A 285,599-nucleotide genomic window follows, 5' to 3' on the forward strand; every position below is an offset into this window, starting at 1 on the left:
TCCTGCCTTAGGTGGCAGGCCTCTGAAGATGACCACAAAATTGGGACGGGTTCATATGAGAGTTGGCGGCCCTGAAGGTAGGGTGGCCCTGGGGCTGCCCTAGCAACCAGTGGGAATGACCCACTGCTGGGGGGGATTCATCATCAATGTCATGACATTGCTGGTGAAGCCCTCACATCTCCAGCAACATGCTGACTAGAGATGGGCACGAACTGAAATATAAACCAAAATTGAGCACAAACCAGGCCGGTTCGTGGTTCGCAAACCACAGTTCATCAGTTCCCATTTCTGATGAACCACCACGAACTTTTAAGCTGGTTTGTTTTGTTCATTTTTTGGTTCGTCACTGCAGACAGCCTGGTGCCAATCAATCAGTTTCCTAGGCAACAGGGGATGGACTTCCTGCAGACCCTCTGCTGACCCAGAAGTGAACTACTGCTGACCCAGAAGTGACCATTTTCTGACGTAGAAGTGACGTTTTCACGAACCAAACAAACAGGTTCGCGAACCAGGGGCAGGTTTGTGAAAGTTTGTAGTTCGTGAAATTTGATGGACCATGAACCACATGGTTCGTTTTTTTCAGTTTGTGCCCATCTCTAATGCTGACCTCACTCCCATGTGCCCAGAAATGAAGTTAGCACATCATGGATGCGACACTCATCTTTTGCAAAAATGTAGAACATTTCCTTGCTGCTTCTGGTTTAATCCAGAAGTAGTGCCAGCACATCAGAATTTTTCCCACCCTTATCCCCCCTTCCCAAATTTCTCCTGCTGATGCCTAAGGTATCCCCCCAGTGGGGGTTGGGGATCCCCCACTCCCAGCCTCTGCCCTCCACTACCACTTACCTGGCCAGCTGGGGGGAAAGGCCTGGGGAATGAGCCCCAAAGGCAAACAACCTCCCAGGCCAATACGCAGCAGGCACGGTCCCACTGGGTGCAATGACATCACTTCCAGAAGTGACATCATCGAGGTAAGTACCAGGTTCCCCCTTACCACTGGGAGGGAAAGGGGAACTGGCAACCCTACCACCAGATGGAGGCTGGAGATCTCCCAGAATTACAACTGATCTCCAGCTGAGAGAGATCAGTTCCTCTGGAGAAAATGGCTGCTTTGGAAGGTGGACTCTATGGCTTTATACCCTACTGAGGGAGGGTTGCTAGCCTCCAGATGGTGGCTAGAAACAGAAGGGGGTCCCTCCTGCCTGGGCTACTAAATAGTTAAACCACAATCAATCAAAACTAATATCCCAAACAAATTAGAAACTTCTAGAAATATTTTATGGATTTTTATGATAGTTAAACAGTGCAATAAAGCAAGTGCACTGGTTTGTTCCAGGGTGGCATCTCTTTTTTGGTATCTTGTAGCCTTAGGGTTGCCAGCCTCCAGGTAGTGGCTGGAGATCTCCCGGAATTACAGCTGTTCTCCAGGTCACAGAGATCAGTTCACCTGGAGAAAATGGCTACTTTGGGGGGTGGATCCTATGGAATTATGCCATGCCAAGGTCCTTTCCCTCCCCAAACCCCACTTTCTCCAGGTTTCACCCCCTAGATCTCCAAGAATTTCCCAACTTGGAGCTGGCAACCCTATGTAGCCTCCAGGGGATGGCTGGAGATCTCCAGGAATTGCAACTGATCTCTAGTCCACAGAGATCAGTTCCCTGGGAGAAAATGGCTGCTTTGGAGGGGGGATTCTATGGAACTATACCATGCTGAGGTCCTTTCCCTCCCCAAACCCTGCTGAATTCAGACTCTACCCCAAATCTCCAGGAACTTCCCAAGCTGGAGTTGTCAACTGTAGGCTTTGCCCAGAATTCAGCTTCCTGGGTATCTCCTCTTCCGTGTTTTAAAACGAGTTTCTAGCCTTTGGAAATGCAAAGATGGATTTGGAAGACTGTGGGAGGTGCCTAGGGAGAGCTCAGAAGCTAGAGTTGCCGCAAAAAAATTCTTCCAGCGGTCAGGGACAGGGCTGTATCTCTGCTCCTCTTGTGTAGAACAAATTATGCAAACAAGACATTCAAACATCACAAATCCCCCATGTTCACATTTATGTAGATTTTGCGAAGGGGGGAAAAAACATCCTATTTCTTTTGCAGGCTGAATTTAGAGTTAATATTTACTAATGCATGCCTGGTAACCAAGAAGCAGAATCAAAATTACATCCTTGAAAAGGAAGATACAAGTAATCATGATTATACTAACATTGTATTGGGGAGGGGGTGCACACATTATTCTAAATGCTTTTATTTCTAATGCCATTGAGGGAAAACGTGGATTTTTTTAAAAAGTAAATTTAATTTGGATGGAGTTCAAAAGCGACCTTCAGAAGTTTAGTTCTAAATTATCTGGATAAAAATTTCAGCTGAATTATGCTTGATTATCTCCATCCAGACAATCTTTCTTCTTTGCAACAATCACCCATGACTATTGTACATGCAAGGACTGCATGGAAATGGAAGCAAATCTATCTCTAGTCTCAAACAGGCCCCGTAACGGGATGTCCCACATATATATTAATATTAAAAACTGCTATAAAAGGGAAAAAAGCCATGGCCTAACTGCACCACTCCTGTCCTGAGGCCAGACCCAGAATCCACTAGTCTTCTGAACTGATCATAATAATAATAACAACGTTTGATTTATATACTGCCCTTCAGAGCAACTTAATGCCCACTCAGAGCAGTATACAAAGTATGTCATTATTATCCCCATAACAAAACACCCTGTGAGGTGGGTGGGGCTGAGAGAGCTCCAGAGAGCTGTGACTAGCCCAAGGTCACCCAGCTGGCTTCAAGCGGAGGAGTGGGGAATCAAACCTGGCTCTCCAGATTAGAGTCCTGCCGCTCTTAAGTAACTGACCCAAGGTCACCCAGCTGGCTTCAAGTGGAGGAGTGGGGAATCACACCTGGCTCTCCAGATTAGAGTCCTGCCGCTCTTAAGTAACTGACCCAAGGTCACCCAGCTGGCTTCAAGTGGAGGAGTGGGGAATCACACCTGGCTCTCCAGATTAGAGTCCTGCCGCTCTTAAGTAACTGACCCAAGGTCACCCAGCTGGCTTCAAATGGAGGAGTGGGGAATCACACCTGGCTCTCCAGATTAGAGTCCTGCGCTCTTAACCACTACACCAAACTTGCTCTCATGCATTGGAAAGGATGGGCTGGACCTGTTGTGTTTCTACTTGCTTTGCTGCAATAAACCAAAAGATCATTTAAGTCCAAATTTCTGTTTTTATCTGCAGACAGCCCGACATACAGACGAAACAGGAATGCAACAGCTATTCCCTGCTTGTCTTGACTATATGGTAAGTCAAAGATCTACTGCATCGAAACATGGAGGTTTCCATTAGTTCTTGTGGCTGGCTTAAGCTCTATCACTGTAACTGTTACTTGCCTGTAATTTAAAGGGATCGGTTCGGATTCATCACTCCAGGCTAGTTATAAAAGATGGATACAGACAGGCTCATTCATTCCCATGGGACTTTTGCAGGAGTTTAGAGTACAACCTGGCAAGAAGCTCTCCCTATCGCCCCTTCTCAGGGCCAAGCTACACATGACGAAAGACACTTGCCTGGCAAGTGGATTGAGTGGAGGGCAAGTGAATAGGAGAAATACACTTGCTGTTCAAGTGTCATTCGTCACTTGTAGCTTGGCCCTGAGTCACAGCTTCTCTGATTGTAGATGACAGAAGTGGGAATTAAGCAGGAGTTGATCGTAGCAAACTGCATTTTTGTTTTTGTTTTTTAAAAAAATCTTCCAAATAACTCTAGTTCACGAGATATCAAACAGTGCACCCTTTAAAGACACACCTTAAAAAGACATACATTAAAGCAATTCAAATGCCCTCAGTAAGGCATAACCAACTAGAAGGAGCTTTTTAAACGTCAGGGGGAACCCAAGAGATCCTTTCATCATATTTCAAGGAAGAAATCATTTTGTACGAAAGGAACAATGGGGGAGTCCCCACTCCAAATTACAAAAAAAACCACCCAAGCACATTAATATCAGAAAGGTCCAGATAAGCTTTGAAAGTTGTTAACAAAATTAATCAGTCATAAAAGAGGATATTTAGTCACTTCTCTCTTTTGAAACACACCATCCTTTCCTTACATTAAAAACTTTAACAAACTAGGAAAAGTTTTCTGTCTTGACAGTCTCTCTCATTCGCAGACATTTAAAAGGAGGGGAGGAATGTATTTGACAATCACATTTTTTCCATTTAATGCACTGTGGCCTCGCTGGTTAAGCAGTTTTTCATGTTAGAGTGCAGTTAAAGTGTTTTTTTTATCATGCTCCGTTACCCGTTTTGAAGCAGAAGGAGTTAACACATCTGCCCTAAAACCCTTGCAAAACTTTTTGTTTCCAGTTTAGTGTTACTGACCTGCATTATCTTCATTCCTCCAGCAGCTGTTGCGAGAGATTGATCATCGCGTTCAAGCAGAACACCACAAAAAAGTGATCGGGAAATCTATATAGTTTTCCAAACTTCTGGACACTGCAGAAAAGAACGAGGCAGCTGCCGTCGCAGGTATTCTTTCCACTTTCAAAAAGTAAATCCACTGTTCTGGAAAGAGTTCAAACCTCGGGGCTTGACAGGCAGTGGAGAGGGTCTCTCTCAGTGGCCAGGCAGAGTTCTGAACCGGTTGCATTCAGCACGGTTAATGAACACAGCTTCCTTCTCAGCGGTTACTCCAAGGGGAAGTTTACACCTCCCTGCTCCTCCAGGAGCCAAGAATGCAGCCGAAGCCAAAGTCCAGAAAATATGCCCCACCAATAACCAGACAAGGCCCCTACAGGTCAATAAACTCAGGTTGTGACCTACAAGTCAGTTTGTCAAAAAGGACATTGGGATGGGACACATTTTATTATACACATCCCACCCACCCCCAACACACACACACACGCTTGGCAAAGTTTGCTTTGCAGTAGCAAAATACTGTGTGTTAAAGGGCTCCAAGAAATGATTCCATGTTCTGCACAAGATAGTGGAAGTAGGAATTTTCTCTGAAATATACATTTATCTTCCAGAATAAGAGAATGTTTCATATTGTCCAAGCATAATCTGACATTCAACTAAAAAAATATGCTATTTAAACAAGCAAAGAATTATTGAGGGTCATTTAAAAGGGAGAGTAACCTCATTTATACAAGCACAAGGGGAACTTTCCACTTATATTAGATGAATTTCGAAGCACAGGCCAGAGAAACATAAACGGGTGCAACTAATTCAGAGTGGTTCAAAGGAAACCACTTTCACCAAGTTTACATTTGGCCAACATTTATGGCATCTTTAAAAAAACCAAACAAACCACCAATGTATCATACTGAAAATATATAGCTCAGAGGCAATAGCAATGCCAAAGAACTCTTGATGAATTTAAGACACTGAGCAATGAAAAAAGAAAGAGTGTCACACTCCAATGAACATCTTGATTTTAAAATCAAAGAGAGTAAAAAATCAAGTAACTGTCCAGATAATCCCGGGAGTTGTGGCCCACAGACAAAGCAAATGATTGAGCATACGTGCCCAAGGATGTGAATGCCATCAAGAAGGGTGAGAGCAAAACATAATTAAACCAAGCAATTAAAAGAACATTAACTGCTTTTAGCTATTACACATCAGTAAAAAGAATTCAGTAGATGAAGCAGTATTATTTTATCTGCACCTGTGGAATTTCTAGCAGACCTGCAACAGAGTAAAGTGTAACAGACCCTCCCTGGAGGAGGAAGAGAGCAACCAGTAGCATCTCCCTGCCACTGAGATTTATTGGATTCTTCCCTGGGGAAGGAAATGCAAACCATGAATGGGTCAAACATGGATTTTTCTGGGGATTCCATGAACTAAGAACTTGATCACATGCCACACATCTGCACCTGCTGGAACCAGACGAAAATCACTTCCATTAAGTCAAGCAACGTAGCTTTCATTGCAACAAGTAGTGCATCAGGGCACCCCCTACACGCACCATTTCTGGCCAACACAATCCCATGCAGAAGTTACAATGTGGTGTGTGGATGGCAACCACCACATATTTGAGTCGGACTGCATTGTGCATAACAGAGCAGCAGCCACATGGGAAATACAGGGTCAAGCCAGAGATAACTCTTATCATCAGGCTCAACTTGTGGCCAGTTGTTTGCCAACCCCCACCCCCAACTGGGGAAATCACCACGAAGACAGGATTTTCATAAGTGCCTGTGTACTGGGGGGGGCAGGAAGGTAACACTTAGAAAAGGCCTAAGGATGGGCAGCCAGTATAGTTGCTAACTCCAGGCAGGGAAATACCTGGAGATTTCAGGGTGGCGCTTGGAGAGGTGGAGTTTGGGGAGGGGCTAGAGCTCAGCAGGTTATAATCCCATGGAATCCACTGTCCAAAACAGCCATTTTCTCTAGGGGAACTGATCTCGGTCTCCTGGAAATCAGTTGTAATTCTGGGAGATCAACAGCCCACCACCTGGAGGTTGGCTACCCTAGCAGCCAGGAGATTTAATGACGTCTAATCTGGAACGACTTTTCCTACTATTTTAAATAAATAATTCTTCTTTGCTCCCAGAATACAGGCAGTCGAGGGCATGGGTCTCGCTTGTTATATCCCAAGGCTGACGATAGAAAGCAGTGGTTATTTGGAACTGTACCTCACAAGCCCCTAACTTTTTTGAGTCTGAGCTCACTTTTGGAATTTTAAAAGGGAGAGGTGAGCGCCACCCCAAAATGGCTGCCACAGGTGGCAGAGCCAAACACAATACCTCCTTCCTCACTTTGCAAAGGACTCCTAGATGGGGGATAAAGGGGAGGGAAGAAGAAAGAGAAGGGAGACTAGAAAGAAACAGAGGATAGCTGGAGGGGGAAAGAGAAGGCAGAAAAAGAGAAATGAGCGGGGAGGGAGAAAGAGACTGGGGAATAAAAAGAAGGAAACCTTAAAGAGGGAATGGAACCAGGGCTTTTTTTCAGGGGGAACGCGGGGGAACGGCGTTCCGAAACCTCTTGAAAATGGTCACATGGCTGGTGGCCCCGCCCCCAATCTCCAGACAGAGGGGAGTTGAGATTGCCCTCTGCGCCGCTGCGGCACAGAGGGCAATCTCAACTCCCCTCTGTCTGGAGATCAGGGGGCGGGGCCACCAGCCATGTGACCATTTTCACCGAGGGCAACCCACTGAGTTCCACCACCTCTTTTCCCAGAAAAAAAAGCCCTGAATGGAACTATACATGGACTAAGGAAAGCCCAGATGCTTACCAGTCCTTCTGATCCTGCAGGGACTGTGGCCATATTGTAGCCACGGAAAATCATTTCATTTGAATGAGGAGAGCCAATAACAAGCCCTGAATTACAACAGCCCCACCCACTTTCTGAAAAGCTTGGTGAGCACCAGGAAGAGGATTGATGGGTGCCATGATGCCCATGGGCACCTGCTCTGTGTGTAGAGTGCCCTTAAGTCATAGTTGACTTATGGTGACCCCAGTGGGATTTTCATGGCAAGAGACTAACAGAGGTGGTTTGCCATTGCCTGCCTCTGCAACCCTGGTCTTCCTTGGAGGTCTCCCATCCAATTACTAACCAAGGCCGACCCTGCTTAGCTTCTAATATCTGAGGAGATCAGGTTCACCTGGGCTATCCAGGGCAGGGCAGGCACCTGCTGTACCTCCTTATTAAGACCAGGGGAGGGACTCTCAGCACTATGGCATCTCTGACACTTTAAAAGGACGGCTCTATCAACAAGCACTGCTGCTTGGAACATCAAAGCCAACGTTTCTGATGCTTGCTGTATGGAACCAAGGTGACAGATGAGTCTGGAGGCAGGAGTGGGATCTACACAAAGGATTAGGCAAGCTGCATTCGTTTGCTAAACAATGATTTCTGGATTTCAGCCTTCGAGAAGCATGCCGAAGGCAGCAGGGATAAACAAGGTAGGTTTTGAGCTGGAACCAAGGAAGATTGGTGAAGGAGCCTAAGCTCGGTGGTCATGGTTGGCCAGCGACTTGACAGATCTGGTCAGATTTAACAGCCATGGCTTCCAGCCAGCCAAGAATCTAGAAATGAAGCCAGTCGGAGCTTTGAATATTTTGCCAAACAGAAAAAAAACATGTCCAGTTAAGAATTTGCGACTCCTTTCAGACTAGCCAAATTTTCAGCTGACTTCTGCAGGGTTGTTGTTAGGATAACATGAAGGAAATATAAGCCACTTTGGGTTCCCAAAGGGGCAAAAGGTGGGGCATAAATGGAGTAAATAACTTGCAGGCACAAACTTGGTCCAAATCAGACTCCTTTTAAGAGTAAGTAAATTAAAAACTTGTTTCAAATCTCATGATTTCTGGGGGAAAAATCCTTGCAAAATTATGGCCCTTCCCAGTTCTCAATGTTATGTGATTTGTCTGCCTCCAACTGCATACATTGAGCCAACTGGCCAGCAAGACAGCCAAATGACCAGAACTCAACACAGCTGTGCACACACAATTATTCTAGAAGTGTCTACGTTAACAACCAGTTCTGCAGTATTACTGACCAATGATGTATGGTGTTAAAAAAAAAAAGCAGGCGCATGTTGCAGCTGCATGCAAAAAATAAAGTGTGTGCATGAGCCTGTTGCAGGTCTGTTGAGTCCAAGAAGCAATAGCAACATATGCAGAAGTATAGAATACATCCAAGAGCGAGCCTTTGTATCTCAGGAAGAATTCCCCCGTCCCCTACCCTGATGAAAGTCTACATAATTGCCAGTCTTTAAAATCAACGATACCAGCTGGAATATGTGAACCCTTGCAATCCTCTCTCAGGATGATACCGAAAATGCATATATACTTCTCCAAATACATCAAAAGACTCCGAAGGCCAAACCAGATGAGTTGGTGAGAGGTCCATTTCTTTAAAGCCCAGGCCATGCATGAAACGGAATGTGGAATGTCTGGTTGGTAGGCCAACAGAGATGTGCTTGGGGTTTAAGGGAACTGAACACACTAAGGGACCTCCCGAGTGCTTCCCTACCTGAAGGACTTTTTCTCCCAGCCGAGCACCCTTCCCACTTCAGAGCTCAGTTGGGGGAAAAAGCATCTGAGAGGTGGTCATGTTGTTGACAGGGCGATTCTTCAGTACCTTCTCCTAAGGTTGCCAGGTCCAGGCTGGGAAATTCCTGGAGATTTGGGGGGTGGAGCCTGGAGAGGGCAGAGTTTGTGGAGGGGAGGGGGCCTCAGAATGGTATAATGCCATACAGTCCACTCTCCAAAGCAGCCATTTTCTCCAGGTGAACTGATCTCTGTCACCTGGAGATCAGTTGTAATTCTGGGAGATCTCCAGCCACCACTTGGAGGCTGGCAACCCTATCTTCTCCCCCCACCAAAAAACCCCCAGCTTCCCCAAACTCCATTCCAGAAGCGATTGGAGCCGTCCGTCTATCACCTTCTCATCAGGTCCAGAGACTCTGCTGTGATCTTGATGATTTTTTTTAACCCTGGCAGATTGAAGCACTTGGTTGGGTTTGCTTTTGAAAAAACCCATCCTACGTAAACAGCAGGCACCGCCAACTCTGCCAGTGTGAGCATATGGTACCATCACATGGTCCTGGAAGAGCCAAGAAGGTAGGGTTACAATGATGTCTGTTACTCAGAACAAATCACTTTTTGTGATGCACTTCCAGGTCTGGGAACCATAAAAAAGGGTTCAGTTATAGAGGTTCACTGGAGAGGAGGGGGGACTTTGCTCCACACTGTTATTTTTTAAAAAGCTTTATGAATAAAGCTTATTTTTGTCATTTTATGTGATTATCATACATAACTTTGCCATATTCCAGAGGTGGCTTGAAGATGTTTTCTGCCTTAGGAAACATTCAGGCATGCAACTGTATTCTATCCTACCCCCATTTGTCTGAGGTACAGTTTTGTCACAAGACTTGTGGTTTCTCTGTAGACTTGCCAACCAGTGGGAGACTGGGGAGGGACTGGGCATGCAGCCATCAGCAATGGCATGATGTCACTTCCGGGAACACCCAGAAGTGATGTTAGTCCTCTCTAGGATCACCAAAAACTCTATGGTTTTATCACAGAGTTTCCAGCAACTCCTAGAGAGGTGTGATGTCACTTCTGGGATTTTCCCAGAGGTGACATCACACCATAGGCACAATGGCCATTCTTTTTTCTCCCACCATTGCTCAGAGAGATGGCCACCATTGTATAGTTGTAAGCACATATTGGCCAAAGTTTATCAAAAAACTGCCTGAAACAGGAGTGAACTGAAAGTTTTTTGAATCTAAGAGATAAATTGACCAGCAAGACAACTGGCAAGAGCAGATCAGACGATCTGCTCTAAACTTCTGGGTTGGACTTGTTCTCGGTTCTGAGCAACTTGCAGTGCCACCCTGAGTAGAGTTACCCCCTACCCAAGCCCCAGCTGCCCAGGAGCCAGATCTGACAGCAAGCCATCCATCAAGATGAATACATCTAGTGACCTGTCAGGGAAAACTTACAGACTTTGTTGCCTGCGAAGGACTGTAAAGACAGGTGGTCAAGCAGCTGGCGAGTGCCAATACATGGCAGGCGGGCAGCGTTTGGCATTGCACAGGTTTGATATGAGAAGATGCCCTCTATTCCAAGAGGCTCGCTGGCTTTTTGCTGCCATATTGTGGCAGGCATAGAGACAGCTAACAATTTAACAAGCTGGGGAATATGCAATCATCACTTCAGCCTTTCAGGCAATAAACCCTGATGTGTCTTGTCCTTCACCCACTGCAGCAATTTTAATCCACTTGAGTCGGTTTAGCGAGCGTCCTCTAGAAGGGAGATCTGAAAACCCAGGTAATTAATAAGAGGAGAGCTTGAACCTCTTCCCAGAGGTGAAATGCTCCCCGAGTATTAACATAGCCTTATTCAAAGATAAAAAGTGTCCAAGATATGCGCATTACAAAGGGAGGAAGGAAGTAATCTGGGAATGACAGCAATGACGGAGCAAGGAGGGAGCCACTTACGATGCAGTAAATATGTATATTTATGCTGGAGTGGACATCCAAAAGGCAGAAACTGTCAGCAAGCCCGTGCACTCTCTAGCGAGAGTCCAAAACTACAAAGATAAGCCTGTGAGTGCGGACAATTATTGTCCAAAATATGGAAATACTTGACAATTGCAAGCGGAGGTCAATAAAAGGACATTGGGAATGTTCAAGATGTTCATTCGCTATGACTTTTGAGTGCTTCCGGGGGGTGGGGGGAGGAACCAGCCGACACTGAACTGAGCCCTGCTTACACCTCGGACTGCAATCTCCCACGTTCTATTCCATATCAATAAAATTAAGGATGATGAACGTATGTCATTATCTGCTATGAAAGCAAGCGTGTGCCAAGGAGACAACAGGAAGACTCAAACTGGCCTGTAACAGGACTCTCCCCCCACATCACTGAATGCTATAGCACAGTGTCCAATTGCTGGCATTGTCATTTACAAGATGTGTTTCTTAAGCATATGCTTTGGACACGTCCAGTTGTTTGGTTCTTTCGGGAGGAAATTATATTGTATTAGAATACTCATTTACACCCACACCTATAGGACCATCTCTCTCAATATGTCCCTCGGAGGACTCTGCATTCTGCTGGTTAACATCTGTTGGTTATCCCCGGTTCAAAGGATGTTTGCCTGGCCTCGGCCAGAGCTTTTTCAGTTCTGGCACCAGCCTGGTGGAACGCTCTCCCAGCCGAGATCTGGGCCCTGCGGGATTTATTGCTCTTCCGCCAGGCCTGCAAAACGGAGATGTTCCGTCAGGCCTATGGCTGAAGTGATAGCAATTGTCCTACCGGCCCCTCTTGCTCTGCCTCTGCTGCCTTAGATCTTGGCAGATCTCTACCCGTTTATCTGCACTGTGGTTTCTACATTGTTCTAATCTGATTGTTTACCAGACGCCATAAATTGAATTAGTATTGCTTAACTGGTATTTTATATTTTTATAGTTATAGATTACTGTTTTTATTGTGACTTAGATGCAGAGGAATTAGCCATGTTAGTCTGTAGTAGCAAAATAGTAGAGTCCAGTAGCACCTTTAAGACTAACCAACTTTATTGTAGCATAAGCTTTCGAAAACCACAGCTCTCTTCATCAGATGCCGCATCTGACAAAGAGAGCTGTGGTTCTCGAAAGCTGATGCTACAATAAAGTTGGTTAGTCTTAAAGGTGCTACTTGACTCTTTACTATCTTGGAACCTAGTCCGTGGTCAATGGAAATGGACCCTCTATGCTCTTACAATCGCTAAAAGTCTTATATTACAGTGTTGGAAAGACAAAAGCCCACTTCCCATAAATCATTGGATTGAGGAACTTACAAACGTATCAAAATTTGAACGTATCACATATAAACGACAATTGTGTACGGACTTATTTGTAGGCAAATGAAGACTTTTTATAGAAGCTTGTGTATAGATTCACCAGCATTGTTTTTGTTTTTATTTCTTTTTTTGCTTTGCACAAATAAATAAAAATAGAAAATAAAAACAATTTATCTGCAGCCAATTTTGTTGGCAATCCCACCTGTCTCCTGACTGGGGCTTCCACTCCATTTATTTTGTCTGTGAACTCTTGGCCTGTATCTCTCTTCCAGGGTTGCCAACCTCCAGGTGGAGCTTGGAGATCTCCCAGAATTACAACTGATCTCCAGACTACAGAGATCAGTTCCCGGGGAGAAAATGGCTGTTTGGGAGGCTGGTGCTTATAGCATTATACTCTGCTAGAGTCTCTCCCCTCCCCAAACCCTGCCCTTCCCGGACTTTACCCCCAACATTGCCAGGAATTTCTCATTCTTAGTTGGCAGTCCTAATCTCTTTTGAGATCACAGTCTATCCCCCCACCCCCACAAAGCAGTGACGGTAGAAAGCTTACCCACACCATTGTGACATGATCTGACTACTTAGACAAGGGCCGTCGTCACACGGGCATCTCTTCCATTATATTTACAGCATATAGCGTCCTACCTGTTATCGGCACAGTAACGTTTCTTTGGGTCACCTAACGGCTCTTCGCGCCACCAGCTGTCCACACCGAAGCACTCTGTTCTGTTCTCTCTAACCGCGCAGAAGCAGCTCCTCCCCGCCTTTTTTTTTATTATTCTGGCGTTTAATTCCGCTATAACGGAATAACAGCATATAAACATTCCATTAGAGCAAAACATTACGACCTTTTTGTTTTTCCAACTTTGAAATGATATAAATAGCCCTTTGCCCGCCGAAAACTCCCTGTCTGGCGTGATCCCCATCGCTGAAGACTCTGCCATGGCGATTGAGTCATTTTTACTTCAGCAGAAAGTTTGCATTGTGTTATGTCATTATGTCGTTATAAGGACATAATAAAATAAAAAAAGGGGGAGTCGCAGGAAGAAATGGATTCTGGGATTGAAGGGAGGGCATAGGACGTTGCGAGGCGAAATACATCGATGTGAGGCATTCACACTGAGGCACAAAATAGCGCGACTATCAAGCACAAAGCAGAAGAGAGAAAATCGCTAGTGTTGGAATAAGGCGGGTGTTTGCCGGGAAATAGCGCCATTTTAGCGCTAAATAAAAGCCCGTGTGACGACGGCCAAAGTTCAACACAGAAATGGCAAGACGCATGAGAAGATGATAGAAAGAACCGCAGAAAATAGGTAAGTGTCCAACACTCTCCCTTCCTAAACCACTGTGTGGCCAAGGGGGTGGGATTAAATGGCAAACAAGGCCGCATCCAACTGAACAGGTGTCAAATGTGTCTGTTATGAGACACAGCCCAGCTATTATCTATGCATCTACATGGGCTCCAGTGCGCAAGGCACAGCCATGTTGCTGCAGCTACTGTCCCAAGATGACCAGACCATCTTAAAAAGCATGCCAATTCAAAACAAAAGCCAAACATGAAGTTGGAAACTACAAATCCGTTCTGCTAAGTGAGGCAGCCTTCTCCAGATAGAGCATCGCACCCAACCCAAGAGAACTACCCAGCTGCAGAACTGATCAGGTGAAGAAATCCTGCGGAGAAACAAAGTTCAGCATAACAAATGGTGAAAAACCTTCAACTCTAATCCTAAACCACCTGTTGATTTCAAAGAACCAGAAGGTGCATTTGGGGTGCCCTGGGCAGCCACCTGGCACCACTGAGGCTGCTGCTGCTAGCTGGGCAGTGCAAAGCTGGTAGCCACCCCCGTTCTTCCTCCCTCCATCAGAGCGCAAAGCAGGCTGGTGGCAGGGGAAGGATGCCCTCGCCTCCAGCACTGCCACTGCTCGCCTGTTGCCCCTGAGTGGTGATGCTGGGGCTGGCGGCACTGCCTGGGGCTGCCCCTTCCTGCAGATAATCCAGCCTGGCCTGGTTCCTGCCTTGATCCTCATTTGAGCACCCTACGGCAATCTCCAAGATCTTCCCACTGGACAAACTGGCACTGGTTTAAAGGTCCAGTTCAAAGTTAATGATAGTTCTATGCAGGGGTCATTTCGTAGAAAAAGAGCTGCAGGAGCTCATTAGCATAACTCATTAGCATAACTCATTAGCATATGCCACGCCCCTTGACGTCACTGGAAGTGATGCCATCAAAACACAGATTTTTAAAAATAAATGTTGCAAGTGCACACTTTACATCTGGGGAGGGGGGACATACAGTGACAAGAACAGGAGTGCTTTTCTAGACAGATTAGAGCTCACAAAGCCAGCAAAACCCAGATACTGGGGAGGAGGGGAGATATACTCACCACTGCTTCAGGCCAGTAGGAATGTCTGCGCAGGCCGCAGCGGCACCATCTGGCCACGGGGCCTGCCCCGGAGGCCACCGCTGGCCACATGCTGCCTCAACCAGCCTGCAGGCCAAGAGGATGGGCCGCAGCGGCGGCAGCTAGCCACAGGGTCTGCTCCGGGTGGTGAAGGGCTGCTGCTGCCGCTGCTGCTACTGCAGCTCCCGCTGCCTGCTGAGAGGAGGAAAAGGAATCACGTGGGCGGGGCCACCATCCATGTGATCTCTTTTCAGCGGTTCCACCGGAACAGTGTTACAGTGCGTTCCCCCTCAAAATGAGACCTGGTTCTATAGGTTTCAGCCAACACTTATGTAGTCAAAGCTCACCCAAAGGTTTCTTGTGTGGATCAGCTGGACGGGGTGAAGTTTCTGTGGCAGTGCCACACCTCCCTGGGGTTCATGGCACTGAGAATATCACACCTGATCCAACTGAGTCACAGAGGGCGCTAGCTATCCTGCTGTTTCAACTGGACATGTTGGAGCATGGTTTATTCAACACGCAGCAGAAAATGATGAGTCCCCTACTACAGACAGAATTCTAAATAAGGGGTGAAACCTTTAACCACTATAATTGATCAGTCTAAGGTTGCCAAGCTCCAAGTGGGGCCTGGAGTTCTCCTGGAACTACAACTGATCTCCAGAGATCGGTTTCAGAGCGCAAAGTCTATGGCATACCATAGTGTGTAAAGTGCCGTCAAGTCACAACTGACTTATGGCAACTCCAGGAAGGGGCTTGCAAGGCAAGTGAGAAGCAGAGGTGGTTTTCCAGTGCCGTCCTGAGCAGAGACTTCCTTGGTGGTTTCTCATCCAAGTACGGACCCTGTTTAGCTTCTGAGATCTGATGAGATTAGGCTATACTATGCTGCCTTCCCTCCTTGCATAGATTCTACATGAAATCCCTCCTTAAATTCTCCCTTCCCCAGGCACTGCTTCCAAATTTCTAGGTATTTCCCAGGCTAGAGCTGGCAATCCTAGAGTGTCCACTTAACTAGGGTGCATGTGTGAATGTCACAGACGCTGTGCATAGGGCTGGGAGATTGGAAATAAAAAAGGAGAGGCAATCTTTAATTTCTACTAACTTATGATTCAGTTTTTTCCTGCAAAAAGCCGTCTCGAAAAAGATGTTTGGGTGATATGTAACTTCAAATTATACCGGTTAACAAGCCGCAGATTATGCCACTAAAAGGCTCCTGAATATTCAGGCTGCATGGAAGTCTTTTTCTTTGTTTAAGTCTAGGGTGTGTGGGGGGGGGGGGGAATTCTTCTTACCAAACAGACAGAAGAGTCTGAAGATTCTTTCAAGAGAAGCAGCATAAGGTGTCATTCACGGCTACCTTGCAGAAAACGGCCAATGCTCAGAAACACACACACACACACACACAAAATGCTTCTCTGCTCCCTCCATTACCACCACTCCCCAATACGTGCTCAGACTTCCCACCACTTGGGGCCCCCAAGAATTCACTATTATCAGTTGAGTCACGTCTAAAGCCAGGCAAAAGGTCATTTCAGGTCATTCCAGAGATGAAAAGAATGGCTAAAGTATGCAAGGGAGCCTGAGAAAGAGGAGGAGGAGGGTAGGGTGTGGGAAGAGAGCGATGGGAGGAAGGAGGGAAGGAAGGTGAAGAAAGAGATGAAGGGACAACACTACACACGATTAAGTGGGATATTGTTTTCCAAGAGGGACAACATGTTCCGAGATCACAGCCACCCCCCAAGGTCTGCGCAACTGAACTTGAATTCAGGTTAACTTCAGCAAGGCAGCTAACTCTGTCCAAGGTCACTGTTCTAATTTATTGCCCAGAATTGTTGTGGTTCTTTTTACAATAAGTAAGCTCTCTAATAAAAGACAAACACTTCAGTTGTGGGGTGTGCGTGTGTTATCCATTGTTTCCTGAATACGCCTCAGATCCCTTTGTCTGAAAAGAGAGATAGAGAGGCATGCCCCATTCGTTTTATTGCGTTATCTATCGATCCATTTTGCATTCAGGGGCAGAAAATAAAAAGCATAAAATGACACCAAAGCAGCTAACCTCCCTCCTCCTTTTCCTCCTCCGGGCGAGTGAAATTTCCAGCCAAGCTCATCAGTCATTCTTGAATCTATTCCAAGGCTCACTCCCCCCTCCCAACCCCCATCTCGGCTCTTGCAGCGCTTCTGTAACAAATCATTTTTGTAGGACAAGCGATTGGCTCTTTTTTTTCTTCTTTGCTGACGAGCCGGCATAAACCAGGCAACCTCTGCTGTGTGACTGTCAAGGGGAGTGGAAGGCACAGTTGGTAAAATTCTCTGCTCCTTCACTTGTGAGGAGCTTCTATGGTAGAGAAGGAGATCGTGGAGGACATCTGCCTTCCCACTTGTGATGGGGTAAGACTCAGTGAGGGTTCTACTGGTTCCAGCATTGCTGCTAGAGAAGTAAGTTAATGCAGCTGCAAAAAACACACCCTTCTTCCAACTCATAGATCCAGAGGTGTTAGCCGTGTTAGTCTGTAGTAGCAAAATCATAAAGACAACATCAGATGCATCTGACTAAGACAACTGCAGTTCTCGAAAGCTTATGCTACAATAAAGTTGGTTAGTCTTAAAGGTGCTACTGGACTTCTTCCAACTAGCTCAGAAGATGGCCCCCTACTTTGACGCAGCTGATCTTGCAACCTGGATCCACAGCACAGTAACATTGAGACTAGACTACTGCAATGCACTTTATGTACTTCTCCCCTTGAAGTCAACACAGACACTCCAGTTGGTGCAGAATGCTGCAGCTCGGTTATTATCAGGAGCTATGTGAAGGATGCATATTATTTCCATTCTGCAGTCACTCCTTTGGCTATCCAGGCTCACTTCAAGCTTTTGGCTATCACATGCAAAGCCTTGGTCTCTGCTATCTGTGGGCCTGCCTCTCTCCCTATGTTCCACCACAGAAGCTTCAGTCATCTCAACAGGTGCCATCCTACAAAGGGCAAAAACAACAACTTCCCATACACGCTCATTCTTTCTCGTGGCCCCCACCTTTTGGAATGGTCTGCCTGATGAGGTTAGGAGAGCGGGCCTTCTACAAACTATGCATAACTGAATTATTCAGGAGGGCTTTTTAACACAGATAGGAGGGCTGAAATGAAAGGAAAGGGCTCCAAGTGATGCATTGGTAAAGGAATAGGGGCTGTAGACTATACTGCTGCGTACTGTCAGCTGCTGTAAATACGATACTACTGCATTGTTTAATATGTCAGGTTGAATTACTGATGCTCTGTTTCAGCTTTGTATCAGATTTTTCTTTATTTTCAAATCTCTGCAAATTTGCATTTACATCACCTATTCAACGTCTGAGCTGTTGAGCATATCGACTTACACTGTGTCATCCGCCTTGAGTCTCAATGAGAAAAGTGGGTGACAAATAACGTAAACAAACAAATTGAATGCTCCCCTTTCCCCTCAACCCAGCTCATGACTACATGGACAGGTAAGTGCATAGGAGTTTCTGAAACTCACCAGCCAGAAGCCTCGGCTTTCAGCCCATCACACCTTGATTGTTCAGCCTAACCACTTTTCTCTGGTTCTCTCCTCAACCCCAATCCCTACTGCAGATTAAACTGAATAGTAAACATAACACAGCATAAGGAGCGACCATCTAGTTAAACCCTCTTCAACCTGCCAGGCTATGAAAACAAAGGAAGTACAGACAATGTAGAATGAACTGGTGTCAGATCCCATGGGGTTAAGTGATATCAGGGACAGACTGGCCCTTTAACATCCCGAGAAAGGTCCAGGCAGCCTACTGGCTAACATCTGTTTTCACAGTCACTGGGGCCCAGCCAAAGGAACCCTTCAGCAGTGCCCGCATCGCAGGGGTCACATAACTCAAGTTGCTCCAGGAGTACCTTAACATCCCGATCCACCATTAGTCATGGAACAGGTAAACCAGGGCTTTTTTTCTGGGAAAAGAGGTAGCGGAATTCACTGGGTACCATACGCGCAAAGTGCGTGTGCACGCTCCTGGGGTCATGCAATGACATCACTTCCAGGAAGTGACATCATCACACAGGCCGTGGCCACCCCAGGAGTGCTCTCATTCCACAAGGGCCCAATTGGAGCCCAAATTGGCATAGAATACACCGCCGCTGCATGGGAGAGCACTCCCTTGCCCGGCAGCGGCCCAATCCCGGCTGTTTCAGGCCCAAATTGGGCCGAAATGGGCCCAAAATGGCCAAAATGGGCCTGAAATGGCCCAGATCAGGCCTGATTCGGCCTGGATTGGGCCGCTGCCAAATGGAGGAACTCTCCCCCGCCCAGCAGCAGCCCGATCCTGGCTCTTTCAGGTCCAAATTGGGCTGAAACATGCCAAAAATGGCCAAAATGTGCCCCAAATGGCCCAAATCGGGCCCAATTCAGCCTGGATCGGGTCACTGCTGAGCAGAGGAGTGCTCACAGCACCGTTCCCCCACCCTCCCACTGTGTTTGCTTTCCCCACCCCCACCCCCGGAGCAGACCTTAATGGTCATTTGCTTCAGGGGAACTGATCTCTGTCCAGAGATCAGGGAATGGGGCCACCACACACGGAGAGGTGCCGGAACACCGTTCCGGCATGTTCTGGCAGAAAAAAAGCCTTGGTAAGATCCATGTTCAAATCTTTGCTCAGCCATGGGGTCTCTTGATGGTCATGAGCTTCCCTCTTTAGTAGCTTCCATTCTCCAAATAGGAGATGCATTGGCCTGCCTTAAAGGGGTGTTGGGAACAAGAGTAGGAAATACAAGAAAGCATTTTTGCACACTTCAAAATGCTACAGAAATTGGGCAGAACCTAAAGGTCCCTGTTAGGGATGCCTGCTGCCTTGCACAAAGATCTTCCCTCCCACAAGGTCAGAGAACTAGTCCACAGAGTCCTGGCTTTCGGTAGCTTTCTCTATATACCCCTTTGCTAAAGCTATACATGGCGCAGTCAGTGCCTAGACACGAGAACTCCTGGGAACCTCAATGCTGAATCCCATGGCAGAAGAAAATCAAGAAAGAAAAGCAACCCACAAATCAGTTAATACATTGAGAGATAAAGGGCCACGTCAAAAAAGTATGTAGGCACCCTAAAATGTTTCCCCAGTATGCCCAGCCAAACACAACGTCCAGAGGAACCCACACAAATGCCATCTCTCCAGAGTGCCGGATCAGGCGAAGACTTCTGAATGTGCCTTCTTATGGGACGAATGCAGTTCTGCAAGAGAGGCCAAAACTGTGACCCATCTCACAAATAATTACCCTGGACTGCAATCTACACTGAACAACATTATGCCTGTAACGTCTTCCCTCCTTCTTGGACCCTGTTGTGCGCACTCAGATTTAAGCTGGTTTCTTCGAGATTTGGGGTCAACTTCTCGAGGGAGCCAGGCTGTTTTTTCCTTTGTTAGCAGCACAGAGAGAGAGAGAGAGAGAGAGAGAGAGAGAGAGAGAAGGTTATTTATCCGGAGCAGAAAGCAGCTCGTTAAAACTACCTGCCAACTACACTTTGAGATCTCCAGCCAGCCCAGCCTTCCAGACAGGGCTCCTCTAAGCCAATCAGCAGTCACAACCGCTCTGTTCTCCCACCTCTCCCCTTGCCCAATGAGAGCCCATGGGAGAATGACAAGCTTGTTGGAGGCAGGAACAGTGACAAAAGACCCAGGGGGAAATGCCTATTGGGCAGACTGTGGAAGCACATTGTCAAGCACAGGAGAGAGAGAGAGTGTGCTCGAACATAAAATCATGAGGTCATGCAAACTAGCTGCCCATATGGATTTCTGCCCGGGAGAAGGAAAGACAAACTAAAAGGGAATAAAAGCCATGGGGAGAACAAACAGTTAGTGTACCATGAAAACACTCTAACTTTAGAAGCTATTCAGAAGGATGAAGGGGAGGCACCTATATTTCTCATTGTGCAGAGGAGAGAAAGGTCCAGCTTCTGAGCGCTGCAGTGCTGATATGAGCCCATCCTAGGCCTCTTGCACCATTTGCCTACAATGGATCGGGTCCTGCAGATCTGTTCTGCTAATGTGGCACAAGGAGCCTCCCGCTGATACAAGAGGTCCCTCTGCCAGCAGAAAGTTTCATGCAACAGGGAAAAGGTCCACCGTCATGGAGTAGATATGCACAGTCCAGGCTACAGAACTGTTTTATTTAATCCACCCTTTGCCCAAAGTGCTCCAGGTGATATATATGGTAGTAATAAATCTAGTCTTCGAAAAAGCTCGTCTGGTAGGGAAGGACCACAACCTTTTAGGGTTTGGACCCAGGTGAAAGTCCAGTTCTTTATCCACTAACTCTCTTACATTAATACAATAGGAGAGAGACAGCATTCTGCAGGCACCAGGATTGGAACCCAGGGCCCAATGCTTTTAACATTCAACACATAGCAACGCCGTCCATAGGCAGGCCAATGCTGGAGTTACATATTCTCAAAGGAACTTTGGGAGCACCATGCAATCGACTTGCTCAATTAACCAGCATGCTTTTACAGCAACTCTGGCTTCCATTGATTTATTGCCCCAATTAATCGGTTAAAGCTTACGGCCCTAGTAAAAACATGGGAGAGCATAATTAGCCAGTCTTTTTCCACGGCACTGCACCAGGGGCGAGACTGAATTTGATAACATCCAGCCTTTTCACTCCAAAGGACGATTTAGAAAGAGTATTCAGCAGGCTTGGATATCCTCCTTGTGGAGTCCCTACTACATAACACCCTGATTTTTTTTTAAAAAAAAATTATTTCTAGCCACCCGCTGGCCTACTTTTACATTTTCACAATGCCCTGATTTCCCCACTTGCTATATATAGCTGCCTTGATCGCTCAATTTAGCAAGAAGTGGGACAAAAATCGGGTTCAGTTCAGCTTTCTTTGTGATACCGGCAATGGAATTTGCAAACCGTCTTTGTGCTGGTGGTGGCTGGGGCGGGGGGGACTTACGCGTAAAGATTTCATGCCTGGGAATCTCTTGCAGAATTGGCTGCGTTTTGTCCAGGTGTGATGGAAGCCATCAGCATTTTCCCAAAGCATTAAGAAGGACTCCTTTTCTTTAAAACTGTAGCATGGAACAGTGTGGTCTGCGTGAAGCAATTTGTACCCCCCAAAAATGAAAAATAAAAAGGGGTTGGTTAAAAGCCATAGAATGATCTGTGGAGTAAAGAAAGTGCAGGTGTGGGTAATTAAGAAGGTACTAATTAGGTAACTGTGTAATAATGAAGCGGAGGGCAGTGGAGGGCAGAGGAGGGCAGCTTCTGGGTAGGAGCAACTGTGTTGCCAGCACAAGGCAGGCTATGAATAGAAGAGAGACAATGACCTTCGGAAACGTCTAACAGTGCTGTGGGATTTCGGGTCTGCGCTTCTCCTCTGACATCAGTGAGAGCTCTCCCCAGCAAACAGAAGAGCTGCAAATGTTTTCCAAGTACAGAAAGAGTAATTTTAACATCACCCTGCTAGAGGGTTGCGAAGGAGAACAGGTGACATTTTTGGATTTCTGTAGAGACCCCATGGATCTCTACCTTGTTTTCCATTCCTTGGTCGGTAGAGACCCCATGGAGAGACCCCTGTAGAGACCCCATGGATCTCTACCTTGTTTTCCATTCCTTGGTCGGTGTAGTGTATTTCTGACTGCAGACAAGCTTTCCTAACACAGAACAGATTTAAGATCATCCACAGAGCCACAAAAACCTATTTTGCAGATCAGTGGATCCACACATACTGGAATTTAGGGGCATGCAGAGGCCGAAGCACAGCTGAGCCTGCTGCAACCTGCCACAATGGTTCCAGTTAGGATTATATTGTGCTTTTGAATGTGGAATATGATGCACAGTTAAGTCAATTGTGGATAGTAATGCACATTCAATACACAATAACTATATAGGCCTGTGTTGTGAAAACCAGATGTCTGTTTTTGCAGATAAGTGCACTGGACAGGTGATGCCAGTGAAGGAATGAAGAAATATCCACAGAAATAAGGGAGCAAGCTTTTCTCTTCCCTAAAGTTCTGCAGAGAAGAAGAATGGCCCAGTTTCCTCCACGCCCCAGGGTTCTGCTAAATTATCCATACATTCACTGCAAAACAAGCACAAACACAGAGACCATATTCCTTACCTTTCATCGAAGCCCTGAAGAGGCACACATTTTTAAATTTTAAAATCTAATCCAGCAATCCAACAATAAGACTGTGATATACAATACAGCAAAAGCAGGAGAAAACAGATCAGAGGGAAAACAGCAGGATCTAAGTCACAGCCTAAATTATATACCAAATGTTCTCCAAAACAGCAGTAATGGCCATTAAAGCACAAGTGAACTTCTCTGGAGAAGGAGTTTAAGGGCTGCTGCTAAAAAAAATAAATCACCCAGTGTTCATCACACAGCCAAGGAACGAGTCACAGAAGTTCCATGGAAAATCTTGACGTCAAGGTCAGTTCTTATGGGGGAAAGTGATCCTCAGTGTATCTAAGGTTACCAACCTCCAGGTGGGGCCTGGAAATCTCCCAGAATGACAACTGATCTCCAGACTACAGAGGCCAGTTCCCCTGGAGAAAATAGCTGTTTTGGAGGATGGACTTGATGGTATTACGCACCACCGAGGTCCCTCCCCTTCCCAAACCCCACTCTTCCAAGCTCAACCCTCAAATGTCCATGCATCTTCCAACCCATAGTTGGCAACTCCAGGCTTTAAAGCTGGAATTGACCCCAATGGAAGCTGTTAGAGGTGCAGCAAAACTGGTATGACGTGTGTTTGTGTGCGTAAATCTTGTTCTTCTACAGTGCAAGAGGGTTTTTTTTAAATATATTGCTTGTTCAATCAAATCAATTCAAGCAGAAGAATTAATTCTAAAAACTCACCAAAACCTCTGATTTAAATATAATCGTTGCATGTCATCTCAGAGTGCTCCCCACCCTAATCCTATGAAGGTCTATTTCTCTTTTGCTAAGATTTGCTGGCACATTATATAGGGAGCTTCCTGGAACAGGACTGCAAACAAAGCTGATCAGCACCTTTGATTGGGGGCGGTGCCCATATGTTTCCTATTCCAGAATTCCTTCATATTGCAGGAAACCACTTCTCACCCTCATAACAATGGCATAAATGCTTTTAACCAAAGAAAGAACATGGGGGATGGGGAGAGAGAGGGATGATGTAGAAGGAATTCTCGAAGCGTGACTTGGTTTGAACGAATTCGCCGAAGGACTCTGATTCAGGGGTGCAATGCACTCTTGATCTCTCTGTGTGTGCAAGCTATTTAGTTCAAACAGGAGCAACCCACATGCTTGGCTCATGCCACAGGTCAAGTCTGAAGCATGAGCAAGTGCCCTAAAATGTAGGTTCCCAGGTGCCCGCCAATGGCAGGCAAACTCCCAGAGGTTTGCACCCTTGTCTGCCAATCTGTCAGCGATCGGTGGGAAGTAGCAAGCACCTGGAGGTTGCCTGCCATTGGCATGTATCCCAGGAACACACATGGCGCACACGGTCCCAAGGGGTGCAACAATGTCACTCCCGGCAGTGGCATCATCGTGCTGACCATGGGAGCACTCCTAGGCTTCATTTGGGACCGATATTGTCCCCAAAGGATCTGAATCGGCCCAGCACAGAGCACGCTGCCAGCAGGAGATAAGTGCCAGGTTTCCCACCACCACCACCAGGAGGGTATAGGGACCTGGCAACCCTACCTAAAATGCATATTCCATGTGCATGCCTTGGAGCGTGTTTACATCCATGCATAGCCATGGCGTAGTGGTAGTCCGTATACTTTGCATGCAGAATATCCTGGGTTCTGTCCACTTATAGGATCTCAGGGTCTCCAAGGTCTCCAGTTATAGGATCTCAGGAAGAAAGTGTTGGGAAAGACTTTTCTTGACATGAGATCCTGGAGAGTCAAAGAAAACCATACTGAATCAGATGAACCAATGATCCAACTTAGTATAAAGCGGCTTCTTCTGTCTAAGAACACAAGCCCTGCTGGATCAAACCAGGGGTCCATCTAGTCCAGCATTCTGTCTCACACAGGGCCAACAACAGGGGACAGAAACCAAGGTCTTCTGAAGTTGCCTCCTGGCATTCAGAAGTTCATTACAGTCACCGTGTCTATTTGCTATCGATAGACCTATCCGAGTCCATAAATCTGTCTAATCCCCTTCTAAAGCCATCTATTCTTATGCATCCTCTGGCAGCAAATTCCAGATTTGAATCATTCATTGTGTAAAGAAAGTATTTCCTTTTGTCCATCCTGAATCTACTGCACTTCAATTTCATTGGATGCACCTCAGCAGTAGTTAGGGTTGCCAGGCCTCCTCAGTCTCCCAGCGGGGGATTGGGGCCTGGCTCTTACCTCTGTTCTGAGGGGGTGTGCGCACACGCAAAGCGCAATAATGTCACTTCCAGGAAGTGACATCATCACGCTGCACGCAGCCCCCCCCCCCACTGCACCCATGCTCTGCAGGGGCTTGCGTTGGGGGCTGCTGTGGAGCGCAGGAACGCTCCTGCACTCCACAGCAGCCCAAAACATGCCCGCAGATAGGGCCCATTTTGAGGCGCTGCGGAGCGCGGAAGTGCTCCTGCGCACGGCAGCGTCCCAAAACAGGCCCAATCCGTGCCAAAATGGGCCCGATCCACGGGAGCGCACAGCTTTGCAGGGGAGCATGCACAGAGGGTGCCCCCCCGCTGGCCAGGTAAGTGGGGGCGGGGTGTGGGGGGAGAGGGTGGGGGATTCCCTACCCCCACCAGGGGTCTGGCACCCCTAGCAGTAGTATTTTGGGAGAGGGAGAAAAAGTTCTTTCTGTCTACTCTCTCTACCCTGTCCGCCGCTTTATAAACCTCTATCACGTCCCCCTTAATTGTCTTTTTTCTAAACTGAAAATCCCCACTCTCTTCAGACTTTCCTCATAGAAAAGGTGCTCTAACTCCTTAATCATCTTGGTTGCTCTCGTCTGAACTTTTTCCAGCTCTGCAATGTCCTTTTTGAGATACGGCGATCAGAACTACACATAACATTCCATAGATCTAAACATGAGTTTAGCTCTAGTTAATATTGGCCAAGAGCATAGAGGATTGCACTGGAAGAAACATGTCAGCATGACTGGTTAAAGTAAGCACAGAGAAACGGAAGGGGTTAGCAAATACATTTTTAACTGCTTGGGCCGTCCTGTCCTTCTTAGTTTGAGAATGATTTCTGTTGAATTTTGGTTAAAGGTTCATTTCAGCCATGCAAGGATAATAATAATGAGAAGCTTGGGAGGGGGAGACTCACACAGAGGGGGTGACAAAGGTGACCTTCTGCCAAATGACCCATCCAAACCAGGCAGAAAAGTTTATCAGTTTGGGCCACCTAATCGAGCCACTCCATGCAGACTGCTACAATTTCCGTTCCTTTCTTCTGCAGATTCCTCCGATCAAAGACCAAGTCCTTCGACTTGTTATTCCTCCAAACACAGCTCCGCCAAGTTTAATGAGCTCCAGCAGCGGGGCACCAAAAGACAACTCGAAAACAGAGATGATGCACTTCATTGCATCTGATCAATGCGGCAACGCACACAGCCACCCACGAGTGCGGGATCCACACCGCATAAAAAACCCCAGTACCCTGATCTGTATTTTAATCCAATTACAAGTTCTTCTTGGCCAGACTAAAGTGCCCCCCCACCAAGATGCACGTTGAGGAGCTCACACCACTTTTCATCTTCTCCCCTTTCAAATATTTGGCGAGGGTACTACTGGCCTCGTTGCCAATCATTTCTGACGAGCTGTTTCTTTGGAGAGAACAACATAGCCTGAAAGCACAAAAGCTGCCTTGAAAAGGTAGGTTCAGATGCTGAAATGCAAAAGTTAGAATCCCTCCCCCCCTCCCCGCCTGCCACTTGCCAGGAGGCCAAACGATTCCCTCTTAAGATTAAGTTAGAGGTGAGCTTTTGCATACAGAATTCCTTTTTCTTTGTTCCAGCCAACCCTCTCCACACCTCCTCCTCTCCCACAATCACAGTCCCTTAGAAAGCCTGCCAAGATTCTTGCGCATTATCAGGTCAGAATATTCAGAGCCCCAATTATTTTAATAGTCGACAATGGTTCAGTGCACCAGTCGGAAGAATATTCCGGAACCTAACGAGTCGCTCACTCTAACATCTGGCAAGTTGGGTTTTCTTTCCTTTTTTGTTAAAGAAGACTAAACATCCAGAGATTCTGGCCACAGAAGTCAGTGGAAAGGAATGATAATTGCTCATTAACGTGCTTTCTCCACAGGTTATTTTTAACTCCCACTCTTTTAGTAATCACGGTGCATGCGCTGGGTAATTTGGGAAGGGTCAGTGCATAGGTTTCGCCTCGGTTAAAAACACCCTCCCAACAAAGGCCTTTTTGAAGTTCAGCGCTTCCTGTAGCCAGAGAGCAAAGGCCCCCGTGCGCCGGCAAAAAATAGGGAAAGTCCACTTCCAGCCTCAACTTTTAACAAAACTGAACATGGCAGCCACAGTAAACTCCCCAGATTCATCCTCCAAGCACCCCTGCCCATTCAAAGCACGATCAGGCCTCCATGCCTCTCACAAGAGGCGCATTGCAAAACTCCCGTGCACATTGCTAAAGTAGCTGTTATAACGTTTATAGCTAGCTTTTATAAAGCACTTAAATAAAACCAGGGGGTCCCAAGGTCAAGACTTGCCTCTGACGTGAGCTTGTTTGGAGATCTCAGACAAGCCATTTACTCTCAGCCTGGTCCTTATCACTACTGGACACATGAAGCACATGATGCTGCCTTATGCTGAATCGGACCATCAAGGTCAGTATTGCCTGCTCTGACTGGCAGCAGCTCTCTAGGGTCTCAAGCAGAGGTCTTTGCCACCACCTACAACTTCATCCTTTAACCTGGAGGTGGTGGAATCGATGCCAAGTACTGAGCCACGGCCTCTTCCTCTTCCAGGGCTGTTCCAGAATGATAGACATAATATATGTAGCAATTTGAGCACACTGAAATCGGTGTTTCATTTTTAAGTGAGGGCGGGGGGAAAGGAGGATCCAAATCTGTTAGAAAAGCAGCTCTGAAGTCCAGAAACCACCCTTTCTCCATCCCACGCATGGAATTTCCTGTAGCCGCTCAATTGAAATGGCACACCTGTTCAGGAGAGTTCACCTATTTTGACTTTAATCTTTCAATGAGTCCGGGCATGCATTAAACCCTGAAATATAACCAGACTGGCCCGGAACCTAACCCAAAGGAATTCACTGTTCCCCAAGCCATAAAATTCCCACAGGGACTGAACGGTTGGTCGTGGAAAGAGATCTTGGACTTCTGGGGAAGACTCAGTAAAGAGTCAGTTTGGTGAGTGGCAGCAGGCTAAGAATTTTTAGCAAAGTGACTGAATGCAAAATGGACTGTTATGCAATGCCCTTGTGTAAATCTCAGGAGCATTTGCAATACTCTATACAGTTTGGGTCACCCTGTCTCCAAAAACGGTATTACAGAGCTGCAAAATTTGAAGAAAGGGGCAACCCAAATGATCACGGGGTTAGAACCCCTTCCCTATAAAGAAAGGCTAGAAGCGTGGGGATTTCCTGTTGGAAAGAAAAAGAGGGGTGTGATAGAGTTCTATAAAACTATGGATGGTGTGAAGAAAGTAGACAGACAACGTCTTCTCCTTTGCCCATAATTGTAGAGCTCTGGATCAGTCAATGAGATTGATAAGCAATAGATTCAAGACAGGACAAAAGGAAGTACTTCTTCGTTAATTTATGGGACTCACTGCCACAAGATGTACTGATGGCCACTGCCTTAGAGGGCTTTAAAAGAGGACGAGACAAATCCATGAAGGATAGGCTGTTGGCTGTTAACCAGGATGGTTAAATAGGATTTCCCTGTGCAGAGGCCTCTGAATACCCACTGTTGAGCAACAGCAGAGATGGCTTTTGCTTTTATGCAGGGCTTTTTTTCTGGGAAAAGAGGTGGTGGAACTCAGTGGGTTGCCAGCACAGGGGGCATCTCCTGGCGGGAGGTGGTGCCCCTGATACCACACGCACATGTGCATAGTGCACACACGTTCCCGGGACCGTGCAATGACGTCACTTTGGGTCAGCTGGAACAAGGGGGATGTTTTTAAAAGTTTAAATCACCCTCAGCGAGAATGGTCACATGGCCAGTGGCCCCGCCCCTGATCTCCAGACAGAGGGGGGGTTAGATCAATCTAAACTCCCCTCTGTAATCTAAACTTGCCTCTGTCTGGAGATCAGGGGGCAGGGCCACCGGCCATGTGACCATTTTCAAGAGGTGCCGGAACTCCGTTCCACCGCATTCCGGCTGAAAAAAAGCCCTGCTTTTATGACCTGCTCATGTGGCTTTCAGGGGATACCCGGTCAGCCATTGTGTGAAACAGGATGCTGCAACTCGATGGATCTCGCTCCCTTTGTAACGCTAGTGAAAAAAACTCTAGCTTCTCTGTGAAATACTCGCAAAAACAGACAACGTCCCCGTATGGTAAACGAAAACTTAAGGTAAATTAGAAACACATTTATCAAAGCCCTACTCAAAGGGCAGTCAATGAAATAGTACTACACACTGGATTTTACAAAATTATTATCTTGGTCTCTGTGAAATACAGTTTGCACTTGGTTTTCCAGACTAGATGCTCCCTATGCTAGAATCTCAGTTACATAATCCATTAACTTGAAAGCCGTGGATGAGCAATTCTGGACCTATGCCTGAACTGGACCTTGATGCTGCTAAAATTCTGGTATGATGGGAAGGGTTCTGATCAAAACCAGATGAAGTGTATTATTGATATGTCAATAAAATCACGCCTGGGACTCCAATGGAGAATAGAGTACATAGCTCCGTCTTAGAACCAGCAGGACTTCAGACTGAATTCTGCTGCAAGGCTACGGGATGTTCTCAAGAATAGCATGGAGCCAGAAGGGAATCTTTTAATTAATACACACACATGAATCATCCCACTTTTAACCTCTTTTCACAGCTTTTGCAAAAAAGGTGTGCAAGTGTTTGCAAGAGAGCCCTTGTTCCCTTCCTCTAAAATGTCCCTAGTGCATAAGACTCGCTCCCTTCGATCCCCCATGTGCATAGCTGACCATGTGCATCCCATCAAAACGAAGGCAGTGTGTAGGGATCACAGACCCCCAGTGGGGGCGGAGGATCCCCCACCCCCACCCTGCTCCCACTTACCTAACCGGTGGGGGGAGCGCACCTTCCCCGCGGTCCCCCATGGCGCTGCGCGCTCCCGTGTGCAGCAGCCACCAGGATTGGGCCCATTTTGGCCCAGATTGGGGTCACTGTGGAGCATGGGAGTACTCCTGTGCTCTGCAGCACTGCAAAAACAGGCCCATTTCAGCATGGATTGGGCCCATATTGAGCCCCTGCAGAGCCTGGACGTGTGCCCAGCGGCTGCACAATGACGTCACTTCTGAAGTGATGTCGTCGCGCCTGTGGGGGGCGTGCCGGGCCCCTATCCCCCGCCCGGAGGTTGAGGGGGCCTGGCAACCCTAGCAGTGTGGTAGCCTCAGTCCTCTTTTTTTCTAAACTGAAAGGTCCCAGGTGCTTCAGCCTTTCCTCACAGGAAACGTGCTCTAAGCTCTTAATCATCTTAGTAGCCCTGTACTTTTCTGCAGCATCCTCGTTGAGATACAGTGAATAGAACGACACACAGTATTTCAAGTGAGGCTGTGCCATACATCTATACAGGGGCATTACAAGTTTGGCTGCTTTATTTTCAGTCCCTTTTCCTAATAGCCGCCAGCGTGCATAAGGTCCCAGGTTCAATACCCTACATCTTCAGTTAAAAGGACTGAGCAGTGGGTGATGTGGAACGCTGCTATCTAAGACCCTGGAGAGCCCTCGGCAGCCAGAGCAGACGAGGCTGACCTTGGCAGACCGATCGTCTGATGCAGTGTAAGGCAACTTCATGTGTTCCGGCCTTAGTGCGAAAATTCAGTGTTCGGGCTCCTAAGCATGATGCAACAGTGACCTCTAGTGATCGTTATTATATAAAGGGGGCCCAGAGGAAGGCGCCAAAGTCTCTCTTCATTTTGCTCCACTTCCCAATGCATTGGTGCTTAAGGCCAAAGTAAACATGCAGGTTTTTAAAGAGTTGGCCATTCTATCTTTACTACAGATTGATGTAACACACACATATACACTGGAAACCAAGCCTCAGAGTTCAACAATAAATGAAGAGTATTGTGTGAATGCAGTCCTGGGTCTACTGCAATATTTGTATTTTATCACACGATCCTAGAGCTCTAGATAAAACACCGGGAGCATTTCATGATTTATATGCGTGGGTGTGTTTGATCATAAATTGTTTACAATTGACCACTGAGGAAGGCCTTAGGGCCGAAATGCGTCTGGTCGGATTTTTTTTTACTGTACCTTGGTCTATTTGTGTTGGTCATTGCATTGTACCATCATCTGTACCTTGAGATGTTTTAGCAAATACATGTAGCCTGCCATTCAGGCCTTATGTTTTAAACTTGTTTTTAATCTACATTTGTGCACAGTTATAATAAATACTTTCTAATATATATTTTTAGGTTGTTACTTAACCCCTCTATTTTAAAGAGTTGGATCTGGATTCCACATAGCCTGCCGGGAATTATTGATTGATTGATTTGATTTATAATCTGCTCTCCCCACTGGTGGGCTCATAGCAGATAAACAACATAATAAATGCGTGTAATAAAACATTGGTAGCAATCATATAAATACCGTACTAAAAACACCCCAGGTGAGCACACATCGCATCCCACATCTCCGACATCATCAGAGTCCACAGAGCAGGGTGGCCAAGATCTAATAAGTACAAGGTCGGGGCACATATCCCGCCACCCTCACTGCAGGAGGTTGATTTGAGTGATCCACTTGCTTCAACCACCACAGAAGAGAAGAATAAGGGATAACCACTGTGATAATCTAACTACGACTACAATGTAATCAAAGTTCTCTTGTGAAATACAACTATATCAATATACTTCTTTGTGTAAATATACAAACCTGCCTTATCATATGCCTGTTCAAAAGCTGCTAACATTATCATAACCAAGTGCGAGTCACAAAAATTCTGTAAGTCCAAACAATTTCTTAAATGCTTGCATAAGATAGGCAGTATATAATGCACTTGAATAAATGGCTGTCTTCTGAACAAAACAACTCCCCCAAAAGCAGTCCAAGGGAGCGTGTTTGTCAATGCCAGACGATTGTTACACAACGGATTGCTAGCTGATTGTAAATCCCATTTCTGCCAAGATCTTCATCAGATGTGTAGCTGTATCCCAAATGAATTTCATGATTGCACAAAAACCACCATAGGCCTAGCGGCCTTCCCTCATGCTGTATGGCTGAGGCTTTAGGAGCTTGATGGGGGGGAACCCTTTGCCTGGCCGGCCGGGTCCAGGCCATTCTAAGAATGGCTCAAGCCCAGGGCAGTGGGGCTCGCCCAGGCAGGTCAAGGCAGAGGTCCTGGAGTGACCCTGTGGCTTGACCTGTACCACCAGTTTGCCTTTGCCGCAGTTTAGTGTTGATGTTGTGTTTAATAAAGCAGCCCATAGTTCCAATGACTGTGTCTGTCTCTTTCTTCTGACTGGGGGGGGGGGGGAATAATCCTCCGCTCCTCAGTTGGAAAAGATACAGTCTAGAGATGGTCAACCAGTTTATTTGCTGGTACATCACTTATTTTCTGAAACACTTTGAGTTTTGTACATGCAAGTGACCACAAGAAAGAAAGAAAGAAAGAAAGAAAGAAAGAAAGAAAGAAAGAAAGAAAGAAAGAAAGAAAGAAAGAAAGAAAGAAAGAAAGAAAGAAAGAAAGAAAGAAAGAAAGAAAGAAAGAAAGAAAGAAAAAGTTTTCCTCCACCACGGGATTTAAAGTGGTGTTCACAGGGTAGCTCCACAGAGATCTCCTGTCCAGGCACTATTTAGATCCAGTGGCACCTTCTAGACAAACAAGATTTTCAGAGTGTAAACCTTCAAGAATCAGGGCTCCCGTCTTCAGACACCAGAAGGGAGCTCTGACCATCAAAAGATTATACCCTTGAAAAATCCTGTTGGTTTCCAAGGCGCCACTGGACTCTAATCCTGCTGTTCTACTGCAGACCCATGTTGGCTACCCACCTAAATCTACTCAGAACCAGACCCACTTCACTTCAGCAAGGTGGCTGCACCGTGGGCCTTCAGACACATACATGCAAGTAGAGTATTGCACCTATTGTGTTCAGTTTGGGGCACCACAATTTAAGAAGGATATAGACAAGCTGGAACATGTCCGGAGGAGGCCAGTGAAGATGATGAGGGGTCTCTGGAGACCTAGTCCTATGAGGAAAAGTTGAAGGAGCTCACTATGTTTAGCCTGGAGAGGAGAAGACTGAGAGGTGATATGATAACCACCTTCAAGTTTTTGAGGGACTGTCATATAGAGGATGGCGCAGAGTGGTTTTCTGTTGCCCCAGAAGGTCGGAACAGAAGCAACAGACTGAAATTAAATCAAAAGAGTTTCTTAGCTAAACATTAGGAAGAACTTCCTGACAGAGCGGTCCTTCAGTGGAACAGGCTTCCTCGGGAGGTGGTGGCCTCTCCTTCTTTGGAGGGTTTTAAGCAGAGGCTAGATGGCCATCTGACAGCAGCGCTGATTCTGTGAACCTGGGCACATCATGAAAGGGAGGGCAGGAAGGGTTACATCAGGGCTTAGTTCTCATGGCCCCTTTTTACATGCCCAGGGTAATGTCAATCGCCACTTTGGGGTCAGGAAGCAATTTTCCCCAAGCCAGTTTGGCTAGGGATCCTGACAGTGTCTTGCCATCTTCTGGGCATGGAGCAGGGGTCACTGGAGTGGAGGGGGAGGTAGTTGTGAATTCCCTGCATTGTGCAGGGGTTGGACTAGATAACTCTGGAGGTCCCTTCCAACCCTATGATTCTATGATCCTTAGTCCAAACCAGCCCCTATCAAATTGGGTCCATCATCCAAGTGTCCATCAGGCTGAACCATAACTAGTTTCAATTCCATAAAAACAGAGCTGGTTTGGGACAGGTCATTCAAACCAGATAGGGAGCTCCCGCATGCCTTGTATGCAATCCCAGCATACACGAGTGATTGCCAAGAAGTGGATTTCACTTGATTTCTCAAAGGGAAGCAATGCTGAATGGGAACATTTGTCAAGGAAAGCCCTTCCTCGCATTTGATTTCATGATCAGAAGAGGGCTGTGCATTTTATCACTGTTAAATCCTGAATGCAGGTTGTGCTTTCTGTTTGCCACATAGGCATAACTGCACACATGGTGAAACATAGGCATTAGTGCAGGAAAATGCGTGTGTTGAACGACAGATAAAAAATGAAAAGCCGAGGCACTCCATGACATGCTATCATTAAGGAATCATAACTTTGTTCCTGCATCCCTACAGTGGCTGTCAGTGACGCCTTAAAGGCAGGCCATGTTCTCAATCATGTCAAACATTCTTGGGGGCTCTTTTTGCAGGCAAAAGGAAGTAAGAGAAAAGGACAGAAGATTTTCTATCACAATCCCAAATTTGCTACAAGAATTAGGCACAGCCTACTGCAGAGGAAACTAGAAAAACTAGTTGGGGCAGGGGGAAAGATATTGCACAGGAGTGATATCTGTGGGATTTATTATTGATTGATTGATTTGATTTATACCCCGCCCTCCCCACAAATGGGCCCAGGGCGGCTAACAACATTCATAAAATACATTAAAAGTCACAAAACCATAAAATCAATAATAATTTTTTAAGTCATTAAAATAGTCGAGGAGCAGGCTATTTAAATAAAAATTGGGAGTCTGTATATGGGCATAGCAGATATAAAAGTATAAATATCTTCATTTTCTATAAGAAAAAATGCAAATATGCCCAATACTTAAGAAACAGTTGTAAACTGCTATACCCTTTGCTATCCTAGCGCGCATATTGGCCATAAGGGTGGTAGGAAAAAATAAATGTTGAAGGTAGAAAAAAAATTCTGTTGTAAACAAAAAGTATGTTATTTGGGCAGAAACTCTCTTGTAGAGTCACAATAGGTAAAGAGCTAGCATGTTTGGCTATTAAACTTTGAGTCTCTCTACACAAGACATCTTACACGGGGACGCTCAAGTGAAAAATCTTACACTTGTTCTCCTCTTGTGATACCCATGCATTGCTAAGGAGACAGAGTACACTTGAATACAAGACCACACCGAAAGTAAGTTGCTTGAGCATCCCCGTCTTAGATGTCTTGTGTAGAGAGACTGTGACGTTGAAAACAATGAGCTCTTTTAATAATGTGCTATCATTAAACACATATAGCATGTTGATTGTTGCCAAATTTACATTTAACTAAAAAACTTGAAAATATTGTATATGTCTACAGCACAGGAGGGTTTTTTTCCAGTGATACCCCAAATTTAAGAAAGACCTCAGACTTTTTCATGGTTTAACATTCTGAATGTGAAAAACCTTAACTTAAGAAACATTTGTGTGTGGTGCCCTCAAGTCATAGCTGACTTATGGTGACCCCCTAGTGGGATCCCCTTGCCCCCATCTGCCAGCTGTCCCCAGACCCCTCCTGCCTTTCCACCCTCCCCAAACCCCCATTGCCTCCCTACCTGCCATCCCTCCCCAGACCCCTCCTGCCTCTCCACCCTCCCCAAACCCCCATTGCCTCCCTACCTGCCATCCCTCCCCAGACCCCTCCTGCCTCTCCACCCTCCCCAAACCCCCATTGCCTCCCTACCTGCCATCCCTCCCCAGACTCCTCCTGCCTCTCCACCCTCCCCAAACCCCCATTGCCTCCCTACCTGCCATCCCTCCCCAGACCCCTCCTGCCGCTCCACCCTCCCCAAACCCCCATTGCCTCCCTACCTGCCATCCCTCCCCAGACCCCTCCAGCCTCTCCACCCTCCCCAAACCCCCATTGCCTCCCTACCTGCCATCCCTCCCCAGACCCCTCCTGCTTCTCACCTCTCCCCAGACCTCCCCTTGCCCCCCACCTGCCAGCCCTCCCCAGCCCCAGCTTTCTAGAGCCTGTTGGATTTATTTGCACAATGGGCTCTGTTTCTAGTCTGACAAGATCAGGCTCACCTGTCATACCCTATATTCATTAAATACATACATGATAGAATGGAAGTAAATAATGTTGCTAATGATTTGTTTGCCTCCCTAATAGAACTTTAAATGGCCGGTTTCTGGAATTTAGCAAATCTACCATTTTTTAATATCAAAAGATTTTTAAAATATTTTCTTCTGTTAACTACAACCGTACTGCCAAATACAGCGATAGCCATGCAGTACTGTTTAAAGAGCAAGAAAAAATTATTTAGGAACTATATACTTGATAGTAAAGAGGAGAGATAGAGACAGGCGTCTAGCTATCTAGCTAGCTAGCAGAGAGAGTTTTCTGTTCCAGGAAGAAGGAGGATATTGTCCCTGGGGATACCAGTCTGGAGACAAGACAAGGAAGTGATACTTAACTGAAAGAGAGGTGCTATCCTCACATCCCTATCTGACTAATCGTTGCTGCCCCCTGTAGGGTAGGGTCTTCTTCTCTTCATCTCTGTACACCAGACATTCCTACGAGATTTGGCCGTATTTGTGGATTGGCTTCACCATGCAGTTTGGGGCCCGGGAGCTAGTTTCCTCTTCTTGTCCGAGGTCACATGGCAAGAGATGTCAGTGTCAATCTGTGGAGGAAGATGTTTGGAAGAAGGGTAGCCATGTTCCAGGTGGGCCTTGGACATCTCCTAGAATTACAAAGGATCTCCAGATTACAAAAATCAGTGCTCCTGCAGAAAATGGCTGGAGGGTGGAATCTATATTATGGTTCCTCCCCTCCTGAAGCCACTCTGTCCCCATGCTTTACCCACAAACCGCCAGAAATTTCCCAATCTGGAATTGGCAACCTTATTTGGAAAAGATCTCTGCTCTTGACACACACAGCCCAAGTGTCCATGGGCCTGGACGGTCCAGGATAACTAGCAATCGCTTCAGCTTTCTCTTGGAAGATGGGAAAGGTATTTCATTAACCACTACAGGCTTTCTGAAAATTTAATACTTGTTATAGGGCTTTAATTTCTGGGGTGGGGGAGGAGAGCCCCCTTTATGCAATGGAACCCCTTGTTGCCAGCTGGATACTGCAGTCAAGAGGTCCCATTATTGGTGCAGTTAGATTGGTCCTTCTGTCTCCAGTGGGGCATTTGGGTGATTGCTCAAGGCAAGCAAATGGGACTTGTCCTAGAGGTATTTAGAAGAACACTTCCTCCATTTACATCTATCTACAGCTCACCCATACGGTGGCTTTCATATGGCAACCAGAAAGGGCTGTTGCTTTTCTGAGCTATGAAATTCCAGTGCCTAACCAAGAGCAAAAGAAACATATCCAAGGGATGCTAGTTTCTCCAGAACATCACCAAATTGGTTCCCATATCAGCTGTGTGAACCAGTGAGGTAAAGACATCAGTTAAAGAATGGTGACTGGCAGTAACTGAAGCACTGTGCTTACAGTGTCCCATCGAAGCTGTATTTTCTTCCATCATCACACCACAGATCAAGTGGTAGAACCAGGGCCAGCATGCCCATGGAGGCCAGGTAGGCGGTGGCCTCGGGCGCGCGGGCATTGGAGGGGCGCCAGAGGGGGTGTCGGGGGCAGAGGCATGTGCAGCAAAGCGAAGCTGGTATAATTCGGCTGCAGCTACTGCTGCAGCCAGCCAGCTCCGTGCTGCCGCCGCCGCCACACACCCCAGCCGGGTGCAGCCTCCGGGCACCGCCCCAGCAGTGGATCGCGGCTTGTGCGCCCAGCTGGGGTGCGTGGCGGTGGTGGCACAGAGCTGGCTGGCTGGCTGCAGCAGCAGCTGCAGCCGGCCACGCCAGCTCCGCTGCGTGCCCTCCACCCCAGCTGGTCGAAGAAGCCGTGAGCTGTTGCTGGGGTGGCGCACGGAGCAGCCTCCGCGCGCAGCCCCAGCAGTGGCTCACAGCTTCTGCGCTCGGCTGGGGCATGTGGCGGCGGCAGCACGGGGCTGGCTGGCTGGCCGCAGTCCCTGCCGCAGCCAGCCACATCAGCTCCGCTGCGCGCTCCTCTGCCCCAGCCAGGCACAGAAGCCGTGAGCAGCATCCGCGCGCCACCCCAGCAGCAGCTTGAAGCTTCTGTGCTCGGGGGCTCCGCGAGCTGCCCAGCTGCCCTGCGGCGCGTGATGACATCTGCGATGATGTCATCACGCAGTCCGTGGCGTGCACGCGTGCGCAAAGTGCGCGCACACCGCCTCAGGCGCCAGAACCTCTGGCACCGGCCCTGGGTAGAACATCTGCTTGGCTCCATCCCCAGCATCTTCAGCCAAAAGGTTCAGGTGGTAGATGATGTGAAAGACCTCTTCCTGAGACCCCAGGGAGCTGCTGCCAATCTGAGTAGACAATACAGACCTGGAGGGACCAATGGTCTAGATTCAGTATAAGGCAGCTTCATTTGTGATCCTCCTGAGTCATGGAGTGATTCTGCACACGTTGGATAATGCACTTCCAATCCTCTTTATAGATCATTTGGAATGGGTTTTTTTGTGTGCGGAACAAAAAATCCCCCTCAAACTATTGATAAAGTGCATTGAACGTGCATTATCCAACGTGTGCGGAATCACTCATGGTCTGATAACAGGAGTTCCCAAATCAGTTATCCTAGATCAACAGAGGGGATCACTGCCACCCATTAGATCTCACCAGGCTTGGACAAGTAACTTTATTGGCTCTGGTTTTACATCTGCTTCTTGACTCCACCCTCTTCCCAGAGACAGAGCCAATCAGAGGAGAGGGGCCATTTGGCTTGGACCTCTAGCTCAAAAGAGGGTGTTTTGCTACTTGTTGGTTTTAGGGGTTTTTTTACATTTTATATTTGAAAAGTTCCACAACTTGTTTTTGAAGTGCATCACATGTTGTTATTTTTTATTTTTATTATGGATAGGGACCTCAAACTGACTTGGATAGTTCAGGAGAGCCTGATGTTGTAAGATCTCAGAACCTGAGCCGGGTTGATCTCGGATTGGAGCCCTCCAATGAAGACCAGGGTTGCGGAGGCAGGCAATGACAAACCACTTCTGTTAGTCTTTTGCCATGAAAACCCTACCAGGGGTCATCATAAGTCAACTATAACTTGGGGGCAGGACTTAATTTCTTTTCAGGGGCCTCAAAACCTGGGCTTCTGAGAGAGCCTGCCCAGGGGTCTTCAGAAATGACCCCAAATATGAATCACACACCACTTAGGAAGGCCGTCTGGCAACTGAAGAAGTTTTTTGGATAGATCCTTGAAGTAGGATTATATATTGGGCCACCACACCTCCTTCCATGCAGATAGGGGGCTATTCATTAAATTTTCTTGTTGCTCTGCTATGCAATTGTAAAAGCAGGCGGCAATAGTCTCCATGTGGCTACAATGCTCGGCTTCTGATCGGCCCTATGTAGGATTAGTTTCATAATACAGCAAAGCATCACCAGCCTTCCTCACTAGGTAGGGTTTTAAAGAATTGAATGGAATAATCACCAATTTCCTTGTAATTACCTGACATTTCTATAACCTTCTCACCAAGCTCTAATTCCTATCACTGTATCAGTCAGAGATATATAGTTTCAAAGAGTATGATTTTTTTTAAACCGAAAATTCTTACCTGTTCGTAACGAACACCTTCCTTAAATTAATCCTCATTCCATTTAAGTTCCCTGCCACCCTCTGTCATAGGACCAGCGGGGGATTTCCCCTCACCCAGTATCTCCGACAAATAAGCACTTCTTGGGAAGTCCACCAGAGTGACTCCAAGAGAGGAAAAAACAGATAAAATTGGGAGCACTATCATTTGCTTGGAAGTGGGAGGGGGAACCATAAACTACCACTGATTTTTTCTTAACCAGAAACACTCTTGTTCTAAAAATAAAAAAAAAGTTGGAGCCAGTCTCTATCCCTCAACAGCAGAGATTGCCTGTCTCTATTATTAGGTAATGGTAGAGGTAGTCCCCTGTGCAAGCATCGAGTCATTACTGACCCATGGGGGGATGTTGCATCACGACGTTTTCTTGGCAGACTTTTTGTTACGGGGTGGTTTGCCATTGCCTTCCCCAGTCATCTACAATTTACCCCCAGGAAACTGGGTACTCATTTTACCGACCTTGGAAGGATGGAAGGCTGAGTCAACCTTGAGCCGGCTACCTGAACCCGGCTTCCGCTGGGATCGAACTCAGATTGTGAGCCGAGCTTGGGCTGCAGTACTACCGCTTACCACCCTGCGCCATGGGGCTCTATTATTATTAACAACAGCAAAATTGTTGATAGCTTCCAGATAGAAAAGCCAAATTCCTACAATCAAAAACTGATGTGATAAAATATGAGATAGTGTTCCAACAAACAAAATGTCATCACATAACAGATAGTCCAATAGAAAACAGCAAGAGTCCAGTAGCGCCTGTAAGACTCACAAAATCTGTGGTAGGGTACGAGCTTTCATGAGTCACAGCTTCAGATAGTCCAATGTGATTTTTAAATCTAAAGGCTCCCCTTTATGACCTACACAAATAAGGCAAAAATGTTCTTCAAACAACTACATAAGACTGAGAGCCATTGTATCTAATGAAAACGGAAATTACACTTCCACCCATTTTAATTCATCAGTATTACAACAATTCTGTCTTTCTTCTGTTGCACTTTGTTTTGATTTGGACACAAAGTGTTTATGTGCTATTATGATAATCAGCTGTGATTATCTGTGTCTGTCCTTTGTGGGTTTTAATTCATGTATGAATTCTGATATTGGGGGGCTTAAATATTTATGGGACATTTGTATGGGTGGATCTTAGAAGATTAAACAAACATTTAATTTCTCATTCTTTAAACAGAAATGTCACGCAAGTTTGCTTTTTTAAAATATTTTTAAGGTGGGACAACTTCTCCAGGTGGGGTAGTTCCCCTACTAACATCACCCTGGCTAGTTTCAAGATTAAAATATTTTTATTCATTCAGACACTTAAATTGGTGTTTTGAGTGAGCTGGCCACCGTCTTAATATTCTTCTGTGCTGATATGATTAATTGCTTTCTCTTTTTCATCCCCTGCAAAAATGTTAAGTTTGTTTTATCTGCTATCCAAGTTTTACACTGCTTTTTGGGAAGTTTAAGGCTGATGTTTTTATCATTTTATTGCTTGTTCAGATTTATTGTTTTTCATTTTCAGAGATTTTTTTAATGACAGTAATTTAATAAGTGTTTTAGCTTTGACAGGCTTGGCTAGGAAACATTATAAAATAATTTAAATAAATCAACATCTCTGGGACCACAACTCTCTAATCAGCAAGTGCAGCAGTTATGGACAGTACTGTCTTGTAGGATTATTTTTTTTATAACCAGTGGCAGAGTCTTTACTGCTGTGGCCCCTGAGCTTTGCCTGGGGAGTTTAGGGAATGCTCCTCTTAGTCCACTTTTTTAAAATTGGAAGTTTATTTTAAGACAGTTTTATGACCAGTTCTTTCTGTACAGGGTAATAAGGGCTGCTGTATCTTTGATTCAGCTCATTTTTTGTTGATGTTTAGTAAGTTGAGAGCTGATTTTTTTTAATGGATTAAAAATCAGAGAGTGTTTTTGTTTTAAGCATATGCTTTGTTCCTGTAAGCCACTGAGTATTTCAGAAACACAGCATAGATGTGCTTTAAATACATCTCACCTGACAGTTTTTGTGATCTAGTTCTCTGTGTATAAGGAAATACAAACCCCCTAGGCAAGTAACATTTTAACAAAAAAGAAATAAAGAAAGTTCAGAATCTATACAAGTTTTTTCTATTGCCCAAACAGAAGCTCTTTTCACAGTACCCCCTGGGGAAGCGACTGTATGGCCCTCATTCCGTCAGATGTTCCCCCTCCCCAGGCGGTGACTGAAACATCTTGTTTCTTTTTCATCGGAGCACAAGAATTTGGTCCTCACAATGAGACCTTTATCAGGCTGGCCTTATGTTTTCCGTGTCAAGTGTCTGAGGCGCGGGCTTCAAAGATTCATCCAGCACCATGGAGACGGGTAATTAAGGCAGGCCACAGCTCACCGCTGCGGCTGGACGCGCCTTCCTTTGTCACTGCTACAATTTGGAATCGCAGTCCCCTGGCCTCCAAGACGTTCCATTTGCTAAAGCAAAAACGTGAACTTAAAATGGCTGCCGTTTCCTATGAAGGCCTCCCCAATGCTAGCTTAAGCATCAAGACTGCCTCAAACGGATTGATGGGCGACAGCATCCTGCTTCAGAGTCCATACGCTTCAAAGGTCCTTGTTTATTTTTATTTATTTATTTATTTATTTATTTATTTATTTATGTCATTTATAGTCTGCCTTTCTCACTGAAATTCAAGGCGGATTACACTGTGTGAGACCAGTACAGTCCATCTACAAAGACACAGCAGTAGTAAGAACCCGATACAGAGTTGAAGAAATGCTGAAACAGAACATAAGCAATTCTAGGGCTGACATTAGACCACGTGAAGCACAGGTAGCTCATAGGAGAACATATTTAAGACAACAGGCATAAGGCAACATAGTGGTGAAGCCTGTGGTCCTTAACTCATTAGCGAAGCATCTGAAACTCCCCCCCCCTACAATACAAAAGCCTTTTTGAATAATTCAGTTTTGCATCATTTGCAGAAAGCTAGGAGAGTGGAGGCGCTCTTGACCTCCTCAAGCAGGCCATTCCACCTGAAGGGGTAGATCCCTACTGCACCACTCCCAGAAACCTTACCTGAGCAGGCAGCAGGAAAGGTACCAGTAATAAATAATAGCTTGGCCTAGAGCCTGGCAGCAGCCGTGGAACTTGAAGAGGTAGATCCCTATCCCACCACACTCAAAGAAAATTCAAGCTCCAATGCACTCTCCCTGTCTCTCTCTCAAAATGCCAACAGCAACTGTCTCTCCCGCACTGTCTGCAAAACCAGAGCTGGGAGCCCCCCTCCCCCCTGCTCTTTGTTTCCTTGTAACAAATTTGGAGCTCCACACTTGAAAGGAAGACCTGCCTATCAAGCTAAATTGGGCTTAGATTGGGGTTTCCAGGGCAACAGCAGGAGTTCAAACAGAGTTCTGGCAGTCCCTGCCTCTGGTTGCCAAGGGAATTGATTGCAGGTGCCAGATTGTCTGGCTTGACAAACAGCAACAAACAGCAACGAAGGAGGCTTGCAATGACCACCTGTTCATTTGGAATGGGGCCTCATGAACAGTTTGTTCACAAACAGCTGATTGGGATGTTCATGGCTTTTTAAAGTTCGTATTGCTGTTTGTGCCCATCTCTAGTCATAAGCCAAGAGTTCACTCCAGAGACAGGCAGGGTTCAAGGCAAAGGCACTGGGCACATGAAGTGGCAAGCAGAGTTGCTTCCACACTGAGCTCCCTTCGCCTTCTCCCTTTTATACTGTCCTAATAAGGTGCAGGTGTTGCATCTTCCTCTGATAGCCCCAGCCTGTGCTGTGCTTGCAAATGAGCACTCCTTTGTCTCTCCCACATAGACTCCTTTGCCTTATTCTTCCTTCTCTCAGCTTGCTCGAGCAGCTCAGGTATCTCCTTTGCTCTGTGGGAGTCTTTGATTACAACAGCCTTCCCTGAGGTCCTTGGCTGCTCTTCCTAGGCTTCTTCTGGTGAGTCTTTGTTTACACCAGTCTCCCTCGAGGCCCCTGGCTGCTCTTCCTGGGTGTCTTCTGGTGGCTCAGCTGGCTCTAGTGTGGACCCTGCCGGCTCTTCCAGCTCCTCGTCTTCTGAGGAGGACTCTGGGCCAAGTGGCAAGGCGGCAGAGCAAGACTGACTCACAACAGAGCTATATGTGACTACCAGTGGTATTTTGTTGCTGTTTCATTTGAGCCCAACATAGCAAGTTATCCCTGGATATCATTCTAGCTTTGTTGATCTGTTTCCTTACTATATCAGGTGGATATTGTAAACCCAAAATTGTCTATTGTAGACCCTGCAGGTAAGAATCTTTGTCAGAGGGATTGGAACAGATATGGCAGTAACATAGAGTTTGGCTCTAGATAATGGATTGTTTGCTGTGTTTAGGATGGTGTCTGGAGGCATGTAGATACATTTGTCAATTAGTGTTGCTGGTCCCTCAGTGGGGACAAGGGATCCCCCATTCCCAGCCTCTCCCCCTCTCCGCCACCACTCAACTGGCTGGTAGGGGGGAAAGGTGCAGGGATGGGCCTCCCCAACGTGTACTCCCAGCACAGTGTGATGACATCACTTCCAGCACAGTGTGATGACACCACTTCCAGTTATCGTACAGGTCCCTGGAGTGTTCCTGGGCTTTGTGCCAGACCAATTTTTTAAAAATCTTAAAGCATCTGCCAATTTCAGAACCCAAATTGACCCTGCGCAAATCTCAGGAGCACTCCAGGGGCCTACACAATGACATCACTCCTGGAAGTGCCGTCATCACGCCATGCTGGGAATCCATGCATGAGAACATCATAGAAGTAATAACAACAACAACAACAACAACAACAACAACATTCAATTTATATACCACCCTTGAGGACAACTTAATGCCCACTCAGAGCGATTTACAAAGTATGTCATTATTATCCCCACAACAACAAACACCCTGTGAGAAGGGTGGGGCTGAGAGAGCTCCAGAGAGCAGTGACTAGCCCAAGGTCACCCAGTTGGCTTCAAGTGGAGGAGTGGGGAATCAAATCTGGCTCTCCAGATTAGAGTCCCGTGCTCTTAACCACTACACCAAACTGGCGTAGTGCTGGGTTCTCTCCCCTGCTCCTGCTGGGAGGGTAAGGGGATCTGGCAATGCTATTGTCATTTAGTAGGTTTCTGGTATATGGTGTTTCTTAAGCTGTGTCCAGATGATAAAAACGTCATCAATAAATCACAAGTACAGGAGAGGTGTTACCGGGTGAGAGCTGCTCGAAGTCAGCCATGAAAATGTTAGCCTATTGTGCTGCCATGAAGGCTGTTACTCAAAAAAGAAATGGAGGTTCTTTACTGTGAGAGAACTCTTAAAGAAAAAGAAAGGGCAAAGTAAATGCTTCCAGTTATCTAACAGGATGGGCAGAGATTGCATAAAGCAAGCCTAGGCCTTGTGGTAAACAAAATGGAGAGAGAGAAAAATGAAGGAAGGAAGGAAGGGAGGAAAACCTCAAGAACTGCATTCTGGGTAATAAAGGGAAAGCTGCAGGAGTGAACAGAGAAAAGGTCAGGAAGCAGCCTATCTAGCTCTGTACTGACTCTCTACTGCCCGCCCCCCCCCGAGACATCAATATCTGTGCTAGTGTTGCACAAAAAAGTGCTCTTTCCCTTTGCCCCTTCCAATCTTCTGAGCAAAAGAGAGATGAGACAGACAAGGGCTGTTGTAACAGAGTATATTTGCAAATATAGGGTACCAGCTTACAAAATGAGCTTAGAATGTACCACAGAACAAAGGAGCACATGCTTCTTTTAAGGGCTTGTGACATCATTTTGGAGAAACGAAAGTCACATTCAGAATAAGGCACCTGATCACTTTTATACCTTTACATTGGACTATTGTCCACCGTTCAGTCTCGCGACAACATCATGTACCATCCTTTCTTGGTCTCCATAGCAGCATCTTCCTTCATTCCACAACTGGTTACTTTTCTACACAAACTCTCTTCTCCAAAAGGGGGAAGGGGGTGGAACTTATAATTCTCCCTTTGTTTCTAGCTTTGCCCTGTTCATATACTGGCAGGACTGTCCAGTTATCTATCTTCAAGGATAGACATTCTTTCTTTCCATGTACAGCTAGGGAGAAGAAGGGGGGGGTGGCTAAAGACAGAGACCAGTTACTTTAAAACATAAAGAATCCATCTTATGCTTCTTGCTAGCTTACTATTATTGCTATATGATTAATCCATAGTCTTTACTAATATTTGCTAATCCCACAAATCCCCCCTTTGTTTCTCTTGAGATTCCTTATCACAAGTGAAACATTCTATATTATTAAGACACTTATACATAGACACATGTGTTCTATATACTGGTGAACAAATTCTGTATCGGGTACCAATATTTTACAAGACAGTATAAATTATATACAAGAGAATATAATTACAATATGTAAGCATTGCCCAAAAATTCAATATCAATCCCTAATAGACATACAAGACAATATATATAGATAAAAGGCAACATCATAAATAGACATTGACAATTAGCCACAAAGGTGGTGCTCATCTGAAGGGCTAATAGTTCAAATAGTTCATCTGGGATGACTTCGCTTATGGTTAGGATTTTAATCAGGTACTGCTGTTCCTCCAGGAGCCAGGTATTGTTCTTTCCAACATGGAAAACATTTATATCTTGTAGTATCATACTATTCTTTGGCTATAGGGAAAGAAGTCCAACATAAAATGAAGACGTATCTCAACTTGTGCATTCCTAAGCATAGATACTAAGGAGTGTAGGTAGGCAGGCAGGATAATACATAGTGCCATCTATTTGAACTCTTCAGAGCTTTCAATAGACTTTCCAGTCATGGATTCCATCTAGCAAAAGAAACAGGTCACCTTTTTTTTTTTTCAATCTGATGAGCTGTATCTGTAAAACCAATCACACAGTAAAACATTTTTCTAAAGTTATCAATGCAGCTCCAAGTCTATTTGGCCTGAGGACAGGGAGTGTTACTTCTTAAATAAAGTTCTTCTGAGTGCTGGCCTCATGTAGATCTTCTAAATGGATAATAACACACACACACAACTTACTCTTTGGCCTGAAAGGGGAGTGGAAATACCAGTAGATTGCCTTAGCATATGGCTCTTGTGAATCTGACATCAGAGCATCCAGGACATCCATGAAACTAAACACTGGAAAATGGGTAGCTTAGGTTTTTTTTTATCTTTAATGCAGAGGAAATACAGCTGGAACTGGATTAAGCACAGGATCAAGTTAGCTTAACTCCAACAATAACAATTTAAGGTAAGCACAAAAAAACAACAACAGTTACTTAAAATAAATACAAGAAAGTAACTGGAGGACCACAGAAAATAGAATCTCCAAGTAAGGCATTTTTTAAGATATGAGGAGAGAGCAGACCGCTGTGCAAGCTATAATTAATAACAATAATAATTCTTAGAAATTTAAAACTAACTGAATACCTTTTGAGGCTAGGAGGGCATGTGTTGGCAGGAACAAACAAGTGAGTTACCTGTTAGGCCCTTCCTGCTAGTCAGGATAAACAAAACCTTTAGAGATTACAAGGACTCCAATAAAAATAAACAGGACAGTTGGGAGGGGGGAACTGGAATACAAGCACCCTAAGAGGGTCTCTCTCTCTCTCTCTCTCTCAGGACCTGTTTTTCCAGAAGTCAACATCCAAAGCCAAGAGGGGGTTTGTAGTGCAATAAGCCACATTCTCCTTTTATTCTTTTTACTGAGCATTGACATGAAAACACATCGGATTGAGAGGCCCATGTCTTATCACATCTTTACCATGCAGTCTTTCTGGTTAGGAGTGAGCTTACCACTTCAATTCCCCCACATTAGTGCACCACGTTAATCACATGCTGATGCTGGTTTCAGGACCTGGTTCATGAACATGGATGAAGTTATGTACCGAGGATGGCTTAAGAATGGAGTCACTTGCTGTCTCTCTAAAAAAAAAAAACCCAATGATTTTGAAAGATCAGATCCAAAAACAAAATAAAAAATTTGGTAGCCAGATGACTACATGCCTTTTCTGCTTACTAGTGGTCTCTTCACTCCTGAAAGAAACATCTTTAAACACAAAAATCATGATTAATTGTTTAGGAAAACAATACCAAGAATCTTTGAAAATATACTTTAAATTTCAGTTTCAGGTCAGATTACAGATGAGAGAAGGTAATACAATACATAACACCTTTAATTCTATAGCCTTGCTTTCTTGGATACTTATACTAGGTTGAATTTGCTTTTTCTTGAGCAGATTTACTCCTATCAAATTTGTTTACATTTATCTGGACCCATATAATTCTAAACTATAACCCAACATGACAGCACGTTGTTGCTTCTTAACAAAGGCAAAACATTATAACTTTTAAGCTTACATACATATGTTGGGACAATTTGAGATTTCAGTCATAATCTCTTTTAACTATTAGGCGCTAGGAAGGAGATGTTAGACTGTGGTGTGCCAAAAGCTGCAGTCTATCTGATCTGCAAGAAGACAATAGTCCTTTGATTTCAAAAGGGCTTTTATGATGATAGTTAAACATACAGATGGAATCCACATTGCACCATTTGATCTTGGCTGAGCTGTGGAATTATCAAAAATGACTAACACAAAAATAGTTACAAGGCAAGCCCTTCCATCTGGCCCCAGCCTTCCCTCCATTCCTAAAACAAAAGGCCGGAGTGTGAGAAGTAAAAGTTTTCCAAGGACGCACAAGAAGGCGTGAAGGCGATAACATTCTTGTCTCTCTCCTCCTGGCACTGATTCAGGCACCTGCAAGAAGCACATAACTAAACACAACTAAAACAAAGATTAATATGGAGTCTCTCTGGTTACAACCATAAATGAAATATAGAACCTGAGCCTGACAGGAGAAAACCTAAGTTTATAGAATCATAGAGTTGGAAGGGGCCATACAGACCATCTAGTCCAACCCCCTGCCCAGTGCAGGATCAGCCTAAAGCATCTCTGACAAGTATTCATCCAGTCTCTTCTTGAAGACTGCCAGTGAAGGGGAGCTCACCACCTCCCTAGGCAGCTGATTCCACTTTTGAACTACTTTAACCGTGAAAAAAGTTTCTCCTAATATCCAGCCGGTACCTTTGTGCATGTAGTTTAAGCCCATTGCTTCGTGTCCTACCCTCTGCTGCCAAATGGAACAGCTCCTTGCCCTTCTCCAAATGACAGCCTTTCAAATATTTAAAGAGAGCAATCATGTCCCCTCTCAACCTCCTCTTCTCCAAACTAAACATTCCCAAGGCCCTCAGCCTTTCCTCGTAGGGCTCAGTCTCCAGACCCCTGATCATTCTTGTCACTCTCCTCTGCACCCTCTGCACCCTCTCGATTTTGTCCAACACTGGAGGGCACTTTACAAGAAAAGAACAGATCAGCCCTTCTTAAACAATGCAGAAGGGAATATCAAAGCGTCAGTAAACAAAGCTGGAATAATTGTATTCACTTATTAATTTCAAAAATGATAGTCCCAAGGAAAGAAAAAGAAAATAAGCTCACATCATAGGAAGATATAAATTCCCGTTTTTTTTTTCTCTTCCTAGACACTCATATGGCCCAAAACTAGTGGACCGAGACCACTGGATAAGAAATGGCAAATGAACAAAGACTACAAAAAAATCTCTCTCTCTTTTTTTTCTTTTTTAAAAAATCTTATCCCACACAACTTTAAGAAACCCTCTTAAAATTCCTTTCCATACTTTCCCTAAATACTTAATACATACCACTTAAAACACATACAAAAATCCTTCTTAAAATATTTTAGCTTTTCCTTCTCCTCTTTTTGTTATCTATCTAAATTCCTTACCTACATTCCAACACCTTAACTTTCTGACTTTTCCTTCTCTAATTCTTTGACTCTAACTCATATATGAATATGTTCTTCTCTCTTCCTCCCTTTATCTTATACAAAATTTAACATACCATTTCTCCTTCAGTGTTCCTATTTCAACTCTCTTAAGATAATTGGATTCAAAAACCACATGGATCTTTACTTAAGAAACATGTACTAAAATTCTCTGAGTATCGCTAAACAGAGAAAGAGGCATCTAGCCATCACATAGGTCCACAGAAACCATAAGATAGAAACCCCGATTTTGAGAACCACAACACAGAAACTAGCACAAAACCGGATTCCATGGCCCAAAAGACAAAGGAAAAAAATCTACCCTCCTTCTTCATAGGATTGTGACAGGGCACAGGAGCATTCTGCATTTTGCTGCCCTTGCTCCATTCTAAAGGAGAGTTGCACATGCTTGGCTCTCTTAATCGTAATATCTCGCCAATGTTGAGTTACTGCTGCTAAAATTTATTCTTTCAATGTTTCAGCCTGATAATCTATAATCACTAACTTAACCCCCCCTTTTTTTTTTATTCTACCATGCTGATTATTTTCTGCTTGCTACCTTGTTCAATTGCAGGTGGTTTCAGGCAGAAAGAAACAGCCTGTTCCACTCAGCAAGTAAAATAAAACTACAGAGTGCTTGGATGTGCAAAGGAGTTAACAATTTTTTTTTTTTTGCACTGAAATTTAATTCACACTTGTTAAGCATAGACGCACACAAAGTTATCTAAATCAAAAGAGTCGAGTAGCACCTTTAAGACTACTACAGACTAACAGAGCAATCCTAAGCAGAGTTACACCGGTCTAAGCTCATTGAAATGAATGGGCTTAGACTGGTGTAACTCTGCTTAGGATTGCACTGTAACACGGCTAACTCCTCTGGATCTATGACAAAGTTATCTAGCACCCCTCTTCCCTCCTCCTCCCTCTGCCATGGAGGAAGCTCCAAAAAGCAAGGAGAGCAACTGGCAGCTGCCTTCCCTTTCAATAGGCTATCAGATTTTCAACAGTCGGGGGCGGGGGGGGGGGGGCACTGAACTTTTTCCTTACTGATTCCCAATTTTCTACTATGCATTCTAAAGGAATCTGGTTCCTCTCAATTCCTTTTCCATTTTTTTTTCTTTTTCATAGTTTGTTTTCAAACAATTCAATTCAAATACAAATAATACAAACCAACCCAAATGTACTCAAATTCAGTATCTCAAAACCAAAGATAAAAGGTAAAAGTGCCTTCACAGCATGCAGGTGCCATGGAGAAAAAAATATCTCTACGTAGACACCCAACCATTTGCCAAACAGCTAACTTTATCAGAAAACTTTGGCACATTAACAAAGACAGTCCTTTAGGCTGCAAAAGCTTCTTCTTTTTCCTTTTTTTTTTAACACTTTTTTTCAAATTAGCTTTCTCTTTCTCAACATTATCAGTGGACAGAGACAAACACACTCGCTTCTCACTCATTCACAAAACGAGTAACAATAAACATTCAACACTTAACATGTAACAATTACCAAGAAAACCAACTAACCCACAATTCTTGAGACCAACTCATTAATGTCTCTAAAGCTGCCAAAACCGTTAACAGATGAAAACAGACAGTATTTTCCAAGCTCAAACAGCTTCAGACTTTTCTCTCCCTCTTCTCTTTTTTTTCCCATTATTATTATTATTATTATTTACTTCTAACCATACCTATCAGGGGCGTCCCCCTGAAAATCCGGAGTCTTTTACAAAGACTCAAGGGGGAATACCACAGCTTCACTCTAGGAAGCTAACCATTTTGCATCCCCCACTTACTCAACAGAATTCTGTCCCAGACAGATTTATTACCTGACTAAGCCAGCTTGCTGGCCAATGTATCCCATGATACATATCATACACTGGCCACTGTCAGGTAGACCAAAAGAACAACTACTCCTGTTGCTCTTCTACTGGACTCTTCAGGTTCTCCCGCAACCATTTCCCAGTTTTTTTTAGCCACACAGTCTAGGGGCTTTCCCCCTAGAAATCTTACTTTCACTAGTTCCCATTGCTCGAACCTCCCACACGCAGCTCCTTCAGGAGGCTAACTATCGGATTTACAGAGGCGGCATTTTTCTCAAGCGCTTTTTTTCTTTTCCTCCAGCCCCGGGGCACTCACCTTCGCTCTGAGAGCGGTGCTTAGTCGTTGACTGTCTCTAGAGGGCTCTCACAGCGCCCCAGCCTGTTGCTTTATGGGCCAGCTGAAAAAGCCAGAGAAATCCCCAAAAATGGGAAAGTGCGCGCTTAATCCCAGGTCTTCAGCTGAGTCCATACTCTGCAACCAAAGATAGAATGCGCTGGAGAGTCCCATCTTAGGGTCGCCAGAGTTCTGTTGCACAAAAAAGCGCTCTTTCCCTTTGCCCCTTCCAATCTTCTGAGCAAAAGAGAGATGAGACAGGCAAGGGCTGTTGTAACAGAGTATATTTGCAAATATAGGGTACCAGCTTACAAAATGAGCTTAGAATGTACCACAGAACAAAGGAGCACATGCTTCTTTTAAGGGCTTGTGACATCATTTTGGAGAAACGAAAGTCACATTCAGAATAAGGCACCTGATCACTTTTATACCTTTACATTGGACTATTGTCCACCGTTCAGTCTCGCGACAACATCATGTACCATCCTTTCTTGGTCTCCATAGCAGCATCTTCCTTCATTCCACAACTGGTTACTTTTCTACACAAACTCTCTTCTCCAAAAGGGGGAAGGGGGTGGAACTTATAATTCTCCCTTTGTTTCTAGCTTTGCCCTGTTCATATACTGGCAGGACTGTCCAGTTATCTATCTTCAAGGATAGACATTCTTTCTTTCCATGTACAGCTAGGGAGAAGAAGGGGGGGGGGGTGGCTAAAGACAGAGACCAGTTACTTTAAAACATAAAGAATCCATCTTATGCTTCTTGCTAGCTTACTATTATTGCTATATGATTAATCCATAGTCTTTACTAATATTTGCTAATCCCACACTAGCATTAAGCAGCATTGTACAGTCTGATCCTTCTAATAGCCCTCAACTGCAAAAATAAATAAGTAAATAAATAAAGATCAAGAAATCCGAATAATAGATCTCCAACTTAACTTATACTTTCCGTTACACTCCCCCTTAGCAAGTCCGCAGGCTGAAGTTGCATCAGAAGAAGAGCAGGCGGTTAGTTTGTAGCCTTAAGTCTTATTATAACCAAGAAACAGAATTCACATCAGGAGATAAGAACATTTGTGTGAAAGACAACACAAAAGAAGAAACTGAGTTAGATTCAGAGACATGACAGGAAGAATTGGAGGCCTTTCTCGGTTTGTTGGAAGCATCTACTGGCATCTATCCATTCCTCCTGGCAAGTCTGAAACATGGAAGAACAGATAAATACTTTGGTTGATCTACAAACAGCTTACAGATAGCAGAAATGGGCCAAAGTATGAAATCCAACATCCTTGCAGCCTAGAGTTGCCAACTTCCAGGTGATAGCTGGCAATCTCCCAGAATTACAACTGATATCCAGGCCACAGAGATGACCTCTGGGGAAAATGGCTGCTTTGCAGGGTGAACTCTATGGCATTATACCCCGCTGAGGCCTTTCCCCTTCCCTCTCCACGCTCCACCCCCCCTCCCAAATCTCCAGGAATTTCACAGTGTGGAGCTGGCAACCCTACCTCAGCCTATGATTTAATAATAATTGAGAAGGTGGGGGGGATGAGCATTTTGGCCATATATGTTAAAAACAAGGTGTAAACTGACTACCAGTGTTGAACCAAACCACAGCAGGTTTCTATAACACAGTGCAATCCTAAAAAGATCCAGAGGAGTTAGCTGTGTTAGTCTGTAGTTGCATAATCGTACAGTCCAGTAGCACTTTTAAGACTAATCAACTTGATTGTAGCATAAGCTTTCAAGAAGCACTGCTCTCTTCATCAGATACATCTGACGAAGTGAGCTGTGGTTTTCGAAAGCTTATGCTATCCTAAAAAGAGTTACTCCAGTCTAATCCCATTGAAATCAATGGGCTTAGATTGGAGCAACTCTGTTTAGGATTGCACAGTTAATACCCATGTTTTTTAAAAAAGAAATCTTCCCAACTTCCTTTCTTGCTGCAATTTCAGCTGATTCCTGCCTCACAAAGCAAAAGCCAGAAACTCAAAAGAATCCTCCAACTGAGTCAACATGGTAATTTGGGGGGGAAACCTTGCTAAGCCTGTTGCTTCCAGAAAGATCAAGCACCAATCAGAAGTCACCTTATTAGCAGAGCGGTTAAGTAATGGAGAAAGGCAACCACAACCTCCTATGCCTTGGAATACAGCCACTTGTCAGTGGTGTGATCAAAGGCTTTAATTAAAACTCAGTGCAACTAAAGCCAACGAACGATCACTAAGTCCCACTGAAATCACTGAAATAAATTAGCCGTGACTAACTTAAATCCAGTTGCTGGTTTGCTTTCACTGGGACCTCAAGTGAAATCCCATGCACACTTACATGGGAGTAAGCACTACTGAATGTCGTCTAGACATGAAAGAGGCTGGTGCAACACGTCTCAAATAGAGCCTTAACATTCAATGTTACTTTGCTATTACCATGAACATGAATTCCAGGCAGCGAGTCACGCTGAGTTCAATGAGGTTTATTCCCCCCCAAAAAATGTGCCTAGGATTGCACTAAGAGCCTAATACATTGGATCACAACTTAGGCCACACACATGTACAACTCTCCCTGTTTTTTCCAAATCCCCAAAAGAATAAAGCTCAGAGAAAGATTTGAAGCTGCCTGAAGTCCTTCTCTTTCTGCAGTAAAGGAAATCTATGTTTACCCAGAGTGTCATGCTTCTGTCCCACACACCCATGCCATTGTTTCATTCTGTATATTGCTGTAAGGTAACTCTGTAACTTCATGTCATTTTGCAAATGCCATACCCATTACTTTCGTTTCACAGGCATCCTGAGAACGCAGCTGGCTTAGCTCCTTCCTCCCGCCTTCCCCTTTGAAGCTCCCAGGAGCGATCTTGCACTGTCTGAAATGTTGCAGTTTAATCTTATGCCTTTTGTCCTGTCTAGGCCGATGGATAAACCCACGTAAACCTGTGGTTTTGTTTTTGTTTTTTAAAAAAATTTATTGGTGAGTACATAAAATATTACACAAATTCCCCATCTTACCTAAATTATATCAACCCCCCCTTTCCCCCCTCCTTATAGACTTCCAACAGCTTTCCAACCCTTAGCCCCTCTTATTATTTAAATTACTCTTAACTATAATTTTTTCTAAATCTTATATATATTGTATCACTTATTCTAAGCATGTTCAAATTCTTCTATATCTCCAATTTACTAATGTATCCAATCTACGTCTCTCTGTTTAACCTATCTATTTTTAATACATTCTTCTTAATACTGATATTAGCTTAGATTGATTAATAACTAAATTTCCCCATTAATGGTAAAGTTACTTCTCTCTCCCCTTTGTAACATCACACATTAATAATTCTCAAACTGCCACAGTCCTCCTTTCACATCCCATTTTTTTCTAGATATTGTTTCAATTTCCCCCAGTCTGCAATATATTCTCCTGGATCAAGATCTTTCAGTTTTCTTGTCATTTTTTCCATTTCTGCCATGTACAACAATTTGTAGATCCAATCTTCTATAGTTGGTATTTCTTGCACTTTCCATTTCTGCACATACAAAAGTCTTGCTGCTGTAATCATGTAAAATAGCAATGTTCTATTCTGCTTTGGAACATCTTCCATTCCCAAGTTCAGTAGCAGCAATTCTGGGTTCTTATTTATTTGGGTTTGCAAAACCTCATTAATTATTACTATTATATCTCCCCAGTATTGCTTAGCTACCTCACAAGTCCACCACATATGATACAATGATCCTTCATGCTTTTTACATTTCCAGCATTTGTCTGACATATTTGCATTTCCAAACACAATCTTCTTAGGCGTTAAATACCACAACCTGTGGTTTTGTTGGGAGCGGGGAGTGATTGGGTATTTAGAGATGTGAGTACAAGTACTTATGTGAGAGAGGGATTGCCAACATTTTAATTTACTGGAATCTATGCCATTAATAGTAGTATGCTTTGAAGACAGTAGTAAGCAGCCACATTTGAGGGACAGGGTGTGATATAACATCTGCTTCCCATGTCAAGACCCCTGGTTTGGACCTGACATCACCCGCTTAAGGATCAGGTAATAAGTGAGGAGAAAGATCATTTCCTGAGACCTGGGATAGCTGCTGCCCGTCAGAGTAGTCGAGTCTGACTTTAATAGACCAGCGGTGCAATACTACAAACGCTTTACTGGAGACTAAGAGTCTCTCTACATGAGACAGCTTACACAGGGATGCTCAAGTGTAAGGAGATGCAATGTTAGCTGGGAACCATAGTACAAGGGTAGTTTTAAAAGACAGAGTCAGAGGAGATCGCTCCTCAGATGTAATGTTAGGTGGGAAGCGTAGTTTAAAAAGACAGAGCGGATGGACACCACTCCTCAAAGTGTTTGTTAATTTCATCTTCGCCTCCTGGAAGGGGAGGTGAAATTGACAGAGCCTTTGGGGAGGCGAAGATGAAATTAACAAACCCTTTGTGGAGTGGTGTCCATCCACTCTGTCTTTTTAAACTACGCTTCCCACCTAACATTACATCTCCCTTCACTTGAGCATTCCCATGTAAGATGTCTCGTGTAGAGAGACGCTTAAAAAAATGGGACTTCTGAGTAGAGTAGACCTGCTCTCTAAAGATCTGAGTCAGTTTCATACATTCTCCCTGTCGAGGATTTCTGAAAACCAAGCTGCCTGAGAAGGGCACAAGCGCAGAACAGGCAAGTTTTCTTATTTGTTTTTGTTTGTTTGTTTGTTTGTTTGTTTGTTTGTTTGTTTGTTTGTTTGTTTGTTTGTTTGTTTGTTTGTTTGTTTGTTTGTTTGTTTGTTTGTTTGTTTGATTTTATACTGTTTCTCTCCCATTAAGATTTTGAAGTGGTTTTCTGGTCACCTGGCAATCTTAATTCACCCTCCTCAGAGCTCCTGGGAGAATGATTGCAAAATAAATAAAACATACAGAAGTTTCAGAATCCTAACATAGCATTATATTCCTTCCCTGCAGTCAAGAAAAGGAGAGAATGTCTTTCTCCAGGATGAGGAATTGTTCCAGTGTTCATCTAATTGACATACTGTATTGCAAAACTATTTCTCCATATGGCACATCAGGGCTGTTCTCATTTACAGAATCCTGCGGTACCAGGAAGACTACCAATTTTATAGACAATTGTGTGGACAAGAGCCCTTGTCATCAGATGTATTGATCTATGCATTTTAATCCTACTCTTCTCCCAAGGAGCTCAGGGCAGCAAGCCTGGCTTTCTCTCCCTGCACCATCTTATCCACCCTGTGATGTAAGCCAAGCTGAGGAACAGCAACTATCCCAAGGTCAGCTTCCCAGCAAAGGAAAGATTTGAACCCAAGACCCCTGTCCGGTACTCTAACCACTACAACACACTAGGTGCTCCTTCACTCCGGCTACAAAAGATCACCCTCAGTTGCAAGATATACGTATACACAGGAATTGGGGGGACATGCAAAGAGTACTGCCCAATGGTCCTGAAATGCCGCCAGGACAGTTCTCTGCAAAACAGGCCAACTTTTCATAGAAATATCCCAAACTGTCCTTCTTGCATCGCTGGGTTATTTGTTTGGGTTATTTACTATTGTTTCCCCTTTGTACCCTCCTTTGTGCATGTGTGTGTGTTTGAGGGGGGGTACAAAATGTAAGGGAGGGGCTCCAGGTCAGAAATTCAATAATAATGTCATCCAAAGCACAGTTATGTCCTTCCAAAGATGCTGACTTCAATTAATATAGAAGAGTGTAACTCTCTTTAGGATTGCACTGCAAGTCTTTGTGGCACTAGACTCTTGTTCCAGTGTTGGCACTAGACTCTTGATTGCGCACACGTTGGATAATGCTAGCAATCATTTGGAAGTGGATTTTTTGTTTCACACACAAAAAATTCAGTTCCAAATGATCTCTAGAGAGGATTGGAAGTGCATTATCCAACGTCTGCGGAATCACATTTTGTTGTTAAGCTACAGCACTGCAGTCCTAAGCAGGGCTACTCAGACTCCTACTGAAAGCTATCCAATGGGGCTTACTCCCAGGAAAGCATTCTTAGGATTGCACTACAGGACAGCCATCCTCTCTGGAAGTTGCTCCTTGTTCATTTCCTAATCTCTCCCACTTTCCTCTCCGGGCATCTCCGGGCATCTCCCACCAGATGGCAGCAAAATTCTACAGCTACTGTTCTGGGAAAAAAAATCTGAAGATGTTAATGCACTCTTGTTCTCCAAGGTGCACGGCCTGCTGAGGAACCTCTGCACATCTGCCACAAAATCTATGTGCATTGAAAGTTGGACTGAAGGACGGTCAAGGGGTCTCCAGTTCTCTTACTGTATCAACCGTGGACAGCAGGTCGTGACAATATTTTATCCACAAAAAAGCTCCTGAAAGCCTCGCAGCTAATATCCAAATGTTTAATTTGGCCATCTCCTTGAGACAGGGAGAGCAAAGACCTAACTACTTGAAACAAATTTTGCTGGGCGTGAGCTTGTGGGTGCTATGGAGGCAGCATAGAAATCCTCCTTCACTGCCTTCCCAGCCACCTCATAGGCTTTCATAAACACTCTATAAGATGGTCTCGCTTCTCCATCCCGGCTCCACCGCCACACTCACTCAAGCTGACTCAGCTCCCATTTCATCTGTCTTGGCCAGGACTCATTTTGAGGGGGAACGCGCAGGAACGCAGTTCCAGCAGTTCCCCAAAGAGGTCACATATCAGGTGGCCCCGTCCACCTGACTCTCAGCCATTTGGGGCCTGTTCGGCCTGGATTGGGGCTGAAATGGCCTGGATCAGGCCTCTGACAGGTGGTGGATCACTCTCCCGCTCATTAGAGGCCTGATCCTGACCATTTTGGGCCCCTTTTCGGCCATTTTCAGCCCCTTTTGCCATTTTGGGCCCAATTTCGCCCCTGAATGGCCAGGATTGGGTCCAAAATAGCCAGAATAGGTGATGTCAGGGAGAGTGGCATATGTAAATCAGTTACACTAATGACACACTTCCGGTGATGGCAAGAGGCGTGGCATATGCTAATGAGTTATGCTAATTAGTTATGCTAATGAGTTCCTCCAGCTCTTTTTCTACGACATGACCCCTGGCCTTAGCTCTTCTGGATCAATTTGCCTCCATCGCTGAAGGACAATGAAGCAGGAAACTTTTCAGCTATCACATCCTCCCATGCAACATTCAAGTCCCATGTATTGTCGAAGGCTTTCACGGCCGGAGAACGATGGTTGTTGGGGTTTTTCCGGGCTGTATTGCCGTGGTCTTGGCATTGTAGTTCCTGACGTTTCGCCAGCAGCTGTGGCTGGCATCTTCAGAGGTGTAGCACCAAAAGACAGAGATCTCTCACACTGAGAGATCTCTGTCTTTTGGTGCTACACCTCTGAAGATGCCAGCCACAGCTGCTGGCGAAACGTCAGGAACTACAATGCCAAGACCACGGCAATACAGCCCGGAAAAACCCCAACAACCATTCAAGTCCCACTTGATACAGCTGGCAGGGAGGTGGTGGTGGATGAGTGGAAGGACCAAAGAAGAATAAACAAAGAGTTTATCCCTCCCGCTGGATCAGATTTGCACCCACCATGTCTCACATCAGGCTGTTCAGGGTGGCAACACTCACTGCCAGACAAGACCTGGGACTGGGTTTTTGAACAGCAGAAAGATCCCAAGTCAAACAGCTTCAAATCCCTGACCATCCATAACCTCCTTGTGAAAGATGCTCTTTTCCATCTCGGGTTCCCGTCAAAACGGAAACATGGAATGGGCTGAGGGACCCTTTTGCATCACAGGCAGCAAGTGCTCTCATCTAATATTTTACAGGCAGTATCTTCATTCGACACCAGAGGGAACTACAGGACCAAAGTAGGAAACATGCCATTCAAAATTATTCTCCCTTAATGAAAATGAAATCCTGCCCTCAACTAATAGTTGACTTATGGCGACCCCTGCTGGGGATTTTAAGGCAAGAGACTAATAGAGGTGGTTTGCCATTGCCTGCCTTTGCATAGACACACTAGTCTTCCTTGGAGGTCTCCCATCCAATTATTTAACCAAGGTCAACCCTGCTTAGCTTCTGAGATCTGTCAAGATCAGGCTCTCCTGGACTATCCAGGTCAGGGCATCCTCCCTTAATAACCAGCTGAAAATCCGCACTTTCAAGAAGGGCCGTTTTCCCAGGCAGAACTTGACTTGGCAGTGTTGATTCAGGCCCAGAGAAGAACCAGATGTGGTTCCATCCATGAACTAAGGTGGCACTGCTGCTCAGCGGCAAAGCACATACTTAGCAACATAGAAAATGTCCATTCAGTTCCTAGCATTTCTAGATCAAATGATCTCCAGCCAATGGCCTGGGAAAGACCTTTCTCTGTGGAGATGCTGTCATTCAGAGCAGACAGTCTTGAGATAGAGGGATCAACAGTCTAACTGGGCACTTGGTAGGTTCATAGATGTGCGTGTTCAATTACTTGAATGCGAGACTACTTGGGGAGGGTTGCTGCTTGCAGGAACAGTGGCATGCAATAAAGGGAAAACAGAAACGTACTAAGAGCACCCAAATCGCCTGCTGGATTGGACCAAACCCATTTAGTCTGGCATCCTGCATCCCCTAGTGGTCAGTCAGGTCACAGGTGCCTCCATAGAGTCGGTGTACCACCTCTAAACATGGTGGTTTCAACATTTAGCCGTTACGGTTAATAGTTGTTGACTACCTGGATAGTCCAGGCAAACCCGATCTTGTCATATCATGGAAGCTAAGCGGGGTTGGCCTTGGTTAGTAACTGGATGGGAGACCTCCAACAAAGACCAGGGTGGCAGAGTCAGGCAATGGCTGACCACTTCCGTTAGTCTCTTGCCTAGAAACCTCCACCAGGGGGCGCCATAAGTCAGCTATGACTTGACAGCACTCTCCACCCCCCCAATCCTTTCTTAAATTCATCTAAACGAGCAGCCACCATTGCATCTTGTGGCAGTGAGTTCCATAAATTCATTATGCTCTGTATAAAGAAATATTTTCTTTCTTCTGCTCTGTATCTACTGCCCATCAGCCTCATTGGGTGACCCCAATTACTAGTATGATGGGGGGAGGAGGAGAAAGTTCTCTCTCCCTATTTCCCTCACCACCATGCATAATTGTGTAAATTTTTATCATAATCCCTCTTCAGTGGTCTAACACGTTAGCTTTCCTTTGCAGCTAAGGTACTCCATCCTTTCGATCACTTTGGCTGCCCTTTCATGCATGGGAGATCACAACTGACTGAGAAAGTGAGAGAGAGTAGCAGAAAGAAGGAGAAGAAGGAAATGATCAGGGAGAGAAGGAAGGAGAAAAAGAAGCTTATGTGGTAGGGAGTTTGTGGCTCTGACATTACGGGCCAAGGGTAAAATTGTGTCCCCCAGAACTACAAAGGCTGAAGACCACAATCTCTCTACACAAGACATTTGACCCATGAAGAACACGTGTCGAGAGATGCAACGGTAGTAGGGAAGGGTAGTTTAAAAGACAGAGTCGGCGGCAGGGCAAAGTCTTTGCTATACACTGGACTTGTGTGAAGGGGCTGTGAAATGCCAGAAGGGAAACTTCAGCCCATGATAACGTGTCCAGGTCCAAGCTCGGCTCTGGAAGGCAGCTCCACCCCATTTTCATTCCTCGCTGCCCTCTGGTTGCCATCCCACACAGTTTTAGGCAGGAGAGGCAAAACTGACAGAGCCTTTGAGGAGGCAAAGATGGAATTGACAAACCCTCTGAGGAGCGACCGCTGCAGGCTCTGTATTTTTAAACTATGCTTCCCAGCAAACATTGCATCTCCCTACACTTGACACACACACTGAGGTGTCTCGTGTAGAGAGACTCTTTAGAAATGTCATTGTCTGAGGCAGGTAGAGTTCAACATTCCGTAAAGAAACACAGTTTCGCATGAGAGTGATACATGTAGGTGACCTTTGACCAGACTTTCTCTCTCAGCCTAACCTACTTTACCGGGCTGTTGTGAAGAGAAGAACTATATAAACTGCCCTAAATTCTTAGAGGAAGGAAGGAATAAAAATGTAATAAGTTAATAGAAAAATCTAATAAGTCAATAGTAATAAGTACAATAGAAAATGTAATAAGTCAATAGAAAGTCAATAGACATGTAATAAGTCAATAGAAAGAATGCAAACATGTGCTGGTTACATTCACATGTTACAATTTGAGGGTGTACACATAAATCATGAAATATTGTAAAGTGGCACTCCAGTTCCTTCAGACCATGAAAAAAGCAACCTACCTACCCCAAAAATGTTGAGCAGGAGGTAAATATAGTAGCCTTTAAAGACTAACAAGATTTCTAGAGTACGGGCTTTTTAAGAGTCAAACTCTTAATTCTCGAATGCCTATACCCTGGAAATCTTGTTGATCTTTAAGGTGCCACTGTATTCACCTCTTGCTCTTTTACTGCAGACCAACATGGCTGCCCACCTGAAGTTAAACATACGTTGTTTTTCCTACAACCAACTCAAAGTCTTTCATGCTCTGAATACATTGACAGCTTCTTTGACAGGCAGTTCAAAGGAGCAAATCCCTTCAAGCTGCAACAGCACCTATGGAATATTGTTATTACAGCGGTCTATCCAGGTGTTCTCGAGACGTGACCAGAAGCATGTTTATATGGGCTGAGCACTTCCAGGAATGTTGCTCATCAGCTTTTGAGCACCTTCCTTGTACAGCTGAAGTTGAGTAGACTGAAACAAGTTCCATACACCATTTGGCTAAGGAAACAGAAAAGCTGAGATGTGCAGTTCTAGTGTGCTTGCCTTTGAGTACGTCCCACCAAGGTACTCTCAACTGGAGAAGCACCAGCAGGCAGGAACCCTGCCATCACATCTGGGTACAGCTCCAGCCTCCAGCTAACACCTTCTTCCCTGAGCAACCAAAGGAGTTCCACCGGTACTATGGACAACACTATCTAACACACAACCGGGGAATGCAATATGAAACTATGAATAACAATTACTGTTTAATATTATGCAAAGTGCCAAGTGCGAAAAAGTGCCAAGTGCGAAGAATGAATAAATACATGCAATAAATACTATATCCAAAGTCTGTCAGTCCAATATTTTAAAATTCAATATGCTCCAGTGAACAGTCCGGTGTACAGGGAGCGGAGTACTAGGAGGTACGTCTGAAGATAGGTGTGATGGTAGGTGATCTACAGACCAAGGTGGGAATAAAGATACCAAGGGGCGTATTGCCGACGGGCTTGTGCTTGAAATTCCCAATTCCCATTTCGTAATGTTACTTCTTCTTGGGCGATGTTATAATGGATCACTGATCCCCAACGCTCCTGCTCCCATAGTACTCGAATGGACAGTCTGTAATCCATATTGTCCATTCGAGTACTATGGGAGCAGGAGCGTTGGGGATCAGTGATCCATTATAACATCGCCCAAGAAGAAGTAACATTACGAAATGGGAATTGGGAATTGCAAGCACAAGCCCGTCGGCAATACGCCCCTTGGCATCTTTATTCCCACCCTGGACTGTAGATCACCTACCATCACACCTATCTTCAGACGTACCTCCTAACACCTTCTTCCCAGCAGCCCTCGCTAAATACACGCAAGAGAATGAAGTGCGGATGAAGTGAAAGAACCCTGAGATGGTAGAACGGACTGTGCGACGTCAGACCGTAAATGGTGGGTTCCAATTTTGAATGTTTCTTTGCAAAAAAACCCACAAAAACCTCAAAGGAAATAGAAATCTAGCACAGCAGAGAGAAAGTTTTTATCTTGCTTTGTCTGCTGGATTTCTATTTGCAAAGTAGGAAAGGTTCCAAAATAAGACCCTCCGCTTGCAATTGGACATCGCACAGTCCATTCTGCCATGTCATTCCCACTTGCATGTGAGAACCAGATTTCAGAGGCAGCTGCCAGGACTGGGCCTTGGAAGGAAGCTTTGCATTTCTCAGCGTCAGCCTCCTCTGTGTTTCATAATGCAAAAAAGGCTGCCCCCACCGTAATTTGCAACAGTGATTAAATTATTTTTTGAGAGTTTACATGCTGTACTGTATATAATACTGACTATAACCCCCGTGGAGTTTCCTTTCCTCTGTGTTTCATGGCAGATCTATTATGAAACCGGACGGAATTTCACAAGCAGTTTGTGACGTTCCATGGAAGGGTCTGCAACTTCAAGAGGAAGAATCTTTTTTTAAAAAAATCCCACCGGGCTCACACAAGTCCCTCGGTGTGCCTAAAGTAGCTTGTGGGAGATGAGCCTTATTGTTTTGAGGTCATTATTTTGGACAAATAAATGACTGGAAGAGCATTTCCTGGAAATACAGAGGCCTTTTCTTGGTCTGTATGGAAATCTTCTTGTTTCCTCTTCTCGTTGTTCATATTACACAATATTTCTATTGTTAGCCCACAAAAGACCTAAAATGGGGCAAGAGGAAACAAGGCCAAGTGCAAAAAAAATAGGCTGCCATGACGAACTCCCCTTGCAAGCACACAAAAGAGTTAGCAGGGCCCTTCCAAAACATTAGGATGCTCTGGGCAGGGGGCAGATTCTGTAGCTAGCCCCCCAACAATGCACAGGTGAGAGCCCACACCTCTCCTCCCCTCCAGCTTTGAGGGTGGCAGAAGTTTTGCTGCCTCCCCCCCCCCCCCATCACTGAACCTGTATTCTGAAAAGGAACTTATGTATCTATAGGTCTCCCCACGGCTTTTTTTCTGGGAAAAGAGGTGGTGGAACTCAGTGGGTTGCCCTCGGAGAAAATGGTCACATGGCTGGTGGCCCCACCCCCTGATCTCCAGACAGACAGGAGTTGAGATTGCCCTCCGCGCCACTCGGTGGCGTGGAGGGCAATCTTAACTCCCCTCTGTCTGGAGATCAGGGAGCGGGGCCACCAGCCATGTGACCAGTTTCAAGAGGTTCCGGAACTCCGTTCCCCCGTGTTCATGGTGAAAAAAAGCCCTGGGCATCCCGCATCCAAAGCTAATGCTTCATCCATTGAAATATTCTCATCCTCAAGAGTAAAATAGGGGTTTGTTTGTTTGTTTGCATAACATTACAAGAAAATTTTTTATCTCCCATTCTTTCCAAGTCTCTTAACCATAAGCACACGAAGTAAAGATTCGTGGTTCAGTTGGCCATGCGATGCAGAAATAAGATCCTTGGACCAAACATTGACATTTCCCTTAAAAAATAAAGGAGTCAGGTAGGAATAGGGTTGCCAGCCCCCAGGTAGTGGCTGGAGATCTCCCGGAATTACAACCAGTCTCCAGGCCACAGAGATCAGTTCACCTGGAGAAAATGGCTACTTTTGGGGTGGACTCTATGGAATTATACCATGCCAAGGTCCTTTCTCTCTCCAAACCCCACTTTCTCCAGGTTTCACCCACCAGATCTCCAGGAATTTCCCAACTTGGAGCTGGCAACCCTAGGTAGGAAGGTCAGGAAAGGCCACAGCCTAAGACCTCGGTGGTTGCATAGAAATATGCTAAAAAAATAAATAGGTTAGGCAGGGAGGTCTTTTCTTCTCCATTTTCTCCTTACAGCAATACCGTGAAGGAGGTTAGGCTGAGAGCATGTTATTGACCTAAGGTCATCCATGGCAGAATGGGGTTTCAAACCTGGGTCTCCCAGAGCTTAGTATGATACTCTAACCACTACACCACACTGGCCCACACTGATCACTTACTCAAGCCCTATATTTAGCTTGCTACCTTGAGACAGCCTTTTCAGCATATCTTATTAGCCTTATCTATAGAGTCAGTGGAGGAAAATAGCCTGCTTTGGGACCAGTGCTAAGCAATTTACTTTTTAAAATTTTTATTGGTGAGTACATAGTTATTACATACACTCCCCATCATACCTAATTTACAAATGGATTTGGATTTACAAATTGCTGTACATGGCTGAGATGGGTAAAATGACAAGAAAACTCAAAGACCTTGATCCAGGAGAATATATTGCAGATTGGGGGAAATTGAAACAATATCTAGAAAAAAATGGTATGTGAAAGGAGGACTGTGGCAGTTTGAGAACTATTAATTTGTGATTTCTTAAATAGAAGAGAGAAGTAACTTTACCATTAATGGGAAAATTTAGCTATTAATTAACCTAAGCTAGTATTACTATTAAGAGACTTTATCAAAAATATACAGTTTAAACAGTGATGTAGAGAATGGATATATTAGTGGATTTGATAGAGTATACATAAGAGAATTTGAATATGCTTAGAGTAAGAGATATAATACATATATGATTTAGAAGAATTTAATGGAAAATAAGTTAAGTAATAAGATAGGTTAAGGGTTGGAAAGCTGTTGGAAGTCTACAAGGAGAGGGGAGGGAAAGGGTGGGGGTTGAAATAAAAAAGCAATTTACTTTTGAGTGTCCCCCAGTAATAGCATAGCCAGTAAATTGCTGCCATATCAGCTGAACTGACCAGCCCTATCCAAAGGAAAGCAGTACACTAGACACCGTATGCAAAAATAAGTTGGTACTTCAGAGCTGGGATGAGGTCATTATTTTACACCTTTGTAGCTTGCAAAATTAGCAAGCCATTCCAGTGCTTACCAGCATGTGACTCGGGAGTAACTGATGAAAGGCTTGTGGGGCTTATCTACTAACCAAGACAATGGGGCTGCGCTAAGCAGAATCAAACCAGTCACGTTGCTGCAGTGGGGTTGATAGATAATGCTCCTTTTATGGCAAGGGTCTTTCCTCTTCTCACTGGAAAATCTCGAATTAAGATTTAACAGCACATAATATTGAAGGTTTGTGGCGCAGCAGTAGAGTTGCCAATTTTTAAGTAGGACATTCAAACATAGAGGAATCTCACCGTAACAGACTAACTAATAGAAACAAAAAAAGAACCAATACAAATTAGAACTGTAATCTTGAGCCAACATGTACAACCAGGGCTTTTTTTCAGCTGGAACGCGGTGGAACGGAGTTCCGGAACATCTTGAAAATGGTCACATGGCTGGTGGCCCCGCCCCCTGCCCTCCAGACAGAGGGGAGTTTAGATTGCTCTCCAACTCCCCTCTGTCTGGAGATCAGGGGGCGGGGCCACCAGCCATGTGACCATTTTCTCCAAGGGCAACCCACTGAGTTCCACCACTTCTTTTCCCAGATAAAAAGCCCTGCGTACAACAAACGTGTGAAATAATATGCCACAGTCTCCTGTGGTATACAGAACAGCCAATGAATCTAGACCTCCATACAATCTGATAAAGTGCCCAAGTGCAAAGTGCAATATAATAACAATAAAGACAGAGGTCCAGATCTATACATATTACAAATATAAAACTGCAATGCAATTGTGCCATCCACAGGCAACCTTCGTAAGTTAATTCCAAATTGTACAGTCTTCAGGTAAGTCCAAAAGTATTACTGTGCAAAAACACACTGAGGTGTAATTAATTCTTTGCTTTTCCTTAAACAAGGAGCCAGCTTGCTCCCTTCTTTCAGAGTGCCTTTTACAAGAGCGTACCACGTCAAAGAATATTCTCCCCAAGATGTATTTCTTGCTGGATAATATTCACAGAAAGCTTATTCATAAAGGCCACCTCTAAGTGGGGCTGGGATTTCTCCCAGAACTTCAGCTGATCTTCAGACTAAAGAGATCAGTTCCCCTGGAGCAAACGGCAACTTCGGAGTAGTATAGTATCCATAGTAGTAGTCAGGGCTTTTTTTCAGGGAAAAGAGGTGGTGGAACTCAGTGGGTTGCCCTCAGAGAAAAAGGTCACATGGCTGTTGGCCTCGCCCCCTGATCTCCAGACAGAGGGGAGTTTAGATTGCCCTTCCTGCCGGAGGGCAATCTCAACTCCCCTCTGTCTGGAGATCAGGGGGCGGGGCCAACAGCCATGTGACCATTTTCAAGAGGTTCTGGAACTCCATTCCACCGTGTTCCTGCTGAAAAAGAGCCCTGGTAGTAGTACAGTATCTATAGTAGTATAGATATAGTAGTATACTATCTATAGTATCACATCCCTGCTGACCTCCCTCCCTTCCCCAACATCTCCAGGAATTTCCCAGCTTGGAGTTGGCAACCCTTCTTAGCAATGTTTTGTCACTCTGCCATATGATGTGAACATGGGATCTGGGGTAGGCCAAAGTTCCCTTTAGAAGAAAGAGCTGTTCGAACCCCGGTGAGATTCCTGGCTTCAGATTCGTTGCTTCGCATGTGCCAAAACAAAGCTTTGGATCAAACAGCCTGAGAATGATAACGGATGTATGAGGAGGGGGATGGCACAAAACTTATTTTGTGGAGCAGAGAACTTCAGACTCCACTTGGCCGCCCTGGCTGCATCTTGAACAGAAAAGGGTAGGAGCAAAGGACTATTTGAAGTCTTAACTCCAGCAGTGGATAGATGAGATTTATCAATATGCATCAATGGCCAAATTAACTTCTTATGTAAATAATAGACCAATAGCTGGATTTGGGGGCGAATGGAAGGATTTCTTTGGCTACTTAGGCAGAAATTAACATTAATTAAGGTAACTTAGTATAAAGATAAGAAGATAAAACACAGAGAAATGACTAATCAAAAAAGTTGATATTACAGTTTGTATAAGTAACCAAGGAGGGAGAAGGAGAGCCATTATAGTTATGGCCAGGTCTTTTTTTCAGTGGGAACCTGGTGGAACGGAGTTCCGGCACCTCTTAAAAATGGTCACATGGCTGGTGGTCCCGCCCCCTGATTTCCAGACAGAGGGGAGTTGAGATTGCCCTCCGCACTGCTTGGCAGTGCGGAGGGCAATCTAAACTCCCCTCTGTCTGGAGATCAGGGGGTGGGGCCACCAGTCATGTGACCATTTTCGCAGAGGGCAATTTAAACTTTAAAAAACTCCCCCCTTGTTCCAGGTGACCCAAACTGACGTCATTGTGCGGTCCTGAGTTCCACCACTGAGTTCCACCACCTCTTTTCCCAGAAAAAAAAGCCCTGGTTATGGCAAATTTTGAATATACATTTCTATTATTTCAATGTAATTATAAATGCCGTGCTTGTATAAAGTCACAAACTAATTCCAAATGTACTGTTTATATAAGTTTGTATAAGTCTCCATTCAATTCCAAATGTAAAATCTGGTTTTATTCACTTTCTATTTTCATATCTTTTCTTTGAAATAAAATTTCTATTAAATTTAAAAAGAATAATCAAGTCTTATCTCAAGCTTAAAGGGAAAACCTGCAGGTTTACTACTGCAGCAAAAAAAAACCCCAAAAACGATTAGGTGGTTCAACACAACAGCTGAAAACGCATGCACGTTTCAAAGACTTTAATTACCACCTGCTTCAGTGAATTATCACAAACCAGATGCTACCTTTCTCCCGTTTCAAATGTGATCACCTCCCCTTCGGCTAGTGTGGGAGAAGCCATTGCCTCACTAATCTGCCTTGGACGCCAGTTCAATCTGCCCTGCAAGTAAACTCAGGTATAATCGCACCCGTCCTTCTGGCCTCGCCCGCACTTATTTCCATCACTCTTACTGATGAAATTGGAATGAAATTCCAATTGGTGACACTGACTAAAATATTCAAAAAGCCATTAAACATTATAAGTAGGAGAATGATGCAAGCTGCTTTGGGTCCTCACTGGAATGAAAGGCAAGGTATAATGGAAGGAACAACAATAAATAAAACAAATGTGAACATTCACATTCTGTGGAAGGGAAGCAGTGAGCAGTTGAGCAGTGCTCTTGAGGAAGAGCACATGTATTCACACAGAACGGCAAACCATGGGAAGGCGGAAATGCAGTTGTACCTCCACCTTCTTGCAGAGACGGATTTCAAATGTGCATAAGCACATTTAAAATTGCATTTCTGTCTGTCACAAGCCAGCCTCCAACTTTCTATCCTATTCCAACATTCTAGCCTTGATCATATGTTACAGTGAATGCACATGCATCTTGCCTGTATGTGTGTACATCTGTTTGTAAAAAAAGCTGAGGTGTGTGCAGTGTACAAATGAAACTAGGGACCAGCGCCTGGATAAATATAGGGTTTGTATCACATGTTCAGCTGTACATGTGTTGACCCTAGTATGACAATTACTCAGCATATATATGCTGTACGTGGATTGTATGTCTGTTTACTGCAAGGCTTCTATCATGCCCTAAAGTGACAAAGAATCATAGAATCATAGGGTTGGAAGGTACCTCCAGGGTCATCTAGTCCAACCCCCTTCACAATGCGGGAAATTCACAACTACCCTCCCACACATGCCCAGTGGCCCCTGCTCCATGCCCAGAAGATGGCAAACCACCATCAGGATCCCTGGACAAACGGGCCTGGGGGAAATTGCTTCCTGACCCCAAAGTGGCGATTGGCATTACCCTGGGCGTGTAAGAAGGGGCCATGAGAACTAAGCACTGATGTAGCCCTTCCTGCCCTCCCTCTTGTGCTCTGCCCAGGTTCACAGAGAAAGAGAACCACAGAGCAGGGCTTTGCAAATGGTGGGCTGGGTTATGTAAACCAGGGTTGTGTGCATTCTCCGTGGCTCCCGTTGAGTTCCGAGGGGCAAAGCATTAAGGCAGTGATGGATGGAGCGTTCGGGGGGGGGGGAGGAGTGATAAAAGCAAAGCTCCCATCTGCCTGTCACGCCATCCATCAAACTTCATGGCTCTTTAGCGAATATAAGGTTGGTCTATAAGGTGCTACTGGGCCCAAATCCTGGAAATCTTGTTGGCCTCTAGGATGCTGCTGGATTCCGCCCCCGCCCCGCCCCCGCGGTCTAGATGCTTTGTTTACTTTCCCAGCTGCAGAAAAGCGCAAGAGTCCAGTAGCACCTACAAGACTCACAAAATTTGTGGGAGGGTGCGAGCATTCGTGAGTCCCCGCTCACTTCTGCTCAGGCGACCCTCACTGAAGAAGTGAGCTGCGACTCACAAAAGCTCACACCCTCCCACAAATTTTGCGAGTCTCACAGGTGCCCCTGGACTCTTGCTCTTTACTACTGCTACGAACAGACGAACACGGCTACCCACCCGGATCTTTCCCAGCTGGTTGGAGAGAGGGTTCACCCGCTGGGGCTGCTCCTGTCCCTTTAAGCGAGGGGCGGGGCTCTCGTGGGGGGAGGGGAGGAGGGAGGGGAGGCGGGAGGAGCGCGCGCGCCTGCCCCGCCCCGCCCGGCCCGAGAGCGATTGATTAATTTCTGGCGCTCCGCTTTGATCCATTCAGAAATTCCCGGGCGCGGCGCGAGCGAGAGGCCGCGACGCCCCGAGGCGCTGGCCGGGCTGCGGGCGCGCGAGGCGTGCATGGCTGCCGTCGGGGGCCCACGTGCGGCCGCGGGACCAGCAGCGGGCGGCTCTGCGCAGCCGGCGCCGAGGCCGGCCCGGCAGCCGGAGTGAGCGGGCGGGCGGGCTCGAGCGCGGCGCTGCCTCCGGGCGGCGGGCGGCGCACCTGGCCGGGGCTTCCGCGCGCGCCTCCGTCCCGGGGCAGGGCCGGATGATCGCGCCGCGCAGCCACCTCTCGCCGCCGTCGCCGCCCGCCATGGCTGCCAAGGAGGATCTGTACGGCAAAGTCACCCCGCGGAGGAACAGGCAGCCCCGCGCGGGCACCCTCAAGCACGGCTCCTCGCTGGACACGCTCCTCTCCATGGGGTTCCCCAAAGCCAGAGCGTGAGTCGGGCGGGCGGGTGGGGAGCAGAGGGGCTTTCTGTCGGGCTCCTGAGTCATCCTTTCCCCCCCTCCTTGGAGGTGGTGATGATGATGAAGAAAAAGCAGTCGCAAAAAAAAAAGCATCTGCATTCCTCGCATTACTATTATTCGCGTTATTAGGGGCGTGCGTTCTTGTATCTCTGGCCACTGTCGCTGCGTCGCGGCGCGCTGCAGAGCCGGCGCTGGTCCAGCTTGGGAGAAGGGCGCTGACATCTTGCTGATGCGGCTTCTGGGACGGTTTATCTCCCCCCGCCTTCTGCTTTCGGGTTGCTTTCAAAGGAGGCTTGCATCATCCTCATTTTTAGACAGCGACAGCATCCCTTGGCCACCCAGAGGTGCAGCGGCGGAGAGGCGAAGACGGATCCCGCTGCAGTGGCTTTGTGGCTCGCTTGGCAATTGCGTGCTTATTGAGCAAAGGGAGGCAGCCAGGACCACGGGGAGGGCTCGGGGGGGGGGCTTTCTGGAGCCCTGCAGATTTCGCAGAAGCTGGGTCCATAGGAGAAAGGGGGAACGCTGCCTGCTGCTGCCTTCCCTTATCTTAATTTTGGGGGCGGGGGGGGGGGAGGAAGCTTTGCTTTTAGGTAGCAAGCGAAAGGGGAAGCTGCTCCTTAGCGATCGAGCAGCCTGTTTGCAGGAGCGGAGGAATTTCATAAACCCTCCTGGCTGAATAGGTTCCTCTTTAGGCCGTATGGTGGGGCTTGGCTCACCGGTGGAATGTATAATGCTTTGTTCCGTTTCCAGGGCTGCAGGTTCAAAGCTGAGCATCTCCAGTGGAAAACCTGCCAAAGACTTTCAGGGTTGTGTTTCAATCCAGGCCTGAGATTCTTTGCACACACAGCTCAGTGGCTGATGGGCCTAGAAGCAGTGACCCATGGATGGAGCTCTTCATCCTTGGGCCACCGTCCATTTCTTGGGCCGAAGGGAAGGGGCTCCCGGACAGAATGCAGGTAACTGCCCTTCATGTCTTCTGCAGTGTCTGGAAGCCCTCTCTTTCTCCCTCATAACAACAACAACATTTGATTTATATACCGCCCTTCAGGGCAACTTAATGCCAACTCAGAGTGGTTTACAAAGTATGCTATTATTATCCCCACAACAAAGCACCCTGTGAGGTGGGTGAGGCTGAGAGAGCCCTGAGAGAGCTGTGACTAGCCCAAGGTCACCCAGCTGGCTTCAAGTGGAGGAGTGGGGAATCAAACCCGGCTCTCCTGATTAGAGTCCCGCACTCACTACACCAAAGTGGCTCTTCCCACAATTCCCTGCATAATCTCTATTCCAACGGGGAGGCCCAAACATCAGGTCTCATCCTTGCCAGTTTTACAGATCGGTTCATGGTTTTAAAAGGGGTGGGTGGGGAAGGGGCAGGCCCAGAAATACAGATTGATAACTTGGAAGCAGTTCTAGGCAACAGACGTACAAGAGCTGCTCTGTACAGAGGCGTTATCAGCCTCAGCTCACAGCAGCTTTCCTAGGGCTGAGGCAAAAACCTTTCTGAACTGTGGGTAGGCAAAAGATTCAGATAGGATCATTTGGAAACATAAATCGGTGCCATCCAAGAGTCTGTGTATTCCCTTAACCGATGTGTGTGTATGTACACACGTGTCATTTGGCTTGCACAGGCCTATTAAGTTTCAGATTCTTTTGGGTCCCATATGAGAAAGTAATTTGATTCTTCCCCTTTTTCCTTCCTACTGGCATTAAGATAATCTTAGGAAAGAAAGCCCCACTCTGTTATATATGAGAAGTAGTTACATGATCTATGATGACAATTAAACCTGGAAGAAGCTGGGAGGTGGTTAGATTTTCCCTTTGGCGTTGGCCTGTTGGGACTCTATGACAACAAAGATCCAGAGAAGCTAGCCATATTAGTCTGTAGTCGCAAAATACTAAAGAGTCCAGTAGCACCTTTATGGTTGACCAACTTTATTATAGCATAAACTTTCGAGAATCACAGCTCTCTTCATCAGATGCAACTATATTGTAGCATAAGCTTTTGAGCACCACAGCTCTCTTCGTCAGATGCAACTTTATTGTAGCATAAGCTTTCAAGAACCACAGCTCTCTTCATCAGATGCAACTTTATTGTAGCATAAGCTTTCGAGCACCACAGCTCTCTTCGTCAGATGCAACTTTATTGTAGCATAAGCTTTCAAGAACCACAGCTCTCTTCATCAGATGCAACTTTATTGTAGCATAAGCTTTTGAGAACCACAGCTCTCTTCATCAGATGCATCGATGCATATGACGAAGAGAGCTGTGGTTCTTGAAAGCTTGTGCTACAATAAAGTTGATTAGTCTGAAAGGTGCTACTAGACGCTTTACTATTTTATGACAACAAAATACTTCCTCAACAATTTCTCAACAGCATATTGTCTGGGGTCATTTTAAAAGCGCCAATGGGTTCAAATGCCTTCAGATTCCTAGACCTCATCATCTATTTTTAAGAAGCCAGCCATGTAAAAGAATTTTACATTCTAAATTTCTGGGGGGGGGGGGGGTCTGAAGAAACTAGTTCCTTCCCACCAAACAATGGCTAGGTAGCTTTTATGCTTTGATGCACTTAGACTTTGGTGTTAAGTAGGACAGTGGAAAACTCCATGTCTCTATGTGTGTCAGGTATATAGAGCCATTATTTAGACACTGCGATCTACCGCTGAAATGCAGCCCTTGCAAACTGGGTGGCTGAGAAAAGAGTGACCAGGCCCAAGGCACGGATGGAAATTCACTAGTTTGGACGTGCTCACCACAAAGAACTACCCCAGCTAGATTTTAATTCAGCACCTACACATCCACTGGTGGTTTTGGTACGGCTGTATCTATGAGTCTGTCTACACAAGACATCTTACATGGGAATGCTCAAGTGAAGGGAGCGCAATCTCAGCAGGGAAGCATTGTTTTAAAAGAGAGAGTCGGCAGAGATCGCTCCTCAGAGGGTCTGTTTATTTCATATTTGCCTCCCTGAAGGCTCTGTCAGTTTCACCTCCCCTTCCAGGAGGCGAAGATGAAATTAACAAACCCTTTGAGGAGCGATCTCTGCCGGCTCTCTCTTTTAAAACTATACTTCTCAGCTAACATTGCATCTCCCTGCACTTGAACATCCTGTGTAAGATGTCTTGCGTAGAGAGACTCATATGTGAGCTCAGTAACCCAAGCTGAAATCAACTGGAACTCATTTTTACATGAAGTCACAGGTCCGAAAGTAAGGCTTACTAGCCTTCCAAATAAAAGATAATCCCAAAAAGCCAAGTTGTGGAGCAAGGCAGTTGGTGGGCTGGTGATGCTCTGAAGAACTAAAGAGGGAGATATTTATAAATAAGAGCTAGAGGCACCTTTTTCCAGGAAGAACCATCAAAGAGATCTGGCAGGTACCCAAAATATCCCCAAGTTAGGAAAGGGTGGCTTTTACCCAGATGTTGCTGAGATGTTAGGTAGATTTTAGTTCACTACATACACAACCACTGGTGTTTCCATATTTCTATATGGGTGCATCTACATGAGTGTATTGTAGTGGTTAGAGTGTCAGATTAGGATCTGGGAGACCCAGGTTCAAATCCCTGCTCTGCCACGAAAGCTCACTGGGTGACCTTGGGCCAGTCACATGCTTTCAGCCTAACCTACCCCACAGGATTGTTTTGAAGATGAAATGGAGGAGAAGAGAATTGTGTAAGCCACTATGCGCCCCACTGGGGAGAAAGGCATGGTATAAATGAAATAAAAAATAAATAAAATGAACAGTGCAATCCTAAACAGATCCAGAGGAGTTAGTCATGTTAGTCGGTAGTTACAAAACAGTAGAGTCCAGTAGCACTTTTAAGACTAACCAGCTTTATTGTAGCATAAGCTTTCAAGAACCACATCTCTCTTCATCAGATGCATGATGAATATAGCTGTGGTTCTCTAAAGCTTATGCTTTCCTAAACAGAATTATACCCTTCTAAGTGAAATCAGTGGGCTTAGAACAAAGCTTGTCTATATGGTCAGGAATTGTTTGAGGAGTTATTCCGAGATAATCTCTTTCTATATGGCCAAGATTGCACTTAGCCATGTTAGTCCAAAGCAAAATCCAAAAGCAAAAGCCAGGTTATACCTTTTCTTAAGGCCAATCCAAATAATGCAAACACAGACAAACCACAGTGTGCAAACGTTCAGGTTCCCCCCCCTACTTTATCAGAGTGGATGTTACAAGGATGGGGGGATATTTCAGGCCATGGTCTTCTGATAGTCACAGGTTTTCAGCCAGACCTTGTTACAAAGAGTGTCTTTTTAAGTTATAGCACCCTCAGTCCCTCAGTTGTGCAAGTTTCGCATGATTTTGTCATTTAGCTGCTGCAATGTCCCATAACATAATTGTGAGCAGAAGATAGATTTAGGATATCGTACTTCAGAAGGTTTTGCTTACCATACAAACTCTGTGGCTTGGCTTACTCAAACTATTTTGTCTGTAGGTACTTTTCCATAGTATGCTTGCTGTTATCCACATGGAAAGAGATTGATGTGGTTTCCTGGGCAATATCGGCAATGAGGCTTCCACAGGGCAGAATTCCATATATTCAATTAACCTGATACACAGGCAATTGAATATTGTTATAATGTTGTGTGTGTCAGGTTCTCTGAAATTAACACTCTAGTCCCTTTCCTTCCAGAGCTATACATTTCCCCTTATATCTCCACAACGAAGGGGCTAGGCACTTTTTTGTTTTTTTTAATGAAAGCTGGGTATTCTAAGAAGCTGGTACACAGATTGTTATAATGTTATAAAAATATTCAGTTGCCAGTAAGCCCTGGAGAGAGGAATGGGTATCATGCACAGGGAAACTGGCTGCCATGTGAGTGGGACTAGGAAAATGCAACTTTCCACCCACATGGTAGCTATCTAGACTTTGGGAAAGATCAGAGAAAATCCAGGAGATGCATGAATGCCCTAAGATGCTGTGAGGAAGCAGGGGCGGGGGGAGGGGATATCTGCTTCCCAACAGCACCAAACCGGGAGCAAATAACTCATGTGGAATAGGCCCTCATGAATTGATTCTCAGAAGGATTTGTGGGTCCTGCTTTGAAGCTGAGGCTTGATCCAGCCATCTTGTAATTCCTGCTGTGCTTCTGATAAGTCTGAACTTTGAAATTCTCAAAGCTGTCTCTGATTTCTCATTTACCCCAAAACCAGGGCTTTTTTTCAGCTGGAACGTGGTGGAACGGAGTTCCGGAACCTCTTGAAAATGGTCACATGGCCGGTGGCCCCGCCCCCTGATCTCCAGACAGAGGGGAGTGTAGATTGCCCTCCGCGCGGCTCAGCTCAGCATGGAGGGCAATCTACACTCCCCTCTGTCTGGAGATCAGGGGGCGGGGCCACCAGCCATGTGACCATTTTCTTCGAGGGCAACCCACTGAGTTTCACCACCTCTTTTCCCAGAAAAAAAGCCCTGCCCAAAATACCCCGTCTCTGGGTTTAATGATGAAAAATATGTCTTTGAACAGATATCACCCACTTCCCATTTCTTTTCCACTCTAGCAAAAGTACTTTTAAGAACTCCGTTATGAAGTTGTTTTGTTTTAAGGAAACAAACAGCTGTTGGTTCGTGGTTGTGTTGAGAACCACGTTGGCTGGCCCTGTTATCTGTTTGGTCACCATTTTAGCTTGCTGATAGGACTACTGTAATCTGAGACTGCCCCCAAAGTAATCTCTGCAATTCTACTTTGGACTGTTGCTTACATCTGGTCACTATTCAGTGGCTGACCCAAAGTAAGAGTCATACTGCAAAGACTATTGGCCTTTTAGGAAATGATGTGTTGTTTTATGCACATGAATATATCAAAAACTGCTTTATACTGAATGTTGGAGGTGCCAGGTTGTAGCTGTAGTAGGCTTTTGCAGGGCTAATCTAGTTGTGAACTAGTCTGTTCCAGTTCTGGGGAAAAAAACATGTTGGATTAACATGGAAATGGGGAGGGGGTTCATTTGGGATGTCTTTGGGGTGTCTACCATATTCCGCATTAGCCTTGCCAACACTGCATCTGTAACTGACAGATGTTGAGGGTGGTGCCTGAGAAGCTGGAGTTTAGGGAGGACATGACATCACTTTTGGGTGACACTCTAGGAATTCCCCCCAACCTCTGTGGTAAACACCATAGAGACATACAGAAATTCCTAGAGCATTACTATGGAGCCCATTTTCCATCCATTTCCCCCTTGCTTCTCATGATCTTAGGCGCAGTGGCTTACTTGCAGCAGGCAGGAAAATGGGAAGCCTATTCTACATCCTCTCTGGCATGGTGAGAACAAATGTTTTTTAGAGGTAATTTCTCTCAGATGTGAACATGTGAAAATGATGTGAATAACGCTTCCCATCAGGGTCAGCAGTGAACATGGTCCGGCAGCTGCAGAGACCCTCAGCCTGGTAGAAACCCTTGAACTATCTGTTCCCACCTAGAAAAAGATTCCACCCACAACCTCTGCACTGTGGCTGGACTCTGAGACGTTCTGCTGTTTCCTGGTGAGAGGAGCCCTTACAGAACATGGTAGAGCATAGTTCTTTCATATGAATGGTGCATTTCACTCCCTCCAGGCAAACCTCCCTTTGGTCTGATGGGATGGAGGCCAGGCGTAGACAGCTACATGTACACAAGATTGTCCTGTTTCCTCTCCAACAAGAAAGCGGGACAATCTCCCAGAAGCCTCTGTGATGTTGCCGGGATCTTTGGCACAATCTCTCATTTCCTAGAGGGAGTGGAACAGTAATTCTGGGTTCCTTCATCCGTGCCACACTAACGCCAGAGACGGTGTTTGTGGGCGAGCGGAGGAGATTCATGAAATCAAGGTACCGCGATGACAGACTCTAGCAAAACCTTGACAGTTACACAAAAACACACAAGCCCAAATTGCAGCTGGTCGTTCACGGCCTTGAAAACAATACGAGGCCTTTTCCTTCTTTGATAAGAAAATGCAGAGAATGTTTGGGGAAAGGACAAGATGGGCAGCTGGGACAGACCAAACATGCCTTTGTCAGGTGTTCTCCTAGGAGACCATGGTGATATTGCGAGGAAGAACAGCCAGCCTCCTAACACATACAAAGTGCTGTTGTTTCATGAAAGCCCTCCCGAGACTTCTGCAAACAAATGGCAGGATTTAAACCTCCCGATTAAGAAAAGCTAGGCTGGGGTGGAGAATGGCTTTTCGGACCATTTATTATTTAAAGACATGTTTGCTCTCCTAAGTAGCTTGCAATAAATATTTGAGGGATTGCTCTCAGTTATTATTTTTCTTTTTTCCAATTGACACTCGAATTTGCCGCCGTGTTTACTTGTCTGGGAATCTGAATTCTGGAGCCGCTGTGGAATTTGCCCCTTGGTTTAATTTTATTTATTTGTTTATTTCAGCTGCCATTGAACAGTTCCGTTTGCAAAAGGGGATGGCTCCCATGGCTGGTTTTTCATTTAGAAACTAGGTGATTATAGATGACTAGCAACAATGCCTGTTGTGCGGAAAAATACAACGGGCTGTGGAAAGGGCTGGGCCTGGCACTGCCCCCGCCCCGGTGCCCCGATCGCAGCAAGGAAGGCCTGGGAGCCGCACCTGCCTGTCCTGCCATCTGGCCACCCTAATCCGGGCATGGTGGCTTGGCAGGCAGGCGCCCTCCCCTCGTGTCGACGAAGGGCTGGGAGGTGGGCCGTCCTTCCCACAGTCACCTGGACTGCGCCTGTGGCACATAAAAGGGTGTCGTCGCCAATACGGCTCACCTTTTATGTTTAAGGATGTGAGAATCTGACCTTAAAATGCAACGAGAGAGATTGAAGTTGTCGTATTCCTGAGTGTACAGAGCTGGTGTAGTCTGAATGTAAAGTGCCGTCTAGTCACAGCCAACTTATGGCATCCCATAGGTTTTCAAGGCACGAGACGAACAGAGGTAGTTTGCCATTGCCTGCCTCTGCATAGTGACCTTGGACTTCCCTGATGGTCTCCTATCCAAGTACTTACCAGAGCCAGACGACATTGAGCTAGCCTGGGTCCTCCAGGTCAGGGCAGGTATAGTCTAGTGAACAGATATCTTAGGGACTCCCTTTGCTAACATGAGCCTACCCGTATGTTGAAGTCTGTTCAGTTTTCCAGCACCATGAGAAGTTCAGTGGATAGCCATTTGGGACAGTGCCTTCTTGGTGGTGACACCTGGGATTTTAGAATTCCCTCCTCTGTGACGCAAGTTTGGTCCCACCCCTGTTTTCTTTATGAAGGCAAGTGAAGGCCCGCCTGCTTCCACAGGCTTTTGGGTATGTGAATAGTGATTCTACACCTTTCTTTTATTCTTCCAGCTGCTCAAGCAGATTTCATTCTGCTGGCCTATCTAAAGCTCCCGCTCCTTCTAGCCTTGGTTGCTCTGATAGCTTTTTGTTGTCTTTGCGTTTTAATAATGTATCTTAAACATTTGCAATGGAGACCACTTGAAGGGTTTTATGGGAACGCTGGGTATAGTTTTTTTTAAAAAAAATAAATTGAAAGCTGCAGTGAGGTGATTGGAAGTAAGCGTGGAATGCAGTGGTACTTAATTCCGAGTAAATGTGTTGGAGTCGAGTTCTAAGCCTTCTATCATCTGCCTGCATGCGAAGAAGTCAGTCCCACTGAACTCAGTGTGAGTAAAAGCACTTAGGACTATACTGTGCCATGCAGCACTAGGAACCAGAAAGGCTTTTAAAAACTGCTTCTGTCGTGACCTCGCTAGGCGATGTCGAGACACATCATTGTGTCTCAGCCTCCCATCTGCAAAATGGGGATAATCGTTGTGACCTACTTTACCGAGAAAGCGTATGGAAGTGCTTTGAACTCTCTCTGGGACGGCATAAATGCTGATTAGTGATTGTTATTGCTTTGTACTAGGAAGTACTTTCCTACTTAGCTCGGTGGGAATTTGCTTTTAAGTAATCATGTTGAAGACATGTAAAAAGAGTTCTGGACGTCCTGCCGTCTCATTGCTGCCCTATCCTTAGCAGGGCTCTTCTGGGGTGCAGCTTCCTCCCCTCTGCTTGACAGCGGTATCTGTCTGGATGCTCTAGGCGTTAATCTGAATGCAAGGACAGGCAGCTCCTTCCTCCACTTGTTGCTTGCAGAGATCCCATCCGGAGTTTTCAGGAGAGGAAGAGGAAGGTAGATCTTCGACAGGCTCTTTGCAGTGAGGTTTCAGAGCCACAAAATGTCATTTCTGTGCCCTGAGTATGCCACCCACTCTCTCTGCCTACCCCACAAACATCCAGGAATCAGGGCTGGGTTAAGCTAAGAAGGCTTATACTACATAGGAATTGGATGCTTTTACTGCTGCAAACTAACGGCAAACTGACCCCACACCAAAAGGAGATGTTTACATTTACTAGCAAAGGAATGTTTTGGTTGCCTCCTCCCCCTCCCCCCCTAACTGCATCTTCTCTCTCCTCCCCTCCTCCTCCCTCCTCTTCTATATTTGACCAGTTTCTGTACCATGCATCTGACGAAGAGAACCTCCCTCTCCCCCCCTAACTGCATCTTCTCTCTCCTCCCCTCCTCCCCCCTCCTCTTCTATATTTGACCAGTTTCTGTACCATGCATCTGACGAAGAGAACTTGATTCTCGAAAGCTTATGCTACAATAAAATTGGTTAGTCTTAAAGGTGCTACTGGACTCTTTTTGATTTTGCTAAGAATACCTGTGGACCTTGACAAACCACACTTTTGCTGCTCAACTGTTCAGAGGATTCGTGGGGTGGGGGGGGGTGTTGTTTCGCTCTAATTTGTTGGGGCATGTCTCCCATTTTCTCTTCCCAACAGTATTACATTGACTGGATGCATTTTACGGAGTTAGACTGTGAGAGCGGGGGCTAATGAGAAACTGCAAGGGTGCCATTCTGCCCAGCTTGCTGCCCTCTCTAAGCCTCCAAGCTAGCTGGCGTCTCACTTTTCACTGGTAACCTTGAAACCATGTTTAATTATTTCGTGATGGCAGGGGAGGGGGGTGGAACCATTGGTAATTTAATTTTCTTTTAGTAGCTGTCAAGATATTGCATGATATTTGTTGGATAAGTATTGTCAGAGAGTAGAAATTATTTGCACAGCAGATAAAGAATCATAGTCACATGTGTTCAGCTTCAAGAATAAATGTTTACTACATATAGGGAAAAATAGGGAAACACTGGAGATAAAATAAAGAATAGCTAGTTTAGCTCTTACATCCTAATGATCTAAAGGTAACAGTCTCACTAACTGGAGAGCAATGGTGTCCTGAGAAAAGAATGTCAATTGCCCCCCAATAAAACTGGTCAGACAATAATCAATCCTAGATCTGTTTATTAAGCATGCGGCTCCCCTTTTACCCTGGCAGGAAGAACAACTCAGCATCTAACTGGCCTCATCCAAACTAGTTGTCTCTAACTAAACACAAACAAATTAACTCTTTCATGGCTGAAGAGAAATCAAAAAGAGTCCAGTAGCACCTTTAAGACAAATCAATTTTATTGTAGCATAAGCTTTCGAGAATCAAGTTCTCTTCATCAGATGCCTGATACAGAGACTGTATCAGGCATCTGACGAAGAGAACTTGATTCTCGAAAGCTTATGCTACAATAAAATTGGTTTGTCTTAAAGGTGCTACTGGACTCTTTTTGATTTTGCTACCACAGACTAACACGGCTAACTCCTCTGCATCTATGGCTGAAGAGAATGACACTTGTAAAAATCCCAACAGTATTTCCCTGTTTTATGGCCAAACTAGATGCGATTAAAAAATTAATTAGCTGCCCAGTTTAACTCTTTCTTCCCAGGCATTTTTGTTGATTTAAATAGCATTCACGGGGAAGCTAAAATTAGCTGCGCCGGGGAGGAAGGGAAGGCAAACTACATCTTTGTCGGAGTTGTAACCTTTGGGGCTTGAGTGGTGCTCAGAGTAGCTGCCCCATCACCCTACCCAAGTTATGCTAGTAATGTTATTTTTTTACCCTTCCTCCTAGGCACTCAATTAATTAATAACCTTTAGAAAACAGTGTGGCACACAACAAGAGTTTTGCAGACTTGGTTCTTTGATAGCAGAGACCTGGCAGTGTGGCTTAAGAAAGGACGGGAATCATTAACTGGTCCGGTTTGTCTGCATGCAATTCCTAACTCTTAGCATTGTGGCTGCTAACCAGTGGTGTGCATCTAGGTTGGAAGGCGGCCAAAATGGAAGCACTGCGGGTGGAAGAACCAAGTGGTGAAATCAGATTAGGAGTTTGCAATTGCAATAGCAGCCAGATAGGGAAGAAAATCCTGGCAAGGGAGCGCAGAACCTGAAGTCCTGCTCCATGGTGAGAGTGCCAATTCTGGGTTGTGAAATTCCTGGAGATTTGGAGGCGGAAACTAAGGAGGGTGGGGGTTGAGGAAAGGAGGGTCAACAGCAGGGAATAATGCCATATTGTTCACTCTCCAAAGCAGCCATTTCTTTAGTGGGTAAGAGTGTTGGATCAGAGTCTGGGAGACCCGGGTTCGAATGTTGGCTTTGCCATAGAAGCTTGCTGAGTGACCTTGGACCAGTCACACACACACACTCAGCCTAACCTACCTCACAAGGTTGTTGTGAGGATGAAATGGAGGAAAGGAGAATTAGGTAAGCCACCTTGGATCCGCATTGGGGAGAAAGATGGAATATAAATAAATCATTTATAGAAATCATTTACAAATCTGGAAGACCTCTAGGCATCACCTGGGGGTTGGCAATCCAGGCCCACATACAAATTTGTGATCAATAAAGAAATTATAAGAGAAAATTAATGTGTTTTGTAGCAAGGAACAGAAACCCTTATTTATTATCATTTATTTAATCCTGCTTTCTCTCCAAGGAGGCTCAAGGCATACGTCGTCCCCCCCCCGCCAGCCCTGATTTGGTCCCTGTAATCACCCTGAAAATGTGCGACTGACCCAAGTTTGCCCTGTGAATTGATGGCAAGCCGGGATTTGAACCTGGGCTGCTCCGAGTTCATCCAGCATTCCAAACACAACACCACAATTGTTCTCAACTTAGATTCTGTCTCCACGCGGCGTCTGACGCCTGAAGAACGCATGTCGGGAGATGCAATGGCAACTGTGAAGGGTAGTTTAAAAAGACGGAGCCGGCAGCAGGGCAAAGGCTTTGCTATACACTGGAGCTGCGTGAAGGGGCTGTGAAATGGTAGAAGGGATCTCTCCAAATCCAAGCTCAGCTCTGGAAGGCAGCTCCATTTGCATTCCTTGCTGCCCTTGTGATCCCACGGTTTTAGACTGGAGAGATTTATTTATTTTATTCGATTTATACCCCGCCCTCCCCACAGATGGGCTCAGGGTGGCTAACAACATTAAAAAATACATTAAAATCACAAAAACATAAAATCAATAATATATTTTTTTTAAATCATTAAAATAGTCTAGGAGCAGGCTATTTAAACAAATATTGGGAGTCCGTATACGGGCATAGCAGATGACCGAGGGCAGCCCCAGAAGAAGTGGTGGTCTTAGATGGAAGGAGGAGGACACCCGCTGGCACTCAGCCGAAGGCCCAAAGGAACATCTCCGTTTTACAGGCCCTGCGAAACTGTAACAGGTCCCGCTGGGCCCGGTACCCCAGCAGGAGACCGTTCCACCAGGCCAGGGCCAGGGCAGAAAAAGCCCTGGCCCTGGTTGAGGCCAGACGGATATCCTTCGGGCCGGGAACCACCAGGAGTTGTTTGTCTGCAGAGCGCAACACCCTGCAGGGGACCTAATGGAAGAGCCAGTCCCACAGGTATGCAGATGAAATTGACAGAGCCTTTGGGCGGTGAAGATGAAATTGACAAACCCTCTGAGGAGCAATCTCCACCAACTCTGTCTTTTTAAACTATGCTTCCAGGCTAACATTGTGTCTCCCTACACTTGATAAACATGCGCTGAAGAATCTCATGTAGAGAGACTCTTAGTCTTTCAAATAAATGTTAGCACAGTTCCAAACTAATAACAACCCATAGTTTGGTGGGACATCCCTAAATCACATACTGTGGTTTCTTCTCTTCTCTTTGAGCCAGGATTGAACCACAGTTTGGAATCCTGGTTTGTAAGAAAGAGACCAAATTACTGCTTGTGGCTCAGAGGCAACGAAACCAAAGTCTTCCATTACCAAGCTATGGGCGAGGGGGCAGCAAGGGAGCATGCAATGCCCAAGAATTCTCCCGATTCATTGCCCTAAATGAAAGACCATGGTTCTTTGGTTACATCGGAACCAGTTTTGCATAGTGGTTCTGTTTCAGAGGTCTGTTTGCATAGGGACAGACTGGTCTGCGATGAAACGCCAACTTTGCTCATCTGAGCAACGTCTTCTAAAGATTCCTCCTTGCAAATCAGTAAGATCTACAGCTACCCAGTCTCATGCATTCTCTGTGGTGGCTCCCACCTTGTGGCCTGGCTTGCCTGAGGGCCTCAGGAAGACATTATAATGGAAACAGAACTATATTAAGATGAAACAGTTAAGAAGGGGTATAGTCCAATGAAATGATTATTCTTGGTAGCAGCTCTTATCATATTACCTGGCGTTTACTGCATTGTCTTACGCCTTGTAATTCCACATTCTGTTCTGCTCACACAATAACTTTTGCATTAGGCAGTTTGCTGTTCTCATTGTTGCTTGCATTGTCTTTGGGTTTTTTGTATTCCTAGTCCTTTTGCATCGTTCGTTGGATTTCCTACACTTTATGATTACATTTCCCCCCGTTTTTCTTTATTCTGTAATCCGCCTTGAGTGTCAGTCAGAAAGGTGAGCTACAGATAAGCTAAATAAAGGAATAGCTTTGCCTGTTTAGGTTACACACAGTTCACATAGATCTCTGGCCAGGCACTTGGGTCTCACAGACCCGTAACAACTGCACGCACAACCTGGGAGGTAAGAGGAAGGGATATTGATATGTTGCACAAGCAGGGCTTTTTTCAGCTGGAACGCGGTGGAACGGAGTTCCGGAACCACTTGAAAATGGTCACATGGCTTGTGGCCCCACCCCCTGATCTCCAGACAGAGGGGAGTTGAGATTGCCCTCCGTGCTGCTGGAGCGGTGCAGAGAGCAATCTACACTCCCCTCTGTCTGGAGATCAGGGGGCGGGGCCACCAGCCATGTGACCATTTTCTCCAAGGGCAACCCACTGAGTTCCACCACCTCTTTTCCCAGAAAAAAAGCCCTGTGCATAAGGATGCATGCTCACCATGTCAGGGCAGCCCCTTGTGATCTTTCTGCAAGCTTGAGTGGGACAGAGAGAGCTGTGCCTCCTCCTGTCGATAAATGTTGGGTTTTCTTAGGCATACTCATTGTCAAGGGGAGATATGCTTGCGGAGAGGAAGAGCAAAGGGTTGGCCGAGTTGAGTTGCCTTCCTGGGTGTCATCTGGCCTTGCCTTGCAGCTGCCAGGCTCTTGGAGAGAAGAAGGGCTTGTGGCTGCTCCGGTAAAAGCGCTCGCTCTGTTGACATGACAAGCCGGCTTCCTGTTTGAGCTGACAATTTGTTTCCACTGACCTTCGAGTGAGTGTCACATCGAATGAATCTCCAAGAACCTGGCCAGATGTCTCTGCCTCTGAGAATATTCAGAAAGGCTTCCTCATTTCTGGCAGACGGGAATCTCTTTTGCTAGTAACTGATTCCAAAGGAGCAGCATTTATAATGGATGGGATAAGTGTAGAGGGAAGGCATTGTCTTACAAGTACAGGTCCTCAAAACAGCAGTGGAATGCCTTTCTTATTTGAACTGACATTGTTGCAAAGCAATGGGCAAGCTTTAGAATGACCCAGAACTCTTCATCTAGGAGGATACTTATCACAAAAGGGAAGGGGGTATTTTGAGACATGATGGAAAACCCCCAAATCTGTAGCTTGTAACCTGCTTCAAGGAGAGAGTGGAGGGTATTGCAAATTGCCAGTGCCGTTCGAAACGGATTCAGATGGGTGGCCATTTGGATCTGTAGTAGAACAAGATCCGAGTCCAGTAGAACATTGAAGACCAACTAGATTTGACTCTCAAAAGTCTGGAAAGCTAGTTGATCTCTAAGGAGCTACTGAACTCAAATCTTGCTATTCTAAACAGAGTTACACTCTTCTAAATCCTTTGGAGTCACTGGGTTTAGACTAGTGTAATTCTTTAGGCTTGTACTGTTAATTAGGTGGTACTCGTTACAAAATGGATTTATTTATTCTGTTTACTCCATTTATACCCCACTTTCCTCCCAAACGAAGAGCTGTACAACATTTGCTCTTTTACCATGTTATCCTCACAATCACCTTGTGAGGTAGGTTAGGTTGAAAGTGTGTGACTGGCCCAAGGTCACCCAGCAAGCTTCCTTGACAGAGCGGGGATTCGATCCTAGGTCTCCCAGATCTTAGTCCAACACATTGTAACCACGACACTGGGCTGGGTCTCAAGATGCACCAAAGGTTCCTGGGACAGAGAAGCAAAATTGTAGGGAATATCAGGTGGAAGGGGAGGGAAGGCGGCATGGTACAGCCTGATCTTGTCAGATCTCAGAAGCTCAGCAAAGTCAGTACTTGGATGGGCATCCACCAAGGAAGACTCTACAGAGGAAAATCGAAAAGAGTCCAGTAGCACCTTTAAGGCTAACCAACTTTACAGTAGCATAAGCTTTCGAGAATCACAGTTCTCTTCATCAGATGTGATTCTCACATCTGATGAAGAGAACTGTGATTCTCAAAAGCTTATGCTACTGTAAAGTTGGTTAGTCTTAAAGGTGCTACTGGACTCTTTTCGATTTTGCTTCTACAGACTAACACGGCTAACTCCTCTGGATCTGCAGAGGAAGGCACTGGCAAACCACCTCACTTGCCTTGACAGCCTCTTCCTGGGGTCACCATAAGTCGATTCCAACTTGACGACACATGCACACACATCAGGTGGAAGAACTCCTGTTGCTGAGACTGGATGAATCTGCACCAGGCACCCCTGAGGCCCAATCTAAGGTAGAGCAATTGAGGGAAAGGGCTTGACGCTAGAAGCTCAGACTCCTTAAGTGTAGAACCGACAGCTCTGCCTCTTCACCCCACGGTCCCCTCTGAGGTCTCAGGTGTAAAGGCCGAGGGCCAAACTCTAGCAGGTTAAGAGAGCTTTGCAAGCAGCCAGGTGCCTTTCGGATCAGAATGTGGTTAGCGTAGAGCCACCAAACAATCACAGTGACGTGCGTTCTTAATCTCCAGTCTATGGAGGCAGGAACAGAGGGCAGCGGGACACATTAATTTGGAAAGGTGGAGAGATACATAGCAGAGGGAGGTGGGAGGAATACAAAAATCCCGTAACTTGGAAGTGTCATGGTGGTGTGTCGTGATGCAGGCAGGTTCTGATTTTGCGAACGCAATTCAACTTGCAACAATGTATCTGTCCATTTAATTAGAGGAGACCAAATGACCTTTAACATTTCTACATTTTTGTAATGAGGTTACTTTTATCATTCAAAGCAGCTCGTAACTTTTCTCCACTCATAACTGTAAACTCGGATATACTTCCTGTCTCCAAAATCTGGCAAAACCCAGACATGCTGCAGTGATTACATTTTAAAAGAATCACCCGACCAACCTCTGGCCTTTAAAACGAGGCAACAGCACCAGAGCTCCATGAAGAAGTTGCTAGATTTTTTTTAGGAAAGAGAAACTTCTGTGTAGAGGTGGAAACCTTCATGCAAGCTAGCGGTTGTCTTTAGAATAAGCGCGACCTTGTAGGAATAATTGGCTTTTCTTTTGCTGCAGTGCTTTGTTCTTAATCTGAATTACAGACTGCAGGAGGTGGCTGCACTGTGAAGTAATAGAAATGGCCAGACTTTTTATTTCGGTAGTAACAGTGATTAGATGGGGTGGGGGTGACATATTACTCGAGCTGTTCCCGATAGACCCGATAACAAAAACGAATCGCTTCTGCTGAATTTTGTGCCTCTAATGCAATCTACCTTTTTAAAAGGCTTTTTGAAAAAAAAATAGGTTTAAGTGGCTGTTCTTTTTCTCCTGTAAAATTGGTTGATTAGATTCTAGGCACTCGCCTTAGTAAGATAAGATTCAGAAAACCATTAGGACAGATGAAGTGGGACATCTTTTATTTTTTCATGAATCTACGCTCCTTATAACTAGACCTGCACAGCTCATTCCCAGTTTTTTCCTCCATTGGTCCAGTTCCTTGTTTTTGGCCGTTTCTGCACATCCTTGTAGGGATGACCCGCTCATGGAATGCTGGCAGCTTTTTCCAAGGAATCCAGACGTCTCCGTTTGCAAAATGGTTGCAGGCTGTTTGGTTTCCATTTTTTGGCGCCTTTACTGGGACTGCACTTTCCCACGGTCCCAGAAAAGGCACCGAAAAACGGAAACCAAACAGCCTGCAACCATTTTGCAAACGGAGACGTCTGGATTCCTGGGGAAAAGCCACCGGTGTTCCGTGAGCAGGTTGTTCTGATAAGGACATGTGGAAACGGCTCTTGTGTACCTTCTTATTGCACGTGAATGCAACCAACTTGTTCACAAAATCTTTACGCTGGTCTGGGTCCATGTTAGCTTGTCATATCTCTTGACAAGAGCCAGTTTGGTGTAGTGGTTAAGAGCGGCAGGACTCTAATTTGGAGAACCGGGTTTGATTCCCCACTCTTCCACTTGAAGCCAGCTGGGTGACCTTGGGCTAGTCACAGCTCTGTGAGAGCTCTCTCAGCCGTACCTGCCTCACAGGGTGATTGTTGTGAGGATAATAACACACCATGTAAACCGCTCTGAGTGGGCATTAAGTTGTCCTAAAGGGCGGTATATAAATCAAATGTTGTTGTTATCTGTGCATCTCACATTTTTATCCCACCTTTCCTCTAAGGGGCTTAAAGCAGCACACATGTATTTCCCCTCTTCTCGCAACAACCTGCCAGGAAGGTCAGTCTGAGACAGTGACTGGCCCCAGGTTGCTCAGTTTGCTTTGTAGACGAGTGGAAATTTGAACCTGAGTGGGTGCCCTCCTCCCATCTCCGTCCATTAAATTACACTGGCTGCACCTGGTGTGTATTTGTGCGTGGCAGTGTAGAGGGCCTCACATCATGGCTGACTTATGGCTACCCTACTGGGGTTTTCATGACAGAGGTGGTTTGCCATTGCCTACCTCTGCAACCCTCGTCTTCCTTGGAGGTCTCCCATCCAATTACTAACCAAGGCCGACCCTGCTTAGCTTGTGAGATCTTTCGAGATCAGGCTCACCGGGGCTATCCAGGACAGGGCTAATATAACCTTGAAGTGAAATCCTGCCCTCAGTCATAGTTGACTTATGGAGATCCCTAGTGGGGTTTTCATGGCAAGAGACTAACAGAAGTTAAAACAATTATGCATGGTGGTGAGGGAAATAGAGAGAGAGAACTTTCTCCTCCTCCCCCCATCATACTAGTAATTGGGGTCACCCAATGAGGTTGATGGGCAGTAGATACAGAGCAGATAAAAGAAAATATTTCTTTATACAGAGTATAATGAATTTATGGAACTCACTGCCACAAGATGCAACGGGGGCCACTCATTTAGATGAATTTAAGAAAGGATTGGGGGGGGGTGGAGAGTGCTGTCAAGTCATAGCTGACTTATGGCGCCCCCTGGTGGAGGTTTCTAGGCAAGAGACTAACAGAAGTGGTCTGCCATTGCCTGACTCTACCACCCTGGTCTTCGTTGGAGGTCTCCCATCCAATTACTAACCTAGGCCAACCCTGCTTAGCTTCTGAGATACGACAAGATTGGGCTCACCTGTGCTATCTAGGTGAGGGTATATTTGTGTGTACCTGATGCATGTATGAAAGTTTTTAGGAAATTGATAGCCAATCTCTTGCCCAAAGGTTTTCAAGGCAGCGTCGACAGTAAAATCAACAGTGAAAAACAATTCAGTAAAGAACAAAGGCTGGAGCCACACGTCATTGAATATTGTGCTATTATTGCATTATAGCAATCATTTGCCACTGAATTGGCTTGTTCACTCCGGAAAATCCAGCTGCAAATGGTGGATCTTGCAGTATCTTTGTGCTATAGCAGCATTTGAAACTTTCTACCCGGCCTCGGCCAAGTTCAAGGTGCCTTACAATTTGGCGCAATTAAAACAAGAGACAATATTGCAACAATCTGAGTGTGCTTTTTAAGAAGACCAGGAGAAATTGCCACAGCAGGAAACATTTTAGATGTTTAGCCCTTCATAATTAGTTCACAGATGTCCTATGAAACAAAACTGCTTTGCGGGACTTTTGAAAAGTGGTTAAAGAAAGTGCTTTCCATACCTCTTTAGGCAGTCTATCTCATTATTCTGGAGCGAACACAGAACAGAGCCAGGACTGTGCGGAAGGTTGTGTATTCTCCAAAGGAAGGGTACCTCCCAGTGAAACGGGTGTGAGGATCTTAATTGGCACACGAGATTACACAGGTTATCCAGGTTGCAGTCTGCTAAAAAGGCCACAGACAGCGAAGTACCTCCACCGCCCACCCACACACAGCCAATTAAGCATAACCAAAATAAACCAGAAGCCGGGGGGGGGGGGTCATAAAGAGATCTGGTGTGACCTCTTCCAGAGAGGTAGATGCTGTCACCCCCCAAGCTTTTGCCTCCTTCTCATTGACTTTCCTGATTGGACCGTAGAGAAATGGGGAGTGCAATGCATGCAAGAGCATTATTGGATAAATAAAGCCAGAGATAATCAGAATCGGGCAGAATTTCAAAAAGAACAGGATGCAGGGGAGATGCCAAAGCTGTCCCTCGCTGTGTAGAAAAAAAAAAGCGGAAACTGAATTAAAAGAGTCTTCTTGAGTCCACCAGAAATCCAAATTTAGCCTCCTTCACAATGGTGGTGGGTAGGCTAACGGAAACTGTGCACGTGCCTCCGTAGTTCTCTCAGTATAGGCCTGAAAAAGAAAATGAAGAAGGTAACTCTCTAAGGTCTGGTGGTGGTGTTGACGTGGGTGATTTTTTAAATGAATATAGTTACGCACAGTTCTATATATATATATTTAAAAATTCACTCAAGTCAACAACAATAGAGACCGACCTTCTTAGAAAGTTGTTTATTTGAAAGGTGGTGCTGGAAGAGAGTTTTACGGTTACTCCGGATGGCCAAAAAGACAAATAAGTTGATTTTCGATCAAATCAAGCTTGAATTCTCCCTAGAATCTAAAATGACAATAATGAGGCTGTCATACTTTGGGTCACATCATGAGAAGACAAGACTCCCTGGAAAAGGTAATAACGCTAGGAAAAATGAAAGGTAGGAAAAGAGGAAGACCCAAAATGAGATGGTTGGGCTCAATAAAGGAAGCCACGTCCTCCGGTTTGCAGGATCTGAGCAAGGCTGATAATGATAGGATGTTTTGGAGGTCTTTCATTCATAGTGTTGCCAAAAGTCAGAAGCGACTTTATGGCGCATAAGACACACACACACATGTACATGTGTAACTTCTCTTTTCATGGGTTCTATGGGGTTTAGAAAGCAGCTTTCACAAAATTTTAAGAAATAACTTTTTAACAATTAATAAAATACAACTTTTAACAAAAATTAACTCTTAAGTGCAACTGTACAAAAAAAACTCCAAATCAACAATGTCCTTGAAAAGGCAAACAGTTCCACATCCAAGAAGTGATGATGAGTCCTCTCTTATCCATTTGAAGCAGCTGTACCCAGGCTTCAGGCTTCTTGTTGGGAATTTTAGCCCTGCAAAAAATAATACAACCCCAGTAACACCAACTACACACAATACACAAACACCACTTTAAATCATGTTTTACATACAACATTTGATTACCTTATTCAAGGTGATAAGAGCTTATAATTTATTAAGCTCCCCAGCAAACAGCCTCCTCCTCAGCAGCCTGCCTCTAGCTTCTGACTCCACCCCACTGGGTTAAACCAATTAACCTCACAGGGGTTACACATGCACAGTTCATTCTTTGCCCCAGTCTGTTTTTTCTTGAACTAATGCATTTTTAATTTTAGACCTTTCTACTTCAATTTAGTGTGCCCTGGAAGATAAGCATTAAAAAGAACAAATTATCCCTTTGCCCTGTAGTAGCTATGTCTGTCTGTGTATCTTGTTTTAACATAAATGTCAATGAATTAAATAACACTTAGTAGGGCGATCATCTGTCTTCTGATTTAATCAATGAGGTAACTGATTAAATTCACATATTACCAAGCCACAAAGCAGACACCTTTTCGAGTTGCTAAAGGAAAAGAGAACATAGAGTTTTAATATACAGAAGCTACTACTGAAAGGAAAGGAAGGGTTATTTGAAAGGTTTTTTTCCCATTCTCTGGTACAGCAAAACAACAAAAGCAAATTTGTTTCAACAAATAAGCAACTTTTCCTTTAACCTACAGCCCCATTGATTAAAATGTGCTCTCCCTGAAGCTTTAGTTGATTGATCTGCCAATTTCAGACTATTAAAGATTGTAGCCTTCATTCTTAGAATTTCTAGTTCCTTCCTACAATGTGTTACCAGGGCAACAGACAGCATACAAAGTTTTAAATGCACAAATAACAATAAAGAGAACACAGCCACCATTCTCCTCCAGAAATCACAATTTCAAATTCACAAGCACGAATATTAAATGGCATCACAAATGAAAAACAAACCTTTAAAAGAGAGTGCAAGAAGAAAACCCCCAAAACTGGGTCACAATGTTCTGAGTAAATGCTTAAAACTATGCTATGAAGTGATGTGTTTGGCCTTCCCTGGAGAGGTTCTTTAACAGTGGCAGAGCTAACGCAGAAAAGGCATTGCTCTTTATAATCTCATTTATCGGAGGGCCCTGGAGCTGGCCATCCGAGTAGAATGGACAGGAAAGTTTTTAATCAGAGATGTACCCTTATGAACTCCACAGCAAGTAAAGTCTATCAACAGTCTGTTCAAACAAATGCCGCCATGGTTAGAAACCGAACCATCAAAATCCTTTCTGTAGGGACTTATTTCTGCTCCTCTGAATAGCCTTTAAGTCTGAAGATGCAGGGAATAAGTCTAAGAGCTAAACTACAAGAGACGAATTATACGAGGACTCTCATGTGAAGGGAGTTGCAATGTTAGCTGGGAAGCTGTTTTAAAAGACAGATTGGAAAGCTTTGTCAATTTCCCCTCTCTACAAAGCCAGCAAAAATGCTCCTTAGAGGGTTTGTTAATTTCCTCTTTGCCTCCCAAAGGCTGTGTCAGTTTCACTTCCCCTTCTAGGAGGTGAAGAGGAAATAAACTCTCTGAGCAGGGATCTCCCTGGCTCTGTAGAGAGGGGAAATTGACAAAGCCTTCCGATCTCTTTTAAAACTCAGGTTCCTGGCTAACATTGCGACTCCCTTCACGTATGCATCCTCGTGTAATTTGTCTTTTGTCGTTTAGCTCTAAGTAGGATTGGACTACTTTGAAAATAAGTTTAGTTTAAATCTGTGTAGCTACTTTTCTGAAAATCTCACCTTTTGAAGTAATGTGCAATCGACGTTGCCATATTCTTGTTCCCCAAATCTGGAGAGCCTAACAATATTATGCAAATTGGTACTTATGAAATCAAGCTCATTAAATATGTCTAATGGTTTGATTTGGGTCTCCTCCTGAAAATCACCCCCCCCCCCAATTGGAAAAAAGATCTCAGGGAGAATCTTTTTACCCGAACTATTTGCTCATGGAAGGATTAGCTCAAGTTTTCTCAGACAACAGTCAAGTATGTCAGGCAGAGATTTACCATTCACGACCATCGCAGCTGTGACTTTGACTAGTATGTATGTATGTATTTATATATATCCCGCCCTCCCTGCAAGCGGGCTCAGGGCAGGTTACAACATCCAATAACCATAGGTACAGCAATATATAAAACAATCAAATGCCATAAAATACAAGCTTAAACAGTATAAAACAGTAAAATAGTGAAACAGACATCCAGCGGAAAGTGGAAACAGGTTTGGTTCCCAGAAATCAATTGGGCAGAAAACTGCCTAGCCATCTTGCCACATCTCTCTCTGGATCTGTAAGGTCGAGAAAAATCGAAGCCAGGAATTCCAGGCCAGCGAATGGGCCATATGAGCACTGTACGGTAAGCTCAAGATCTGGATAAAACCAGGCCGTATGACAACCCAACATATATGTCTATTTCATTTCTAAAATATCAAAAAGCAGGATGTTCTTAAATGTTCAAAAGCAGATAACCATTTCAACCACTTCCTTCATTTAGATGCACAGAGACCAAAAGAAAAGGGCATCATCCGCCCTGCTTCTGTAGGATCAGCAGAAATTTTTTTCAGCTACATACTTTGTTAGAGACCTATGATTGACAAGGGAGTTCTAAGAACGCTTTCCTGGGAGTGTGTGTGTGTGTGCAAAGCGCTGTTAAGTCATGGCCAACTTATAATGACCTCATAGAGTTTTCAAGGCATGAGACGTTCAGAAGTGGTTTGCCATTGCCTGTCTCTGCAGAGCAAACCTGGACTTCCTTGGTGGTCTCCCACCCAAGTTCTAGCCCGGGCTGACCCTTCTTAGCTTCCCAGATCTGATGAGATCGGGCCAGCCTATGCTATCCAGGTCAGGGCAACCTGAGAATAGGCCCCATTACAATAGTCCAGGTAGGATTCTGAGGAGCTGCTGTTACTGTGCTGCTATATCTAGTTGTACTGCCGTATTGTTTGTTAACAGGTGTATTGCTGCCGCCAGACAAAGAGTGCTGCTATTTTTATATGATGTTTTAATATGGAACGTTTTAAAATGATTTTAAGGTTGTTATCCGCCCTGAGCCCATGTGCGGGGAGGGAAGAATACAAATACGATATAAATAAATAAAATAAATAGATCTACTTTGGATCAATCAGGGAGGCAATTCACATTAGAGCAGCAAAACTGGTGAAAGAAGGCTCTAATTCTCCCCTACCTTCACCCAACTGGAAACTGGGTTCCTACTTCCTTTCCTGAATGGGGTGAATTGCACCCATGGAGGCTGTTTTAATTGGGAAAATGTTGCAGGGGGAGAAGAGTTTAAAACAACTCTGACTCTGCATTTGAATCCTCGTAGTTTCTTCTTAGGGTTTTTTTTTAAAAAACACCTCTGTTGATCAGGCCATTGTTATGGGCAGTTTGGACCCAAATAGGGCCATGACTGGCATAGGACTTGACTGGGTCTCCTGGGCTTTGCCTTCTAACCATGTTTACAGCTGAGTAGTGCGCTGTTGTATAAAGTGATAAATAGTTTCCCTGGTGGATGACGATATCCAGTGCTTGCAGTAGCTGTTAATAGCTGAGTAGCACTTCTGAGGTCATACTCCACGCTGGCTATATTTTTAGGTCTTGTATCATGATTCCATGTAACTTCTTGGCATTTCTGCAAAGACCCTTATGAAGATGCTACTGTAGCAAGCCAAATCAAAATCTGCGGGGAGGTTAGTTATGACTTGTAATCTCATCACAACTAACATAATTTAGATTCCAAACTTACTGATCTCTGTGTGTGGTATGTGCTGTCAAGTCACCTCCGACCTATGGCAATCTGATGAATGAAAGATCTCCAAAACATCCTATCATTAACAAACTTGCTCAGATCCTGCAAACTGGAGGACGTGGCTTCTTTTATCAAGTTAAACCATCTCATTTTAGGTCTTCCTCTTTTCCTACTGCCTTCCACTTTTCCTAGCATTATTAACTTTTCCAGAAAATCTTGTCTTCTCATGATGTTACCAAAGTATGATAGCCTCAGTTTTGTCATTTTAGCTTCTAGGGAGAATTCAGGCTTGATTTGATCTAGAACCCACTTATTTGTCTTTTTGGCCCTCAATGGTATCCACAAAACTCTCCTCCAGCACCACATTTCAATTGAATCAATTTTCTTCCTGTCAGCTTTCTTCACTGTCCAACTTTCACATCCATACATAGTAATGGGGAATACCATAGTTTGGATTATCTTGATCTTGGTTCCCAGAAAGACACCTCTATCTTTAAGGATCTTCTCTAGCTCCCTCACAGCTGCTCTTCCGAGTCTCAATCTCCTTCTGTTTTCTTCATTGCAGTCTCCCTTTTGGTTGATGATTGAGCCAAGGAATAGAAAATCTTGAACAACTTCAATTTCCTCATTGTCAGCTTTAAAATTGTGTAATTCCTCAGGGGTCATTACTTTTGTCTTCTTGATGTTCAGCTGTAATCCTGCTTTGGCACTTTCTCCTATAACTTTCATCAGTAGTCGTTTCAAGTCTTCACTGTTTTCTGCTGGTAATGTGGTGTCATCTGCATATCTCAAATTGTTAATAGTCTTTCCACCAATTTTCACTCCACCTTCTTCTAGATCTAATCCAGCTTTCCTTATGATATACTCTGCATAGAGGTTGAACAGGTATGGAGATAGCACGCATCCTTGTCTGACACCCTTGCCAATTGGAAACCATTCTGTTTCCCCATATCTGCCCTGTCAGTAGCATCTTGCCCAAAGTACAGGTTGCACATAAAAGCAATCAGATGTTGTGGCACCCATATTTCTTTTAACACTCTCCATAACTGGAAGAGGTAAATGAAGCGGATTTGAGGATATCTCCTAGAATGTCACATGTGAGGCAGGCGTAATGTATCATCCTCTCTTTGACTACAGCAGTTGTTGGTTTTTATTATTTTATTGCGTTGTTTTTACTTTGTGGGCTGCTTCAAGGAGGTCGTTGGCAAGGTGGCATATAAATTCTCTAAATAAATACAGTGGAAGTCCATGGTTCTGACAGCTGGCTTAGTTTTGGGGGCGAAGATGAGAGCCATTCTTTCTTGAAGTATTTTGCAACCTCCCTGCCTTCCACACAGGTCCGTTCTAGGAGGTCCTTTGTTTTTAACATGCCACAAGACACAAAATATGCAATTCCAGAACGAAGAGAATGTATACTTCTAAAAGAACACTTGTACAGTTCAAAAGTTCCAGTCCACCAAAAGATGTACAATGTTAAAATGTAAAGTGTGCTGTCGAGCCGCAACTGACACGTGGCTCCTTCATGAAGTTCTACCTCGTGGTTTTCAAGGCATGAGATGAGCAGAGGTAGTTTGTCATTTCTCTTCCTCTGCATAGTAACCCCAGTGTCTCTTGGTGGTCTCCCATCTGAGTACCAACTGTGCTTAGCTTCTGAGCTCTGAGGAGATCGGGCTGGTCTGGCCTGTTAGGACTGCTACTATACAATGTTAGCTGATATAAAAAGTGACCATTGATAATGAGAAAAATAAAAGGAGTAGTCCAAGTTTGTCTCAACCCTCATGTCCTGATAAGCATCTCCCATTTCTTTTCCCCTGAGGCTCCACAGGTGTGCTATAGTGGTGTTTGCAACATGTGTGAATCATAAGCACATGTGAGACTGTACCATTCCAGATTTTTTTAAAAGCCCTGCATTTTGTGAACCTTTTTTTAATGATGAAAACAATATTTGGGGAACTGCAAAGGAAGACAATATGCAGAAGTAAAAGATGCAAATCCACAAATTGTAGCAAATTTCGTGTCACATCACAAATGGAACCTGGTCGCCCTAATTCCAAATATATTGGAGAAATATCCCAAAGACAACCTCAAGGGTGAAGGAATTGTCTCTGCCCAGGCTCTGAGACTCTCTTCCTTAATTTCATTTTAGTGATCCAAGGCTGAGCTTAACGTATGAAAATAAATTCCAGGCTTGAACTTTGACTCAGACTGAGTTGGAATAAAGGAAGAAATCATGTAGTGTGTTCACTAATTATTTACGACCTCTATAGCCACTTTTCTCCGAGAACTCAGGGTGGCGTGCGTTTTACCCTCTTAACAGCCCTGTGCGTTAGGTTATGCCGTGAGAAAGTGACAAGTCTAGATCATCCAGTGATCTTTGTAGCTGATAGGAGTTTTGAACTTTAGTCCAGTTCCGTCCATTTCTCCGCAACGCCACGCTGTACCTAAAGAAACGTCTCCAAACTTAGCTGCCTCCTTTCGGAAATGGCGGTGACCCAACAGTATGGGCATTGCGCCACAGCACGTACTCTGTGCTCTTTGAAGCATTGCTCCATGCTACTGGGACAGAAAGTGTTGCATTTCCCTCTGTGAGCTACAGCTCTGTTGTGAGGTCCGGAAGCCACCAAGGCAAGGCCACAGGGCACGGAGGAAAAGCAGCCGTGGAACTTGTTCTTCTGGCTTTCTCTCCTATGGCTATGTGGGTGGGGGTGGTGCTTAAGAGCTGGCTTGTTGCTCAGACCAAACAACATCTAGTCCAGCATTCTTTCTCCCAAGAGCGTTTAAAAAAGAGGAACAGATAGAGTGGCCAGCCACATGACCCTGGAAAACTCAAAACCAGGGCATTGTGGGAATATATGACAGCTACGGTTCATCTCCAATATGCGAATGCGGAGATTTTGACTTGCACTACTCTTATCGTGACGCTTCTTTTCCTGGCCAGGAGTGCTGCAGTCCTAGCTGCCCCCCTTCTGCTCATAGAAGACTCAAGTTTGCCAGGAAGCTGGTGACCAATTCTGTGGTTGGCCTTTGGGGGTGGAAGCACATTTTGTACACTCATTTCTTAGTTTCAGCCACAAGAGAGTTACAAGGGGAAGAAGTGCAGTTAGCCAGAGACCGAGCTTAGCCCCGTACTCCAGACATTAATTGGTAGATTAATCAATGGAAGCTTCAGTTAAGCCATCAGTAAGCATGTATTTTATTTGACTGGGCCGTAAATGTTAGATGCATTAGACATTTAGTCCTTTTGTTTGCATTGATTTACACTGGGTAATCTGCCTTGAGTCTCAGAGCCAAGCTACAAGTGATGCCTGACACAGGTTGGACACTTGTCAGCTTACCTCAATTTTTGATGGGAAACATAGGCATTCTGGTCTTACAGCTTGGCTCTCCATTTAATTGAAGTTTACAGAACACCCCCCCCCACACACACACACAGTGGAGGGGAAGGGTGTGCCTGGCGAGAGCCCGACGCCTGCACTCCCCTCCTGACCTCATATTCTCCCTCCCATAGACTGCTGCTCTATAAACTTCGATTAAATGGAGAGCCAAGCTGTAAGACCAGGATGCCTACATTTCCCATCAGAACTTGAGGGAAGCTGACAAGTGTCCAACCTGTGTCAGGCGTCACTTGTAGCTTGGCTCTCAGTGAGAAAGGTGGACTATAAATAATGTAAGTAAAGTAAAACACAGTAAACAAAGGGAGGGCTGTTTTAATGGCTCTAGTTTTGGTTCTGATGTGTTTCTGGAGCACAAAATGCAACTGAAAATACCTATGTGTACCATTTCCTTCTAACGGTGGAAACTTACGTTTAAATTGTCGGTTACTTCTACTGCCTTCCAGATTGCAAAAAGGTGTCTATAGCAAGGTGTTGGAAAGATGCACATTTAAAAGACATTTGAAAAGCCAACATTTAAAATTCTTTAAGCCCAGGTTGTCGAATTGTAATAGCTGTTTATTAGATCTAGTGGTTTGCGCAATACAACGAAATGATAGAGTCATGAAACTGGAAGGGGAGAATCTCTCATAACCCCCATTGATTTGCAGAGCTTAATTGACCAATACATGTGTGTAATGCAGTTTGTGGAACCTTGTGTGACAGGAAGCATACACAACCTTATCTTGCAAGCAGGGAGGTTCACCTTCCCATCTCTGTTAATTAGAGCTTTGGGCTTCTTTTCCAATTAACCCTCAGAACACCTCGTGGCAGAGCTCTTTTACTAGCTGCATTTCCCATGCAAATTATTCACAATCAGTATTAATATCCTGGCTGTCTTGTCATAAAGTTGGACACTCCATTGTGTAAGCCAAGGGTTGCGTAAGCATTGTAGGTGGGGAAAGGAAGTTAAGAAGGAATCAAAAGGTTAGTGATTCATGAAAGGAAATCTCTCTCCCGCGTCTGGAGAAAAAACAAACAAGGAAAAAAACCCGGAGGCTGAATTCTCCTTCCATATTTATGTAGGCCATTCGCACAACCACTGCCAGAGGTTGTATCAAGTGTTCTGCAAGCTAAAATAATATTGTGAAAACGGCTTCCGGGATGTGCTAGGAGCAGATCCTCAGGATTTGAGTCCTGAGACCAACAAGATTTTCAGGGCACGAACTTTCGAGAGTCAAGAGCTCCCTTCTTCTGATACCAGAAGCAGATCCGGTACTTGGACCTATTCTGAAGAAGGGGTGTGTGAAATGAATGGATTTAGAACAAAGGGTTCCAAAACCATGAATGTGCTCAGGTTGGCTTTGATAACTTCAGCACGCTCTGTCCCAATATTTATAACAACAACAACATTCTATTTATATGTCGCCCTTCAAGACAACTTAATGCCCACTCAGAATGGTTTACAAAGTATATTATTATTATCCCCACAATAATAATCACCCTGTGAGGTGAGTGGGGCTGAGAGAGCTTTGAGAGAGCTGTGACTGACCCAAGGTCACCCAGCTGGCTTCAAGTGAAGGAGTGGGGAATCAAACCTGGTTCTCCAGATTAGAGTCCCGCGCTCTTAACCACTACACCAAACTGGCTCTCTGGCTTAGTAAAAGAAGCCATTAAGGTAAAGAGAATGGAAGATGGCTGTAGGATTGGAATAATGGTCAAGTGACATTGGTCATAAGAAGAGCCATTGGGCCAATAGTCCATCTGGTCCAGTATCCTTTACCCCACAGTGGAAAATCAGATGCCTTGGAAGTCCCACATGTAGGACCCAGAGGACAAAATCCTCCTTGTAGCCCTTTCCCTTCCAGCAACTGGTATTTAAAAGTATGTTGGTTCTTAAAAAGGAGGTACCATTAGCCATCTTAATAGCTGTTGATGGACCAATCCTCCATGAATTTGTCTAATCCCTTTTGAAGACCTCTGATCTAGTGGCCAATGACCATCACCTTTTAATGGAGTGTAGGCTGAAGGCTTTTTATTGTGAGTGGCATATTTTATTGGGGGGGCATATTGGGGGTTTTATAGTTATATGATGGTTTAATTATGTGTAGTAATCCACCTTGACCTTTAATAAAAGGAAGTGATATGCATTCATTACAACTTTGAAGGTTATTTTCATTGTTTCACAATAACAGCTAATCTTTTTTTGTAATTAGCATTAAGTATGAAAGCTTTTGAATATGCCTGGAGTCTTAACCGAAATGGCAGGCTATAAATGAAATGGCAGGCTATAACAAGAAATAAATGTATTTTATTTTATTATTCAGCTAACGTGAATGCTCTAAAAATACTGGACCAATATTTGACCGTAGTTGGCCAACTCCTTTTTTTTTTTTTAAACTAGCCAAATGGTCAGACTTAGCATCCCGTATCTTGTACTTCAGATCACAAACACAGTAGTTACTACGGAGTACATACCCAACAGCCGTTTCCAGTTTTCGATCATGAAGGTTGAAAGACTAATGAAAGAGGATGTATTCTTTCCTGCTCTTTTGGGATGATACTTACCGGTGGAGTAGAAATTCTAACTCATGTCAATACAAGAGCAAAAGAAATGGGTGATATCCGGTGAAACGGAAAAAGAGAAGCAGCGCTATGACACCTTCGAGATGAACCGATTTTCCACAGCAAGGCAAGGATATATTCTGGCCAACAGAGCAGTGCAGAAAGAAAGAAAGAAAGAATCGTGGCCAGAACCTCTTGATAATGAATAGCCGCAGTTATTTGTCGGGGGCTGGGGGGATTATTTTGTGTCATTGGTAATTGTCAGCCTGAAGGGAAGAAACCTGCAATTAGCCTTTGTGCCTTGTGTTTAGTAAAGAAGGAAAATGGTCTTTAAAAGATTGTGCTGCTTTTGTTGTTTAAATAAATTGCCAGAGGCAATGATGATTGCTTTTATAGAGAAGCTCTCGATGACCTTCTGTCTCAGGCCATTACCTGGATTCTGGCTCATGTGAACCGTGAAGTCACAGTCAGAATACATATGCAAGGTCAGCAATGCACCACTGTTGTCCCAACGCTAATAATACTTAGCATTTATATAGCACTTTCACTGTTCAAAGCGCTTATATTATTCTGGACTTCGGATTTATTTCGATGCAACAGACTGATCCTTGCAGCTCTGTAAAGTGGGCCAGCCCAGTATTATTATCCCCCACATTAGAGGGAAGGGCCTGATGCTGAAAAACAGGCCACCCAGGGAGCTTGTGGCTGAGGCAAGACTTGAAACTGAGAGACTCTATACACGAGACATCTGACTCGTGAAGAACACATGTCGGGAGATGCAATGTTAACCGGGAAGGATAGTTTAAAAAGACAGAGCCGGTGGCAGGGCAAAGGCTTTGCTGTACACTGCAGCTGTGTGAAGGGGCCAGAAGGGAAATTTCAGCCCATTATAACCTCTCCAGGTCCAAGCCCAGCTCTGGAAGGCAGCTCCAGCCTATTTCCATTTCTCGCTGCCCTCTGGTTGCGATCCCACCCAGTTTTAGATTGGAGAGGTGAAATTGACAGAGCCTTTGGGGAGGTGCAGATGAAATTAACAAACCCTCTGAGGAGCGATCTCCTGGAGAGGGACACAGCATCCCAATTTTAAAATATCAAGAAAAGAAAGCTGTGCGTTGTATTTGTAGACATGAGTGTTTTGTGATTTCATTACAGAGGATATCCATATTGCCTATTAAAAACAGTTTCATGTAGGTAGTAGAAGAGCAAGAGTCAGGTCTAGTTGGTCTTTAAGGTGCTACCGGACCCAAATCTTGCTCCCTTTCAAGCTCAGACAGAGCCAAAGAGCCAAGCGGAAAACCTGTGGAGCCTAGATTGAGTGTGCAAGCTTCTGCTTGCCTATCTGGATTCTCTGTGAACTGTGTGTGTCTTTTAAACTCAGTCCTGATAAACACTGTGGATGAGAGATGTGCCACAAATGGAGAAAACTGCTACGATTTACCATAAGCCCGACAAGAATGAAAAAGTGTTGACATGCTGCCTCAAGTTTTTGGAACCCTGCCTCTTTTCAGTTCGTTCAGTTGCAATATCCACACATTTGGGTAAATTGTTTAAAAGAAGTTATTTCCAGCTGTGTGTGTGGGAGGTGAAGAGGAGCGGGGGGGGGGGGGGATTTGTTTCTCTATTTTTTTTTAAACACCAAGTGATTCCTCCCCCTTTACTCATTCCCCCCCCCCACACACACACACACACACCATTTCAAACTCTTACTTAGATACAGGCTCATGAGTCCCCTGTGATTTGAGCATGTCGAGAACTACACAAGAATTCAACAGCTTCCTTACCGGGACACACACCTTGAAAACCTCTGTTCTCAACAGCACAAAAGTTGTTTCACGTTCCCCACCCATCTGTAGATCAAGAGGAAAAGGGCTTGTTTTCTCTTGAGACTTGGCTTCTGAGCCATTTCCTTTCTTTACTCTCTAACGGTGACTTGACCGCTCTCCGAGGCAGAATTTTTAAAACTTCTTCCCTGTAATGTTTTCCACATTCCTTTGTGCACAGAGGAATTCCTGAGCATCTGCCACGGTGCCTTTATCTGTTGCAAAGGTTTCCGGCGCATGTTCTAGAGTTGCAGGGAGGAGGTTGATGCGCATCGGGTCCCACATGAAATGAGCATGGCCTGGTTCACACAAGCAGGAGAATGAGGTGGTAGAGTGCTGATGGAGCAGCATGGCTAGTGGCATTGCAGGTGGTAGATCCCAGATTCCTTTGCATAAAACAATCCATGTAGTCCATGCTCAGCAAGCAGCAGATTCTATCCTCTGCTTGCTGTGGGAGTTTTTAGCATAGAGGAGCATTCCCCAAATGTGATCTTTCGTGATCCTCCATCTGCAACCTGAAGCAGGGATGCTGAGAAGTTCACAGAAATCACAAGTGCCGTTCAGACTTATCTTGTTTGGAATGCCCTTCCCCGCTTCTTCTTCTTTTTCTTTTTTGGTCGAGTCATAGGTCTTTTGGTGTTCTTGAAAATTTGTTTGTGAGTAGGTTTGCATCTGTGCAGTGGCCACGTTTGACGTGGCAACCAGTTAAATGTGGGCCATGCATGGTTGATTACTGGGGGGTAGGTGGGTAATGCTCACACAGTGTATTTAAGGTGAAATTGACTAGGCTTTTCTTAGTTTTAGTCAATTTCTCTTTTAAGGAAGATGGGGCGGGGGCTTCAGCAGACACTAAACCTTCTTAGTTCCAAGATGCATTTAAGCTTTCGACTGAAACAATAGTCACCAATGGTGTTGGGGACCACCCTCTACGATCCAAAACAAATGGGGGAGTTTGCGGTGAGGAAGAAACGTGGACAGGTGTAGAAACTCTTTTATCACAGTTTCCTTGAAGTCATGGAAATACTGCATTTCAAAGTACAGCAATGAGCCTGGGCACTTTGCATGGGGCAGCGAAGAGGGGAGGGGACAATTTTGCAATCAGGTGCAATCTCCTAGAATATAAGAATATCTTCTCAGCACAGTTAGCACAGGCAGAGATCAAACAGGGTTGGAAATGATGACTCGAAGGACTATGTCAGAAAGTAATTCCAATTGGTCTTTTGGAAATAAACAAGCACCCCTTTTTACAGCAAGACCTGATTTATTTATTTGGGCAATTTGTACACTGCTACTCTCGTCTGTCTGGGCCCCCCGCAAAGCAGCTAAACAATAATAGTTTTTAAAAATCCACGTTAAAACCTTAAACATTAAAAGATCAAAGGCCTTCCAGCAAAGAAAAGTCCTGCGTTTTCTCCAGAAAGCCTGTAGTATCACCCTCACATCTCAGGATAGATTGCTCCACAGTTCAGGGGAAATTGAAAAGCCACATGCGCACACACAAACATGAGCACTTCTCAATTTAGTTGTGGACAATTCATGTTCCAGGAAAGTTCGTTCAGTAATCTGGGGGCCCAGGCAAGTTGATACATGTGATCAGGGGTCATTTCGTAGAAAAAGAGCTGGAGGAACTCATTAGCATAACTCATTAGCATATGCCACGCCCCTTGACATCACTGGAAGTGTGTTATTAACATAACTGATTTGCATATGCCACACCCACTGACATCACCTATCCTGGCTGTTTTGGACCCAATCCTGGTCATTCAGGAACAAATTAGGCCCAAAATGGCCAAAAAGGGGCTGGAAATGGCCAAAAAGGGACCCAAAATGGTTAGGACTGGGCCACTGCTGAGCGGGAGAATGATCCACTACCTGTCAGAGGCCCGATCTGGGCTGTTTCAGCCCCAATCCAGGCTGAAACGGGCCCAAAATGGCTGAGAGTCAGGTGGGCGGGGCCACCTGACATGTGATCTCTATGGGGAACTGCTGGAACTGCGTTCCTGTGCGTTCCCCCTCGAAATGAGCCCTGCATGTGATTTAGGGGCAGATGACTTGAGGGAACCTGTCATGAGCTGCCTGTTTAACTATCCACCCGATGGTGGTAACAAATAATAGAAACAGTTCATCTTCACGGTGAAAAGCTGGCAACACACTCCTGCGTGACTGACATTGCTGAGTGCCCTTTCAACAAGGGTGTATGTGACTGGTTGTGATTTCATTGATCATGATACTTACTAAACTCATGATTTCCAGTTTATACGTATACCAGAAATCATGAGTTTAGTAAGCATCAAAAAATGTGGATTTTGTTGCTTAGACATTGCTTGAATAATTAACAAGTTCAGAAGCTTGTCCCTTTTATCAGGGATCCTTGCATGAATAGATTGTGCAAAATTATGAAATGGGTTACAATTTCCATTAAAAACAAGGTGTTCAAAAGTTGAAGAAGTAGAGAAGTTACAGAAGAGATTCCTCACCTAGGACCCCATTTGGGCTAGGGCTGGCCTTGCTTAATAGAAATGGCTCCCATTTTGGAAGACAAATAAATACACTTTTCAGAGGATTATAAGCTGTCTATAATATTATGAACATCAGTCTCTGTCTTACATAATCATATTTAGATCTTTCCTGTAACTAAGGTCCCAGTTACAAACTTTGCTGAGACCTCCCCTTCTTGTCTGACCCAGGTTGCTAACAGAGACTGCATGCAAATAACCATGTACTTCCCTAGCCACTTGTTAAACTGGTTGTCTTTATTACCTTGCCAAATCAAACTGTACCATGCATCAGACACAGAATGATAGTCCCAAGTCACTCAGAGGTCTAGTAGCTGTGGAGCGCAACACTCGTAAGGAGTTAATGCTAAGTTAACATAATTGTCCTCCGGGAAGGGTACAATGCAAATAGGCGATAACCAAAATACATACAGGGCTGCTGGGCACAAAAAACAATGTGCTATTGTTTCCCAAAAGCAGAACTTGGCATGTTCGAGAAGTTCGGAAGGGAATTATGTTTTGTTTATTACGGAAGTGATGAAACTCGCAGAAGCCAGCTGCTTCTTTAGGCTCTCTCCACCACAGGCTCGCTTTATCTCCATGGCAGTGTGCGGTATGCAAAGCTGCAGGAGAGCCAGTGTGGTATTTATTCAACAACAAAATGTTTTGTCCCTCGGGGGCATGTTGGCTGACTTTGGGAGAAAAGTCCCAAAGCAAATCATGCCTCTACATGACCTGTTTTTCCTTCACATTAGGTGATGCAGGGAGCTGCAGAGAAAAAGGTAATTTATTGAATATATCAGAAACTTCATGCCTGAGAGCTAGACACCTTAGCAGGATCCTGCAGTCCTACTGGACAGCCCTGGACCAGTGTTTCATACAAGGTCGAAAGCTGCGCCTTATACAGCAACATACAAGAGTCTGCATGTTTGCCTCAGTGGGGGATATAGCAATTTTAGGTAGCCATTTCAGCTTTGGGACAAAGGGAGGGAGGGTAAAATCTCCCTCATGACATAGAGTCTATCTACACAAGACATCTTATACGGGGATGCTCAAGTGTAGATAGATGCAATGTTAGCCGGGAAGTGTAGTTTAGAAAAAGAGCCGGCAGAGATCGCTCCTCAGAGAGTTTGTTAATTTCATCTTTGCCTCCCCGAAGGCTCTTGTCAGTTTTACCTCTCCAGTCTAAAACTGTCTGGGATTGCAACCAGAGGGCAGAGAGGAATGGAAATGGGCTGAAGCTCCAGTGTATAGCAAAGCCTTTGCCCTGCCGCCAGCTCTTTCTTTTTAAACTACCCCGGTGTAGAGAGGTGAAATTGACTGGCCGTTTCCACGCGTCTCCCCCTCCTGAAAAATAGCACAAAACTTATGGAATGACACGCCTTCATGGCACGAATTTCCATCATAACTTTGCTTCATGGCACGTTTTCTGACATCATCGAGACATGAAGCAGTCATGTCGGGAAATCGTGCCATGAAGGCACGTCATTCCGTAAGTTTTGCGCTATTTTTCGGTAGGGGGAGAAGACATGTGGAAACAGCCAGAGCCTTCCAGGAAGTGAAAATGAAATTAACAAACCCTCTGAGGAGCGATCTCCACCGGCTCTGTCTTTTTAAATTACACTTCCCAGCTAGCATTGCATCTCCCTAGACTTGAGCATCCCTGTGTAAGATACCTTGTGTAGAGAGACTCAAAGTCCTGCTGTGAATTGAGAAACACATCTGGACACAGAGTTCCCTGCATTTCTTCTTTCTCGATCCCTGTATTTTTGCTTCTCCTTCCCAGAGACTGCTTCAGCCGTAACCACACATTTTACTGGTCTTCTGAAGAATTCACAATGGCCTAGTAAAGAAAGGTCCTGCTTTTGACCCCTTCCAGATACCTTGCTCACCAATTAACTCCAAAGTGCTCCCCTTTTTCTCCACCCATCCTCTGAATTGATTCGCCAAATTTGGAAAAAAACCTTATCAGACTAGATGGGAAAGAGGAGTCCAAACTCCTGCTGTGTTTTGTAGCATTGCAGCTGTATCAAGCTGATTAATTTTTTTTTCTGAGTGATAGAACTGTTCAGAGCCATATTTTTTTAAAGTTCATCTTCACAGATATGAATTGCAAATTTAAAATTTGAGTGGCACCCCACTGAGTGTGCATGCATGCACCCACATACAGGCACAGAACTCAAGCTCAAAGCACCGTAATATTGGCAGTAATTAGTCGGGTTAACATCCTAAGTGCCTTGCCTTTTACCACCTGTGCGCTCCGAGTAGATTTACCGCCACTAAAGAATGGATGTGCTTGTTGCTGGAATGTTTGGGAAGAGCATAAATCTTGTTAAGGAGAAATAGTTAAACAGTACCCTGAATGGGGCACTTGTCTCTTTCCCTCCCTCCTTATTGCCTCGCTACTTCACGCCAAATTTGAGGCAGTCTGTCAAAATTTATAGCCATCCCAGTGCACATATTTATCTCTGCAACACAATTCTCTCCAGGTTTCCATCCAAGTCAACAAGTTCCTACACAAAGAATGCAGAGCCTCCGCTTTTTCCATTGTGTACATGTTTTTCTTTTGGCATGAAATGCAAAGTTGTTTTATTTTTATTTTTTAATTTCCAGAAGGGTGGCTGTGTCCATCTTTTATAGCACAAACAAAAATAAGCCTTGTGGGCCTTAAAGACTAACAGATCAATGGATTCACGAGGTTTCGTGCAACAGAGCCTACTTGCATCTGATGAAGTGGGCTAGGCCATGAACAATTATGTCACAAAAATGTGCTAAGTCTTCAAGGGGCAGGCCTTTTCTGTTTTTTTAATGGGGGGTACAAAATTGAATTGGTTGTGTCTACCACATTTTAATCTTGCCCTTCTACCAAGGAACTCAGCGTGGTCCACATGAGTCTCCCCTCCATCTTGTCCTCCATTTTGCTTTCTCGACAACCCTGTGAGGTTGGTTGGGCTGAGAGCAGCAAGGTCACCCAGTGAGTTTCAAGACTGAGTGGGGATTTGAACCTGAAAGTGGTATTGATTTTGAGACTCCATGTCAAATGGCATCTTGTTTCCTATGATGTTATTAGAAACTGCATGCTGTAGATTAAAATGTAGTTTTAACATAGCATCCAAAGCATTCCATGTACATTTTCTCGGCAATCTTTACAACTGTTCTGTAAGGTAATTTAGTGGCTTGATCAACCATTTAAGATCATAGATCCAGCGGAGTTAGCCGTGTTACTCTGTAGTTGCACGATAGTAAGAGTCCAGTAGCACCTTTAAGACTAACCAACTTTATTGTAGCATAAGCTTTCGAGAACCACAGCTCTCTTCATCAAATGCATCTGACGGAGAGAGCTATGGCTCTCGAAAGCTTATGCTACCATAAAGTCTTAAGGTGCTACTGGACTCTTTACATTTAAGATCAGAATCTATGAAACATGAAGCTGCCTTTTATTAAGTAAGACCATCGATTCATCAAGGTCGGTGTTGTCTACTCTGACATCTCCCCATGATCTCAGGCAAAAGTCTTTCACACCACCTCCTACCTGATCCTTTTAACTGGAGATTCCAGGAATTGAACTTGGGACCTTACAAAGCAGATGCTGTCCTACTGATGTTCTACTAATGAGTCATAGCCCTGACCTGTGTGCTTCCAACCTTCTAAAAGGTAAGGTGGGTGGCAAACAGAAAGGCCGTTCTCAGTGGTGGCATCACAGCTATGGAACGCCTTCCTCGCAGAGCTTTACTTCCACTGCCTTCATTTTTAGGTACTGGAGAAGCCCATTTTTAGATGTTTGTGCTCGATACTAATCTCATGAAGATTTGTGATTCCTTTGATACAAAAGAGAAATCACCCACACTGGCTGCTGAATGGGCCCCAATGGTGCAAGTTTTCCCATGAATTTAAACAAATGATCAAAAAAAAATTCTAAGGCAATGCTGGGCGTACCAGTCAGTGTTTCCAGTTTGACCGGTGAAGATGTTTTCTGCTGTTGAAACTTAAGTAGATAGCCCGTAAAGGGCACCTCCCTTCAAGGCCAGAGACATTGGCAGCTGTATGGGTCCCTTGCCTCTAAATCCTGGCCCACTTTGCACTTCGTAGCTAGCAGAACCACTTAAATAAGATGACCACAACCATGCAGTCCTAGGCAGAGGTATATCGTTCTAAATCCATTGAAGTCAATATAGGACCACACTGTACATTGACAGGAATTGAATTCCTTTAGAACACATGCAGGCCATTAAAGGGATGGCACACTCACCGAACGCTGGCGGCTTTCCCCCAGGAATCCAGACATCTCCTTTTGCAAAACAGTTGCAGGCTGTTTGGCTTCCGTTTTTTGGGCGCCTTTTCTAGGACTGCATTTTCTGCGGTCACAGAAAAGGTGCCAAAAAAACGGAAAACAAACAGCCCACAAACATTTTGCAAACGAAGATGTTGCCAGCATTCTGTGAGTGGGCTGTAACTTTAAGGACATGTGGAAACAGCTACAGACTATGCAAGCAATCCTAAACAGGTCTACTCAGATTCCTACTCAAGTCTATCCAACGGGGATTACTCCCCGGAAAGCGTTCTTTGGATGACACTGTATGTTGATGTAGAATTTTAAGAGTTTTTTCCCCAGAGTACAGAATACACAACACGGCCACATAAGAAATATCCAAAATCTTCCTCCTCGTGTATGCATTTGTCTGGTCTGTCTTTGGTAGCAGGAGTGTGAGCAGACGAGAAACAGCCGTTTGTGCATACAAGATAAGAGTAGGTTTTATGTAAGGCTCCCATGTTCTTTGATCTGGCCTGTGTTTCGACACCCGAAATAATTTGCCCTTCTTAGAGAGAGATGTCAAAACTCCATGCAAAGCAGACTCTGTGAATAATTTTAGAAATAACTCCTTGCCCGTTGCTCTCTGCTCCACAGCAATGAGGAATTGTACTATGGCAACCAGATTACATTCCCCTATGTCTGTTTCTCTAAAGGTACCAACTTTAAAAAGAAAAGAAACAAAAAGATGATGCGTTCTAAAAGAAGATATTTCAGTCCAAGGAAGTTTCCAGACTTCCTTCTCACTGCCCCACCCCCCAGCCCTGCTAATTTTTCCTTCTAATTATATTTCTAAGGAAATGCCCTCATGTGCTGTTATGCCTTTCCTGTAATATATTCATATGTAGCCACACTAATTTTCTGTATTTCAAAAGCAGTGGGAATACTTAGCTATTACTGAGTCATTATTGGGCAGTCTGAGCCTGCAGTGTGCTACACGGAGCACATTGTTATGTGCAAAAGCTCTGATTACCCCACGGTGAACTGAACTCACTATTCTTTATTTTCATACTGTTCTCGGTCTCCCCTCCCTCCATGCCAACCTTTTCCTGCAAAACATTCACATTTTTTCAATGTATAAACTGCCTGCGTGAAGAAATAACATTAAAAAAATGCATACAGGAAAACATGTAAATCAGTCATAGTCGCAAGGACCAAAAATGGAAGTACCAAAGCCATTCATTCGCCTTAACAACAGAAACAAAAAAAAAACCCTTGCTTATTTGTCCATCTGTAATCTAATGTTGCAAACTGGTGTTCACTTTATGTTGCTGTGATGGTACAGCCAAATCAAGGATTTGACTTTCTCCTCCTCTCCACCCATACCTGTGAAATTCAGCATCCGCAAAATGTTAATCTAAACCACAAGTACCCACAGCCCAAACATATAACATGTTGCACATTCATTGGCAGTAAGGACACATGTTCCATGTTCCATTGCAATCACAAGTTTTTCTATAAAAAGCTACACATTGGTGCCAGCTCTGTTGTGCATTTGGTATAACCAAAACTTTCTAGGCTCCCAGGGAATGGTTTGAAGGCATGTTATCAATGACAATCTAGGTGTCAGGTCTGTGCCTGGCACAAAAGCAGGGGGGCGATCTTTCCCCCCTGATTAGTTGGCAACTCCGTACCTTCCTCTCATATCAAGCAGGTATTTTGTAATCAAAAGCTGCCTGCACACATGCTTTCTCTGTGATAGCCCCCGTCTTACGGAATGGCCTGCCTGAGGAGGTCAGGAAAGTTCCCAATTTCCTGGCTTTCCGCAAACTATGCAAAACTGAATTATTTAGGCAGGGCCAGATCGATGGGGGTGGGGGGGAGTCTGCCCCCGGTGCTGCCAAAGAGGGGGCACTAGGCACAGCTGCCAGCTGCAAGGAGTGTGTGGGCGGCAGTGGGGGGGGGGGCTGGAAGACAGCTCGTGCCATTCGCCTGCCCTGCAGGATGGGGCGGCCAGCTTGCTGAGTGCACCCTGTCTTGCAGGACAAGCGAAAGGCAGTGCGAGGGGCTAGGAGGCCACTCACACCATTCACCTGCCCTGCAGGACAGGGTGGCTGGCTTGTTGCGTGCCCCCTGTCCTGCAGGGCAAGCGAATGGCGCAGGCTGCTTCCCAGCCACCTGTGCTGCCTCCACCAACTCTGGGGCATGCCGGGGCAGCCAGCGAGCCACACAGGCGGCACGCTCCTCCCTGTGTGATGACATCACGGAAGTGACATCATCACATGGCGCTGGAAGCGTGCGTGAGAGGAGCCAGACTTGGGTTGCTCTGGGTGCTGGCAACCCTAGATCCGGCCCTATATTTAGGAGAATTTTCTACCCAGATTAGAGGGCTCTGTCATAAGAAATAGATCAGAGAGATGCTTTAGTAAAGATAAGGACTATATGCTATGCTATTGGATACTGTCTTCTGATGTAGATATGAGCCTATTTGGGAGTGTCTACGTCGGTAAATTAGTTATGAGTTGTTTCAGGAAGATTTCATCTCTATGCTCGACTTTATGCTTGTTTTCACATATTATGCTACCATACCCTATTGTCTCTGTTCACTGAATGTCCTGAACGTTGTTTATTACTCATTTGCTCAGTGAATGTCCTAGTTGTTGATTATATTGTATTTCATTTGCCTTGTGTAATCTGCCTTGGATCTCAGACCCGAACTAGACGAGATGGATTACACGAGTCTATGCGAGTGGCCAGATTCAATTTTTCCCCTCACCTTCCCGTGTCTCTTTTACCCCCGATGAATTCGTATCCGTGGCTCTGCTCTGTGCACGTGTCAGCAAAAAAGCGGTTTACATTGGTGAGTGTCCACTGACCATATCATCGAGTCGCTGTCGCAGAGTGGTGATTCTGTTTTGCTTCCGTTTCCCTCTTCCTGCACAGAAAGGCAATAGGGGACAGGGGACGGTTACAGGGGATGGTTTAAGCATGCACAAACTGGCTGTGCATGATGGGATATTATTCCTGCGTCCTGGAGGAGCGCAGAAAAAAACCATTTCAGCACGGCATGAAGTACAGTCTGGCCGCGCTGGCGAGTGTGCAGGAAAGCAGTGGGGAGACACATGTAAGTCTGTTCGCATGTCATTCATATCATGTAGTTTGGCTCTCGGTAAGAAAGGTGGACTATAAATAAACAAATAATAGAGCATTAGCATTCCTGTGTAGCACAGTGCATGGCAGGTTTCAGTGAAACCCTTTGGACAGATGTGTTTCTGAATCAAGTTTTGACCAGGGGTTTTCCCAACTCCACTAACATTCATTATTTGGGCGAGTCGCCCTTTTCACACAGCACGACCTCCTTCCCATATTAGTCTAGTTTCCTGATTCAATAGAACCACAGAAGCACTCAGCAGAAATGTTCTGTGGATCTCTAGTAACCCTTCTACATGCTTATTACAAACCTTTAACTCAGCATTTTTCAAGGTTATCCTCCTTATCTTGTGTTTGCTATTCCTGTTTTCTTTTAGACTTCTCAACAGTTTCTTGAGACTGAAATTAGAAAAAAAAATCTTTGGGTGGGAGAGAGGGGGTTGGTGAAATTGCAACAGGCTTTAAGGAAAAAAAGAACCCTTCAGGCCAGATAAGATTGTGTAAACGGCAATTTAGAAACGGGAAGGGGGAACTTTGTCCTGAAGATGCAAGTGCTGAGTTACGTAAGTGAAACAGCAGAGCACTGAGAGAACGAGCGGAGGTCCAGGAAGCCGTTGGTTCTAATCTCATCTCAGCCATAAAATTCAACCCGGAAGTTTTACACGAGCCACTCAAAACTTTGAGACGCTGGGATGATGTTCTTACTGGCCTACTTGTCAGGCCTGGTATAAGAATTACTGTGATGGTTTATTTATTAATTAATTGACTTCCGTGCCACCTTTCGACTAGAAGGTACCCAAAATTAAGAAGTAAATCACAAAGTTTCATAATGGCAATAAAACCAAACAATGTATAATTAGTGAAAGCATGCATTAACGGATGTGAAGCACTCTGAAGTCCAGAGAGAAGAGCAGACAAGTGCCAAATATTTTTATTTCCTCGTCTTGGTAGAAAACTGAGTTCTGAATGGTGCCTTTGTGATCCTGTGAATGGAACAGAGGGAGCAATTCGAAGCAGGTCTACTCAAAAGTAATCCTCATGTTATTCAGGTGGCCTTACTCTCAGAAAAGTGTCCTTATATTGCAGCCAGTGTCAAAGAAAATGGGGCTGAAACATGGAGAACAGCAACTGAAGGTGTGCATGCTAACTGCATATTTCAAAAGTATCCATAAAATTTCTAAAACATTACAAAATACATCAAAGTCAGGATAGTGATGCTTATCGGGAAAGGTACCAAAAGAGGGAGCGTCCTTGGCAAATGAGGACAGCTGGAGCAAACTTCCCTTATTGTTGCAAAGACTGGCTTGAGAGTCTAAGTTCTTGTGGCTCACCAAATTTCCCCAGATGTTTAGAAGGTGTTTCAATGCCCTGAATGGCTCTTCCAGACTAAACCGTGCAGTATAGATTGTGCAAGTATTTAAAATTGCAGAGCAGATTATGCAAAACAGTTAAGTCATTAAAAAATAAATTATGCAAAATAGCAGGAATTATGCAAATACTTGATTTGCATAATCAATATATCTTGTATTGTAGGTTCATTTGTTCTTGGCACATAATCAAACAATCCTTTCCCTGCAGGAACTAGTTTTAAAACCCTGGTGTACACAGAGCCCCAAATAAGCCCAGTGCCTAATCTGCACAAGACAACTGACACATGAAGAATATGTGTCGGGAGATGCAATGATAGCCAGGAAGAGTAGTTAGTCAGGAAGACAGAGGCTGAGGCAGGGCAAAGACTTTGCTATACACTGGAGCTGTATGAAGGAGCTGCAAAATGCTAGAAGGGAAACTTCAGACCATTGTAACCTCTCCAGTTCCAAGCCTGGCTCTGGAAGGCAGCTGCAGCCCATTTCCATTCCTTGCTGAGATCCCAAACAGTTTTAGACTGGAGAGGTGAAATTGACAGAGCCTTTCAGGCGGCGAAGATGAAATTGACAAACCCTCTGAGGAGCGATTCCCGCCAGCTCTGACTTTTTAAACTACGCTTCCCGGCTAACATTGCATCTCCCTCCACTTAACAAACATGCGCCAAGGGGTCTCATGTAGAGAGACTTGGGACCTGTCAACATTTGGCTGGTGTTGTGGGGTAAACTGCAATGCCGTGTTTTGAGGAGTTCAATCAAGGTGATTTCTACAAATTAAAAAACTGTTGCATGCCTCAAAGGCAAGACCCTGATTTTGTGACTCTTCTGCAGAACGAAACTTCCTCCTAACCACCTCCTCACCTCATCGCTGGGGCAGTGGTTCAGAATTGAGTTGGGAATGATGGCTTGACGCCACTTCTTGCAGTACCTGCTGCCTTGAAGTTTGCCCTCTTCCAAATGCCAGCTTGGCAAGGACTTCATCTTCTTGCCCAGCCTGCAGTAATCTTTCCTGGGAAGGACACATGGCTAAATGGTTATAATCTCAACCGGGTAGTAACAGGACTGGTACTGGGAAAGATCTTTACTGGAGATCATGGAAAGTTGATGCCAGTCAAGGCAGAAAACACTGGGCTCGAAGTAGATAGACTCAGGTGCAAGCTCACCCAAGATAGCCCCTCATGCAGCTAAAAGGGAAACAGACAATAGGCATATATTCATGTCAACTTCTGCACATTTGTACAATCACCTTCCTTCCTCATTCCTTGGGTGTTTTACAGTTCCTTCTTACTGAGGATAGTTCCCATTTTTTCTAGTCTCCTGGTCTTGCTTTTTCAGCAATTAAAAAAAAAATTGCATCCAACCTCTGTGTAACTTCCCTTTGGATATTTTAGCTGCCTCGAGCCACCCTGACTAAGTCTTCTGAACATACATTGATGACTCTGAGGGTTTTTGATAGGGTTTACAGGATTCTGAGGCTTTTAAAAACCCAAGATTATTGGGCTCTTCTCAGTCTCAGTCTAATTCCACTTTATTCTTCTGTTTCCAGATGGGGTAAACTAGTCGTTTAGTTTAAGACATTTATTACCACTCAGGATCAAGTTTTATTACCACTCTGATCTCGTCCACACTTAGTGAAAAAAGATCTGAGCTTTGATGAAAAATAGACATGCAGAAGATTTTTTTTTTTGCATCGACTCATAAAGTGGTGCGTGGCCACACCTTTTTTGGAAGTTCATTCCAAAGTGTTGGGGCTACTATCAGAAAGACCCTGCTCCTCCCATATCATTCAATTCTTTTGGAATTCCGGAACATTCTGATCACTTTTTCCATATTTATTGTGGGGAAAACTGATATCTTAAACCGACCCAAAGGTCCATCTGATTTTTATCCCATCCTTTCTCCTAGGGGCTTTTGGAAGGAAACTTGTTTCTCTGTTCCTCCATTTTATTCCCGCAGCTCTAGCCCTGCTCACATGTTACAGCGGATGCACATACATTCTGTAAATACATATCTACATCTGTTCATAAAGAAGAGGCAATGTGCGTTCACTTTACAGTTGAAACCAGAACCTGGAAAATGTTGAGTTGGTAGCACACGTTCAGCTGTACATGCATTGGATGTAACATGGGAATTATTCGACTCCCATATTTTAAAAAAATCCATGTGCAGAGCATACAGATTGTGTGTGTGTCCACTGTAGCTTGTGAACAAGCCTACTGTAAAGTAGATTAGGCTGAGAGAGAGAGTGAGCTATCCAAGATCTCCCAGGGAGATTCTGCAACAGAGGTGCAACTTGAACAGAGGTCTTCTCAGCCCTAGTTCAGTACTCTAACCACTAAACCAAATTGGTTGTCATCCCCGCATCATACAGAGTTCCATATCACTTTCCCCTAGCGACTTTTTAAAAATTGACATTCATCCCCCAGAGACTGTAGACAGGAGTGGAGGATGGGTAAAAGAAAAGAGAGGCTGAACTCTTTCCCTGCCAGCTGCTTTCCCTCTTGTAATAGCTCTCTCCCAGGTTGCTTTTTTCCCTTGGGGGGACAGATATGGGGAAATCTGCATATTATCCTTGCAAAGCAGAAGCAGCTTGTTGCAGGGCAATTTTAAGTGGTGGCTGGGCAAGGTTAAGTGCCCTCCCCATATGTGTCCTTCTTCCTTTCCTGAGTGCAGGCATCAGTGGCTGCTTTTCATTTGGAAAAAAAAAGTTGGGAAAAGTTACACAACTTTGCTTACTGCGCAGCCTGACGCTTTATTTAGGTCAGCCTTATTTAAACTAGCAATTGGAATCTTAACTGCAGCTGTAAATTGATCCTTTAAAACTTTCCCCCTCTGATTTGCTTTGATTTTGTGAATGGTAATCATGTTCCATATGACACTTCAAGAGACTGAAGAGGCAGGATGTAAATGTTCTTAAATCAAGAATCAGACCTTCCCTTTCCATTTGTTTGCAGAGAGAACCATCCACTTAAAGACACCTGTGTCATCCAGCGTAGGGTAGTGCTTAGGACATTGAACTGGGATCCAGAAATTTGTGTGTGTGTCTTAAGTGCCATCAAGTTGCAGCTGGCTTGTGGCGATCCCTGCAGGTGTTTTCAAGGCAAGAGATGAACAAAGGTGGTTTACCATTGCCTGCCTTTGCATAGCAATCCTGAGCTTCTTTGGTGGCCTCTAGAGGTGGGTCTGAACCGGGAAAATGGCAGTTCATTGTGGTTCGTGGTTCATCCCGTTTCATGAACCATGAACTGCCATGAACTTGCCCAGTTTGCGAACCGGTTCATTTGGTTCATGAGTACATCATGTCTGGGCCTGCAGAAGGTCTGCAGAAAGCCCATCCCCCCCCCCACATTGCCTAGGTAACAGGTTGATTTGTGCCAGGCTTGCAGTGACAAAACGAAAAACAAATGAAACGAACTGCTCTAAAAATCATTGCGGTTCGTCGCAGTTTGTCAGAAATGAGCTCCAACGAACCGCCAGTTCGCAAACCAAAAACTGGTCTGGTTCATGATGGACTTTGGTTCATATTTCGGTTCGTGTCCATCTCAAGTGGCCTCCCATCCCAGTACTAACCAGGGCTGACCCTGCATAGCATCTGAGATCTGATGAGATCAGGCTAGCCTGCGCCATCCAGGTCAGGATAGGATCAAGATCCAGGAGAGTGGGGTTTAAATCTTCACTTTGCCATGAAACTCACCCAGGTGACTTTGGGCTACTTATTCTTAAAAGGACGGTTGGGAACATCAAATAGAGGAGTGGAAAATGACATATCCTGGCCTGAACTCCTTGGGGGGGGGGGGGCGGAAATGGGATGTAAATTAAATAAAAGAAAGGCATAGTCAACTCCCCCATCAGCATAATATATCATTTCAACTCTGGTACCCGTGTACAGAAACTGACATATGAATCTTCCCTTAAATCTCCTCCACCTCTGCCAACACCTTTTCCTTTGCACCATCAGAGTCACGTCCTCAGTGTATGAAACAAAGGTGGATTCTTTGAACGGATGGACGGCTCAGAGTTCATCAAAGCCATATGGTTGCTGCTGGTGGTTAACTCCGTTCTGCTTGGAAAATCTACTCCAGAAAGTCAGCCACTTTAATAGTTAACTGCTTCCTTTGTGCAAATCTGTTACACAGCACAGCAGAACTCCAACAAGTTGAGCAACCTGCACCGCCCCCAAACTTCCGGTTTTGAAACCATAAGGGGCTAGAACATCTTAACGCCATCATTTTTTTTGTAAAAGATGCTCCTGGCTGCTTTTTGTTCTTTCTGAAAAGATTTTCTGATGCAATCCTGGCTTGAGAAATTGAGACAACCCTGGGAAATTATCTAGAAAAACAAACCACATGCGCATTTCAAAGAGCACTCTCTGGGTGAAACTTTAATGGCCTGGCCCTGGATGATTCAGCCGTTAGAGTTTGCAGTTTTCTAAACTGTAGCCGGAACATAAAAGCACACATAAGGGGACACATGAACTGTGCTCTGTCAGTGTAAGAACTGGTCTGGTGTAGAGATTAGAATGCAGTTGGGTCAGGGAGACATGGGCTCAAGCCATGCAGCTTGTTATGCCTGTTTCTGTCAGTCTGAACTAGGGTTGCCAGCCTCCAGGTGGCAGCTGGAGATATCCCGGAATTAAACTGATCTCCTGGTAACAGAGATCAGTTCCCCTGTAAAAATGGCTGCTTTGGAGGATGGAGTCTATGGTATTATACCCCACTGAGGTCCTTCCCCTCCCCAAACCCCACTTTCTCCAGGTTCTAGCCATAAATTTATTTTATTTCATTGGATTTCTATTCTGCCCTCCACGCAAGCAGGCTCAGGGTGAATTACATCATTTAAAACACAACACAGCAATAAATATACAAATTAGCCATAAAAACAATATAAAAACATTATAAGATCTGAAGCAGTTATAACAATAGTAATAAATAAATACCAGGATAGCAGCAACCATTGTTATCATTGTCAGGTGCTATTAAGCTATTAAAAACTAGGGGGAGGGGTGGAACTTCTGATGGGGAGGGTTAAAATATTCATTCACGCCCTTCCCCCACATGGCCAGCAGAGGCCTAGCCCAGCCTCAGCTATATGCCTGGCGGAACATCTCTGTCTTGCAGGCCCAGCAAGAGGAGAACAAATCCTGTCTGGCTCTGGTTCCGATCGACAGAGAGTTCCACCGGTTTGGGGCCAGGACCGAAAAGGCCCTGGCTCGGGTTAAGGCCAGGCAGACCTCCCTGGGGCCAGGAACCACCGATAGTTGTTTTTCTGCTGATCGAAGTGTCCTCCAGGGAGTATATAGGGAGAGGCAGTCCTGCAGATATGCTGGTCCCAAATCTCCAGGAATTTCCCAGCTCCAACTTAACAACCCGAGTCTAACCTTCCTCAAAGGTGCAATGGAGGAAAGGAAAATCATGTGTGCCATGCTGCACTTCTTGAAGGAAGGGCGAGATAAAACAATGTAACCCAAAACTGTGGTGTCAGCTTTTTGCAAATCGGAAGTCCTCTGTGTCAGCCTCATTGTCCCTATTTTACTACATAATTCTGTACGCGTATTTCTGATGACTCACCGGTTACCCCGGGGTGCAGGCACAGTAGAGTGCCCCTAGGGGATAAGAGGGGAGTCGTTCCGCTGGCAGCGGCCATCCCGCACCAATGGGCCAGAAATTAGTTTCTGCTGAGCTCAGGAGCCCATCTGGGAACTGGTGCCATCCCTGCACTCCTTGCCCACAGTGGCCAGATCTGGCCCCATTGGGATCACGATCATGAGGGGCAGGGGGCACGATGGTAGGCATGGCTCACTCGCTGGCTCACCTCACCAAGCTGCGATCCGGGGGGGGTGGCAGTGGGCAAACCTCGCTCGCCCGCTCTCCTCCCCCCAAGGCTGCGATCCAGGTGGCTGCCAGGCAGAGGACCTGGAGCCGCCCCCCTTGCACGCTTCCTGCTGGCCCGATCTGGGTGGCTGCTGGATGGAGGAGCCCTTTAGGCCACCTGGAACACCCCCCCCCCCCACATGCTACCTGCTCACAGCAGTGGTCATTGCCAGGTGCAGGAGCCTGTCAGGGAACCTGGCACTGTCTCTCACATCGCAGCACTGGGAAGAGGGCAATGCCACCGGGCTGCCTTGCCATCCTTTCCCCACCCCAGATCAGGGCGCTAAGGAGGGGGCAATGCCCATCTGGGCCACTCTACCCTTCTCCACCCACCCCAGATAAGGGCTCTGGCGAGGGGGCAATGGCCAGCTGGGCCACCTTGCCTTCCTCCCCCCCCCCCAGATCAGGATGCTGGGGAGGAGGCAATGCCCAGCCCCACCACCCTGCCCTCCTTCCCCCAACCCAAACTGGGGCTCTGGGGAGGGGGAAATGCCCAGCCGCACTACCCTGCCCTCCTTCCCCCACCCCAGATCAGGGCATCGGGAGGGGGCAAAGGCCAGCCCAGCCCTCCTGCTCTTTCTAGAGCCCGATGTATTTTTTGCTACAACAGGCTTTGTTGCTAGTCTTTAATATGTGACTAAGCAAGGTCGAATCTCATGGGATGGAGAGTCCTTTTACACTCTTTGGAACCTCCTCTTAAGAAAGCGCAAAGGAGGTTTTAAGGATATTGCCCCATTCTGAATGTTTCTATGAATTCTGCAGCCAGGGGAATTAAATAACAGGCCTTTTACAGCCAGAGAAAAGAGGAAGCAAGCCCCACATTTGTGATTAAACATACATTTTGATGCATTCATTAAAGCTTTGGAATTGACAGACAGCAGAGCAGGCCTGATGCTCTGATAGCGCTCAAATGCTTGCTTTGTGCAGCGAGATAAAACTCTGGATCTTAAAATAAGTGTCTCAAGACACCGGTTGTCAGAATTAGTTTAAAATATAAATGCGCTTCTTTTAACGACAGATTGATTTATCATCTTTGTTGTCCCCTGTCTTTAAAAACCCTGCATAGGATGGGGCTGGTATGAGTGGCATACAGGCTAAATTGGAGTCAAGCACAATACAAGGATAAAGTGGACCAAGAGCCAGTTTGGTGTAGTGGATAAGAGCAATGGGACTCTAATCTGGAGAACCGAGTTTGATTCCCCACTCCTCCACTTGAAGCCAGCTAAGTGACCTTGGGTCAGTCACTGCTCTCTCAGAGCTCTCTCTGAGCCCCACCCACCTCACAGGGTGTTTTGTTGTGCGGATAATAATGGCATGTTTTGTAAACCACTCTGAGTGGGCATTAAGTTGTCCCAAAGGATGGTATATAAATCAAACGTTGTTGTTGTTGTTAGTGCATGCATAGTACAGGAGTGAAGTAGGCTGGCTTAATTCTCCATTTCCATGCTGTTTGGTGCCTGAGTGCGTTGGTAAATGCTTCCTCACCACCACCACCATTATCCCATAAAAATATATGATGTACAAAAGTCAATTTCCTTCCTTTCAGGAGGCCCAGGCATATCAAACCTGTGTTGCTTTTCCCCCTCTGTAGTGAGTCTCGGATGTGCATAACTCCTTGCCATTTCAAACCATTCACTTAGGGCCAAGCTACACACGACGAATGACACTTGAACGGCAAGTGTATTTCTCCCTGTTCACTTGCCCTCCACTCAATCCACTTGCCGTTCAAGTGTCATTCGTCATGTGTAGCTTGGCCCTCTGGCATAACATATAAGAACATAAGATGAGCCCTGCTACATCAGCCCAGTGGTCCATCTATTCCTGCATCCTGTTGCACTCAGCAGCCAGCCAGTCGCTTTGGAGGGCCAAACAGAAAGGGCATGCAGAGGATGGTGCCTGTTGCCTTCCTCTGATGCTGCCTCCTGGTGCTGGTATTGCTGTGGTTGGATGGAGAATTCAGCGTGACCAGCAGTTGCTGATGGACTTCTCCTTGAATCTGTCTAAGCCCCTTTTAAAGCCATCACTTGGTCCACTGTCAGTAAGTTCTACCATTTATTTACTTGTTGAGTAAAGAAGGATTTCCTTTTGCCTATCCCGAACCTATTTCCTGACAATTTCAGAGGGTGCCTTCGAGACAGGGAAAAGAAATTTTCTCTGTCCACTCTTCCCATCCCTTGCAAAATTTTGTACATAATTTTGTACTTTGTGTTCAGTGCAGGCTCTGCCACAGCTGTAGAAGAAAATGATATAACTCAATCCATCTTTGATGTCTTCAGAATGAGGCTTCCTAAATGCACAAGACCTGGGATAAGAGCTCCCCACCCACCCACCCATGTATCCAAAGACCATATAATTTATTGACCACGTAATTTATTGGTTTGGGTGGAGCTTCCCATTCTAACTAGGAGAGGCACCCAAAAATAAAACCCAAAACTAGATTCCAGTTATTTTATTTCATGTAGCGAAGGGGAGGGAAGGAGGGAGTGTGCATATCCTATTTGTATTCCAACATGGTGCGGGAAACTTATTTATTTCAAATCGACATGACAGCCACTTCCTTCCCTGGCTATCTCCATAGCTCCAGATGGTGCACTGAAGAACACTGAAAGCTTCTGAACTGCTGCCTCCTTATAAAAGCCTCACTTTCCTCTTGCCCCCTCTGAGTTGCATCCCTGTTTCTTAAGTGAGGGCCTCTTCGCACTCAATTTTTTTTAACTAAAAAATGTGCAAGATGAGGGCAACAAATGTATGTTTGCAAGATGTGTGCCTCACACAGGGTTCATTCGCCAGACTTCTGATTGGTTGCAGTTCTGTCGGGAGGAAAAAGAAAGCATCACTTCTGAGACATCAGGGCCAAAACGGTTGATTTTTTTCCCCCCTTCCCAGCAGTGCTAACTGTGACAGCCCCTTCCCCGCCATGACACACATCCTTCTGGAATCCCCTGTCCTTGGTGGCTCTCTGCAAAGGGCACCCTTGCTAAAGCCAAATATCTAATTATCGGCATTCCTGGGCTGTCCCATCTCCTCCCTCTGGGTTAATGTCTTTAAAAAACACAAATTGCCCAGTACATTTTTTTTTCTGTTTATCCCTCCGAAGCGCATTTTTAAATTTTTTTTTAACTAGACCCACTGTTCTTCCCACTCTTGCTTTAAGGAGCCAGCGAGGCACTGGATTAAAGGCTGGGGCACATGTGTTCAGGCGTCAGGCAGCCTCTGCAGCAGGCACAGCGATTCAGCAGACGGCAAGAGGTTACGTAACTGGAATATCGAGCCTACGGCAAAGCCCACGCAGACCATAGCCCTCCCCCATATCTGTTCTTTTTCCCTTTCCTTTTTAAAAAAACCACATGTCCATGTCATATGTTGCAGGAAGAAGAAAACTTGACTAATGACTGCAACTCTCAATTCACAACCATAACCATTTCCATCCCTGCCTGGTTTTGCTTGCTTTTTGTTCCCTCCCTTGTATTCATTGTGATTTTTTGTTGTTGTTGTTATTGAAATACAGCAACCATTTACGGGATAAAACACACCAGTTATCTTGTTGCATATGTACTTCTTGCACGCTCACCAGCAAAGCTGGAAGGGGGAGAAAGGTGTGGACGCAATCCAGAGAAAGGAAGGCGTACCTCTATTGCCCACCTTCTGTTCACAGAGAATTCTAGCCTCCAGTATTGTTTGTGAAGGGTGACAGCATGCAGAGAGCACTATGTATAGACATAGATATAGATATTTTTAACATGCTGCTCTGATTACCTGAAAAGCACCATTCAGCCAAAGCTTTCAGTCCTGTGTGCCACGGGCTTGAGTAGGGTTGCCAGATCCAGGTTGTGAAATTCCTGGAGATTGGGGGGGGGGGGGAGTGGAGCCTGAAGAAGTCAGGGTTTGGGGACAGTGGACCTCTCAACATACTATAATGCCATAGAGTCCACCTTTCCAAGTAACCATTTTCTCCAGGGCAACTGATTTCTGTAGCCTGGAGATCTGTTGCAATTCCTGGAGATCTCCAGGCACCACCTGGAAGCTGGCAACCCTAGACTTGAGTGCAACAGCCTTTTGCTGTTTTCTGCACCAGAGGCTAGAATTCCATTGGGCTGCCAATCTGGGCGCAGTTGTGGGGACTGGCCTTTAATTTTGCTGATCACGCGGGGTCGGCTGGACCGTGTCTTCACGTGATTGTTCCTATGCATGTTGCACTAGAAACTCCCTCTTATTCTGCATGCACCCTCTTTGTATTATAGAGAACTTATTGGCCAAATTGTTATTCAGAATGCAGAAGTTGTAAAACTTTACTCAAAGGGAAAAAGAACCATTCCAGTAAGGAATCGGACAAATTATTCTGAGAAGCAGCTGAATTGGGAGGTTTTTTTCTTGAAAACAAATACCCCATTGCTTACGGCGACAGCCTCCTCTCAAGTAAAAGGGACACGGTCACTATACCTTTCATTCATTCATTCATTGACATGCATCATCTTCCTCAGCTGTGGCTTTCACCATATGACAGCATTTATGGGGAATGAAAACATTTCTGCAGCCATGAATGTCCTGCTATGTTGCTCAAAAAAGATCTGCTTTTTCCATTAAGGAGTTCCTTTTACAAGCAAATACCTGACACTTGCAGTATTTATTTCATTTTTTTTTAATTTAAAAAATTGGCATCCCTGGGTCCCAAAACAATTTCCCTTCCAAGTGACTACAGTATATGATAGAATAGTATGTTGTAGTGGTTAAAGGAAGTGGCTTGGAAGTCACCTGTGGCTCTTTGATACACTCCCTGTGGCTCTGCTGAGGGCTTTCCCCCAATGTAGCACCTGCTCCATGTTCCAGAAGAGTGGGCAAAGCAATTGGCAGGTGGGCCCCTCCTTGAAAGTTTCTGCCAGAGGGATTGAAGGATGCTACAAACTTCTCTGGCCTGTGGGCGAATTGTTAGAGATGGTGATAAAGGACATCCTCTCCAACTACCCTCCTCTGCAACCTCTGCGCTGTCATCCCCAACACCTGGGAAGCTGCTGGGAAGAGAGCTAGCTGGCCGCAGAGAGTACAGCTGAGGAAAGAGCGAGCAGGCCAGGAGGGAAGTCCTTTCCCTCACTCCAGATACACAATGGCTGGCTAAGGTTCAGCAGCGTGGGGGGGGGGGAGACATGCACAGATGCACTCCGGTAATTAAAAAGCATATAGTTTTATATTTAATATGATCGAGATGGGAAGCCGTCTTTGTCTGTCTGTAGCTGTAGAAAAAAGCAAGAGTCCAGCAGCACCTACAAGGCTAACAAAATTTGTGGTAGCGTATGAGCTTTCGTGAGTCATACCCAACCACAAATTTTGTTAGTCTTATAGGTGTTGCGGGACTCTTGTACTGAATATGAATAGCCAGGGCTTTTTTTCTGGGAAAAGAGGTGGTGGAACTCAGTGGGTGGCCAGCACAGGGGGCAACTCCTGGCAGGAGGTGGTGCCCCCGGTACCATATGCGTGCACGCAAAGTGTGTGCACGCTCCCAGGACCACACAATGACGTCAATTTGGGTCAGCTGGAACAAGGGGGGAGTTTTTAAAAGTTTAAATCACCCTCGCCGAAAATGGTCACGTGGACAGTGGCCCTGCCCCCTAATCTCCAGACAGAGGGGAGTGTAGATTGCCCTCCACACTGAGCGGCGTGGAAGGCAATCTCAACTCCCCTCTGTCTGGAGATCAGGGGGCGGGGCCACCGGCCATGTGACTATTTTCAAGAGGTGCCGGAACTCCGTTCCACCACGTTCCAGCTGAAAAAAAGCCCAGTGAATAGCTATTCTTATGACATTCTATGGTGTGTTTAGTGGGGTGGTACAGAGGGCATACGGGAGCCATCGTGTGGCTCTTTTGGCTGACGGTAACTGCAAAAGTGGACCTTTGAGAGTTACAGAGTGAGTACCACTGGGCTGGAGTGTCAGATTAGGAGTAGGTTTTTAAAAACTGGGAGACTTTGGGCAGCTCAGTAACACTCTCTTAGGCTGACCCACCTCACAGGGTTGTTGTGAGGATAAAATAGAGAAGAGCTATGGGGTGGATACCTAGCTGGATATAACAACATTAACAACAATCCTGTCCATGATGATTAGTAAAAGCCACCAGCAGCAACAAGTAGCAGAAGGACGTCTAGCAAGCACAGCCAGCAAACTAAAGAATTCACCCAAAGCATGCTTTTAAAAACGTATTTAAGTCTTTGCCTGGATCTGGAAGTTCCTACCATTTGAGGAAGTGTGAAGTGGAAACCTGCCTTTCCCAAGCAATTATCTATTCTTCAGTGGAATGAGTCGGCAGACTGGAGTGAAGCTTTTTCCTGTGATATTGTGGGAATTCTGGGCACTGGGGGCGTGGCCTGCGTGTAGAAAAGAGCAGGGCTTTTTTTCAGCAGGAACGCGGTGGAACAGAGTTCCGGCACCTCTTAAAAATGGCCACATGGCAGCTCAGCGGCACGGAGGGCAATCTCAACTCCCCTCTGTCTGGAGATCAGGGGACAGGGCCACCGGCCATGTGACCAGTTTCTCCAAGGGCGATTTTAAAAACTCCCCCCTTGTTCCAGCTAACCCAAAGTGATGTCATTGTGCGGTCCTGAGTTCCACCAACTCTTTTCCCAGAAAAAAAGCCCTGGAAAAGAGTAAATAATGAGCTCCCCTTGCGTACCTCCCCACCCTTGCTTCCAACACTGAAGGAAGGAAAGGCAGCCAGGCCTTTGGTGGAAATGAATTTTTAATGCAAATTGATGCTCGGTGCCACAGATAACCCAGGAAAGAGAGCCATTTGCTGGAGAGCTTTCGGGTTTCAGACTGTATATTTATAAGCTAAGCAAGGGCGGGAGACGTGGGGGTGGTGGAGGAGTTGCTTAGGCTGGCCTGAGAGAACAGAAAGGAGGATTATGAACTGAGATGTACAAAGAGATGTGTACAGTTTGTTTCTTTATGTTGTTGATATGAGGCTTTTCGTTTTGCCCATTTCTGCTCTGGCTGATCCTGATTTCCTCGTCTGCACACTCTTCACGTAAGGGGGACGCAAAACCAAAGCGGGGATTTTATAATTCAGACAGCAAGGCAAAGAGCTGGTTTGTAGTTATGAAAACATGCGGCCCAGGTCTAAGCCAGTGCTGGGGGTTGCCAACTCTGGGTTGGAAAATTCCTGGAGATTTGCTGATGACGACTGGGGAGGATGGAGTCTGAGAGGGAAGAGAGCTCAGCCGGGATGTGATACCATCAAGTCCACCCTCTAAAGCTGCCTTTTTCTCCACTGAGTATCAGTGCAGAGAGAATCATGAGAGTCAATAGTCAAAGAATATATCGTGATGTACTAACTAAACAATAAATCAGTTTTCAAATGTGTCTTATTATTTGTAATAGATATTTTCTTGTACACACGGACTGCCTTCAATATATATCACTACACACTAACTTCCCACCACAAAGGGTGTAGATGGAAAGACCGTCTGATGGAAAGACCGTCAGACGGTCCTTCCATCCACACCCTTTGTGCTGTACCTGGCATTTCTCCTATGAACTTTATGTTTTGAATTGCTGCTGAATATGCCTTATCTTGCCTTATTAGCACCTTAATGGTTGTTCATAGGACTTTATGTTGACGTATGCACTTGCACTTTTTGTACAGCCATTGTGGTGGGAAGTTTGCGTGTAATGATATATATTGAAGGCAGTCCCTGTGTACAAGAAAATATCTATTACAAATAATAAGACATTTATATTTGAAAATTGATTTATTGTTTAGTTAGTACATCACAATATATTCTTTGGCTATTTTCTCCCGGGAACCTGATACCGCTAGAGATAAATTATAATTCTGGAAGAACTCCAGGCAGCACCTGGAGGTTGGTAAACTTAGTCGGCGCAGTACTGAATGCTCCCTGCCTCTTGAGAATTTAGCCAAGCTTCTGGAGAAAGGCATACTGCAGTCCAGACTGAAGAGGTGAATTGCACATCTGTCCCCATGACAGATGTTGCCGGAAAGCAATATCGAGGATAGGCAAGCCCCGGCGCACGTGGTGAACAGCCGGGCAGCAGACTGTTTTGCTCGGCACATAGGACTGCGTCTCTGCCCAGTCGACCGACGCAAGCCCCTGAAGTGAGGGCAGCGCTGGGAGAAGAAGAAACAACCAGGTGGAAGGTTGCTTCTTCAGGGGACCTATTATAAAATGACACAAGAACAAAGTATGTTTAAAACATTAATTAATAAAATGGAAAACATTAAAAAAGAGATTTTATAATAGATCCCCTGAAGAAGCTCAAGGCGAAACATGCAGAGATCAAAATACTTAATAAACTCTTCCACCTTGCACCTGGTTGTTTCTTTTGCCTACTGGTGCAGCTGTTGCTTTTCTGACAGCACCACGCAAGCAGCACAGGAGAAGGCAACAGGCATAGCTTATGCCTGTCACCAGCTCTTGGACAGGAGCAGCCACCAGCCAGGTCTGAAGCGAGTTTCTGAGACACCAGCAGTGCCACTGGGACTCAGTTTGCACCCAGTGCATCTGGCCAATTGCAACCCTCCAATCCCTCTGCCCGTCTGTTTACCAGCATGCCAACTTTTGCACAGGTAGAGCACACTTTTGAGCGTTGGGGACACAGGGGCAGTCTTCACATTAGAACGTTCTCCTGCTGTCATTCATCAGAGAGAACTTTGCAACATAAATGGTGGCACGGAGTTGCACTGCACACCCCGCCCCACCTGTTACTTCTCAGTTATCAGAGACAGATCAGGTTAAGAGCAGCAGGACTCGAATCTGGAGAGCCAGGTTTGATTCCCCACTTGGTCACTTGAAGCCAGCTGGGTGGCCTTGGGTCAGTCACAGCTCTTCCAGAGCTCTCTCAGCCCCACGGGGTGGTGGCTGGAGATCTCCCGGAATTACAACTGATCTCCAGGTGATAGAGATCAGTTCCCCTGGAGAAAATGGCTGCCTTGGAAGGTAGACTCTATGGCATTATAGCCAGCTGAAGCCCCTCCCCTCCCTTCCCCAAACCCCACCCTTTCTAGGCTCCACCCCTCCAAATCTCCAGGAATTTCCCAACCAGGAGCCTGCAACCCTCACTCACAAGGTGATCGTTGTGGGGATAATAATGATATACTTTGTAAACTGCTCTGAGTGGGTGTTAAGTTGTTCTGAAGGGCGGTAAATAAACCAATTGTAAAAATAAAAAAGGAGGGCCTCCCATCCAACATCAGGGGCGGAGCATGGATACCTCTTTAGTTTTCCCCCGTAAACTGAATGACAGCCTTATCCAGATAAACAATAAATAATGTATGTCTGAAAGCAACTTGAGTATCTGCTCGAGAGAAGGAAGGCAGTTGTTTTAGACACAGGCAGCAGCTGGATTTCGGAACTGGCTACTTAATTGGTCTCAGACCTCTTCCCCGAAAGTTACTGGAACTGTGAAGGTCTACAGGGGAAAAAAAGGTCTTTAAAAAAAGAGTCTGCTGCTCTTCGGAACTGCAGCTGCTGTCTAACGCTGGAGCTGTTTTCCATGTAGAAAGACTGGATTCTCCGGAGGAATGTTGGGGTGGGAGGGCAGGAGGGGGGGATGGACCGCACACACACACACAGAGTTCAGGGCCTCAAAAAGGGATAGCTATTTTCTTAAGACTCCGATTTTATGTTACTGTTGTCTCCATGGAGATCTCAGTTTCTCAACTCAGTGGACTCTACAAGCCTCTCTTCTCAGAGATATTTTTTCCAAGTAAAAATGATAGTTTCATTGAAAGCAGACTATTGCATGGGGGGGGGGGGATAGATTCAGGCGGGGATTTATTTTTTAAAAAATTCACCATGGGAGCATTCGAGAATAAAGAGGCTGCAGGAGCGAACTCTTCTTTTTTAAAAGAATAACTTATAAAAAGAAATAGCACCCCAAGAAGCCCTGATTGATATCTAGCAAACAAACAAAGAACAATATATTGTCGAAGGCTTTCACATCAGGAGAATGTTAGTTGTTGTAGATTTTCCAGGCTGTACGGCCGTGGTCTTGGCATTGTAGTTCCTGACGTTTCGCCAGCAGCTGTGGCTGGCATCTTCAGAGGTGTAGCACCGAAAGACAGAGATCTCTCAGTGTCAATGTGAGAAGATGTTAGCAGGTAATTTACCGGCAAAACATCAGGAACTACAATGCCAAGACCACGGCCATACAGCCCGGAAAATCTACAACAACAAACAAAGAACACTCTGAATTGACTTTCTTTTCTCCCCTTTCTGCAGACAGAAAGCTCTGGCATCTACAGGTGGCCGAAGTGTTCAAGCCGCATGTGACTGGTTGGTATGAAATAATATGTTCTAAACGATGCAAACATCTCATTTTAAGTATATTTTCTTCCTGCACTTAATTGAAACCTCCCCCAAAGTAAAATGCATTTCTTGATCGCACATCTGAGGAAGTGGTACTCTTGCCCAAAAGTGTATATGTGCAAATAAAAACGTTGATGTTTAAGGAGTCACAAGGCCCCTGTTTGTTTCCCCTGCAGCAGACTAAGATAGCATACCCCTCGCGAATTTGGTCTGGGGAAGTGTGTGGTGCTTTACCACATCAAGAGCAGGATGCGAATAACTGTGGGCAAAGCTTCTGTCTGCACATAAGAGAGTCCACCCACACGCCCGAGCCCCTGAACTGTTTCTCCCCACCCCCGTTTCTAATGTCGCCCCTTGTGTCTCCTGAAAAGCTGCTCTAGAAAAATGAGAGTGCGAGCTGCCTCCAAAGTAGCTTCTAATGTAGCACAAGGAGTTTTACTGAGCACAGAAGATCTAAAGAGTCCCCCGCACATCCATGGGATGAACTCCGTTCTGTGCAGAAGACTTGAATGACTGGAGCTTATGTCATGCAGGAAAAGATGTGCATGACTAGGGTTTGGTCTAGACATGCAGTGGAATGAAGACTGCACGACTTCTAACTGGAGGTGAGGAAGGGCATGTTAGAATGCTTCCTTGTGTGATGAATTCCCTGCAGACAGAAAACCAGGGCATAAGGCAAAGGGTTGCTCCATTTCTAAGTGCGTAAATATTTTTAAAAGCTGGTGACACCTTTCACTTGTAGTCTGAAATAGTACAGGCTATTCTACCACCTCCTTCTCACCTTTATCTGCTGCTTGGGCAGCAAGGAATGACCACGCTCAGCAGCCAATTTTACGAGAAGACCATCTTGAGATGAGAGTGGGAGACAGGACGAGCCAGTGCCCATAAGCAGCCTGCCAGGAACCACGGCCACTGCAATTGCCACTCCCTCCATATTGTCTTGGGCAAGTGTCAAACTTCCAGCAGTAGATCTGATTCTGGGGTAACGTTGTTGTCTCCTTAGCGTAGGCAACTACTTCCCTGCTGATTTTTTTAAAGTCTTTTTTCACAAGAGAGATCCCAGCCACTGTTTGGTGTAGTGGTTAAGAGCGGCAGGACTCTAATCTGGAGAGCCAGGTGTGATTCCCCACTCCTCCGCTTGAAGCCAGCTGGGTGACCTTGGGTCAGTTACTTAAGAGCGGCAGGACTCTAATCTGGAGAGCCAGGTGTGATTCCCCACTCCTCCGCTTGAAGCCAGCTGGGTGACCTTGGGTCAGTTACTTAAGAGTGGCAGGACTCTAATCTGGAGAGCCAGGTGTGATTCCCCACTCCTCCGCTTGAAGCCAGCTGGGTGACCTCGGGGCAGTCACAGCTCTTTCAGAGCTCTCTTAGCCCCACCTGCCTCACAGGGCGATTGTCATGGGGATAATAACAACACACTTTGTAAACCACTCAGAGCGGGCGTTAAGTTGTCCTGAAGGGCAGTATATAAATCGAACGTTGTTGTTGTTGTTGTTGCAACTGTTTATCATACTCGCTCTTTGACTTCTGCCGCTGTGAAACAGTGACACACTTTCCTTAAGGCCCGTCTCCCTCTCTTCTTTTGTAGGCTTTTTTCCCACGTTTGTGACCCTTTCCTTGACGACCCCTTGCCTCGAGAGTACGTCCTCTACTTGCGTCCCACAGGTCCCTTAGCACAGAAGCTTTCAGACTTCTGGCAGCAGTCAAAGCAGCTGTGCGGGAAGAACAAGGCGCACAACATCTTCCCACACATCACGCTCTGCCAGTTCTTTATGGTGAGTCCATGCGCTTTCCTACTCATTGTCTTTTTGCAGCTTTCGGTATGCAATAAGGTGCTTCGTAGGGGCAGGCTGACATCGAAGCTCCACCAATCCATAAACATGCTAATGGAGCATAGTGGTTAACAACATAAACTGTGGGGCCTGTCTGAGCACAGGTCTGCCGCGAACGCCTCCTTTTTGGTCCCACCAAGACCTGGAAGTATTCCATCTCCTTCAGCAGGCATAAACAGAGAATAGGACCGTACAGATAGGCAAGCCAATATTGTTGGCAGGGCTTTTTTTCTGGGGAAAGAGGTGGTGGAACTCAGTGGGTTGCCCTCGGAGAAAATGGTCACATGGCTGGTGGCCCCGCCCCCTGATCTCCAGACAGAGGGGACTTTAGATTGCCCTCCGTGCCGCTCGGTGGCATGGAGGGCAATCTAAACTCCCCTCTGTCTGGAGATCAGGGGGCGGGACCACCAGCCATGTGACCATTTTCAAGAGGTTCCGGAAGTCCGTTCCCCCGCGTTCCCCCTGAAAAAAAGCCCTGATTGTTGGAGAGATGAATTCTTAATCATTAAATTAGCAGCGTTTAGCAGAAATGTGTATTGGATAGAATGAAAACAGACAAACACTCCAGTTCAGCTCTGTAAAATAGTTTACTACATAAAGGATAAAAATAGGTTACATTGGAAGAAAGTAACCAATAGCTAACTGACTACATCTTTACTAGTAGAGGGTAAACTCAGGACTCAGACGGTTACATCCTTAGGCAGATCTTAGACTGGGCATGGAGCAGGGGTCATTGGGGCAGTCAGGGGCGGGGTATTTGTAAATTTCCTGCATTGTGCAGGGGGGTGGACTAGATGACCCTAGAGGTCCCTTCCAACCCTATGATTCGATGAACAAAGAAATAGAACTTCAGTTGATCTTTCCATTTAATTGCCCCCCCCCCAATAAACCTGTTGGCCAATAGAGAATCCTAATTCTACTTTATTAAGAATAGTGACTCCCCTTTTTCCTGCGGGAATCCTCACTCGAGGATAAGTTTATTAAGTAACACAGTTTAACTCTTTCGTGACTGAAACGAAAACACTTGCTAAATCCCTACAAATATAAGCCTCCGGTCTCCTTATATCTGTCACCTGGAGGTGGCAGTCATTGTTCTTGCCTCCCTTTAAGATTGGCATATTCTGGTTTCCAAAGAGAAGGCCCTTTGAGGTTGTATTAGAAACGCAGGGAGCTGAAGCCTCATGCTGTAGCCTGTGCCCGCTCTCTTGCAGTGTGAAGACAGCAAGGTGGAGGCACTCTGCGAAGCTCTCCACGCCACGGTCACGCGGTGGAGGTGCAAGTTCACGGCCCCTTTGCCCCTGGAGCTCTACACGTCATCCAACTTCATCGGGCTCTTCGTCAAGGAGGACAGCGCCGAGGTCCTCAAGAAGTTCGCAGCGGACTTTGCTGTGGAGGCTGCTTCTAAAGCTGGTGAGGATGCAGGGCACGGCGCAATTGGATACAGCCTTTTTTCTAATATGCAAAAATGCTTGGGAATCCTTGGCCTGGCTTACCCTCACAAGATCAACAAGTGCTTCCAGCAGTATGCAGCTTGGCTTACTTGCTAGAGTCAACTTTCTGTTGGATTGCTCATGTTATGTCTTTGTAAACTTGCATTTATTTACCCTATGGCATTGTTTATTGAAATATCCTGGATACTGACTGTATTAATTTCACTCTGTGTAATCCACCTTGAGTCTGAGCGAGAAAGGTGGACATAAATAAAATAGTCCTCTGCAGTTATTTCCTCCCCAGCCCCCGCCCCCTTTCGGCAATGCATTTGCCCTCTGGATCACCTAGGCTGCTCTACGGGCGGTGTCGTATATATACCGCAATTCTGCAGAAAGGCATAAAAGCTGCAGGTTGCATTCTAGGGTGCCGCTCTTCCCCATCTGCACATGCCCTACAATAATCCCTACATTCGGAAGTGGACTGGAGAGTGTGAACAGCCACGACATAACTAGGGCAATCAGCAAAGGCCGAGCGTCTCTCCGTGGCGCTCGTGGGGATCTAACCTTTCGCTTTTGAGTTGAGGAAGGCCTCCTGCTGTGGCTTGCTACATCTCTCCCATCCTTATCAGCTCAGAAGTAAAACAGAATCAGGCTTCCTGTGAATCATTATCGCCTGAAAGGGAAGCTGACATTTTGGCAATCCTTTAACCTTTCTGACAGATGCTGGGTTTCTGGTTTTATTTTCATTTGTCTCTGTGCTTGCAAGAGCTCCCATTTCCTGCGCCCGCCAACTATCGCAAGAGGCCTGTAAACAAACCTTTCACCATCAATCTCTAGCATGCTCAGTTTTTCTATTAATATCCCCAACTGTATGTCCATATTTTTTTCCTGTTTAAGTATAAGCTAGCATATATGTATAAGCCTCTACCAGGGCCAGGGCCTTTTCGGTCCTGGCCCCAACCTGGTGGAACTCTCTGTCTGAGGACACTCGGGCCCGCCAGGATCTTTTATCATTTAGGCGAGCCTGTAAGACAGAGATGTTCCGCCAGGCATATGGTGGAGGCTAATTTTAGTCCATCACTGCCGAACCTTCCACCGGTCTCTCTCTATGAGGGGTTATGGAGAGTCCACTGCTGGCTACTAGTACTCCAAAAAGGGGTACAGTATTCTATCTGTCCACTACTACCTCCCCTTTTGTGTGCTGACAGGCAGGAGTGAAGGACTGCCCCATCTTGGAATGGATTTATTGATTGCTGTTTCTATGCTGTATTATTGTTTTTATGTTGTATTTTAATCAATGTTGTACCTCGCCCTGAGCCCACTTGCGGGGAGGGTAGGTTAAAAATAGAATGAATGAATGAATGAATGAATGAATGAATGAATGAATGAATGAATGAATGAATGAATGAATGAATGCTATCCCTACTCTTGAGGCAGTGGGGAGAAGCAATAGGCAGGCCCTGGCCTGCCTGAAAGGGAACGCTGCCTGAGACTGGAAGGGGGGAAGCACCAATGCTAGGATCTCCACAGCAGCCATTTGGTCGGTGGCTACCAGAATGTGGAAAGTGGCTGCTTAAGACACACCTCCCAGGAAGGCACAGCATATGCTCAAACCCCATCAGGGATAGCAAAGACCACTCGCAATCCATACCCTGGGGCCAGGTGGCAGGGGCCTGGGACTACCCGGCGAGCAAGTTTATTGCCGAGGTGACACCCTCACCAGCCAGGGAGGTGGAAGGGAAGGGCAAAGGGGCATAGCTTAGCAGGAGAGAGGCTGGCTGTTGTAAACGACTGGTCAGCCAAAGCTGAGGCAGCCTTCCTCACAGGCTTAGATACCTGGAGGCAGGATAGTCAAGAAGAAGAGGTGAACCTTCCTTCACTGACAGTTTGGTATAAAAGAATTTGGGATTTCTTTATAACAGAAAAAAAATCAGATCAGCTCCACTCTTTAGACAACCGCCTGTTCCAATGTAATTTATTACATTTGTGGCACCTGTTCCTAAACTATATGACTGTCCACGGCCAAACACAACTACCTGATTCATTAGCTTGTAGCATCCTTGCAGTTCTTTGAAAACTGTCCTCGTGTTATTGTTCTTTTTATCTTAAGCCCACCTGTTTAACTAACTTTAATCTTTATAACGTCAAAATGCCCTCGTTACAGCAATTTTGTATCTGGGGGAGGAGTTGTTTGTTTATTATTGTGAAGTTATAAAAATGTTAAAATTGAAAGTATTTTTAAAAGAAGAAGAGGAGGCGAAGGGGGCTGCAGATCCCTTCTCTTTCCTTCAAGCCATTTCAGGAGCCCTATCAACCCCCAGGGCACCAGCAGGGCATTTACTGCTTCCTTCCCATTTCAGTGTCTTCTTACTAACCACAACTTTCCCTTCTTTGCAGATGTGCACGTGGAACCCCATAAGAAGCAGCTGCATGTGACGCTGGCCTACCACTTCCAAGCAGGCCACTTGCTCACACTTGAAAAGTTAGCGCAGAGCATAGACGTCAAGCTGGGTTGCGACTGGGTGGCCGCAATATTCTCCCGCGATATTAGATTTGCTAATCACGAGGTAAGGGCAGGCTTCAGATTTATTGAAAGAGAAGCATCAGTTCGTATCAGTTTATTCATTTATTTATTTGCCCTGGGGAGGCAACCAAGAAGGCCCTGCTGTTTGTGGAGACTAGGCCTCTACAAGAGAGGGAATGAGAGGCAGGGCTCCAGCAGTAGATCTCAAACTTCAGGGGAGGCAGCGTTCAGTGAGACATAGCAGTCCCAGTCTGTTCAGGGCTTGACAAGTTAAACGGAATACTGAATTCTGCACCAATCAAACTTTCCAAATTGTCTTCACAAGCAATGTGGGATTGTGAGATGAATCTTCCAGCAAGGGCATGAACTTGGCTCAATGGAGCACGTGCCTCACAAGCCAAAGGTTCTAGATTTGGTCCTCGCTATTTCTAATTTTTAAAGCTGGTCTCGGGGTGGGGGTGGGGAATGGGACACTTCTGTGCCTCAAACCGTAAAGATCCTCTTTCCAACAGATAAAACCTGACTGAGCTATATGGAAAAGAAACCTGATTATTATTATTATTATTAATAATACTTTATTAATGATATTTTATTAATAATAATAATTTATTGTTATTAAATTAATAATTTAATGTTATTGTTGTTGTTAAATTAATTAAATTTATAGTCCGCCCTCCCCGTGGACGGGCTCAGGGCAGATTACAACCTACAGATAAAAACACATTGATAAAACGGTACATTAAATAATGATAAAAGCCAGATTTAACAGCATAAAAACAAACTCTGCACTATGTTCTGACTCTGCACTATGTCCCAGGTTCACTTCACCCCTCCCTGCCAACCACAAGGGAAGAGAGGGGTGGGGACGTGAGTTGGCGCAAAATTGGCCACCTTTCCTACATGGAGCAGATGGCTCAATATAGCCCCCCACTAATAGGAGACAGGCAGGGAGGCCAATCGGTGGATCTGAGTACTGGCCTCAACCAAATGCCTGGCGGAACATCTCTGTTTTACAGGCCCGCTGGAAGGACACAAGGTCCTGGTGGGCCCGAGTATCCTCCGACAGAGAGTTCCACCAGGTTGGGGCCAGGACTGAAAACGCCCTGGCCCTGGTCGAGGCCAGTTGAGCCTCCCAAGGGCCAGGGACCACCAGTAGATGTTTTCCTGATGATCTAAGCACTCTCCGGGGTACATATGGGGAGAGGCAGTCCCTAGATATAAGACAATGCCATACATTCCCGAATCCACAGAATATTCTCTTTGTAGCCTGGGAGTTTAATCCAGCCCCACGAGGCTTAGCACCCATCCTCCAAAACTGCGCACAGTTGCATCAATGCACCTCAGGCGCTTCCCAGACATGAGCATCTTTTAACCTCCTTCCCTTTGTGAGCAGCAAGCCAAGATCTTTTGGCCAAGGTCTCTCCGTAAGCAACAGATTAAAATTCTGGGAACATATTTCTGGGAGTAAGCCCCGTTTAATAAAATGGGCCGTGGGTCTCACTAGACCTGCTCAGGATTGCACGCTTAGCTGTTCGCTCCTGTTTGCTGCGCTATGAGTCATGCAGGGGAACAGGTGGCACCAAAACAGCATGACCCTCTGTTGTGAAGCCTGGGAAGGAAAGGGTTAAAGAGACTTTGCCCATCCCTTGGCTCAGGGATCGGTAGGAGGAGCCAGACTTACCAGCCTCCAGACCCTCACTCAATTCAAAATACGTCTCTTTTTAGGACTTAAGTTGCTGATCAGGTACCCCCCTACAAGTCTGTATTAAAAATGGAGCTAAATGGATTTTAAGTGGTAAGTAGAAAGGTGCCCTGACCTGGATAGCCCAGGACAGCCTGGTCTCTTCGGATCTCAGAAGCTAAGCAGGGTCGGCCTTGGTTAGTAATTGGATGGGAGACATCCAACGAAGACCAGGGTTGCAGAGGCAGGCGATGGCAAACCACCTCTGTTAGTCTCTTGCCATAAAAACCCCACCAGGGGTCGCCATATGTCAGCTGTGACTTGAGGGCACTCTCTACCACCGCCAAGTAGAAAGGTGTTCCTCAGTCCATGTCCGCTGAAGGCTTTCCCCTCCCCTTCCTTCTTCCGCAGACCCTGCAGGTTATCTACCCATACACCCCACAGAATGACGACGAACTCGAGCTCTCTCCAGGGGATTTCATCTTCATGTCTCCTGTGGAGCAAATCACCACCAGCGAAGGTTGGATTTTTGGTACTTCTCTCGCCACCGGCTGCTCTGGGCTGCTGCCTGAGAATTACATCACCAAAGCAGACGAGTGTGGCACCTGGGTGTTCCACGGGTAAGTGGCCTCATCCTGCTAACTCTGGAAATTTCCAGACATGCTGGGTCTCTTTTGCTCTCACTGTAGCATGCAGCAGCCCTGAAGGGCCAGTCCACCCAACAATGGAAGAAATTAGGTATTTGTCGTAGGGCTGTGATCACACAATTGTCTCTGCTACGCACAGTTTTATCCCTCCTGGAATGAGCCATTTGTGAGCACTGTGATGATTTGGGGCACTGTAAAGTCCACGTGAGGGGGTGGAGAAAGGAGTCGTGCATCATGTTTACCTTTTTCCCTTCGCCCATGCAGCTCAAATTCGTGTACATGGATAAAGCTGTCCCATTTTTATCTCCAGCAACCCTGATTGGCCTGAGAGAGAGTGTATCCAAGGTTGACTTAGAAAGCTTCATGACTGACTGGAGCCTGGGAGCTGCTGTGTCACAGTGGTTAAGTGGTTGGGTTGCGAATCAGTACTCTGCTGGCTCAAATCCCACTGCTGCCAAGAGCTCAGTAGGTGGCTTTGGGTCAGCCACTCCTCTCAGCCCCAGCTCCCCACCTGTATTATGGGGATAATAACATCACTGACTTTGTCTCAGCGGGGCACTAATCTGTCTAGAATAGCTGTATATAAGTACAGTTATTATTATATTATTTCTGCCCTGAGCTCAGCAGGTGGCCTTGGGCAACCCCCTCCTCTTAGCCCCAGATCCCCAGATATATTGTGGGGATAACAGTAACTCTAACTTTATTCACTGCTCTGAGTGTGGCACTAAACTGTCTAGAAAAGCAGTATATAAGTGGTAGTAGTTATTGTAGTAGTAGCAGCTGTTGTTGTTAGTAGTAGTAGTAGTAATTATTATTATTATTCAAATTATACAAAACACAATCAACAATAAGCCGAGGTCACATGTTATAATTGATTGGCCTTACTAAGAAGAAGAAGAAAAAGAAGATGATATCCAAGTCTACACAAACCAAGTTCCCACACTCTCTCTACTATGCCAGACTGGCTGTCAGTGGTTCACACATGTATGTTCTCAACACTCAACAACTGTGGTAACTTGCATGTGTGAATGGGCCGCCCATGTCTCCTCTTCACATCTGTTTTTCAACGGGGTCCGGGTCACAAGGAATTACCGCTCTCCAAGTATCAACCGCTGTGTGCATGAACCATTCATATCTGTTTCGATAGGTCCTATTCAATTCTGAACGCTACTTTCTCCCCGTCCCTTCTCATGTTCAACGATGGGGTAATGGAGCGAAGACTGCAGGAAGAACAAGGACCAGGGGATACTGGGCCACTGACTATCTTCTGTCAGAACATGCAGGTAAAGTAGATTCACAGGTGTGAAGGTTGGCAACACCTGCCCCGGTAGCCTGGACCACAAGGGGGCGAAAGGCAAGAAGGGGGTTTGTCATCTCCAAACTTTGCTTTCTTTCCCCCTCAGCCCTTAAGAATCGCCAACCCACCAGGGCCTCAAAAGAGATGCCTTTTTGTTTGCCGCCACGGAGAAAGGATGGACGTTGTGTTTGGGAAATACTGGCTCTCCCAGTGTTTTGATGCCAAAGGTATGTTTGTTTATATCACAATAAGGACACATTTTTTAAAAAGGTAGTTGGAACATTAAAGTAGCACACACAGGCAGCTTTGAATGGAAGCTGATGATTTGTTAAACAAAAGAGGAGAATTTTGTACCAAATGTAAAATTTGGCCAGTTTTCCTTGTGGAAATCATTGGAACTGCCCGCCTCTTGAAAACTGTAGACAGGCAATCATCTCGTTGCAGAGAATTCATTGTACAAAGCTGTCAAGGTGCTTCATGCTTAAGAGTCTGACAGCAGGGGCAATCTTCCAATTGTGGCGTTATAAGAAAAAAAAGTTTGGTACCTACAATGTGAAACTCCTGCACTGGTAGGAAAGTGCCTCTGGAACAGATTGCTACAGGATTGCTAGATCCACCCACACACTTCACCCAATCACCTACAGCCTCTGCCTTAGGGGAGTGCTATGGTGTGGTGATGGGAAGTTCACCCGATTCAAACTCCTTGCTCTCTGCCTCCCGCTACAGGAAGGTATGTGCGCACAAACCTGAATATGCCTCATAGCCTACCTCAACGAAGTGGAGGTTTCAGGGATTACGAAAAGGATGCCCCCATCACCGTGTTTGGATGCACGCAAGCAAGGCTCGTCGGTAAGTTTTCCTTTGCGGGGGGCGGAAGCTTTTTCTCCCCTCTTCCTACTGAGGCCGGAGCCCTCGCGACCGGCCCACTGAAAGGTTGCAGGTTAAGGGTTAGCTAACGGATGGGTTCCAGCGATCCGAGCAGCTGAAAAATGAATCTTTGCTGAAAAATGGGAGATCCCGGGGCAGCAGCAGTTGAGAGTCAGTTTTTTTAAAAAACAGACAGAGATGGGGAAATTCGACTGCTCAAGCCACCGAGAGCTTCCAGAATCCTGGAGGAGAAGGTTTGTGGAGGTTAAATGATTCCCCCCCCTGTAATTTTTACTTATTTAGATATTATACCCAGCATTTTTTCCCAATGAGAACTCAAAGCACCTGATAACATCCCTTTCTGCTCCTCTAATTTATCCTCACAAGAGCACCTGCCCACACTCGACTTGTGAAGTAGGTTAAGCTGAGGGTGTGTGACTGGCCCAAGGTCACCAGCAAGCTTTTGTGGCAGAGCGGGGATTTGAACTTGGATCTTCCTAGACCCTAGTTGAACAGTCTAACCTCAGTACCACACTGGGGCTCCTCACAGCCCCCTAGCTTATTGCTTCAGATCAGGAATTTTAACCCCCCCCCCCCCCAAAACCCAGAGGGAGTTGTTATTCCTGAGAGAGGACTGGGGCCAGACTAACAGTTCAATCCTAAATAGAGTTACTCCAGTCTAATCCCATTGACCTTACTGGGCTTAGACTGGAGTGACTTTTCTTAGGATAGTAAAGAGTCCAATAGCACCTTTAAAACTAACCAACTTTATTGTAGCATAAGCTTTCAAGTACCACAGTTCTCTTCATCAGATGCATCGAGAGAACTGTGGTTCTCGAAAGCTTATGCTGCAACAAAGTTGCATCTGACAAAGAGAGCTGTGGTTCTCAAAAGCTTATCCTACAATAAAGTTGCATCTGATGAAGAGAGCTGTGGTTCTCGAAAGCTTATGCTACAATAAAGTTGCATCTGATGAAGAGAGCTGTGGTTCTCGAAAGCTTATGCTACAATAAAGTTGCATCTGATGAAGAGAGCTGTGATTCTCAAAAGCTTGTGCTACAATAAAATTGGTTAGTCTTAAAGGGGCTACTGGACTCTATACTATTTCGTGACTACAGACTAACACAGCTAACTGCTCTGGATCTTCTTAGGATTGCTCTGTAAATTCTCCAGTGGCCAAAAGCAACTTTCCTGCCTCCCACTGCAGCCAATTGACTTCCATGAAAAGAGACTGTGAGGAATACTATGAAGGGGGATTGTAGCAGGAAGGGGAAATTGACGTAAATTGCCACTTTAGTCTGGATCCAACCCAAGAAATGTTCTTCAGCTTTGGAAGGAAATTTGGGCTTTGAGATACCTAAGGAGCAAGTTGTTTGGGCCTCGGTAGGTTAAAACCTGCAGTTTGAATTAAACTAGCAATGTTGTGGAAAGTCCCTATGAGAAGGTGGGATTAACTGATTTAACAACAGCGGATGCTTCTGAAAAGTCTTTCAACAGCAGGCTCACGTGGCATCAGTCCTGTCTTAAGGTTGAAAGCCATGGAGGATTATCTGGGCATTCCTATGGCAAATTACTTCGATCTAAGCCCACTGTACCCAATTGTTGGGGAGGGGGGCGGTAAAGTTGCAGAGTAATTATTGCACAGTAGAAATAAGTAGACAGACTCTGGTGGGTTTAGCTCTAGAAAAAAACCTTTACTACATATCAGGAGAAAGGGTACATTTGGTGAGAAAATAAAGGAATAGCTACACCTTGGTGGTTAACTAGATCTCAGCGCTTCAAAGCTACTGACTGACTGGCTGAACAAAGAGCAATAAAACCCTACTATATGTTGCTAGTCAGTTCCCCCCCCCCCAATAAACTGGTTCATCCAATAGACAACCCTAGATCCCTTAATTAAGCAAAATAAGGGCTTTTTTTTCAGCTGGAACGCGGTGGAACGGCGTTCCGGCACCTCTTGAAAATGGTCACATGGCCGGTGGCCCCGCCACCTGATCTCCAGACAGAGGGGAGTTGAGATTGCCCTCCGTGCCACTGATGCAGAAGGCAATCTAAACTCCCCTCTGTCTGGAGATCAGTGGGCGGGGCCACCGACCATGTGACCATTTTTGGCAATTTAAACTTTAAAAAACTCCCCCCTTGTTCCCACTTACCCATTGTGCAGTCCTCCTGAGTTCCACCACCTCTTTTCCCAGAAAAAAAGCCCGGAGCAAAATACTTCCCCCTTCTTTGGTGGGAACTCCACCTAAGTAGTCCTATTCAAACTGCCTGTTTAACTAAACAAACAGAACAGCAATTTAACTCTCTTGACTGAAGTGAATGACGCTCGCTAACAATCCCAACACAAATGGACTTAGATTGGAGTAACTCTCCCTGTGTGTTAGCTAGACAAAACGACTTCTTCCCTGACTCACTGCAGTGTGACAAGTGGGAAAAAGACAGAGAGCTAACAGCCCAGCATCAAAAAGTATCTAACAATGTAGTCCTAAGCAGAGTTACTCCAGTCTAAGCCAGTTGAAGTCAATGGGCTTAGACTGGCGTAACTCTGCATAGGATTGCACTGTAAATCTCTTTTGACCTCCAACGGCTAATTTATACAGACACAGCAGCCATGAGGAAGTCGCATCCCAAGTCTTGGACTGCGACTATTCCATATGGTTTCTGGGAACGTAGGAGTACTCCAATTTGCATAAAAAATCTACATAAGCGTTCTGGCTTCCAGGACTCAGCGGGTGTCACTCGCTGCCCTTCTGTGATGCCACTTGCGTAGCTTCCTGTGTGAGCCAACCGGCGACAGTTGTCAGGATCATTTGGGAGGCAATCAGTGAGTTCGCTGTGATTTCCTTCTGCACATATGTCTGCTCAAGAGTGAGAAACATTTGGCCACAAATCCATATATTCTGCTGCCGTGAGATAATCACTCGAGCACATGCTTTAGCAAACAGAAGGCACTGGGGAAACTTTTGAACGTTACGGTTTTCAAGAAATTGCATGAGATGCTTGACTCTGGTGTTGTCTGTACAAGATGTGTCAAGTTAGGAAAGGTATATGAAGACTTCCTGTATTCTTTATCATGCAGGGAATTTAAAGCATATGTTATTTTTCTGCTTATAAACGTTAATTGAAATGCCCACCTTTTTAAACTAACAGAATGCAGACAACTTGGCAGTACTCTGAAATGTGTAGGCCATTCATGGTCTTATTATCACCACAGTATCATAGCATCTAGTTAACTTGAATTTGATTATTAAACACAGCAAAACAATGTCCCTAGTTGGAAACGCTGCACTGAAGTGAAATTAATAGCAATGGAGGTTGTGCTGTGTTCGGCAACCATGTGTCAGGTTAGGGTTTTTTTCCTAGTGGACCACATGAAAAAGTGGGGGTAAGGTCCCATCCATCCAAAGTGGCCTGCCTGCAATTCTAGTATTTACAGCTACCATTCCTGTAAAAAACCCAAACTTTTTTCCCTGTGGGTTGGCAGAGGGGGGCCAGTTTCTCTTCCCAGGAGTCGCTGGACCCAGAGGCCTTCTCTTGCCAACCTGTATTGATTCGTTGATAAAGGGTATATCCATTACATTTGCCAACCAAAATGACATTGTTAAACAGTTTGTGGTTTGGAATGAATGCAAAATGTAATTCTTGGGAATTTTCATTGTGCCTGCACCCAAATTGGCAGTGGACGGGATTGTCAGAAGGGAGGAGGCAACAGCCATCTCCGTCCATCGTGCCTGGTTCGAGCTCCATTCATGAAGAGTCTTCTTATACGTTCAGAGGAGTTAGCCGTGTTAGTCTATAGTTGCAAAATAGTAAAGAGTCCAGTAGCACCTTTAAGGCTAAACAACTGTATTGTAGCATAAGCTTTCGAGAGCCACAGCTCTCGTCAGATGCAACTTTATTGTAGCATAAGCTTTCGAGAGTCACAGCTCTCTTCGTCAGATGCAACTTCATTGTAGCATAAGCTTTCGAGAGCCACCGCTCTCTTCATCAGATGCAACTTTATTGTAGCATAAGCTTTCGAGAACCATAGCTCTCTTCATCAGATGCAACTTTATTGTAGCAAAATTTTTCAAGAACCACAGTTCTCTTCGTTAGTCTAAAGATGCTACTGGACTCTTTACTATCTTACTTCTTATACGTTGTCATTTTTTTATGTTTAGTGATAATTTAATTGTTACGGATTTTTCAATGCATATTGCTTTGAAAACGCTTGTGTTTGAAAGCAGAATGCATATATATATTTGTTAGATTTTTATCTCACTCTTCTTCCAAAGAGCTTGGGGTGACATACCTGGCTCTCTCGCACACATTTTATCTTTACAACAATCCTGTGAGGTGGGCCAGGCTGAGAACAAATGGTCCAAGGTCACCCAGCAAGCTTCCATGGCAGAGTGGAGATTCAAACCTGGGTCTCTCCCCCTTGTCTTCTTAAATCTAGCCACAACACCGCATGGATCTCAAAATAACCAAGACTTTTTATTGTGATTTTTCCCTTCTATCTTCTGAAAAATGCCTCACAGCAACAAAACCACCATCTACAACAAATGTTTAGTTTTCCAAACACAAAAAAAAAAGGGAACTGGTGGGGGACCTGCAATTGCCGCAGCCTCCTAAAATAAAGAAAATAAGTGGAAGGAAATTGCAGCCAGCAGTATCCACAACTCTTGCTGCTAAATGGATCTGCTGAGATGCTAAGAGCATCGCCCCTAAAATTGCCATGTATCCTAAAAATCTTTTTTATCTGGAAATGGCCAATTTACTGGGTAAGAGTTGTTACATATGGCATGACTGCCACCTACAGGTGGGTGGCGAGTATTGCCATTCTGCAACCGATTCTTTATATAATTTTTTTTGTTTCAAAACTGAAATGGTTACGTGAAAGACAAATGGGAAATGGCTATTGATCAGGAGTAAATTGACCCAGAGCTATAATCTCCTCTTAGTGTCTGACTAGACGAGTGTCTTTTGCATTATTAAATGGTATCTACCAGTTAGTTGGCTGCTGAGTGGCGAGCCTGTCTTTCCCAGAAAGACACGTCCACAGCGTCTCTCCGCTGAAAATGAGGGCACTCTCTCATACTGTATAACTTCAGTTCTCATACCAAAGATCAGTGCCATACAGAAACACTCACACAGAGTATGCATTCCTGAGATCTTTTGTCTGGCTGCTGCTTACTTTCGTTACATCCGAGGATGTGTGCGTGGACTCGAGAAAGCTCATGATGGAATAAATACTGTTAGTCTTTAAGGCGCCACTGGACTTCAGTTTTATTTTACTACACTGGTGGCATTTCTGGTCTGTGCAGAAACCTGCCCTGCCGTGGCTCAAGAAGAAAGATGTGTTGAACAAAGGCTTTTCATTCCATCAGGCAGAGATGTGTCAGCCCTTGGGTACAGGGCGTCGAGACCCCTTGCTCTTCTCCTCCTGTTTTGCAACTCCCCCCCCCCCCACTACTCACCACTGCTTTACCAGAGAGGCATTCTCCTATTTCCACCAAGCTCCTTCAGGAGGCAGCAGGGGGTGGTCCTTTTCTGTCCTGGTGTCTCTGCTGCTGCTAGGCGTTCCCGTCATAATAGCAAGCATAAGCTATTGCTATTCTCTGTTGGACTGGAGGTCTCAGCACATGTCCAGCCAGGCCGACTATTGATGCCATCTTTTTTTTTTTTGCAGTATCATATATTTTTATTTTGAAAAACAAAATAATAGTGAAAGCAGGGGTAATAGAGCCCTGCTCTTGCGTGTGTCGTGCCCCCCTTTCCTACCATAATGTCGTGCGATTCCATCAAATTTTGTGTCTCACAGGGGAAGCCTTGCTCGAGAGCAACACTGTCATACACCACATCTACTGTTCGCCCTCCCTGCGCTGCGTCCAAACTGCACATTATATTTTGAAAGGTAAGAAGGTGGAAACAAAAGGGATGGATTTCTTCATTTTGCCTGCTTTTCTGGGGGAGGAGGGTTGGCCATAGTTAGTACTTGAGCGGGTGACCACCAAGGAAGGCTGGGCTTGCTTCGCAGAAGGAGGTAATGGCAAACCACCTCTGCTCGCCTCTTGCCTAGAAAGCTTCCGTGGACGGGGTCAGCACGAGTTGGTTGTGACTCAACAGCTCATTCCTACTGGAAAAGGCTTGGGGGTGGAGTCTTTACTGACCCCCATTTCTTTAGTTTGAAGCCCAAGTGGGCTTGTCTGTAAAAGGCTTCTATTACATCTTGCTTCCAGTATAATTTGGGAAGTTCATCAGCAGGTTTAGTGACCTTTCCTTCTTTCCCTCAGCTGGTATCAGGTATAATGCCCCTGTAGAGGGAGGTTCCATTTGGCTATCATGACAACTAGCCATTGGTTGAATTCTTCTCTGTGAATATGTCTAGCCCCTATTTAAAAAATAAGCTAATGGCCATTACCAGGTCTTGTGGCAGTGAGTTCCATATATTGATGCATTGTAGGAAAGTCCCTTGCAGGTGCTACCATAATGCATTCAATGAAGGGATGCCCCCTAATGCAATGAGTATGTGAGCCCCATGCACGCAAGTCTTTAATATTCTGACTCCACAGACTAGGACTAAAAAATGTCGGGTTTCTAATTAAGAACCACCACAGGTGTTTGCAATTGTAAAAAGAAGAATCCTGTAAAGGCGTCTTGATCTTGCCCTGAACTTGAACGAGTTTCTTATTCTGTTCTCGAATGTATGTTTTGCTCAACTTCCAGGTTTGCAACAGGAAAATAACCTGAAGATTCGAGTAGAGCCAGGCTTATTTGAGTGGACGAAGTGGGTCTCTGGGAATTCACTTCCTGCGTGGATACTTCCGGTGGATTTAGCTGCAGCCAGTCTGAGTGTTGATACAACATATAGGTAGAGAGCCTTGGTGATACTGTTCATTTTTGTTTAGAGGTCTTGTGATGGTAGAATGAAAGGAGCTGATTTCCCTGTGCTTGTCCCACTCCATCCTCCAAGGGAATTATTTTTATTAGTTATTTAGCACTTCCTCACGCATACACACTTTCTCAAAGGAGCTCAAGATGGCTACACAATTCTCCCCCTCCACCAGCAACAACAACTCTGTGAGATAGAGTTTCATAGTGAGCAGGGGTTGGAACCTGGGTCTTATCTGACACCCCTAACCACTAATCTATACTGCCTTTCTGGAAACCTGCCACAGATTGGACATGAACATGGGGGCTGCTATTTTGATAGAGTATTTTGATAGGAAAAATGCTGCCAGGTGACATTAGACTCCATGTCTGCAAAAACTGTCACATAGAAGATAAAGAGGAAGGGTTCAGGAAGCAGCCAGACGTTGTAGAAAAGAAGAGCAAGTGTTTAGGGCCTCCTGGTTTCATTCATTCATTCAGCATATTTCCCACCCTTTCTCCAGAGAGCTCAGGGCAGGGTACATAATTCTCTCCTCTACCTATGTTTTATCCTAACAACAACCCTGTGAGGTAGGTTAAGCTGAAAGACAGTGGTCACCCAGTGCTTTTCATTCATTCAGTAGATTTCTGTTCCCCCTTATCAGAATACTGTTCATGGTGGCTTACAATTACAATAATAATAAATTGATAACGGAAAAAACAACTAGCAATTAAAACAAGCCATGAGGCCTGAACAGCACAAAATTATCCATAAAACAGACCTCAGACTACAATAGACCATTAAAAAAATTGAAATAATAAAACCCCTAATAAGAAGCTTAAGTAAAAAGATGTGTTTTGGCCTGGTGCCTAAAAGACAGTAAGATTGGAGCCTCAACGGGGCAGGCATTCCAAGGGCGAGGTGCCACCCCAGAAAATGCCCTGCCTGTATTCATCACCTGCCTTACCTCGGAAGATGGAGACACAAAGCGTAGGTCTTGAGAGGCAGATCTTGACTGGTGTGCTGGGTAGAATAAGAGATGGTCTTTCAAATAAGTTGGCCCCAAGTCATTCAAGGCCCAAAGGTAAGACCCAGCAGTGTGAATTGGGTCTGGAAACAGAAAGGTAGCCTGTGCAGACCTTTGAGCGCAGGAATTATATGAGCCTGGTAACCAACCCCTGACAATAACCTGGTTGCTGCATTTTGGACCAACTGAAGTTTCCCAACCGATTTCAGAGAAAGTTTCCTCTCCCACAAAGCACATTACAGTAACATAACATGGGTGTGATTATGGGTCTGCAGTGTCTTAGTCCAGTACTATAACCATCAGAGGTGTGCCCTTTGGGTTTACGATTTGGGTTTTTAACCCAAATCGGGCCTGATTCGGGTAGATTCGGTATTTCCAAATCAGCCCCAGCATTGCTGAGCTGATTCAGAAATACCGAAGCAAAGCTTTCCGAAAGCTTCAGAGCATTTCGGAAAGCTTTGGGCAGCAGCCGCAGCACTTTTCTTGCCACTTCCCAAAGCAGGACACGCGAATCTTTTTTGCGTACACGCCCCTAGTAACCCTCCTTCCATCTCTCCCCCTCCCCCCCCCGGTTTCCTCTTCAGGGGTATCTTAGTATGGAATTCTTTTTTTTATCTCCACAGACCTCATATACCTGTGAGCAAATTAGTCATTTCAGAGTCATATGATACGTACATCAGCAGAAGCTACCAAGTGACAAAAGAGATCCTAAGCGAATGCAAAGCAAAAGGCAAGTACTCCGCTCTTTGCAAGAAGCTCGCATGTGTCTTTCTGCTCTCGACAAATTTAAGGGAGACAAAGGTCGTTGTGGGTGGGATGCCATTTAGCAGCAAAAACCAGAAAGAGTTCTCCCCAAAGTGCAGTGAGTGAAAGAGTCTTCAGCAATTGCCGCATCATGAGAAGACAAGATTCTCTGGAAAAGTGAATAATGCTAAGAAAAGTGGAAGGCAGTAGGAAGAGAGGAAGACCTAAAACGAGATGGCTGGACTCGATAAAAGAAGCCACGTCCTCCAGTTTGCAGGATCTGAGCAAGTCTGTTAATAATAAGACATTCTGGAGGCCTTTCATTCATAGGGTCGCCACAAGTCGGAGGCGATTTGACGGCACATAACACACACAACACATTTGTGAAATATATTTCAATTTGTTTTGTTTAAACTACTGCATTGAATGGTCTTCATCTTAACGTGACTCATTCTTGTAGTTAGACCGTTATGAGGTCTTTAGTTTCAGCGAGAAGCAGAGGCTGCTATTCCGAAAAGAGGAGAGGGCTATTGAAGATCTAGAACCCTGCAAGCGGGGGAGCAGATTCTGAGCCGGGAAACGGCCAGTGGGAAAAGGATACAGCCCCCCCCCCCAGCACACACACGCTACTCCTTGACTCCAAGCTACAGCCTCGTTTTGTTTTTAAGGCATCTTGATCTGTTACATGATATGGCTTCCTGGGAACCCGCATGCTATCTGTGTTCATCTGTCTCTTTGTACAGGGAATAACATTTTGATAGTGGCTCACGCCTCCTCCCTTGAGGCTTGCACGTGCCAGCTGCAAGGGCTCTCGCCGCAGAATTCCAAGGACTTTGTACAGATGGTCAGAAAGGTAATTAGCATCTACCGTCTAAAACTCTTTAGATGTGAGGGACCGGGGTTCCTCCCCCAGGTGCAAATCGCCTTCCAAGCCAGAAGCTGCTTTGTTCATTGATGCAGAATAGTTGTAGCCCATTGTCTGAGTTTCAGAACCATAAGAAGAGAGAGAAGATCCGTTTAAGAGGATTATCTTGTGCGTCACTTTCGGTAACAGACAACGATGGAACTGTGGTGTTATCCATAAAGAGCGAAACGCCACAATTGTGCCTGGCGGCTCGTGGGTCGCATGCATCTTGGCCTACTCTTTTAACCTGCATTTATATTTCAAATACTTATTTTGGTAGTTCTATTTTGTTTCTGTCTTTTTAAAAAGCATAACTAGACATCATAAATTATATGGAGAAACTGGACAATTAAACTTTGCCCGCTTCTTCCATCCTTACTCGCTGTGCTAGAACTCGAGGTCAGTCAATGAAACTGATGGGTAGTTATTTCAGAACAAACAAAATGAAGTTTCTTCTCCATGCCTATGATGCCACAATTAAGTGCCGCAAGAGTGGGTAATGACTGCTAATTTAGGTTGCAATCATATAGGAGGGCCATAATTGAATCTCCGAATGTATTTTTTTTAACTTAGAAAAATACAAAAATACAATATCACAATACATTTCAAGAGACTTTGAGCAAATTAAATACACTAAACATAATTACTAGTCAGAGTACTGTATACACAGCGCAGTATCTTACATTCAGATATAATTCATGTACATGCCATATATTCTGTTTCAAGACCAACTGCAGACTTGGCTGCCACCTAGGGTTGCCAGGTCCCTATACCTTTCCCATGGAAGTGGGGGGGACCTGGCACTTACTTCGTGCCGATCGCGTGCTCTTCCTTCAGGCGTGTCCCCCGGTGCCTGTGTGATGACTGGCCGCAGGAGCACTCCAGGAGCACTCCTGCACTCTGCTTGGGGCCAATTTGGCCCATTTGGAGTCAAAATTGTCCCCAAACAACGTGCGGGAGCACTCCCTTGCCACCGGGGAATGCACATGCGTGCATGTTCCCTGGGTGCCTGCTGGAGTCAGACAACTTCCAGGGGGCTTGCGACCTTCCACCGATCACTGGCGGATCAGCAGGACAGAGGAGTTTGCCCACCACCAGTGGGCATCTGGGACCCCTACTGCCATCATGACCTAGACAATTTACTTTCCCTCCCTGCGCTTTATATTTTAAACATTGCAAGGAAGAATTCTAGAGAACTCAAAACACGACTTTGGTTTTTTGGAAATTGCCTTATCCTTCTTTCTCATGAACTGCAGATTCCGTACTTGGGGTTTTGTTGCTGCGAAGAACTTGGGGACACGGGCCTGTGGCAACTCACTGATCCACCCATCCTGCCTCTGACTCATGGACCAACTGGGGGCTTTAACTGGAGAGAAACTCTGCTACAAGAATAAGCAAAAGGAGAGGAGGAGCAGCTGAAGAGATGGCCTTTCTAAAGATTGAAGAATGTCTCATTTATTGATTTCCCTCCCTAATTCCTGACCAAAAAAAGTTATTCATAACCTTTTAGATGGATTTAAAAACAACACTCTAGCATATCTTCTACAGAGTAGCATTCGTGCGTCTAGAATAATAGCTAAAAAAAATTAGACGTATGCTTGGATCGTGGAAAAATATATGTGTACACACCCTCTCTCTCTTCAGGCTTCTGTCCCGCAAAAATGTCTTTGTGATGTAAGCTACTGAGCTTTTAAAAACATTTTTTTAAAAAAAACAAAATCTTGAATTAAGATCCAAGGGGGAGAACCAGATTTCACTGCCTTCTGTATAATGTATAGCATTAGTGACAATTAGGACCATGTTCTCTGTTTTGTTCGTTGTCATTTTTAATCAGTCTTTGCATTTCATTCAAAGCCGTTTTGGATAGAATCCACTCCTGCCATATTTGGCTATAATGTTTATAGGCAACACACTTTCATACCACAATTACATTCTTATTAACAAACTCTCACAGGTGGAAGTGGGAGAGCTCCCTGGGCATCTGCAGAAGTGGGGAGAAGTCACTCAGAGATCACTCTAGACATCTCGCTGACTAGTTCAAAGTGTGTCTGTGTCAGAGGGTATATTAAAAAAATAGTAGATTTGGGATTGGGGAGGGACAAGTGCACCCTTGCTCTTCCCCCCCACCCCCAACATTCATGCCTTATCGAAAGGAGTGCAGAGGTCCATGTCTTGCTTCTTGTCACAGTTCAGACATGAGAAATACATAAGATACAAAAAACAAGTGAAAGAAGTCTTGGTGGGAACAGAATTTAGAAGAGAAAGGGCTGGTTGGCACATGTCTGTCCTTCCCAACTATTGACAACTCTCAGCCACTTTGTCCGAACTTCTTCTGTGGTTTTTTAAGGGACCATGAAGGCTCGTTCACACTAGATGATGCAGTGAGTAGAGATGGGCACGAACTGAAATACAAACCAAAATTAAGCATGAACCAGGCCGGTTCGTGGTTTGCAAACCAGCAGTTCGTCAGATCCCATTTCTGACAAACCGCGATGAACTTTAGGCTGGTTTGTTTGGTTCATTTTTTGGTTTGTCACTGCAGACAGCCTGGTGCCAATCAATCAGTTTCCTAGGCAACGGGATAGACTTCCTACAGACCTTCTGCTGACCCAGAAGTGATGGTTTTCGATCTGGATGTGACGTTTTCACAAACCAAACAAACCGGTTCGCGAACCAGGGGCAGGTTCATGAAAGTTCATAGTTTGTGGTTCATGAAATTTGACGAACCATGAACCACATGGTTCGGTTTTTTTCCGGTTTGTGCCCATCTCTAGCAGTATCTAAGCAGCAAGCATGCGTGTTTAGCGGTGGGCCATACTTGATAACCACCTCTGGCCAGGCTTATCCCTAGGTCAAGTGAAAGGCAAGCAGCTGGCTGTTCTGGTGTGCCCCTTCACAGACTTGGACCATTGAGTAGCCAACCATGCCAACCACTGCCATCAGCCATCATTACGAATCCTTTTCATGCTTTGTTTTTTTCTTTAATGAGCAGCCCTTGAGTCAAGGCTGTTAGCGATGGGCATTTGATCCATCAACCTTTCAAGGGCATGGCAATGGTTCCGTTCTCTAATGAGCCAGCATCTTTCTCACCCCAGACATTCAGTTTATGGCAGTGGCCAGTCTTAGCTGAAAGTGTCTTGTCTTGCCCAGGGCACCTGCATTTCCCCTGTTCACATTCTCTCAATATGAACACTTTCTTAGCAAAGAATCTTTTTCTGCGGAAGAACCCTGGATGCTTTGCTCAGGTTGCTGTTGTTTCTGGCAACATTTGCAACCAGAATTTGATCCTAGCTGGTCGCCCAGGTTCATCAAAAAAACCCAGGCCAGTGACTCTGGTTTGGTTCAAACCTAATGTGAAACCATGCTTTATTTCAGGCTAGGTTGCAAAACCAGGGTTCGACTTGCAGCTGATCATTCAAGTCCTGGTTTGTCACAACCAATGCTTGTTTCATCTCCTTCACTTTTCCCCTCCTTTGCAAGGTGCCTGATATCCCAGCCTGCATTGCAGCAAGGGCCACATAGGGGAACAAGGCACATTTAGAGCCAGTCTGGGGTAGTAGTTAAGAGCGGCAGGACTCTAATCTGGAGAGCCAGGTTTGATTCCCCACTCCTCTGCTGGAAGCCAGCTGGGTGACCTCAGGTCAATCACAGCTCTCTTAGAGTTCTTTCAGCCCCACCCATCTCATAAGGTGATTGTTGTGAGAATAATAACAACATACTTTGTAAACTGCTCTGAGTGGGCATTAAGTTGTCCTGAAGGGCGGTATATAAATTGAATGTTATTATTATTATTTACACATCAAGTGAAACTATAGTTAAAAGTACTACAGCTAACTGTAGTGGACTAGCCCATGTTTGGGCAATCATACCAGCCACAGTGTAATTGACCCATGGTTTTGTACAAGGTTTGAACCAAGCTGAAGAGAGCAGAGCATTGTGTGCATATGGTTGTTACCTAATAATATGAAGAAGACTGAAATCTTAAGCAAACTTTCTTGGCTGTCAGGCCACTGAAATCATTGGGGTTTACTGCTAAGTAAAGAGCATACCAAATAGTATGGGAATCAGAAATTCATATGAACATAAATGCTTGTTTACATGGGGCTATAGCTGGAACAAAGTGAGTTCAGGCATGCAAAAAAAATTACAGAGAACTGAGGTTCAGGCAGTGAAATGTCTCTATTTCTGTATTACAGGTGCAAGAAACTAATTTAAATACATGCTTAAGTGAATGCTAAGTCAGGCTGAATTTCTCTGAATTACCAAAAAAGAGATGTAGAGTTTTGTTGAGCAAACCACTACATTTCCCCATATATCTGTAGCAAAGCATTTGTTAAAGTGGCTTAAGGACTTGGCCTTTATCATTGACAGTGGCAGAGGCCAAACTTAGCAAATCCTTCTTATTTGGATGTCAGGGAAGATCCTTTGTCTTTCAACAGTCTTAAGGTATTTCCCTGTATCATGAACTGGCACTACAAAAAAAAGGGGGACCACAAGGCTTTTCTTAGACAAGGAAGTTTACACAAAAGAAAGATGGTGGTCTGACCCTCAGCTGATTCTTCTGAGAAAAAGTTCAGGAATTAGCAAAGACTTGGACAGCCTTGACTCTTGGTCATCTTCTCTTTGTTTATAGGTTCAACACATGAGAAAACCAGCTCCTTGAACTAACTTAAGAAATTTCTTGATGACTCCAAGTTAGGGATGCCAGCTCAAAGTTGGGAAATTCCTGGAGATTTTGGGAACAGAGCCTGGAGAAAGCAGGATTTGGGGAGGGGCGGGACCTCAGCAGGGTATAATCCCACAGAGTCCCCCCTCCAAAGCAACCATTTTATCCGTGGGAACTGATCTCTATAGCCTGGAGATCGACTGTAATTTCGGGACATGTCCAGCCACTACCTGGAGGTTGGCAACCTTAAGTACCCCAGATCCCTAAGGACCTATTCGAAACAACCCTGTATACCACATGACTTGATTTTTATTCAAGCTGATGGCATTATCATTCCCTTAGCTTACTCATCTCTGCACGATAGGGTGTGTGTTTTTTAATTTAAAAAAAAATCTCAATGTCTGCTCGTGCGTGATCTGGGCAGGTGGCAGAGCACTCGGGCAACAGTTTTGCCTTGCAGCCGGTTTGAATAAGTATTAATTCAATTAGCATTTTGTTTCATATGGCCCTTGTACAGAGCTCCTTAGAGTATACAGTAAGCACTAACCTGAAGCAGAATCAATAGAATGGGGTTTTTGTGTGTGCGTGCAATATGTATATTTACTGAAATCATAATGTATACGTTTTTCATATAAAACACAGTAGGACATTCTCAAATGCATTATTTTTACCAGGGATGTACAGTGCAAAGTCAGGGAGATAAAGTTATGTGATAGCAGGGGTGCGGGGAGAACCCTGTATCATGGTATTTTGCAGTTGTTATTGCTGCTGATATTTTTGGGAAAATATATATATATATATGTAATTTAACCTTTTTTTGGCAATGTACAGACATTCTGAAGAACAATTTGTTTATGGCTTCTCTGGTCTACTCTCTGCCGAAGAGTTTTTAATGATCTTTAAAACAACGAATGACAATCAAACCAAAATGTTTGTTATTGGTGTATTTAATTTTTGTGGACTGCTTGCAGGGATGGGGAATTCTTTGTTTTTTGCACTGACAGCTTGCAAGTTATTAACCATGTACTGTAAGGTATGTCTGAGTAGCATCCAATATACAGAACAGTTCGGAGCTATCCAAACGCTGTCATTATTGTATAACCTCAAGCAAGTCCTGTATGCAAGAAATGATGGGACGCTGGGCAGCTTGACCTTTAGGCACCGATCCTATGGATACTTGCTAGGAGTAAATACTGTTGACTTTTGACCAGGCTGTGTGTGATGATGGCAATCTGTGTCCGGGCCCCCTAAATACACACAACTGAGCTGTTATTAAACGTTTAGCTGTCTTCCCCCATCTTGAGATAATAGCAGCATGGGAGAGAGGGAAGATGTTCTGATTTCTCTTAGGGCCAAGCTAGAAGTGATGAGTTACACTTGAATGGCAAGTGAACAGACTCACATATATTCCTCCCTGTTCACTTGCACTCCATTTGCACTCCGTGATTGAGTGGAGTGCAAGTGAAGTGCAAGTGAACAGGGAGGAATACATGTGAGAGCCAAACTACAAGTGACGCCTGACACTAGTTGGACACTTGTCAGCTTCCCTCAAGTTTTGATGGGAAATGTAGGCAGCTTGGCAGAATGTTGGACAAGTGACAGTTGAAAAGTCCGTTGGACAGCAGTTGGAGATCCAAACTGCAAGACCAGGACGCCCACATTTCCCATCAAAACTTGAGGGAAGCTGACAAGTGTCCAACTAGTGTCAGGTAGCACTTGTAGTTTGGCCCTGAGTCTGTTCACTTGCCGTTCAAGTGTAACGCGTCACTTCTAGTTTGGCCCTTAGAGAAAAGGTGCAAGGTGGAAAAAGTAACAACCCAGACCTCTACCCATTACCAATCCAATCGTCCAACTGCTTCCATGTTTGTTTTTGAAGTATAAATTGCCCATAAGGGGGACACAGTCACAAATTCCCCGAAATCAAATGTCATTTGGCTCTTTCTTCTGAGTATGAAGGCAAAAGATTATGTTGCCAGTATATTTTTAAGCCCATTCAAGAGAGGGGGAGAAGCTGCTGCCATAATCTCATACAAAATATATTTTGGATGCTTGGAAAGGGTTTTTCACTCAGATAACAGGCTTTTTGAAGAAGAATTGTGCTTATTTCCAGTATTTTTGGAATGTGCCACAATTTGCTTTAAAGGAAATTGGTGCTAATAAGAGCACTGTTTTCTGCTGTTGAAGCATTTTTACAATACAAAAGGGAACTTCATATGCCTCTTATATGACAAGTTTTCAGTAGAATGTACGAAGGGGGGGAAAGGGACAATCGCTATTTGTGTTTTGTCTAGTTCTGCTCATCTTCAGCATTTTGTCACTACAAAAATTGATCTCTGACTCAATAAAAAAAATATATGCCACAAGAATTTCTTACAATCGCTCTGATGAAAGTGTTCAGCTTTGCCATTTTTCTACAAGAGGGGTTTTTTTTCCTCCAAGATATGGTATCTGAACAAAGACAACCTGAGACATTTAGGATGCCTGACATAAAAACTCCAAATAGTGCCTCCAAGTGGTGATAAAATATAACAATAATATTAATATTAATAACTGACAGGGCTTTTTTTCAGCGGGAACGCAATGGAACGGTGTTCCGGCACCTCTTGAAACTGGTCACATGGCCAGTGGCCCCGCCCCCTGATCTCCAGACAGAGGGGAGTTGAGATTGCCCTCCCTGCCACATGGCTCGGAGAGCAATCTCAACTCCCCTCTGTCTGGAGATCAGGGGGCGGGGCCACTGGCCATGTGACCAGTTTCGCTGAGGGCAATTTAAACTTTAAAAAACTCCCCCCTTGTTCCAGATGACCCAAAGTGACATCATTGTGCGGTCCTGAGTTCCACCACCTCTTTTCCCAGAAAAAAAAGCCCTGATAACTGACAACATACTGCTCTTTCACAGCAACACAAAGTATTCATACAATGCAAACTCTACTCACAGCCGAATAATGCAACAAAGGCTTTCTATGCAACACTGACTCTCAGCCGTTAGTTGCATTGGAGGTTTGATTTATTTGTGAACTGTTACTTGCCTCTGGTGTAACTTCATATGCCCTTGTTACAAAACAAGTGCTTTCATATCTTTTTATCAGTATTTCCAAGCTAAGATTGTCAATTCGATAATAATCAGACTTTTAAAAACACGCCACAATGACCATCGTAGCTAGTAATTTCCACGACTACCAACATTCCGTAGAATTCCAAACACCCAAGTACTGCAACTCAGTTTTCAGTCATGACGTTTATTAGAACAGGAAAGCGTTTTTTTCCTTCAGTCACTTAAAAGGCACATAAAGATCTACAGAGCAGCATTGGTCTTATTTGCATGGGAGGCGTCTGAGTTTAAATCAAAATTCTAGCGTTCCAAGCGCATTCTATGCTCAAGGGAGCTTGGCGGCGCATGTTTGTTTCATGTCTAAGTTTTTAATGTGTAATATCTGCAAAAGAAAGTTCAAAGGTGATCCAATTTCTTTCCATTGGAATCTTTTCCTAATTGGTTAAAAGAAACCAGTGAACTTTAGCCTTGATAGCCTGTGGGGACGCTTTCTATCTTGATGCAGATTTGGGGGCATGTCCAAGGAGTCGGGTTGAGTCAATGTAGAGTGCTAGCCAGGCCTGTTGGATAATTGTGCTGCTTCTTTACATAACCCTTCCCACCAGTGGCATGATACAGAGGAAGGCAGGTGGCCAAGATTATTTTTTCAAATAAAATTCTGAAAACCCCAATGATTTGCATTGCTAACCTCCAAATGGGGTTGGGAGATCTCCAGGAATTACAATTGACCTCCAGACTACAGAGATTAGCTCATCTGGAGAAAACAACTGATTTGTTTGTTTGTTTGTTTGTTTGTTTGTTTGTTTCATTGCATTATATTTGCACCCCGCTCTCCCCAAACACAGACTCAGAAGAGTAACAACAATCCAAAGCACATTAAAATCCATAAAATATATTAATTACATTAAAAACACGTTGCAGTACATTAAAATCATAACATCATAAAAAGCAATACAAGAGGCAGCAACTTCTAACAGCGCCCCTATGCTGAAGCCCGATCTAGTAAATCCCATGGTAAGGGCGATCGTGCGCCTGCTAGGTGGGCTGGCAGGCAATCGGGAGGAGGGGGCTGGATTCTCCACTCAACAGGAGACCAGCTAAAGGAGCTCACTCAGCCCCGGCCTCAACCATATGCCCGGGTACTGGACTCAAATTTTATTCTACTGTGTACAGTTCTGCTTGAAACTGCAGATAATTGACAGATCTGGCAAAATGAGTCACCAGACTTTCAGCATCAGAACGAATCCAACTGAGGGCATCACTATGAAAACTACGAGAGCAAGCACGCATCTTGAAATTCTGAAGCGTAGAGCTCTTGTTTCATTTCAACGTTCAGGAGGAGATTTCCTAGAAGCCTATTGCATCTTTCAAGCCTATTCCATCTTCTGGAGTGTGGAACCCATGGTACATCCCACTAAGGTCCCTCCCCTCCCCCAACCCTGCTATCCCCAGACTCCAACCCTCAATCTCCAGGAATTTCCCAACATGGAGATGGCAACCTGACTCAAGATCCAAGTGGGTTTTTTTAATGCAAGTATTTGGGAGTCCAGTTCAGACTGGGATCACGGTGTGAGAGTAAAGTAGGATTGCCAGGTCCCTATACCCTCCCAATATGGGAGGGACACCCAGAACTCACCAACACTCAATGGTATGAGGAACCAAAATCTGCCCCAAGCAAGGCGCGGGAGCACTCCTGCAGCCAGCATGATTACATCACTTTTGGAAGTGACGTCGTCACATCCGCTGAGACTTCATGTGTTTCTCTTATGCCTGGGGGTGCTTGCTGGTGGTAGACGATGGCCAAGCAGCTTGGAAACTCCTCCTGGTCACTGGTAACCGGCAGATAAGCAGACAAACCACTGAGGGCCAAGCTACACATGACGAATGACACTTGAATGGCAAGTGTATTTCTCCCTGTTCACTTGCCCTCCACTCAATCCACTTGCCGTTCAAGTGTCATTCATCATGTGTAGCTTGGCCGTGAGAGGTTGCCCGCCAGTGGCAGGCACCTGGGATCCCTAGGTTAAAGGGAAGTTAAGCCTTTTCCCCCCCACACCATTTTCTGAAGCTGAAACGGCCCCAGTGAGTGGGAGGATTGTGATGCACTCCAAAGGGATCTGTCGAGGCTCGGCGAGTGGGCGTCAACGTGGCAAATATGGTGCAACTTGGCCAAGTGCAAAGTAATGCACATTGGGGCCAAAAATCCCAAATATAAATACACAATGATGGGGTCCAAACTGGCAGAGACTGACCAAGAGAGGGATCTTGGAGTCGTGGTGGATAACTCACTGAAAATGTCGATACAGTGTGCGACGGCAATAAAAAAGGCCAGTGCTATGCTGGGGATTATTAGGAAGGGAACTGAAAACAAATCAGCTAGTATCATAATGCCCCTGTATAAATCAATGGTATAGCCTCATGTGGAATACTGTGTACAATTCTGGTCACCACACCTCAAAAAAGATATTATAGCACTGGAAAAAGTGCAGAAAAGGGTAACTAGAATGATTAAACGGGTGGAACACTTCCCCTATGAAGAAAGGTTAAAGCGCTTGGGGCTCTTTAGCTTGGAGAAACGACGACTGAGGGATGACATGATAGAGGTTTACAAGATTATGCATGAGATAGAGAAGGTAGAGAAAGAAGTATTTTTCTCTCTTTCTCACAATACAAGAACTCGTGGGGCATTCAATGAAATTGCTGAGCAGTCAGGTTAGAACGGATATAAGGAAGTATTTCTTCACCCAAAGGGTGATTAACACATGGAATTCACTGCCTCAGGAGGTGGTGGAAGCTTCAAGCATAGACAGCTTCAAGAGGGGATTGGAGAAACATGGAGCAGAGGTCCATCGGTGGTTATTAGCCAGAAGGTATAGATGGAAAACTCTGTCTAGGGCAGTGATGCTCTGTATTCTTGGTGTTTGGGGGGGGGCAACCAGTGGGAGGGCTTCTATTGTCCCTTCCTCACTGGCAGACCTCCTGAGGACACCTGGGTTTTGGCCACTGTGTGACACGGAGTGTTGGACTGGATGGGCCATTGGCCTGATCCAACATGGCTTCTCTTATGTTCTTATGTTCTTAATGAATGCATTAAACATGGAGGCACTTCCATACAAGCTGAACTGTTGGCCTGATGCAGAACTTGCCATCTGTAACGCAGCACATTTGCTCCCTATTTCTACTAAATGTTTGCATTATACTCACTGATCAGAAGGGACATCCCACATTTAGAAGGGGCGGGGGGCGGGAATGCAAGATGCCCTTTCATCTTTGCTTTGCTGACATCAGGCAGCTCAAGTCCGGCCACATAAAAAGTTAATTTTAGAGCCGACAAAGTGGTCGTGTGTCTTTCTTGACAGCAGCCACAGAGGAAAGTGTTGCAGGCAGCTCAGAGGTGCGAAGGTAGGTGGGAGCAGCCGAGGAAGAGGGGGCAGGTACAGCAGCTGATGAAGTCATGGCACATGCACGGCACGGCACTATTAAAAAGGAGGAGCCAGCTGTAGGCCCCAGACTCCAGCCGTGCACAGGAAGTCTTCTCTCCGGAGCACAGGGGCTGGCTTTCAAGCAGACTCTTCGACATGCCCCTCTCTCCCATGCTCTTCTGTATATTGGCTTTGCTACTGCTCCAAGGTAAGCCCAGAGATATGGGTTTCTTTCGGCCCTTTGCAAAGTTTCGGGGAACCTTTTCTGCCCTGGTTTGTCGGCTGAGGAAGCCCTCTGCACGGCAGAAGAGTCCGGCAAGTGGTCTCCGATGCAACCTCTGCTTTTGCAGCCATCAGTCAGGCTTGCACATCGCAAGACAAATTGGTGGAGAGAAAGCGGCCTTGTACAGAGTTCTTGTCATTGAGGAACCCTCTGAGACCCGCCCCCCCACCGGCATGCAGTTTGAATGCCATGATGTAGGTTTTTAATTGGCAACGGTGGTGCCGATTTCCTCCCTGTTGTGACCTTTCTATGGATGACCATATTGCATGTGTTTTCTTCCAACAACAATATCAACTTGTCCCTATGAAGCCACTTGAGTACGTTTGGGAACCATAGATCCTCTCCTCTCCTCTCATGACATCGTTGCTCCCTTCTTAAGCAGCTTGGTTTGGACAAGTTCACCAACGCTTTCTCTGTGGTGGCCCCTGCCCTGTGGAACGGCCTGCCTGAGGAGGTCAGGAGAGCCCCCACTCTCCTGGCTTTCCGCAAACGATGCAAAACCACATTATTCAAAAAGGCCTTTTCCTCAGATAGGAGGGCGGTATTGTAGGGAGGGGGTCTCAGATGTTTCGCTAATGAGTTAGGGACCATAGACTTCACCACTATGTTGCCTTACATGTTATCTGTTGCTTTAAATATGTACTTCTCTGTACTATCCGTGCTTCGTGTTATCTAATGTCAGTCGCAGAATTAATTATGTTCTGTTTCAGCATTTCTTCAACTCTGTATTGGATCCTTGATAATGCTATGCCTTTGTAAACTTGTATTTATTTATCTTAAGGCATGGTTTATGGAAATGTCCTTGACACTGTAAAGAAATGTCCTTGTTACTGATTGTACAAATCTCACACTATGTAATCCACCTTGAGTCTCAATGAGAAAGGCGGACTATAAATGACATAAATAAATAAACCCCCCTGATAGAAAACCTTGGTGTTCCCTCCCTTCAGGAAACAGGAGTTCATCCCAAATAGCTCTGTGGCAACATCTAATATCCGGAATGGAAGGATACGCACCAAATAAGTTATAGTACCTCAAGACTTCAGTCTGGTGTTGGGGGGGGGCAGAATAAATGGGATGGGGTCCAGCTGAGAACCATGACCCACCGGCAAGCCGGACCCTTTTCAAGCTGCTACACTGCAGTTCATTGCTAATACAATGAAAAGATGAGCACATTGTCCGGCGCTTGAGTCACATCCTTGAGCCTGACAATCTTGGCTCTGCCATGTGGAGGCTGCATGGGCATTGAAAGAGGGAGGGGTGTAAGGCTTTGTCCACCACCTATATCATAGCCCTTCTCTCCCAGACTGCAGTCAGCCTGCAGAGAAACTGCTTCCATGTAGAAAAAACGCCGTGTGCAATGTGCAAAGGGGGCCTCAGCATTCACAGGAGCCATCTGGAAAAAGACGACACTGCTTCTTTTCTAGACGTATCAGTGTACCATGTGTGGGAACAGCCAGCACTCCCTGGGGTAGGGGGGAGATAGCATTAAACAAACACTGATTAACAGTGTTACAGCTTTCCCATTGCCTCACACAGAAACGCTTACGCGTGATCTGATTCTGGGGTTGCCGTGTGTGTTTGTGCCCCCATGTGTTTCCTGTCACTCCAAGTTCAAAGCTTATGAACTGACATGTCTTGGCCTCTACCCACATGAGTGGCAGGAAACTGTGAAGCTGAAAAAGGTCCTGGGGAAAGCCACAAACTCAGCTTTCCCAACCACCGACAAAGCGAACTTGGCGCTGTTTGTTTTCAGAGCTGGAACTTCCCGACCCTCCCCTGCCTCTCTGTTGAATCAACATAGTGTATACCACAGCTTTTTTTTCTGGGAAAAGAGTTGGTGGAACTCAGTGGGTTGCCAGAACAGGGGGCAACTCCTGGTGGGAGGTGGTGCCCCTGGTACCACATGTGCGCGCGCAAAGTGCAGGCATGCTCCCAGGGCCAATGATGTCACTTTGGGTCAGCTGGAACAAGGGGGAGTTTTTTTAAAGTTTAAATCACCCTCAGCAAAAATGGTCACATGGCTGGTGGCCCCGCCCCCTGATCTCCAGGCAGAGGGGAGTTTAGAGGGCAATCTCAACTCCCCTCTGTCTGGAGCTCAGGGGGCGGGGCCACCAGCCATGTGACCATTTTCAAGAGGTTCCGGAACTCCGTTCCACTGCGTTCCAGCTGAAAAAAAGCCCTGGTGTATACCTCAAAGCAGCCAACATGGACTATCTCGTGTTACATTGTTATAACAGGAGGTTACACCAGGCTTGATTCTGACATAACAAGGAATCTTAGCTATAGTTTGCCATGTTGTCTGAATTGGGAAACCCTGGTTTACGCAAACCAGCCATGCTCTGAAGTGGATTTTCAAAGTGCAGCCTGGTATGATGTCTGAGTGAACAAGCCAGTGCTATGGTTGTGCTATAGATGAGCACTCAGAAAAGCGAGTGCCAAGAGGAAGGTCAGCGGGGGGGGGGCATACAAACAGCTCTGAACACTGGTTCACTTGCTACTGATTTGGAAGAGCAAACTACGGTTAGGGCTGGTCCAAGATCTCTGTGTGAGCAGAGGACTGAGTCCACGTCACCCTAGCCCAAGACCAATGCGCTATGTGCGACACCCCCACTGGCTCTCACTGCTTTCGTGACACATCAAATGCCTCGGGCTAAGGCCTCTCCTCCAAACAGCATTTCCCATCAGATAGGAGTTCCTAGTTTTTTTCAAAAGCACTTTGATACACGAGTGAGACAGTATGGACAACATGGCCACCCAACTACCATCATGTTTTTAAAGCAATTTCTCAGGCACTGAGAAAAAGTTCAGAAAAAGAAACATGCTTAGAGTTCGGGAAATGATTATTACAATGTAAGTTATCTGGGGTCCCACAAGAATCTGTCTTGAGACAATTGTTTAATTTGTTCATAAATAATTTGGAATTGACGGTGAATCGTGCAGTAGCCTTGGGAATGTCCAGTTATTTGGTCTTATGGGGAGGAAGTCATTAGGGTTCAGGAACTGATTATTACAATGTAAATTGTAAGAAAGTTGTCTGTTGCATTGCTCCTTTTTCTGGATCACAACTGACCTGAATGATACAAATCATTGGGCCAAGTGAATGCCGCATACATCATGACCAGGGCTTTTTTTCAGCTGGAACGTGGTGGAATGGAGTTCCAGAACCTCTTGAAAATGGTCACATGGCTGGTGGCCCCGCCCCCTGATCTCCAGACAGAGGGGAGTTTAGATTGCCCTCCGCCGCTGTGGCAATCTAAACTCCCCTCTATCTGGAGATCGGAGGGTGGGGCCACCAGCCATGTGACCATTTTCTCCGAGGGCAACCCACTGAGTTCCACCACCTCTTTTCCCAGAAAAAAAGCCCTGATCATGACCAAACTGAGAATTGTTCAGTCCTTATGGTTTCCTCAGCAGGCAGCACAAGCTGATCCTAAACTTGAATGTCTTATACTTGCACATCTTCCCTATCAAGCCAAGCAGTAGCCAAAGGGGGTGATTTACATCAGGTGGTACAGCAGACAGAGGGGTTATTTTTTAAAAAACTATCAATGCCGGCCTCTGAACAGAAGGATTTGAGTGCAGTGGCCCCTTAGAGACCAACAAGACTTTGTCTCTCGTACTCTGAAAATCTTGTTGGTCTCTAAGGGGCCACTGCACTCAAATCCTGCTCTTCTACTCCAGACCAACATGGCTACTTACCTGAAACTATACACAGTAGGTGGCTGGTGTGTTTCACGAAACTCTAGCTACCTGATGTGTTCCACTCACAGCAGTCTCTTTGGAGAGGGGCTGTGGCTCAGTAGTAAGACATCCATTTAGTGTGCAGAAGGTCTCAGGTTCAGTCCCCATAATCTGCAGTTTTAAACTGATCAGGGAGTAGGTGATGAGAAAGACTCTACCTAAGATCCTGGAGGTAAGGTAGAAGTAGTCCCCTGTGCAAGGTAAAGGTGCAAGCACCCTATGCAAGCACCAAGTCATTACTGACCCATGGGGGTACATCGCATCATGACGTTTTCTTGGCAGACTTTTTGTTACGGGGTGGTTTGCCATTGCCTTCCTCGGTCATCTACACTTTACCCGCAAGAAACTGGATACTCATTTTACCGACCTCGGAAGGATGGAAGGCTGAGTCAGCCTTGAGCCGGCTACCTGAACCCGGCTTCCGCTGGGATCAAACTCAGGTCGTGAGCAGAGCTTGGGCTGCAGTACTGCCGCTTACCACTCTGCGCCACGGGGCTCCTGAAGAGCCGATGCCAGTCTCAGTAGACTATAGTGACCTCGATGGACCAATGGTCCAAGGCAGCTTCATGTGTCCGTATGTCTCTCTAGAACTCTGTCGGCTGTCCCAAAATGACAATTCACAAGTCCATTTTCTTTGACAGAGGCTTTTCCAGAGGCTCTCATCGAAAGCCTAACAGTGGTAGAGGGTCAAGATCTGGATTTGCATTGTGTGGTGGCTGGAGACAACGTATCCGCTCTGCAGTGGTCCAACCCATGCTGGTTTGTGATTTTTCTCGACCACCAACGAGGTAAGTGCCAGTGGAAGCTGTAGCTCTAATTATTTTCCATTGCACTGGGGACCAGAGGTGGGCTTTCCTCCTGTACAGTCATCCACACCACCCCCCTTTGGTTCCACCATAGCCCGTCAACCATTTCAGGGCAGGAAGTCGATGCGACAGGAGCCCCATCTCTGTGGTTGCGAACTGTGAACGCAGAAATTCCTTCCAGGGTGTTTATTACTGCTTCTACTGTACAAAAAGCCACTGCTCTGTCCAGCAAGAGCAAAAATGTAGCGGCCAATCTGGGCTCTGCCTTATGCTAGATTACACCATAATACATTTGCCACAACGCTGTATGTTATTTTTATTCTAGAACACCGTTTCCCCAGATCTTTTTGATCCATTTTTTTCCAGATCTTTTTGATCCATTTTTTTCCAGATCTTTTTGATCCATTTTTTTCCAGATTGAAATTGGAGGCACATTTCACTCCAGATACATGTAACTTTGTGTGTAACTTCTTGATCAGTTCACTTTCTATAAAGGCACAGGAATTTTAATTGTCCATGAAAACTTTAGGTAGCACTCTGTCTCCATACTGCATTGTTTACTGAATGTATTATGCTTCCTTTATCACATTTTTCTCTTCCTGTGAGACCCAGTTGAGTGCATCTAGTAATTTATGAAATCGACTGCATTTATTATGTTCTTATTCAGTTGCTGTTTAATTCTGCAACCCAGTTTTATTGCATTGTTTAGTGTACATATTTTTGCATTGATCATATAACTCTGTAATCCTCCTTGAGCCTCAACAAGAAGGGCTGACAATAAACGCAGTAAAAAAATAAAGTCAATATTGCTACAGCTCACGCCGTCCTTCCACTTGGCTATGGCTTTCTGGGCAAAAGTGATGCTTTTGAGATCTTCCATGTATCAGTACAAGTTGAGCCAAGGAATCCCAGTGCATCCTTCGTACCGCTCTCAGGATAATATCCAAGATGGTAGCATCATCTTCAAAGCATGGGCACCTTAAGATGTACAGACATGAGCCTGGTGCTGGCCATCTCTAATGACAACCATGCCCCCCCCCATCTTTTCCCCTGCACCCAACCATCAATTCTTGATAGCCACAGCTGGTCTCTGAATCCCTGAAATGCAGCCCGTTCCAGGTCTCGTCCTCAGGTGATGTATCTGGCCCTGATGTAAAGGTTTGAAGAATGAGCTCTTAATTTTTTTCTTTAAATGATGTTTTTCCAGGTTTAAAGGATCAAAGGTATAAGCTTATTAATTCTTCAAAGGATCATCTGTCTATTCGCATCTCCAACGTAACAACGGGTGACGAGGGACTGTATACATGCTACCAGTACGGTGCAGCAGTCATAACCAAGCAGGTGAATGTCACCGTCTTAGGTGAGTTCCCAAACTCCTGGCTCTGAATATATCTATATACAGGGGTCATTTTGTAGAAAAAGAGGTGGGGGAACTCATTAGCATATCTCATTAGCATATGCCATGCCCCTTGCCATCACCACCATGATTCTTAATCCATAAATCCAGATGTCATCAAGTCCTTATTTATCCATTTCATGTAAAAAGTCTATAAACGGTTTCCATTCAGTCAAAAATGCAACTAATGTCTTTTCCCTAATCAGTGAAGTAAGTTTTGCCATTGACGCAAACTCCAAAACTTTTATCCACCATTCCTCCACTGTAGGCAATATCGGTGTTTTCCACTTTTGTGCATAAAGTACTCTTGCTGCTATAATCAAATATAAAAACAAAGTTACAAAGCTTCTTTCCAACTGGCTGTCCATTAGTCCCAACAAAAAATTATCTGGTTTCAACTGGATTTTAATCTTCAAAATCTTCTGAATCGATTATTGTATCTGCAACCAGAAACTCTTTGCTTTCTTACATGTCCACCACATGTGATAAAATGTCCCTTCTTGTTTAGCACATTTCCAACATACATTTGAAGCATCCTTATACATTATGGCCAGTTTTTCAGGAGTCATACACCAACAATACATCATCTTGTAGAAATTTTAATGTAAATGTAAATTTCAACCCCCTTATCCACATATGTAATGTAAATTTCAACCCCCTTATCCACATATTTTCCCATTGCTCCATTAATACGTCATGTCCGCAATGATTTGCCCATTTAAACATACGTTCTTTTACTTGCTTTGAATATATGACAGCAAGCAGAAAGGAACAGGCTGATCAAGTCCTGTTTGAAGATGTACCTTCATTTGATATTTATGTTTTGCTTATGTGTTTTATTTGTTTGATTGTGGTGGCCTTTGGCTGCATGTAATAAATAGTCTGAATTCTGCAGATGTACCTGGTGGTGGCCCAGGTACAATTGGAAACTAGGGGACTACAACCATTGGGGCTTCTGGATACTTACAAGTAAATATACAAGAGTCTCTTTAAGTGCTCAATTACATGGAAATATACAAGAGACTTGTCGAAGGCTTTCACGGCTGGAGAACGATGGTTGTTGGGGGTTTTCCGGGCTGTATTGCCGTGGTCTTGGCATTGTAGTTCCTGACGTTTCGCCAGCAGCTGTGGCTGGCATCTTCAGAGGTGTAGCACCAAAAGACAGAGATCTCTCAGTGTCACAGTGTGGAAAAGATGTAGGTCATTTGTATCTACTCAGAAGGGGTGGGGTTGAGCTGAGTCATTCTGTAAGAGTTTCCCAGGGTGTGGAATGCTAATGGCGGGAGGCTTCACTGTATCCTGAGGAGGTTCTTTTGCATATGGATTGGTGTTTGATGTGCTAATCTTCTCTGCAGGGCTATTGTCGGGTGTGGAGTGTTTTGTTGGCCTGGTGTTTTTCAGAACTGGAGCCCATGCTCTGTTCATTCTTAAGGTTTCTTCTTTCCTGTTGAAGTTTTGCTTATGCTTGTGAATTTCAATGGCTTCCCTGTGCAGTCTGACAAAGTAGTTGGAAGTGTTGTCCAGTATTTTGGTGTCCTGGAATAAGATCCTGTGCCCTGTTTGAGTTAGGCTATGTTCAGCCACTGCTGATTTTTCAGGCTGTCCAAGTCTGCAGTGTCTTTCATGTTCTTTTATTCTTGTCTGGATGCTACGCTTTGTGGTCCCGATGTAAACCCAGTGTATGGTTCCGGTTTGTGGATGATACATTCATCATTTGGAGCCATGGGGAGGAAGAATTGATGGAGTTTTTGAATCATCTCAACAACATCCACCTGAACATACAATTCACAATGGAGAAAGAAAGTGAGGGAAAACTGTACCGATCAGTGTGAGTTGGTTTCCTGTAGACCTTGTGACCTAACTGAAAGTTTGCTTTGCGGATGACCAAGGTATCCAGGAATGAGAGTTTTCCCTCACTTTCTTTCTCCATTGTGAATTGTATGTTCAGGTGGATGTTGTTGAGATGATTCAAAAACTCCATCAATTCTTCCTCCCCATGGCTCCAAATGATGAATGTATCATCCACAAACCGGAACCATACACTGGGTTTACATCGGGACCACAAAGCGTAGCATCCAGACAAGAATAAAAGAACATGAAAGACACTGCAGACTTGGACAGCCTGAAAAATCAGCTGTGGCTGAACATAGCCTAACTCAAACAGGGCACAGTATCTTATTCCAGGACACCAAAATACTGGACAACACTTCCAACTACTTTGTCAGACTGCACAGGGAAGCCATTGAAATTCACAAGCATAAGCAAAACTTCAACAGGAAAGAAGAAACCTTAAGAATGAACAGAGCATGGGCTCCAGTTCTGAAAAACACCAGGCCAACAAAACACTCCACACCCGACAATAGCCCTGCAGAGAAGATTAGCACATCAAACACCAATCCATATGCAAAAGAACCTCCTCAGGATACAGTGAAGCCTCCCGCCATTAGCATTCCACACCCTGGGAAACTCTTACAGAATGACTCAGCTCAACCCCACCCCTCCTGAGTAGATACAAATGACCTACATCTTTTCCACACTGTGACACTGAGAGATCTCTGTCTTTTGGTGCTACACCTCTGAAGATGCCAGCCACAGCTGCTGGCGAAACGTCAGGAACTACAATGCCAAGACCACGGCAATACAGCCCGGAAAACCCCCAACAACCATACAAGAGACTCTCTAAGGGTTCATTGTTTTTGTGCCTCTTGGATTTTGTATGAATGGTTGTAGTTTTGAAGTGATTACATCCTCTCCACCAGTTGGACTATTTTGCAACAATTGCATGTGTATTTATTGTGATATTTATTGAATCATTTACTCATGTATTTGTTGGATTATTGAATGTATGGTTAACTGTTGGTTTATGAGAATTGTTATTTATTACTGTGGAACACTCTGTGCACTTTGTCACTTTAATATACTGCAAAATATTTGAAAATTAATTTAACTATACACTCCAGGAAATGTGGTTTGTAAGATTCAGTCCTTTGGTTCTGGAGTAGCACTCCCGGTTTTACAATTGGAAACCAGGCCAGGAGATCCACTCCCCCAAATTTTCCTATAATAATAACATTTGATTTAAACATCACCCTTCAGGGCAACTTAACATCTACTCAGAGCAGTTTACGAAGCGTATTATTATTATCCCTATGACAATCATCCTGTGAGGTGGGTGGAGCTGAGAGAGCTCTGAAAGAGCTGCCGCTGACCCAAGGTCACCCAGCTGGCTTCAGGCGGAGGAGTGGGGAATCAAACCTGGCTCTCCAGATTAGAGTCCTGCCTCTCTTAACCACTACACCAGACTGACTCTCTCCAGCAGGGAGAGAGGAATAACAGTGAAATCCGAAACAGATGCATACTTCTAAATCCATTGCAGTCAATTCTGTTTGCGTTACAAGGATCATGTGAACAGGAGGGCAGCATCTTTTCATGGAGAAAGAAGCCGATCTCTTGTACAAAGACAAATAAAAATCCACAACCAGCTCTCCACCCCTTGCAGAGATGAAAGCGAAGTGGGAAGAATTCCATTTCCTAATTCAGACATTTGTTCTCTTGTTACAGCTGCTCCTTCCAAACCTCTGTTGGAAGAATCGACAGTTCACGGCAGAGAAGAAAAGATGCTCTTAAGGTGTTCCACCTGGGGGAGTAAGCCCCCTCCTCAGATGACATGGCTGCTGGACAACGGGATAGAGCTCTTTGGTACGCTTTAAATCATTTACTCTCTTGATACATTGCATAATAACTTTTTTAAAGTCAGTACTGCCACCTGATGGACAAGGCAAATTATGCGGAAACTCAGCTATAACACAGTTCAGATATAACACAAAACCATGATTCATTATGTGAAATCAGAATCTGGTTTGCAGATGATCACTCACCAGTTTGTCTAGACTAATGCTGGTTTCATAACCTTTGCTTTCACCATATATCTCTATAGCTAGAGAACATCACATAAAACCAAAGACAAGACTAATTGTCTTTAAAAAACCAACTCTGAACTGCTTTTTTAAAAAGTCCTATTTGACAGACCCTATTTTCAATCACAGCAACCACCATTCAATTAAACTGGGTTTGCCTTAATTGTTTCAGAGCCAAGCTGCTCCTTCAGGGTGTTGCCAATTGTTAATGTTCAGCAAACTATTTTATGTTAGCCTGGATTGTGCACTCCACCTCTTTCATGACTTTTGCAACTGATTTGCATCTACTCCCTTCACCACCTATATATATCTGGCCAGTTTCTTCATACCCTCCATGCATCTGACGAAGAGAATTGTGATTCTCGAAAGCTTATGCTACAGTAAAGTTGCATCTGATGAAAAGAGCTGTGGTTCTCGAAAGCTTGTGCTACAGTAAAGTTGCATCTGATGAAGAAAGCTGTGGTTCTCAAAAGCTTATGCTACAATAAAGTTGGTTAATCTTAAAGGTGCTACTGGACTCTTTGCTATTTTGCTACTGTAGACTAACATGGATAACTCCTCTGGGTCTATTCTGTGTTAGAATTGAATCTGCATGCACAATGAGCCTGTTATTTATTCAGAAAACGTATATGCCACCTCTGCAGAAAACTGCTCAAGGTAACTCTCCAAGAAAAACAGTACCATCCACTCGTAAAATGAACACCATATCTTTCATCACTAGTACAGGCCTATTTATCTAGGTCCTGTTCTAACTATATTTTAAAAAGCTTTCCACTTATGAAGTCACTGTTGTATAACATAAGTACTGGCATGGCTAGTACACGGCTAACTCCTCTGGGTATAAGTACTGGCATAATCTGGGGTAAAGTTGAACTCTAGCTACTAATACAGGCCTCAAAGATCCCAATCCATCCGATTATTCATATACTGGGGATTTGTGGTAGTGACACCAGTAATGAAATCTGTGGCAGCAACTGGTTCATCTATCTGTCTATAACAGAGAAGGAGCCTGCCAGAAAGACCTCTGGCAATGATTGGCTTGCCTACCTATTTGTCACAGTGAGTCCCTCTACACGAGATGCCTCGGTGCGTGTTCGTCAAGTGTAGGGAGGTGCAATGTTAGCTGGGAAGCGTAGTTTTAAAAGACAGCCATTGGAGATCACTCCCTCAAGGGTTTGTTAATTTCATCTTCGCCTCCGGAAGGCTCTGTCAATTTCACCTCTCCAGTCTAAACTCCAGTTTATAGCAAAGCCTTTGCCCTGCAGCCGGCTCTATCTTTTTAAACTACCCTTCCCAGCTAACATTGCATCTCCTGACATGTTCTTCACGTGTGAGATGTCTCGTGTGGAGAGACTCAGAGAGGCTCAGTGATTACAAGAGTTTGGGGCAGGGCTCATTTTGACGCAGAACATACAGGAACGCAGTTCCGGCAGTTCCCCAAAGAGGTCATGTCAGGTGGCCCCGCCCACCTCTTGGCCATTTTGGGCCTGTTTCTGCCTGGATTGGGGCCGAAACGGCCTGGATTGGGCCTCTGACGGGTGGTAGATCAATCTCCCACTCATCAGCGGCCTGATCCTGACCATCTTGGTCCCCTTTTCAGTCATTTTCAGCCCTTTTGCCATTTTGGGCCCAATTTCAGCCCTGAATGACCAGGATGGGGTCCAAAACAGTCAGAATAGGTGATGTCAGGGGGTGTGGCATATGCAAATCAGTTATACTAATGACACACTTCTGATAATGGCAAGAGGCATGGCATATGCTGAGTTATGCTAATGAGCTATGCTAATGAGTTCCTCCTCCAGCTCTTTTTCTACAAAATGACCCCTGGTTTGGGGCATGAGTAAACAGCGCAATGCAAGCAAAAATCCTAGGATATGAGGAGTATAAGAAGCAGGGGCCTGAACCATCAAACTTAAATGTGGAAGTGTTCCAAGAGAATGACTGAAACGGGTGATCTGAAAGAGGAGGAGGGAAACAGAATTGGCAGACACACAGACCTTTCGCTATGAGCCTTCAGTTGCCAATAAAGCTGCTACCTTCCCAAATATATTTTAGGTGACACCCAACATCAGTGTGAAGGAAATGGAAAGAAATGCAACACAACCAGCACTCTGGCAGTTCATACCTTCAAGGAGAAGTCTACTGTGACTTGTGTTATTCGCCATGAAGCTCTGGGAAGAGGAAATTTAACTGCAACTGTCCACCTCAGCCGTATCAGTAAGTACAGTGTTGGTATCTATGCAACATTTTATAGTGTAACATGGATTGTATTAGAGAAATAGGAGAGGCTCATTAAACTCATACTAAAGCAGACGGATAGTGGAGTGAATGATATCCCAGGAGAAAACATGTAAAGGTGATGCAAGAATCTATGTGATGCTTCCACGTGGTTTTTGCTAACTTACATATTAAACCTTTTGATGTATCAAGGTTGGCAGCTAAGATCTGTCTTGCATTACTGGAAATTAAGTTGATGGCTCAGTGGAATGTGATTTGATGGGGAAGAAACCAGAGACTTTGAATAAATATATTTTTATTTTCCAGAATCTACTACAGACATCATTCCAACTACCTCTGAATTTGGCATGACGACCTCGGATAACCCTTGGCATCACACAGGTAAAATACGAAAAACAAAAGTGCCAGCAACGATTTTTACAAAGGAATTTCTCTGCTCTGTTCAATCAAGACTCTTCCAGTAAGAGTATGCAACATGGATCCTGGTATTTTTTTTAAAGCTATAGATGCCTTTCTAGTTGGTTATACTTGAAATGAATTTTAATACTTATTTGCAAGGCTCTAACCACTTAAGCCGCTTCAGTTAACAGCCCTTTGATTTTTATATCCAGAGAAGAAATCGAACAGAAGAGCGCCCAATAATGGGGGATTCTTAATTCAGTTCTGTTTTGCCTAAGGATAAAGGGGGGCATTCTTACTCAAGATGAAGGTAGACCCCCCCAAAGATTATATGAGGCCCTGCTATCAATCTGTCACAGTCCAGAAAAGAAAAAAAAGAACTAGAAATACATGCAAAGAAAATAACTATAGGCTATATAATGGAGGGGCGGTATAGTCTTTTCATTAAAATGACATTAAAAAAATAAACTGGAATTTTCTAAATATTTCCATTGTTGTTTTTTAACCTAATTCAATTAAAAGGTTAATTCAGACCCTAAGATAATAATAACTAGGCAGACTGGGCCCATTCTTTAAAGTAACCAGCTAGAGTTGCCAGCTTCCAGGTGGTAGCTGGATTTTTCCCGGAATTACAAATGATCTCCAGGCCATAGAGACTGTTTCCCTAGAGAAAATGGCTGCTTTGGAGGGTGGACTCGGTGGCATTATACTCTGCTGAGATCCTTTCAATCCCCAAACCTTACCCTTTACAGGCTCCACCCCCAAAATCTCCAGGAATTTCCCAACCTGGAGCTGGCAATGGGCTTAGACTGGAGTAACACTACATATGATTGCACTGTAGGTATACTAGACAGACCAATTGCACAGGCAAATAAGGCCTGCCTGGAGAAACTCCTAATTGATGAAAATCCTACTATCTCCAGGCAAATATCCAAATTCTGTCTCCATTTGGTTAAATTCCATAATGAAAAGAATAGCCATACATAGTCTGTCCTGCTCTTTTTACAATTTTAACTATTTTAATGTCAGTGTTTTAAATATTAGAATTACTGCGGTTCCCAGAGAACTATATACATTTTAAGATAAGATTTTAAATGCTAAATGTATTTTTCTATGCCCTTTACATTTTTACGCTGGATTTAATTATTCTATTGATTGCTAAGGATGTATTGCCATTGTTATGGTCTCTGACCGCAAATAAATTCATAAATTCATTCATTCACTGTCGGTATACCAGCCCCACCTAGGTGCTGAGGGACAGTACCATCAAGTCATAGCTGACTTTTAGTGACCCCAGGGGGGTTCTCATGGCAAGAAACTAACAGAGGTGGTTTGCCATTGCGTGCCTCCACAACACTGGGAGTCTCCCATCCAATTTCTAACCAAGGCCGACCCTGTTTAGCTTCTGAGATCTGACAAGATCGAGCTTCCCTGGACTATCTAGGTCACCAGGCCCACCTAGGCCATTCTAAATTCCACCCCTGAGGTTAAGAGACCCCTACAGAAAATATCATGATCACTCCGTCCTGAATAAACAGAGGTGAGTAGAATTCAGCATCCCTTGAAAGCAAAGAGGGACCCCAGATGATAACCAATGTGTTGTACTCCAAACACACTGCGATTCCCTGCCCATATAAGCAAGGATCGCTAGTTCAGAATAACAATACTAGGCAAATTACCTCATTCGGTTCCAAAGCACTCCCTACTACATGCTATTTAAATCAGCACTGTGTTCCTTCAGAATTTGATTGTCTCTTTAAAAGCAATGAAATATGTTTGAGTGCTCTCCCACATCACAAACTCCCTGACCATAGACAGCAAACATTATAGACAGAAGGTTCTAGCCAAGACATCTAGTTTTCTGCGTGGAAGGAGAAACAAGCAAGATTTATTTTTGTATGGAGGCTTTCTTGTAATGTGGCGAAACCTTCTAACATGCAGTCCAAAATTGTACACTGCCTTCCACTGAAGTACTTATTTGCCTACACGACTATGGCTAGGATATTTTCATCCTAACAAGAAAAGCCCCAATGGGTCACACAAGACCCTTATATATTGAGTCCAAACTCCTATTGTTTATTTTAAAAATAATCAAAACGAAACGTAATGAATTGTTTTCCTTTACAAAGACAGTACAATTACAGTGCAATCCAATGCAGAATTAATCCAATATAACTCTGTCTTCTCTGCAAAGGACAGCACTGTCCGTCAAGGAATTATTATGGTGGGCTTGAGCTTTACACCAAGCTATTAGAGAACAATTGTTGGCCATCAAGCCCAGCCAGAACGCCTGCATATACTCCAGGAATGAGTGGGATATGTGATATTTCTGAATATGCTGTAATATCTACACTAAAATGAAATAACAAATTCCTCATAAAGGAATACTTTCTAGTGCACTCACCAATATTAATCAGCATAGCACCACTGAAATTAACTTTTGCTGATACTTTGATAAATACAGCTACTTTCAAGCCATTCTCTGTAATATCAATTCTGTAATATACATTTCTGCTGGGACACGAGAGGAATAATGTTTCTCTTTTCATTTCAACATAATCAGACAACATATTAAACGCAACAGAAGGAAACTTTTGGATACAAAGACGGTCACCAAGCAGCGAAGCGGACATGCCAAACTCCACCACCATAAACGGTATGTCATGAAATCAACAATAATTTCCAAATGTTAAATTAAATTAACTCCAGCAGTTAAGTTGACGTATACAACATCCTTCAAGCTATTCACTGTACAAATGAAATACTACAATATATATTCATAATGGTAGATGGAAGGAATAAACTTTTTTCATTGCAGTGGACTCAGACATCATATTAAATGTAACAGAAAGAAACTTTGGGGCACAAACAATATCGGCAAGCAAAGAAACAGCAACTCAGAAACCTAATTCAATTAATGGTATGTTAAAGTACCAATATTTTTCAAATGTAAAACGATTGTTTGACGTATGCCACTGTACATGGTTAGTCCTAAAATTCTTGCTGCTCTACGTATTGTGTTGTCATCTGGTTTGGGCTTTGTTAAAGTTGCCTCGGAACCCTGTTTGAAGAAAGGCAGGCTAGAAGTTTAAGTAATTCAATATACGAAAGCTCATATAGGAGTCATAGATACATGGTATCCTACTTCATAGAAATTGAACAGAATCCATGAAATGAATATTAGTATGAAAATTCACTGGAGTGGAGGTAGATTCCAATGTATCATAGAATCATCAGGTTGGAAGGTACCTCCAAGGTCATCTAGTCCAACCCCCTGCACAGTGCAAGAAATTCACAACTTCCTCCCCCTCCCCACACCACCAGTGACCCCTGATCCATGCTCAGAAGATGGCAAAACACCGTCAGGATCCCAGGGCAAGCTGGCCTGGGGAAAATTGCTTCCTGACCTCAAAGTGGCAATCGTCCTTACCCTGGGCGTGTAAGAAGGGGCCACGAGAACTAAGCACTGATGTAACCCTTCCTGCCCTCCCTCTCATGATCTGCCCAGGTTCACAGAATCAGCCTTGCTGTCAGATGGCCATCTAGCATCTGCTTAAAAACCTCCAAAGAAGGAGAGCCCACCACCTCCCAGGGAAGCCTGTTCCACTGAGGGACCGCTCTGTCAGGAAGTTCTTCCTAATGTTTAGCCGAAAACGTGCAACATAGGTAGCAATCATGTGATAATGAGATCATAACCATTATTTGTGAAATGATCACACACAGAATTAGGTAAAGCACAAGTGAAAAGCACAAGTGAAAGAGTGTTATCTAGTATCACTTTCTCAGAAAGATCCTGGAACAAAATAGTAGAGCCGGTGTGGTGTAGTGGTTAAGAGCAGCAGGACTCTAATCTGGAGAGCCGGGTTCGATTCCCCACTTCTCCACTGGAAGCCAGCTGGGTGACCTTGGGTCAGTCACAGCTCTCTCAGAGCTCTCTCAGCCCCACCCATCTCACAGGGTGTTTGTTATTGTGGGGATGATAATAGCATACTTTGTAAACCGCTCTGAGTGGGTGTTAAGTCATCCTGAAGGGCGGTATCTAAATCGAATGTTGTTGTTGTTGTTGGAGAGTCCACTAGCACCTTTAAGATTAACCAACTTATTTGTAGCATAAGCTTTCGATAACCACAGCTCCCTTCGTCAAATGCATGACTCTCTACTATTTTGCAACTACAGACTTAATTCGGCTAACTCCTCTGGATACTGGAATAGATAACCACATTCTATAAAGATAGTCAATATTTTATAGCACTTTCTATATGTATTGATAAGATCAATATGATTATGATATGATGCAGACAGTTTGTGAACTAACTTTAACATGAAATTGTATTTTTAGAAAAATGTGAACATTTTTAGAAATGTGGTGTTGGTGAAGTTTTTCTGTTAGTTGGGACAGAACTCCTTCCTTTAATTGCAGGCTATTTAATACAGTCCTTTAAAATGAATATAGGAAGGAACACAGTATGAACAGTTAATTATTACATTATATTGATTCTGCTAGTTACGCATTTTTGATCCGCTAATTGTAAAGGGAACAGAACAAAAGGAGAATATAGTGTGTATTAGAAAGAGCTTTTTTGGAAACGTTAGGCAATGGTGACAGTTTATCTTGCCCGTTTCCTTAACAATTCTAAACGTAACCATTTTTTATTTTAAGGATTTCTGTCCTGCACTTTCCATGCTAAAATGTAATTTGTGGTAGCTAAAACATTATTCTTATATAGTTCTACATTTTTTAAAAAAAATTACAAACGAAAAGGGATCAGTAAATATAGCCACATCAACTGGCAAAACGCAAAGCGTAAAAGGAAAATAAAAATTAATAGTGTGCAAGCTCTTGGGTTCTCAGATCGGTTGTGATGAAATTGCTGAATTGATTGTATTGAAATATTGATGAAATAGCTGCCAGCTTCCCTGGACCTATGGGAAAGAAGGGGAGGGGGTATAAAAAGAATAAATGAATGAATGTACAACCATATCAATTCCCACTCCTGCTGGGAATAAGCGTTCTCTTTTTCATTTTAACAGGCTCAGACAACGTATTCAATCTAACAGGAGGAACTCTCGATCCACCAGCAACACCCACCAATAGTGAAGCAGGAACTCTGGACTTTACTACCGCCAACAGTATGCTAAAGCAATTTAACCATAATTTCCAAACACAAAATGGCATTAATATCTGCTTATAATCTGACGTGTGCATCTTCTTTCAAGCCACTTAGTGGTTCATTTCCAGCAGGACTTGCAAGAAATACGCTCTCTCTTTTTCATTTTTCAGCAGAACTCAACACAATATTAAATATAACAGAAGGAAACTCTAGTACACAAACACCGTCCCCAAGCAGTGAAGCCGCTACTCTGAATTCCAACATGACCAGCGGTAGGTTAGTTCAATTGAACAATTATTTCTGAATGCAAAAATGTGTATTTCAGCATAAGTCATGGTATAGGTTTCTTCAGGGGTCATTTCGTAGAAAAAGAGCTGGAGGAACTCATTAGCATAACTCATTAGCATATACCACGCCCCTTGCCATTACCAGAAGTGTCATTAGCATAACTGATTTGCATATGCCACACCCCTGACATCACCTATCCTGGCTATTTTGGACCCAATCCTGGCCATTCAGGGCTGAAATTGGGCCCAAAATGGCAAAAAGGGGCTGAAAATGGCCGAAAAGGGGCCCAAAATGGTCAGGATCGGGCTGCTGCTGAGTGGGAGAGTGATCCACCACCCATCAGAGGCCCAATGTGGGCCATTTTGGCCCCAATCCAGGCTGAAACGGGCCCAAAATGGCTGAGAGTCAGGTGGGCGGGGCCACCTGCCAGAACTGCATTCCTGTGTGTTCCCCCTCGAAATGAGCCCGGGGTTTCTTAAAGAAATGGCCTTCAACAAAGACTTGCAGGGACACCCAAGGGAATACATGGGGTTGTATCCCATGAAAACTCTCCATTAAACAATTTCTGTTAACTGAATAAAAATTTCCCACCTTTCCATTTTTGCTGCAACCAGGGCTTTTTTTCTAGGAAAAGAGGTGGTGGAACTCAGTGGGTTGCCCTCGGAGATAATGGTCACATGGCTGATGGCCCCACCCCCTGATCTCCAGACAGAGGGGAGTTTAGATTGCCCTCCGCGCCACTGCAGCAGCGCAATCTAAACTCCCCTCTGCCTGGAGATCAGGGGGCGGGGCCACCAGCCATGTGACCATTTTCAAGAGGTTCCGGAACTCCATTCCCCCGCATTCCCCCTGAAAAAACGCCCCGGCTGCAACCCAAAATTATCCCCAAAATGCTTCCTTTTGGGGGAAATAGGATATCTCCCTGGGAATAGCATGAAGGTAAAGCTGAGATCTGCTGTGGGAGGATGGAATCATCAAAAACTGCTTCCTGACCTTACTCAAAAGGCATTAAAACACATTCTACTTTTGAAAAACAGGAACAAACTTTACCCATGAAGGAATCGTGAAGAAGCCGAGCAAGTTATTACCCATCCTTGTGGCCGGGTTACTTTTGATTCTATTTGTCATAGTCCTGCTCTTATCAGTGAAACTGTGGAAAGCGCACAGAGCATGGAAGAGAGGTAAGGCAATCTGAAAGATCTTTCCATCTACCTAGTACGTTTCTGTTTCCTCCAAGGAGCTCACAGCAGCATACATAATTCTCTGTTTCCTTATTTATCCTCACAACAACCCTGTGGTGTAGGCTAGGCTAAGAGGGAATTCAGCAACAAACAACAAATCAGTGTTCGCTGTGGACAGTGAGACCAATAAATAACTAAAACATGTTTCCACCACAGATGGTTTTCTGCACGTCATTTGATCCTTCCATAACACTTTCTGAGAACGCAGCTCAAAGCCAATCCTTATATAACTTTTCAACCTGTGAAATTCACCATAAGATTATTTTACTTGGGCCCTTTTCACACTGCTTACCTGCTCCCGGGACATTGCAAAATATCGCGCAAAAACCACGGAAGATAGCGTCTTCTCGCAAGAGTTTTGCACAATGTCGCGCAAAACTCGCGAGAAGACGCTATCTTCTGCGGTTTTTGCGCGATATGAGCAGGTAAGCAGTGTGAAAAGGGCTCAGCTCAGTTTCATGTAATGAGTATGAGGTCTGAATGCACCCTCGTGTGGAGAGAGCTGGTATTTGATGTATTTAACATATCAGAACAGGCCATTGTGAAACTACAATTATGGATTAAATGCTAAAGGCCAGCTTTCATTGCATTCAAACAACTATTCACCGCATAAAACTGATACAGTGAAAATATCTTCCGGTAAATTTTAACATCTCAAAAAAGAAGTCAAAATTGGCTGTCAAACCCTAACATAATGTTCGAATTAGAGATTTTGATTTCTGCTCACAGCATCCATCTTCCTCTTCAAACTCAGCTGCCATTTATTTATTAATAATTATTTTTATCTCACAATTCTCAGCTGAAGAGGTTCATGAGGCAATTTATAAAACCGAGACACAAAAAAGGTCAAAACATAAACACTTATAAAAATAACTATTTTAAATAAAAAATCAAAACCCAGAATCAATCTGCAGGGCAGCTTTAAAAGCAGCAACAAGAAGAAATGGCATAAAGTATATCTTAAAATTAGCAAAATTAACAGCATCACTAACAGTAAAAGCAGCAAGTAACAAAAGCCAATGTGATAAAATCTGGCATAGAAATTCACACACACATCAGCTTCCAATGGGGGAAGGACCTTGGCTCATCGGTAGAAAATCTGCTTTGAATAAAGAAGATCCCACCTTCAAATTCCACCGTCTCCAGTTTAAAGAAGATCAGGTAGATGGTGATATGAAAGAGCTGCAGTTAAGAACCTGGATAGCCTCTGCCAGAACAAACAATACTGACCTTGATAGTCCAAGGGTCTGAGCCAGTAGAAGAAAGGTTCAAGTATTTGAACCAAGAATCACTGAGAAAACAGGTATGTTTTAGCAGCCACGTTTTTATTAATTTATTATTATTATTATTATTAAATTTATAGTCCGCCCTCCCCATGGACAGGCTCAGGGCGGATTACAACATACAGATAAAAACACATTGATAAAACGATACATTAAATAATGATAAAAGCCAGATTTAACAGCATAAAAACAAACTCTGCACTATGTGAGATCATGGGCAAAATTTAAAGTTCTCGTGCTTGTTTACATATAGTCGCCATTTTAGAACACATGTTGTAGCATTAAATGCAACATAGCAGTAGAGACTAGAGACTTATGGTATGATGGAGGATAGTACCTTAGTGGGACTGGCTAAGGTAAGGTGATTAACAGTGAAACCCTAAAACAGAGTTGTACCCAGGTGCTGCCTTCTCCATCCTAACAGAGGTATCCGGCCCCACCTCCATGTTGTTTTTAGACAGCAATCCTAAAAAGGTCAATCCCGTAGGGCTTACTCCCAAAAAAGTCCTTAGGATTGCACTGTAAGTGACTAACAGTGCAATGCCAACCATTTATAATCAGAAGATCAATCGGATTTATTCCCCAATAAGTGTGCTTAGGATTGTATTCTAAGAACGCTCGTCGTGAAGGAAGAAACCCGGTGTATTTACTGTCGCTCGTTATTTTCCTCTCTGAATATCATCCCAATAGAAAATGACTCTTCGGAACTGACGCTAGAGAGCTACAAAGTCAGGCCTAACGAAGACAATCGTCTACAGGAGAACAGGCACGGTAAGCAAGTCGATAAAGTAACGGGAGTGTGTGGGCATAAGAATTTGAACGTTTCAAGGGCAAGGACAAATTCAAACCATTACGCCTGTCTCAAAAACTCAAAGCAGTACTGTAATGATTTCAAGTAAATGTGTGCATGTATCTTTCAATGCTTGGTGAGATAGGTGGAGAGCGGGGGTGAAAGAGAGGGATGAGTGAGCGATATGATCGGTTGATGACTGAGAATGTGGGCAGAGTGAATGCAGTTTAGACTGAGAGTGGAGAGAAAAGTTTCAGTCAGAAGAAAGCAGGCTAGCTGTGTGCTGCCTGAGTATGTTGAAATATTTATGAGAGAAATATGACCTGTGTGGAACCTGAACTGAGCATGTTTGTGAAAGGACACTCAGTCAGGGCAAGAGAGGCCAGCTGTGTGCTGCCTGAGCAGGTTTCATATTTCTGTGAATGAGAGTCAGGGCAAGAGAGGCTGGTTGTGTGCTGCCGGAGGAGTTTAAGCATTTCTGTGAGAGAAATATTGAGTCAGAGAAAGAGGCTAACTGTGTGTGAAGACTTAGAAGAGATCTGTGTGAATGAGTTTATAGGAAGTAACTTTAAGAACCGAGAACTACGTTTATGAAACTGATATGCTTCTTGACTAAATAAAAGTTTATTTTGTTTTGTTATATCCCGGAGTAGCTGTCATTGCTATATCCCATTCATATCCTCAGGGCCACATAGAACCACGAAGGAGCCTGACGCTTCGGGAACGTTACCAAAGGGAAACCTTAAATAAAATATCTTGGAATATAATATTCCTGGTTGCAGCAAACTACCCAGAGGGTGTTAAGGGAAAGATTAAAAGAAAAATCTACCCAAGAGAAAGTAAGGGTCGTAACAAGTACCATTCAAGTCCCCAACTGACAGCCCCTTGACCAAATCAGCTCCACTCAGGATGCTTCTAGATCTTACAAAGTGGGAGACAAAAGTGTAGGATAATAATAATGATAACAACATTCGACTTATATACCGCCCTTTAGGACAACTTAACGCCCACTCGGAGCACTTTACAAAGTATGTTATCATTACCCCCACAGCAAAACACCCTGTGAGGTGGGTGGGGCTCAGAGAGCACCTAGAAGCTGTGACTAGCCTAAGGTCACCCAGCTGGCTTCAAGTGGAGGAGTGAGGAATCAAACCCAGCTCTCCAGATTAGAGTCCCACGCTTGTAACCACTACACCAAACTGGCAGCTTGTTGCAGCTGTGGATATAAAATTAGGGTTGCCAGCTGTGAGGTGGGACATTCCTGGAGATTTGCGGGGGTGGAGCTTGAAGAGGGCGGGGTTTGGGGTGGAAAGGGGCCTCAGCAAGGTACAATGCTATAGACTCCACCCTCCAAAGCTGCCATTTTCTCCAGGGGAACTGATGCAATGATGTCTGGAAATCTGCTGTAATTCTGGGAGATCTCCAGCTGCCACTTGGAGGCTGGCAGCCCTAATGGCCAACAAACCATTCAGACACCCTCCCATTTTTAATGCCCCTCCTCATCTATAGATCCCAATTGCAAATTTTTTTCCATTATTCCAGCTGTGGCTGCATCCAAAATGAACTATTTAGGGGAGGGGAAATATCAATAAATATTTATTTACTTTCTCCCAGCCTTCAGTCGGAATTCCAGTAAGAAGCGTGCAACTGAAGGGTCTTGCAGGACATCATCAAAGAATTCAGAAGAATCAAACGAATCAGTCTTTGAGAAACAGTTGCCCTACATAAAAGAGACGGATCTATAGCTGTCAGTCCCTCCTGAGAATTCTGGACCGTGTACTGTAACAGTGGTGCTGACTTGCATTCCCTTTATTTATTTGTATTGTCTTGCAAATATTTGTCCATTCCCAACAGGATTTTAGAGAAGCAGAAGTGACTCATAAAATGTGGGTAGTCTGGACTTTGATTCTGTTTTTTGGATCCGCATATTGCAAATTAAAAAAAATAGTGGTATGACAAACACTGTTGAAAATCTGTTGCTTGTGGATGTTATTATTTAATATTTAGCCAGGGTTTCTAATATTTTAGATAGCCATTTCAGGCACTGACATCACATTATCTCAATGCATCCTCACAACAACCTTGTAAGGTAGCTAAGTACTGCCAGCAGGTCTTCAGCCTATGAGTTGTGACCCTCAGGTGCATTGAAGAACCTCACAGATCCCTAACACAGCTGCTCCCTCCCCCCATGTTGTACTCCCCTTTAGATCTGCTGCTGCATGCACATAAACAGCAAGCTGCCACACCTCTTGCCTCTCTTGTATACATGCTCAGAGGAGAAGCAAGCTGGTGATCCCTCCCCCCCCCAGGTTGCCAGCTCCAGGTTGGGAAATTCCTGGAGATTTGGGGTGATGGTGCCTGGAGAGGGTGGGGTTTGGAGAGGGGAGGGGAGGTATAATGCCATAGTGTCCATCTTCCAAAGCAGCCAGTTTCTCCAAGGATCTGATCTGTGTGGCCTGGAGATCAGTTGTAATTCTGGGAAATCTCCAGCCACCACCTGGAGGCTGGCAACCCTAGCTCTGACCCTGGGTTTGTTCTTCACTATGGTGCATTCCCTGATACTCAGGTTGTGTTTCCAGTCCCCAAATCTTTTGATCTACCACACATCATTCTGGCTTGTGAGTTCAGAACTCTGACTTCCCTCTTTCTGTCATGTGCTCAACTTGTCACAGGGCCAGAAAGGTTCAAGGACTGCAGCTAATCATTCTCCCATATGGGGTCAGGGACTGTGTAGCTTGCTTGAGGGCGTCCAATGAGTTGGGTTGGTTCACCATAACCCATACAGTCTCCCTGTGAGGTAGATTAGACTGGGACCGAGAGCCCTGCCAGATTAAAAGGAGGCAACCTTTTTCTCAGCCGCCCCCTCCATGAGATTATATTAACCTGAACTACTGATATGCATTCAACTCAACTGCGTATTTAGTAAAAGTTATTTATAGTCCACTTTTCTCACTGAGACTCAAGGCTGATTACACAGTATAAGTCAATGCAATGCAAAACAGTGATTCGGGAGTGCTTTTTTACACAAGTAATAGGTCTATGCTGTAAAAAAATGGTTCACAGAAGTTTTGGTAAAAGGTCAGAGACTGAATTATACTATTGGGTACTGTCTGTCAGGGAAGGAAGGCAGCATGATATAGCATGATCTCAGCAGATCTCAGAAGCTAAGCAGGGTCAGTACTTGAATGGGAGACCAGCAAGGAAGACTCTGCAGAGGAAGGCAATGGCAAACCACCTCTGCTACTCGCTTGCCTTGAAAGCCCCTTGCTGGGGTCGCCATAAGTCAGTTGTGACTTGATGGCATTTTACACAGAGAGAGAGAGTGAGTCGGATGCTGTAGATAGGCTCCTACTAAGTCATTTCCAGGGCTTTTTTTCAGCTGGAACGCAGTGGAACGGAGTTACGGCACCTCTTGAAAACTGTCACATGGCCGGCGGCCCCGCCCCCTGATCTCCAGACAGAGGGGAGTTTAGATTGCCCTATGCGCCAGTGGCACGGAGGGCAATCTATACTCCCCTCTGTCTGGAGATCAGGGGTGGGGCCACCGGCCATGTGACTATTTTTGCCAAGGGCGATTTAAACTTTTAAAACCTCCCCCCTTGTTCCAGCTGACCCAAAGTGACATCATTGTGCGGTTCTGCGAGCGTGTGCGCACTTTGCACACGCACATGTACCAGGGGCACCACCTCCCGCCAGGAGTTGCCCCCTGTGCTGGCAACCCACTGAGTTTCACCACCTCTTTTACCAGAAAAAAAGCCCTGGTCGTTTCTACGTCGTTCAATATGCCATGACTTATATTTCGTTTTCAGCAATGTTCCCTCTCTGTATTTCAACTGATGCTTCTTTTCAAATGTCTGCAATACATTCCCTATTGTGTTGTTTATTGAATTTCCCATCTGAGGATCATATTGACTCACATTGCATCATCCGCCTTGAGTCCCAGTGAAAAAGACAGACTAGTCTATAAATAATAATAAAATCAATAGGATCATACAGTTGGAAAGACCCTCCAGGGTCATCTAGTCCACCCCCCCTGCACAATGCAGGAAATACACAACTACCCCCCCACACCCCCAGTGGCCCCTACTCCATGCCCAGATGGCAAAATACCTCCAGCATCTCTGTCCAAACTGGCCTGGAGAAAATCACTTACTGAAGAGGAGGCATCCGTTTTAAACATTTTTGCAATGTGAGCTGCTGCTGCTGTATCCTCCATATTAATTTTTTCCCAAAGTGTACAGGGACACGTGAACAGACACACTCCCACCGTTTTTGCTCTCAAACCAGTTTTGCTCTTTGCAAACTGGAGCGGAAAGTACCATTTGCGTCCAGCGCAGGGAGAGGCGCAGAAGAAGAGGCTCCCCTTCCGTTTTCTCTTGGTAGGTGCTGAGAAAGAGGGGGAGAGCGAGCGAGAGGGCGGGGCTGGAACGTGCGCGCGCGCGCGCGCGAGCCTGTGTACGGTTGCCATGGAGACGCAGCGCCATTGGCGCGCAGGCGGCCGCAGGAAGCGGTTCGACCCCTCGCCCGTGCGCCTGCGCTGCTCCTACTTTGGAAAAGGTGAAGGGTGGGGGGCCGGTCAAGTGGTGGGGATTCAGTTGGGAGGGCAGGCAGCTGGGGGGCAGGAGGAGGCGAAGAGCGTGTTTAGGGTCGCCTTGTGCTTTTGGGGGTGGAGGCCACCTGTGCAGGGCTGCCCCTTTTCTCCCAGGCAGGAGCTCTGCGTCTGGACAGGCAGAAGTTCAATAGGTGTAGCTTCCCCTTGCCCCAGCATCAAGGTATAGCAATGAAAAGTGCTTCCCCTGTAGGATTTTGGCTACTCACACTCAGCTAGGAAGTAGGGTTGCCAGCTCCAGGTTGGGAAACTCCTGGAGATTTGGGGGGTGGAGCCTGAGAGGGGAGGGTTTGGAGAGGGGAGGGGCCTCAGTGAGGGATAACGCCAGAGAGTCCACCCTCCAAAGCTGCCATTTTCATCAGGGAAACTGATCTCTGTGGCCTGGAGATCAGGTCAAGATGGGTGGCCGTGTTAGTTTGTCTGGAGCAGTAGAAGAGAGCAAGAATCCAGTAGCACCTATAAGACTAACAAGTTTGTGGTAGGGTATGAGCTTTCGTGAGTCACAGCTCACTTCTTGGTATTTGGGTTCAGTAGCACCTTAAAGACCAAGTAGATTTCCAGGGTATGAGCTTTTGAGAGTCAGAGCTCCCTTTGTCAGATACCTTTATCAGGGAGCTCTGGTTTTTGAAAGCTCATACCCTGGGAATCTACTTGGTCTCTAAGTGCTACCAGACCTGTATCTTGCTCCTCTATTACAGACCAACAGGACTGCCCACCTGAAACTACCTTCAATAGAAGAGTGTAACACTGCATAGTCAGTCTCTGATTTTCAAACTAACTTTGCCATCCTGAGATCAGTTTTAGGAGACCGGAAGAGTGGATTTTTTTTAAAGGGAATGAATGGCTTTTCTCTCCATCTACCACCCATTACCTGGAAATGCCACAGATTAAACTTTCTGCCTGCAAAGCACCCCAACATCTGGGGCTGCCCTCAGCCAAGTCAGCCTATTGGTCACTGCTGCTCAGTTTCGAGTGCTGCTTAGTTTCAAGTATTCTGACTGGCTGCATCTCTCCAAGGTCTTGAGCAGAGAAAAGCCTTGCCCGACATCTCCTGCCAATGATCCTTTTAAGTGAGGGTGCCAAGTTCCTCAACCTGAGTCCTCCTGCATGCAACTTTCATGCCCAATGGATGAATACAGTCCCAATCCCTTATTCTTCTGACCCCATGCAGCATTCTGAGAGCCAGTTTGGTGTAGTGGTTAAGAGTGCAGGACTCATCTGGAGAACCGAGTTTGAGTCCCCACTCCACTTGAAGCCAGCTGGGTGACCTTGGGTCAGTCACAGCTCTCTCGGAGTTCTCTCAGCCCTCACAGGGTGATTGTCGTGAGGATAATGATAGCATACTTTGTAGACTGCTCTGAGTGAGCGTTAAGTTGTCCTGAAGGGCGGTATGTATATTGAATGTTGTTGTTGTTGTTACGACATTTTCAGCTTGTGGTGCCCTGGAACTGATCACTGGGCTGTTGCCTTTTTGCTAGGGAGATTTCAGAACAGCTACAGTAACAGTCTAGTTATTTTAAAATTGCTTCAGATCTGAAGGTATCAGATCCATACACACACACAGGGCATTTTTCAGCTGGAACGTGGTGGAATGGAGTTCCGGCACCTCTTGAAAATGGTCACATGGCTGGTGGCCCCGCCCCCTGATCTCCAGACAGAGGGGAGTTTAGATTGCCCTCCGCGCAGCGGTGTGGAGGGTGATCTAAACTCACCTCTGTCTGGAGATCAGGGGGCGGGGCCACCGGCCATGTGACCGTTTTCACTGAGGGTGATTTAAACTTTAAAAAACTCCCCCCTTGTTCCAGCTGACCCAAAGTGACATCATTGTGCGGTCCCCCGAGTTCCACTCCTGAGTTCCACCAACTTTTCCCAGAAAAAAAGCCCTGGACACCCCTCTCCTGCAAACAAAAGGCGTGTTCATTCTTTCATATATTGAAATGAAATGTTGTTCATTGTTTTTTTGCTCTGGATCAAGGGATTGCTAAGGAGCCCAGTAGGAATAAGACAAAATCAATACTGTTAGTACTTCTTAAATGACATTTCTGATAGGATGTAGACCACTTTTTAACCCTGGCTTACTTTCCTTCATGAAACTTGGCCACATATATGGGGTTTTCAGGTTTCCAACAATCGCACTCTTACCTGTATAATTTTTACAAGATTCCTGCCTTGTATGCCTTTATGTGCCCTGGCATGAATTGATTGAATTATTTAATCATATACATAGAACATCGTTTGACAGCTTCATTGCCCCCCAGTCATATTCAAAGTTTTCAGATCTACCAGGACATTCCATCAAAGACTTAAAGGTCACTGTAGTTCAACAGAAACCTTTCAAAAACAAAATCCAACGGGAGGCTGCTGAACTGGAATTCATATGCAAATTTGACTCTGTCAAGCTGGGACTGAATAGGGACTATGAATGGTTATCACATTACCACAGGTAACAGATTTCCTTTACAGAGGTGGGGTCTGGGGGAGCTCAGTGGTACCTGGCGTGGGCTTTCGGGAACCACAGATCTCTTTGTCAGATGCATCTGGCAGGGAGAGCTGTGGTTATCGAAGGCCCATACTGCATTGGAACTGGATGGTCTAGCTGTTTGGCTTCTACAAACTAACAGGGCAAACTCCTTTGAAGCCAACTGATACACACACCAAAAGGAGATGTTTACATATACTAGCAAAGGAATGTTTTGATTGCTCCCTCCCCCTTCCTCCCCCTAATTGCCTCTTCCCTCTCTTGCTCTTCTGTGTTTGTCCAGTCTCTGTATCAGGCATCTGACGAAGAGAACTTGATTCTCAAAAGCTTATGCTAAAATAAAATTGGTTAGTCTTAAAGGTGCTACTGGACTCTTTTTAATTTTAAAACCAAAAGCTCTCTTTTTGCTGTAGGATTCTAGCTAGCTTCTCAACTTTTTGATTAAAGTCTCTCATCATATTAACTGTTTTGATAAGGATGTTGTCTCTTGTTTTCCAGAAGAAGGGTGGTGCATCTCTCTTCTCTCACTCCTTTGGGGAGTGAATTTTACTGCCCGTCCTGAAATTCCCGCAGCATGGACAAGAAGCACCCTTCCCAAAACGGACTGACCCAGCCCCACGTTCATTACTCATTTTTGAAGACAGCAGCTGAAGGCCTGTTGCTGAGTGATGAAGAATTCTGTTCAAGTGTCCAGGACTCTCCAGAGTCCGATTTTGAAAGCCTCTCTCAGGAAAGGCAGTATCAGCTGGAACTCCAGCAGCGGATCCGTAACAGTGAAGAGCTGCTGAACCAGTCTTACTATGAACTGGAAGAAGACAGCTTAGAGGAAGAAAGCCTGGAAAAGAAACCCTTGAATGAACAAGAAAGGCAGATTCAGTTTGAACTTCAACAGCGGATCCATAGCGGTGAAGAGCTGATGACCCAATCTTACGGTGAACTGGAGGAAGACAGTTTAGAGGAAGACAGCCTGGAGGAAGAACCCTTAAGTGAACCAGAAGAATCAGATGTGGAAGAAGCACAAATTCCCACTGGAAATAACTGCGGAAAGGAGGACTGTGGTAGTAGTAATTCAAGGTAACTCTGGTCCTTTTTAAAATACAGATCGGTGGGCGCCCACAGTCTCTTTTGTGGTCAGGCTAGGTGTCGGGGACATTCTTAAATTCCTCAGAATACTAATTTGAGGATCCCCTCTTGTCTTAGTCTGAATAATTAACCAAGACTTCAGAATTGTTTATCTCAGAAGTCAAGTTTGTTTCCTGTAAACCTGATGCACAAAGCAGACAGCAAAGTGCGTACCACAGTTTGGTAGCATCCACTTGTAAGCGTCAAACACAGAGAGCCCAAGCTCAAGGAAGTACAACAAGGGTGTAAAAATATACACACCTTAGGTTTGTATCAAAATCAATGTTTTTTTCCCTTTTATATACAAATCCTTAATAGGAGTAATTCAATATCTCAAATACTTATATACATAAGTCCCAACAAACAGTACATGTGAAGCTACTTATATACAAAACATATTCCATTCATACATTGAGAATGCCAAAAACCAGAGCCAATACATTCAAAGCTCTCTATCAGTTCCTAAATGCCGTTAGTCACCCAAGGTATGAGGGAGAACTCTGGCGTTAATTCCAAACAGCTGGCAACGAGCTCCGCCGGCCTCGTATAATTCTGCTCGTTTCGAAGGTTCTTCTTCCGGCCAATATTTAGTCTTCTGCAGTCAAGAATATACACACATATTCAAACGTATTCAAACCTCCGTCTACAAATTTGTCATTGATATTGACGAACTGATAGAGAGCTATGAATGTATTGGCTCTGGTTTTTGGCATTCTCAATGTATGAATGGAATATGTTTTCCTTGAGCTTGGGCTCTCTGTGTTTGATGCTTACTTAGGAAGTTTCCCTCTTTGCTTTTGGGTTGAGCATCCACTTGTATACATCTCAAAAGGAGGGGATCCAGGTAAACAATTTTGTTTACAGAACAAGAAATTATTACATGAATACATAAACAATCAAATGAAAGTTACATGATGTTCAAACATGATGGGTTGACAGGTTAAGTTCATATCTACTTTAGGTCAAATACCATAAACTAACTATTAAGGTTCCAGCATGTCTGGGAAAGGATATACCCGAGGCTGAGAGAGAGGCAGGAAAGAAAACATCTGGATTTTTATTTAAGGAGGAAAGGCTTTTTATGCTTGCCTTATTAAACTTGGCCTTCCGCGCATACTGACCAAGCACAGAAAGAACGGAGTATAATGAAATGATAAACACAGAGTATGTGTGAGTGTATGTTAATCGGAGACATTTAGTTAATCCAGAGCATAGCAAAGGTGGGAGATATTAAGAAAAAATCCCCTGACACTAGGTTAAAAAGCTGGGAGGGCAGAAACCAAATATAAGAATTTAAGCCCTGCTGGATTGGAACTAAAAGCCATTTTAGCACAGCCTCCAGGTTCCAACAGTTGCCAGCCAGATCTTTATGAGTGCATACAAGAAGAACTGGAGGGAGAAGGCCTTCTCTCTTGTTGTCTGTCCCGGCACCTGGTATTCAGAGAGAGAATACCTCTGAACGTGGACGCTCACTCTGTTGCCACTGATAGAGTGGCAGTGCTATCCTAAACAAAGTTGCACCCTTCTGATCCCATTAACTTCTATTGGCATAGGAGTTTCTAACTTTGTTTAGGATGGCATTGTAAATCTTCCATGACTCATCTCATCCTTTTACATGCGTATAATTTATGGCCTGGTTTTGAAAATGTTTTCTAAGAAGAATAGGTGCATTGAAAATATACCATTCACCAAGTTGCCTCTTATGTAGTTTCCACGCACCCAGTTTTTGGATAAAGTGCAATCCAAACCAGGCTAAGAGGAGAAATACAGAGAAGTATCAAAAAGAGGAAACTTTCCTCACAGACGCACTGACAACTTCTCCATATTTATCCCCTGCTCGCACACCCCATTTTTAATCTTTATTGAACTTTTTCTTTGTTTTTTATAAATATACAACATGAAGTTGCAAGAGAACAGAAAGCAAAACTCTAGATAACTCATCAGGTGCAAAATGGAGGTGATTTTCTCCTTGCTCCTTGGCAATGCCAACCGATATTCATGTAGTAACCCGCTTGATAAAGTATTTGGCGAGACAATGCCAAGTACTTTATCAAGCAGTTACATGAATATCAGTGTAAATTACCCTTTGGTACACAGCCTATTGTTTTCACCCTAACTTCCATCAATCCAGTAAATAGCTGGTGAGGAACTGTGCGCAACAGTATGTCCCAGTGGTCCCAGGTTCAATTCTTGGCATTTTCAATTAGATTTTAGAAGATCCTGGAAAACTGAGGGCCAGTCAGTCTACTCTGAGTTGCATGGGCTAATGGTTAGTATGTATTTATTTATTTGTTTACTTCATTTATACCCTTCCTTTCTCCCCAAGGGGACCCAAAGCAGCTTACAACATTCTCCCCTCTTCCATTTTATCCTCACAGCAACAACCCTGTGAGGTAGATTGGTCTGAGAGCGTGTGACGGCCCATGGTCACTCAGCAAGCTTCCGTAGCAGAGTGGAGATTCAAGCTGAGTCTCCTAGATCCTAGCCTACCATTGTAACCACTACACCGCACTGCTTCAAGTGCAAGCATGTTTAGAATTGCAGTCTTAAGTCAAAACTCAGACAGCTGCATTCTGCTTTGTATAAGGAGGAGCAAAACTCTCTACATTGTTCTTCCAAATGTTTGTCTGCAACATCATAAAGATTCTGTTGCAACATAATAAAGCCGCCTAAATTCATACTGAGTCATAGAATCAGCATTGCTGTCAGATGGCCATCTAGCCTCTTCTTAAATACCTCCAAGGAAGGAGAGCCCACCACCTCCCGAGGAAGTCTCACTGAGGAACCGCTCCGTTAGGAAGCTCTTCATAACGTTTAGCTGGAAAACATAGCAGGATGCCCAAGTGCTCAATATAACCTTAATACTTTCAGTAATCTCTACAACAACCCTGTAAGGCCTGCTGGTTTTATGATTCTCCTTATTAGAGAAGAGAGGGCTAACACTGAAAAACAGCCTAGCGGCTTTTGTCTTCCATCCCCTTATGCTAAAAAGCCTTACGGTTCCTGAGGACGCGCCCATGGAATAGTTCCTTTTTTTATTCAATAACTGCTTAAATGCCAAAATTAAAAAATTCTAGAGTGGCTTTTTGTCACCCTTACTTGCTTTTAGACATGCATTAACTTCTCCGTTCTGGGCAAACAGAAAATTGGCTTCGCCGTGCGCAAAGAAGCCTGACTGCCACATAAATCCAAAATAATTGTTGTTTAAAAGGATTAAATTAAGCCTGAAATAGGGAAATGATAAACACATTCTATTTAACTGTCTATTTAGAAACAAATGTGGTGAAAGAAAAGAAGGCTAAATTTATTAATAGCATGCTTTCATGGGCCTCCTGAACGGGCAAAGTGGCTAGTTATTGAACATTTTATCGCTAGTGGAAAAAGATGTTAATTGTGCAGGAAACATGCTCTAATCTTAGATGGGCCTTTCTTTCTTTTTTTCCTGATGGAGCATGGAGCTCTTAATTAAATGGAAATTTGATGTTATGTTCTTTCAAATTATCACAGTATGTGCTCAGATGGAGTCCATTAGCTGCCACGAATATCATGCTGTATACCTATGATGCTCTCTGCCTGTATCCATTATGAAACTAGGAATTTGAAGAGGAGCCCTGCGTCTGCTGCGCCCCTCCCGATCAGGGCATGTTGCATACAGACAGTCCATGAAACCCTTATTCAACAGAGGAAGGGGGCAGAGAGAACTCTGAAGTGGCTTTCTGTGTTTGCCTGCTGCCAGCGCTTCAGAGATGGAGCGCTTCACCCTTGTTTAGTGACCCTGGACAACGCAAGCTAGTTGAGGCTCTGCTCTGGGATAGCAGTACAATGAGCCTCTTCAGGATCACGTGCTGTCCTTTGGAGCATGGCTATTGTTTTTAGCCAACTATTGCACATTTCTGGGCTTGAGCCACTTCAAAAGACGCCTCATTTATGCACGCATACGATTTACATTCATGAATAATCAGCGCTAGGTCTAGGACCGCTGTGGCGGTGACATCCTTCGTCGAAACCTGTCGGGGAAATGTTCGTTGTCGTTTCAGGTCTCTGGCGTAGGTAGTTACGGGTCTTAACGGAAGTTTAATGGATTATTATCATCAGTGAGTCATTCTTTATATTAAGCGTAAACAAGCTGCTATCCTCAGGATCGGATGGTGGCTGGTGTAGGACAATAGCCAACCTAATTCCAGTTGTTGTCGGGTCTGAAGGACGCATGTCTGTCATTTCAAGGTTTATTGAAGGGGGGTGGTGTTGAAAGTCCTACCTAATCGCATCCTTCCGTGTTTGGAAAATCAAAGGTGGTTTGCCGCATTTCTTTAAATAAAAGGTTCTGCAGAGGTGACATACATATACCTGTCAGCTGGGCTTTTTTTCTGGGAAAAGTGGTGGAACTCAGTGGGTTGCCCTTGGAGAAAATGGTCACATGGCTGGTGGCTCCGCCCCCTGATCTCCAGACAGAGGGAAGTTTAGATTGCCCTCCATGCCGTTCTGCCAGTGGCACGGAGAGCAATATAAACTTCCCTTTGTCTGGAGATCAGGGGGCGGGGCCACCAGCCATGTGACCATTTTCAAGAGGTTCCGGAACTCCGTTCCCCCGCGTTCCCCCTGAAAAAAAGCCCTGCCTGTCAGCCTCATTCCCTAACTTATTTTGACCGCATTTCCTATAGTCCAGTTGTGGGCGCCATCTTGCTAAATGGTTTCAGTTGCTGCTACTAAATGCATTCCATAGAAAGTGAGCATGCTCAGTAGAGCTGAGCAAAATCCACCAAGGGTATATTTTGCTGCTACACCTGACCAGAAGGCTTTCGTCGTAAAGCTGTAATCCATGGTTCCGATCTCAGGCCTGGTATGAACTCACTCCATGGCCACTCAGCTTGCCTTCCCTATCTGCTGTACAGAAATAATATGCCAGTTTGGGCTGTGTTTAATCTCAATCCTCTGGCACCCGTAACCCACTGCTGACCAGAGGTGTGGCCCATCTGCTCCCACCAGGCATGGCGGAATATATGGTCATAGAAATCATAAAATCATAGAATTGGAAGCAATCTCCAGGGTCATCTAGTCCAGCCCCCTGCACAACACAGGAAACTCACAACTACCTCCTCCCCCACACCCCTGCTCCATGCCCAGAAGATGGCAAAACACTGTCAGGATCCCTAGCCAAACTGGCCTGGGGAAAATTGCTTCCTGACCCCAAAGTTGCAATAGGCATTACCCTGGGCATGTAAGAAGGGGGCATGAGAACTAAGCGGTGATGTAACCCTTCCTGCCCTCCCTCTCATCATCTGCCTAGGTTCATGGAATCCTTTTGTGTGATCTTCCATTTGCTGCTAGAAGTGAAGGAGCACTGCAGTCACTCCTTTTGAGTCCTACTAACATTGGTGGAGCTTAAAGGAGCTCCCCAAAAGTCATATGCCAATCCTTCCTCCAGGAGTTTGGATGTGTGCCTGCAGGAGTGGGCTGTGCATTTAGCGGAAGGACCACTGAAGAATTCACTCTCCTTCGATCCCCATGTCCACGTACAAATGCGACAGGGCTGCCTTCTGCTGACCCTACCTGCCACAGGTTATTCAACTGTGATGTCATGCTAACAGTAACCCTGAACACAGTATTTCTCCTATCCTCCCCCCCACATTCCCCCTGCCCATAAGCAAGTATCTTTGATGTGCTGCTTCCTGCCATGGATTAACCAATAAAGCCGTAGCAATAAAATTTACTCCCAACAACACTACTGTAATATTTATGTCCTCTGAATGATATAAATAACAGAATGCCTGTAAACACTTTTTTCCCTTCTTGGAAAATGTGGACTTTTGGTTTTACTCATGGTAGCACCCAGATTCTTGGGCAGAGCAATTGGTGGGTTGTAAAATATGAAAGGATGAGAACCGCTGCCCTAGGGAACATCTTGCCCAGCGGTCCTTAAAATCCAGAGCCAGCTCTGAGTAGACCTGTGCCTGGAATTTTAAAACGGGTGCCTTTTATAATGTTCAGTGATCTTTCTCTTGGCCAAACAATTCCCCTTTTTTTGTCCTTTTTTAGTACCAAAATGGAAATCACAGACAGATACTCTGTACTGCGATACAATCCCAACTGGAAGAACGAGGGAGAAGGCATTGCGGAGTTAAAGAAATCACCCACGGAGGATGCCCAAGGTGCACCGTTCCCCTCTCTCACTCTGACCTGCAATCCTCCCCAAGAGAGGCTCATGGATACGGATCATAACCACAGAGAAGGACAGCAAGAAGTCCCATCCCTGTCTGTGAGTCTGAACTCTTGCGCACAACCTGCAAGTGTTAGCGATGGATCTTATCAGTCACCTAAAAACAGGGAGCCGGAAGGGAGCCGGTATAGCAGCAGCTCCAGTATATGCAGCGATGGCTCTTCTGCCCAAACAAAAGGCTTTAACCAAAAGAGATCCAAAAAAGACTTTGTAAGAAGGAACAAAAACACTCTGGGATTAACAACCCAACAGAATGATTCCTATCTTCAGCACTATAGCAAAAAGCAAAGGGAAGGCTGTCCGGGACAGGTAAGTGAACGGCCTTGAAACAGAATATCTAATAACAGCATTTTATAGCGCCTAGCAACTGCACAAAATGCTTTCTTTGTTTGTTTAATATATTCATAGATCACTTTTTGCAATAGCGCTTAGCAACCAAATCAGAGCAACAATATGTAACCGTAAAAGCAGTAATAAACATCGTTGTTACCCTAAATGGGGGTCGCCTTGAAAGTTGGGGGAATTAGCATTCAAGGAGACGCAGCAAGAGGGGGTAACTAGGTATCTCTCCAGTGACCAGGATCGTTCCCTTAAAAAACTCACTGAAAGAACCAGGCGGGTGTTCAACAGGAATAGTTTTATTAAAGGGGCAATAAAAGCAACCACACAGGAAATCACACGCAACAGATGCTCAGAGCTAACTAGAAAACAGTGGGGAACACAGAGAGGAGTACAGGGTCAGGTGATATTTACCAGTCTAGGGGATAGAGGATGTCTGTAGAGTAGCAGATTGAGCGACTAGCGCTTCGGGGCAAGAAGAAGAGGGCACAGAGGGCATCTGAGGGTGTGCATAAAATCCCAGGACACACACATGGCTGTGGATGAGGGCAGCCCAATTATACTGTGAAACGTGTCCTGGGGCAGGATCGCGTTTTCTGCCCCCCAAACAATAACTTAATGGCTACAATAACTTGGGAAAGGTTTGATGGAGCATGTCTGGGCGGAACTGAAGGTAAAAAAAGATGACTGATGGCCTGCGATTAGCAGAAGGGAAGAGTTATCAGATCCCTGAATAGCTTGGAATAGGAAGGTGGAAGAGGAAAGATCGGAAGGGTGTGGACGAGATTAGTTCAGGGACTCCTAGAAGACCTCTTTTGTCTTCAATCTTTGCACGTCTCTGGGGTGTGCGGCAGCTAGTCAGTCTTCCCTGTTTATTTGTTTATTTTATTTATTTATTTCAAATTTCTACGCCGCCCTCCCCATGAGTGGGCTCGGGGTGGATAACAACATATTAAAATACAAAATACAATAAAAACAACGTATTAAAATACAATACAAATCATACACATTTAAAACAGGATGGTGGACAGCCTTCACAGGGAGGGCTAAGAATTTATACAGACATTTATGACTCACATTCCAGTAATTTTCCAACTCCAGCTGGGTTGGAAACCATTCGGCCTAGCCAGGCAGTGTGCCTCGTGCTTGGGGCACACGAGGAGAAGGGGTTTAGGATGTTGCCATGTTCATAAGCTTCCCTGTTAGCATGAGGGTAGGGGTTTGATTGCCAGAAATCACTGAGAGCTGGGCTAAGAATGCTGGGAGTTTCAGGAGCAAATCCACAAGCACTGTATTTATTTATTTTTAACAAAATCTCCAGCCTATTGCTCCATACCCTGCAGTTGTTGAGATCTAGCATGAACTGTTGATAACGTATTGTATTTTTCTAGCATATTAACCAAAAGCACCAACACCCTCCTGGTCTTTCAATCAGTCCAGGACAATCTACTGCAGAGTAAAAGACAACAGAGTGCAGAGCACCAACAAACGACGTGTCGTAACAGGCCGAGGAAGGGCTCAGGCCAAGATTGTTGTGATGAGCATTGGGGTGTTATTGATCTGTTGCATTTATAGCCTGCCTTTTTTCCATCGTGGAATTCAAGGCACTGTACATGAAGTTCCCAGCAGGTCTCCCATCCAGTCCCTGGACAGACCCAGACCTATTTAGTTTCAGCTAAGTTTATGATCACCAGGCCTCTAACAATACATAAGAATTTACCAGCGGTCCACCTGTTTCATCTTCCTATTTCCCCCAGCAGTCAGTTGGATGTCCCGCAACCTGCTGCTGTCCCACAACCACTGGCCTTCCGAGTTATACCGCATCCAAACTTGGAGGTCCTATTCTGTCACGATGTGTAACAGCAGTGATGCCCTTTTCTCTGTGAAGCCCATCCCACTTTGGGTCCTGAAATGCTCAAAAAAAAGGTTGGGATTGTGACTATTTTAAATAAATAAATATCTCAGCTTGGCCTTCACTGTGTTCTGTAGCAGTTCCTCAAGTTAATTACGCATTTCTGTTCTTTCTTTTTCTGTCCTAAATCGGGGGGTGGGGGGGTGGAGAGTGTCCTCAAGTCATAGCTGACTTATGGCGACCCGTGGTGGGGTTTCCATGGCAAGAGACCAGGGCTTCTTTTCAGCGGGAACGCAGTGGAACAGAGTTCCGGCACCTCTTGAAAATGGTCACATGGCTGGTGGCCCCGCCCCCTGATCTCCAGACAGAGGGGAGTTTAGATTGCCCTCTGCGCCACTGGCACGGAGGGCAATCTAAACTCCCCTCTGTCTGGAGATCAGGGGGCGGGGCCACCAGCCATGTGACCATTTCCACCAAGGGCGATTTAAACTTTAAAATGACAACGCTTACATCACTGGACCAAAGTTCCAGAGGGATAGCTTGTTCCAGCTGACCCGAAGTGATGTCATTGTACGGTCTTGAGTTCCACTACCTCTTTTCCCGGAAAAAAAAGCCCTGCAAGAGACTAACAGGGCTGGTTTGCCATTGCCTGCCTCTGCAGCCCTGCTCTTCACTGGAGGTCTCTCATGACTCTAGGAAGAAAAGGAAAAAGGGGGAGGAGTTGCAAGCTTGCACAATGTTAATTATGTGGGAGAGAGACCACATGCCTAGGTAAGCATGTATTAACTTCCTCACTGGAAGGTAGAAAGGATTTAATTTCCTGTATATTGAAGTTAATTTGATCATCTCTAATGTGAAGAAATCATTTATCCTAAGTGATGTAGTTCCTCCAGTCATAATCCAGAGCTGGTATAAGCCCCTGTTCACACTAGGGGGCACTGGATGAATGTCTTACCAGTAACTTTGTGGGGGGGGAACAATTTCTTCCGCAAGCAGGGAGATTAGAAAAGTGCATGCATTTGCACCTAGAATTAATCCAACTATAAATATCTCTCAACAGGACTGAAGCTAAGCAAAGTATACATTCAGGTGATTTTTTTTTTTGCTTGTGCATTACCACTGAAGAATTATATGTGTTGTCTTATTGCAGAGCAGTTACGGTAGAGTTGCACCACGCCTCCTCTTTTACCATTGGAAACAGCTACCATTGTAAACTGTTGGGTTTTAGGATTTTATTCCAGCACATCAGAATTCTTTGGTTTTGAGGTTTACGAAGCGAATGAGGAGGGGTGCATTCGCGTCTGCCTTCACAGACGGCAATGGAGCGTTTCCCTGCTGTCAGTTGTGAGAACCGCGTGGCTGGTTCTGACCCAAGGTCTGTGCTGTCCAACCTCCTTTTTCCAAGCAGTCCAAGCAGTCTGGGAAGTCCATAAGCAAGACATGAAGGTGACAGTCTGTCCCCACTATAGAACCTGCCAAGAGATGCTACATCTGAAGATGGAGGTTCGATTTAACGGTCATGATTTATAGTACAATTTAATAATCATCATAGCTGATAAACCCTGAATAATTGATTGACTCAAATTACTTCCTACTGCTACTGTTTAAGAGCATAGAAGCAAATGCAACTAAATCAATAACATTTCTGTATCACATTTTGTGTATTCAATGCATATACATTTCTCAATAACCTCCTCTAACACAAGACCAGCATCTGTCTAATACATTTTTATCTTACCCTTCTTCCAGTTCAGTTCAGTGTAGTAGTTAAGAGCGGCAGGACTCTAATCTGGAGAACCGGGTTTGATTCCCCCCCACTCCTCTGCTTGAAGCAAACTAGGTGACCTTGGGTCAGTCACAGCTCTCTCAGGGCTCTCTCAGCCCCACCCACCTCACAGGGTGATTGTCATGAGGATAACAACAACACACTTTGTAAACCACTCTGAGTGGGTGTTAAGTTGTCCTGAAGGGCAGTATATAAATCAAATGTTGTTGTTGTTGTTGTTGTTGTTTTTCCAAGTAGCTTGGAGCAGTTTCATTGATCTTTTTTCTCCCTCATTTTGTCCTTGTTATAACCCTGTGAGGTAGGTTAGAAGAGTGAGTGGCCCAACGTCACCAAGCACGGCAGAGCTGGGATTTGAACCTATTTCTCCCAGATCCTAGTTTGACACTCCCGACACTAGACATAACTGGCTGTCTACAATTTGGAAACTGTCCTCCTAGAGCTATGGCCAGGACTAATCCTAGAGTACTGATTTGTCCCACTTAAGAACTTTTTGAAAAGCAGTCTTTCTCATTGTTATTTATTAAAACAATTGTACCCTATTTTTCTCCCTGAAAGGGATCCAAAGCAGCTTCCAACAATTCACAATGCAATATAAGCAATCAAATAACACAACGAACTAGGTCTTGGCCCAGTCCATGATTCAGTGAATGGCTCATCCGAAGACACAAACTGTGAGCCACAGGCCATAAACCTCTGACCACGTCAGAGGTTATACCTGCAACAGGAAGACAAAAGCAAAGGCTTAGCAAAATGTTAGTCCCCGTCTTCTCCCCTGCCCCTACTTTTAATAGGTCACATACAGGGGTCATTTTGTAGAAAAAGATCTGAACTCATTAGCATAACTCATTAGCATATGCCACGCCCCTTGACATCACCGGAATTGTGTCATTAGCATAACTGATTTGCATATGCCACACCCCCTGACATCACCTATCCTGGCTGCTTTGGACCCAATCCTGGCCATTCAGGGCTGAAATTGGGCCCAAAATGGCAAAAAGGGGCCCAAAATGGTCAGGATTGTGCTGCTGCTGAACAGGAGAGTGATCCACCACTCATCAGAGGCCCGACCCAGGCCATTTCGGCCCCAATCCAGGACGAAACAGGCCCAAAATGGCTGAGAGTCAGGTGGACGGGGCCACCTGACATGTGACCTCTTTGGGGAACTGCTGGAACTGCGTTCCTGCGCGTTCCCCCTCAAAATGAGCCCTGGTCACATAATAGTTTCAGGAGCCCTGTGGCACAGAGTGGTAAACTGCAGTCCAAGCTCTGCTCACAACCTGAGTTCGATCCCAGCGGAAGCTGGGTTCAGGTAGCCAGCTCAAGGTTGACTCAGCCTTCCATCCTTCTGAGATCGGTAAAATGAGTACCCAGTTTCCTAGGTGTAAAGTGTAGATGACTGGGGAAGACAATGGTAAACCACCCTGTAAAAAGTCTGCCAAGAAAACATCGTGATGTGTCGTCCCCCTATCGGTCAGTAATGACTCGGTGCTTGCACCTTTACCTTTTAATAGTTTCCATTTAAAAATTAGGTGATTTCTAGAGAGAGAGTTTGTTTGTTTCCTATTCTAGTTTTTTTAGAATACAGAAGTTTAAATGGTTTAATTAATTAAATTGTTTAAACAACACTCTGAGCTGCAACTGGTATAGTGTACTTGTAAGAATGTATGATGGCATGGGGGGGGTGGCTTAAGAAGGCTTAAGTTCCTTCTTCCTGTGCACCTTGTTCTTGAACAGAATTGGGCCTCAAAACAGTTGGGAAGAATGGGATTCCCAAACCACGTTTGTCAGTCCAATCCTAGGACCTACCCAGGAGAAGCACATGGTGTAGTTAGGCGCACATTGTCTATGAACTGTTAAAACAAAAAAGAATCCAGTATTAAACTCTCAAATAGGAGTAACTAACATTTGCAATGTGTTAATCGAAGAAGAACAATGATTTTGCCCGCTTGTAATGAATGCCTTTCTTTGTTGCTGCTTTTAAATAGCCAACATATTCTTCATTGGGGTAGCTAAGGGGGCTTTTTTTCAGGACTGCTTCAGTATGATAAGGGTGGCAGAGATCTTGAGAACTCTGTGTTGAGGCGGGGCTTCCCAAAACAGCCACTGTTCAATACCTGTTGCGAGCTGAAGTTGAGCTTTACTAACTTTGTGGAATGATTCTAAATGTGAAAAGACATATTTACTTTGACAGCCATTTGTTTTATTTCTATTTTTAATGTTAAAGTTGGCCGATCATGGAAAGCAGCAAAAACGGGCCACCCATGGTCAGGGGTTGTATGGATGACGGTTGCCATTTCTGGCTTAAGATATTCCTGGAGATTTGGAAATGGTGCCACTCTAGGACTTCCATTTCTCATAGCCTCCAGGGTATACCATAGAGTCCACCCTCTGAAGCTGCCATTTCCTCCAGGGGAACTGATGTCTGTAGTCTGAAGACTAGTTGTAATTCCAGAACTCCAGGTCCCACCTAGAAGTTGGTAACCCTAGTACAGGTTTAGGGGAACTCCCTAGGTATGCAGGATATTGTGGCATTGTAAATTAACCGAATAAAAAAGTAAAACTAGGGGAGGGGAACAAAAAAACTCAACATGAAGAGAGCAGAATAAGCTCTGGAGTAGGGTTGCCAACTCTGGATTGGGAAATTCCTAGGGATACAGGGGTATAGCCTGGGAGCGACTGAGTTTGGGAAGGGGAGTGACCTCTGTGAGGTCTAATGCCCTCCAAAGCTGTCATTTTCTCCAGAGGAACTGATCTCTATAATTCAATTGTAATTTCAGGAGATCTCCAGCCCCCACCTGGATGTTGGCAACTTTGTCCAAGAAGCACCAAAAGATAAAGATGGCTGAGAGTTGGTTAAAGAAAAAGGGTGTGATTCCATCTCGAACCCTTGAGCTGGAACCATCCAGCTCAAGGGTTTGAGATGGAATCTTTCAAGGGAAGTTGTGGGGGGGGGGAAGAGATTTCCAAATTGTTCCCTCCCCAAGGGCTGCGGGTTGAGGTTAACCTGGCGGCCCATGGAGCTTTCCAAGTCATGTGATTTACCTTCTTGGGATTTCATTGGATCCAGGTGACGCCCAGACAGAACGACTCTCTCTCTCAGCATCCCTGCTTCACCCTCTTAGCCCTCCTGGGTTCCCAACTTGTTTAGTCTATTTAGGACATTTCCGTCTAGCTTCCTGACCACAAATGAACCATCCAAAGTAGTTAACAGGATTGATGTCATGATAAGATGTGAAGATTAAACAACTACAATTAAAAAATGAACACAATTCTATGAGAGAGGTACAATAAATTAAGAACAATTAAGATTAGCGAGCAGCTGGATAATGCAAGCAGCACTCTTAAGTGGTGATTAATGCAGCATTCGCAGCGACCTGAGCAGCAGGTAAAATGGCAAATGAAATGGCTGACAAGACAACAGTAACCGCCGGCAATGTTGTCACCAACTAGATAGCGTTTGGCAGCTCAGCGAGTTAAAACTAGTAGCCTTTCACAGTCCAACCTTCTGTTGCCTGCGTTGGTTCTTATGGCTGTGCTTGTTTGTTTGTTTTGAAGCAAAACGTACGAAAAAAGAAAGATGGCTGGGTATTTGTCATTGAAAATAAAAAAACTTGAAGGCTAGCCCATTTTTAAGCTGTGGTGGCACTAGTCCATGAAAGCTGATGCCGCAATGCGCGCAAAGATCCGTGCATGCAAGGAGGCGCATTTTTCACCAATTCCCCTCTCTTGTGGCAGCTGTCTGCTTCCCCCTCGTGGCACTCCTGAGGGAGGGGGGTTCGGCATCCCCCAGCTCTCAGCATTTCATGGGGTATTTGGGGAAAGGGGGAGGTCACGATTCTGTGCACCAAAGCCCTACCGTGAACAGAAATTTTAAACGGGATTCAACCCGGCCTCTGTCAGATGTTATGATACCAGATGACCCTTTTTTGTAGCTTTAAAGAGAAAATGTAGTGTGCTTAGGTGCCCTGAAAGAAAGTATTCAAACTCTTGGAGCTTCATAAATGCTAATTATTGTTGTCGTTATTAAACGAGTGCACACCTGCACCAGTGGCTGCACAAAGCTGGACTGAAGCGAATGTTTCCCTAATTCAGAGTATTTTCTAAAGCATCAACTTCTTTTGCAGCGCTGTCTGATTCTCTAAGAACCTGATGAGTTTCTTTGAGAGACAGAGGAAAAAAGAGAGAGAGAGAAAGAGAGGGAGAGGAGGTTGCTGGACTTATCTAGCTCAGCTGTACTCAATCTGAGTTGCTTTCCTCCCTACAAACCCCTTACTTCAAAGCGAGGAACATAATGTACAATTTTTTAATGGCTCTAGACCAAGGCACTCAGGCTCTCTGTGCACTGTGCCTTACCTCCGTGTAAACACCTAATCAAGATTGCCTGCGCTTCAACAATAGCAGCCAAATGCAATTCGAGAACCACGAGCCTTTGAAGTCTTCCCTGCAAAGGCCGGTTTTCTAGTCCGGGATAATGACATGCCATGATTGCTGCCTTTGTTGTATCTTTTCAGCAGAGAAGCAATTACGGGCCTCAATTTAACAGAATAGACATTACACAGCTTATGATGCTCAAAATGCAATTTCATTTGATCATTTTCTCAATTTGATTGGCATTAATAGAACAGTTCGGCCAAAAAAAAAAAAAAGGCAGGCCGAAGTTATGTCCTGTGTCCTTCTTTCAAAGAGATAATGCAGAAGGATGGTCTGTCTGCCCAGCGCACTGGCACCGTGTAGGCACCACCAAAAAACATGTTTCTGCTGGAAAAATCTGGCTATCTCCATTTACCCCAGAGGGTAAATGGGTAATATTTTCACTGTGAGGGCTTATAGGCTCAGCCGTTAATTAGTACTTGGATCAATGTAACTCCGCAGGAGCGTTAATTACATCAGCCATAGAGCCCTGAAGGTTAAGGGTTTGAGTTTCACTCGGTTTCAAATTGGGTGGCCACCTCCCACAGTCAGCCATCTGGTTCACTGAATAGGGTTGCCAATCTCCAAGTGGCGCCTGGAGATCTCCTAGAATTACAACTGATCTGCACTCTCCCTACCTCCTTCCCCCCCATACATACATACATACATATACACACACACACACATTTTATTTATTTTATTAAATTTATACTAAATAATATGTTACTGGTTTTAATTGTTAGCTTTTTTGGTGGCCCTCGCAGAGCAGAAATTTTGTAAATAAATGTGTGAATGGTGTAAACAGCACAGATGTAGCCTGCGTGTTCACAAAGCCACAGTAGAGGCAATTCACACATTAAGCACAAGGGTGATCAAGCAGTGAACATGTATGCATGGACCAGGCCTGTGGGTGTGTTCCTACCACTTTCATCCCTAGGGTACTCCTTGACTAACCTTGTTGCAACAACACACTTTTACTTCTAACTACTGCTTCTACTACAATAAAGTTGGTTAGTCTTAAAGGTGCTACTGGACTCTTTACAATATTGCAACTACAGACTAACGTGGCTAACTCGTCTGGATCTATAACTACTGCTGTGTCTCTAAACTTGGAGTAGTCAGCCTAGCATCGTACTGCAACTGGGGAAACCCAAGTGTAAATCCCCTCACAATGCCAGAAAGTGTACTGGGAGACCTAGGGCCAGCCCTTCTTTCTCAGCCTAACAGTGTGATCCTAAACAGATACACACCCTTCTAAGTCTATTGGAGTCAATGGGCTTAGAAGGGTGTTTAGGATTGCATTGTAACCCACCTCACAGGGTTGTTGTGAGAATGGGGAAAGGGGACTACGTACTCTCTTTAAAATCTTTTTGAGCAGGATGTTATACTTGCTATTACGTCGGAGTCTCTCGAGGAGACCATTCTGTGTCTCTAGCTAACTCCTCTGCATCTAGCTGCTAAACCCTCCTTAGGAGACAGAGTGAGCCGGAACGTTCCGTTTTCATCCTGAAAATTGTTTTTTGTTATTTTTCCTCCCCCACAACGCCACTCAGTTCATCTTAAGCGAGGAGGCGTTGGCTGGATCGCTGCTTGGCTCTGGTTCACAGCGAGTCTCTAGGACAGTTACATACGAGTCGCGCTACATGCAAACAATAATCACTACAGAAAAGGTCTGGCTAACAAGTTATCATCTTGGCACCGGGAGTCGAGATTCCCCAGTGCTAAAGCTTTCACTAAAACATTTCTGCTCTATGTGTGACTTAATACCTACCATTAAGCAGTTACTCTGAGTGCATACACTCGGTCTCGAATGGAAGTGTTGCTGACAAAGGAGCCCTGGTGAGACGGGCGGATGAAATGGAGGCACCCGTTGCTGACAAAGATTAAATGGATTGAGAAGGGCTTTGTGTGTTACCTCTGGGGAACCCGCGTCTCACCTCATGAGGAGTGGCACCTGAGCCCATAACTGGAAGGTGGCGGGGCTTGAACTTAAGAAAACAAAACAAAGACCTGTTTCTAGTGTCGTGTTGCTTTGGGATGGCTCTTAAGCCCAGTTCAGAAACTTGACCTGCTGGCTGAGCATTTTTATCATGTGGCATTAGAGTGGAATGTACAACTCTCCCCTTCACCGTGCATGTAAAGTTAAATGGGGCATAGGTGCCTGTATGTACTGTTGTCCAATTGTGCAAGCCTTCTCCTTCAAAAGAGGGCAGGGGTGATGGGTACAGTCACACATGGAACCCTTGAAGGTATAGGTCTGTGAGCAGAGAGCCAATATCCATGTTGCTTTATGTGCTTGGCATCGACTGCTCCTCCACCGCACGAAGGGATCTGGCAGCCGAATAAGTGTCTGAAGAAGGGGATAACGTACAAAATTCTGTTACTGTGTATGGTATTGTACTGAGCACAAGAAGAAGGGTCCCTGCCTTGAGGATGGAAGAGGATGTAGTGTGGTGTAAGGGTTAGAGCGGCAATCCTCCCAACATGGCCCCAGTTGACGTTTCCTGCCAGCCTCTTACTTCAGTTTTGAGAATAAAATTTCTAGGGCCTTAAATGGAGCTAGAGGGAAGAAATGGAGCTTCAGGTTGCTTCCTACCAGCTGACTGAGAAGTACCAAGTTCATCTTGGGCGGATGCAACACAGCTGTGCACCCTTAGCAAAAATTCCTTATATCTCTGGACTTGCTAACTTCTCTGTGTGCCTGCTCAAGGAGCAAACCCTCCCTTTTCTTTGGAAATGGAAATGCAACGGTGCCTCCTTCTCAAAGCAAAAAGTCTTTCCCGTCCACATGGCAACTATTATGTGATGGGCCCTGTCCCTGTGGCAGCCATTTTGTCATTGGTCTCACCCCATGGCAGCCATTTTGTGGTGGCTCTTGCAATTAGGGTTGCTAGGGATGGCCTGGCAACCAGCAGGATTCCAGGAGGGGCAGGGACATGAGAGGGTACTGTCAGCCAATGGGATGACATCACTTCTGGGAAAAGTGACATCACTGGGTCCTGTATAACCCATAAGCTTTTAACTGAATCAGAGAGTGTCAGCTGGACCCCATCAAAAGTGGGAAGCACTGTTCCCTTCAAGACCTCCGCCTTCTCAACCAGCGTTGCATTTATCTTACCAGGATTCAGTTTCAACTTGTTCACACTTATCCAATTGCAGCAGTAAAGCCTTGGTTGAAGATTTCTATAAAATCAGCAGGTGATTTGGATAAAGAGATATAAAGCTGGATGTCTTCAGAATGTTGATAGCAGCCTACTCCAAATGGGGAAGGATTTCTCCTAAGGGCTTTACATAGAGATTGAATACGACGGGGGATAAGAACCCTGTCAGGCAAGTCCCTCACCAGTGATAATTGGTTTCCAAAAGGAAGCCTCCATGGGGTTCCTTATACATGTGTTAAATGCAGGTGTGATTAGGAGATAGTAGAACTCAACTCGTGTTTTAACATGGCCCCGTATACCTACGGGACAGCCTCCCTCCCTGTGTCCCTCCATGGCAGCTTTGCTCATCCAAACAGGGTCTCCTGCAGGTGCCAGCTTGCACATGGGCAAAATCAACAGCAGCCTGTACACGGGCTTTCTCTGTGGTGGCCCTTACCCTGTGGAATGCCTGCCTGAGGAGGTCAGGAGAGCCCCCACTCTCCCGGCTTTCCGCTCACAATGCAAAACCAAATTATTCACAAAAGGTTTTTACTCAGATAGGAGGGCGGTATTGTAGGGAGGGGGTCTCAGATGCTTCGCTAATGAGTTAGGGACCACAGACTTCACCACTATGTTGCCTTACATATTATCTGTTGCTTTAAATATGTACTCCTATATACTACCTGTGCTTCATGTTGTCTAACATCGGTCCTAGAATTATGTTCTGTTTCAGCAGTTCTTCGGCTCTGTGTTGGATCCTTGCTGGTGCTGTGTCTTTGTGAACTTGTGTTTGTTTGCCCTATGACATTGTTTATGGGAATGTCCTTGACACTGTATGGAAATGTCCTTGCTACTGATTGTACTAATCTCATACTACGTAATCTGCCTTGAGTCTCAGTGAGAAAGGCAGACTATAAATGATAAATAAACAACATACATACATAACGTACGTACATACATACATGCATGCATACATACATACATAAAGTTTAAAACGGGCATAAATCAGCTGTGCACGTGCAAGAGCATTTTCATTCCCTCCTTTCCACCCCACGCTCGAACTAGCAGAGAAGGACTATGCGGGCAGGACTATTTGTCTTACTGCTGGTTCCAAATAGCCCTTCCTCCTTGGCCTTTGTCTGCTAGACAAAGCACATGGGGTGGGAAGGAGAGAATGAAGATGCTCCTACCTCCACATACACATGGGAGCCAATTTGCAAAACCCCTCCCCCCTTTGTTTTAAAGGTCACATGTTAAACATGAGTTTAGTTGGGTTTCCCGCCAATAAAAGTCGCATTTAGCACCCGTGTAAAGAGACGCCAAGTTTTACCTGTAAGGAAGGATTTAAGCCAGTACATGGTGCATCTCTTAATCCCAACTTCATCGTCCAAGAGAACATGATCCCCGGTAGCAAAGACTGCTGATAAATCCAGTAACAGGGAGTCATAGCCTCTATCTGCATTCAAATGGAGATCATCAACTAAAGCTACCAATGCCATCTCCATTCCATAGCTTGGTCTGAAGCCAGACTGAAAGGGGAATAAGGTAGATAAGTTATCTAGGAAAGCATGGAGTTGTTCTACTACCGTTCTTTCAGTCATCTTACCTGGGAATAATAGGTTGGAGACCGTGAGATAATTGGTCACACATCCTTCTTCTCTAGTGATGTTTTATTATTTTCAGTAGGGGATGAACGACTCCCTTTTTAAATGATCTGGAGAAAGATCTCTGGGTCAATGTTTGATTTATGATCCATTTCAGGTCTTCACTGATGTAATCCTTACCCACTTTTAGCAACCCAGAAGATCATGGATCCAGTGTACAAGTCCAGAGCCATTTTAGCCATGTTGGTCTACAGTAGCAAAATAGTAAAGAGTCCAGTAGGACCTTTAAGACTAACCAACTTTATTGTAGCATAAGCTTTCGAGAGCCACAGCTCTCTTCATCAGATGCAGTGTACAAGTGGTGCTCGTCCTAGGTTCAGTCTGAAAAAATCCTTTCCTAGCATAATTACTGGCTATTTTAAAACTCCCCCTTAGTTGCACACGAACAAGTACTGGATAGAAAATGTCTGCTCAGTTTTGCACAGTAACACCTGACTATTAATTCTTTCTGTCAGCTGAAGGTGAACTAGCTACTTTCTTCTCTTTGGTGAATCCTTTTGCATCTTAAATGCTTTGAGTAGAGAGAAGAATAATTAACTAAGTAGCTGCATGGCGCATAAACACAGCAAGACCATTAGTGGATGAAAGTTCTTGGTTGATTAACTGTTACAGTCTGAACTGCTTTGCAGATCAATTAATTGGTAGATTACTTAACTGAATTGGTTTAATCGATCAACTGATTAAAAACCATAGCGCAGGCATGCCGGCTTTATTTTGGAGATCTGTAATGAATGCCATTTTTTAATGTAAATAATGTAGAAGATATTTCAGCTGGATATTCAGCTGGGGAGTAAAGGACCGGGAAGGGACCAAAAAGAAGGTGAATGGGGAGCAAAGAAGGTGCCATCCTAAGAACACTTTCTGGGGAGTAAGCCCTACTTGAAAACACTTTAGTAAGATTCAGAGTAGACCTTGCTTAGGATTTCTCTGTAATGCTGTGATCATTAGGAGAGCTAAACCCTTCTAAGCATATTGACTTCAGTGGATTTAGAAGGGTATAAGTCTGCTTAGGATTGCACTATAAAGCTTAGGATTGCACTATAAAGCTAGTAGAGATGGGCATGAACCACAAAAAAAACAAACCATGAGGTTGATGGTTCGTGGGTTTTCATGAACCAGGAACCACAAACTGGGGCAAGTTTACGAACCAGTTCGTGGTTCATGGTTCGTGGGGTTTAAATGCCCCTTTCTGGCCACTTAGCAGCGGCAGGGAAGGGGACATTTGACAGTTTAAAGGGGCATTTGACAGTTTAAAGGGCCCTTTCCTGCCTTGCAAGCGGCAGGTCCCTTTATACTATCAGCTGGCAGGCGGCGGGGGGGGCAGTTTAAAGGGCCCTGCTGCCTGCCAGCTGATAGTTTAAAGGGATCTGCCACTTGCAAGCGGCAGGGAAACGCCCATTTTAACTGCCCCTTTAATACAACCCAAACGAACCAGTAGACCAGTTCGTGGAAATGAGCTTCCATGAACCACTGGTTCACGAACCACGAACCAGCCTGGTTTGTGTGTTTTTTTGGGTCGTAATTCAATTCGTGCCGATCTCTACTCGCTAGCAGTTGTGAGTAGAAGATTCACAGCTCACTGTGCACTCTGCGGGGCTACTGCAATTTAAGCCTACTAAAATCGATCGGCTTAGACTGGAACAACTCTACACAGGATTGCAGTGTTACTTGGTCTTAACCCCCAGCAACTGCACCCTGTTCCCATGCTCTGGTAAAAAAGAAGAGTTCTAAGAATATAACAGTGTTTGTTGCTAGGGAGACAGAAGTCCCAGGAGCCTTGCAATTGAGCTGTTTTGTGATGGATCCTAGAGCTTTGAAATTATGCTTCTCTCTGCAGGGCTAGTGACAATGAGCGTGATGCTCCTTATTGCATTCAAGCAAATAGTACCAGGAATTTAAAAAAAAATTCTCCAGGCCAGCCTCCTAGCTCTGTAACACCGTGTCCTTCCCTGCTTGACATGTTTGACTCCCCTGCTTGACTTATGCTGGGCAAAAGGGGCCTGAAAACAAGCCAATTCTTGGAAGAGACTAGGGTTACCAGTCTCGAGGTGGGCAGCTGGAGTTCTCCCAGAGTAATAACTTCTCTCCAGACCACAGAGATCAGTTCCCCTGGAGGAAATGGCAGTTTCTTCAGGAGGGCAGACTCTATGGCATCACATCGCAGCTGAGATGCTTCCTGTTCCCAAACTCAACCCTTCCCAGGCTCCACCCCCAAATCTCCAGGAATTTCCCAAGCCAGAGTTGGCAGCCCTAAAAGAGAAACCGGCGTGGGGGCCCCAGAAAGACCCATGAGGCTGAGGATGTGAAAAGTTGGGCACGGTATAAGCCTTGCATTGTACTGTTGATAAGCCATGGGGTCAGATTCATTTCAGTACGTCGTCCCAGTAGCTTTTCCCCCAAGGAATTCAGGACGGGATGCCAGGTTTCCCCTTCATTTCAGCTTCACCATCACCCACTGACAGAAGCTTAATTGGCTCGAGGCCACCCAACAATTTTCATGGCACGATGGGGGGGGGGAGATGTGAACGCAAACGTCCCAGCTCCAAGGCTCACATTCTTAATTCCCAGTTCTAATGACAAATCCCAACTAACTAAGAGTCTCTCTACACAAGATGCAGTGGCACATGTTTGTCAAGTGTAGAGAGATGCAATGTTAGCAGTGTAGTTTAAAAAGTGTAGTTTATAAAGACAGAGGCAGCGGAGATCACTCCTCAGACGGTTTGTTAATTTCATCTTCATCCCTCATAGACTCTCTAGAAAGCAGAACAATCGTGACCTTTCTGACAGATCCTGTCCTTGGTTATGCAAATCTCTCTAGAATGTCTGCTATAAAGTCTCTACATGAGACACTTTGGCGCGTGCTTCATCGAGTATAGGGAGACAGAGTGTTAGCTGAGAAGCATAGTTTTGAAAGACAGAGCCTGCAGAGAGGGTTTGTCAATTTCATCTTCACCTCCCTGAAGGCTCTGTCAATTTCACCTCTCCAGTCTAAAACTGTGTGGGATCGCAACCAGAGGGCAGTGAGGAATGGAAATGGGCTGGAGCTGCCTTCCAGAGCTAGGTTTGGATCTGGAGAAGTTATACTGGGCTGAAGTTTCCCTTCTGGAATTTCACAGCCCCTTCACACAGCTCCAGTGTATAGCAAAGCCTTTGCCCTGTGCTGGCTCTGCCTTTTTAAACTACTCTTCTCGGCTAACATTGAATCTCCTGACACATGTTCTTCACATGTCAGATGTCTCATGCAGAGAGACTCTAATTCCCACACCACGCTGCCTTGATTTGCCACAACTGGATGCATTCGTCTACACAAGTGTTAATCTGCTTTACCATTTGTATGCTTTCACAGGAATGCTTTCTGAGCTCTATTTTCATTGTTCTCGTTTTTCAAGGATGCTTTGGTTATGTAGGAAATATTGCCCTGCTTCGCTAGATTGCTTCCTGACTTATTTTAAAATCAAGGCCGTTTCCACACCTCCTTACGGGCATGGCCCACCCACGGAACTCTGGCAGTTTTTTCCTCAGGCTTCCTCACATCTACGTTTGCAAAACGTATGCGTGCTGTTTTGTTACCACCTTTGCCACATGCTTACTGGGAACGCAGTTTCTCTAGTGTTTTCTTCTGCTGTGGGTTGACAGAGTGGCTTTTTTCCGTTCTTTGGCATATGAACTCTTAAAGTACTCTGAAGAAACCTCCTATCTCAGTTCCTCCTCCAAAGCTCTTTCCCTTTCAGTTCAGCTGAATGCAATCGTTAAAAAAAAAAATAGAAAGGGAGGCAGGCGATTTCAGGCTACGATGACAAAAGTGTCCAACCTCCCCTCCAAAACCGCTTTTGTTAGGGACTGTTTGGAGGCTGCCCTGCGACCTCACAGGGCAAGGCAAACGCTTTTGGGGAGTGTGTGTGGAGGATGAGTTGTCAGAGCGACACAGCAAAACACGCTTGAAGCGAAAAAAGGGCGGGAACGACGGACCGTGTGGAAATGGCCCAAGAGATTTTTTATTTTTCATTTGGAACTGATTTTTGCAAGAAGTTGCAAAATCAAAACATGCTTCTGGAACTGAATTTTTTTTCCCCTCGCTAATGCTTGAGGCTGCAGGCACGTGGCTCTATGAAAGGACAGGACCAGACCTTGGACTTTAAAAAGATGACTCACTATAGGCTAACCTCTCTACAGAGCCAGGGAGATCAAACCTCAGAGGGTTTATTTCCTCTTCGCCTCCTGGAAGGGAAGGTGAAACTGACAGAGGTTTTGAGAGGCAAAGAGGAAATTAATACATCCTCTGAGCAGGGATCTCCCTGGCTCTGTAGAGAGGGGAAATTGACAAAGCCTTCCGATCTCTTTTAAAACTCAGCTTCCCAGCTAACATTGTGACTCCCTTCACGTGTTCCCTTCACACAGTTAATTTGTTCTGCTCAATAAAATCCGATTTGTTTCTTTTTACGGAGCAGTAGTTTTTTCCTCTTGTGAACTATACAGATTAAAAAGGGTTGTTAATCTCACAAATATTCTTGTTCAGAATCTGTATTATACCATGTTATGCAAAAATGTCATTCATTTATTGCCAGTTACTTGCTTAGCAACAGCCTGAATAGCCTTGATTAGCCTGAGCTTGTTAGAGTTTGGAAACTAGCATGGTCAGCCATGGTTAGTACTTGGACAGGAGATCACCAAGGAAGACCTTCGTTGCTGTGAAGAGGAAGGCAATGGCAAAATCACCTCTGCTCCTCTCTTGTCAATTCGATCCGATCAGCCTTTACTGGCATATAACAAACAGGATGGTACAAAGAAAACAGTACAAAATATAATATAAAACAGTTGACTAATATCAACATTTAATTTGTGAAATTTCTTCTGACGCAGCTTTATAACAAGTTGCAAAAACTTTGCTACCTTCTCAGTCAGGGCTTTTTTTTCTGGGAAAAGAGGTGGTGGAACTCAGGACCGCACAATGACGTCAGCTGGAACAAGGGGAGGAGTTTTTAAAAGTTTAAATCGCCCTCGGTGAAAATGGTCACATGTCCGGAGGCCCCGCCCCCTGATCTCCAGACAGAGGGGAGTTTAGATTGCCCTTCGCGCCAGTGGCGCGGAGGGCAATCTAAACTCCCCTCTGTCTAGAGATCAGGGGGCGGGGCCACCGGACATGTGACCATTTGCAAGAGGTGCTGGAACTCCACTCCACTGCGTTCCAGCTGAAAAAAAGCCCTGTTCTCAGTTATATCGGAGGAGAAATTATTTAAAATACAATAAACTTTGTGGGAATCAGAAAAATCCATCATATTAGCTAAAATAGAGCTTAAATATTTTAAATGAATATCGGCATTAAAAGGACAATAGAAAAGAACATGTGGAATTGTTCCACAAAGATAGTGCCTGAATAGCCTTGACTAGCCTGAGCTGCTTAGAGTTTGGAAACTAGCAGGGTCAGCCGTGGTTAGGACTTGGACGGGAGATCACCAAGCAAGACTTTGGTTGCTGTGGGGAGGAAGGCAACGGCAAACCATCTCTGCTCATCTCTTGTCTTGAAAACCCCATGAGGGGTCACCATAAGTCAGCTGTGACTTGACGGCACTTAACTATTGTTATATTATTTGCCCAGTGCTGGACACGTTCACAGTTGTTTAAGTGGTTCTTGTGTTTAAGAATGGAAGGTAGATCTCTTGGTCAAAATAAGCCTTCTTGAAAAACTACAGTGCAAAGAGTACTAGGATAAAGGTACCTCTGAGCCTCGTTTTTGTATTGCATCCCAGGAAATTGTGATCTCCAAAATGATCATGATGTCACATTTCAGCAGCCTATAAAATAATTAGCCAAAATGTACCTCTGAGCCATTACTGGAGCCTGAAAATCCAAGCAACGTGGGGAATCCTTGAGCATACACTGACATCTACACACAGGTTTAAATCAAGAGTAGCAGTACCCCATCGCTGATGAGTTCTTCGAGTCTCAAGTTCTCGGAACTCATTCCCTCAATTCTTATTTTGAGTCAACTTCTATCAAATGATCCACTTCCTGACTCACTGAATTTTCCACAGTTCTGCAAAGAGCAAGACAGTAGCACCTATAAGACTAACAAAATTTGTGGTAGGGTATGAGCTTTCGTGAGTCCCAGCTCCCTTCTTCAGATCTCTTTTCTACTGCTACAGACTTACTAACACAGCTACGGTCTCCAGTAAATCAGTGTGTGCAATCATTCATTTCAGTTTTCTTTTTTACATCACTCGCCGCCAAAGGCTTTCCCATTTAATTCCCATCCCATATTCTGGCAGGCTGTGATCTTGCTCAAGTCCATGCGATGGCTGTCAAGGTTACTGAACTTAGGCTGATTCCGCACACGTTGGATAATGCACTTTCAATGCACTTTATCAATCGTTTGAGGCGGATTTTTTGTTCCGCACACAAAAAAATCCATTCCAAATGATCTATAAAGAGGATTGGAAGTGCATTATCCAACGTGTGCGGAATCAGCCTTAGACCTATCTCCCTTGTCATTGTCCAACACTTCAACCATTACTCTGTGCTGATTCTCACATGCCACATTTTCCATTATTGGTACCTAAAGCTTTAGACTAGTGTTCTACAAAATGCCCACCCTGAGTAAATAAAACATCATTATAAAGTACTTGCCAAAAGAGTGCAAGAAAATTTGTCCAGCTTTGCCAGGTGTAGTTAAGAGTGTGCATAGACCTCAGGACCGCATAACAAGGAGTGTGTGTTCTATGCTCCCCTTTTCAAAGTGTTACTATGAAATGGCTATCTTGAATTTCACAACAAATTTCAATATCGCTCGTTTTAGGATCACCAATGCAAAAGGCCTGAGATGAAAGGAACAAACTCAAGCCAAGGTCCAACCTTGAAAGAAAGCCCTGTCCACTGTCCGTTGGGAGCTCAAGTAGAACTGAGAGACCAGCACGGTGAACATCACAATGAGTTAGAATTTGAGAACACTCCAACAAATTCCAACTCCTACAGAGAACTTACCAGTTTGGAGCAGGACAGAAGAAGTTTGTCGTATCCACCTGTCGCTGTTCTCTGGCCTTCCGTTGCCTCCGGGAATCAAGCCATCCCTCTCCACGCATGTCCAATCTACTTGGTTCACCCAGATGACAAGGGAATTTCCATGAACCTGACGTTTGCTCGGAATCCTCTTCAGCCGAGTTCATGCCCAAGGTCTCCTGTGTTTCATTTGTCAAGTATTGGTGAAAACAGCAAGAAATATCACGAGAATCTCTTAAACCTTTCTGGGTACCAGCAGCACTCCCCATGTAGTTGCGCCGTTTCAGATCCCCATTGCCTTGCCAGACATGGCAAGCATCAAAAGCCTTTAGGGCACAAAAATCGTTCACCTGCTTACGATTCTGGATTTCCGCAGCCAGTAAACGACAGACTCTCGGATCGGAATTCCAGAAGTATTTATAGAGAGGACATCGGTAGCAACTGTGTTTCTGGTGGCCTAGGGTAAGGACTGTCATTTAATGAACGTTGTTAAAAGAGTACAGAGTATTGAGAGTGGGTGAAAATGAATTTGTCAACAGCTGATCTTGATTTGTGCCTGAAAGAACTTTGCTGTTCCCAGTTAGCATTTTGCACGGACGGGAGATTTCTGCCAATGGTTTTCTGTACTAGTGTCCTTTATCCACTATTGGAAGGTGTGGTTTTTTTCCCCCGTTATAAATGTTTTAATAAGATTATGCACATATCCAGCTTTTCAGCAATCTCCCTCCAATACACTCTTATTTCCAAGGTACACTGCCTCTGAACATGGAGGTTTGATTCAGTGATCATGATTTTAATAGCTTTCTATATGTATTCTTCACAAGTCTGTCTGATCCTTTTTGTCCTTTTAAATAATGCAGTCCTGAAACAGAGTTCCACCTTTCTATGTCAGAAGAGTGGAGCTCTGTTTAGGATGGCCTTTGCAAGCCATCATAGAGTCCCCCTACATGAGACATCTTGCACGAGGACGCTCAAGTGTAGGGAGATGCAATGTTAGCCGGGAAGCATAGTTTAAAAAGACAGAGCCGCAGAGATCGCTCCTCAGAGGGTTGTTAATTTCATCTTCATCTCCCAGAAGGCTCTGTCAATTTCATTTCTCTACACAAGAGTAGTTTTAAAAAGACAGAGCCTGTGGAGATCACTCCTCAGAGGCTTTGTTAATTTCATCATCACCTCCACTAAGGGAAGGTGAAATTGAAAGAGCCTTTGGGAGGTGAAGATGAAATTAACAAACCCTCTGAGGAGCGATCTCCTCTGCCTCTGTCTTTTTAAACTACGCTTCCTGGCTAACATTGCGTCTCCCTACACTTGAGCATCCCCGTGTAAGATGTCTCATGTAGAGAGACTCTTAGTAGGCTTTCACTGTTGTCTTGCAGTCGCGAATTCCCTAGGTCATATATGCCATTTTACTTTCAAAGAAAATAGTTCATCTCTTATATAAAAGAAGCCACTAGATTGGCTTGTTTGTTTTATTATTTTTTTTAAAAAGAGAGGGTAAACAGCTGTCTGTATTTCATGAAAATGCCAGTGAGCACAGTGATAAAATAGCTAAAAATGGAGACAGATCCATCAACGGCTATTATTATCAGTAGCAATTGGCTGTGCAAGGTACATGGAATCTCCATGAACTGAGTGCCAGGGCGAACAGCTGAAGAGGGTTGCTTATTTATTTTCTACCTTCTTTCCATCACGGAACTGAAGGTGGTGAACATGGGCTGGGGTGAGGGGACACACCCAGTTCTGGCAGTGACGGGAACCAGACCTGCTTCACTTCAGGAAGGTTGCTGGATCATGTGATCTACAAAGACCCCCTCCCCTCCCCTTGCTGTGCCACCAAGAATTCCTTGCAGCTTCCCCCTGCATTCCTTCGGTGTTGTTCCTTGAACCAGACCGGTGGGTCTCAGTGGATTTCCCTTCATTACCTTCTTGTGTTTTTTTCCCCCATTTTGATTTCTCTGCTGTTGTTTCTCGAGGCCAGCCCAGCCGCACGCCCGCAATGTGCTAAGAGCGCCTTCTCCAACGGAGTGCCTCATCCAGGCGGCTGAAAGGCACCTGCGAGACATCTGTCAGCTGGCCGATGACCACCTGGCTGGCATGTTCCATCTCCCACCTTTAATTCAGAGAGGGGAGAGTGACTCGCAGCTCGATTTGGAGAGCAGCAAAGAAAGCCAGACCGGCCTGAACCGCAGCAATTCCGAAGGCTACCTGCTTCAAATGGAGAAGCAGAATGAGAAGCAGGAAAGAAAGAGCAGGAAGGTAAGCCGGGAGAATATCCAGTAGTCTAGAGATGCAGCCAGGGATCTGTGCAGGTGCAATGCCCCCCACATGCACTGTCATCACAAAGGAAGGAGGAACACAAGCACACCCCCATCACATTGTTTGAGATGTGCCTTCCGGGGGGAGATGCTCTACCGCCATAACATGTGCCAGCGCCACCCAAGGCTGGGGGAATGTGGTATTGCAACATGCCGTAAATGGCAGGAAACGGTCCCAACGGTGGGAGGATGGATGGATGAAAGAATACCTGAGAGAAGCCAATGGGGAGGGAATATATTGAATTACTTGTATTACTTGTATCTGCATTACGTGTATCTGCACTGGGCAGTCCCTTTGCTGTGATCATGCAGCCTGCCATATTGCAAAGACAGGAAGAATTCAAGGCGGGCTCGTTCTCCTTGAAGCTGTTGCATTCGCAAAGCAGCCACCCTTTGTAACGTCACCACAACGCCTCTGAGAAGCTCTGGTTGGCAGTATGGCCTTGAAATCCATGGGTCGGATTCTCATGGGGCAGCCTAACTCTGTGGTTTGTGGGGGCCCTCTCTGCTTTAGATTGAGTCAGGCCATCCCTCCGCAGTGAGTGCCCACAGTGTTCCAGGATCTTAACAGTGCTTAGCCCGTCAAGCTGCACATGATAGCGATTTATGATCGGGGGGGGGGGGGGAGACTCACAGTAGTGGTCAGGCAGAGATACCAGGCACTGAGCCAGAATACTCTTGGGTGTTTTTCTGGGCTATATTCATTGCAAATGCCTGCGTGGCTTGAATTATTCCTGATTTTCAGCGGATTGCAGCCCCCACCCCGCCCCCCCGCTCCTCCTCAAGGGCCTCTTCCTCTCTTCTGTCATTTTGCTTCCTTCCTGCTGCCTCCTTTACTGATTCTTGCTGTGCCAGCAAAGGAAGACTTGATCATTCATTCCGGAAGAAAAAACGCCACCTTAGTTTATCTTTCTGTTTAGGGTTCTCGGATAAAAGGCTACATGAAGATGGACGTGAAGCTCGGCGGCCTTGGACCGGACCATGAGACAATCAAAGAAAAAGTAAGACGGAACCCCCGGTATTTCTCATTAATTTTGTGCATTGTGGATGTCTCCAACAGAAGGAATGCCAGGGGTTAAAAAGGGGGAACTGTAAAAGGGGAGGGGGGGGAATTGATCGAAGTTTAGGAAGTCAAGAATGATGGGAAGAGAGTGGATGAAGAGAAGAGTTCTCCTTCTCTCACAATACTACAACGAGAACGGAATCCTAGAACGTGGAAAGGCGACTTAGGGCTGGCAAACAAAATGTGTGCCCTCAAGTCATGGCTGATTTATAAGCAACTTAGAAGTTCACTGCCACTTAATTTTATTTATTATATTTATTTTATTAGAATTGTATCCCGCCCTCTCTGCAAATGGGCTCAGGGACAGGTAGCTAACAACAAAGAATACATCATATATTATATGTTCAAATCATATACATATATCTAAAAAGCACTTTATACGGCAGTAAAATTTGAGCAGATGATCCATGGGCTGGACATATTCCTGGATGACAAGTTGTTTGCCTAGGTAGCTAACTTGACCCTCCATGTTCAGAGACAGCGTACTTCTAGACCCCAGGTCTCGGTAGGGTGGCTGCTAGTTAGCGGTACACCCGAAAACTTCCTGCTGTATTGTGGCTCGAAAGCAAAACATCTGTAGTGTTTATCAGAGAAGGTGCGGGAGTCCATGCCTGCTGACTTAGCCGCTAAGGAGAGGAGGCTTCGAGGTTTGGAGCAGGATTTGGAGCATGTTCCCCCCATCATCAAATCAGAATCTCTGTACACGAGACATCTTACACGAGGACACTCAAGTGACATACTTTCTGTGTGGTCTTAAATTCAAGTGTAGTCTCTCTCCCTAGTGGTGCATGTGTATCCACGATGGGAGAACAAGAGTAAGATCTTTCACTTGATCCTACTCGTGTAACATGTCTTGTGTAGAGAGACTCTCTTCTGGAGTGGAACAGGGCAGGGTCTCTGCTTCCAGAATGGTATGAAGCTTGGCTTCATTCTCTAGGGTTTGGGGGGGGTCGTAAGTGCACGTTTTCATGTGAATTTAACCGAGAGAAGAAGAAGAAAAGCTGATGCAGTCGTGGGATGCTTCTGTGGGGCCTGGGGGTTGGGTAAGACAATCTGCTCCTTTTCCCTCCCTCCCTTTTTCCTTTATGGAGGAAAGAGATATATATTTGTGTGTGTGTCCAGAAACCTGAGGCGCATTCCAAACAGATCATGTTTTCAAGCTGCGGTTTTCTTTGTCCCCCCGCAAAGGTATCCATTAGTCGATACTCACCTGCCGAGAATTCCAATTGCAGATAAGTACACCCAAGTTTATTCTCTTCCGGCTGGTTCAAGTGTGCATTACTGTAATGCGATTGAGCCGCCCCTGCAAATTCAGATGGCCTGGCTTTATCACAGAAGGGAAAATGAAAGTAAACACAGCAGAGCAAATGCAACTGAATGCACATTATGCCCTGTTAAGAAACATCAGGTGTTACCGGACCAAAGAGGAGATGAGACCAATCATCCAAGAAAGGGTCTGGAAAAAAACCCTTCTCCCTCCCCCTTCCCCCCCTTCTTTATACTGTGGATGGATTCACAAGATGCTCTGAACAGACGTGCAGTCCAAAGTACTCCGGTTTACCCTTCCACGCTACCAATAAGACAATGGCAATAGAACATTTTAGAGTCAAGCAATATCAGACGGAGTTGCAGCACAGGAATGAGGTAGCTCTGATTGGAATAAATAGAGAGAACGTTGTTCACAGCAGCAGAGGTTTTTGTCTCACAAACTGCATGTCAAGCAGGGCTTTTTTTCAGCTGGAACGCAGTGGAACAGAGTTCCGGCACCTCTTGAAAATGGTCACATGGCTGGTGGCCCCGCCCCCTGATCTCCTGGAGATCAGGGGGCAGGGCCACCAGCCATGTGACCATTTTCATCGAGGGCGATTTAAACTTTAAAAAGCTCCCCCCTTGTTCCAGGTGACCCAAAGTGACATCATTGTGCGGTCCTGAGTTCCACCACTGAGTTCCACCACCTCTTTTCCCAGAAAAAAAGCCCTGATGTCAAGCATATATCAGTCCAATATTTTTTGGAATGTATCCTGTTCAGAATGATTGATTGATCTTACCGGAATGAAATGGGTGCATGTCAGAGATGGACATTGGATCAGGAACGAGACGGAGCGTAAACCTAACAGTGGCAGGGCTGTCTTGGAAATATCCACACCGCGTGCCGCACAGGATTGGTCTCTGGAGTTTAAACTCCCCTCTGTCTGGAGATCAGGGGGCGGGGCCACCAGCCATGTGATCATTTTCAAGTGGTGCTGGAACTCGGTTCCCCCACGTTCCAGCTGAAAAAAAGCCCTGTGCTCATCTTTGTCTGCACAGTAAGTTAGGTAGTTGTGGTAGTTGTCAGTTACCTTTGCCGAAGCACCAGAAGAACAAAGGATCGGTCAGCTTCATATTTGTATCCTGCCCATTCTTCAAGAAGCATAGACTTATCCTCACAACCAGGGCTCATTTCGAGGGGGAACGTGCAGAAACGCAGTTCCAGTAGTTCCACAAAGAGGTCACATGACAGGTGGCCCCACCCACCTGACTCTCAACCATTTTGGGCCCGTTTCAGCCTGGACTGGGGCTGAAACGGCCCGGATCAGGCCTCTGATGTGTGGTGGATCACTCTCTCGCTCAGCAGCGACCCGATCCTGACCATTTGGGGCCCCTTTTTGGCCATTTTCAGCCCCTTTTTGCCATTTTGGGCCCAATTTTGGCCCTGAATGGCCAGGATTGGGTCCAAAACAGCCAGGATAGGTGATGCCAGGGTGTGTGGCATATGCTGAAGAGTTATGCTAATGAGTTCCTCCAGCTCTTTTTATACAAAATGACCCCTGCTCAAAACAACCCCATAAGGTAGATTAGGCTGAGAGATGGTGAGCTGACTAACAGTGAGAGCAGTCATCCTTACAACAGCCTTGCAGGGTAGGCTTGGGAGAGAGGTTGTGCTTTGCCCAAGCACACACAAGCTGCACACTTCTGGGCAAGGCTTCCAATCCAGGAATCTGTTCTGGCTACTAAATATGCTAGATGCATAGGCCACCTTCACGCAGGACTCTTCAGGCTCCAGCTGCTGCCATTTCTTTCTTGACAGGCTGAGAAGATCAAGCAGCAAAAGGAATACGCCAAGCAAATTAAGGAACACAACAGGAGGAATAGCATCAATGCTAGGAAACCATCAGCCATATCAGAGAACAAGTTAGCGGCATCAAGGCAGAAGGTAGGACACGTTGCAACAGAACGAGGGGCAGCCGGGCAGGCCAAGGGGTGGGCCAAACTTTCCGCCAAAATCAAAGACCTTGTCCTGTTGTGTTAGCAAAGCTCCGAGTGCCACATGCAGACCTTCCACGCTTTGAGAAGACTTCACGTTTATTCCGCTGTCCAGACCCACTCTCTCTGCATAATCATGACTGGCTTGGTTAGTTTGTCTACACACACCACGTGCGTGCTTGCACGCATACACACACACACGCCAGTTTCATATCACTAAATAATGCACCTGCACAAAGCAACTTTTGAAGCTCCAGCTGGAGCCAGCAAATGAACCCCGATGAGGGGGGGGGCCTTCTGTGATACTGACCAGAGAAAAAGTTATCCCAGTGGACAGAGCTTAGAGCAGGGGAGCCTCGTGCATCAGCTCATGAGGGGGAAATGGAGAGGGGTTTCACGTGTAAGAAGACCGTTTGTCCTTGCCAGAGCACATCTCTCGAGCAGGTGCGGGGGGGCGGCTTGTAAAGGTCTCCCCACTTGGCAGGATGATGCAAACTGGTAGGATGATGCAAAACAAACTGTGGTAAGTTAGCACGTGGTAAACAAAACTGTATCCCACATTCACCTTGCCAAAGCAGCAGTAGGATTGAGTGAATTGTGTGTGCGTGTGGAGGGGGGGGGTGATAGGGACGGGCCCTTAACGTTTTCCCTGCCTGCAACGTTCTCTCCATAACTCCACCCCTATTACGTGCAAAAGCTTTCCCCCAATTGGAGTGCAGGCCAATGTTTCCTTCATAAGTGCACATCCGGGCAATCCCAAAATGATCATGTGGCTGGAGCATCTGGGATTTGTTCATGTAGGAAAAATAGAAACTGGGGCGGGGTGTGTGTGATAGTGGTCTACAAAATTATGCCTGGTATGGAAAAGCAAATAAACTTTTCTCCCTCTCTCACAGTACTAAAACTCAGAATCATACCAGGAAACAGATGGGTAAAGCAAGGTTCCAGTCCAGTAGCACCTTAAAGATCACCAAGATTTTCCAGGGTAAAACTTTTCAGAGTCGAGCTCCCTTCGTCAGATACAAGTAGGAAAGAGAGCTTGACTCTTGGAAGTTTATATCCTAGAAATTCATCTTGTTCTTTATGATGCTACTGGACTGGAATCTTGCCCATCTACTGCAAACCGACATGAAGAAAGGAAGTACTGCTTCACACAATAGGTATTTATTTTACTAGGGATCTCCCAGGGGCTTTGTGGAGAAGAGAATGAGGTGTGGCTGTTTCAGCGAAGAACGGTGTGGAGGCGGATCAGGTCTTTCCACCTGTACTTGGGTGCAATGGGTCAACAGCTTGTTCGTCTGATTCTGCGGGGAAAATCTGTGGCCTTCCTTTTGTGTGCTTGTTTTTTAGGCCCTGGAATATGCCAAGACAATAACTAAGCCCAAAATTGTCCGGTCGAAACCACCGGAACAAGAACCCAAAGATGAGAAAAATCCGGCACATACTTTAAACGGAGAAAATTTACCTCCCATTTCATCTCTGGAGTCTCTGCAGAACCGCCATGAACGGGAGAAACAAGTTGTGGCTGCATTTAAAACTTTGCACATTGTATGAGCAGCTGAACGGAGGGCCGACCGGCTGTGTCTCCTGCCGCTGATACCACACTGAGTCTCCTGTCAATGGCTGCCTGGTGTCCCAAAGGGCCGGCAATGAATTAGGAGTTTCTGCTGTTGCAAAAACAAGGTGTTTGAGACAAAACATTTTCACTATACGCACTCGCCCCTGGTTTATTTTTCTCAAATTCGATAGTAGGTAATAAATATAGAATGTTCTGGCACTGGCGTTTTTCTCCCCTACATTCTTCCCTGAAAAGATCTCTGAGACTTTGTTTAAGCAAGAACAGATAAGGTGGTTTATCTGTTCCTAGTCTGTACTGCTTCAAACCACAGTGGCGGAGCATAAGGTTGAGCATCTCCGTATCAAAAACTTCATACACACAGAAGACTAGGAGATCAGGGAGAATCCCAGCTTTCACATCGCTAGTTTTGTAAACACAAGGGTTTCTTTTTTATGAGGAAGTAGCAAATCATGTGTTCTTCTGCTTGAATTCTGAAGCACCTTCCTCCATGGTTTGGGCCATCTGGGCTTTCTTATTTGACCCTTCCCTGTGTGCCTCCATAATCTGTGGGGAGGGGCGCTGCTCAGTGGTACAGCATCTGCACGGCAGGCAGAAGGTTCCATGTTCAGTCCCCGGCATCTCACGTTAAACGGAGCAAGCAGCAGGTGATGTGAAAAACCTCCACCAGAGATCCTGGAGAGCCGCTGCTAGTAGGCAAAACTGATCTTGATGGACGCATGGTCTGATTCAACAGAGCACAGCTTCGTGTGTGTCCACGTGATCTTTCCCTATTACTTTGAGCCGGGTCGTTTAAAGCTGTCATCAATTTCAGCAAGAGATGGCCTGATAAATCAACAATTCTCATGCAGGTGAGACCTCATGTAAGAGTCAAGATAAACATGATTCTGGAGGATCTGTGAATTTTTAAACTTGTAATTAACAGCTGCGGTAGGGGGGCTGATTTGCATCAGAGGAGGAGTCCTCAACCGAGTCCAAAGTGGTATTTGCCCCATTCAGAGAAACATACAGGCTGCCTGCATTTGACACTGGAGGAAAAGGTTTTTCCTGTTCCTCAGCCCTGGTCCAAAGGGGAGGATCTCTGTAGCTGCCATTTACCGATACAAAAAAGATGGTTGTTGTGGGTTTTCCGGCTCCCCCAGCCCCCCCCCCAGCTGTTAATCGACGATACATAGATACAAAAAAGCTCGAGAGATGAACTCCCAGATTCCCTCAAGTGTGGTCTAATTTGTTCCTGGGCCGAGGAGGTTGTCAGGATGAGTTGCAAACAGGTTGCAGGAGCCAGTGTTAGAGTACCAGGGCTCAGTCCAGGAGTGCGAGTGGCCCAAGCTGAAGAGCAAGGACAAAAACAGGCAGCCATCGAGGCATAATCTCAGGCAGGTAAGCTCTGGTATCCGAGGTGTATGAGGAAAAGCAGGGAAAGGCAGGCTTCAATTCAATATGTCTGCAGCTGAAAGGCTATCTAGATTGAAGAGGCAGCCAAGCCAAGGCTTTATAGAGCCTGAAGTATTCTGCTTGGTCCCAGGAGGCATGTCTTAGGCCCAATCAGGGGATGCTGAAAGCAGGAGCAGAGATTGCAGCCCAGATGGTGCTGTCGGGCCACAGAACCTTCAGATCCTCCTTACCTTATGTTCTGCAACTGACCTGCATGAGCCTGACAGGCAGCGCTGCAGTCAATTCTGTCTCTCTGAGTGTGTCACCTGCACCGATAATGTGTGCTCACGACGTTCCCGCTTATGTTTCCAGTTGTACACCTAATAACATAACGTGGGAGCCAACTGGCCCTTCGCTCGGTGAAAAATCCCTGAGAAATCTTTCAGCAGCCCTTCCAACAGTTTTGCTGATTTCCCAAATGCGTTCCTTTCTAATCATGCCCCTGGCTAAGCTGAAGTTCTGTTTCCGCTTTCCATGACCCCAGGCTGTGTACTGGCAAGAAGCAAAACCTGGTCCAAGGTGAAATATGCCCCGAGGCTGGATCCTATAGGACTTTGGGCTTGAACAAAACACACAGAGTTCCCCCCCCCCCAAAAAAAATCCTTGTGGGTGTAGATGTCAAAGCAAGGCAGGGCCAATGCTGTGATTGCAAAATATGAAAGAATCCACTAGCACCTTTAAGACTAACCAATTTCATTGTAGCATAAGCTTTCGAGAACCACAGCTCTCTTTGTCAGATGCATCGTTTGTAGGATAAGCTTTCGAGAACCACAGCTCTCTTTGTCAGATGCATCGTTTGTAGGATAACCTTTCAAGAACCACAGCTCTCTTTGTCAGATGCATCGTTTGTAGGATAACCTTTCGAGAACCACAGCTCTCTTTGTCAGATGCATCTGACGATACCTCAGATGCATCGTTTGTAGGATAAGCTTTTGAGACGATACATCTGACGAGAGCTGTGGTTCTCAAAAGCTTATGCTACAATAAAGTTGGTTAATCTTACTGGACTCTTTCCTATTTTGTGACTGCAGATTGACACGGCTAACTCCTCTGGATCTAATGCTGTGATCGGGCCTTTGGGTGGTCCTTAAGCAATTCGCTCTCAGATGCAAAAAGCTGGGGGTACAAACCGAGAAATTGCTCAGACTACCTTTTTAATCTGAGGGGAGGGGCCATGACTCAGTGGCAGAGCTTTGCATTCAGGAGGTCCTAAATTCAGTCTCCCGGTGGTGGAGAGTGCCGTCGAGTCATAGCTGACTTATGGCGACCCCTGGTGGGGCTTTCATGGCGAGAGACAGAGAGGTGGTTTGCCATTGCCTGCCTGTGCATATGACTCTGGGTCTTCATTGGAGGTCTCCCATCCAATTACTAACCAAGGCAGAACCTGCTTAGCTTCTGAGATCTAGAGCTGTCAAAAGGATTGGGTAGTACGTGATGTGAAAGACCTTTGGCTTAAGACCCTGAAGAGCCACTGCCAGTCAGAGTGAACAATCCTGACCCTGATTGGCTGATGGTCTGACTAAATAAAATAATAATAATAATAACATTCGATTTATATACCGCCCTTCAGGACAACTTAACATCCGCTCAGAGCGGTTCACAAAGTGTGTTGTTATTATCCCCACCCTATGAGGTGGGTGGGGCTGAGAGAGCTCTGAGAGACCGTGACTGACCCAAGGTCACCCAGCCACCTTCAAGCGGAGAAGTGGGGAATCAAACCCAGTTCTCCAGATCAGAGTCCTGCCACTCTTAACCACTACACCAAACTGGCTGGCAGCTTCATGAGCTGAGTGCCTGAACAAAGAGGAAAAGGGCAACGTTGTTGGGTGCTGAGGGCCTTTTACTGTTCTGAGATCTGGGCATCCTTGTGAGGCCCAGATCTCAGAATGGGAGGCCCAGAGTTTAGCCCCAGAGATGCCGTCTTCCTTTATCGAGAATTCCCGCTTTTCCTTTGTATCAGTCTGGTGGTGTTGGTTTTTATTTATTTGTTGTCCACCTTTCTCGCTGAGACTCAAGGCAGATTACATAGTATAAGTCAATATGAATATTGGCTGAGAAATTCAATAATCAACACAATAGGGTAAGAATAAATTTGAAAACAAGCAGACATCCAATGAAGAACTGCGGGGGGGGGGGCGGGAATAGAAATTTATATATTGCTTCTCCAGAGACCTGGTCTCAAAGGAGGCTTACAACTAAAATAATTTATAAAAGCCATTAAAAACGCAACCATTAAAACACAACCATTTTTTAAAACTGCCTGGTATATTACCACTGTGTGGACGGAGCCAATCAAGTGGACCTTTCCCTCAAAATCAGTTTTCAAGAGAAAGCCATTGTAGGATCTCATCATGTAAAGTGACTCCTGCAACCCAAGATGTGTTAATACAAAGAGATTCCTCACCCCCACCTCTTCTAGTTCATGCTCCCGTCTCTGTTATCCCACTTATTCTCCTGTGAACTCTGAGGCCTGCTTTAAATATTTCCCTGGCTGGCTATAATTTGCTCTTATGATCTTGGATGCCTTACTTACAGTGCACGGCTACGCAAGGAAAGATGTATGTGTAACATTAGCACACCGATGCAATGACCTTTCTTATTTTAATGTTGCATTCCTTGGGCAGTTTTCAATTCCTTTCAAAAGCTCTTACAAGTAACTAGATTAAACAGAAGTCCAGCAGTACCTCAAAAGCCAGAGAATCACAAAAGCTTCATGCTAGAATACAGTTGTAGTTAATGCCTGGAGTTTTATGCAGTTTTTGTTGCGTCATTCATGGTATATATTACACTGTTTTTATTGTTCCCTATTTTTCTAAGGCTGCTTTATTGTCTGTTTTATACTGTGTTTTGTGCTCTGTTTCCTAATTTTGTGATCCAGTCCAAACTGCATGGGTTGCTGACTGTATCATACTGATCTTATTGCCTTGTTTTTAAGTGAGTCTCAATAATAATAATAACAACAACATTCAATTTATGTACTGTCCTTCAGAACAACTTAATGCCTACTCAGAGTGGTTTACAAAGTATGTTGTTATTATCCCCACAACAAAACACCCTGTGAGGTGGGTGGGGCTGAGAGCGCTCTGGAAGAGCTGTGACTGGCCCAAGATCACCCACCTGGCTTCAAGCGGAGGAGTGGGGAATCAAACCCGGATCTCCAGATTAGAGTCCCGCGCTCTTAACCACTACACCAAAGTGGCTCTCTCTCAATGAGAAAGATTATAATATTTATTCGTCATTTGTTGACAGCATAAATGAAGTAAATAAATAAATAAAATGCCTCCCAGGGGCCGTTTTCACACTGCTTACCGACCACAGAACATCGCGCCGAGCTCCTGGAATGACAGCGTCTTCCTGGTGCAATTTTGTTCTCTCGTGAAATCGCACCAGGAAGACACTGTCATTCCGGGAGCTCGGCGCAATGTTCCATGGCCGTAAGCAGTGTGAAAATGGCCAGGATATGCATTTCAGGCATAGTAAAGTAATAAAACATCCTAGAATCCCATTTACAGGAGACGGAGCATGTGAAAGATTGCATGGGGCAGATGTTCTCACTCATCGGTACTGGGCCTAAATCAGGCCTCAAATGCAATCAGAAGAACAGCTGCAACATACAAATATTTCCATATTGCATCTGTAAAATGCGCGCTTCTTTACTTTTTGAAAAAGGGGGGAGGAGGGGACCACAGCCCACCAAGATAGTAACAATTTGAAGCATTTTATCTGATTAGGGACCTAAATTTATTGTTTCTCTGATTAAAAATACTAATCTCCTTCATTTAAAAAAAAAAAAAGCTCAAGAACCACTTTTTAATGAAACCTTTAGAGGGAAAATCAAAGAACTATTTACTGCATCTAATATTTTAATTAGATTCTAGTCTCAATTTAACCCATTACACACACACACACACCCTTTTGATGAGCTTCAGGCCCCGTATTTAGCCCCAGGTGCTAGAGGTAGCCCAGGTTGCACCTTTCTGATTTAATGAGCGTTCTTGCTTTCACAGCCCGATTCTCTTTGTATCTATTTTTTTATTATTATTATTATTTTCCTGAGCCATAGAATTCAGTTAATTGAAAGAGTCTCTTACAACCACATATTAAGGGCTCTAAATTAGCATCTCCTTTCTGATTAGAAAATGCAAGTGGGCATTTTTCTCTTTGATCCAAGGATTTAGCTGAAGTAGCCCATGCTCCCCTGAAAATGAGCTGATGGCCTTATTATTAGGATAAAACGCAAACGCAGCCATGTGTCTGGAAATGCCTAATGTCTTAATTGATCACCCTCTAGCCTGTATGCCTTCCCTATGTCTTCCACAGCACCTGGAAATCAGAGTAACTTTGAAACAAATAGAGGTATACAACCCATCCCTATCTTTCAAGGGATGCTGTTAAGTTGCTCCTCAACCATTTCTTCCTTCCTCGTGGTGTGACTTTTACCAGCATAATGTGTTTAACAAATCTTTCAGTGTTCCAGAGAACATTTGCCTGCCCCCTAGTTTTAGAATACAAAGAAATTCAAGGAAATGTACTGGGAAATTCTTTGTTTTTAATACAGTTATAAGGACAGGCAAGAGATTAAAGTAAACGGGTGTGAATAGAAGCAAATGGACAGCAGGTGAGGGGGAAATGGTGTGTTTATTTATGTTGCTAACTACTCTGAAGATGTCCATCACAAAGCAGGTTTGGTAAGGTAGGTAAAGGTAGTCCCCTGTGCAAGCACTGAGTCATTACTGACCCATGGGGGGGGACGTCGCATCACGACAATTTCTTGGCAGACTTTTTGTTATGGGGTGGTTTGCCATTGCCTTCCCCAGTCATCTACACTTTGCTCCCAGGAAACTGGGTACTCATTTTACTGGCCTCAGAAGGATGGAAGGCTGAGTCAACCTTGAGCCGGCTATCTGAACCTGGCTTCCGCCAGGATCGAACGAAGGTCATGAGCAGAGCTTGGGCTGCAGTACTACAGCTTACCACTCTGCGTCATGGGGCTCCTTTCAAAGCAGGTTATACTTTTATAAATAAACTGCAAGGTCAATGTCAGAGGTAGGGCATCCTGAACTATGATTCACAGTAGAGCTTCCTTATCATTTTACTTTGACCCAGTAGTAGTAGTAAGCCACTATCAACAGAAGACACAAACTAGATGGCATAATTTTATATTATAACTTTGCCGTAACTACTGTATCTACTCATTGGAATTATTTATATGTATATACAGGGCTTTTTTTTCTGAAAAAAGAGGTGGTGGAACTCTCAAGAGGGAAATGAGGGAGAAACACACGGGATTCTCTGAAATAATATTATTTTCACGCGCTATTGCCGAGTATTTTCAAGAGGAGCCAGAACTCCATTCCACCGCGTTCACGCTGAAAAAAAGCCCTGTGTATATAACTTTTTAATGTTTAATGTATATTGGTATCACATTTTAAATTGTATATTGATATTACATTTTTAAATCATATTTTAGGGTAGTATAATTTCTTGTTTTTTATTATGCTTGTCTATGACCGTATTAAACAGATTGATTGATTGATTGATACTTTGACCCAGCGCCCAGTGTTACCCTGTTCTGACAATGTTAAACATCCTCTATAACGCTATCACCCTTTTCTTGAATGATAGAATTTAGCTCAATTACCACTACGGCCTCAATTGAATGAGATGGGAAGGACATTCAATTTAGTTTGTTATATTCAAGGACAGGTTAGGTTGCCCTTTTAAACCTTCAGATCAATATGACTTTCTTTTTGTGCAGTCCGGCAATGGGGTTCTTCGCTTCTTATTGTGAATCAAAATGCACAGTCTTTATGGCTTAATTCCAAACTGACCTAAACTTTACATCAGCAATTTTCAAACTGTGTTCCAAGGAACCCTGGAGTGTCTTCTCAGAAGCGTATCAGGAGTCCTTCCAGGAGATCAATAATGACAGACTAGATTCTCTAAAAAAAAAACTGTAATGTACAGCTGGAGGGAAGTTCTAAGAATGGGGCTGTTCTAAGATGCAATTTCAGAATTTGTGCAAATAAACATCATTTGAGCAGTGGGGCCACCAGAGAGGCATTCCGTCCGCCACATTCTGTTCAAATGCATAATCTTCCTTCCAGGATCAATCGCAGGGTAAGCCCGTTCTTCACATTTGCAAAGCACTGATTGGCTAGAACTAGTGACATCGTGAACATACTTCCCTATCTTTGGAGCAAATTTTCAACCATTTTAAAATATATTTTTCTTTTTTAAAACAGGACAGCTAATTGGATAAAGATTCAAAGGACTGACAGCCTGATTGACATGTGGTGGTGGGGGGACACAAAAGAGGGTATCATAGCTCAGCTGCTTTCCAGTTTTAACAACGGAAGCACCATTCATAAAATAGCAGAATCTAAATTTATATGGCAAGGGAAAGAACCAAAGGTTAAATTTAAAGTATTGCAGAATGCAAAGGAAAGAGGAGGGTTGGGCCTACCTGATTTGAAATCATATTTTGCCGCAAGCTGTTTCGTATGGATGAAAGAATGGATTTTGCTTTAAAAAAAAATAGAATATTGGATTTAAAAGGACAAGATTTGGATGGCATGGTTACTTGTGGTATGATAAAGCTAAGGTTAATGCAGAATTTAATAACCACTATTGTTAGGCATGCCATTCTGAGAATTTGAAATAAATATAAATTTAGGATTTGCCCAAAAACACCCTTGTGGCTATTGCAATGAGAAGCTTATTTTAGAAGGGAAACGGCAAGTTCATCTAAATAGTTAACATATTGAGATATGTTAGTATTCTCACAAGGCGAAGTTAAAATCGAGAGGATTTACTAACAGAGGGACATACTTGCCAATGGTTTACTTATATGCAAATTTTGGAAAGGTTTAAAGTTGAGAAGAAGCAATATAATTTTGAACAATATAAGACTGAATTTGAGACAATTTTTGTACAAATGGTGAACATGTTAGTGCCAAAATGTATTAACTCGTGTTGAAATATGAGACAGCGGAAGAGCAGGTGAACGAATGTATGATTAAATGGGCTAAGAACTTGGGATATTAGTGGATCAATGGGAAACTATGTGGTTAAAAGGGTTGAAACGTATATTAAGTTCCACTCTTAAGAATTTTTATAAGATGATGTACCTTTGGTATATGATCCCTGAGAAATTGGCTAGAATGTATAAGGTTCATTGAACGTATACTGGAAATGTTCTCAACATGACGAATCATTTTTTCATATGTGGTGGACATGTAAGAAAGCAAAAACCTTTTGGACACAAATACCATTATCAATTCAGAAGATTTTAAAGATTAAAATACAATTAAAAGCAGAGGTCTTCTCATTGGGAATGATGGATACTCAGTTGGAAAGAAGTCATGGAACTCTGTTTTTATATATGACTACCGCAGCAAGACTGTTATATGCACAAAACTGGAAGAGTCCAACACTGCCTGTAATGGGGGATTGGTTGATAAAGGTGTTGGAACTTGAAAAGATGACAAAACTTACTTCACTGATTAGGAAAAAGACAGTAAGTTCATTAGTTGATTAATGGAAATCCCTAATAGACATTTTACATGAAATAGACAACAATGATTTGATGATTTCTGGATTTAGGGACTAAGGAATTTGGACATTAGAAAAAAGAGTATCTTTAAAATAGAGAAAGAGAAAAATTGAAAATGATACCAATATTTGTCACGGAGAAAATCAGAAATCTTCTTTTATATAGTTTTTTTCCCTTTCTATTTCTTTTCTTGTATGTTTTGTTATTTTTGTTTGTTGGTTAGTTGTTTCTTTTCTGGAGGTTGGCTAGGTCTTGTGTAAGTATATTTTTATGTATTGTCCTTTTATTATATCAAACTCCTAATTAATTAAGAAAAATTGTGACTCCTGTTTTGTATGTATATTTGTATGCACCCTCAGTTCAAGGGTAATAACAGTAACCCAAAGGCTGTGCCAGTGTTCACAAATTGTGTGCACACCTTAGGACATGCCAAAGAATTCTGTCTTGTAGGCTGAGTTTCTGTGGCAAATGAACACCCTAAAACTGCTCCCTGCAGCTAGAAATCTGGAATCTCATTACTTTAAACCACAATTTGAATTAGTTCATTGTCAGACCATTTGTAGATGATGAGGTATGGATGTTATAGAAGCCACTTTGACTTTTATTCCTCTGTGAGGGAATAGCTTAAGGAAATTCTGAAATCATTTGTGTTTCTTTCAAAATACTTCTAAGCCCATATTTCTCCCAACATGGTTGCTTTGCTGCACACCTTCACCCCAACCACTCAGAGCCAAGCTACAAGAGACAAATTACATGAGGATGCTCATGTGCAGGGAGTCGCAATGTTAGCCAGAAACTGAGTTTTAAAAGAGATCAGAAGGCTTTGTCAGTTTTCCCTCTCTACAGAACCACTGAGATTGCCTGCTCAGAGGGTTTGTTTATTTCCTCTTCCCCTCCTAGAAGGGGAGGTGAAACTGACAGGGCCTTCCAGAGGCAAAGAGGAAATTAACAAACCCTCTGAGCAGAGATCTCCTGGGCTCTGTAGAGAGGGGAAACTGACAAAGCCTTCCGATCTCTTTTAAAACTCAGCTTCCCAGCTAACATTGCGACTCCCTTCACATTCTCCTTCCTTGTGTAATTCGTCTCTTGTAGCTCGGCTCAGAGCTGCCTGATTCAGGGGGAGCTGCTGGCTCGGTCTCCTCTGCACCACAGCACCCTCTTAAAGATAGCTCGCTCAGGAAGCATACCCTTTCCAGAAGGAACTCTCATGGGATCTGCAACCAAGAGGCGCCTCAGGGGTCCAATAAGAACTAGCCTGGAGGTACAAAGCTGCTGCCTCTAGGCTGGTACCTGCAGGTTGAACAACTTGTCCATGCTGTGAAACCTGCACAGGTTCTGCTGATCATGATTTCTAACTTCTGTTTATTTCTTCTTTGCCTCTTAAAAGGGGAAATGAAACTGACAGAGGAGAAATTAACAAACCCTCTGAGCAGGGATCTCCCTGGCTCTGTAGAGAGGAGAAATTGACAAAGCCTTCAGATCTCTTTGAAAAACTCAGCTTCCCAGCTAACACTGCGACTCCCTTCACACCAGCGTCCTGGTGTAATTGTCTCTTGTAGTTTGGCTCTCACTTTCTGGCCACATTGAACAGGGCCAACCTGCTCAAGCTATATCCCAGCCAGCATCTGGACACATAAAGAATTAATACACATGAGCACAAGAGGAAAGAAACTAAGGCACATTTACTCCACCCGCCCACAGGAGAGCGCTAGCAGAGTGGTAGAGCACATTTGTTTTTCACAATATCTGGCTGAAATCTCAGCCCAGCCATGTGAGGGGGTGGAGACAGATTACTCAACAGGGAAATCCTGAAGACACTAACCCAGGAGCAAGCCCCATTGCATGGAAGACCTGCTTAGAGTGGCTCTCTTAATCCCCACCCTACTAATTCAGTAGTATAGGGATCGGACTACCTTACATGCTCATTGCTAAACTGATACAGGTCTTTTGGAACTCTGATATCTAGTTTGTATTCTGCATTAATAACACTCACATTTTCAGGAAATAAATGCAGCCACTTTGGTCACATCACGAGAAGACACGACTCACTGGAAAAGGCAATAATGCTAGGAAAAACTGAAGGGAGAAGGAAAAAAGGAAGACCCAAAATGAGATGGCTGGACTCCATAAAGGAAGCCACAGCCCTCCGCTCACAAGATCTGAACTTGGCTGTTTATGATAGGATTTTTTGGGAGATTGTTCATTCATAGGGTCTCCATAAGGCAGAAGTGACTTGACGAACATAACACATACTACCACCCCTAACACAGAGGATAACTTGACAGCCAGTTTAGTGTAGTGGTTAAGAGCGCTGGACTCTAATCTGGAGAGCCGGGTTTGATTCCTCACTCCTCCACTTGAAGCCAGCTGGGTGACCTTGGGCTAGTCATGGTTCTCTGGAGCTCTCTCAGCCCCACCCACCTCACAGGGTGTTTTGTTGTGGAGATAATAATGACATTGCTTTGTAAAGTGCTCTGAGTGGGCATTAAGTTGTCGTGAAGCACAGTATATAAATTGAAATTATTATTATTGTAAGTACTGGTAAATTTTCTCCACAACTTGAGAGAAAGTGGTCTTGGGGTCGAAGTTTTTGACCGGGAAAAGTAAGGGGGAAGAGTAAAATAGCTTTTCTTTCCCCCCAACCCCATTCATACATCTTAAGTCAATTTTTTTTAATTTGGAAAAAATAATCAAGGTAGCTACAGCTTCAAGGCAGGGTTATAGGGGGTCCCAATTCATATGCTGTTTTGAGTCCCTTTAGTAGTAACCTTGAGGATTACGTGTCTATCAGGAGAGGAGAGAATCGAGGGGGGGGCTGCATATATAGGGTATGCAGGAAAAGGTGAAGTTTGTAAAGTAAAAGGCAGAAGATCCCTCCACACACTAAAAAAAAAAAGATGATCCTGACTGAGCATGCTCAGTGCCTTCCGCAAGGCATGGCAGTTGAGGGCAGGGGAGCGTCTTTTAAAGAGTCTCTCTACAAGAGACAAGCACGTGTTCCTCAAGTGTAGGGAGACCCAATGTTAGCAGAAAGCCTAGTTTAAAAAGACAGAGTCAGCGGAGATCGCTCCTCAGAGGGTTTGTTAATTTCATCTTGGCCGCCCCTAAGGCTTTGTCAATTTCACCTCTCTGTCTCTGTCTTTTTAAACTATCCTTCATGTCTTGCGCAAAGAGTCTGGGAGATTTGCCTGCCAGAGAACCTCACCGTTGGGAATACCACAAGGTGTAGAGTTCACATTCTTCAGACCCCAAAGTATCTCCCCCCAAGGAAGGTACTGCTCAGTTGGAAGGCCAGATGAGCAGATCTCTGCTTAACAATTGCTCTATAGTACTAAGCAACTCGATACAAGGTGAAGAGGAAATTAACGCCATCCGGAGTTAAGCTGGGAGAGGGAGGAAGTTCCTAATTGTCTGTTCCCTCCATAACTGCTGCAAGGCTGGCACTTCACTACGTGCCAACTTGGGGGGGTGCATGCTTTCGAAAAGAGATGCTCGCCTGCAGCCAAACTTTGCTCTTTGGATGCCCAAGCGCGACAAAGACAAGCGAGCCAGTTTTTATTTGGAGTTTTTATTCGGAGTTTACTCTACCTGCGACCTGTAGTGTTATGTTCTCTAGATATAAATAAACCCACAAAAACGAGGGAAAGGAACACACACATGTCAGTCATTTATCGCTTGCAGACGGGAACCCGCCAGACTGCTGCAGAAGGGCGCCCCTTTTGAAAAAGCACGCCTGGAGTCCTACCCAAAGAAGGAGTCGAAAGAAACAGACCGAGAAAGATAAGTTTCGGGTTGGGCTTTCGTCAGAAGTTGCCGGGGACATGGGGGTCCTCTGCAAAATAGGGCGCTTCCCCCCCTCCCTCCAATCCTAAATGGTGTAAAGATTACGGCCAGGTCAATAACCCATAGGTATAATTGAAAGACTTTGCCCCCCCCCCGGAATTATTTCTGCAGATGCCCATGGGGGGTGTGGGGGGTATATTTGCCACTTTCCCCACCACCCTGTATAGAAGACATATATGTAGCTGTTGCAAAAATAAATAGCTTCTCCCTGCTCCCCCCTCCCAATTTTAGGTCCATTATGCAAGAGTTTTATCAAATAACATATAAAGTAGCTTAGAAGGAAAATCCGATTATGCGGGTTGACTCGGGAGGGGGCACACCTCTCGCGACGATTGCAAGCACCCGCCACTACCCAACGGATCTTTCCAGAATCACTCTGGCCAGATTTTCTTTTGACGCTGGAATCAAGGATTCGGTTGTGGTTGTTCACTAAGCCGTCAAAGAAGGTTCCCAGAAAGGAAACCGGCGCTTGGGTAAAGTGACGTTTGGGGGAACACCTGCTAAGATTAGGCACGTTTGCAAACAGCAGATCCCCCCCTCCCCTCCCACGTAAGTTACATTTAAAGAGCTGACACACACACCCCTCCAGTAAGCTACAGCAACTGGTCAGTTTCCAAAGGTTGCCTTATACTGAAATGAGCCTGATCTACAGGCGATCTCTTACAGAAGGAAGCTCAAGTGAAGGGAGATGCAATGTTAGCCGGAAGCGTAGTTTAAAAAGACAGAGGCAAAGGCGCTGTCAATTCCACCTCTCTGCAGAGCCGGCAAAGATCGCAGCCCAGAGGGTTTGTTAATTTCCTCTTTGCCTCCCTGAAGGGGAGGTGAAACTGATAAAGCCTTAAACTATGCTTCCAGCTAACACTGCGTCTCCCTACACTTGAGCGTCCTCGTGAAAGAGGTCTCCTGTAGAGAGACTAGGGGTAGCAGCGGTTGGGTGGTTGGGCTTATAGGACAGTAAAAAAAAAACCCAAAAAAATCCTTTCACAAGGCCAAGCCAGGTTTATCCTGCTGTCGCTAGTTGTGGAGTTATGCACAACACTTGCTCGGGTTGAATGTTAAAAAAAATAACATTCTGCCACAGGGTATACAATTCAGCCAGCGGATTTTTTTTTAAAGAAAGAGGCCCCAACAAAGATGCATCGTCTAAGATTGAAGGCAGTATATTTGCTAGGGAGTAGAATAGAACGGAATAGAACGGAACTTACTTCAGAGTAAACATGATGAGACGCGCTGATTTTTAAATAAAGTAGACTTACATATGAGTAGAGGTTTAAATAGCTTCAGCCTCTTTAGCTAATTGCTCCAGTCTTCCTTCCCTTCCTTTCCTCTGAACCGGATTTACACATTACTTTCAAATCACTAGTCCTTAGGGATACCTTTTCGTTTCTTCGCCAATGAAAATAAACCTGCGTTTCTCACCTTTTACTTTTATTAGACGGCTTTTCCGCCTCCCTTTTGCACAGCTTTGCAAAGTACTTTTGAGGAACGTTGTGCCTTCGGGGTTGAGCGTTATTATACATTTCTGTAAATTATTTTTAAAACTGTCCCTTGCTATCTTTGCACGCCCGTGATCTTTCACGAGAGAAAATGGCTTCCCAAAGAAACGGGTTTGCAAGCGACTCTTTAAGTGAAGGCCTTCCAGGCGCGCGACCCAAGGCAGTTAAGCGCCGTTCAGAGCAAGACGCAGCGAGCGAGCTTTAAGCAAGCGCTTCACTCGCTCCTTGAAATCAATGGCATGCAAAGGCGCGTAACTCTCCTTTGGGGATCGTGCCCTTCAGTTTGGTTGCCTCCTCTAGGGAAGGCGAGCGCTCATCGCGCGGTAGACTGACAATTGCAATGTATTAAATGCATCGGCGTATTGTTTCCAGATGGTCGACTACAGGATGGACCGAGAACGTCTTAGAATCGAGGGTTAGTTTGCATGTGTGCCTTAAAAACGGTGCATTTCCCATTTCGAAACCTTCCACCCCCTCTACCACCCGTGGGCCTGTTGTAGGTCTGCATTTATGACGATGGTGAGAAACTGAACCCACGAGAAAAGCCCCACGAAAGAGTCCAGGAACTGATGGATTTCTGAGCATTTTCTTTCTGGTGAAATGACTCGGCTGAGTATAGTCCGGTCCCCCCCGCCCCATTTCAGTGGATCTAGAAAGTCCCGCATCTTCCCCGGGTTTCAGTCCGTGTCCCCACCCCATTCACACAACCCTCGTTCTCGAACCGTGCGAGGTTAACTCGACGGGGTCACCAACCGTCGGTGGCAGCCAGTACTAAAAGGAGGGGGGGGGGGCTGGATCCCCTCTGAACCTGACGAGCTCACAGGTGTTTCTGTGGCCTTTCTGCACGGGCCACGCCTGGGTCCCATTCAGAGCCGCACGGCCGCTTTGCACGTGTGAACATGGGGCGACGCGGGTCCGATCCGCCTGACTCCAGAAGTCCGCGCCCCTCCGGGATCCGGGGCCCTACAGGAGGTGCTGGGGGCCACACAGCTCCCCGCCTTCGATGATGTCCACCTCGTCGTCGGCCTCCTCCAGGAGGAAGGCCGGCGGAGGGGCGCCTTTGCGGGGCTCGGGGGCGGTGCGGGCTTTGTCCGAGGAAGGTTCGGGCTCCGTCTCGCTGGCTCCCTGCTCGGCGCCCTCCTCGGCGCCGGGCGCTTTGGGCTCGTCCTGGCTCTTCCTCAGCTGCTTTTTGTGCTTCATCCGCCGGTTCTGGAACCACGTCTTCACCTGCAAAGAGAAGTGGGCGCGTTTGCTCTGGCGCTCGTCTGAACGGAGAACCCGCGTTCGGACGGGGTTCGTTCACGGCTGGGAGCGGGAAGACAGACGAGGTGGCATGCAAACAGGAGCAGAAAGGCTCGATTGGCTTGCAAAGGAGGGTTCGGGTTCGGAGTGGCGGGTTCGGATTCGGAACGGGTTTCCGCTATAGGGAGAGGGAAGAGCGTAAAATGTTGGGGGTGGGGGGGAGACAAGAAGACGCCCGTGCTTTCTTGAGCGGAGTGGAGGACACGCCTCGACCCTCCGGCCCCTTCATTTCACCTGGCCACGGTCTCCGAAAGCCTCGTCTTGCACTTTTACAGGCGGGAAACTGAGGCCGGGCTGGGCTTGCCCGCGGCTTCTTAATGTTAACTCCTCCCCGCAACTTCACCTATAGAAGACAGGCTACAGTTCCTCGGTGGGGAGAGGAAAGCACTCTGCACATGCTCAGAGACTGAAGTGAGAAGAAAGTTTGCTGGTTGCGGGGAAGGTCAAAAGTTTGAAACCCGAGGGTCAGCTTGTGCCTTCAGCCGCGGAGTGACACATTGCAGGAGGTCGCACGTGGGGCTGCTGAATCCCTGTTCAAAACTCCCTGCAGGCAGAAAGCTAGCGAGTCAGGGAAAGAGGAGGGGCAGCCTTCAAGTTCTCCCTGACATGCTATTCCTAAAACTATCAGAAGAGCCCGGGTGCATTAGTGGGACATCTAGTCCAGTATCGGGTCTCCCCCAGTGGCCAAGCAGTTCCTCGAGAGGGGACAGAGGCCAAGCTGCCGCTGCCTCTTAATGGCTCTTCCGTGATGCCTCCAGCACCGTTGTTGAGAGGTTGACTGCCTCTAAGCCTGGAGGTTCCTTCCTTTTTTTAACCACCATGGCTAGTCGCCACTGAGGGTCCCCCCTCCCATGAATGTCTCTATCCCCCCTTTCAAGCCGTTCATGCTTTACAGATATTCTGAACGCGTGAACCTTGAGCTGCCCCGAGCACGAGGAAGGGGGAGAAGGCTACCCTCAGCCAGAGGGGGCCTGGCCTGCGCTGCCAGCTCCTCTCCAGAGAAGCTCTCTTTCCCTCATTTCAGACGTACGGAGAGATGGCTTCCTTTCTCACGTGCTACGTGTTAGCCCCGGGCGCCAATGCTGCTTAGCCTCGGTTCAGAAAGGAAGCTCCGGCCTGCAGCCCGCTGGTTACAAGGTTTAGAGCGGGGTTTTCAAATCTTTGAAAGCTGCGGGCACGAAAGTCCCAGCGCACGTCTGAGTGGAAACCTAAACACGTGTCACGTCGTTTGTCCCTGGTTATCCTAGACCTGCCCATCACCCCTTCCATATAACTGAAACTGCACTCCAGGGGCCCTTTGCCGTTGTGTGCTTGTGCACGACGGGCAGTGACTGCGCACTGATTACATAAATTATCTCCCCCCCCCCCCCGCTTTGCAATGCCTCTCATTTTTGTTCCTTCTGTTTTTACTGTTTTGGAAACGTTATCCCGAATTGCCTTCTCCTGTGCGGAAAGGCCAGGGGAAAAGAAAACAGGGCTTAACCAAAAAAATTTTTTAAAACAATTCTAGCAGAAGCTTTGTTTCCTTTAGTTTATTCGATTTCTAGTCCGCCCTCCCCGCAGGCAGGCTCAGGGCGGATTACAACTACAGCCAACTTCTTCAAATCCGGTAAACGGACCCTCACCTGGCAGTTATTTTATGTAAGCTTGTGAAAAAATGGTGAGATGAGTACGTGTGTTTTGAAACTTTTTAGATCCAGAGGAGTTAGCCATGTTAGTCTGTAGTCTCAAAATAGTGAAGAATCCAGTAGCACCTTTAAGACTAACCAACTTGATTGTAGCATAAGATTTCGAGAACCACAGCTCTCTTCGTCAGATGCAAGAGAGCTGTGGTTCTCGAAAGCTTATGCTACAATCAAGTTGGTTAGTCTTAAAGGTGCTACTGGACTCTTTGCTATTTTGAAACTTTTTGATAGCTTTGCGTAAAAACGCCTGCCTGGTGAGGATCCGCTCCGGGCCTCGAAGAAGGGGGCTGCGGGCGAGCAAAGCTTATGCTGGAATTCAGAAATAAGCGAGTGTCCCAGGATTCTTTTTTTCTTTTCATCTAAAGCCCACCCCCTCCGAAGACCTAAAGTCCAGAGCCTAAAATCCCGACGGGAAGGAGCTGCTGCGATTAAAATGTGGACTTCTCCGCCAGGGGATGTATCGATGGCCACAGCCATAAAAGGAGCTTGGAAAGATTCGCGGAGGAGAGTCTATCAGTGGCTAAAGGGACTAAAGGGACCCTCCACATCCAGAAGCAGTGTACCTCTGAACCCCATTGTCAGGAGAAAGCTTCTATGCGTTGCTGCCGGCCCTGCAGGGTTGGCCACTGTTGGCCACCTTCCATGGGGCAGGATGCAGGCCTAGACGGGCCTGGGTCCGGTCTGGCAGCACTCCCTCCCACCCACCCACCCCCGGTCTTACCTGGGTCTCGGAGAGGCTGAGCGCCGTGGCCAGCTCCACGCGTTCCGGCGTGGAAAGGTAGCGCTGGATCTCGAAGCGCTTCTCCAGGCCCGAGAGCTGCGAATCCGAGAAGACGGTGCGGGCTTTCCGGCGGCGGCAGTGCTTGCCCGGCAGCTCGGCGTGCGGGTGCGGCTGGAAGAGGGCGGGCACTGGCACCCCTGCAGGGGGAGCGGGGAGCGGGAGGGGGACACAAGAAGAGCCCTACTGGGTCGCGGGACCAAAGATCCGGCCCCAACAGCCCTCTCTTGCGTGTTATCCCCCGGCGATTGGCATTCCAGGGTAGACTGCCTCTGAAGAGGGGCTCCCTTGCTAGACCATGCTGACTGCTAGGCCTCCCTGAGCCTTCGTTTCCCTTTGGAATGCGCTCTTTCCCCAATTATAGATCCAGAGGAGTTAGCCGTGTTAGTCTGTAGTAGCAAAATAGTAAAGAGTCCAGTAGCACCTTTAAGACCAACTTTATTGTAGCATAAGTTTTCGAGAACCACAGCACTCTTCGTCAGACGCATGTGACGAAGAGAGCTGTGGTTCTCGAAAGCTTATGCTACAATAAAGTTGGTTATTCTTAAAGATGCTGCTGGACTCTGTTCTTTCTCTAAGAATCCCATTCAAGAATTCCAAATGCCGCTTCCTAATAAACCTCTCCCCGCCACCACCACCAGCGAGCACACAAGCACACACACGCAAGCACACGTACATGCACGCGCACAAACACACACAAACACAAAGACAAACACCCACAAGGCCCCTTCGCCTGCATTTCCCATTCCGCGAAAACACACAAAAGGCGCGGAGCCCCTTCTCTTCCTTACCCCCGACCCCGAATTAAATTAGAATTGTAAACCCTGGAGTAGGGACCCCCCTACACCCAACTCTTCCGCCCCTCCAGATGGGGGCTTCCTTTGGGGAGCGGGGGGACAGAGCCCCCCGCCCCAGTTCTGTTCCAGCCTCTCCCGCTCCCCTCCCCTCGGCTGCCCGCTTCGCTAACGAGGCGTTGAAAGCTCCCCTTTATGCGCTGAGAAATGTTGGGGAGTCCAAAAGCGAGAAGCGGCGCAGGAGAGATCCAGGTGCGCAGCGATGCTGGTCTGCAGTCGAAGGGCCAACTGGATTTCCAGGGCATGGTGGACTAAGGGACCCCTGACCTGGAAAGCTCGTCGCTCGGAAATCTAATTAGTCTTTAGGGGGCGACTGGGCCCGGATCTTGTTCCTCCCAGAGAGGTGAACCACAATGCGGGAAGAGCTCCAGGCAGCCTCTGCCTGGCGGATGGAGCTCCCCTCCCAGGGCCTGTCTGTGGCATCTGGTCCATGGTTTTGCCTGCCACCCTTCGCCATGGGTTACGCGCAATCTTCATCCAAACCTCAAGGATAGCCCCCTTTCCTTTAACCCGGAGGGTGTGTGTGTGTGTGTGGCGTAGACCACTTTTTGCTTGAGTAAGCGGATTCCCTAGGTGTCATGTGTGGGTGTGCTTTCGCGTGTCCTCCTCTCCAAGTCGAAGCGGGGCTTTCTCGGAAAAGGACGTGCCCCCCACGCCTCTCTGGGTCCTCCGAAAGTTTTTCCCGTGAAGGAAATCTGCCTTTGAGCTGGTCAATTCGGAAGGGGCTGGGAGCTTTCTCTTCCCATTGCCCCCCTCCACCACCACCACTGAATAGTCTAAGGTGGGTAGCGGTGTTGGTCTGCCGTGGATCAGCAAGGTCCGGGTCCAACAGCACCGTAAAGACCAACTAGATTTCCAAGGAAATATTTTTTCTCTTTAGCTTGTGCCTAAAATAACTCCCCCTCTTCCATGCAGGCGGCCTCTTCTTCACCAAGGGGCCCTGGACTCCCTGGGGAAGCCTGGGGGTCTGTTGCTGAGCCAAAGTTTGCCGCGCATCAGCTGCGAGGAACCGTGCGGAAACACTTGTAGTGAAATGCTTATCCAGATACACAAAAACATTTCTCGGCCCGCAGTCCCCCCCCTCTTAAATCAATGGGGGGGGGGAGGCAGGGCGAGAAGAGTTAATCCCCCTTTCTCAGTCAAGTGGCCCTGATCCATCGGATCCTCCCATCTACACGTGACACTGGAATTCCCCGAATGCGACTCCGAAAGTGTAATTTGACTCAAAACACACGTTCGCTTTGCTCCAGACCCTTCGAGGCTGCCCATGTATATTGAAATCATTGAGAATATTTTATATCTTGAACTGAATTAAACTGGTTGCGTATTCTACGATCACGCAGAGGCAGGTAAAGAGACGAAGTCTACGCTGTGTCACAGTTCAGCCCGGGGATTTTCAGTGCTCGTATATTACGCTTCTATTATTTTACACTTCTGTTATTGTTATTATTATTATTATTATTTCGTCATGTATTTGCAGTTCAAAGGAAGGACGGAATATAAATAAATGAAGAAAAATCAACATCTTTTTAGTGCTTCATTGAATGTATTTTGGAGAGCTTTTCAAAAACTAAAAAGGATTTCTTTTTCCTGGTAAGGGGATGCCATTTTTCTTCCCGTATTTAATTTCGAATTACTCCGTTTGAACTTCAGACGAGTAACGTTACCCTTGGGGTACGTTAAGATTGGGACATTTGCGAAGGTGAACAATTTCCTCCACCTTTCCATTCCATAGCGCATTTACAAAACCGATTCCGCATAAATCAACAGTTAGCCAGTTATTATTATTATTTAATCTGTTGCAAACACCAGAGTGTTCGTCAAAGGAAAAAAGAGAGAGAACTGGTCCCAAATTCAGCCCATTTTCCTTTAAAATACAGATCCTAAACAATTTCTAAAATTACGCAGCGAATATTTTATCTGATTCCTTCGGGGGGAGAAAAATCCAATGTGTTTAGTCCGTGTGATACCGATCCGTTAAAGCAGGCCCTGCTTAAGATATGGCTGTGGCCACATTTTTGTTCTCTTCGTTCCTCCTTTGAGAACCTCTTACAATCTTTTTTTTTTTTTTGCGGGAGGTGGGGGGCACACATTTGCTTCTATAAAATTTAAAATAATTTACTTAGATGGGATTTTCAGAGTTCAGAGAAGCACAAACGGTACTATAAAGTCGCAGAAGACGATTCCGGTGTGTCTGATGATATTTTTACGTGGGTAGCCGTATTGGTTTGCAGTAAAACAGCAGGATTGGAGTCCAGCGACACCTTGTCTGAAGAAGAGAGCTCTGGCTCTCGAAAGCTTACATCGTGGAGATCCTGCTGGCCTCTAAGGTGCCCCTGGACTCGAATTCAGTCTGCTGTTTACCAATCCCCAAGAAAATCGCAAGATCAAACGCCCTTCGCTGGAAAGTCAATTTCTATGAAATGGACTCTTACAAAGGAGCCTGAGTAAAACCAACGGAAAGTAACCGGGGTGGTCTGCCTGAAACGGCCGTCTTTGCGTATCTGTTTTGGAGGTATTTACTGGTAAACTTCCACCGACGTTTCGCTCTATCCTTTTTTTTCCCTGGCCTAGAGACGCAGACCTCTCTCTTCAAAGGAGAAAAGGACTCAAAAGTTGCCGTTGCTGGTCAACTCTCTGTTACTTTGCTAACTAGAACAAAGAGGGGGAACAAGATGGGGAGAAAGTTTGAGGGCCCCCTCGGTGCTGCTGTCAAGGCCAGGAATGCACCAAAACCGGGGCCAGCAGCATCGAAGTACCCCAACCGACCTGCTCTTGCGCCTTCGCTTAGCCCAAACACCGGGGAGGTCCAAGATTCGGCAGCGGCCGCTCCCCATCACCCCCCCGTAAACCCTCCTCTCCGGATCTGGCCCCACGACCCTCCCTAGGGAGAGGCTTACCTGAGGTGGTCAGGAAATAGGGGTGGTGGTGGTCCGGCTTGTGGAGCGGGTGGTGCGGGTGTGGCGCTAGGAGCGTGGGGGCTGGCATCAGGGGGTACCCATAGTCCAGGAGAGGCACCCGGGAGGCCAAGGGGCCGTGGAAGTGCTCGGGGGCCACTTCTCGGAGGGGCTTGGGCTTGTGGAGCAAGATGTCCTCGATGAAGAAGGAGGTCGGCCTCTGGGAAGACACCGAGTGCACCGGGTGCGAGGTGAAGTTGAGGTTCATCTCCTCCCGGGGCTGGAGACGGAGCTGGGCTGGGACGAGGCGCTGCCTTCCCCGGGGCTCCCTGGGTGAAGCTCCGATCCGGCCGCCTTCCTGCTTCCCCTCTCGGTGTGGAGGAGCCGAGAGAGAAGAGCCAGGTGGGTCTGGGGCTTTCGGGGCGGTGGGGGGGATTTGTGCCTTCGAGGGCCGCTTCCGAGGGGATCTCCAGTGAACCAATCGCGAACTAGCAGGGCGGAGGGAACGCGCTTTTGCCCAACGTCGCCCACATGAATGGCGAGAGTTCGCGAGGGAGGGCGCCGCTGTCCGTGGTGCTGAATGGAGGGTGGGCGCGAAGGAGCCAAAGATGGTTAAGAAGAGCGGCTCCGCGGTGGGAAATGGATGCCCATGGCACGGGAGACAAGGGAAAGGATGGCAGTCTAAGGAACCCTTCATTTCTCCTTTCTATATCTCTTTTCCTCTATACCCTAAACACATCCATGTAGAGAAATAGCCAGGTTTGAGTCCAGTGGCACCTTAGACACCAGCAAGATTTTCAGTGCAAACTTGAGGGACGAGTGGAGAAATAATTTGCTTCTTGAGTGTATCATCATGGGTGGTGACCACATGTGCAGAGATTTTGCGGCAGGTAAGCTGAGACAACCACCAAGGAAGGCTCTGCAGAGGGAGGCAATAGCAAACTGCCTCTGCTTCTCACTTGCCTTGAAAGCCCCTTGCTGGGGTTGCCATAAGTTGGTTGCAACTTTGACGGCACATCTGCACACTGGCTAAGACCATTGTGCAAGGCAGTCTGCATGTGAATTCCGCATGTGTCCTACCCTGATTCCACACGTCCTCTCATAAAGTAACTGGCAATGCCAAAATATAATTTCTAAAGTATCCCAGAGTGGGAAGATGTAGTTTAGAATGATAGCTTAGTAGTAGGCACTTTTGGGCCCATCACCATCTCTCTGTTTTCTGTTCTGTAACAGCCTGTTGTAAGTTCAGTTAAGATAAAGGCAGTAATGCAATCTGAACATAGAAAAGTGCAACGGAAATTATTAATAACAACAATAGAAGGCCCCCTGTAGAGAAAGGCAGGTGCTCTTGAAAACAATCCTATGTTTATATTGGTGCAAAGGGTGATTTTACCATGAACAGGTAACATTCCTCCCATAAACCTTTAATGGTGGAAGCCTATGTTTAGTCCTCAAGTCAATGGGGCTTACTTCTTAGAAAATGTGCCTAGGAAGGTAGCCTCAAAATAACAGTATTTTATTAATAAGTCTGGCCACTCACAGTTAAATACTTCTAAGGGATAAGGCTGCAATTCTATGCATACTTGGGAGTAAATCCCAACAATTTCATCAGGATTTAACTTCTGACTTCATTGATGTACATGTACATCTGGTGGGAAGTGGCATGGAATTTTTGTTAGTAGCAACTGATAGTTAGTAGCAACTATGGTCATAGATCCTGAGGAGTTAGCCGTGTTAGTCTGTAGTAGCAAAATCAAAAAGAGTCCAGTAGCACCTTTAAGACTAACCAATTTTATTATAGCATAAGCTTTCGAGAATCAAGTTCTCTTCATCAGATGCCTGATCAGGCATCTGATGAAGAGAACTTGATTCTCGAAAGCTTATGCTATAATAAAATTGGTTAGTCTTAAAGGTGCTACTGGACTCTTTTTGATTTTAGTAGCAACTGTGTCTGATAACCAAAGGCCTTTGGATGTATGCACACGAGAAAATTGAATAAAGAATACAGTGGCTTTGTGCACTTTTGTGCACAACAACATTTATTTTCATGCCTGCTCTGTAAAGCTAAACTGAGTCATGGTATTCTGTTATAGCCACACAGAGAGAATATAATGTCTGAACACTGATGTAAAACTGGGGGTTTGGTATCCAAAACTCTGCAGTTCATCTGTTACATTACCCTGTTTAAGTTGCAGCACTTCGGAAATTTCTAGTTTGTTCTGATGCACAGCCATTGAAGCTCTAAACATGGCTGGGAGCAGGGCTTTTTTTCAGCTGGAATGCGGTGGAATGGAGTTCCAGAACCTCTTGAAAATGGTCACATGGCTGGTGGCCCCGCCCCCTGCTCTCCAGACAGAGGGGAGTTTAGATTGCCCTCTGCTCCAAGTGGTGCAGAAGGCACTCTAAACTCCCCACTGTCTGGAGAACAGGGGGCGGGGCCAGTAGCCATGTGACCATTTTCTCTGAGGGCAACCCACTGAGTTCCACCGCCTCTTTTCCCAGAAAAAAAGCCCTGGCTGGGAGCAAGCGTTTTTAAAAATTAGCCCAAATCTTCCAAAGCTTTTTTTTTAAAAAAATGGGCTTCATTCCTTCTCACCTTGGAGTTGTTTGTCATATTCCTTTATATCCAACTTCCTCCTTGCTTCTCCCAAACATTGTCCTGTTGGGATTTTATTCCATTTCATGCGCCTTTTAATCTTATGCTTCACCCCTTATTATCTATTTTTCTCCCTATCCTTGTATCTCTCTTTGCTTGTTTGCGTGTGTGTTTTTACCCCCTCCTAATCTGTAACATTCATTTCCCCAGAGTCAATTTGCTAAAATTAGGGTGATACACCACATCATAGCTGAGATAATTTCGGCTCGCATCTCAGAAAATTGCTCTAATTATTGATGTTAAATTTGGGGAAATTAAAAGAAGGCACTTCTTCTTCATCTCCCTGATTTTAAGCTCTAATTTGTCGAAATCGAGTTGTCATCATAATTCCAGTCAGGGGCTGTTAATAGTCAAAATGTTTTAATAGAGCCAGAATTCTCGCAACCCATGCTATTAGATAATTAGGAGGGATGTTAGAAAGACAAGTGGTAATCCTTGGGCGCACGGACTGCGGCTCCATCTGATCCAGCAGGTAGAACAAATTAATTACCCAAATCAATTAGACGGAAAAGTACAGTTCTTCAGGAAGTGTAAACCGCGGCATCCATATGCATGAGCTGGTAAATGGTAAATAAATGGCAAAACCTCGAAAATAATAGAAACGGCAATCATGATAGTTTAATGAACCTGCAACTCAGAGAACACGAGTTAATGTTACGCTAACTCCCTCATGTTTGAGTGTGCAGGGTAATGAAAGAGGCCTCAGGAAGATTCACCCCCGTTGGGGTGTTCTGGAGATCACCACGTCACCTTGCAGTATTTGATCATTAATGAACCTTGTCATAATGGAAACATTTTAAAAAAAACCCTAAACGCTTGAATTAAGGACAATTGCATTTCTTTAGTGGTTCTCCAATGTTATGCATTGGGACCCACTTTTACTGTGACTGTAGTATACAAGACCCACTTGCAAAGTAACAGAACACTGGTTTGCCCCTCCCCAGCATGAAACACAGGGATCTCATATCAGTTAATATTGAACAAGCTTGTGATTTACGTTTCATGTTATATGACATGACTGAGCAAAAGGCTGAGCAACCTGGCCATTGGGCACATTATGCTCCAGATCTGGCCACCGAGCCTCTCCCAGCTCCTCCTCTTCCTCCTTTCTGACCAGAATTGGCCCGAGGATTTTTGGCACCCTTTGCCACCTCGTCTCACCCTTCTGCAGGGAAGCTACTGCCTGCCTTGCCCCCAACTCTGCAAGGAAGCTACTGCCACCCTCCTCCCCTCCACTGCACTGTGGGGAAGCTGCCCCTCACTCACGCAGCTCTCACTAGGGCTGGGTCTGTAGCTTGCGGCAATACCACACCTCTCAACAGGGGCAGAGTGGGAGGCAAAGCGCCCTGTGCCCCAGCCTGCTCACGATCCCACCTCAGCCACCAATGGAGGGTGGAGGGAAATGACAGGCTTGCTGTGGGCCACCTGCTGGGGTTGGGGGCATTGCCTGGGGGCTGCCACTTCATGAGGCAGACCCTAATGCTGTGGACAGACAGACAAGATGGTGAGAGCGCTGACTTTGGCACTCTTCTAGTGCCTGAAACCACCATCTTGGTGTACCTAATGGATGGGCTACTCACCTTTGGGTTTGCCTTCCTCTAACCAGGGAGATCTATGAGTGCAGGGCAGCTTTCACTTGATGCAGATACAACAGACATCTGGATGTGTCACCCTCACATGATCTTAGCATTTCAGTGCCTTCATCTGGTTAAGGGAGCACATGGTGGTGGTAGAATGTGGCTCTGTGGAGAATAGTAAAAAAAACACCCACCAAACATGTTTAAGTCCTTGGGTGCATCTAAAGGGACCTTTTGGATTCAGTTAGAGAAGATGTATCAGTCTAAAGGTACAGGGCTAAGCTCCCATTGCTGTGAATGGTTGTCACGTCTTGTGTGCATTTGCAATTAAGTTATATTACATTCTCTGTATTGTTGTGGGTACCAGCGTCCATATCTTCAGTATCACGTGTGCAATCTGTAATCCTAGGGAGTGGCTTTTTATGCCTTGAAAGGAACAGGCTTTTTTCTTCATCCGACCCCTGTGCAATGTCACACAAACTGCTTTTCCATTTCAAAAGCAGTGCTGTATAGTGGTCAGAGTGCTGAGTTATGACTGGGAAGACCTGGGTTCAAATTCTCAGTCAGCCATGACTGCTAGAGGATACCTTGGACCAGTCACTGTCTCTCAGTCTACCGTACCTTCACAGGGTTGTGATGAGAACAGAACGGAAGAAGAGAAGAACCTTATATTCTGCTCCAAGCTCCTTAGAGGAAGACAGGAAAAAAATAAGACCAACAGACAGAGATAAAAGTGGTTTGCCATGTGGGATGGGGAGTACTGTACAAGCACAGAATTAGATTGTCCTGCTCTTTGGATCCTGGCCTCTGGATACTCACATTCATTTAGACAAGTATTTTAGCCAGGCTTACAAAAATCTGTAATCAGACATCATGTTAGTTGTTTGCTATCACTAATAATTAAGAATTGCTATGCACCCAGCTGCCTATGCATAGAGATGGGCGCACCATTCCCAAATAATGGCCTTCTTTCCTCCAGAGGCCACACTGATATATGCACGCGCCCCTTTCTGAAAACCCAGTTCCTGCCTCGCTTTAGGAATTGGGCTCCATACTTTGAGAGCCAATGGGCTAACAACTTTTCATGTAGGAGCAAATTGGAAAAGCAAATGAATTAACTGCAATGGAACAAGCTTAAAGCCCACCTCATTAATGGAGCCGGCTCGGGTAGGGAGACAGCTAAGCGGCTTGCCTCTCACCATTTCATCTAAGGCAATTACTTCTTAGGGAGGGCTGGAGCTTCTCTTTAGCCATCAGCGATATTTCTTTTTCAAAGAAGATCCAAAGATTAAAGAAATGGGGCTTCTGCAAAGCCTAAGGGTTGGGGGAGGGAAGCTGCAAAGGGAGAGAAAGCAACATCAGGATGAAGGTTAAAAGGAACACTGCCGGTGCTCAAAGATCAATCTTTTCTTGTCCAGGAAGGAAGGAAAGATGGAGGCAGTGCTTCTTTTTACAGTCTGGGAGACAGAACAATGGAGATACTGGGAGAATGCAGGTTTATTCTCATGTATGGGGCCCTTGATGCAATTCTGTATGAATCAACTCCTATTACCATCTTGAGTGTGTGTCTCAATTCCTTGTTGAAATCGGAAGCATGTTTCTGGCCCTCATGATTATGAAGGTTCATTTAAAAGGAAATATATTTATGGGGAAACGCACAGCAAACATTTTAAGAATGTCTTAAAAGTTTCAGATGGTTGTGATTCTCGAACACTGCAGTTTTCCTGGTCATCATAGTCGAGATATTTCACTTAAATGTTGATGGAGGAAAGGAGGTGGAGGGAACTTCGGAGTTTGCACGTGAGAATCCATTTGTGCCTGATTTATCCCTGAAAATAGTGCAAGGAGCTGGTGCCACCTGCCCTTTACATAAAAGCGGGAGAGAAGAACTTAGTGGGACAGCCATGGCTCCAGTGTGGATCAGGTGAGGATCATCTGCTTGGTATGTAGAAGGTCCCAAGTTCAGTCCCCAGCCTATTGTTTTGAAAGGATCCGGTAGTAGGTGAGGTGCAACTTCTGCCCCTGAGACCCAGAGAGCAGCTGCCAGTCTGAACAGACAATATCAATCTTGATGGACTAACGGTCTGATAAGGCAGCTTCATCTTTCATTTTTGTGTAATTGCGGATGTATATAGCTCCTTCACATATACGGAGAGCTGCAGCAGCACAGTTGGTAAGTGGTCGGGTTGCAAATTAGCACTCTGCTGGTTTGAATCCCACTACTGCCCTGAGCTCAGCAGGCAGCCTTGGGTGAATTACTTCTCTCAGCCCCAGCTCCCCAGCTGGGATGTGGGGATAACAACAACACTGGCTTTGTTCACTACTCTGAGTGGAGCACTAATCTGTCCAGAAGAGTGGTATATAAGCACATGGTGGATGGGCGGGTGGCCATCAGGCAGACAGGCCGATCGATCGATCGATCGATCGATCCAGTTTGGTGTAGTGGTTAAGAGCAACAGGATTCTAATCTGGAGAACCAAATTTGATTCCCCACTCCTCTGCTTGAAAGCCAGCTGGGTGACCTTGAGTCAGTCACAGCTCTCTCTCAGAGAGCTCTCTCAGCCCTACCCACCTTATAGGGTGATTGTTGTGGGGATAATAATAACATTAACACACTTTGTAAATCACTCTCAGTGGTCATTATCCTGAAGTGTAGTATATAAATCAAATGTTGTTGATGATCAGTTGATAGATAGATAGATAGATAGATAGATAGATAGATAGATAGATAGATAGATAGATAGATAGATAGATAGATAGATAGATAGATAGATAGATAGATAGATAGATAGATAGATAGATAGATAGATAGATAGATAGATAGATAGATCGATGGAGCAGACATAAATTAAACCAGACTGTTGGCCCATCTGGGTTATTGTGACTGCCAATTCTGATTGGTAATGGTTCTCCAAGGTCACAGGTCTGCCCTATGATTGGAGATTGGAGCTGGAAGTCTATGCTTACCAAGCTTGTGCTATTTAGTGGCCCCCTCTTCAGATACACTGCTCTTGACGCCCTTTCTGCATTAGCACAGTAATTAAGTGGTTCAGTTGTGAATCAACACTCTGCTGGTTCCAATCCCACTACTGCCCTGAGCTCCGCAGGTGGCCTTGGGTAAGCCCTTCTTCTCTGCCCCAGCCCCCCGCCCCAGCCCTGTATCATGGGGATAACAACTCTGACTTTGTTCAGTACTCTGAGTCGGACACTAATCTGTTTAGAAGAGCAGTATATAAGCACAGTTGTTGTTGTTGTTGTTGTTGTTGTTGTTGTTGTTGTTGTTGTTGTTGTTGTTATCCTGACCCTTGACCCATCCTCCTTAAATATCTTTTCCCTTGTCTCTTTTTTAAAAGACTTATTTGCATATATCTATTTATTCCACTCCTCATTACTACAAAATGCAGGGCAAGTGCATTGTAGAACTAGGCTGTAAGAAAGGCAAAAGTTTCTTAAAACTTTGGAAATGCAACTGTTCAAATTGCTGGGTGATGTAGCAAGATCATCTGGACGAACCTACCATTGGGCCCAAGAGGATGATGGGAGAGGCTGAACTGGCAGCTCAGATGTTTCCTCGGAATCTATTTTTTTCTTTCAATTAGGTTCCTTCTTCACTTGGTCACATACTAATTATCCATCTACCGACCATGGTATACACATGGGCATTATGCTATCCCTGGAGACCAATGTAATTATTAAAACTAACTCCATCTGTGCAGTGAGATCCTTATTAATCCCTTCTTCTGTTATAGATCTGCTCTATTGTTGCCATAACCCATTAACTTGGTTAATTTTCCTTCATTCAGGTCATCTTGTAATCATTCCACATTTTGATTCACTTCTTGGGCTGTTTTGTTCAGAAGAGTTCACTCCCACCTGGCACTCCTGGGTTTCATTTGATGATGTACGGATCATCATCGTTTGCAGCCTTCTTAAGCTAAGTAACGGTCCCTCTTTCTGGTTTTACTGATCCATCTTTGTTTGACATAGTGCAATTTACTCTGTGCAAGGGTATACTGTGATATAGAAATAAATAGGTCACCTAGTCTAAATTCCATGATCTAAACCAAAAGTGGTTTCCCTGAACATCCAAAGAAGAACCCACAAGTTCCCTTAAGTAAAGCGATCCATAGTTGGTGTTCGAGAAAGGTTATACAGCTCCAACGGGCAAGTTGTTCCATAGAGGAGGGCCTGTAGTTCCATGCTAGGATAATGCAAAAAGAGAGAATCAAGGAAAGGAACTCAAAAGGGAAAAATGGCCCCGAAAAACTAACTACAAGTGCATTGCTTATCCAAAAGCATGAGACATTTTCTATAACAAAATTCTTTATCTCAATATTTAATTTGTAAAGTGCAATTTTATACAATTTCTAAAGTGCTACAAGTGCAAAATTATTTTTGTATCCCTTTTTTTATATCCAAAGCATGTAAAGACATCAACTATAGTCAACTCCCCCCCGCTCCATGAGTCGAGGAAACTCCTGCTTAAGGTTACATCCAATCAAGGAGTGGCCACTTCCCAGAGGAAACGGCTTTAGCATAACACTGTAATCAACTCCTTGATACATTTACACTTTACAAAATGAATTTTGAGATAAAGAATTTTGTTATAGAAAATATCTCTTGCTTTTGGATAAGCAATACACTTGTAGTTAGTTTTTCTTGGCCAATTTTTTCTTCAGAGTTCCATGCTAGGATGCGTGTTTCGCATGCTTAAAGTCCCATCTCAGCCCGTGAAACTTCCATTTAAAGTTTCAGCTGGGTAGCCCCGTTAGTCTGCAGTCATAGAACAAATTCAAGTCCAATTCAAAAGCTTATACCTTGGAAAAAATTGTTAGTTTTTAAGATGCTACTGGACTCAAAAATGGTTCTACTACCATTTAAAGAATCTCAAAGAACAGATGCTGGGGAGGAGGGGGAGCTCTTGCCTGAGACCCCGGCCATTTGTTGCCAGAAAACAAGAATTGAACCTGAGACTTTCTAGATGCCAAGTAGACGATCTACCATGGAACCACAGCTCCGCGGCATACAATACATGGCTAGGTGGCCCAATGAGCTGAATCCATATTCAAGGCCCAAAATTAAGATCACAATATCCAGCTTTATATTTCATTGATGAACAACTCTTAAACTTTTGTTTAGTTCAAATACATGTTCTTGTTGTTAAACCCAATTGAGTTCTGTCTTCCCTTCATTGCAAACAGAGGGGAAACATTCCCTCTTTTCTTTAAAAATAGTAAAGAGTTTTATCAGACGATTTCCAAATGTTCCTCTTCGTCTGCTTTGTTCTAGTATACACATGCTAAGCCCCTCCCTTTCATACTTTTCTTGAAGTAATTTGTTTTGTTGACCTTTCTTGATCATTGTTCTCACTAGAATCATTTCTGAAGCTGCAGACTGCAATACTACTTTGAATCTAGGACCCAGGACTTGCTAAGACACATTTTGAGGTCACTTCACATGTTAAAGTGTTTAGGAATATATGTAAAATGTATTATATGTTGTGTGTTATGTGCCATCAAGTTGCCCCGGACCTATGGTGACCCTATGAATGAAAGACCTCCCAAACATCCTATCATTAACAGACTTGCTTGGATCCTGCAAACTGGAGGATTTGGCTTATTTGATTGAGTCACACCATCTCATTATAGGTCTTCCTCTTTTCCTACTGCCTTCGACTTTTCCCAGCATTATTGACTTTTTCAGATAATTTTGTCTTCTCATGATGTGACCAAAGCACGATAGTCTCTATTTTGTCATTTTAGCTTCTGGGGAGAATTCAGGCTTGATGTGATCTAGTATTCATTTGTCTTTTTGGCTGTCCATGGTATCTGCAAAACTCTCCTCCAGCACCACATTTCAAAGGAATCAATTTTCTTTCTGAAGAAGAGAACTGTGATTCTCGAAAGCTTATGCTACAGTAAAGTTGGTTAGTCTTAAAGGTGCTACTGGACTCTTTTCTATTTTTGTTACTACAACAGGGCTAACTCCTCTGGATCTACAATTTTCTTTCTGTCAGCTTTCTTCACTGGCCAGCTTTCACATCCACACATAGTAATGGGGAATACCATAGTCTGGATTATCTTGATCTTGGATCCCAGAGAGACATCTTTATCTTTAAGGATCTTATCTAGCTCGCTCACAGCTGCTCTTCTGATTTCTTCATTGCAGTCTCCCTTTTGGTTGATGATTGAGCCAAGGAATATAAAATCATGAACAATTTCAATTTCCTCATTGTCAGCTTTAAAATTCTGTAATTCCTCAGTAGTCATTACTTTTGTCTTCTTAATGTTCGTGATTCATTGATTGTCTTCATGATTATATGTGAAGCTGAAATCAAAAGTGTAAATATTTGCAGAAATGAATGTCAAGCTATGATTTCCTATGGAACGTTCCACTGGTGGCAAACGGAGGTTTACTGCCATGTAATGTGTGAAACAGCGCCACTATTACTGTCCAAACATTTCTAGCTTCATTTTAACATTGGCCTTTATGCTGCTGTTCAGTTTGTGCTCTAAGGAACATCAAAATGTTGTCCACAGACAGAGAGCTGCAATAAATCAATGCACTCAAGATCTCAGAATGCTTCTTAAACAAGAGGAAGAAATTGAATTATCTCCCTCCCTACATGGTGGAAGAAATGAAAGCACGGCGAGAGTTCGAGAGCTTTGACCAAGTTCACTGACAGCCAAGAGTTTGCTGCACAGTCTATGATTCCTGTGTTATGCTAGAACCAAGAATTTTTCTGGTGGGGCACAACATTTCTGGCTTCGTTTTAACATTGCTGCAGTTCAGCTTGTGCTCTGACTATAAGGAACATCAAAATGTTGTCCACAGACAGGGAGACGTAATAAATCAATGCACTCAAGATCTCAAAATGCTTCTTAAACTAGAGGAAGAGACTGAATGATCTCCCTCCCTCACATGGTGGAAGAAATGAAAGCACGGCGAGAGTTCAAGAGCTTTGACCAAGTTCACCGACAGCCAAGAGTTTGTCGCACAGTCTACATTTCCTGCCTTTGTCTAGAACCAAGAATGTTTTCTGGTGGGGCATAACATGCCCAAAGATCCAAATGTTAAAAATGGTAAAGAGTTCAGTAGCATCTTTAAGACTAACCAGCTTTTTTGTAGCGTAAGCTTTCGAGAACCACAACTCTCTTCGTACGATGCGTCTGACGAAGAGAGTTGTGGTTCTCGAAAGCTTATGCTACAATAAAGTTGGTTAGTCTTTAAGGTGCTACTTGAGTCTTTGCTATTTTGCAACTACAGACTAACACGGCCAATTCCTCTGGAAATGTTAAAGATGGAGATCCACTTCCTCATGACAAGGTAAAATAGCATGTTAGTTAAAGCTGTTCTATTTCTGCCATCTTGGGCAAAGACCAAATGTCAGGAATATGTTCCTCACATTTATTTCATTTTGATCCTGTCTTAATTACAAGGAGCTCTGTGTGGCCCCTCCCTGTTTTATTCTCACAATGAACTTGTGAGGTGGGTTGTGCTGAAGGAGCACGACACACCCGAGGAGGTTTGCTTCAGGGCAGACAGGGGATTTGAACTTGCATCTTCTTGGGTTGTAGTCTAGAGCTTTAGCCACTATCTCATGCAGGCTTTCACCCGATATGAGCTATATCCCACGATGACATTATATTTCGCAATACTTCTGTTCATTCATTGTTGCACAGAGGCATGGATACCGGCCAAAATATTATCCAACAAAAGAATACAGCTGGACCACGGTGTGAATACAGAGAAAACCAATAAACACCATGCTGTAAACTGGCAATTAACAATGCAAAGTTTACTCTTTCAATACTTGGCAAATTAAAATAAGGCATGTGCAGGCAGATATACAATCAAATGAAAGTCTAAAATAAAGTGTGTACAGGCAGATATACAATCAAATGAAGCGATATACAATCAAATGAAAGTCTAAAATAAGGTGTGTACAGGCCGATATACAATCAAATGAAAGTCTAAAATAAGGTGTGTACAGGCAGATATACAATCAAATGAAAGTCTAAAATAAGGTGTGTACAGGTAGATATACAATCAAATGAAGCGATATACAATCAAATGAAAGTCTAAAATAAGGTGTGTACAGGCAGATATACAATCAAATGAAAGTCTAAAATAAGGTGTGTACAGGCAGATATACAATCAAATGAAGCGATATACAATCAAATGAAAGTCTAAAATAAGGTGTGTACAGGCTGATATACAATCAAATGAAAGTCTAAAATAAGGTGTGTACAGGCAGATATACAATCAAATGAAAGTCTAAAATAAGGTGTGTACAGGTAGATATACAATCAAATGAAAGTCATTCTCAATATACAGGAAACTTTCTTCCCACTGTTTCAGTCTTTCATCTTCCGTAATGCTGTTAATGAACGCATGACCTACGCACATCCGGTTATAGCATGCCAGTTTACAGCAAAACATTATTCAGTCTTATCTACCTCTATCCTCTGTCTCTGTCTCTATAATACATATTAATATACACAGATGAATGTATAATAGACATTATACATATGTAATAATTAAACATACATAATACATAATGTTTCTATCTCTCCATCCATCTGTCCATCCGTTTCTGTCTCTGTCTCTATCAAACTATCTATAGTAACAGGAAAGAAATATCTTTTCCTAGGGAAAGAAATAATTAGATCTCCTTTTGCTTTCCCATTTTCTCCTTCCAGATTTGGCCAACCCCCCTCCCCCAAGATAAGCTTCATTATGAGGATCAAAGGAAAAGATTGGTTCCATTAGCTAGGCAGGTCTACTACACATGACCTGACCTTCAGAATCAAGGAGGCAACAGGGTAGGGGTGGGGGGATGTATTTTCGAAAGATCTGAGTAACACACTTTATACACATAATATTTTTTGTTGTGTTAGATTGCTTCTTGACTGTTTCAACTTGCTCCATATCTGGGCACTCAGTTTTTAAGCACTCCTGAAGTGGATGACAAGTCTTCGGGGTTGGAAAGGCAGGTTTGCATCGTGCATCAGGCAAATGGATCTTCAAATGTTGCTTTTAAACTGGAGATTACATTTGGCAAATGCCATTTTGTACGTTTCCAAGGAGAAGGTACTCAAATGAGGAAGTGCTGCCGTATTACCTTGCATGACATTTAAAAACTGTGCCTGATCTAAGTCAATATCACTTTAAAAATGCTCCAGATGTTGAATTGATATACTCTCAGGTACTCTTGACAAGTAATGCAATCATTCAATTATTTGGTACCCTCTTTATGTAGTTCTAGGAAGGCTGTAATAACTTTTCCTGATTTAGTTGCAGAGAATCTGGGCTGTAAACTCGAAAGCCCCAAATCTCCCCCAGATATGAACTCTCTGAGTACCTGCCCGCAAACCAGTATGCTTCTTTCTCATCCACACCTTAATTTATTTATTTAGCATATTTTTGCCTGCCCTTCCTCCGTGGTGCTCAAAGTGGCATGCATTGTTCTCCCCTTCTCCACTTTACCTTCACAACAACCCTGTAAGGTAGGTTAGGCGGAGAGTAACTGGCCTAAAGTCATCTAGCAAGCTGTGTAACAGAAGGGGATTCAAACACGGGTATCCCAGATCCTAGTCCAACATTCTAACCATGCATGGGAACCGTAATACGGAAAGTTGCTGTAAACATTCCTAGTAAATGTAAATCTTCATGCAGAAAGCACAATGGGTTGGAGCCAATGAGCTTTTCCACTCGTGATAAAAGAAGGTCTTCTTTGACTACCCCAAAAGGCTATGCTGAGAATCATGGTCATTGGCATACAGGGAAGCCATTTGGAACGGAGATTGTATATCGAAAAGGAATCAAGTGAAAACGTGAAAAAGAGGCAGTGGTGGTGATGGTGGAGAGTGCTGTCAAGTCATAGCTGACTTATGGCGACCCCTGGTGGGCAAGAGACTAACAGAGGTGGCTTGCCATTGCCTGCCTCTGCAACACTGGTCTTCGTTGGAGGTCTCCCATCCAATTACTAACCAAGGTTGTCCCTTCTTAGCTTCTGAGAACTGACAAGATTGGGCTTACCTGGGCTATCTAGGTCAAGGTAAGGAGTCCTTACCCAGACCCAGAAAGGCAGTAAAGAGGTGGTAAGGGGTACTTACAGAGAGAGCCTGGTCTGCGCAGGCTAACCCAGTCCTGTGCTAGAAGGAAAGACTGCTGGATCTTTTAGTTTATTTTTAAGCATGTATAGACTGCTTTTTCTCAACATTTCAAATTGGCTAAAGATCAAAAGATCAAAACCAAACCTTTTGTCCAAGTCATTATTTCTAGGCCTATTTTACCCCACAGGACTGTTGTGAAGCCCAAATGTTGTATTTTGGGATGGCACTAACCCCATAGCCAAGGAGTATAAATGAGTCTAGTGGTGAATATAGGCTCCAGCTTCAAAATTTTGTACACTGACTCTACTGAGTCTGCTGTCTCCTCTCTTCATTTCTGAAACTGGTCGCTGTTGGCCTCTTTCAGCTGTAGAAGGCATAAGAGGCCAAGGAAGATGTTCCTTGTTTGTTAAAAACTGGATATCTGTTATTTCAGCAGTTTGTTGTTTCATGGTACGTGGACGGGATGCATTGCTGCGGATAAGCCAGCCAGCTGGTCCAGGTCAATCGTAACAGCCAATGTGTGTGTGTGTTATGTGCTGTCAAGTCACCTCTGACCTATGAATGAAAGACCTCCAAAATGTCCTATTATTAACAGACTTGCTCCGATCCTGCAAACTGGAGTACGTGGCTTCTTTTACTGAGTCAAGCCATCTCATTTTAGGTCTTCCTCTTTTCCTACTGCCTTCCACTTTTCTAAGTATTATTGACTTTTCCAGAGAATCTTGTCTTTTCATGATGTGTCCAAAGTATAGTAGCCTCAGTTTTGTCATTTTAGCTTCTAGGGAGAATTTAAAAAGGTAAAGGTAGTCCCCTGTGCAAGCACCGAGTCATTACTAACCCATGGGGGGACGTCGCATCACAACGTTTTCTTGGCAGACTTTTTATGGAGTGGTTTGCCATTGTCTTCCCCAGTCATCTACACTTTACCCCCAGGAAACTGGGTACTCATTTTACCAACCCCGGAAGGATGGAAGTCTGAGTCAACCTTGAGCCGGCTACCTCAACCCGGCTTCTGCCAGGATCGAACTCAGGTCATGAGCAGAGCTTGGGCTGCAGTACTGCAGCTTACCACTCTGCACCACGGGGCTTTTAAGGCTTGGTTTTATCTAGAACCCACTTATTTGTCTTTTTTGGCTGTCCATGGTATCCGCAAAACTCTCCTCCAGCAACACATTTCAAATGAATCAATTTTCTTCCTGTCAGCTTTCTTCACCGTCCAGCTTTCATATCCATACATAGTAATGGGGAATACCATAGTTTGGATTTTCCTGATCTTGGTCCCCAGAGAGACACCTCTATCTTTAAGGATCTTCTCTGGCTCCCTCACAGCTGCTCTTCCAAGCCTCAATCTTCTTCTGATTTCTTTATTGCCAATGGATAGCTGAAAATAAAGACTGATTGGGTTAGTTGAGCAACTGAACTCTTGTAGTAAACAAGGATACCTAGACATTTTTAGCACAAAATGATATTTGTGATGGATTTTATCACACAGTTGTTCTAACATTACCAACTTCCTGTGGGTATTGTTTTTGTTCACACATCCACACCTTCCAAAGACAACTTGATGGATTACAAAAAGGTTAATCGTGCGCATATATAATATCTGCAACCATGCTTTGTCCCTGTATGTCTAAATATATTTTTTTAACTTATTTTGTAGTTGCCATTTCTTTCCAAACCTGCGGGACCGCCTCTCCCCATATGTACCTCAGAGAGCACTGAAATCAGCTAATAAGAACCCACTGGCGGTCCTTGGCCCCAGGGAGGCCCGGCTGGCCTCGACCTGGGACAAGCCTTTTTCAGTCCTGGCCCCAACCTGGTATAACTCTCTGTCAGAGGACTTCTGGGCCAGCCAAGACCTCATATCTGTTTGGCAGGCCTGTAAGACAGAGATATTCTACCAGGCATATGGTTGAGGCCAGTCTCTGATTGTTTTAGGAGCAGGGTTTTTTTCAAGGAAAAGAGGTAGTGGAACTCAGTGGGTTGCCCTTGGAAAAAATAGTCACATGGCTGGTGGCCCCGCCCCCTGATCTCCAGACAGAGGGGAGTTTAAACTCCCCTCTGTCTGGAGATCAGGGGGCGGAGCCACCAGCCATGTGACCATTTTCAAGAGGTTCCAGAACTCCGTTCCACCACGTTCCAGCTGAAAAAAAGCCCTGTTTAGGAGCCTCCCTACTGGTCTCCTGCCAGGCAGGCAACAAAATCATCTGCCCCCTACTACAAGCACAATCACTGGAATATTATTGTGGCCCCCAACCCCCTCTTTTATTTACATTATGATTGGGGAAATTGGAGGGGGCCGCCATCTGAGATATTGTTCCATATGTATTTTGTGGGTTTTGGATTTTAAATGTATTTATATGTTTTAATGTGCACTGAGCATTTTATGGTACCCCGCTCTGAGCCTGTTTGTGAGGAGGGCGGGCTAAAAATTGAATAAATAAATAATAAACATGCATTAAATTCATTTAGCTTAGTGCGTTTTAATAGACATTATTCATCTATTACCTTAATGAGTGCACAGTGAAAGCATATTGCTACCCCATCTTAACAAAAGAATACTAAATGTTACAGTGGATTTTCCCCCTCCCTGCTTCCAAACCGAGTGTGTAGAGAGAGGGGAAAGAGAGCGAGAGACGGAGAGTGAGGGAGCAGTCAGCCCTTACAGGAGGATAAAGGCTTTGTTTTGTGTGACAACACTACATTAAGAATAAAACCTTCCACTTAAACACTTAAATGAAAGCATCGAGAAACTAATTTATCGTTTGTAACCACATGATTTAAGTAGGAGCAGCTTTAATTTTCTTCCCATTTCCCTCATATTCAATGTCAGCCCACATTAGGTTTCTCTGGTTCCAATTGCAACACTTAAAGGCGCTTCCATTTTCCTTCTGATTAAATAATTGAAATTCCTCTCACTGCCTGCACTTTACCGGCGCACAAATTTTGTGTAAAGATAAATACTCTCTTTCGCTCTCCACTTTCCTTCTGCATCGTCCACCCCTCCCCAACACACATATACACACTTCACCAATGCCTCTTTTTGGCTTAATCTAAAAAGCACCCACGGTTTAGTTTATTGATGGCCCGTAAAATGGATCAGTGCACAGTTGCCTATTTCACGGAATAATATGGCTCTCATTAAGTGATTGTTTGGATGAATTAAGGATGCCCATCTTCTCTAATTTAGCTATCGTGATTTGGAACTGGGGGGCTAGGAGTCTCGAATGCGGCAAAAGAGGACAGGAAGCCTCGTCTCTTGCATGCCTCTCCCGGCCTGGCACATCCATCCATTAAGGCCTCAGAGCCTTCATGTTGTTGGGTTTTTTTTTTTCCATTTCATATTTAAGTATTTGTTCCAATTAGGGTAACAACTTTTTAATAGCACTTCCAAACAACTTACCCTCTGGCAAAATGCAAGGCCACTTTCCGGTCCATAAAAGAGAAAACATCCGCACGCCTTTCCAGTAATTGACTGTTGTACCCAATCCCTGTCTTATAACTCAAGGGTGCCTGGGACATCTGCTTACAACAGATATTTTTCAATGAAGACAGCTCTTTCCACAGACAGAAAGAGCTTTACAAAGTTTCTTGATTGTACTCGTTTAAAAATAAATATATCCATCACAAATCCAAGTAAATGGAAACAGTGTAATGTAAGGCCATTTAATCTTACTGGTTAATTATGATGTCAGACAATTTACAACCACCTAAAAATATAGCAGTTTATTTTATGACGTTATAAAAAGCAATTGGGTAATGAATACTTACGCAGAATATCAGAATTATGACATTTTAGGGAATAAGTTAAAACAAGCTGAGTTATATATTTATATTACCTTTAAAAATTTAATAAGTGATTCTTAACAAACTTTTGTGTTTAATTGTATATAAGAGAGAATATATCTATAAAGTATATCACTATGTTGCGCGACGTCGTGCAAAACTCGTGCGAGAAAATGCGATATTTCGCGTTTTCCCTGCAAGATGGCACGATGTTCCGGAGGCAGGTAAGCCGTCTGGAAACGGCCCAGGTTAGCCTGAGAACTTCAAGGTGTCCCAGACGTGTGTTTGGACGAGCATTCCTCATTTGCAAATGTGATGGACAGGGCTCATTTCGAGGGGGAACGTGCAGGAATGCAGTTCCAGTAGTTCTCCAAAGAGGTCACATGTCAAGTAGCCCCGCCCACCTGATTTTTGGCCATTTTGGGCTTGTTTTGGCCTGGATTGGGCCCCAAATGGCCAAGATCGGGCCTCTGATGGATGGTGGATCACTCTCCTGCTCAGCAGCGGCCCAATCCTGACCATTTTGGGCCCCTTTCGGCCATTTTCAATCCCTTTGGGCCATTTTGGGCCCAGTTTCGGCCCTGAATGGCCAGGATTGGGTCCAAAACAGCTAGGATAGGTGATGTCAGGGGGTGGGGCACATGCAAATCAGTTACGCTAATGGCACACTTCTGGTGATGTCAAGGGGCATGGCATATGCAAATGAGGTATGCTAATGAGTTCCTACCACTCTTTTTCTACAAAATGACCCCTGGTGATGGACTAGGGTTGCAGTTTTGTGCACACTAACTAGAATGTAAGCGATGAGGAACTTGCTTCGCGGCAACACACATGGGATCAGATTTCACAACAGGCTGGTAAGAAAGAAAAAGAGAAACCAGAGAAATGGGATGAATTACCCCAGGATCCCATTTGCTCTGGAGTGCATGGCTTGTGAATGTTCCTACTAGTGTGTGGGAATCATTTCCATTTTAATTTGGTTACCAGATGTTAGAAATGCAACAGGCAGAAAGGAAGCTGATTGCACATAAAATGTGCGCTTCAGACTATTGGTCTATCTGGTCTTCTGAAGTACCTCTTGCTGTAATGAGGTAGAGGAAAGCCAGGACTGGCTCTTTGAGGAAGAAACTGGTGGGCACCAGGAAACACATGATAGACACCACAGCACCCATGTACTCCATGCTGTGGATCGCTGCATTTCTAAATAAATAAATGGAGTTGGATACTTGAATCTATTAAATGTGGAAGCTTTAATACTAATGAAGAGGAAGGTGCCATCAAGTCATAACCGACTCAGGGCAACCTCATGCACAGGGCATACCAAGCTGTCCACTCCGTACCAGAGCTGTCCACTCTGAGCAGCAGTGACTCTCAAAAATCTCAAGCAGTGAAATAACTTCCACAATGCCTATTATCCAAAGACCCTTCTTTATTGGGAACCGAACCTGTGACCTTCTCTACTCAAAGCATAGAGTTGCAGCCCCTTTCTAATCAGCCAGCTTTTAGTGAGCTAATTATTTTGTAATAAATGTTCATATTACCAAACCCCCAGAAGATGTTTTCTTCTGAGTTTCAGAAAGATATGAGAGATAATTTACTATCTAATAAATTGCTATTTGTTTTTGAATGGGGAAGCCCATCTTCTGTACTTTCTTTTTTTAATCCCTTGCTACTGTAAAACCAATAACTTAAAACAAACAAGGTGTGCACCTTAACTCTCAGCCCTGCTGATTAAAACAAACCTCCTGATGATTAATCAATGTAAGCATTGATAGATCAATTTTCTAATAAAAGATTGCAGCCCTAATCAGTTATCAAAATGACCTTACTCATGTGTTAACTCCTAATCCAGAGGTGATTGTGGGCACTAAAGTGGCCAGAGTTCCTGCACTCATAGATTACCCGGTTTATTAATTATTTGATTGATTGATTTGATTTATACCCTGCCCTCCCCACAAATGGGCTCAAAGTGGCTCACAACATCCATACACTACAACAAGTTAACCATAAAAATGATAAAATCAGTAGTAATCTTAAAACAGTCATTAAAATAGTCCAAGCACCTTATATATAGGCTACTTCAGGAGTCCGCATATGGGCCATAACATATAGGCATAACACAGGTGAAAAAGCAGGTCTCGCCAAAGCAAGCGCTTATGGATAGCGCTGTATTGTGTTTCCACTGGAGATCTTGCACCTAAGCAGGAATCCCAGCTGATTTCAGTGGAACTTACTTTCATGTAAGTATGTCCATGCTATTTGCTTAATTTCCGGTGCAATCCTAAACAGAGTTACTGTTTAGGATTAATGGGCTCAGACTGGAGTAACTCTGTTTAGGATTGTATGGTTAATTTACTTATATGCTGACTTATTTTATAGGGAACTAAAACGAAGCTGTGTGAGTGAAAGGTTCCAGGTTCAGCCCCTGTTATGTCCTTTTAAAGGGCCACAAAAAGAGGCGAGACTCTGACAAACCACTGCCGTTCATAGGCTACAATCAGATATTATGAATTATTATTATTATTATTTATTTAAGTTATAGCCTGCCCTGCCCACAAGCGGGCTTAGGGTGGGTTACAACAAAAATAAAAACACAGGCATAACAATAAAGTCACAAATCTTACAATACAGCACTTCAACAATTCACCTGCTCAAAAGGTGAAGGTGTGGGTTGATAGCATGCAGCTCCTCATATGAAAAATCTCTACCTGTCTGAGAGTTCATTTTTATGCTCCCTCCTGCCTCTCGGGTGGAGCCCGATTGAAAGTTCCTGCTCTGAGCCCTTAACACTCAGCCCCGTTGATTAAAACTGGCCCCCAAGAATTCCTGCTTCTGGGAAACTTTGAATCCAATTTGCCACTTGGGTAAACTGGACTTATTTCCCTCCCTATCTAATCCCAAATTTCTGGAGAGGAAAAGAACTACAATTTACTCAGGCCATCACCACAAATTGGAGTTTGATCCAAAGCTTCTCAGTCTAGGATGTTTTCAGGCATCCCTTGTCCACCTTGAGTCTCAGTGAGAAAGGTGGGCTGTAAATATAAATCAATAATAAAATCAGGGGTGGGGAGAGGGCACGTACAAGCTTGGGGACAAATCTACCTGTTGTGGACAAAGAGAGGTTTGTCATCACATTTGAGTCTGAGACCAGAAAAGTTAATACTGAACTAAATGAATCAGTGGTCTTATTCGATATAAGGTAGCTCCATATGCCATTTTTTTTCAATTATGCCTTTCTACTGTATAGATGAGGAGCCCTGTGGCGTAGAGTGGTAAGCTGCAGTACTGCAGCCCAAGCTCCACTCACAATCTGAGTTCGATCCCAGCGGAAGCTGGGTTCAGGTAGCCGGCTCAAGGTTGACTCAGCCTTCCATCCTTCCGAGGTCAGTAAAATGAGTACCCAGTTTCCTGGGGGAAAGGGTAGATGACTGGGGAAGGCAATGGCAAACCACCCTGTAACAAAAGTCTGCCAAGAAAATGTCGTGATGTGACGTCCCCCCCATGGGTCAGTAATAACTCAGTGCTTGCACAGGGGACTACCTTTACCTTTACCTACTGTATAGATAGCACACATGGCAATTACCAGTGCAAGCTTAAGAACACTTTCCTGGGAGTAAGCCCCATTGAGTGAATTTCAGTAGGATTCTGCACAGACCCTGCTTAGGACTGAACTGTTGAAGTGACTAATGAAACAAATTGCGTAAAGTTAGAAGGCCCTGCCTTGGAAACTCACCTATCTCACCTCTGCCAAGGTGGGCAGGACCAAAGATGTCACTTTGGGTCGGTTGGAACAAGGGGGGAGTTTTTAAAAGTTTAAATCACCCTTGGTGAAAATGGTCACATGGCTGGTGGCCCCGCCCCCTGATCTCCAGACAGAGGGGAGTTTAGATTGCCCTCCGAGCTGCTCCAGCGGCATGGAGGGCAATCTAAACTTGCCTCTGTCTGGAGATCAGGGGGCGGGGCCACCAGCCATGTGACCATTTTCAAAAGGTTCCGGAACTCCGTTCCACCGCGTTCCAGCTAAAAAAAAGCCCTGATCATATTCTATTCCTTTTTTTAAAAAATCATATTTTGTAAGAAAGTAGCTAGATCTGCTAAAGGTTCATAACATCTTCCCCTCCTAAAACACCCCAAAGGTAAACAATGACCAGCCTTTACAAGGAGAAAAAAAATAACGAAACCTCTGATGTGTAAATTATCAAAACATGAATGTTCCAATCCCCTCGGCACCTACACGAAGCAGGTTTCTAAACTGAACATCTATCATTGACTTACAGAACTCACTGACACAATGTGCAGAGATAGAGCCAGTTTGGAATAGTGGTCTGAGTGTTGGACCTAGGATCTGGGAGATGCAGGTTCGAATTCCCACTCTGTCATGGAAGCTTGAGCCAGTCACTTTCTCTCTCAGCCTAACCAACCTCGCAGGGTTGTTATAAGGATAAAATTGAGAGGAGGAGAATGATGTAAGCTGCTCTGGATCTCTATTGGAGAGAATGGCAGGGTATAAACGAGGTAAATAATAAATATCCACTAACTAGTTCAATTGATCTACTCACCACAGGGAGTTCTTTGCTTCCATGTGCCAAATGTGTATTTGGCATGCTGAGTGGTTACTTTACCACCTCAAGAATTCACCTCAAAAATTCCTTGATGTTTTGATGTGGTCTTTTTTGGCATTTCGAACATATGCATTATGCTCAAGGGGGGGTGCAGTTTTAATAGCTACCAGTCACTGATTCCAATCCACTTGAAAGAATAGAGGCTATATAGACATCTGTGTGTCTCCTTCCAAGAACTGACTTTGGATATTTATACAACTTCCTTGAGAAATATGGTTGTTGTGGGTTTTCCGGGCTGTATTGCCGTGGTCTTGGCATTGTAGTTCCTGACGTTTTGCCAGCAGCTGTGGCTGGCATCTTCAGAGGTGTAGCACCAAAAGACAGAGATCTCTCAGTGTCACAGTGCTTGACTGAGAGATCTCTGTCTTTTGGTGGTACACCTCTGAAGATGCCAGCCACAGCTGCTGGCGAAACGTCAGGAACTACAATGCCAAGACCACGGCAATACAGCCCGGAAAACCCACAACAACCATCGTTCTCCGACTGTGAAAGCCTTCGACAATACATTGAACACTTCCTTGAGAAAGTTAGCATGAGTCAAGGGACATGTCGCCTTCAGAATTCGAAGAGACATCATTTGAGATACTTAAAAAGATATTTTTCTCCACGCAGTGCAGATTAAAGCCAGATAAGAGCCAGTTTGGTGTAGTGGTTAAGAGAGCAGGACTCTAATCTGGAGAGCCAGGTTTGATTCCCTACTCCTCCACTTGAAACCAGCTGGGTGACCTTGGGCTAGTCACAGCTCTCTGGAGCTCTCTCAGCCCCACCCACCTCACAGGGTGTTTTGTTGTGGGGATAATAATAGCATACTTTGTAAACTGCTCTGAGTGGGTGTTAAGTCATCCTGAAGGCCGGTATATAAATCGAATGTTATTGTTGTTGTTGTTGTTGTTGTTGTTTGCAACTATCAACGCTTATGGCAAGTTTTTGCATCACATCACCAACCAGAAATGTGGTATATTTATCATTTAGTTCAGGCCTTCGATAGCAGTTAAAACTCAGCAATCTATGAATCAGACACATTAATAAATGGTAGGTCTGTCAATGGCTATTAGCTATGATAGTTAAATAGAACTTCCAAATTCAGGGGTAGGATATCACTGAAAGAGCAGATATTGAGGACAAACAGTATAAGGTAATAACTTCCACGATCCACTTGTGAGTACCAAGAGAGAGCTTTCTAGCTGCTATTGGAAATTTAATTCCAAACTAAGGTTGCTCCATCACCTGTTGGTTGAAACTGTTATTATTTGAACAGTTCATACATTTTAATTGTTCAAAAGATTTGTGTGAGTGCATTTTATGGCTTCCCTATTCACCCACTACTACTGCCTTCCCTTTCCAGTCTGCTTTTCACCGTATTCTTTGAGTACATAAAATATTGACATTTCATAACTAGTCACTTGCAAATATGAAGCCTGTCTTTGTCCATTATTGGTGCCTGGTGGTGTTTGTGAATGGCAAAAAACTGTCCCCACCTGGAACGATTCATGCATATGAGTTCTTGCACTGCCTCATGGGAATTACAGTCTTTTCAACCTGACCTGCCCGTATCTCTCTGGTCAGCTGTTTAAATGACTCCTCCTGCCTTTGCAGGTGCAAAGAGAGGGTGAGCTGCGATGATCTGTGACTGAAAAGGAGTTGACTTTAATGACCAGACCACGGGAGGGTCTATGTCTGTACTGGTGATCAAGAACATTCTATATGCCAGCTGTGCAGGTAATTTAAGTTTCACCTGCTGCAAGATGCAAATTGCAAATACAGCTGATTTTTCAAGATGTGAACCTCCGGTGCAAAGCTGCTTAACAAGATGTCCAGTTAGAACTTGGAGCAAAACAAGGAGACGATCCAGTGAGGCACTAGCCTAATTAGAAGCAGTTTGATCATAACTGTATTTAGTATTTTTTGCAAAGTTGGCACCATCCCTGTGCTGAACTAAATAGTCTTCTGGTCTAACCTAGCCAAGAACTTATGCTAACACATCCTCCATGAGACAGAAACATAGAGCTGGAAGATACCTCAAGGGTCATCTAGTCCGGCCTCCTGCACAACACGGGAAATTTGCAGCTATTCTCTCTCTCACCTCCCGCAGTGACCCCTGCTCCGTGCCCAGAGGAAGGCGAAACGCCTCCAGGATCCCTGGCCAATCTGTCCTGGAGGAAAATTCCTTCCTGGCCCCAAAGTGGCAATCAGCATCACCCTGGGCATATAAAAAAGGGCAACAAGAGCCAAACACTGGCTCAAATCGTCATGCACTTCCTCTCTTGAGTCCTCTCTTGCAGCTTCATTCCTTCCTTCTTGGCACTTTAAAACCCTAATTATATACCAATGGAATGGTCAGCTACTAACTTCAAGTAAGTTTTTCACCCCTGTATATGCCCCAGAGAATGCCGAGATCAGCAGCTGCTGGTGGTCACTGGCTACAGGGAGGCTCGACTGGCCTTGACCAGGGCCAGGGCATTGTCGGTCCTGGCCCCAACCTGGTGGAATTCTCTGTTGGAAGACACTCAGGCACAGCCAAGATCTTCCATCTTTTTGGCAGGCCTGCAAGAAGGAGATGTTCCTCCAGGCATATGGTTAGGGTTGCCAGCCTCCAGGTAGTGGCTAGAGATCTCCCGGAATTACAACTGGTCTCCAGGCCACATAGATCAGTTCACCTGGAGAAAATGGCTACTTTGGGGGGTGGACTCGATGGAATTATGCCATGCCAAGGCCCTTTCGCTCCCCAAACCCCACTTTCTCCAGGTTTCTCTAGGTTTCACCCGCCTGATCTCCAGGAATTTCCCAGCTTGGAGCTGGCAACCCTACATATGGTTGAGGCCAACATTAAATCCATCAAATGAGTCTCCCTGATGGTCTCCTACCTGGGGGGGGGAACTATATGGCCACCTCCACCCCCCACCGCCCATGCATGAGCAGCCACGAGATATTGATACAGACCTTCACTCTTTCTATATATGGTGAGCAGGTGAATTTTCAAAATTGTTGTGTTGTGGATTCTGTGATTTTACTGTACTCCTGTATTTTATCTTTTTTTATTGCCCTGTCCTGAGCCTGCTCACGGGGAGGGCAGGCTATAAATCAAACGACACTGAGTAAAACATTATTTTGCAATACAACGGTCTGTGTGGCTTTGCCTTGTTTTCTTGTGTTCAAAGACCGTTCCCCTCTTTGACTTCGGTATAAATCAAACAACAACAACAACAACAACAACAACAACAACAACAACAACAACAACATATCTCTAGGACTTGCTCTGGTAATATTTATCTGCAACGGGACCATCTTTGAAATCTTCTCCAGCGTAAGAAACATTAACAACCATATCTCCCTATATGACAAATCTAGAGCCGAAGTATAATCTTTCAGAAATAGGAGAATAATTGGCAAAGCTCTAACAAAACCCCAGGCAGAGTTTAGTTAAAAGATTGCTGGAAGTAGACAAAGACAGAGAAAAATTCAAATGTATCCTAAACGATGGAATTTGTTTGTTACTTTAGACTTTTCGGGAAGGACTGGAGAAAGAGACCATAAAGAAAGAAAAAACGAGGACCTTCTCCCCCCACCCTCGGAGGGCATTGTTAAGATATAATGTGCCAATGGTGGAATTAATTAGGTCCTTATAATAAAACAGATGCTGCTATTGTGAAAATGATGTAGCCAAAGTATTGGCTTAGGAAACTCTTGTTTCAAACTAGGCTAAGCTGAGTATGAGGCTAATTGAGTTCTTGCTGGTAATTTTTCACCCCTAAATGAACAAGAAAAACAGGGATCATAAGGTCCTGTCTGCTGTGAACAGGCCGACGGTTTCCAGTCTTGATAAAAGAGCAATCTAATCCCTCCAAATCTTTACCGGAGGCTTTGCTTTCTTTTTATTTTAGGAGATTTTAAAAATGTTAATGTGTAAAAATGTAGCTGCACATCAGAACCTGTTAAGCAGCTCTTTGACTCTTCTTGTTTTCTTGCATGGAACAAATCCTCATGCAAAAGAATGATCACACATTTGGTTATTTTGCCCTGCTTATCATCTATGGTCAAATAGGTCCTGCAGGTTTTTGAAGTGCTACAAAGCATTTGCAAAACCTATTTAACCAGAGATGAGAGTGGGAAAAGACTGCATGCAATGGAAATAATAGATCTGACCAATTTCAGTCATGGCCTTTTTAAGCCACTCCCCAATGTGAATAGCCATGAAGTCTATATTCAATTCATCATAGAGTTATAAAAATGGGTTGCTGACTAAGCATAGTGCCATATAAATTAGATGGCTCGATTTAATTTTTTTCTAAAATAACCAAATAATATCAACCAGCGTACTTTTATTATTTGAGGAAACCCTTTTTACATTTCTTTAATGCATGCACTTTATGAACAAAAATGAAAAAGTGATGTATAAGTTTGTAGATAAATAAATATACCCTGATTAATCATGTAGCAGGATTTTTAAAATGTTCAATATTTTTAAAATAGCTACATAAAATCTATAGGTAGTTAGGAACCTTTTTAAAAAAATTATTTCTCTCTCCAGTGGGGACTCAAAGCCTACATCCCTCTCCTCTCCTCCATTTTATCCTCACAACAACCCTGTGAGGTAGGTTAGTCCGAGAGGGTGCGATTGGCCCAAGTTCACCCAGCCGACTTCCATGGCAGAGTGGGGAATTGAACCTGTGTCACCAGGATCCTAGCCTATCACTCTAGCCACTACACCACACTGGCTCTAAGAAGAAGATTTCTTTTCCCCGGGTGGAACGCTTCTTCTGACATGTGCCCATTGTGACACAGGCATACATCTTCCAGAAAACCAAAGGGCGGGGGAAGCCTTTTTCCTCTGATTTAAAATATTTATTATTAAAGTACATATATCCCTCCTTTCTAACTGACTGAGCTGCAAAAGGCATTGCTCATATTTCATGTGCAAATGTATTCAAATTTAATTTATTAAAATGGACAAGATTTCACAATGATTTCCTTACTTGGGTGAGACCCCAACTTTTTCTTTAAATCAAGGATCTTGTGCATGGTTGTTTTTTGTGATACCATACAAAACAATATTAGCTTGATTAAGACGCTTAGACCAAAATGTGTAAGAAGGGAAGGCTGAAAGGGAAAAGTCTTCCAACCAGTCCTGCAGTTTTAAGGTGTGCCCAGGGGTCTATATATCCAAGGTCATTCACAGCTTAGTTAACACTTACAATCACAATCCAAATAAAGCCATTCCAATCTTTTAAAAGCTTCTCTCTCTCTCTCTTTTGCTGCTCACTAAAAATATCCATTGCTGACAGATGCAAGCTATCAATAAGGAATTTAAAAACTCAGTATGAAAAGTCGCGAGGGTGAAAAGTCTAGATCAACGTCTCAAATAGGATTTTACTCAGCAGGTACCAACCAGTTTATAGTGGTAATTGTAAAGGGCATTTTACATGGAATCAATTAAATGAAAATCTTTTAAACCCTTTTTAAAAGGGACTTTTTAAAGTTAACAGGTGATTTTAATTGGAACCAAGGGAGCTGCCCTCTTTTTTCCCCTGCTTCTTTTTTTTTTAAGCATTCAATATGGGGTCTAAAATCAATACATTTCCATCAGCAGCTGAACTCCCAGAGTTTGCACGAGCCAAAGCTGAAAACTTAACAAATACTATGAAGTGTGCTCCTTTTTTTTAAAAAAAAATATATTTTTGGTGCTACAATAAGTAATTAAAGTTCAATGTGAAAAGTGTAAAGCAGGCAAAGCTTTGTTATTTTATCACTCAGAATACTGAGCAAATTTCAAGGAAGGAAGGAAGGAAGGACAGACCCTGCATTAAAACGCTCACGTCCAGTCTCCAAAGCAGGACAACAACAACAACAACAGCCTGGCCGATGTGGGGATTCGTGGGACGGCCTTGCAGTGGCTTGTCTCTTTTCTCCACGGTCGGGGTCAGAGGGTGGCGTTGGAGGAGAGACTGTCCGTACACCAACCTTTGGAGTGCGGCGTCCCACAGGGGGCGATACTCTCTTCCCTGTTGTTCAGTCTTTATATGCGCCCCCTCGGCCAGTTGGTGCAGAGTTTCGGACTGGGTTGTCATCAATATGCAGATGACACCCTGTTGTATCTGTTGATGGGTGGCTGACCTGACTCTGCCTCTGACACCCTATTGAGAGCCCTGGAGGCCGTGTCTGGGTGGGTAGAACAGAGCAGGCTGAAGTTGAATCCCACAAAGATGGAGGTCCTGTACATGGGCCATGGACTGTCGGAGGCAGGGATCCTTCTCCTGACCTTTGGGGGGAGCACAGGCACCACTTGTGCCCGTACCATCGGTTAGGAGTTTGGGCGTGATTCTAGATTCCTCCTTGTGTACGGAGGGCCAGATCGCGGCTGTGGCTCAGGCGGCCTTTCCCCACCTTCGGCAGGCCCGGCAATTGGCCTTTGTAATAGAGATAAACTGTTTTTTCCCCCTTGCTCGGAGGAACTAGGATTCTAGGATTATATCTCCACTTGTCCTCTGGCATTGCTCAAAGAGATGTTGGCAAGAAAAGGCCTTTAAAATCATGGCCCGAAACATCTTTTTTCCTCCACCCACCTCTTTTTCATTTGGTAACATCCAGCTTGGGAAAGAATTCTGGAGAACTTGAAAGCTTGCCCACTGTTTTGTGTCATCGTCGCTGGTTCTAATCAAAGGTATTAGGTGGACTGTGGTTTTGCACCTTCAAACAGCCAAATGGATTTTTTTCAGCCTCTTTTCCAGCAGGCCAGCAGCCACTGAACCCTATTAAGCAAGCACCTCCTAGGAGCACACTATGCAAAGAGTTATGCCTATCTGCAGAGGCTGGTTGCAACTCCCTGTAAGAAAGGAGCAAGACCAGAGAATCTTCTGTAGCGCTTCTCATTGTTCCTCTTGAGTTCTAAAGACTGCCAGGCTGTGAACTGACCTCCACCTTAGCCTCCGCTAACTGACTCTGTGTCCAGGCTAGCCTTTCATTCGATCAATGGTGATGACACTGGAGGGATTGCCGTCTTATTGGTTTTATGCACACAATGGCTCTGGTAGTTGTTTAAGAGAATTGATCAGCCGCAAGTACTTCTTCCTTATCACTTCATTTAAGCAGCGTAAACAATGGGCCTGGGAAAGCTGTGCTGTTAGGGCCTATAAATCTCATGGATGCCTGCAGATTCTTGAGAACGTGAGCTGTATTTTTTGAATAAACAAGTTTCCAGTCCTCATGATTGCAGAAAGTCTTGTTAGATTCTTCAAAGGGCTTAGAAAATAAAGAAGCAATGGTCCTGTATTGTGTTAGTCATATTCTATTGCTTTCTGCTTGGCTTTAAATCTCATTCTGCCCTTTGGCAAAAATATAAACACAACACTCTAACTTCCAAAATTAAGTAATGGAGATGTAAAAAAAAGAAGAGAAAAGAAAGAATGACTATCCCCTTCTGCTACCCTGCAGCACCTAAAATCAGGTGCCTTGTAAGCAACTCTGATTTCTTTTTATTATTAAAAAGAACATTTCTAGCATTCTTGATGGCACAGGAACCACAAAGAATGTGGTTCTAGCACCTGCTGATGGGACAGGAACCAGAGAACTTTATCACTGCTGAAAGAGAAGATATGCTTTGTCATCAATGACTTCTGAGAAGTCCTAACCCCCATCCCCCGGCACGTTTATGCTTCCCTTGCTTCATTATTCCATTGTTTTCTGCAGCCCCTGGCCAAAATGTTTAGAATTTAAAATGAAATAACTCAGACTGAATATAGGAAAGGAATCCATTTGTTTTCTTTCTTACCTTCTAATTGAATTATTTTGTTTCCTTGTATTTTTGTTTGTTTGTTTGCTGGTTTTAAATTAATTTATTTCTGTATGAAATGTTTGCATATTTAATGCACAGCACAGCAATCACATTTTCTGAATGCACACTGAACATACCCCATTGAATAAACATGTGTGAAATTAATACAAAAAGTAGGAATATGTACTTTGTGGGAGCCATTGTTTTTTTAAAAAAAATATATAAAACCCATACACACAATACACGCACACACCATATATATAACCCATATATATATATATATATATATATATATATATATATATATATATATATATATATATATATATATATATATATATATATATATATTATATAAATACTCTACCTTGCGTAAATTACTGAAATAAAAGAACACTATTATTGGGTGCAAGGTTCATTTTGTAGGAAAAAAGTTGGAGGAACTCATTAGCATGGCTCATTAGCACAGCTCATTAGCATATGCCACACCCCTTGACATCACAGGAAGTGTGTCATTGGCATAACTGATTTGCATATGCCACGCCCCCTGACATCACCTATCCTGGCTGTTTTGGATCCAATCCTGGCCATTCAGGGTCAAAATTGGGCCCAAAATAGCAAAAAGGGAATGAAAATGACCAAAAAGGGGCCCAAAATGATCAGGATCAGGCCGCTGTTGAGTGGGAGAGTGATCCACCACCTGTCAGAGGCCCGATCCAGGCTGAAACGGGCCCAAAATGGCCAAGAGTCAGGTGGGCGGGGCCACATGACATGTGACCTCTTTGGGGAACTACCGGAACTGCATTCCTGTGCGTTTCCCCTCAAAATGAGCCCTGATTGGGTGAACCAAACTTGTTCTGCAACCCTAACACTTGGTGGCCTGGTGCACCTGGCATGCACTTCACATGGTCTGTGCACAGAGCACTTAAGCACACTGTACCAAGTGGGGTCTTTGAAGTCCGCAAACCTTCTGTCCAAATTCATGTCACCACTCCTATTGGAAGGCTTCATACCCGTTAATAAATGTCTGTTGTGACAGTGAAGCAATGTGTTGCTCTTGAATTCTTCAACCTATCTACAAGACAACGTCAAGAGTCTACCTTAAAGGGCTGTTGTATCAATTGCTAAGATAATGCCTAAGAAACACTTTGATGTGCTCTATAAGTGTGTATCAGTATTCCTACAAATAAGCAGGACCAGTTCTCAATCGCGAGGAACTCAGCAGTAGGTGATACGAAAGACCTCAGCCTGAGCCTCTGGAGAGCTGCTGCCAGTCTGACATGAAGGACGGCAATATAACGAGGGAATGGTCTTCAAAACACAATGCCAAAGAAGGGGGGACCAATCAGTCCAAGAAGACCATACAATACACTCAATCACATAAGTTCTTATTGTCAATCGATATACAATTAAAGAGTTCAGTCCATCAAACAGTAAGCCACAACACTTATGGTCACGTTATTTTCATTACTTTTCACAGGCACAGAAGCGAAAACATTCATACGCGGCAATGCTGTTTCTAACCGCTGTACCGCCCCCGAGGAAGCTTCCCTAGTTCTTCACCAGCCTTTACAGTATGCAGTATAGTGTTCCATTTCTCAACTCTAGCTCTAGCACAGCGAAATAAGGGGAACCATTGAAGCCGGCATACCCGTTGCCACTCTCCCGCCGGGAGCTCCCTCGGGGGCAGTATGGTGGTTAGAAACAGTGTTGCCGCATATGAATGTTTTCGCGGCTATGGAGGTTCTGTGCCTGTAAAAAGTAATGAAAATAACGTGACCATAAGTGTTGTGGTTTACTGTTTGATGGACTGAACTCTTTAATTGGATATCGATTGACAATAAGAACTTACGTAATTGAGTATATTGTATGGTCTTCTTGGATTGATTGGTCCCCCCCCCCTTCTTTGGCATCGCCAGTCTGACATTTACTGGACCAAAGGTCTGATTCAGTATAAGGTGGCTTCATGTGCTATATAAATACAGGATGCCAGAATTCAAGCCCAGAGTAGTACATCTTGAAATGGCATCCAAAGGGGTGACAAATGGGGATTCATTCTGCGTGACAACACCAAATGTGAGTTCAGGGATCCAAAAGTACATCCTTTCCAGAGACAGAAGATCTGTCTGGTTAGTTAACCTGCAACAATGGCCCCATCAAAGTTTGGGCACTACTCCAGTACATTCAGTAGAATTGTTTATCACCATTCAAAGGTTGTTACCTTTAAGGCCCTACACAGCTTGTGGCCAGGGTCCCTGATAGTCTCTTCCCATCCAGCTTGCCAGTCAAGAGCCACCTCTCAAGTCCTACTCTATGGACCCCTCCTTCAGAGGTGAGGTAGGTGGTGACCAGAGACAGGGCATTTTCAGTGTTGGCACCTCCTCTTTGGAATGCTGTTCTCCTTGAGGCTCGCTGGTGGGGAGAGCCAGTTTGGTGTAGTGGTTAAGAGCGTGGGACTCTAATCTGAAGAAGTGGGTTTGATTCCCCACTCCGGGCTAGTCACGGCTCTCTGGAGCTCTCTCAGCCCCTCCCACCTCACCAGGTGTTTTGTTGTGGGGATAATAGTAACATACTTTGCAAACCGCTCTGAGTGTCATGAAGGGCAGTATATAAATCGAATGTTATTATCATCATCATCATCATCACCTGGCCCCTCTTCTTTGACTTTATGTTAAGTGCCAGACCAAAACACATCTTTTAACCCAGCCAGCTGTATTGGTTGCCAGTGGAATACCGAATCAGATTCAAGGTTTTGGTACTATTAATCTATAAAGCCCTACGCGGACTGGGACCAGCATATCTGCGGGGCTGCCTCTCCCCATATGTGCCCCAGAGGATGCTCCAATGAGGAGAGAAACAGTTATTGGTGGTCCCTGGCCCCAGGGAGACCCGCCTGGCCTCAACCAGAGCCAGGGCTTTTTTGGTCCTGGCTCCAACCTGGTGGAACTCTCTGTTGATTGAGACCAGGGCCCGGCAGGAGTTGTTATCGTTTCACCAGGCCTGCAAGACGGAGATTTTCTGCCAGGCATATGGTTGAGGCTGGGCTTGGCCTCCGCCGGCCACTAAAAAGAGGAAGACTGAAAGATCTGAACCCTCCCCTTAGAGCTGTCCACCATCTTTTTTCATTTTTCAAGTAGTGTCTAATGGCTGCCATCCGGCTAATTTGATATTATGCAATATTGTATGGTTGAAGGTTTTAAAGAGTTTTTATTGTTTTATTCTATATAAGTAATTCCAATGTGTTTTTAAATTGTTGTAATCAGCCCTGAGCCCATTTGCGGAGAGGACGGAATAAAAATCTAAACAAACAAATAAAAATTAATTAATTAGTAATAATAATAATAATAGTTACAACAACATTCGATTTATATACCGCCCTTCAGGACAACTTAACGCCCACTCTGAGTGGTTTACAAAGTATGCTATTATTATCCCCACAACAACAATCACCCTCTGAGGTGGGAGGGGCTGAGAGAGCTCTGAGAGAGCTGTGACTGACCCAAAGTCACCCAGCGGGCTTCAAGTGAGGAATCAAACACTGCACTCCAGATAAGAGTCTTGCACTCTACACCAAACTGGGCTTTTATCTGACCAGAGTTTAAATTTCATTTTAAATTCTGCCTCATCTTTCTCCTCAATAGGGTCCCAAAGCAGCTGACATCATTTTCTTCTCCTCTATTTTTTTCCCCTCACAACAATCCTACGAGGTAGCTTAGAAATGGTCTACTTCAAGCCTGAGGTCTGTTTTATGATTTTTTTTTTTTGCTGTTTAAGTCCCATGGCTTTTTGGGGGGGGATGACGTTTTTATGATTGATTATTTTTCTTTTAATTGTAAGCTGCTTCGAACAGGACTCTGATGAAACGACATCGAAATCTCACAAACAAACAATCCAGGCATGGTATGTGTGGGGAGTGCAAAGGGAACTTCTCACACTTTTGGAGTAATGAAGCACCACATCATGTTCTCTTCCTTCACAGGTGGGGAAACCGAGGAATGGACTTTCCCTCCCTCGTCTCCCCCCAGCCCTGTCTGCCATATTCAGGACTACATATTCAACAAGGGATGATATTTCTATCCCTGGAATTGTGACATGCCTCTCCTACACACTAAGTGATTAGGAGTTTGTGCGGGAGAGTACATCCCCTATCAGAGCGTAAGTGCTCTGCATTGTTTACCTATTTTTTTTATTTATTTCCCTCTTTTCTTCCCATGCCTTTGACAATCTAGACAAATAGGCTTTTAAATTAGGAAGTGATTTGGAATATAAGTGAGTGCATTTAAGCTGATAAGAGACGGAAAGATCCTAATGGCTGAAATATTTGTCGCCTCACAAATAAACGGAGTGTATCAGGAGCCACTAATATAACTAATTCTGACCAACTCCTTGGCTGCTCTGGGATAGAAAATGAGGTCAGCGCGGGTTGAAGCAATAGAAAATGAGCATCTGTCGGAAGGCAGCCGAGAATACTGATAACGGAGTCTGCAGCACTGCCTTACCTACCAGGGAAAAGCAGGAATCAGGTTGTTAAAATTAGGATGGAGCCTTTCCGAAGTGTCCGGGGTTTTAAAAACATAAAGGTGAAAATGAATACATTGGCTTTCAAACAAAGGCTGAATACAAATGCAGCCCTAAGAAGGTCTTATTTTGCCACCTGAATGCTGTGTTCGGTGCCGTTTTCGATTTGACACACCTGGATATTGAGGACAATGGAAGTTTTCTGAATAAAACCAAGGAGAAATGAAGAACTGCTTTGGTGTGTGATAGAAATGTGCAGGATGAGAACCTGTTTTAATACAAGCTGCTGGGTACAGAGCCTGGAGGGCAGGCGATATGGCAACTTTGTTGAAACTAAGCAAGGCTCGGGGCTGGTCAGTATCCAAATGGGAGATGTTCTGAGACCTCTCCTGTCCTTGCAAACTGTTTTGAGTTCCACGGTGGGAGAGACTTTGATAAATATGCATTAAGAATATCATTTTCTTGCACTTCTGTCTCTTTTTTGACTTGGGTTTCTTTGCTGTTGCAGAGCTGCCACTGGAGAAATTGAAGGTTTGAGGGGTTTTTCTTTTGGCCAATTAACAATTGCTTTACAATTAACTAACGTCAACTTTCTTGTATTTCAGTACAGGCGTCATTTTGAGGATATGCAATTAACACAGTCAGTTTCTTAAAAGATCAAGATGGGTAGCTGTGTTAGTCTGCCTGTAGCAGTAGAAAAGAGCAAGAATTCAGTAGCACCTATAAGACTAACAAAATGTGTGGTGGGGTATGAGCTTTCATGAGTCACAGCTCACTTCTGATCTGAAGAAGTGAACTGTGACTCACGAAAGCTCATACCCTACCACGGATTTTATTACTCTTACAGGTGCTACAATTTTCTTGAAAGTAAGGCTTGTCTGGACTGAACCATTTCAGACTGCAGGTAGAGGCTGACATAGCTGAATGCACTCACTCACAAACCCCCAAATATAGAAAACCAGATGTTACATTTCTCCATTTTTGGCCCTCAAATAGTACAGCTTAGAAAAAAATGGACTGCCGCATCTAGAGTTGCCAGCTAAACCTTGGGAAATTCCTGGAAATCTGAGGCAAGGCCTGAGGAGGAAGCTCAGCTCCAAAGCTGCTATTTCCTCCAGGGAAACTGATTTCAGTAGTCTGGAGATCAATTATAACTCTGAGAGAACTAAGCCCTTCCTGAAGATTGGATCATATGAGAACCAGGCCTCAGTAACCCAGTGAAATGATGTTTTTCTTGGGAAATGATATTAAATAAATATGCCTATATTGGTGGCTGTACAACGGGCTGTTTTTGGAAATCGCTACCATATGTGTGTGTGCACACTTTAAAAAAGTTTTTATTAGAAGTAAAGACACACAATTTACATACATATGTCAAATACCAGAAAGATGCCATCAAGACAGAAATAAAAGGCAGGACAGCAAACACAAATTCCACATTACCTACAAAATGCACTGTAAGGCTTGTGTATTTACTTCATTTATACCCCACTTTCCTCCCAATGGGGGCCCAAATTAGCGTACATAACTCTCCTCTCCTCCATTTTATCCTCACAACGATCCTGTGAGGTAGAGTTGGGCTGAGAGTGTGACCGGCCCAAAGTCAACTGGCAATCTGCCAGAGCAGAGCGGGAATTCGAACCTGGGTCTCCCACGTCTCATTCCCGATCTCTAACTGCTATACCACACTGGCATTCTCAGATTACAGGCCGAGAGCTCAGGCTGAAAGATGGCAACCTTTTTGCACAAATTTCTCAGTGGCTGAATCTAGGTCTAAACCCAGCCACCTTGTCCTCAAGCCGGCAATCTGCTGCACACGTGTGCTGTTCTCTTCTATTCCCGCTCCCGTCTTCCTTGCGCATTCTGATTTATCCATTCGGGTGTGAGTTGGGCTTGAGATGCTCCTCCTTAGTACTTTAAAAACAAATCCATTTAGCTGTAGAAAGACTTGTACAGACCGACCCTGTGAGCTGTTTGCAGAAAGTGGGACCAATAGCAGGGAGGCTAAGTCTAGGAAGATGGCCCCAAAGGGAAGGGATGGAGTGAACAATAGAAGCAGAAAATTCCAGGAGGGAATGGGTGGAGGATGTTAATGTCTAAAGGACAGAGGAGAGGAGGGAAATGAAAGGGCAAAGCATCCCACCCTGGGCTGTTAGTTACTAGGAGTGTTGTTGGTGGTAGAAACTGAATGGAAGCGAGGTACAAGGTGAGGGGACAGTGAGGGCAACTGATCAGGAAACGATTTCTCCTACGGATATTAGCTAACTAGACAACTCTTTGGCTGCCCGTGTCTAGTTGCAAGTACATTTCATCCCCCCCCCCCCACAGGACACAGTATGTATATTATTGCATGTGAACTTAACAAAGATATAGAGTCTCTCTACAAGAGATATCTTACACTGGGACACTCAAGGTAGGGAGATGTAATGTTAGCCGGGAAGTGTAGTTTTAAAAGACACAGCCAAAGCCTCTGTCAATTTCACCCCTCTACAGGAGGGTTTGTTAATTTCATCTTCTCCTCCAGGAAGGCCCTGTCAATTTCACCTCCCCTTTGGGGAGAATTTCATTCTCCCCTGGAAGAATCCTTGCACACGAAGAAAGCCTAGACAAGAGCTATGGGGAGTGGTAGGCTATAAACCTGATGTGTGTATTTTGTGGCACTGGAAGCAGAAGCTCTTGAGCAGGTATCTACGGTATCCTCCTCCCTTACTGCAAACACTGTATGGAACTTTTCTACTTTTTCCAGAGCGGAGCTGCCCTTGCAGGGCCAGTGTCAGGCAAAGAACGAGATCAAACTACAAAACTTCCAACCTATTACAGTTGCTAAACAGAACGACAGAAGCATTCATATTTGATAACCATTAAGCAGCTTAATTAAATAATTATAACTCAGGTGCCT

General features: G+C 44.9%; 4 protein-coding genes across 5 annotated transcripts; 3 read left to right on the plus strand and 1 right to left on the minus strand.

Annotated features, from left to right (window-relative positions):
• The first annotated feature begins 70,533 nt into the window (after window positions 1-70,533).
• Window positions 70,534-154,599, plus strand: UBASH3B (ubiquitin associated and SH3 domain containing B). Of its 2 annotated transcripts, none has more exons than XM_054998238.1 (14): window positions 70,534-70,905; window positions 130,475-130,528; window positions 132,150-132,336; window positions 133,605-133,803; window positions 136,221-136,390; window positions 138,440-138,648; window positions 139,823-139,958; window positions 140,079-140,199; window positions 140,699-140,821; window positions 146,643-146,735; window positions 147,548-147,692; window positions 149,343-149,449; window positions 150,207-150,316; window positions 151,624-154,599. In XM_054998238.1, the coding sequence occupies exons 1-14, from the start codon at window positions 70,733-70,735 to the stop codon at window positions 151,759-151,761; spliced, it is 1,965 nt and encodes a 654-aa protein (XP_054854213.1). In that variant the 5' UTR covers window positions 70,534-70,732; the 3' UTR covers window positions 151,762-154,599. The 2 variants fall into 2 exon arrangements, with proteins under 2 accessions (XP_054854213.1, XP_054854214.1); XM_054998239.1 differs by having other exon boundaries at window positions 130,479-130,532.
• A 7,064-nt stretch (window positions 154,600-161,663) lies between these two features.
• On the plus strand, window positions 161,664-184,757 carry CRTAM (cytotoxic and regulatory T cell molecule). Its single transcript, XM_054998001.1, has 11 exons — window positions 161,664-161,715; window positions 166,176-166,322; window positions 167,548-167,700; window positions 171,298-171,435; window positions 173,709-173,870; window positions 174,198-174,272; window positions 176,854-176,953; window positions 177,110-177,210; window positions 180,727-180,870; window positions 182,904-182,984; window positions 184,618-184,757. The coding sequence occupies exons 1-11, from the start codon at window positions 161,664-161,666 to the stop codon at window positions 184,746-184,748; spliced, it is 1,284 nt and encodes a 427-aa protein (XP_054853976.1). The 3' UTR covers window positions 184,749-184,757.
• A 5,908-nt stretch (window positions 184,758-190,665) lies between these two features.
• On the plus strand, window positions 190,666-225,981 carry JHY (junctional cadherin complex regulator). The gene is made up of 7 exons (XM_054998290.1): window positions 190,666-191,165; window positions 197,250-197,739; window positions 217,415-218,076; window positions 219,588-219,870; window positions 220,850-220,930; window positions 224,060-224,185; window positions 225,586-225,981. The coding sequence occupies exons 1-7, from the start codon at window positions 190,666-190,668 to the stop codon at window positions 225,787-225,789; spliced, it is 2,346 nt and encodes a 781-aa protein (XP_054854265.1). The 3' UTR covers window positions 225,790-225,981.
• A 15,121-nt stretch (window positions 225,982-241,102) lies between these two features.
• BSX (brain specific homeobox) lies at window positions 241,103-247,923 on the minus strand. Its single transcript, XM_054997166.1, has 3 exons — window positions 247,659-247,923; window positions 243,848-244,044; window positions 241,103-241,366 (listed from the first exon to the last, which is right to left on the minus strand). The coding sequence occupies exons 1-3, from the start codon at window positions 247,921-247,923 to the stop codon at window positions 241,103-241,105; spliced, it is 726 nt and encodes a 241-aa protein (XP_054853141.1).
• Between the last annotated feature and the right edge of the window lie 37,676 nt (window positions 247,924-285,599).

The sequence above is a fragment of the Eublepharis macularius genome, chromosome 14, assembly GCF_028583425.1.
Source record: "Eublepharis macularius isolate TG4126 chromosome 14, MPM_Emac_v1.0, whole genome shotgun sequence".
In the NCBI taxonomy this organism is placed as follows: Eukaryota; Metazoa; Chordata; class Lepidosauria; order Squamata; family Eublepharidae; genus Eublepharis; species Eublepharis macularius.

Excerpts from the sequence above, each read along its gene's own strand:
- UBASH3B (XM_054998238.1), top strand. The coding sequence starts at position 70,733 with ATGATCGCGCCGCGCAGCCACCTCTCGCCGCCGTCGCCGCCCGCCATG. Across the intron at positions 133,804-136,220 it reads GGAGGCTGCTTCTAAAGCTG|ATGTGCACGTGGAACCCCAT; the intron begins GTGAGGATGCAG and ends CCTTCTTTGCAG. Across the intron at positions 140,200-140,698 it reads CCAGTGTTTTGATGCCAAAG|GAAGGTATGTGCGCACAAAC; the intron begins GTATGTTTGTTT and ends CTCCCGCTACAG.
- CRTAM (XM_054998001.1), top strand. The coding sequence starts at position 161,664 with ATGCCCCTCTCTCCCATGCTCTTCTGTATATTGGCTTTGCTACTGCTC. Across the intron at positions 174,273-176,853 it reads TAACCCTTGGCATCACACAG|ACAACATATTAAACGCAACA; the intron begins GTAAAATACGAA and ends CAACATAATCAG. Across the intron at positions 180,871-182,903 it reads GCACAGAGCATGGAAGAGAG|AAAATGACTCTTCGGAACTG; the intron begins GTAAGGCAATCT and ends TCATCCCAATAG.
- JHY (XM_054998290.1), top strand. The coding sequence starts at position 190,666 with ATGGACAAGAAGCACCCTTCCCAAAACGGACTGACCCAGCCCCACGTT. Across the intron at positions 191,166-197,249 it reads TGTGGTAGTAGTAATTCAAG|TACCAAAATGGAAATCACAG; the intron begins GTAACTCTGGTC and ends GTCCTTTTTTAG. Across the intron at positions 218,077-219,587 it reads TGTGTTTCTGGTGGCCTAGG|GCCAGCCCAGCCGCACGCCC; the intron begins GTAAGGACTGTC and ends TTGTTTCTCGAG.
- BSX (XM_054997166.1), bottom strand. The coding sequence starts at position 247,923 with ATGAACCTCAACTTCACCTCGCACCCGGTGCACTCGGTGTCTTCCCAG. Across the intron at positions 244,045-247,658 it reads CTATTTCCTGACCACCTCAG|GGGTGCCAGTGCCCGCCCTC; the intron begins GTAAGCCTCTCC and ends CTCCCCCTGCAG. Across the intron at positions 241,367-243,847 it reads TCAGCCTCTCCGAGACCCAG|GTGAAGACGTGGTTCCAGAA; the intron begins GTAAGACCGGGG and ends TTCTCTTTGCAG.